Raw genomic sequence first — 262,637 nt, 5'->3', positions numbered from 1 at the left:
TGTTGGAATGGTAAACAGTTATTCAAGTTTCTAGTTGAAAAGAACGTAATAAACCTGCCTAAGACTCTCTGGACTTAACAGCAGGGTGGTCATTTTGTACTGCTGATGACTGCTGTGAGAAAGCCTCACTCCTGCTTCAACCACAATGTGAATTTTAAATTTATTTCATATATTTGGGTCTCATATAAGATTTTATTTTAAAAGAGTTCAACAACAAAGAAATTTTTTAACAATGACTTCTTATTACAAAGCTAATTTATTATCAGGCACATGATTAGAAAATGAATTATCCACTGATGCTTAAATTAATCTGGGAATAAAATAAAGCTACTCATGTTTTGCTACAAATTTTTCCCATTAAGCTTATGAAACAGTTGTCTGTAACTAGCAGCCATTAATCCTGGTACATACTCCCTCCAATTTTTAAAGCTCTTTCACATAGACTAGGATTTGAACTTCAAAGCAACACAAGGAAAAAGCATTACAGGGGTTACTATCACTATATTGTAGATGAACTCAGTGTAGGTCCCGTGTTCCTATTGGGACTGGGAAATGGGGACGCACACATGATTCAGGCCATCCATGCATCACGGAGCGGCCAGAGCAGGCTGGACAACCAAGTGGGTTTGGAGCAGGGCACTCCCAAAAGGGTGTCTGCCTCTCTCCTCACAGATCACAAGGAGCCGTCCAAGGAAGTGACTGGTCCTGAGGGGACTGGAGCAGTTTGTCCAGTGTGAAAGAAGAAGGCATTCTTAGTACAAGGCACAGCATGTTGTGTGCACTGGAAAGTAGCTGAGCAACATCCGAGTACCAGTGAGGAGCGGGACTCTGGTAAGGGCCAGGTTTCAGAAGCAGGTAAGGAATGGGTCAGGAAAGAGTTTAAAAATCCTATCTGGCAGGCAGTAGGAGCTATTGAAAGGCTTGGCCTCACAAGGTTAGGTGTTCTCCAGGGTTTATGGGAAGGAGATATTGGCAGGCAGGGGCATCTGGGCCAGGGGCAGGCCAACCCTTTAGGGAAATACAATAGACTCACGTAAGGTGTGTTTAAACAATACTGATGTAGAAAGGAATGTATAGTCATGAAAATGGTAGCTGTATGGATAAATCCAAATGAATAGCCTATATAAAACAATTATAACATCTTATGGACTTGAAAATACATAGTGAATTAAAATATGAGAAAATAGTGGCAAGAAAGTTAGGAATGGGGTAAATCGAGGGATCTCAGGTTCTTGCATTAACTGGGAAGTGGTTAGGAGTCCCAGTCACACAGGTAAATCAGAATTGCTTCTCGCCGTCTCTAAGGTAAGCATGAAACATGGTGACGTGTGTAACTTCCAGGCTAATAGTAGGAAAGCTGGTTTTAAAATGCTAATACAGAAAAAAAAAAAAAAAAAAACTACAGGAAATAGCACAGGTGTGACAATCAGAACACATGTAGTAATATGGTAGATTTAGACCCAAATGTATCAATAAGTACTTGGATTACATGCTCAATTTTTTTAAATAAGTTTCCTAAAAAAGCAGCTGTATGTAGTTTACAAGAGAACAGTCTAGAACTTTGTCTTTATAGACAAGAGAAAGGTTAAAAGAAGATGGGAAAAGGTACATCATGCAAATTTTAACTAAAAGCTAATGTGTAGCTTTTTTTAATTTTTTCTTGACAGGGTCTTGCTCTGTTGCTCAAGCTGTTGTGCAGTGGCACAGTCATAGCTCACTGTAGCCTCAAACTCCTGGTCTCCAACAGTCCTCCTGCCTTAGGCACATCACCATGCTTGACTAATTTTTTTTTTTTTTTTTTTTTTTTTTCCGTTTTTGGTAGAGACAGAGTCTTGCCCAGGCTGGTCTCAAACTCCTGGCCTCAAGTGATCCTCCCACCTCAGCCTCCCAAAGTGTTAGAATTACAGGCAGGAGCCATTGTGCCTGGCCATATTTTCAATATATTAAGATAACTTTAAGGCCAAAAGCATTGCTAGAGATGAGAGAAAACTCGTAAAATAAATAGCAGTTCTCAGCTATACATCCCTATGTACAAAATAGCTTCGGCATATTTAAAGCAAAGATTGATGGGAATATAGGAAAATACAGATCCCCACTTAGTGAGAGATTTAAACATACTACTTGTGTATGAGAGGACAAGCAGACTGAAAATTAGTGCAGATATGGGAGACTTGAAGAAAATATGCAACAGCCTTGGCCTTGTGAGCGCAGATAAAACAGTGCACCCGGGGTATGCTTCAGGCACACGTGGAACGTAGAGTTGACTATGTTTTACTATAAAGCAAGCCTCAATACCTTTATGTTCTTGATCATAATACAGTTAAGGTAGAAATCAATAATAAGTGAAAAAATTCCTGTCTCTAAGGGAACTTGTTTTGCTCAGCACCATACAACCCAGCAATCCCAGTCCTAGATGTGTACTCAAGAGGAATGAAGATACCTGCCCCACCAGGACCTGTCGAAAAGTTTGTGGCAGCCTTTATAATCTGCCAAAACCCAAAACAGCCCAAGTGTCCATCAACTGGTGAACACACAAGTTGTGGTTCATCCATACAATGAAAAGGAACAAGCTACTGGTGCGTGGAAGACCGCAGATGAATCCCAATCATATTATGCTCAAGCCAGACGCAGAAGGCCACATACAGCATGACTTCATTTATGTGACATTTTTTCCAAAGCACAACTACAGGGACAAAACTGGTTGTGCTGGGCTACGATGGCTCACGCCTGTAATCCCAGCACTTTGGGAGGCAAGGTGGGCGATCACCTGAGGTCAGGTATTCACGACCAGCCTGGCCAGTGTGATGAAACCCCGTCTCTAGTAAAAATACAAAAATTAGCCTGGCATGGTGGCGTGTGCTTATAGCCTTAGCTACCTGGGAGGCTGAGGCGGAAGAATTGCTTGAACCTGGGAGACCAAGGATGCAGTTAGCCAAGATTGTGCCACTGCACCCCAGGGTGGGTGACAGTGAGAATCTGCCTCAAAAAATGAAAAGCTGTGGTTGCCAGTCTTCACAGGTTGATTTCAAAGTGCACATGAAACCTTTTGGGGTGGTAGAACGTTCCATCCCGTGTGTTTATTGTGGTGGTCACATGGCTACATACATTTGTAAAGACTCAGAACTGTGCACTCATCTTTTTTATTTTTTTATTTTTTTATTTTTTGAGACAGAGACCTGCTCTGTCGCCCAGGCTGGAGTGTAGTGGCATCATCTCGGCTCACTGCAACCTCCACCTCCTGGATTCAAGCGATTCTCCTGTCTCAACCTCCTGAATAGTTGGGGCTACAGATGGGTGCCACCACACCCAGCTGATTTTTGTATTTTTAGTAGAGACAGGGTTTCACCATATTGGTCAGGCTGGTCTTGAACTCCTGACCTCGTGATCTGCCTGCCTCCCAAAGTTTTGGGACTACAGGTGTGAGTCACCGTGCCCAGCCAAAATATTGTTTATGGTATGTAAATACCTCAGCAAACCTGTTTTTTTCTTCAAAAGTAAAAAAATGGAATAAAAAAGAGGATATCACTACAAATGTGGTAGACATTAAAACCTTGTCAATACATATGAAAATATAGAGGAAATGACAAATTTGTGTAGAAAATTAATGTGTTAATGTAAGAATTAATAGAAAATCTCACAACAAAGACAATGCAGGCCAGCTGTGGTGGCTCATGCCTGTAATCCCAGCACTTTGAGAGGCTGAGGGGGGTGGTTCACTTCACGCCAGGAATTCGAGACCAGCCTGGCCAACATGGCAAAACCCCGTCTCTACTAAAAATATAAAAAATTAACCGGGTGTAATGGTGCATGCCTGTAATCTCAGCTACTCAGAGGCTGAGGTACGAGAATTGCTTGAACCTGGGAGGCAGAGGCCACTGTGGTAAGCCGAGATCGTGCCACTGCACTCTAGCCTGGATAACAGAGTGAGACTCTGTCTGAAAAATAAGAGACAAGGTATAATTAAAGTTTCCATGAAGGTCAGGCTGAGATAACTTTATTTGCGGATCACTTGAGACATTTAAAGAAAGCCCGTCTTTTCACAAACTCTCCCTGTGGTCGGCAAATAATGACCCCGAGAGACATCCACAGCCTTATTCTTGGACCTGTGAATATGTTCCCCTTCCTGGCAAACGGAACTTCACAGATGTGGTTAAGGCTGCAGACCTTGAGATAGAAAAATGATCCTGGACTGTCTCGGTGTGGTTGGGTCCTTGAAAGCTCAGAACCTTTTCTGGTTGTGAGCTGGAGGGAGATGTGACAGCTGAAGCCAGGTCAAAGAGTTACAATGCTGCTGGCTTTGAGGGTGAAGGAAGGGCTCCTTCCACAAGCCAAGTGGTGGAGGTTGCCTCTGGAGCTGGGAGGACCAAAGAAAAGGATGCCCCCAGAGCCTCCAGAAAGAGCACAGCCCTGCTGACAACTGGACTTTAGCCCAGTGAGGTGTGAGTCAGATTTCTAAATTCCAAAACCATAAGATAAATGTGTGTGTGTGTGTGTGTGTGTGTGTGTGTATGTGTGTGTGTTTTGAGACAGGATCTTGCTCTGTTGCCTGAGCTAGAGTGCAGTGGCACAATCATGGCTCACTGCAACCTCCGCCTCCCAGGCTCAAGCAGTCCTCTCACCTCAGCTTCCCAAGTAGCTGGAGTCCCAGGTGGAAACCCACACCTAACTGGCTAATTTTTACATTTTTTGTAGAGACAGGGTTTCACCATGGTGCCCAGGCCTGTCTTGAACTCTTGAGTTCAAGCGATCCGTCCACCCTGGCCTCCCAAAGTACTGAGATTACAGATGTGAGCCACCACGCCCGGCTGTTCCTGAACATTTGTATTACTTTAAGCCACCAAGTTTATGGTAATTTGTTATGGCAGCAATAGAAAACTAATGCATCCCCAAGAACACGTTAAAAAAAATTCCCAAACTCGTAAGGCCAGTATGACTTTTCATTTCAAAGCCTGGTAAGGACATTTGAGAAAGGATATTTATAGTCTGGTCTCACTCATCAGAAATGCAAAAATCCTAAACAAAATGCTAACGAATGGAACCCAAGAATATATAAAAAGGACAGTACCTCATGTCCATGTTGGTTTATTCCAGAAATGCTAGGTGGTTTTAATTAACATTAGGAAATTAATGTAATTCATAGTACGAACTAATGGGGAAAATCATCATCATCCCCATAGATACAGAAAATATTAATAAAAACTAGCATCTTTTTAAGACTTAAAAAATTGGCAAGAAAAATCTCTTAGAACACTGGCTAGAAGGAGACTTTCTGATTTTGGTAAAGGATATCTACCCCCAAACACAATAGCAAGCACCATACTTAATGCTGAAATATTGAAAACCTTCTTTGGGAACAAGGTAAGAATGGCCAGAGTTATCCCCTTACATTCAGCATTTTACTAGAAGTTGTAGCCAGTGCAGGTGTATTAGTCCATTTTCACACTGCTGATAAAGACGTACCCGAGACTGGGCAATTTACAAAAGAATGAGCTTTAACTGGGCTTATAGTTCCATGTGGCTGGGGAAGCCACACACTCATGGTGGAAGGCGAGGAAGAGCAAGTCGCGTCTTACATGAATGGCAGCAGGCAGAGAGAGCTTGTGCAGGGGAACTCCTCTTTTTAAAACCATCAGATCTCATGAAACTTATTTACTATCATGAGAACAGCACAGGAAAGACTTGTCCCCATGATTCAATTACCTCCCACTGGTTCCTCCAACAATATATAGGAATTCAAGATGAGCTTCCAATGGGGACACAGCCAAACCATATCATTCCACCCCTGGCCCCAAATCTCACATCCTCATATTTCAAAACCAGTCATGCCTTCCCAACAGCCCCAAAGTCTTAACTCATTTCACCGTTAACTCAAAAGTCCACAGTCCAAAGTCTCATCCGAGACAAGGCAACTCACTTCCACCTATGAGCCTGTAAAATCAAAAGCAGGTTACTTACTTCCTAGATATAGTGAGGGTACAGGCATTGAATAAATAAGCCGTTCCAGATGGGAGAAATTGGCCAAAACAAAGGGGCTACAGACCCCCATGCAAGTCTAAAATCCAGTAGGGCAGTCAAATCTTAAAGCTCCAAAATTATGTCCTTTGACTTCATGTCATGCGATGCAAGAGTTGGGTTCCCATGGTCTTGGGTAGCTCCATCTCTGTGGTTTTGCAGGGTACATCCTCCCTCCTGGATGCTTTCATGGGCTGGCATTGAGTGTCTGCAGCTTTTCCAGGCACATGGTGCAAGTTGTCAGTGGATCTACCATTCTGGGGTCTGGAGGATGGGGGCCGTCTTCTCACAGCTCCACTAGGCAGTGCCCCAGTAGGGATTCTGTGTGGGGCTCCGACCCCACATTTCTCTTCCACATTGCCCTAGCAGAGGTTCTCTATGAGAGACACCCCCCACTGCCCCACCTGCAGCAAACTTCTACCTGGACATCCAGGCATTTCCATACATTTTCTGAAATCTAGGCAGACGTTTCCCAAACCTCAATTCTTGACTTCTGTGCACTTGCAGGTTCAACACCACATGGAAGTTGCCAGGTTTAAAAGCCCCAAATTCTGTTCTACTCCCAGTGCAAAGACTCTCTTCTCCCTAAATTGTGTCCTTGACTCTTGGCTCTGTTGCACCCACTGGCTTCTGCCTTGATAGCTGCACTGACATTTACTTGTGTGTACTCAGGCTCCTGCTGCCACATGCCTATGGTAATTGTGGTTCAAGGTCAAGTCCACTTTCAAGGTCCACTCTCTCTTGGGCTCATGAAATGCCCTTGTGCCTTTGCTGAGGCCCAGGCAGCATCACATAAGGCCCAAACTTTTCTTACATTCCTGGCTGTGCAGAAACCCACCTGTGGACACAGCCCCTACAAGTAGCATCACCCACAAAGTTAAAGTAGCTCGTGCCCTGAACCCTAAGTTTTCTAGCCCAAGTCTAGAAGTTGGAAGCCAGCTACACAACTCAAAACAGCCCACTTGGCCTAGTACATTCACAGGACACCAAGCTACAGCCCTATCCATGTCAAATGTGTGAAGCCAGAAGTCTGAGGAATGTGTATTCCATGGGAGGCATAGTGACTGGGAGGGAGTTGGGAGGGCTCTGGGGGCTGGTGCGTTTTTAGGTCTTGGTGTTGGTGACGGTTCTGTGAAGATTCATCAAGCTGGCCATGTACATGTGCACTTTTCTGCCATGTTATACTTCAACAAAATGTTTAGAAATAAAGGAGGGATAAAGGGAGAAGAAAATGCCAGCATACTGAGGTCCACACACGGGGTAGTTCTCTTGGGTCTGCATCATCCATGCTCTGCGTTCTCTCTCCATGCTTCTGACCAGTGCTCTAAGTGGTAGAATTTTCCAGGGGCCTAATAGCCTCCATCTTCCTCATCTGGGTTCTGAAAGAAATTAAACAGTGCACCTGGAAGTGAAGTGTCAGCTTGATCACTGATAGAGGCTGAGCAAGTTGAGAGCCAGATGGGCTTGCTGAGTGAGTCCAGAGTCCTGCAGATACCAGGCACTCACAAGCAGTGCTGGAGGGGAGGGGGCCTTCTCAGGGTTATGTCCACCACCACTCTCCCAAATTACCCAGCTCGAGTCAGGTGAGAAACAAACCATGATATGATAGCAATACTTAAAACTTTCATTCTCAGACTTTTTTTTTTTTTTTTTTTTTTTGAGATGGTGTCTCATTCTTGCCCAGGCTAGAGTGCAGCGGCACAATCTTGGCTCACTGTAACCTCCGCCTCCCAGGTTCAAGCGATTCTCCCCCCTCAGCCTCCTGAATAGCTGGGATTAAAGGCCCGTGCCACCACGGTTCATTTTTGTGTTTTTAGTAGAGACGGGGTTTCTCTGTGTTGGCCAGGCTGGTCTCGAACTCCTAACCTCAAGTGATCCACTCACCTCAGCTTCCCAAAATGCTGGGATTACAGGCAGGAGCCACCGTGTCCAGCTCTTCCTAAACATTTCAATAGCATTGGCTGAAATATAAACATTGCTTATTCTGGTATCTTCCCAGCTCTTAGTTGCTTATAAAGAGTTTTGTAATTTTCAGATTGCTCTAATGCCTGTGATCCTACTAGAACCTCAGGATGCAGGTGGATGGGTTAGGGAACTGAGGCCGAGCACCCTAAGGACTTGAGATGGCAGTGGCAGAGCTGGATGGGAATTGCACCTCACCTGTCTCCACACCAGGCTGACAAAACCAGGCATTTCTAGGTCTTTCTGAGGAAACAGGGTAGGTGTTTATCCACATAGCTTGACTCTGACAGTCTTACACACTAGCAGAGGCTCGTCCACAGAAATGAGGTCTCCAAGCAGAAGTGAGCTGAGGGGAATGCCTTTTGGACATCTGGAAGCAGCTAGTACTGTCCCTGAGGCTGGGCGACAGAAGGAGAGGGCATGGGGCCACTCACCTGTTTCCGGCACTGTGCAGCGCTGCCCTGGGCTCCTCCTGATCCGGCCTCGCTGACTCTGCCCATTCCCAGTTTCTCCTCCAGGCAGTGTGAGTTTCAGTGCTAGGGGCCACTCCGCATGGCGGGAGACAGTAGCTTTACAAAGACAGGCTTAAAGAGTGAAAAATCTTCAAGACAAATAAATTTGAACTGTGGGAGTTCAGGAATATCAGGAGCTGGAGAAATCTTGAAAGCACCCCACCGGGACCTTTTCAATTATCCAACTCGATCATAGTAAAGGCTGCTTTTCTAACTGTTAGAAATTACACTTGACATGGGTAAGTGGGTTCACAGGGCTGTCACTGTCATCCTTAGCTGTTTGTATTCTCTGAGAGCTAATTTTTTCTTTTAAAGCTTTTAAGTTTATTCTGTTAAAAGTTGGCATGACATTGAGTGGATAATATTGTTAGAATGTTATGGGAATAACACCCATGATATTGAACCTTTCCCCATCTGCAGCCTTCTCCTCAGGCCCATGGTTCTGTCAATACGGCCCGGGGCATTCCGCACCAACATTTCTGCCAGAAGATGGACGTTCTTTTGTTCTTGACTAGCAGAGAGAAATGAAACGTAACCATGTTTTCTAACAGAAACAAAATGTGTCTGGTACTTCTTTTAAAGATACATAGAAGAGCACACTAACAAAAAAGATAAGCAGATGTCCTGCTGTTCCTCATGGGATCCCCAGGTCAGCAGTGAGTGCAGCCTGCTCCTCCGTCCGGCAGCAGGGCAAGTGCCCTCCAAGGTCTGTGTTGGCAGTAGCTCATGTGTGGGCATACATTGGTATAAGGATTTTTCAAATGTTTGCTTACCCTCCCTCCCTACCTCCTTCTTCCCTTCCTCTCTTCCTCCCTTCCTCTCTTCCTGCTCTTCCTTCCTTTCTTTCTGTTTCAGAGCTCCTTTGTGCTATCCTGGCCTCCCTCTCAGTTCAGCTGTCTGTCCTGAGGCCTTTGGTCATCACCTGACGTGTCTATTTGTGTCTGTGAGGGTGGTCTCTAGAGTGTGAGCCCCAGGACGGCAGGACCTCCTCTGCCTTGTCACTGCTATATAGCAGGGCCAAGCACGCACCTGGTCAGTGAGTGTTGATTGAATAAATTAACAGAACTAAACAGAAGGAAGCAGGCGATTTTAGGCAGTTGGGGCCAAAGGTGTTGAGAGCTCCTGTGTGAGGTGTCCACTGCCCACCGGGTAGAGGGGGCGTCGTGGGGCAGAATGACAGCAATTCTGCCTCCTACATTTAAGTCTAAACTTCCTTACAAGATCCGTCAGGAGCTTATTAGGGCATAGTGGACTCTCCCCAGGGCTTGGTAAGAGCTCCTTTGTGCTATCCTGGTCTCCTCCAAGGTCGGCTCTCTCTCCCAAGGCCTTTGGGTGTCATCTGATGTGTCCCATCATACATGGCAGCTTTAGATTATAGACACATTGAGTTCACCTGAGAGAAATAAGGAGTAAGCCCACACTGGGATCACGGCCCTTCTGTCACAGTGCCTTTCGGGCTGTGCTCCTTGTAAGGCCTTAGGGAAGTCACAGGTGGGGGGACCCATGCACAGGGCTTCTAGGCCCCCACTGCTGTTTCAAGAAGAAGAACTCCACTCTTACCTGGTTTATAAACCTTACCTGGCTTCTAGATATGATTTAATTTGAACAAAAAGTTCTAGGGCTTTGGAAAAGCCTAAAACGCAGCTCTTTTGCAATTTACTTGGTTGATGTAATGTAATGTGAACCGTTTTTACTGATGGATAATTCCCAAGTCTGGTAGTGACCAAGTCTGTAATTGAAGAGAGCCCTTCCTCCCTTGCAGGGGATGCTTCTGCCCACGTGTCCTGGGAGGGCCCAGAAGCAATTCTAGCCCCTGAGTCCCGAGAGCATGCTACGTCCTCCCAAGTCTTCTCCAGGATTCATGGCTCTGTGTCCTTTGGTGGCTCCCACATGCTCCCAAGATGTGCCAGCCACCTCATCTGGACTCTCTCTGGGCTGGTGCTGTGGGGTCTCATGTGTCCACCCATGTAGGCAACTGTGTATTCATTTTTGTCACAGCCACGCCATACTTCTGGAAGAACCCGTCACCCTGAAAATGATCTTTGGCCAAGTGCAATCGATCTCTGGTTTCTATACATGAGGTTTTACAGTTACTTGGGTTGAGCCAGAGCTCACTGATGTTGGTGCACTAATCCCTCCCCTTGAGGTGACCATGACCTCAATTCTGCCACCTGTTGTATCTACCTGTTCTGCTCAGCTTTGGGTAATCAGTAGATGCGATATTTACGCATTGATGTCTTTATCTAAATTATAGAAATATTTGACGTGGCAGAGCCCTATGGTATACCACTGGAGACCTCCCTCCAGGCTGGCAATGATTTAACTTCGCCCCATAGAAGATTCTGAAGTCTTCGATTAAAACCTAAGGTCCTTTGATGAGTTATGGAAAAAATATAATCAATCATGATTCCAATGAGCAGCCAAAAAGTCATGCCCAGACTGATTTACATTGATTAGGGCCATGATGCATATCCAAGAGACAGATGAAAGGGCTAAGTTCAGGGTGGAGGATGGATTCACCATGATTTCAGCAACTCAGGAGCCTTGTGGATCAGCCCCGTCCTTCCCTCTGTCAGTGCGCAGTGCCAGATGGCTGCCATCAGAGAAGAGAGAAGTGGCCAAGGGTGAGACTTTACAGCTGGCACCTCTGCAGTCACACAGACCACGTCCTGACCCCTGCAAGGGCTGACATCAAATGCAGAGCCGGTCTGTAGAGTGGGATATTTTCACATCAGAAACCAAGTGTCAGAATTGTGCCTTTGAACTTCAAAAAAGAGATGCTCTGATATTCAGGGACAGGCTCTGAGACCAAAGAGAGGGGCCCTTGTGCTAAATTCTTAAAGATCCTGGGTGAAGGGCTAGCCTGGCTCTGTGCTCTACTCTCCTGCTCTGTCCACACCTCCCTGCTGGATGGGAGACGGGGTCCCACAAGGCCTGGGTATGGGCTAGAGGTGCGGGAAGGACATCAAGCCCAACCTCCTCGGGAGGCTCTCATGCTCTTTCCCTCTTTCCCTCTTCCAGAGTCTCTATTTCATTTCCCAAGAAGCTCCTTATCTTGAGGTCAGCTCTCCCTTCCCTTTCCCCCTCTCCGTAAATGTGCAGTGGCCACTCCAGGAGCTGCCCAGGAACTGCCCTAGGCCTGACCCTTCCTCTTGAATGTCTGGGGTGGGACAAGACAAATACTCGGTTTAGTGATCCTCAGTAAATGCCAAGGAGAGAGAGAGAGAGCTATCAGTGATCAGCTTTGACTTCCAAAATGATTCCATTTTGAGTGTGTAAGATATTAGATGGTTAGAAAGTGAACAGCACATGGAAAGGTACACCCAGAGACAGCACAGGCCCCCTTGGCTCTCTCAGCTGGTTTCTTCCTATCCCTTAGCCATTTTTTTTAGAATCTTGCATATCATTCCGGTATTTCTTATGCAAAGCCAGTGCCAAGATAGATAGATATAGACACATGTTTTCTTATTGCACCACTTTCTTACAAAAGAGAGCACACTATTTTGTTGTTCTGCGCCTTGCTTTCTTCATTTAGTAATCTACACAGTGAACTTGGCAAATCCGTCCTCACTTCTGCATTTGTTTGCAGCTGCTTGGACTCCATGGAGTGGAAGTGCCACAGCCTGCTCACGTGGCCCCGATCAGTGGACACGTGGCTGTCAGTTGCTTGATGTCACAGCAGTGTTGCCGTGACAGCCTGGCCACATGAACACTCCTTTGTACACAGGCAATCTGTGGCTCAGCTCCCCTCCCTGGGCCATGCTTTCTGTGTTGCCACCACGTTGCCACACCCACGGGTTCTGGCCACTCTGAGGGCGAACGCAGTGTCTGGTGTTGTGTGAACTGCATCTGCTGATGAGTGAGGCTGAGCATCTTCTATGCGGGAGAGGGACATTCGTATTTCTTTTTTAAGAACTGTCTGTTCATTAGACTTATCAGACCCAAAGCAGAAACACCCATCTTAAAAGTCAGGCAACAGCTGTTTTATTTAAAAAAAATTTCTTTTTTTAAAAGAAAACGGTTGTTATGATCGCTCAGAGGCTTTTGGTCCAAGGGACCTAGCACATGAGACTCATTCTAGAAACAGCAGTGTGGGGAGAACGTGGGATGATTTCAGACAAGTTTCCACGCCTCAAAGGGCAAGAAGGCTCAGCCCAGTGGGGAAGTGAGGGCTAGAGGCAGGGCCCTGGGAAGGGGCTCCACCCACCATCCCCTCAGGTTGAGCCCCAGGGTTATGACAGGTGAGGTGACCTCTTATGACCTTCAGGGTCTGTCCCTCCTTCTGAGATTCCCTTCCTGCCCAGCCGCCCCTCAACGCCTTCCACAGCTCCCCCTTCCTGGTGACCTGTAGACATGCACAGCTTTCCTTTGTCCTAAGCAAAGCAAAGCAAATGAAACCCAAACACCACTGCTCTCTGCAGCTGTTACCACATGTCCTTGGCTCCTCGGGACCTCCTTGGCACCCGATTGCTCTGCTGTCCTGAAACACCTCCCTTTGTGGCCCGGGCTCTGCTGTCTGCTTCCCCGTGCAGAGGCTGGGCTCCCAGCTTCTCCCCTGCCCCCACCCTCCGGCCTCTCAGGCTCTCCCTCGAGGTCCTATCTGTTCCTGCAGCTTCCATCACCTTTTCAGGACACCACCGGTCACTCCACACTATAGCCCTTCCTCCTCCTCCGCACTCCTGGCTGGCTGTCCACATTGGCCTGGCTACCTCCACCTTGTCTATGTTCAAACAAACCCACCCCATCCCTTCAGAGGCCCAGGACCAGACTGGGTACCCCATATGCCAGGTCCTGCAGGCATCTCCAGTCCCTGAGCCCATCCAGGACCCACCACCATCAAGGAAGTGGCAGGACTCACCTGCAGGGTCCCGGCGGCCTGCAGCCACCGGGGCCCTGGATAGAGCCGCAGCCGTGGCGTCTGGGCTTGTTTCCTGCGGCTGCTGTGAAAAATCTCCACCAACTCAGTACCCGTGACTCAGGCTTATTCTCTAGTGGAGGAAGTTGGAGGCCCAGAATGGGTCTGAGCGCTAAGGTCAAGGCATGGGCAGGCCACAGCGGTCATCAGCTCAGCCGCTCCTTGGTGGAGTCCTCCTCAGGTCGCGTCGGCCTACACCAACCCTTCTGCACCCATGGTCACTTCCAAGGACCCTGTGACCACATCACCCACCCCCAATAATCCAGTGTCTCCATCTCAAGATGGGCTGATTGGCAACCTTAAACCCCTTCGTCATGTGGTGTGACCACAGGGTCTGGGGAGGGAGTAGGACGCTTCGGGGACTGTGGTTCTGTCTGCAAGATACCTTTGTGCCTGTCCCTCCTGTCCCACAGCCCTGCTGCTTTTCCTCCTGTTCTCTGGGCTCTGCCCATAGCTGCAGCACCACAGCCTCCTGGGCCTGATTCCTTCCCTTTCTTCTCCCACCTCCTCAGAGTTGTCAGAATTACTCTTCTAAGCTGCAGACCCCTCCCATCCCTTCCGGCTGGGTCCTGGGACTAGCCGTGGTGGGCATCCTGGTCTTGCGCCATTTGGCTTCAGCCTTCCCAGGAGGGCAGGGCACGGAAGGACTGGACTCTGATGACACTTTCCCAGGTGCCATGTTGGCATAGCTTTAAAATGGCAAACCTTTAGACTTGGCGCTCATGTTTATTGCGGGCAACTGGAAGAGCAGACCCCCTTGCTCTGCTGGGCCTTACCCTGGGCTGGGGTGTGTGGGGTGGTCAGGATGGAGCGTGTGCTCAGGGCAGGGCAGGGCACGGGGAGGGGGTTGGCACTAGGGTATCCCTCCTGCCTGCCACTTAGCTGAAACTTTACCTGGTGACATGGGGCATCGAATCTGTCCTGGCTGAAGCCCTGCTGGTCCCAGTCCTCCTCCCAGGACGCTATGATTCATCTAGGCTTCCAGCTGACCCTGATGACCTCCCTTCAGCTGCTGGGATGCCTCAGCTGCATTCCTGGAAGAGCCCACACTCAGTCACTCTGGAAACTGCTCATGGGCACAGCCCACAGACCGCCCACCCGTCCTGCCAGCCTGGCTGCAGGGGTCTCCACTTGCACATCCTCCTCGCCCTCCAGCCCTTGCCTGGCTTCTCCTGCTCTGCCCTGCCTGGCTCCTCGGTCGTTATTTCCTTCTTTCCCTGGTGACTCTGATGATGGCTCGAGGGCCTTCAAAGGGAATCAGCTGCAAAGCAAACTTGCTAAGACTGGCGACCTGTCGGCCATATCTATTTATTTTTAACAATCTTTTATTTTGAAATAATTTTAGACCTACAAAACAGTTGCAAAGTTAGTACGGAAATCTCATATGCCTTCCCCACCACTCCCCGTGACATTAACACCTGACTGACCAAATGATCTACCCTAGAAAATTCACATGATTCGATACTATCGACTCACCTATGGGATTCATTCTAATGTTGGTGTGGGTCCAGTGACATCCGTTCTCATGCCCTGGGTCCCACAGGGCCTGCGTTGTGCCTCTTGGGGCTCCTCCAGTCCATGGCGGCTCCCCAGTCTCTGGAGTGTAGGACCTGTGGGACACATCGCAGGTGTGGGGAAGTGCCTCCAGCACGTCTGTTTCTTTATCTTACTCAAACTCCTTTCCCACTACAGGGGAAGGACGCGAACACCATCCTTGTCCGAACATACCATGTTCTGCCTATGTCAGCTTCCTAGGCGAGCAACTGGTTTTCTAGAGATGGGCTGCCTGGGGCCCAGGCCTCTCTGCTTAGTCTCCAGGACTAGCACAGCAAAGGCGTGTGGCAGCTGATGGATGAACTTCGGCTGAGCTGGGTTCAGGCACACACGTCGGCTTCATGTGGGTTTGTGCGAGGTGTTGCACATGTAAACATTTGTAAGTATGTGTGTTTGTGCACGTGTGTGTGTAGGGTCATCTGGTAGCTGTTATAAAGATCCATTATTTCTATAAGCTAAATTAAGACATTTAATTGTTCAAGCACAATTTGTCAAGCATCAGCTTTGTGGCAAGCACTATCCTCATTAGACACTACACCAAGTCCTGGTGCAGACACAGCCCCCACCCCAGGAAGGCTCAGGCCTCATGCTGGAGCTGAACATGTGCTGGCTGAGGCAGACACCACGTCTCTGAGAGCACATGTGCAGGCCATCAGAGAGGGCCTCCTAGAGGAAGCAGCCCACCAGAGGGTTGAATAGGAATTCACCAGGCTGAGGTGGTCCCAGGCAAGGGTGGAGAGAGGGTGCATCTGGGGACCTGAGAGCCAGGGAGAATATCAATTGCAGCTGTCATCAGTGAGCACCCCCGTGCCAGGGTGCGTGGCAGATGCATCCACACACTTCCTCCCACCCTATGCCTCCAGAAAGTTGGCTTTCTGATGTCATTTAAAGAGGAGGTAAGCCAGGCATGGTGGCTCACACCTGTAATCCCAGCACTTTGGGAGACCAAGGCAGGTGGATCACCTGAGGTCAGGAGTTCGACACCAGCCTGGCCAACATGGCAAAACCCTGCCTCTACTAAAAACACAAAAATTAGCAAGGCATAGTGGTGCATGCCTGTAGTCCCAGCTAACTACTCGGGAGGCTGAGGCATGAGAATCACTTGAACCCCAGAGGTGGAGGTTGCGGTGACCTGATTCCTGGTCACCTGTGGGCAGTGTGTCAGGGGCCCTGATGGTGACTGGTTGTGGTGGCTCTGGCACTTGGGATCGTGAGCAGCTCCAGAACCTGGGTGACACCACCTATTTTCCCACTCACCAGGCCACAGTGGGTTGCAGAGACTGCTAACACTGAGGCTTCTGAGCTGGGGAAATTAGCAATAGCAGCACAAAGAAAATTACCCTCCATCTGCTTCCAATGACAATGGTAGGACCAGCGAGATCCCAAAACCCGAACAGAGGAGGGAACTCGGAGCCACATCCAGGACGGGCCTCCAACAGGTAGGAAGTGCAAGTAGGAAACGCATCGATGATTTAGAGAGGAGGCTGCTTTTCCTAGTAAGGACAGTGGCCAGACGGCCACCGAGAGCCTCCTCTCTGGCATCTTATGACAGATGGGCACCGAGCAGGTTGTCCTGAGCTACCTGATGATGACCAAGGTGTTTCCATCCTGTCCTGAATGCTGGGTGCTGGACCTCCTCATGGCTGCAGTGCCCTGGGGTTCACGTCACCAGCCCACCACTTTGTGGCTGGCATCAGCTTGGGGAGTGCAGGCCTGTGGGGCTGTGGCTGGTGAGGGTGCAGGTAACTAGCACTTTCAGCCCTCAGGCATGGTGGCTCATGCCTATAATCCCAGCACTTTGGGAGGCCAAGGTGGGCAGATCATTTAAGGTCAGGAGTTCGAGACCAGCCTGGCCAAGATGGTGAAACCCTGTCTCTATTTCTTGTAAAAATTCAAAAAAATTAGTTGGGCGTGGTGGTGCATGCCTGTAGTCCCAGCTACTCAGGAGGCTGAGGCAGGCAAATCTCTTGAACCCGGGAAGCAGAGGTTGCAGTGAGCTGAGACCACGTCACTGCACTCCATCCTGGGCAACAGAGGGAGACTCTGTCTCAAAAACCAAACAAACAAAAAAACAAAAACAAAAATGATGTCAAGGGATATTTGCTGAAGCCTCATCCATAACCACAAAAAATGGTAAGGAGCCTGAATGTCCACCATGGGGAAGTGTTGAACTAGTCTGTGATATGGGGACACCACGCAGCTGCAGAAGCACTGAGTGAAGATGCAGAGCGCAGGGTGAATCCTGACCCTGCAGAGAGGAACGTAACCGAAGATCTGCGCCAAGGAGAAACCCGGGGCTTGGGGATTCCATGTGCCATTCGTTCCCTTCCTGATTCTTTTCCCTTGTTTTCTATATGTTCTACAATTAGGACTCTCTCATTTAGAAACCCTTAAAAAGTTTAAAAGTAGAAGGCCTTTTTAAGTTGTTTTGTTTTTATTTTCATTAATTAATTAATTTTTTTGAGACGGAGTCTCGCTCTGTCACCCAGGCTGGAGTGCAGTGGTGCGATCTCAGCTCACTGCAACCTCCACCTCCCAGGTTCAAGAGATTCTCCTTGCCTCGGCTGGGATTACAGGCATGCACCACCACGCCTGGATAATTTCTGTATTTTTAGTAGAGACAGGGTTTCACCATGTTGGCCAGGCTGGTCTCAAACTCCTAGCCTCAAGTAATCTGCCTACCTCGGCCTCCCAAAGTGCTGGGATTACAGGCGTGACCCATCGTGCCTAGCCTTTTTTTTTTTTTTTTTTTTTTTTTTTTTTTTTTGAGACAGGGTCCCACTCTGTCTCAAAAAAAGATCCCTAGCAGGAGCTGATACTCACAGAGCGTGTCATGGCTGCTGTGCTCCGGCTTTCACACACATGATCTCATTCAAATCCCCATGTCATGAGAAGGTGACAGTGGGCAGCGTGTGACCACTGAGCCGTCCTTATGGTGGATGGAGGTCAGAGAACTGCCCTCTGAGCCCCAAGTCCTCCCTACCAGCTAGAGCCTTTGGACAAGCTGTGTGGCTTCTCTGAGCCTCAGTTTTTGTTTGTGCAGTGGAGGGAGTGTCCTACTATTGGGTCACCAGGCCCTGACCCGATGCATGATGTGCGGAACGGAGGCCCACAGAGTCCTAGCGAATCTGTGGAGGTGAGATCAAGCAGGTATGCATGGAACAGCCCCTGCTCCTGTCCATCGGGGAAAGCAGGAGCTGGCTCAGGACTCCGAAGGATGCAGGTAGGCGGCTGTCATGCAGACAGCTACATGGGGCAAGGCTGTGTACCACAGCCCCTTACAGACGCTGGCTCGGTAGGAACCATGCAGTCAGAACAGACAAGCATGGCCCTGAGATGCAAATAGGAAAATCTGAGAGGGGGACCATCCCAGGCTGCATGGTGGCCCATGTCCCAGTCTCTGAGCCGCAATGGATGTCAGGGATGCTCCCCAACTTTGCTGGGACTGTACCCAGGCAGTTCAGGAAGATGGGGGACGGGGGTGGGCTGGGGCTGGGGGTGGGCAGATAGGGCTTGGGTATGAGGGCTGGGCAAGGTGCCAGCAGTTGCTTCTCAGTGGCTCATGTGTCTGGTGGGAATTCCACCTCTCAGGTCCTTCTAAAGAGCTAATGAGTCAGGTTGAAGGGGGTGTGGCTGGAGCAGGGGCACCTACCCATTCTACACGTGAGATCAATCAAAGAGCGTGTGTTTCACGGCACATCTTGGGTGACCACCTGTGCACAGCCTGAGTCCCTGTGGGACCGGGGAAAGCAAGTGCAGCATCACCTAGTTACCTGGGCGACCTGGCTTTTCCATGCAGACCCTGAGCATCCTCACCAAGTGAGGATGGCACAGCATGGCCACTGGGGTCTTCTAGCCTGGACAGCTCTCCAAGGCCTTCCAGCAACCCATGAGCGGGTCACTTTCCCTGGGTGTGGCCTCAGCCACTGGCGGCATCTGCAGCCTCTCCGCCACATGATATGCAAAAACTGTGACATGGTGGTCCTGGAGGAAGAGCAGCCCCCAGAGATTCAAGGGCACTGTGAGTCTTGGGCCCTGCAGGAAGAGCCTGTCATCAGCCGCATCTGCTCTGACTAACCCCAGGCGACCTCTCCAGGACCACAGAGTGCTGCCTGTCAATGGAGCCATTGAAGACTCCGAGGGGTAGACCGATCACAGCAGGAAATGGAGTGACAGTGCCTGACACGGACTCACAGATTTGTGCCTTTTAGCACTTATTCTTAATGGGGCCATCTACAATTCATAAGTGGAACTTGAATCTGCACAACTGTGTCTAAACACACGAATATTTTGAAGCACTGCTTCTCTCTCCCGGTCATCCTCACTAGTTAATTCTGGCCGCCACGTGCTTCCACCCTGGGTAGGCACTGCTGATTGCGTGTTGCGTTTTCTTGAAATGAACATAGTGATGGTTCCTAATCCTAGGAGCATATTAGTGTCACTGGGAAGCTTGTGGGAGATGCTGATGCCAGGGCCTGATCCTGGGCCCGATGCACTGATCCTTTGGGGTGAGACTGAACACTTTGGGAGGCCGAGGTGGGAGGATTGCTTGAGCTCAGGAGTTTGAGACCATCCTGGGGAAAAAAAAAAAGGCCAGGCACGGTGGGTCACGCCTGCTATCCCAGCACTTAGCACTTTGGGAGGCCGAGGCGGGTGGATCACCTGAGGTCAGGAGGAGTTCTAGACCAGCCTGGCCAACATGGTGAAACCCCGTCTCTACTAAAAATACAAAAATTAGCCGGGCGTGGTGGCAGGCGCCTATAATCCCAGATACTCAGGATGGGGGAGGTGCTGAGGCAGGAGAATCGCTTGAAACTGGGAGGCAGAGGTTGCAGTGAGCCAAGATTGCACTATCGCACTCCAGGCTGGGGAACAAGAGCGAGAGTTGGTCTCCAAAAAAAAAAAAAAGAGAACCTTTGGGGTGGGGCAGGACACTGATATTTTCTTCTCAGATGCTAACGTGCAGCTAGGATTGACACAGATCACCAGAAAAACAAAATACCCCACTCAAAGTCCAAAGTTTGGAACTTTGGACTGATCTCAACTGGTAGGAGGCTCAATTTGCATATGTTCATTCAGCAGGTTTTTTTTTTTTTTTTAATTAAAATTTGAAAAACAGTTTTATCAACACTTTAAACATTGCAAAGTAAAACGCTCCCGTTGTGGAGTGACAGCTGTCCCATGTAAGCCGTGGCTGTCCTGGACCCTTGGGTGGGTCTGGGAGCCCGGCCGATCAGCGGGCAGGGCAGCAGCTGCGACCCCTCCCTCCTCATCCCTGCAGAAAACTCATCTTCAAAGACTCAGCTTCAATGAACACCGACTATAACAGGTCCTAATGAGAGGTACTTAGGTAATGAGCTGATTAAATCTGTAATTAAAGTGTCAAAAGCACAACTCCGAAGGAGATCAGCTGCTGCCAGGGTCTGCTCAGGAGACTCCACCCCGCTTTCTTGGATACACGCCATCTTTCTGTTGGAAAGCAGGCTTCCAGGTGACATGTCCAGCCAGCAATTTCTTTTGATCATCAAAAACATCAGGTGTCAAATAAAAGGGGTGGAAATAAATAGAACAGTGTAGAATGAATAGACTTCAGTGAAAAGAGTGAAATCTCGGGACAGCGAGCACGCACTGAGTGCCAGCTCCGTGTGATCATCTGTTCTGGCACGTGGCTGTCCTAGCTCCACTCGGACACGTGTGATCATCTGTTCTGGCACGTGGCTGTCCTAGCTCCACTCGGACACGTGTGATCATCAGTTCTGGCACGTGGCTGTCCTAGCTCCACTTGGACACGTGTGATCATCTGTTCTGGCACGTGGCTGTCCTAGCTCCACTCGGACACTTCCAAGGGTGTGGGTTTCCTGCCCTACAAGGCAGCCCATGCCCCTGCTCAGCGGTTCTACTGAAGTGGTGAGGGAATCCTGGATTCCAGACCATGTCTCAGCACCCTGGGGAGCCTGATCATCACTCATGGTGACTTGGCCACCATGCCCTGCACAGCCTGGGACACTGCTGCCAGCCCTGCTGTCCCTGCCCCTCTTGGCTTCATCCGAAGGTCATTCTCCTCCACCTGTCTTCTCTTCAGCATTTTCAACGTCATAATTCTTTTTTTTTTTTTTTTTTTTAGATGGAGTCTCGCTCTGTCACCTAGACTAGAATGCAGTGGCGCGATCTCGGCTCATGGTGACGTCTGCCTTCCCGGTTCAAGTGATTCTCCTGCCTCAGCCTCCTTGAGTAGCTGGGATTACAGGCACCCACCACCACGCCTGGCTAATTTTTGTATTTTTAGTAGAAACAGGGTTTCACCATATTGGCCAGGCTGGTCTTGAACTTCTGACCTCAGGTGATCCACCCACCTTGGCCTCCCAAAGTGCTGGGATTGCAGGTGTGAGCCGCCGTGCCCGGCCTCAACATCATAATTCTTTTTTTTTTTTTTTTTAAGATGGAGTCTTGCTCTGTCCACAGGCTGGAGTGCAGTGGCGTGATCTCGGCTCACTGCAAGATCCGTCTCCCGGGTTCCAGTGATTCTTCTGCCTCAACCTCCCGAGTAGCTGGGACTACAGGCACATGCCACCACACCCAACTAATTTTTGTATTCTTAGTAGAGACGGGGTTTCACCATGTTGGCCAGGATGGTCTCGATCTCCTGACCTCATGATCCGCCCGCCTTGGCTTCCCAAAGTGCTGGGATTACAGGCGTGAGCCACCGTGCCCAGCCAACATCATAATTCTTAAGCAGAGCTCTTATTCCCACCCACCTTTATTATCTTTCTGCTCTGAATTCAGCTCTAACTCCTCCTTCCCTTTTAGAAACTTTTAAATTTTGAGATAATTGTGGATTCACTTGCAGTTCTTTTTTTTTTTTTTTTTTTTTTTTTTTTTTGAGACAGAGTCTCGCTCTATCGCCCAGAATGGAGTGCAGTGGCACGATCTCGGCTCACTGCAAGCTCCACCTCCTAGGTTCACGCCATTCTCCTGCCTCAGCCTCCTGAGTAGCTGGGACTACAGGCGCCCACCACCACGCCCAGCTAATTTTTTGTATTTCTAGTAGAGACGGGGTTTCACTGTGTTAGCCAGGAAGATCTCGATCTCCTGACCTCGTGATTCACCCGCCTCAGCCTCCCAAAGTGCTGGGATTATAAGCATGAACCACAGTGCCTGGCCCACATGCAGTTTTAAGAAATAAATTCAGAGATCCCACATACCCTTCACTAAGTTTTCCCCAATGGCAACATCTAGCAAAACTACACATAGGACCGTATCACAGGAAATTAGCCTTGTACGATCCATTGACCTTGCTCAGATATGTTAACAAGCATGTGTGTGCATGCATACCAGTATTTAGTTCCATGTAATTTCATCTCATGTATAGATGCATGCAGCCACCTCCTCAATCAGAACAAAGAATAGCCCGTCCTCACACAGACGCCTCGGTCCACCCTTCTGCAGCCACAGCTATCATTTTCACTTCCATTCTTACTCCACCCCCAGCTCCTGGCAATCACTCATCTGTTCCCCATCTCTATAATTTTGTCATTTCAGGGATGCTACATAAATGGAACAGCAACAAGAGCAGGCAATAGAAAGCAACGCCCTCACATGCCCTTGACAAAAGTATGCTGGATGTCCTATGTCTTTATTTTTACCCAGGGTCTGGGCACCTCAGTGAAATGCTAACTAGCTGAGTGACATATGTGGTTATCTTTATTTTTAATGCCTGTCTGCTCTTCTTTTAAAAGGGTGTAAATGGAATTTTCAAGTCACAACTGACCCTGGAGACCAGTGTGATCTCCCCAGCAACTGTAGGGACACAGTTGGTGCCCGGCCAGGGCTGAGCTCGTGAGACCTCTCTCTCGAGGTGCAGTTCTTTTAACAGTAGGATAACATACAGGTCAATGTTCCTAGAAATACAAGTTTGGGCAAATCACACAGTAGCAAATATGCATTAAACCTGATAGGGTTTGGATCTGTGTCCCCACCCAAATCTCATGTTGAAATGTAATCCCCAATGCTGGAGGTGGGGCCTGGTGGGAGGTGATTGGATCATGGGGGCAGTTTCTAACAGTTTAGCACCATCCTCCTAGTGCTGTTCTTGTGATAAAGTTCTCAGGAGAGATCTGGTTGTTTAAAAGTGGGTAGCACCAGGCTAGGTTTGGTGGCTCACGCCTGTAATCCCAGCACTTCAGGAGGCTGAGGCAGGCAGATCATCTGAGGTCAGGAGTTCAGCCTGACCATCATGGTGAAACCCCATCTCTACTAAAAATACAAAAATTAGCCAGGCATGGTTGCAGGCACCTATAATCTCAGCTACTTGGGAGGCTGAGGCAGGAGAATCACTTGAACCCAGGAGGCTGAGGATGCAGTGAGCCAAGATTGCACCACTACACTCCAGACTGGGTGACAGAGCAAGACTCCCTCAAAAAAATAAAAATAAAAATAACGTATGTAGCACCTTCCCCATCTCTCTCTTCCTCCTGCTGGGGCCATGTAAAATATGCCTGCTTCTGCCATGGTTGTAAGTTTCTTGAGGCCTCCCCAGAAGTTGAGCAGATGCTTCCTGTACAGCCTGTGGAACCGTGAGCCAAACAAACCTCTTTTCTTTATAAATTACCTAGTCTTGGGTATTTCTTTACAGCAGTGCAAGAATGGACTCATGCATTAAAAAAATTACAGTAAAGTTCAGTTGGAAGTTTTGGTTCAGTACGCACATATTTGCTTTACGTACAATCTACTGCTCATGGCGGGAATGTCCATCAGAAGGAACAAGACGATGGTTCTTAGAGCAGACTCCCCCGTTGGAGTTAGAGACTTGAAGCTGCGGGTATTTGTGGAACTGGGCCATAGACTCTGGGGTCTGCAGACGCTGAGTTAAGCTGCTAACTGGCTGTAAGCCCCGGGGGAAGCTACCTAACCTCCCTGAGCCCCTGCTATCCCATTTGTAAAATGACCATGATGAGAGTCCTCATAGGGTGCTTGTAAAGTGAGATGATGGAGTAAAGGGCCCAGCACCATGCTCAGTTAACACAGCTAATGCCCTCTCTCTGGAGTGTCGGCCTGTGTAGGAGGAGAAACAAGAGGTGTGTAGGAACAGCCCTTTTGGAAGTCTTAGAAACAGATTCATGCTGAATTGAAGGAAACCGGAAAAGAAACAATTGCCCACACTTATTTATATTTTACCCTGTGAGTTATTGTTGCAAGATGTGCGCAAGGATTCAAATGCCGCCAATTAGAGAAGCGGACCGTGTAGCTTGTGGCTTCATGGCTGCACACCAGGGTAAGCGAGTTGCAGCTCGTGCCTGCAGGGCCTCAGTCCCTTGGCTCAGCCCACTTATTTTCATCCCAGTCTGCTCCTCTGAAGTTCTCAAATGGGACTCGAGCTCCCCTTGGGGGTTATATCCTCTGCAGCTGCACCTTCTGGGACCCTGTGGGCCACACGAAGCTGTAAAGACGTTGGGCGCCGTTATGTAGGCTTCTCAGTCAACTGGGGATGGCATTGTCCTTGTGGAACGCCGGGTCCCATGTTTGTGGGTATGCTCCAGGCTCTCGACAGCATTGGGTGTCAGCCTGCACTGCACAATGGGCACTTGGGAGACCCAACCAGCCCCGTGGGATCAGAACCTCCAGCCAGAACCCAGCCCAGGACGGAGCAGTAACGAACCCAGGCAGAGTCTGACAGGCGTGGGGTCTGCAGGCCTGGAGCTCACACCTCTGCTGAGCTGCGGAGGGGCCATGGGAGGAGGGCCTGGGCAGGATCCCGGATGTCAGAGTGCAGCCATTGCTCTAGTGCCGTTCCCTGCAGGGGGCTGAAGCAAGCACACGGCCAGGCGGGGTTCGCAGGTCCGAACCTGTAGTGTTTGGACTCTGTTCACTCACCCGACCTTCCTTGTTGCGGGGGTTCTGCAGCTTCCAGAAGATTCCAGCAGAGACTCCTGCAAGCCTTAGGTTGACACACAAATGACCAATGATCCTGTCAGGCTTTACTGAGCGTGGACCAAGTCCCAGGCACCACACAGTCTGGGGATAAAGAGGGTGGCTGGTGTGGAGATAAAGGGGCACTGAAGGCATGGGCGGTGGCGTGGGAGGGGGTGGGCTATACTGGCGACAGGGGAGGACAGCAGCTTTCAGAGGCGGGGCAGGGCCTCTGTGTCCCTTTGTACATTCCAGGTGACCCTTTCTAAGGCTCGGACAGGGACACCAGTCCCCCAGAACTCAGTGTTTCTGGCCGGTTCTAGGCCTGTGGGGTGAGGGGTGACCAATGTTCCTGGAAGGCAGTTTGCAGGGGAGAAAAGCTCAGTCGCATGTTCCCAGTGGGTACTGCGATCACTCTTACCCGAATTGCACACTTGAGGGCTGGGCTCCGGCTCATTTTGCTAAGGAATTCTGGGGGCCATGCTGCCCACCCTACCTCTGGCATCGAGATCCATTGAGACTGATGAGGAGCAGTGTTTAACCATTTTTTGCATTAAAAACATTGTGGGACAGTAACTGATCTATCGGTTTTGGAAAATGCAGCCATTGTTTAGCAGATTTCATCTGAAGGCAAGAGATAGGAAGTTGCCCTTAATTTGAATTGTTCTGTTGAGGGGATCCCGCTTGCACTGCAGTTACCTGTGCCTCACACGCCAACCCTGCTTTGGGGCTAGGGGCTCCTGTGAGAGGCCAGACACGGACTCACCTCCTTTCCACTTCTTCAGTAAGGAAAGCCTGCCTTGCGGAGCTATCTGTGGCCAGGCCTTGGAGTTACTGGAGTGGGACCAGCACGCCCTCCAGTGGCGGCCCTCGCAGCTGCCTTGCCTGTGCCCTGCCTGCGGAGGGGCAGGCTCTTTGTGAGCCGGCCGCCACAGCCTGGGAGACTGAGTGTCCACATTATCAGGCCAGGCCTAAGTGCTCAGCCCCAGCTGTGGGCCCGTGCTGTCTGTGCCGGTGGAACCTCTCCTGCACCAGGCATTTATAAACCGTTAAGCCTCAGAACATGTCCGGTCACGGCCACATTTTCCAGGTGAGGAGACTGGCCTAAGACGGCACCGTCAGTGACGCTGGTGTCGGAACTTAGGTCCTTCAGGCCCAGCACGGTCCACACATCACCTGCTCGGGCCCATGTGTTGTAGAGTGCCAGGAGGCCTGGTGGGCTCAGCAGCCCACTCCAGGGTGGCTGGGGGCTCCAGGACTCATAGGCTGCTCCCTCAAAACCATTCCACTCAGCTGGAGAGCTTGGAGCTGAGTGCTAAGCATTAAGCAGGTGGTTAGCACAGAGAATCCTCACTGACACTGGATGTTTGCTTGTTTGACCCTTCCAGATCCCAGGTGGAAATGTGATCCCTCGTGCTGGAGGTGGGGCCTGGCAGGCAGTGTTTGGGTCGCGGGGTGGATCCCTCAGGAACGGCTTGGTGCGCTCCTGGCGGTAATGAGTGAGCTCTTGCTCTATTAGTTCACACTAGATCTGACTGTTTGAAAGAGTCCACCATGGCCCCCACCCCTCCTGCTCCCCCTTCGCCTCCTGAGGCCTCACCAGATGCAAATGCTGGTGTCATGCTTCCTGTACAGCCTGCAGAACCGTGAGCCAAATAAACCTTTTTTCTTGATAAATTATCCAGCCTCAGGTATTCCTTGATAGCAACGCAAAACAGACTAATCCTCCTACCCTGGGAAGAAGCATCTCTGCAGCCATGGCCGAGTTTGGGGTGCTGGAGAGCTAGCTGATGGGATGAGGTGCTCTCCTGAGGTCCTCAGTGGGGAGGTAGGTTTGAGATCTGGGGCCTAGGAAGGGCAGGAAGGGCCTGCACTGCCAATGGCTCTTGTCCTCCGCTCCACCAGGGCTTTGTCCTGGAGCCTGGACACCCCCAAGATTAAGTGAGTTAGCAACAGGCAGGACATTCCACACCTCCCACGTGGCCGCTCTGCCCCAGCCTGCAGGCCCCCTTCTCTCAGCCAGTGCCTGTAAGCCCTCCCTCCTCAACTTACATTGAATCATCTGGGGCACACTGTTTGGAGTCATGGGGTGTGCCAAGCTTGCCATTGTGGGGTTCTGGGTGCTGCTGAGTTTCCATTTAGTCTGTTCCTGATGCCTGGAGAACCCTCCCGGCCCTGGCTGCCATTGGTCATCCAGGCTGAGTGCAGACCTGGACCCACATCCAGCATGTGCGGTGAACCCTGTGCCCAGCAGGCAGAAGCCACAGGTGATTTCCAAGGCAAAGGCCGTCCCTGGACTTGCATTCAGGCCCCAAGGCAGGGCTCTGGGCATGAGAGTTGGCAGGGGTGGTTGGCTCCCCATCCCAGGCATCTGTGGCTAATGGAAGTCAGGGGCTTGAGGAGAGGGGAGTGTGTGAGGGGCATGGGGAAAGATGAGAGGCAGGGAGGGTGGGAAGTACCACCAGACCAGGGGAAGGATGAGGCAGTGAGAAAGTGACCACCGTGCCCAGGGCCTGGGGGGCAACCCTCTGCCCTGGTGCCCAAACCCCCAAGGGAGTCAAGCTGTGGACCTCAAACCATGGAATAAAGCTGCAAGAAGAGTCCAGAGACCAGTCGGTCCCACAGCGACTGAAAGTGAAACATGAAGGGAGGGAATACTTCAGTCCAGGCTGTGGCCACACCCGAGGCCACTCCAGCAGAGCACTGCAGGCTCAAGGCCCCTGCGTGAGGGTCTGTACACAGGGGAAATAGCCCAACTCTAGGGACAGCCCTGGTCCCACACCAGGGCTCCCCTGCAGCATCCCGCCTGGCCTGCACACAGGCTGGTTCCAACACGCAGCCAAGTGCCCCACACTGAACTCATACAGGGCCTGTGAGTCTGCCTTTCATCCATGGAGGTCTGAGCTGTGCATAGTTGTAATTCACTAGTCCTGGGGGAGGTGGGCAGATGGGCCGCAGCTGTGGGTACTCGCACACCCGGGGCTGAGTTTTCCTAACAGCCCTGGTCTGTGTTTTATAACGTGGTTTTCTGAGTCCACAGCAGAAACTCCGTATTTACCAGCTCAGAGCCATAACCAAGTTATGAATCATAAGATTCCAGAAACAGCCAGTCCAGCACATGGGAGTTTCCAGGGCGTTACATAAGCTCGGAATCTGGCCCGGCTAGCTTGATGCTGAGTTTAAGTTTCAACCAAACCTCAGTGCTGCAAGAGCACTTGATGGAGCGACATAAACCAGGCTTACTGCCTTTCTAAGGGCCGTGGGAACATGCCCACATTAAGGCCCTTCTCCGTTCTAGCTTTGAGTGGTGAGGAGAACTCTGACATGGGGCCACAGACTCACTGGGGACCAGAAGGCCCCCAGGCCCAGGAGGCCACCTGGGCTCTACACCAGCTGCTTGCTCTTCTAGAATTTGCTCATGGGCCACCATCACGGTGGGGCCCCTGGGGTGGCTGAAGTGCTTTGTTGGATGCTGAGGTTAGAATGTGGCTGTGGGTGAGGGCTTGGTTTGCTGGTGATACCCAATCCCCTACATCCCTGGCCACATCCTTCGTGGCCACAGGCTGGCTGTGGAGAGGTGAGGCGGCACAGACTACAGTCTCCACGGGTGCCCTCCTCCCTCCCTCCCTTGTGGCGCTCCTCCTGCAAAGCCTCATCTATGCAGGTGCCCTAGAACAAAAAGGGTGTGTGTACAAATGTGCAAGTGGTGTGTGTGCATGTGTGGTGTGTGCAGGTGGTGTGTGTGCATGTGTGGTGTGTGCAGGTGGTGTGTGTGCATGTGCATATAGTGTGTGCATGTGTGTGCATGCATGTGACTTGTGTGGTATGTGCATGCAGTGTGTATGTGCATATAGTGTGTGCATGTGTGTATGGTGTGTGTACACGTGGTGTATGTGTGGAGCATCTATATGTGCACATGTGTGTGATGTGTGTGGTGTGCATATAGTGCATATGCATGTGGAGTATGTGTATGCATGTGTACATGTGTGGGGTGTGTGCATGTGGGATGTGTGCATGTGGGATGTGTGTGCATGCATGTGTACATGTATGGGGTGTGTACATGTGGGATGTGTGTGCATGCATGTGTACATGTGTGAGGTGTGTGCATGTGGAGTATGTGCACACATGTACACATGTGTGGGGTGCATGCATATGGAGTATGTGCATGCATGTGTACATGTGTGGGGTGTGTGCATGTGGGATGTGTGTGCATGCACATGAGGTGTGTGTGGTGTGTCAGGTGTGAATCCATGGGGCCTAGGTGCTGAGACAGGTCTACTGTGCAGATGCTTTCTTTTGGGAAGAAATTCCAGGGCATGGGAGTGGAAGGTCAGGGCATTGTGCCAGGGAAGGAGCTGGGGCAGCACGGCATGGGGTGTCTCAGAACTGCCCCAGGAAGGACAGCACATCTGCCCACTGGCTCCTTTGGGCCTTGCACCTTCAGCGCTGTGCAGGGGAAAGGGCTGTGTGGGCTCCTGCAGGCTTCCCTCCCTCAGGTGACTGAGAAGCCACCCCAGGACAGGAAGAGGCTGCCAGGCCGCTTACGTGGAAGATGGTTACCATGGCAATGGCCAAGGTCATGGTGGACCTGAAGAACTGGAGGTGAACAGCAGGCAGCTGTTCCCCTGCTGGCCCAGGAGGGGTGGGAAGGGTCAAGCTCAGAGTCACGTGAGGGGTCTTGGGTCTTGGGGCACCCATGGTGGAGGCCCTGGGAGAGACAGGAGCACCTGGGAGGGGAAAGTCAAAGATGCTACCCGAGGGCTCTCCAGCGTGCCCAGCCTGCCCGGCTTCTCTTTCTTGCTCAGCCTCTGCGGCTGACTTGCCTCCCACGAGGCCCAGCAAGCCGGCTCTAGTCAAGAATGTCCCAGAAAAACCTGGAGTGTAGATAGAGACACACACAGTGAAGACCAGGAGACCAGGGGGCAGCTGCAGTAGATCAGGGAGAGTAGCGGGGTGACTTGTGATATTAAAATCCCTGGGTGCCCAGTGCGGTGTTCAGACCCCCAGGCAGCCTGGGACCATCCCTGGGCATACTTGGAGCCTGACTCAGGACGGGGCAGGAGGGTGGCGGAGGCCGCAGTGAGAGGTGAAATCAGCTGCAGCACATCAGGCGGTTTGCTGGGCATCAGAAGGAAGAAGGACACGCTGAGGGCACCCTGGGAGCAGCAGGGATGGAGGGCCAGGGGGTCGGGCTGCGCACAGGGGCTGGCGGAGGAGCCAGGGCACATGGGCCCACACGTCAGTCACTGAGGCACGCACACAGCAAAGGACAGTGGGGCTAGGGCCCAGCAGGAAGAGGGCCAGGGTCCCAGGCCAGAGCCAGGAGGAGAGTTTCTAGCAGGCTGAGGAGGGCGGAGAAGTCCCCTAAAAGTGTTTGGATCTTGAGACAGATATCACAGCCTCCACTAGAGTTGTAGAGAAAGTTTATAATCACACATGATGGGACTCCTATGTGCCCTGGAGATGGGTCTGGCACCCAGCTCAACTCCCACCTGGGAGGCCCAGAGACTTCTGGGTAACAACGCCACCTAGGGCAATTCTGCAGCACTGTGCGTCGGCACCTGCTGTGGCAGCACCACACTGGGGGCCACCCCCACCTCCTGGGTGTGCCCTCCCAGAACGCAGGACCTCACCTCTCTCTCTGGCCACCCCAATTCCTTATTTGGGGGTGTGGGGCAGCAGCCATGAAAATGGAGGGAGGATGTGGACGAGGACTTGTGGGGCAATTCCAATTCCATAGAAAAGACTTACAGTGGATGAGACAGCCCTGGCCCTGATCTCACCTTGGGTCACAAAGCCAGTTGGAGGCAGAAGCGGGGCTAGAACCTGCCCCTGACCCCAGGGCTTGTGCCCCTCCCTATCCCTCCCTGCAGGCTCCCACCCTCTACAGGTGATCTGAGCCTTGCCCAGCAGTGGTTGGCCTTAGCTGATTGCCATGTGGTCCAGGCACCTCCAGGTGGGCAGGTTCTCCCAGCCTGACTGCAAGGACACCACTCCTCAGGCCACCAATCACCGCCTGCAGGCCCATGCAGAGGCACACTGGATCGGGGGAGGGGGGAACTTTTTGTTCTTTTTGATCAAAAAGTATGTTGTCACCAGGTGGGGCATGTGGTATACTGGGCCACCTGGTGCCATCATTAGAGGCCACAGACGACAACTGAGAACTTGTTGTGGCTGTGGGACCTCATGCTCCAGTCCTGAGTCAGGCTTCAGGGAGCACTGTCACAGTAAGTCAGACAGGTACAAGTGTCAATGGCCCTGACATCCACCAGGCCTCCCGAGGCCAAGAACAGGCTGAGGGGTTAGGAGGGTGGCCTTTGGAGCCGCCTGTGTTTGAATCCCAGCTGCCACACCTCTTTGCCCCTTCCTGAGGCGAGTTGGTTAACTGCTCTCTGCCTCACTTTCCCCATCTGTGAAATTGCATGGTCATAATTCCTACTTCATAAGCCTAATGTGAGGGCAAAAACGAGGCAATGGATGTAGAGTGCTAAACACGGGGAGGGCGCAGAGTGTGGGTACATGCTTAACATGCACTTGCCATCCTCAGCGCCCATGAGGAGGCCAGGAGCTCCTGGGGGGCCCACTCCCCACGGCTCCGGTCACCCGTCCCACCTTTGCTCTCTGTCGCTTCCCCTGCGGGAAAGCCTCTCTTGCTTTGGTTGCAGCCACCCAGCATGGCCCCCACTCTGCTCACCCTGGCCTTAGCTGGAGGAGGCCGGTTCCTTGTCAGACAGGGCCCTTCCCCAGCCCAGGCTGGGCGGGGAGGAGGGGTCACCCCATGGCACACACAAGTGGCTGTTTTGTTGAGAAGGGACAGTGGCTGCTAGGAGCCGTTGGTCCCAGCTAGGAACAGAAATGAAGCCCTGGACCCCACCAGCCCTCTGGGCTGCAGAGGGTGAGGATGGAACCAGGGTTCCTTAATTCTTGTAGTCACTGCACAAATGTGAGAAGACCTACTTCGGGGTTTCCCTCTAGGACATGTGGAAGGCTTCCCCTTGGCCTCCACATTGGCCCGGCTCGTCGGAGGACCCTCAGGGCTGTTTGTTCCCCCACATGCCTTCGCCGCCCCCTTGGCAGAGACGCCTTGCCCTCTGCCTGGCATCTGCCGTGCCAGCTTCCCACATTCATATGAGCCATTCCCTGTGCCACCCACAGAGGGAGCTCCCAACACAGTTTGCGTCTAAACACCCGCTGAGAGCCCAGGAAACGCTGCCTCCTGCTTCTGGCCTGGAAGGCTCAGAGACCTACTCCTGGCCATTCTCACCTCAGCCCTCTCCTCCACACCTGCTCCTGGCTCCCTCAGTTTCTTGATCCTGCCAAGCTCTCCCCAGCCTCAGGTATGTGCACACACACTGTTCCCTCCAACCGAACATTCTTTCCCCTCTCCCTGCCTTGTGAATTTCTACACAAGACTGCAGTGTGAAGGTTCAGATAAGACCGGAACACCCTCTAAGTGGCCCTCCATGCCCCCCACCTCTCCAACTAGATGAGAGTTTCCTGCGATTCCTTAGTACTTTGCCCTAGAGTAAGTATTTGCCTAGTAGCCATTGCCTAGTTATTTTGATTAATTTAAATTCTGACTTCATTATGACCTGGTCTCCATGAGCACAGGCACTGTTATGGGCTGAATTATGTTCCCTGAAAATTCATATGTTGAAGTCCTAGTCCCCAGTGCCTCAGCGTGTGTCTCTGCTTGGAGATTAAGTTAAAAGTTAAAATGAGGCCATTGGGTGGGCCTAATCCGGCCTGACTGGTGTCCTTGTGAGAAGGGTGAGGGTGGAGGGGGTGGACGATGAGAAATTGCTTAAAGGGGACAATGTATGTTATTTGGGTGATGGATACACTACAGGTCTTGACTTGACCACTATGGCATGTAACAAAATTGCACCCTATAAAGTTACACAAATTCATTTTAAAAAGAAGAGTAACATTGGATACAGACACACAGAGATGAATCCAGGCAAGATGACCCACCACAGCTGCTTGACAGAGTGAGGAGACTGTGGTGTGTGAGCCAAGGAAAGAGGCCGCAGAGCAAACCAACCCTGCTGCAACTTCAACCTTGGACTTCCAGCCTCCAGCACTGCGAGAGAATATATTTCTGTTGTTTCAGCCACCCAGTGCATGATATTTTGATATGGCAGCCCAAGCAACTGATACAGGCACTGTGGGTTTGTACACTTCTTTCCATAGCACCAAACAGCATAATCTGACAGGCGGCTGGGCCCTACCAGGCAGACCTCCAGGAAGGCCTGAATACCTGGGGTGGGTCCTCTTGCCTGGACTCATCTCCGTGATGCTGGTGCTGGGCCCAGAGTGGAAGTAGCTGTTGAATGAATGAGTAGAGGCAAGTCCTGTATGACCCTGGTGGATGGGCACTTCCTTCCATTTCTTCTGGCAGGAATGGGTAAGGTGGTAGTGAGCTCCTTGCCTCATGTGCTGGTGTTGTGCATTCTTGCCGAGAACATCCAGGCAGGAAGCGCTCTGGGATCCATCATGGAGTGGACTGCATCCCCCTGTCTCAGGCTTGTAGAACCTTTGCTCCTCAGGCACAGACCACTGAGTCCATGACTTCCCATGCAGCTTGCCTTCCTCTCCAGATGTGAACTCTGGCTGGGGTGGGCAGCTGTGTCTGTCCTTTCATGCCTTGTCTGGGGTGCCCTGTCTGAGCACTTACATTCATCTGTGACTGCTCACTGATCTGATGAGTGAGTGGATGAAGCCAGGCCATCAAGGGGTGTGGTAAGTGGGTGTCCCATGTGATACTTCCTGGCTGTCTCCAGGCTTTCATCTGGTTCCATTTTTTTTTGGAACATTACAGAACGTGAGTTCTTCCAAATAAAGAGTTCTTTCTTCACATTTGTAATGATGTCCACGTCTGTTGATGTTTCCTCTGGGACTTCTTTTAGATCCAGTTTTTATATCTCATTTTCCTAAATATGGTATGGTGGCCCTCGGATGCTCTTGCACACTGCCGTGGGGTTCTGGGGCAGTGTCCTAGGGGAGCGGCCCTGGGGAGTGTGCATCTGTAGTTTTTGTCTGCCCAGTCACAAGCTCCTTTTATTTTTGCCAATAGCTCTACATGCATCTTCTCACCCCCACTCCCAATCCATAAAGTTTGGGCAGAGCTGACACCTCAGGTGCTGTCAATCAGCATATATCTGTCTCCTGTCCAAAATGACTGAGTTGGGGGGGGGCAGCATGGGCCCAAATGGAGCCAGTGAAAGTCAATGCCAGGGTTTTGGCTGGGCCCATGGAGAAGGAGCAGGCCTATTTCTGCGGGGATGGGGAAGGTGTCAGATGGCATCCTGAACCTGCTGGTCCTCATTGTGCTGTAAGGTGGGGAAATCCTGCTGAGGAAGGAGCCACATGGTGGGCAGCAGAGCCCAGCAATACCCTCAAATGTCATGTGAGCACCTGGACCCAGCTATGCCTGAAGCAAACTCACCTAAACCAGTGTTTCTTAGTGAACCCACTCTTGGCATTTGGGACAGGACAGGCTTTGCCATGTGGGACTATTGTGCACATTGCAAGATGTCCCACATCCCCAGGTGCAGCAGAATGGCAAGTGTCCTCATGGAACACCAGCCCCATCATTTGCACACGTCTTATTGACTGCCCTTGGCTTTTCAGTTGAGTCAAGAAGTCCTCTTTTGACTTATTCCAGTTGGTTTTTGGGGCATGTTCAAATGATGGGCCCCGGACAAACACGCTGCTGCCACTTTCTTGGGTGTCTGGGACTTAACCCTTACCATGTGAAACACCAGCTGGCCCTGGTGTGGGGCTGGGCCAAGCCCAGGACTTTCACTGAGGGAGAGGTCAAGGTCTGGAGCCACAAAGTGGGCAGCACAGGCTCCTATCACCGTGGGAAGATGGAGACCACTGCTTCTGGAGCTGGAGGAGAGCACAGAGAGGACAGTCAGCAGAACGCAGCCAGCCTCAGATTCTGGGGCCACAGGTAGACCAGAAGCAGGGTGTCAACAGCTCACAGGCTCCAGATGTGTCCCATGTGGTCAGCTGAATGTCATCTTCTTTGAGAAGTGAAGGGAACCCCCTGGAAGGGTGACATGAAACAGAAGGGAGAAAAGAACTCCGACAGGTTGCTCAACCCTAGAAGGGTCCTGACTGATTCCAAGACGGTCCCTGGTCTGTGAGGCCCGGCCAAGGGTGGGGCCGGCTCGGGAGGGGGGCGCATCTCAAGCCTCAGCTGGAGTCTTGGGGCAGCACAGGTTTCATGGCGGTGGGCGGGCGCTGTGCTCTGCCTTGGCATTTAGGGCCTCAACACTGGCAAAGGCATTTAGACCTTCCTCCCTGCTCACGTTTTGCCCAGGCCATTCTCCCCTAGGTAGAGCTCAGAGCCGACCACTCCTGGCCAGTTTCCACCTGCAGCCTCCAGCCCCCAAGACCTGCCCGAGCCTGTTCCTCTTCTCCTACTGCTCTGTGGCTCTGTGTGGGGCGACTGAGCACTAGGGCTGAACCACAGCTTGACCTGGCACGTGGCCTCGCACCAAGCATTGGACTGTGGTGCCTCAGTTTCCCCATCTTTGGAACAATACGATAGCAGTCCCACCTTATTAGGTGGTTAGTGCTACCAGCAGAGCCCCTTGTCAGAACCATCATTTTAGTATTTCTGCTGCATTCAAGAAAAGCCAGAGATTGGAAGTCAGAAGTCCTGGCTCTGCCTCTGATTTAATTCAGAGCTAACAACAGAACTTCTTGGAATCAAGTTTCTTTAGCTGTAAAACGGGGATGATACGAACCACACTTCGGGGGCTGTTGTAACATAACATATGTGACAACTCTATGCAGATAAAAGGCTGTGAATAATCTCCCTTCCCTCCATCTGAGAAGCCCCCACCCAGTCCTGTCCCACCCTCTGCAAGGCCCCAGGGGAGGTCTCCAGGAGCATGGCTCCCTCTCTCCAGGGTCCTCACATGGTTGTTTAGGTGCCTCTCTAAGATTAAATGTCTTGTGCCATGGCCACCTGTGTGTTGTCTTTGCAGCTCTGCTGAGAGCTAGTGGTGCTCACTCTCCTGGCTCACCCTGCAGCTCCTGGCATAGGCCTGGCCACGGAGCCTTTCTCCTGGGAAAGGAGACCCAACACCCCTCTGCAGTTCAGGCACACCACCTGTCAGTGTCAGTTACAGGCATGGATACTAACTCCCATCACAAAAACCCACAGAGACTGAGGCCTCAACTGAAGGCTAATGAGAAATATCTCAGCTACATAGGCCAAGTGGTAGACTACTGTTCAGATAGCACCCTGACTCCCACTGTTCTCCCTGTGGTTGCTAAATCAGTAAGGGCAAATTACTTGTTTGCTTAGGAGAATGGATTTGGAACACAGGCAGTGGGGTATGTGATTTGAATGTAAAATGGCATCAGGCCCTGATGGGTTGCTGTGTAATTTCTATAGGCAGGATACCTCCACCCAGCAGGCTGGCTGGGATGGCCTGCCAGACACCCTCTCCAGACAGACTATGATGGGCACTGCCTACATTTCCTCTGGCTCTCCTCTTCCTATACTCTTGTGCTTGAGAAATCAATTCTATTAAGGAGTACAGGTTTGGCACCCAGCTTTTGAGTTGTGAGGGTAGACTTGACATTGGATAAGTAGACTTCAGTTTGTGTCATGGCTGTCCACTGAGCTGTATGACCTGGGGCAATTCATTTAACCTTTTACAACCTTGATTGCTCATGTAGCAAATGGAGGCAAGAGTGGTGTCCACACAGCCTTCTCTGGAGAGTGAGTGAGCACACAGCAGATCTCCTTCCCACAGTGCCAGGCTTGCACCAGCCTCCCAATGACTGTCCATGCTGTGTTCATCTTGTACAAGTTCACTTTAAAAAAAAAATTATTTGCTCATACAAGGATCTCTCTCTGTTGCCCAGGCTGGACTTGAACTCCTGGGCTCAAGCAATCCTCCTGCCTTAGCCTCTAGAGTAGCTAGGACTACAGGCATGCACCACTGTGCCTGGCAAGCTCACTTACTTTTTTTTTTTTTTTTTTTTTTTGAGACAGAGTCTCGCTCTGTCGCCCAGGCTGGAGTGCAGTGGCGTGATCTCGGCTCACTGCAAGCTCTGCCTCCTGGGTTCTCGCCATTCTCCTGCCTCAGCCTCCTAAGTAGCTGGGACTACAGGCGCCTGCCACAACGCCCGGCTAATATTTTTTGTATTTTTAGTAGACAGGGTTTCACCATGTTAGCCAGGATGGTCTTGCTCTCCTGACCTCGTGATCCACCCGCCTTGGCCTCCCAAAGTGCTGGGATTATAGGTGGGGAGCCGCCATGCTCGGCTCACTTAATTTTTACAGTAGAGTAAAATGGCTATTTGCTAAGTGTTCTTCCAGCTCAAATGTATATGTGGATGTGTGTCTCAGCTAAGAGAACAGTGAAAGCCTGTTTCAAGAAACATGTGGTTCCAGGCATGGATCAGGTTGGTGGGCCAGCTCTCTGCCAGGTGTCAGGCTGGCTGATTGGGGACAGATGCACCTCTCCAGAGATCAGTGGCCTTCTGGGCCCTTCTGTTGGTGGGATTCCCTGCACCCCCATCCTGTGCTCCAGAGAATGGCTGCCATGGCTCAGGCACCCCAAGGGCCACAGAGACAAGGGTAGGACCAGGAGAGTGCTGGTCTCAGAGGTCAATACCAGGCACTTCTGGTTGAGCGGGACTTGAATGACAAGAAAAGGAGGCGAGTCATCTACATCAAGCCACCCTGCCCTTCCAGGCACACGAGCCGGTAGAAGGGAACTGGAGACCTTTCCTGCCCAGCCCACTGATGGCTTCTGTGGCTTGGCTCTTACTGCCCAGCTCCTGGGTCTCTGGCATGTGCTGGGTACAGACATCTGATGTCACGACTTTCTCATCTCCTTGACTAACACCATCCTGATACAGACTCAGTGTCCGCCCCCGCCCCACCAAGAGCACTGAGGGGCAGGTGCATGAGCCAGCTGGGCTGGTCAGCAGGCATGTGGGCCATGCCTTCGGGTTCTGCTCCTACCCAGGTCCCTCTCGGCCTCTGCTGGACCCTGCTGCTCCCAACATGCAGACACAAGGCTTCTCCATGTTCATTTTTATTTAAAGACTCAGAAACACAGGCATCATGGTTCGTCATCACTGACAAGTCTTCCAAGATCACACGCTGACATCTGTGTCTAACAAAAACACTTGGGGTGGGGTGTGTGTGTGAACTGTGCAAAGTACAAAGGATCTCCCAGTCGGCTGAGCTTGTTTTGAGGTGCCTGGCCTGGCATCACCCCATGAGGATGCAAGGAGAGCGCCTGTGGCCACCATCCTCTCTGCCTCCCTCTGGGCAGAGACCCCTGGTGGCCTGCAGTCCTGTCCCCTCGGTGTCCACTGACTTCAGTCATGGCTGTGGACTCTACCAAGCTCCTCAAAGCCAATCTCTGTGGCCACCCAAGGCCACTGCATGGCTAAGATGTGTACATCATGGGGCTAGGATGAAACATAAGGGTTAGTTTCATCTTTTTTTTTTTTTTTTTTTTTTTTTTTTGAGACGGAGTCTTGCTCTGTCGCCCAGGCTGGAGTGCAGTGGCCGGATCTCAGCTCACTGCAAGCTCTGCCTCCCGGGTTTATGCCATTCTCCTGCCTCAGCCTCCCGAGTAGCTGGGACTATAGGCGCCCGCCACCTCGCCCGGCTAGTTTTTTGTATTTTTTAGTAGAGACGGTGTTTCACCGTGTTAGCCAGGATGGTCTCGATCTCCTGACCTCGTGATCCGCCTGTCTCGGCCTCCCAAAGTGCTGGGATTACAGGCTTGAGCCACCGCGCCCGGCCAAGGGTTAGTTTCATCTTAACCGCCAAAACATGTGTGCCCTTTGAGGCAAGATGGCCTGAAGAAAGGGCTAATTCTGCTCCTGCTCTTGTCTGCAAGCTACATCACCACGAAGGCTGCAGGGCCTGAACGAGTTTAAAATACTCAGAAATGCACATGGGCCATGCACTTCCTCTGCCCTCAGGCAGCCTGGCATTGGTTCCAGAGCCCTGGCCAGACCCACGCATTGCTCTCCTTCCTAAGGTGGCACCAATGCCCACCCGACTCTGCCCTGGAAGGGGCCAGCTGACATCTTCCAAGGACATGGCGACACTCGCCCCAGCTCTCTACCGTGGAGGGCGAAACACATTTCTGCCGGAAGCACCATGTGGGCCATGCCTGGGAGAGGAAGAACGTTCAGGTTACTCTATTCTGTTGCTTGGTAGCTGCATGCCTTAAAAAAAAGACTTAAAAAAACTAACCTGGAGACTTGACTTCATCTCCTTTCCCTGGAGAACACCTGCGTCATCCAGGTTGTTGGATCTGTGCATCTCTTTGGTGACAACGTGAATTTAAACACGCACAGGATTTTGGTGCTGGATGGGCAACTGATAGTTTGGCAATAATGGTAAACAGACAGCTTTTGGTGTTATCAAACTGGCACACAGAAGTTCCTATGTTTAAGCCAGACTTTTTCTTCGATTCTGAACAACTTTCCCAAGTCTATTAGATCTATTATCATCTGGAGGGAGGGAAAGGCCTGACCCCTGTCGTGTGGCAGCCACCTGGAAGTAACAAGTAGCCAAGACACGTCCCAAAACAGGAACTCTGAAAATAAGCAGCCCGTGTTTCAAAGGCTTCATGCCAGGCAAGATAATGTATTTCTGGAATTAGTTACAGCCCTGAAAACCAGTGTCACCCTATGTTACCAAAGGCTAGTTTATTCAGCTTAAGTCTGAATGGTTTTTGTAAAAATATAGGTGGAGAGAGGGGTGATGGATCAAATTTTTGAGGTGATAAAAATGTGTTCCTAAGGTGTGAATCTTGAGAACAAAACTGTCACCCAAAAGGCTCCTCATCAGTCTTCCTCGGAGGTGAGCCGTGGTGCTAATGAATATACATTCATCAGCTCCATTCAGGGAGTTCCCAGCATCAAAGCTGCACCTCCTCCTCTCTCGCCCTCCCAGCTCCCTGATCTTGCAAGCCTGCAACGGTGCCACAACCCCCTGATCTCCTCGTACCTCTGGTCTTCAGCAGATGAAGGTTTGCACTGCCTGAAACGGGAGCAGTTATTTATTTTTAAAAAAGAAGAAAAGTGGTGGTGGTGATCTGAACTGTTGTAGAAACTGCACATTTTGATACCAAGAAATCATCTTCTGAGAATGCTAATTGCAGTTCTCTCTGAGGCAGTAAAGGGAAGATTTTGCCTTCTCGGCTGGGGTTGACCTGCGTGCTCCTTCTACTGCCACACAAAAGGACAATTACAGTGGTCCTTCCTCGAAATGTTTCCAGGTCTTGAATAATCATCATCACCGTCTAGACAGAGCACGGGGTTTTGGTAAGAGTTTAAAGAAACCGGCTGCTTCCAAGCTCCCTCCAACCCCCTCAATGGATCCACCCCTGCCAGCCCCCGGAGTACTGGCCGGCACTGAGGTGCGGGATGGGGGCTTCTCGGCACTCTCCCAAACCCATATGGGAAATATAAAAATTCTGCTCCTTTGATGTCGCCTCAGACATCCTTTCTTTCAAGCTCAACCAAGTCATTACTAGTTTTACAAAAAGGCAGCACCAGATGTATGAAAAATAGGCAATGTCTGACCTATTAGAAATATATAAAGTCTAACAGCTTTACGTTAAAAATATGCTGTAAGAAAGAAGTAACGCAAGGGACAGTGGTGGTGAACAGAAAGTGTTGCTTATACTACTGGCAGGAGACAAGCCCACAGATTCTGCTCTGGTTCCCACAGGGGCGGTGGGGTGGCCTTCCGGGGGACCCCCAGGGCCTCACGTGAGGCCCCCCAGGACCACGAACACCCCTGCTGAGCAGCCGGGCGGCAGGTGACTGAGGTATATAGAATGGTGACAGAGCAACCTAAGCCCCGCGGGAAGCCCAGGGCAGCGCAGAAAGATGATCTCCAGCGCTCTTGGCCCCCATGCCACCCACCTCGCCTGCAGACCTCCTGCAACCTCCAACCCTGCTTAGGTGGTAAATATGAACGCTGCCGTGGCTGCAAACCACAGCCACAGGCCTGCCTGCGCCGGCACCTGCCTCTCTTCCTCAAGGTGCTTTCTTTGCAGTTTCCACAGAGGGGGTGGGCATTTCCTTGAAGAACATCCCAGGTGTGCTCTCCGTTGGGGGTTTTGGGAGAAGGCACGACCTCCACAGTCCCTGGCCCCCACCCTGGGCCAGGGCGTCCCCCGCCAGGTGCCTTGGAGACGACCTGGAACCCTTGGGGTGCCGTGGCTCCCTCTTTGTGTGCCCTGGGGCTCCCCAGGCAGCCTCCCGCTCTGTGAGCCGGGTGCAGGGAGCACCAGTCCTCAGAAGCTCTCGACGAAGCTGCCGGGGAAGAGGCCCGTGCGGCCGTTCCGCTGCAGGGTTCCCTTGTACCAGCCGTCCTCACGCTTCTTGTGCACAAAGACGATGTCGCCTTCCTTCAGCTCGATCTCCGCCTCGCTCTGGGGTGGGTACGAGACCACCACGCGGTACCTGGGGAAAGAGCACAGAGGGTGAGCCCTGCCCAGAGAGTCTCCTTCTGCCGGGTCGTGCTTTCTCTTTCTCTTCCCTCGGTGTGAATTATTGTCGTTTGCTGCTATTTTCCCACTTTATACAGTTTATCTTTGTTTTTAATTTTTTTCAAAACTCTTTTGAAATTTTTCATTTTTTTGTAAAAAAATTTTAAAAGACATTTCCCCCTGCTGTCCTTTTAGACATTGATCTATGCAGAAGCTGGACTGTTTCAACCCCCTTGAAGATTCTCCACCCAAGCATAGCCCCCCATCTCACATCTGTGCTCCTGCCCTGGCCCACCCACCCAGACTGCAGCCTGCCAGGGGCAGGGGCTGGGGAGGGTCAGGACATCCTATTTGCCCCATCCCAGCGTCGAGACCCCGGGCTCCTGTCCTCACCTCTCCCTCTGTCGGTTCCTCTGAGAAGCGCAGCCCAGCCCCTCAACTGCAGCACCAACCCCACAGGCTGGTGCACCATGTGATGTGTGAAAGGTACTTGGAACACTGTTTTGGTAAGTGGTCCTTAGTTTTTCCAGACAGGGTCTTGCTCTTCCACCCAGGGGAGAGCCTTCCTCTGAAACACTGCCAAGGACAAACCAGTTAGGCCTTGTGCCCTCGGCCCTCATGCTTGCGGCCTGACAGGCAGGGCCCCATACTCACTCCCACTAGCTGGGTCTCCCTCTGCCCTGGGGAAACTCCACAGCGGCATGGTTGCCCGATGCCTGGCTGGGCCTCTGCACGCCCCCAGCCCTTGTGTGGGTGAAGAATGTGCAGTAAGGCCTGAGAGGAGATGCCCCTGGGGCACCAGGGTATTGGGCCTCCGGTCTAAAGCCCAGATCCCACATGTGGTGGGTTTTGCGGCAGGCAAGGTGCAGCTGTTCTCTCTGCCTAAAAACCCCTGGCTGATGGTTCCTCTGACACCCACTTTGCTGAGTAGCACTGAGATGGGCCTGGCAGGGCGAAGACGCTCAATAACCAGCACTGGACTGCCTGGGTACCCATCTCCACAGATGCTGAGGCTGTCTAGGAGATAGGAGCCATGGCCCCTGTGGCTCTGGATGACTTCCCTGGTGGCCTCTGTGTGGTGCTTCTGTGGGTGGCTCCTGGTCCTGGCAGCTGCCCGCTCTGGGCCTCCTGCTTTCACCCTGCTCGGACTCAGTTGCTTCACAGCTGAGGCCTCCTTTTGGGCAGAGGTTCAGAAGGCTCCAGCAGTCCCCATTCCTCTTACAGAAGGGGCCAGTCTAAACATCCCAGCATTTCCAGGCCCTCCATGCTGCACCTCTCCCACTCCTCCAGCTCTGCTCTGCTGTGCCCTGGCGGCCCCAGGTGCATCCACCTCAGGGCTCCTGCGTATGCTGCTCTCTCTGCCCAGAACACCCTTCCCTGTGTGGCCATGACGGGCCTGCCCTTTCCCAGCTCTCACCACCTTCTACCGCCCGACCACTAACCTGTTTACCGGACTCATCCTGCCTCCTGCACCAGCCTGCAAGCCCCATCGCCACAGGGATTACTGCACATGTGCTCCAAGTGTGGCTCACATACTTCAGAACCCCTTACAGTTCCCTGGACCCATCCTGGACCTACTTGATATGACTTATGGGGAATGGACTAGGGAATGCGGATTTTCAGCAACTCTGGGAGGGAATGCGTGCACACTGGTGTCTGAAAATTGAGCTGAGTGCATGCTCAGGGAGGAAGCTTTTGCCCTCCCCCACCCCACATACTCATAGAGCCTGGGGCGCAGAAGCCATGGCTTTGGGGCAATTTGGCTTGGTGTCAGGCTCCGGAAAGATGTGCAGACAGGAGACAAAGGTCCGGCCCTATGGAGCGCACAGCCCATGGGCACACTGGGTCCAGTTTGCGTCAGGCTGGTGAGAGGAGGTGGCATGGAGGATGGGTTCCTGAGGTTGACTTAGGGGTGCAGTGTTCCTAATCCTGGGGAAGAAGAACAGGCCAGGTTCTGGGTCCCAGCCCCGAGTACCAGCCAACTCTAAGTGTCTCGGAGTGTCTGCAGGTGCACAACAGTTGGACTGGTTCCCATGGGCTGTCTGCTGGTGAACCAGACACTGCTCTCAGGGACGTGCAGGCGGGGAGGAAGGAGGGCAGGCGGAGGCACCTCCTTCCTCCCAGCCCAGCGCCTCTGTGAGGGCTTGCTGCTGGCCCTCCTTGAAGGAGGACAGATGGCTGCCGAGATGCAGCCAGCGGTCTGTGAAATCAGACCGCATGCACACAAACTGAGGCTGCGAGGGCCCACAGGACCAGCGCCATCCTACCTGTGGCCTTCTGCTATCCTCTACCTCTTCCGAACACCTGGTCCTCCTCACTCTTCCCCAAGGAAAGAAAGGAAGGCAAAGGGCGAGATGATTTCTCAGACTCTGAATGCAAGTTTTGGCTTTTGCCTCAACTTCCAGATGTGAAATAAACAAGCAGCTTTAAAAATATAATTTGTTAGAAAGATGTAATTTGGTGCTTCTGAGCAATTCAATGATTTAATGAGCCCAGATGGATGTGGGCTGAATTTATACGAGACAAGCGTTTAACGTTTCTGTCCAGATCATTCCAAGACTCTGAGCTGTTCTTCCTGCTGCAGGAAAGTAATTGATACTCCCCGTTATAGACACAGAGGGCCGTTGTCGTGTCCGTGTGAGCAGTTGAGGATGACAGCTACTCCCAGGTCACAACTGTGCGTCATAAATCAGCAAGCAACTCTGCCCTGCTGAGTATAATTACGGTTATGGCAACCACAGCTAATTTTCAGACATGGGGCTCATGGAATCCAAATGGGCAAAATCAGAATGAATTCTCATTCCATTATTATTACCATTAGCTCTGTGTGCGAGGTTTGGATGTTCTACTTTCCTTGGGGGTCGTCTGTTTCCCTCCCTGACAACGGGGACTGCAAAGCAGCCCTCCATGTGGTAGCCTTTTCAGAGCACCTGCTTCAACACATGAAGACGAATGAGCCCCTGAGTCCATGGAATGTGCTGGTAACAGAGTGGTGTCTGCTAGGAACTTGGGGATAAGAATACTTCTATACACTGGACACTAAACTGTAATATCAACACACATATTAGCTGTTTATGGCTGTAACAAATGACCATAAATGTAGTGGCATCACACTATACAAATTAATTATAGTTCTGTCCGTCAGAACTGCAACACAGTCTCACTGGGCCAAAATCAAGGTGTCTGCAAGGCTGGTTCCTCCTGCAGGCTCTAGGGTAGAAGCTGTTTCCTTGCTTTTTCCGGTGGCTAGAAGCTGCCTTCATCCCTTCTCTGGAGGCCTCTTCCTCCATCTTCAAAGGGGAGTGCTCACATTACACCACTCCGGCCTTCTCCTCTGCCTCTCTCTTCTAGTCATAAGGACCTTTGTGATTACACAGGGCCCACCTGGATAATCCCAGGTAATCTCTTTATTTTAAAGTTAGCTGGTTACCAACTTTAATTCCATCTGCAACCTGACTTCCTCTTTGCCATGTATGGTAACATAGCCATGAGTTTTTAGGCTTTAGGGCACAGACATCTTTGGAGGCCATTATTCCGCTCACCACACACATAATGGATCAGAGCAAGGAACGTTGAAATCCTAACAAAGCCAAATAACTCACAGGCCATCAAGAGCTGAGGATGAGCTGATCCAATGTGAACATCTGGGGAGATGCCTGTGCAGGTCAAAGGGGCGGCAGTGGGCCAGGCCGTGCTACAGGTGCCCTCACCATCACCATCTTACTATTATCATAGATGTCACAGCATATATTACTATTAGAGAGGTCATAGTGAAAGGTGAAGCCAGCTGGACTTCCTGGGTTGAGCGGGGACTTGGAGAACTTTTCTTTCTTACAAGAGGATTGTAAAACGCACCAATCAGCACTCAGTAGCTAGGAGAGTAAAATGCACCAATTAGCGCTCTGTAGCTAGCAAGGGGATTATGAAATGCACCAATCAGTACTCTGTAAAACACACCAATCAGCAGGATCCTAAAAGTAGCCAATCACAAGGATGACAGAAAAAAAGGGCATTCTGATAGGACAAAAATGGAACATGGGAGGGGACAAATAAGGGAATAAAAGCTGGCCACCCCAGGGCAACCCGCTGGGTCCCCTTCCATGCTGTGGAAGCTTTGTCCTTTCACTCTTCACCACGAAGGTCCATAGCTCCATTCTTGAAGTCAGTGAGGCCACGAACCCACCAGGAACCAACTCTGGACACAATAGCATATACTATTATTGTTGTGTTGTTTAGTGTGCACCCATACTTGTTCTGGTGTTAATCTAGGTGATTTACAAGTATTATACCCAGATATGTATTATTATCCACATTTTATGTATGTGGAAACTAGGACTATAAAAATGAAGAAAGTGGGCCAGGTGCAGTGGCTCATGCTTGTAATCCCAGCACTCTGGGAGGCCGAGGTGGGCGGATCACTTGTGGCCATGAGTCTGAGACCAGCCTGGCTAACATGGCAAAACTCTGTCTCTACTAAAAACACAAAAATCAGCCAGGCATGTTGGTGGATGCCTGTAATCCCAGCTACCTGGGAAGCTGAGGCACAAGAATTGCTTCCGTCTGGGAGGTGGAGGTTGCAGTGGGCCGAGAACGCACCACTGCACTCCAGCCTCGGTGACAGAGTGAGACTTTGTCTCAAAAGAAAAGAAAGAAAGAAATGAAAGAATGAAAGATGGATGAAATGGCTGGTAGGTGGCCGGCGTGTTTGTCTACTCAAAGCCTCTCTATGATACTTGATACTGCCAAGGTTCAGAAGAGCCAGCAGGCAGGCATCCAGTGGGCAGCAGGGGCTGGTCCCAGAACTCAGCTTGCCTGGTCCTGCACCAGAACAGCCTAGGGTTGGTGTAGCCCTGCTGGGGAACCAGGGCATTAGACAGTTCTAACCTGATGCCATGTGCATTTGCTGCCTGCGTTTCCCATGACCACACCCGTATTATGAGTTCCACAAGCACCTTCTGGAAGTTCAGCTCTCTCTGCACATAGTCCACAGGACAAGAATATACCAGACATGTAAAGATGAGGTCCCCTTGGAAGGAATGGGGCATGGCCCTCTGATTTACTTACACCCCAGGCTTGTGGGTTTGGCTCATAAGTCTACTTGTGAGACTGGCCTGCTGCCTGCCAGCTGCTGGGGCAGGGCTGCTGAGCCTGCAGGCCTCGCTGACCCGGCCCCAGGGAACTGCCCACAGTACACTCCCCTAGTCCTTTCTCAGAGGAGCTCCTTTTGCAGCACCTTCTACCTGAATGTCCTTCCTCTGAGATTGGAGAGGGGAGCAGCGCCCGCTCTCTTTCCAGAGTCTCAAGAGAGAAATGGTTGAGATCTGAAGGAGTCTGGGCATAGGAGAGGCCCAAGAAATGCAGGCAGCAACACTGCTCGTTCCTCCTTGGCATTTCAAGGTGGAAACCTTGACTCTGACAGCCCACTACTGCCCTGCTGCCTGCATTCCCACTTTCATGACCATAGGTGGGCCTTGCACACCTCAGGCCCTCCAGGAGTGCTTGGCAGCCGAGTGTTCTGGCCCCACTGCAGGGACTCTCACTTCTGCACAGGGCACAGCCCAGCTGCTCCTTCTCCAAAGTAAGCCTGGAAGTAAGTTTTACTCACAAGTCTGCAGGGCCCAAGTCCAAGTGCTCTCTGGTGCTGTCCCAGCCTGAGGAGTCAGCATTTTCCCAGTCATGCCCTCAGCTCCGACCTGCCAGGGCTCCCCAGGATACCAGGCAGTCTGTGGCTACCATGTTGAGGGGAGGGGGCAAGTCTGGGGCTCATGAGCAGGTTGGTTTCAGGCTCTATTTTGGAAACACTTCTCTTTAACGAGTGCTACAGAGCGCTTTGGTGCAAGGAGGCCGCCAAGAGTCTCTGGGTACAATGACCCCTGATTAGATGGAGCACTCGGAGAACTGGAGTGAGTCTCTGAATTTTCTAATTCATCAGAGATGCCCACGGCTTTATAGAACAGAGTCTTTCAAAACCTTCTATGGAGGAGTCTGGAAGTCATGTCTTTGAAGATAAAGTTGAGGGGTCTGGGGAAGAAGAATCCTAGGGCAGACACGAGAACAGCTTTGAAATATCCCAAAGTCTGTCATTCTCACGGGCCGGCAGACCAACTCCGTGACTCCAGACAAGGGCTGGGACCCATCCGGAAAACTCAGGCAGCAAGTGTTGGTCCCATGAAGGGAGGTTCTGATGCGGAGGAGACTCCTTAGGAGGAGATGGGAGGTGGACGAAGTGGAGGAGGAGAAGGTGAGAAGGAAAGAGAAGGTGGTTGTGTGTTGTGTGTCTGAATGTGTGTTTGTGTGTTTGCTTGATGTGCAATTTGTGTATAGTACGTGTATCTATGTGTTATGTGTGTTTGCCTGGTGTGGTGTGTGCAGTGCATGTTTGTGTGGTGTGCAGTGTGTGTCTGCACAATTTACATGGTGTGTGTATGTGGTGTGTATGTCTGTATGGTGTGTGATGTGTTTGTACAGTGTGTATGTGTATGGTATATGTTTGCAGCATGTGTGGTGTGTGTGTGTTTGCAGTGTGTGTGGGGTGAGGGCAGTGTGTGGTGTGTATTGTGTGTTTACAGTGTGTGTGGTGTGCGTATTGTGTGTGGGGTGTGTGTTTACAGTGTGTGTGCTGTGCGTATTGTGTGTGGGGTGTGTGTGTAGTGTGTGGTGTGTGTATGGTGCATGTGGGGTGTGTGTTTGCAGTGTGTGGTGCGTGTATGGTGTATGGGGTGTGTTTTTACAGTGTGTGGTGGGTGTGTGTTTGCAGTGTGTGTGGGGTGAGGGCAGTGTGTGTGGTGTGTGTATTGTGTGTGGGGTGTGTGTTTACAGTGTGTGTGGTGTATGTGTATTGTGTGTGGGGTGTGTGTGTAGTGTGTGGTGTGTGTATGGTGTATGTGGGGTGTGTGTTTACAGTGTGTGTGGTGTGTGGGGTGTGTGTTTACAGTGTGTGTGATGTGTTTACAGTGTGTGTGGTGTGTGTATTGTGTGTGGGGTGTGTGTAGTGTGTGGTGTATAGTGTGTGTGGGGTGTGTGTAGTGTGTGGTGTGTGTATTGTGTGGGGTGTGTGTTTACAGTGTGTATGGTGTGTGAAGGGTGTGGGTTTGCAGTGGTGTGTGTGTGAGATGTGTTTGTATGGTGTATGTGGGGTATGTGTCTTTGTATGTATAGTGTATGTGGAGTGTGTGCACATGTGTGTGGTGTGTTTGCATGATGTATGTGGAGTGTGTATGGTGTGTGTAGCATGTGTGTTTGCAGTGTGTGTGGTGTGTGTCCATTTGTATGATGTATGCGGGGTGTGTTTGTATGGTGTATGTGTGTTTGCGTGGTGTGTGTTTTTTGTAAGGTGTACGTGGGGTGTGTGTTTCCAGTGTGTGTGGTGTGTGTATGATATATGTGTGGTGTGTGTGTTTATATGATGTATCTGTGGTGTGTGTGTATGGCGTATGTGTGGTATGTGTGTTTGCATGATGTATCTGTGGTGTGTGTGTGTTTGTATGGTGTATGTGTGGTGTGTGTGTATGATGTATGTAGGGTATGTGTGTGTTTGTATGGTGTATGTGTGGTGTGTGTTTGTATGATGTATGTGGTGTGTGTGTGTCTGTATGGTGTATGTGTGGTGTGTGTGTTTATATGATGTATCTGTGGTGTGTGTGTATGATGTATGTAGTGTGTGTTTGTATGGTGTATGTGTGGTGTGTGTTTGTATGATGTATGTGGGGTGTGTGTGTTTGTATGGTGTATGTACGGTGTGTGTATGTTTGTATAGTGTGGTGTGCAGTGTGAACCCAGTTCCCCAAGGGCCTGGGGCTCCATGGAGGGGAAGGCAGTTCTCCCTGTGAGTGTGGCTGTTGGGGTTGGATTGGCATGGCAGTGCTGATGGATCTGCAGGACCCAACACTGGTGCTGACCCCTGGCAAGGCTGTGACATGTCCCACACTGTCCACAAGCTGATGATAGGCCCTGTGACTACACAGGACTGGGGGTGCTGCTGACTGCACACCCTATAGTCAGGTAGCTCAGGGCCTGGGCTCTGAGGTCAGAAAGCCCTCAGCTGAATCTCTGGCTTGGCCACTAACTAGCTATGTGATCTTGGGCCAGTTACCTAGCCTGTCACAAAACCTTGGTTTCCTCATCAGTAAAACGAGGATAACTGATTTCGTAGGGTTCTTGGGAGTGTTCACTGAGACCACACACATGTAGCACTTGGGGAAACACTGCAGGCAGCGCCTGGCTGTCCTGGGCACGCATAGCCGGAATCCATGCCCACTGCGGAGTGTTCTGAATGTCGCCCCTGTGCAGAACACCCAGCTCTTGTGAAGCTAACAGCAGGTGTACATGTGACTTCCATTCTAACTGGTTAGCAGAAGTCAGTAGCTGTGGGTCCTGCAGAGAGCCCTGTCCGCTCTGGAGCCCTAGCCCCATAGGCTTGGTGCTGGGCGTCATCTCTGTCAGGGCTGGCAAACTGTGCCTGCGGCTAATATGTGTAGTCTTAGAGCTATGAATGTTGTCACTTTTTTTTTTTTTTTTTTTTTTTTTTTTGAGATGGAGTCTCGCTCTGTCGCCCAGGGTGGAGTGCAGTGGCCAGATCTCTGCTCACTGCAAGCTCCGCCTCCCGGGTTTACGCCATTCTCCTGCCTCAGCCTCCCGAGTAGCTGGGACTACAGGCGCCCGCCACCTCGCCCGGCTAGGTTTTTGTATTTTTTAGTAGAGACGGGGTTTCACCGTGTTAGCCAGGATGGTCTCGATCTCCTGACCTCGTGATCCGCCCGCCTCGGCCTCCCAAAGTGCTGGGATTACAGGCTTGAGCCACCGCGCCTGGCCTTGTTGTCACATTTTTAAATGGTTGAAAAAGAAATCAGAAGACTAGTTCATGCCCTACGGAAATTACATGAAACTTAAATTTCAGTGTCCACAAGTGGGGGTTTACTGGGACACCGGCCCATTCATCTACATAAGGTGCGTGGCCGTTCTCCCACCGTGAAGGCAGAGGGAGTGGTCACCACAGACACAGCAGGACTGCACCATCTGCAGTATTTACCATCTGGCTCTCGACGAAGAACTGGAGAAGCTAGAAAACGATACAGAAGAACTTGTGAGGCTAGAAAACTAGACTCTGAACTAGCTAGGCCCAGTCCATTCCCCATGTGGCACTGGGAATGGTGTCTGGGAGGGCAGCAGGTGCTCCGGGCAGAGGCTGCCTTCTCAGGTTGCAGGCACCCAAACAGCCAAGGGAGGAAAGGTTCTGGCGGAAACACCAGGACTGCCTTTTTGGGAGGTTGTTTGTGTTTTATTATTTCAGCAATGTTACAATGTGTATGCACTCAGTAAGGATCACATCTTCCTGCCATCCTAACCTGACAGCCATTGTATCTCTCCGTGATGCCTTCAGCTTTTATCTGAGAGCCCTTTTAGGATGGATAACTCACACAGGGGCATCCAAGCCAAGTACGCCTCTAGCCCCAGGTGAAACCCAAGAACCTGCAGCCCCACGGCCCACAGCCTTAGTGGGCCATGTTGCCTCAACCAGACTCAGTTTCCAGATCAGTAAAAGCCTAGGCGGAACCATGTGAAGTTGCTAGTAAGCATAGAAATGAATGAATATGGGCAATTTCAAAGGGTTCAATCTGACGGACTATATACCCCCGAAGCCATCATAATTCAAGGGTATCTATAGACTTGAAGCCGTCTTGAGTAATATCATAATTCTAAGATGCCCAGTGGGTTGAGGCTCGCGAGGGAAGAGCTGCTCCCTGAGCGGGACACATAGGCCCACAGGGGACTCAGTCCAGGGGCCCGCTCCAGGGTCCCCCAGGGTTGAGGGGGCACAGACCACTCACTGCCTAGTCTCCCACTATTTATACTCAGAACCACTCGGTCCTGACACATTTCCTGATGGCTCCTTTGCAATCCCAAACTCAGGAACCAGATGGATGCAGAACATGAAATAACACTCCAGTTCCCAGACTGGTTTCATTCAGCGCTCACCACTGAAGCTCAGGACCACGTGGATCTGGGTATTGAGGGACAACTGGTAAACCTAATCCCAGCAAGGCCACAGTGTCCCTGCTCCCCGAAGGTGGCTCCAGACCTCAGAGGCCAAACCACAGCATGCCACAGAGCAGGCAAGCCCCTCCACTTACCTCTCTCTGGGCAACGGCTTGGGCTCGGGGCGGATGGCAGCCATGGACAGAGGTGCTTGCCGGGAAGGAGATGCGAAGTTCAGATCCAACGAGCCCGCCTTCCTGTGCAGAGGCTCCATCCCCATGGCACCCTGCATCTCGCTCTCTATGGGGCAGGACCCTGCCCTGCCGTGGTTAGACAGTGAGGACACTTCGGGGCCCACTGCACCTTGGAGCAGGGCGTCCATGGCCACCTGGGGGTCGTGGGTTGGAGACACAGATGGCGGGGAGCGTGACTTCTTCTTGGTAGATGCTCCAGCTAGAAGCTTCAGGAGCCCACTCTTCTTCTCTTTCTGGGGAGACACACAAGATGGAAACCAAACAGGTGAATGTTTCCCAATGCCCCTGCTGTCAGAGAGAGGGAAATGCATCTTCCTATGTGGAACTTTATTTTTTAATTTCTTATTTTTTCAGAGACAAAAGACTTTACCATTCACAGCAACAGCAGTAGCCAGAGTACCAGCATTTTCTTCCACCAGTTCCCTGAACTCCAGTTCCCACATGGTGAACCAGTGAGGGCCAGGTGACGCTTGCAGGCACACCGGGCTGTGTTAAAGCAGAAGACCCAGAGCCTCGGGAGACCAAATCCTCTCTACTGGACTGTGAGGACGCTGGCTCTCTGCTCTGGAGTCAGGCAGTAAGCATGCCTGCTCTTTGCTTTGAAGACTGACATTATTTCTATTTTCCAAGGCTGGTGCCTACACAGACATCTTGAAAAGACAGGCCAGCAGATGGCATCTCGGTTGTAAGATGGGTAGAAGGGGGACAGACCCGTGGAGAATGGTTCCATTGGGCAACTTCAAAGATAACCTTGTAAAGTGGCTCAGAGGAGGAAAACAAAGCTAAGCCCAAAAGCTCATCCAGGCTGGGCATGGGGGCTCAAGCCTGTAATCTCAGCACTTTGGGAGGCCAAGGCGGGCAGATCACTTGAGGTCAGGAGTTCGAGACCAGCCTGGCCAACATGGTGAAACCCTGTCTCTACTAAAAATACAAAAATTAGCTGAATGTGGTGGCACTTGCCTGTAATCCTAGCTACTCAGGAGCCTGAGGTGGGAGAATCACTTGAACCCAGGAGGTGCAGGTTGCAGTGAGCTGAGATGGCGCCACTGCACTCCAGGCTAGATGACAGAGTGAGACTCTGTGCCCCCCACCCTGCCCCCCAAAAAACTCGTCCAATGCTGGTTTTCCTTTCTCTTCCAAAATCTAGCAGAAATGTCCAAAATAGGTCCCAAGGCCCCTGGGGCAGGCTGGCGATGCCATTCTCAGAGGAGGAAGCTGCTGACGGGCCATCCCCAACAACACAGCCCTCTCTGTCACGAGACCCTGGCCAAGCCTGGCAACGTCATTGTCTGTGTAGAGGAACCAGCAGTCAACGTCACCTGCTTTTTCCTCCCCCAATCCTTCTAAGTGGACTTTGTAGGACAGGTGACACTGTTCCTGATAGGACCTCCGGTGAGGCCCAAGTCATGCTGGGGTCTGGGTGTCTAAGAGCACAACTGCTCCTGCCCCAGCTGAGTTCCCCCAGGCCACATGCCTGGACTATTGCTGCAGCGGTGCCAGAGTCTGGGGGCTGTGGCTGTGGGATACTGCTTAGTGCCTGGTGAAGGGTCTCCACCGCGTAAGGTGTCTAAAGGGACCGTCCCTGTCATCCTTGGTGACCAGCATCGGTTCCACTGTATTCATTAATCCCATTGCATTTAGAGCCTGTGCCCCCAGGCCATGCAACAGGGAGGGAAGGAGATATAATGAGGGTGTGCCCTGGGCAAGTGTGGATGGATCTCCTCTCACAGGTTTCAGAGTGAAAACCCAGCCCCAGACTCCACTGCCTGAGTCTCAGCCTTCGCTCCCCGCTTTTCTCAACGTGTTTCCTCCAAGGCTGGATTCATTTTGGAGGTCAGCTGTTTCTGCTTTCAGGCTCTGTCCTGACAGTCCATGGGGAGTTCTGGGCGATTTCAGGAGGAAGAGGCAGCCCAGCTCCGAGCCATGCAGCACGGGGATCCAGATACCTGACTCTGCTACTGGGCTTGCAGCCCCCTGGCCTATCTCCCCCTGCCTCACTCTCCCTCCAATAACTTCCTGAAGGTCTTGTGTATCGTGCCAGGCCCTGGAGATTGTGGGCAATAGGAAACTGCCTGGAGCAATCAGTTAGACATGGACTCCGTTGCAGCCCTTCACGTGCTGGCAGCTCAAAGGGTGGTGTTTCCCTAGTCTAGTTCTCAGAGAACCCTTGTTGGCCGCACAACTTGAGAGAGAGTGTTCCCAGGAACACACATTGGGAACTGCTTGGGTAGAACTAGAAAGGAAAAGAAGAAACAGTGAGGGGTTGGGGGCAGAACCCTGGGATCTGAGAGGGGTGCCTGGGGGCAGGGAGTGAGGAGGCTTGTTCAGGCCACGATGCAGGCAGGGCATACGGCCTGGGGATGGCAGACCCAGCAGCTGGGCCCTTGAGCCCCTCCGCAGGCCAGGAAGGAAAGAACTGCAGTGCCTGGGGTGGGAACTGGCTTCCTAGGGGGCTTGCACCCACAGCAAGAGTTCTTGATGGGAGGGTAACCTTGCCCCGCGGGGGCAGGTGGCAATGTCTGAAGATGTCTGAGCTGTCACAACTCAGGGGTGCCACTAGCATCTGGTGGGCAGATCCCAGGGACGTTGGTAAATATTCTCTAATGCAAGGGAAGCCCCCATGGCAGGGTTATCCAGCCTCAAATGTCATCAGTGCTAAGGCTGGGATCCCTAGGTCACAAGGACAGCAGTCCAGGATGCAGGGACAGAAGCCAGGCCTGCCCCATGTGTCCCGTTGGAGCCCACTCTGCAGGCTCTGGGGCTGCTGGCCGCTCCTCCCTCCTGGCAGGCAGGAGACCTGGGTGGCCTTGCGTTGCCCAAAAGAAAAGGAATTAGCCTTTCTCTGCCCACCTCTGTTTCCTCTTCCCCGTGAAGGTGCCTGGTGGCTGTTCATCCCCTCCGAGGCTCCCCTCTAGAATCAAAGCTTTGGAAGTACAGGGGTCGTGTTCGTTTTGTTCACTGCAGTATCCCCACCAGCGCCTAGCACAGTGCTGAGAACACAACAGGCATTCAACACTCGTTTGCTGAATGAACTGAGTCCAGCTGAGGGCTCACAGGCCCCTCGGGGAGAGCTCTTCTGGCCACTGAGTAGAGAGGGACTCGGTGGACAGATCCTTGCTCCCAGGGCTCCGTGGGCCCTGTAGGCCTCAACGTGGGGTGTGGTGGAGCTGGAGAGGCTGAGGCCCTGCTGCCTCACCACCCAGCCACTGAGAGTATCTGCAGTCAGGCCCAGCCTTAGCTGTCCGCTTTGGAAAGGGTGGGGTGCGTAAATGTGATGGATAATTTTCCTGTCTCAATTCTCCAGGATTAAACAAACTGAACACTTAATTAACTTGGAAAAACGCTGATGTCATGGCTAGAAAACCCTCTCCAAAACGTCCGCCTTCCAGGACAGAATTCTGCTAATGCCTTAAGCATCAGCTATTACCAATCACTGTGGAATTCCCCAGCACTAACAATCGTCATGCTCACGGAATCCGTGGAATATGGAGGTAGACGATCCAGGCACTTCCCTGGTGGTCGTCTCGTGTGCGGCAGGAAAGAATAGCCAATGGACAGTTTGCACGTGGTGGGGGGAGGCTCATAGATTGATTTTGGGGACAACACCATGGGAGAAGAAGAGGTTTTAGAGGACACAATTTAGGACTGATCTGGGCTGAAAGATTATGTTAAGGAAAGAGGGATTTGCTGGGTTTCTCCCGGGACTGGGAGTAAGTGAGTAACGTTCACGAGCCCAGTGGGATGGGGATTTGGCATCCCTGTTACGTTTTCCTGACTGCTTTCTTCTGCAGACATTCCCTCTAGAACTCTGCTGTTTCCATCTGTGGCCTGCACTCCTCTCTGTTGGGGGGATCACTTTCCATTCCAATGACCCTTCTGGATGGTCAGGCTCTAATCAGTTCAGTCTCTCAGGGAGAAAACCAAACAGACTGATCTGTTAGGAACAAAATGCCTCATTTGCTCTGAAACGTCCTGGCCTGGGTGGGAGACAGATCTGCTGAGAAATGTGCACTGGTCTTTCCTCCACGGAAGTGATGGGCTGCTCTCGCCCTGCTGGGATGTCCCTCTTCTGGAAGGCTCTCCCCACCACCCAGTGCCCTCAGCCTGCCCAGCTTCCCCCTCCTCTTCTTCTATCACATCCTGTGCCAACCACACTGCTGGGTGCAGACTCTGCGGGTGTGGCGAAGGCCCGGCTCCGCGTCCCCTCCACCTGCGTTTTGTTTCTGCGCCTTTGGAAGGGTACCAGCTGCCTCGCTGAGCTGCGGAGACGACAGATATAGGAGCGCTTTTAAAGGATTAATGCATCTCATCAATATCTGGTGATTAGGTTGCTGTTTTTATAATGTGTTTACTCATCTCTGAATATTAAATAGTTTACGAAATACCTAGGACCTAGTTAGTTCCCAATATATTTTTGTCAAATAAATAAAATGAGATTCCTATCCAAGGCCTCCACATGCCTCGCCTTGGGAGAGCACCCCAACCACTGGGGGTCTCTCAGCTCTCTTAACTCTGTATACAAAGATCGTCAGGGAGTTCCACAAAATGCAACATGTGGGCCCCACCCCCAAAGATTCTGCTTCTGTGGGTCTGAAATGAGGACCAAAAAAGGATTCTGATACAGAACACAGGAAGTGATCAATTAGAAGCCAGTGGTTGTCGTGCAACTCGGTAAGTGACTTCCAGATGACAAAGAGTAATGTCAAGACACAGAGAAGGGGCCAGCTCCTTGGGAAAGAGATGAAAGAAGGTTACTGAGGGTTACTGACACCTACTCAGTGCCCCAGCCAGGTACGCACATGGGTTGAAAGCAGGGCCCCACGGTGCTGGACTTCCAGCTGGAGCGCACACACTGATTCTGTGGACCTGAACTGTCTGGCTGGCTCCAGGTGAGCTCCCCCTTCCCAGACACAAGGTGAGAAGCCAGGAGCTAGTAGGTGTGTAGGAGATCAAGGGCCAGGGAGGGCCAGGGACTGGAGGCCTGTGATGAGGCTGTGCTGCAGCCTGGCTCTCAAGATCTAGGTGTGAAAGCATCCCTGTGCCCAGGCGCAGAACACTGTCATGTTAGAGAAGGGAGGGCTTATGAGCTATATCCACAAAAAGCCATATGTGTGTGTGTGCTTACACACTCACACACACACAGCCTGAAATCCAGTTGTACTCCACTTTAAAGAATCATCTAGAAATCTGATATTTAAAAAGGAGAATTTTGAAGGCATTTATTCATACTACACTCTATACAGGAAAACAATAAAACATGATACAAATGGTAAAGTAATAGATTTTTTTGTTATGATTAAGATGGGGGCTCCTCTCGGAGCCTTAACTGTTTAACAGAACATTAGCATAAAAACTTGGCAAAAGCAGTTGAAAGCTTAAATTAAGATTCAGTGCCAGTTAAAGGTCAATTGAAAGTTATGAAAATTGTCTCTGAAATTTTAAGGAGCCAAAGGGAATACAATTTGATTTGCAAAAAGCAACATTAAACAGAGGTACAAGTTGTTGCATTAAAATGAAGTAAACCTGTACACGTGACCCGTAAGTGCACATTTCTCCAGCTGCCTTCTCGTGGATAAATGTGGAGAGAGGTGGCTGTCCCACCACTTCGTCCAAACAGATTCCCACCGTCATTCTCTTTGCCTCAGGCAATATTTAAAATTAGTTTGCGTTCGTTGGGCACACACCAAACACTGGGTCAGGTACCATGGGAAGCGGGTAGAAAGCGGCTCAATTTGCAAAGTTAGCCATGATAACCCATGAGAACCTCAATGTGCAGAACCCTGCACACACTGCACTGCACACGCTGACGGGTTACGTACTATTTTCAGCACCAGAAGGGGAGCTAAAAACTCACCAGCTTTGGGAATAAAGAATTGAACACAATCACACACTTTAACTCCACCAGGTGCACTCAAAGATGTTTTTGTGAGTTGAGACTTGGGAGATAATGGTCACTGCGTAGGGATGTTCAGACACAACTGGATCCGCAGTGTCCTGGGAGCACCTGCAGACAGCCCCAGGAAAGCACAGAAATAAACAGGGCCTGGACTGTTGATACCCGGTCCCAGGGCAGGCAGGGTCAGAGGGAGACAGGGCAGTCTTCAGTTTTGTTATACCCTTTTCCGTTACTTGATTTATTGCATCACATGTGAGTTTCTTTTTAATTTAAGAGGGGAAAAATAAAAAGGAGAAAGTTGCAATATTGTTCTGAAACAATAGTACTAGGTAGGATGGACCAGGGAAGCTTTGCTGTTGATTAGCTGACAGGGAAGGAGGCAAGTCCACAGGAGGGGCGGGCCTCAAGAGCTAGGCTGATATAGGGATAATGAAAAGGCTGGGGCTGGTGAGTGGTGTGGCCCAAGAGAGTGGTCAGAGGTGTGGAACAGGCAGATCTAGCAAAAAGCAGGTGCAGGCCAGAGTGTGGATGGGCCGAGGGTCGAGGTACCTGGTGAGGTAAGAAAGGCCGGAGGATGGCCGGGTGCGGTGGCCCACGCCTGTAATCCCAGCACTTTGGGAGGCCAAGGCGGGCAGATCACTTGAGGTCAGGAGTTCAAGACCAGCCTGGCCAACATGGTGAAACCCCATCTCTACTAAAAATACGACAATTAGCTGGGCGTGGTGGCAGGCGCCTGTAATCCCAGCTACTCAGGAGGCTGAGGCAGAAGAATCCCTTGAACCCAGAAGGCAGAGGTTGCAGTGAGCCAAGATCATGCCACTGCACTCCAGCCTGGGAGACAAGAGCAAGACTCCATCTCAAAAAAAAAAAAAAGAAAGAAAGAAAGAAAGAAAGGCCAGAGGATGGCACACCTTGGTGCCTCTAGGGCCAACTGAGGAGCCTGGGGTTGTCTGGTGGATGCTGGGAGCATCCAAGGAGCTGAGATGGAGGTGGAGGTACGGGGATGGCGGGGGTTGTGGGGGACTTAAAGGCCATGCAGTCAGCAGGATGTGGCCCTGGCTGCAGAGGTGCTTCTGAGGAGCTGAGCCAGCTGAGCAGGGGATGGCGGGGCTGCCGATGGGGACAGTCACAGGAGGAGTTTACAGGGAAGGCAACCCCAGTGCCTGCAGCCTGGGGAGGGGACAGGCATGGAGACAGCAAGTTGCAGGACTGTGACCTCATGTGGCACAGCTGGGTGACAGCCACAAAAAAGTGCTCTGTGCCTGCATGGGCGGGGACTCCTTTGTGTGTCCAGCCTTGACTTTGTACCAAACTCTATGTGAATTCCCACCCTCCAGCAATCTGTTGAATAACACCAGCGTTTTGGCCAACACAGCAGATAGGAAGTCAAAGGAAGCAAAATGAGTTTTAAAAGATGGTCAAATCATTCTCATATGCCACCTCAACCCACAGGCAGTCAGGAAAACAGGCGTCAGGTGCCAAGGTCCTGCAGGGAGGCCTGGCCCACAGAAGGGAGCACCTTTTCTTCCTGGGCACCGACAGCATAAGCTCCAGTGGGACATCTAACGAGCAGTGGGCGAGGCTGGAACCTGGCCAGAGGCTTGGGACATGTGAGAGGCACTGCTGGGGCTTGCAGGAAACTGTAGACATTCAGAAGAAAGAAACAGGGACTTATCTTTGTTGAATCTGGCTCTCGGGCTGCAAGTTATACTTGGAAGCTTTTTGATTATTATTTCATGTTTGGAAATTTTCCTGTCAGAGACAGGGAAAAGGTAGCTAAAAGCTGTGCTCTGTTAACATTTTAGTGGGGAAAGGGCACCTCTCCGGTTATGCTGAAAACAGTTACTGGAAGAGCACAGGAGGGTTTATAACAGTATAAACATGCAACACATTTTTAGAGAGGGCAGAGGAATAGAAGATCTACAAAGAATAAAGAGGAAGAAATGAATGAGCTAATGAAAAGAAACAGAAAAACTGTGCACCAGCTATTGGGTATTTTAAACATTAACATGCATCTTCAAAAATGCTGCCCTTGCCAAAGACAGAAGATAAAGAAAATTGGTTCATGAAAATAGCAGGGAACGGGAGGCAGCAGCCAGTGAAGTGCTGAGCTATTGTGCTTCTCTAGCTTGTTTTTGCTGGAAGACGTGACCGCCACATCGTGTTGCTCTCTTGCTGTTATCAGTGGTGAAGCAGTTGTTCCCTGCCCTTCCTCCTGCAGGGGAGGAAGGAGCCGGGGGACCTGCAGGGACAGGGAGCTGAGGGCATCCTTGTCCCTGGAAGCTGAGCCCTGGGCATCCGGATTATTACCATTTACAGCACTCAAAACGATGGCGAAGAGCAAAATGAACACTCCTCTCCCCCTCTTCAGGGTCATGGCCCTGGGCTGGGCACGGGAGTGGGTTTGGATGACCAGCCAAGTTCACCACGGTGCTAGGGAGCTCCTGAAACAAAAGAGACTGACTCCCTGAGGAACTTCAGGAAGATAAACAGCCACAGCATGGTGTTCTGCGGGAAGTGCGTGATGCTATGACTGCTTTGGCGACAGATGGAGCTGGGTGTCCCTGGCATTTATTAGTTAGCTGATCTTGAACAAGTTCCTGAACTGCTCTTAGCCCCACTTCTCTCATGTGTAAAATGGACTACATAATTATCTAAATATAACGATAATTATTACTATGCTGGGGTCTATTTCTTGACAGCTCACTATGAGCCAGGCACTGTCTAAGTCTTGTTCATACATTCGTTCACTGAATTCTCAAAGCAGCCCTGAAGAAAAAACAGGCTCTGAGATGCTAAACAAAAAACACAGGGTAATCAACTCAAAAGCTGCACAAGCCACCTTCGAACCCGGGACTTGTTAAGGCCAAATTTTAACTGTGGCTCTACTGCCTTATCATGAAAATTAAGCAAGGTAACGCACATAACCCTGGTATGCCATTCAGTAACTGGAAGGTATCCCTAGAATGCACTGTTGAGATCTGCATCTGTTTCAGTCGTTTTGTAGGTGAGCACAGAGGCATTTACATTACAATGGCCATTACCAAACTCCAGCAGTGATTCCGTGATGATGAAACAGTGACTTGGCCAATTGCCCATCAACCTTGTGACCTGGGCAGGCACCTTGCTTCTCTGGGTTTCCTCAAGACAGGATTCTCATGGTAGCAGTCGTCTCAGTGCAGAGGGGAGGCTGAGGAGTGACATCTGCAGAGCACACAGCAGAGCGTCTGCACTTACTGTGCTCTCTGTAAGTGGCAACTGTTTTGGAGGTGCTGCGAGACAGGGCCCGCCATCCACGTGTCCAGCCCCTTGGCCACTTTGGTTTCCTATTAGCACAACCTGAGTGGAGGGATGGGCGCACGTTTAGCTATCTGCTCAAGAGGGAAGACGCAATGGGACTGGACAGACAGCTACGCATCTACGGCCTTCTGGAAACTTCCTGAGCAATAACAGGCCTCAGAGGTTCTCCAAGTCCTGAAACAGCCTAGCCTTGACCGGTCACTGAGAACACCTCAGAAGCTCCAAACTGGAGGAAACGCACCAGCCTCTGGCCTGTGGGCAGGAGCGCTGCCAGAAGCATAGCCGCAATACACGTGTGTTTCCGTATTTTGCTCAAACTCAGTTTGCTGAGTGGAAAGCACAGGTGCACCCTCCAGCTGCCAGCACACACAGCAGCTGTGGTGAGAGCATGGCGACTGGAGCTTGAGCACAGAGAGACCTGCCTGGGGGTTCCTCGCCACCCAACCTGACATCTGCGGGGCCCTGGCCTTCCCCTCACCTCCTGATTGAGACGTTCCCCTCTCACGGGTTTCTTGACATGTCTTAGGGTTTCTTCTCCTGCCTTTCTCAACAGCTGTCAGATTTTTTTGGCAGCAGCAGGTGAGAAACGCCCCTCAGGATGCCTGTCCCTGTTTCCCTATCAGTGTTGTCTTGCCTGAAGCAATGACAGCTTGCCTCTTCAGTTCTCCCTTCTGTGGCTGAAGCATCTCTAACCCAACTGTCCAGTGAGCTCCAGGCTTTTTACCTGCCGCTTCTTCTAGACATTCTTTTAAGACAGAAATCACACAAATCAAACCATCCACAGAAGCCCCAAGCTCCAAGCTAGAGAACAGGAAACCACCCTCCACAAGGTCCCACCTAGAGAGAGCCGGAGGTCATAATGTCCCAGGTCAATGTGCCCAGGCAAGCAGCCAGGTGAGCCCAGGGATCTAGGAGGAGAGGAGGGGAGTGAGACCAAGACAGCAGCTAGGAGCCTGTGCCCAGTGTGCTCCACCCCTCCACATGCCAGTACAGCGCTGTTCATCTCCGTCCTCCTCCTCCTCCCAGAGGGCAGCAGAGAGCACCCCATGGCTGCTGGGGATGACCTCTGCCCTGCGAGACTTCCTGAGTGACAAGTGTTGGCTGCCCCCTGAGATGCTAATTCAGCTGGTCTGATGTCACCTCCCTAGGACCTTGGCACCCTCAGGACTAACAGGGGCTGGCATCTGGACTCCTCTCCTTGTTACTCTCTTTTTCTCAGCCTCCTGGCCATCTTAGCTGGCTTCACTACTCACCAGCTGTGTACCCTTGAACAAATGCCTTATGTCTTCCGTTCAGTTCCCCATCTGTAAACTGGGGAGAGTGGCAGCACCTGCCACAGAGGGTGGCTGTGGGGATCAAATGTGGGGCTCAAGTGCCAGACACCTGGGAGACACCGCCTTGCCTGCTCTGGTCATCAACAAGGCTACAGTACAGACGCTTGGTGCCATGCAGATGTTGGACACGATGCCTTCTTTCCTGAAAGCAGATGTCTTCATGTGGGTGATAAGAAAGTATTACTTTCTCACTATGTTGGAAAAGAAAGTATCACCTCTCAGCTAAAGGAGAAGTGCCAGGGATAGGGTCTTTTCCTCTAGACAACTGTCCTCAACCCACAGCAGGGTTGAAACCACTGCTTCCCTCAGGCTGCGACGACGCGTGGCCTCAGGGGCTGTGTCACCTGCATACCACTGGGCTGCAGAGGGGCTGTCAGCAAAACGGGGCTGGGCTGGAGCAACAGCTCCAGGGAGATCCTCGTGTCTCGCGGCTGCAGGTGGGTTAGGTGCTGCCGCATGAAGGCTCTGAGGTAGTGAGTCCCAGGATCTTCATCAGTGGTCTGTGGATGGTTTGGGGGTCTGCGAAACCCGTAGAATTGCAAAGATGAGAGCAGTGTGGATAATTGGCTTTTAGTAGGTTCACAAGGGGGTTCATTCCCTCCTTTCTAACACTAAGAAAATGATCATTTAATTCATTTTTGAAAAATGAGGAGACAAGGGTGCAGGGTTCTGCCTGTGTGAGCAGAGCCTTGAGCCCCGGCCTTGGGCTGCAGAGTCTTGTATGGGCACACCTGGCCCTGCCCCGACCGTGGCTTCCTCTGCCCATGAGGCCAGTGGGAGCTGGACATCCCGACTCCCCGGGGAGAGCAGACATGGTGGAACTAATTTTCGCACTTAACTAAAAAGGACCAAACCGAGGCAGCTGTGCCAGACAAGAAATGTTCCTACTGAACTCAAGGAAAGAATGACAGTCACAGAGCTAAAAGGGAATCTTAGATCATGTGGCAAATTGTATTTTCTAAATACAGTCACAACACTCTCTCCACTCACCAGCCCCCCTCTGCAAAAAGTCACTTCCCTAACTAAGTCACAGGACCGTGTCGCCATCCTGTATGCTGGGCAGACCTCTTGTGACATCCTCCACAAGCAGGGCTTGGGGGATATGCCACTGCGTGACCGTGAGGCAAGGTCAAGGGCAGGCCATGCACTCACTCTCAGAACCCAGTCGCCACATTGTGAGGAAGCTGATGCCGTCCATGCGAGACCTCCAGCCCAGCCAAGGTTCCAGCCAGCTGCCAATACCACCCGCCAGACACACAAGCCTGCCCACCTCCAAGAGGCTGCAGCTCCCGCCAGCAAACCTCGAAGCCTGCAGGTCCTCTCAGCTAAGGCCTAAACGAGGTGAAGAGACAGCCTTCTTGTCATGCCCCACCCTAATTCCCAACCCACAGGATCCCTGAGTTTCACAAAGAAACTATTGTCTTAAGCTACTGAGTTTTGAGATGATTTGTTATGTAGCAAAAGTAACTGGAGTGGGTTTCATTCTGACCTGTCATGAGCTTCCCAGGGCTAGACCCAACCCATATTTATCATACGGGATAAGCCCGTCACATGGCCTCTGAGTATGACGATCTTACCTACTAGCTCAGACTCTCCCCTTCTCTCCCTTCTCCACCACACTGTATTTTTGATAAACAAGTGTGGGATGGAAAAATGAAAGCACATTCCAACAAACTTCTTAGGAAAAGTTGACAGAAATATTGAAGCATGTATAATTGTAGGGATACCAGACATCCAAATAACAGAGGAGAAGAATTCTGCAAGGAGAAAATGCCAAGGACTGAACCTCAGTATATTTTCACGGAAAGCATGAAGACATCTAGATAACCGAATACAATCAAACCAAATCACAGGGTCTTAAAAGCCAACAAGGTACCATCTCACACTGATGGGGTGTTTAGAAACTGGAAGACTCATCTTGATTTGAAGGCGTAAATGGGGATTGAGGGAAAAGGATTTTACTCAGAGGACACATTTTCAGACAGCCCGGCGAATCCAAACTGTGCATGTTTGAATGTATTATAGAGACAGCTAGACGGCTTTATGGGAACTGAGAGAGAGAAGGAATGAAAAATACAGTGGGAGCCAGAGCTGATGTGTGAAACTTAACAAGGCTGTCAGGTCATAAAACACGCTAGAATCGCCTGCCCCAAAGGCTGCCTCCAATCAGGCAGCTCCTCTCCCGCTGCAGAGCTCAAAGCCCTTGGCAGGGCCCCTTCTTCTCTGTGGTGGATGGGACACTCAGGGACCTCCACCCCAGGGACTCTCCCAGCTTTCTAATCATTCCAGTAATACTTCATGAGCAGGGGGGAGAGGTGAGGAGGAGGCCCTTGCAGGAACCCTCCAGCAAAGGCAGGGCAGGCTCTTTCCTGCAAGTCCACGCCAAGGGTGTGGGGCTGTTGGACTTGAATGCACGTGTTCCCCAAAGTCATGTCAACCCCAGCCCCCGGTGTGATAGTCTTAGGAGGTGGGGTCTCTGGGAGACGACTGGGTTGTGAGAGCTCCCTTGCCCTATTGACCATGTGAGGACGCGGTGAGAAGGCACTGTCTATGAACCAGGAAGCCAGTCCTCACCAGACACCGAATCTGTGGTGTCCGGATCTCAGACTTCCAGCCCGCAAAACTGTGGGAAATGACTTCCTGTTGCTGACATCCCTCACCACACACACACACACGGACACACACACACACACACACGGACACACACACCCATCTGTGACATTTTGTTACAGCAGCTCAATGGACTACAACAGGCGCTGTGACCCCAATCCCTTTAACTGCCCTCTTCCTGCCGGGAGAGGCTCTCCTGGTCTCACCCCAGCAAGTGTCTGGCTAGAGGGGGCCTCTCAGCCCACAGCTGGGAGAACTCTATGCCCTTTATGAGACTTGAGTTTGGGTTGGGGAGATAAGAATGGAGGAGCCTCCAAGAACAGTGGCTGCAGGGAATGAATTGAGTGTGGTGGGCCCATATGCCTGTCACTTTTTTCATGGAGGGCAGAGAGCGGCATGGTCTTTGGGCATGAAGGTTACACCTGTGCAGGAACGGGGAGTGACTTCCCCTGGCTCTGGGCCAGTTCCTGACAGTCACCATATGAGGGTGTGCAACCCAGGGGAGTGCAGTAAACTTCAAGGATTTCCAGTTCTAGGCCCACAGTCATTCAGGCCAATTGTCAGAGGCGTTCAAACCATAGCAACTTCATCTTGAGTAGGGGCTAGGTAAAATGAGGCTGAGACCTACTGGGCTGCGTTCCCAGACAGTTGAGGCATTCTAAGTCACAGAAGGTCAGCACAAGGTACAGGTGATAAAGACCCTGCTGATAAAACAGGTGGGAGTAAAGAAGCTAGCTAAGTCCCACCAAAACCAAGGTGGTGATGAGGGTGACCTCTGGTTGTCCTCACTGATACACTCCCAGGAGCACCATGACAGTCTACAAATGCCATGCCAATGTCAGGAAGTTACCCGATACGGTTTAATAAGGGGAGGCGTGAATAATCCACCCCGTTTAGCTTATCATCAAGAAAACACCATAAAAATGGGCAACCAGTAACCCTCAGGGTTGCTGTCTATGGAACAGCCATTCTTTTATTCCTTTACTTTCCTAACAAACCTGTTTTCACTTTACAGACTCACCCTGAATTCTTTCTTGTGGGAGATCCAAGAACCCTCTCTTGGGATCTGGATCGGGACCCCTTTCCTGTAACACAATCACTTCATAACCATGAGTTTGAGGCTCATGGAGAGCCCGAGAGGTTTAGAAGAAAGTCCAGTATCCTTTAGCCTTTGACATGGTAGAGCCAGGCTTCACCCGAAGGTCCAAATATCTTGTGTTCTAGACCTCACTGTATGAACATTGTCTGAAGAGTCTCATGGGATTTGAGTACTACCACCTCCGCTAGGGGCTACCCAGTACCTCCCCTAGGGACCACCCAGTACCTCACCCAGGGGCTACCCAGTGCCTCACCTTGGGGTTAGGCACTGTTGTCAAAGGACTGACACATACATGATCTCATCTGGTCTTCACTTGAGCCCCAAGGGCACTGCGCCCACAACCCCACTGTGTCTGCAGAACGCTGTGCTGCAGGGTGCTAGTGGCCTGGTGGGGGCAGGGCTGAGTGGAGGACTCAGGTAACAGCTTATCTCTTGTACAGCCTTCTCCAGCCTTTGCTATGCTAATAAGCAAATTTTAAATAATCTCATCTTATTTTGGTAAGAATACTTAACCTGAGATCTGCCCTCTTGCAAGTTTCTAAGCATATAGTACAGTATCCCTAACTCTGGGCACAGCCCATCTCCAGGACTTACTGATGGACAGGCACACAGTTGCAGCTAAGCAAGAAGAGTCAGCTCCAACACGCTTAATTTCACCGCAGGAAGTTTTGAGTTGGCCTAGGGCTCTTTTGTTGATGAAGGTGGAGCTTCTGAAGATTTGAAAAGAGAAATGAGTTGCTTAAGGTAATCAATACCAGCATAGCCCAGGGCAGAGCCGGCCGGGCCCCAGGGTGCTGACACTCAGTCACTGTTTCAGAGGAACCAGGAATTCAACCAGGGTGATTCTGCCCCCAAGGAACCATTTGGCAACATTTGCAGATATTTTCCGCTGTCATAGCTGGGGTGCAGCAGCGTACTACTGGTATCCACAAGGTAGAAATCGGGGTGCTGCTCGACATCCTACAGTGCAGAGCACAGTCCTCAAAACAGAGGATTATCTGGCTCTGACAGTGCCAAGGTTGAGAAGCCCTGGCTACAGGGCAGGTGTCAGGCTCTGTGGCATGTGTCTCTGTCCCTGCCCACAGCCAAGTGTATGATGCAGAAGTAGGTGAGTGGCTTCAACGCCCCAGGCTATCTCTAGGCCCATTCCTCTCTCAGCTTTTGCTTTAAGACCCAAGAAGCTGCAGGTACTAAACTCTGAACAGTTCCTGGGAGGCAGGGGGACTGGTAGCCACTTTGCATGGGTTTGCTTTGGAGTATGAGGAGGTGGAGAAACGAAGAGTCAGTTTGGCAGACACGATGGTCCTATAGCCTTGGAGATTTAAGATAACACTGAGGCCGGGCTTGGTGGCTCACGCCTGTAATCCCAGCACTTTGGGAGACCGAGGCGGGTGGATCACGAGGTCAAGAGATTGAGACCAGCCTGGCCAACATGGTGAAATCCCATCTCTACTAAAAATACAAAAAATTAGCTGGGCGTGATGGTGTGCACCTGTAGTCCCAGCTACTCGAGAGGCTGACGCAGAAGGATCGCTCGAACCTGGGAGGTAGCAGTTGCAGTGAGCAGAGATCGCACCACTGTACTCCAGCCTGGTGACAACGAGACTCTGTCTCAAAAAAACAAAAAACAAGGTAACACCGAAAGGTGCTATTTTAATGTCTGTGATTCAGGGAGGGGTGCTGCCCTTCCCTGCTAGCTCTGGAGGGTTGCTGGACTATGAGTGAGTGTAGAGTTTGGCGCACTCAGGGGCGCTGGCCCTGGGCACTTGTTGTCAGTCCTGCTGTGCTTCCTGTCCCAGGGTGTGCAGGGCCTCGGGTCACTGGAGCCATCCAGCCCTGCCCCACTGTTTCCTGTGATGGTGGTGAAGTATCTGTGATGCTTTGAAGAAAAGCTAGGGGCTGGCCTGATGCTGACCAGGGCAGGCCGGCGGGAAGCTTCTGGAATTTCACCTGTGTTCTCCCCTGCGAGCCAGGTAGGTCTGAAGCAGGGACACTGTGCCCATGGCTATAAGCCCCATTCAGTTTGGACTGTAATCTCAGCCTCAGGCCAACCGAGGGCTTTGCACTGCTGCCACCTGTCCCCAGGGATCATGGCCTGCTCTGGACCGCCTAGGTTCCCATCAGTAGCGAGCTGCATCCACAGTGGAAACAGCCCCTCCCTCTCTGTTAGAGGAAGAGCTCTGTTAGACGCGGCTAGCTTACACTTACAGCCCAAATGGCTCAGAGAAACCCACAGGGGTTTCTCTTCTCAAACAGCCTGACACATAACTAACTGTCTGGCTCAAAACTTTAGCTCTTTCTCCCACTGCAAAAGGACTGCCGCAGACAAATGTGCCCTTACCAACCTCCCTAGAGAGCCACTGCATGGCTTACACCTGCCCACACACAGGTGTGTGCTCTTGTGCAGGTGCAGCCGAGCTTCCCTGGCCACCTGCGTCTTCCGAACACCTGCCACCTCCCTCAGCCTGGCCCAGTCTGTGCATCAGATGGAAGCCATGAACCCTAAAACCAAAGGTGAGGAGGCCACACAGAGGCACAGAAAGTCTCCAGCACCAAGGTTCATGTCATAACCTCACCGACCTCCAGCACCTTCCAGGACAGAGTCTATGAAGACTTCCTGCCCCTGTGGGAGGGCAGCATTACCCTAGGGGTAACGACAGCACTGCTGATGATCGAGCAGCACAAGGAGAGCGGTTCAGGGACGCCCCAAGGAAGACACAGCCCACGGCTAAGGTGATGGCTGTGCATGGGGGGCTCAGAAGCCTCTCAGGCTCAGTAGCACAGGGGAGGAGGTACCCTGGGGCAGGCAGGAGCAGGTGGGGTGTGTGGCTGAGTGAGCCGGGCAGGGCAGCAGGACATGGCACACTGCCTACTCCCTCCACCTGGGATACATGTCCTCCCTCATCCCTCCCCCTTGAACCTTGTTTGTGCGTTAGGTCCCATTCAGAAACCACCTTCTCTGAATCTTGGATGAGCAGTTAGGGAGGGTTTATTTCTCTCTCCTCTCTGTCGCTCTAAGCCGGGCATGGCTCTGTTGCTCAGGCCTTCTTTATCGCCTATATCTGCTATTTTACCTCTCCCACAGCTTCCCCAAATACAATAGGGGCTCAGACCTCATTGTATTTGTCCCGATTTGGTATCAAGTGCTGATGGGGGCCCCAGAGCATGCCCTATGCTGAACGTGATGTCAACATGTGCTTGGTAAATGGCCACAAGCCCAGGCACAGCAGCCCATGGCCAAGAGGCTCTGGCTCCTCAGGGCCCAGCCCCAGCTCCAGGCTCCCAGTGGTGCCCAGGCATAGAATGGTGCCAGCCCAGGCCTGTGTGAGGCGCTCGTATGTCCAGGCAGGAAGCCGCTTCCCTGGGAAAACCCATCACAGAGCTTTCCAAGAGTTAACTTGGGTTAATGCTGTTAAATGAGGGAGGATTAAATGCTAGGCTCTCAGTTCTCTTCAGATTCTTTGGGACTCAGCATCTGAGAGGCTGCAACACCATGTGACCCTGTCTCCTTGCCATCTCAGCCAACACATTATCTTTTCACTCAGGTAGGAAAGGCCCCACGAGTCGGGTAGAATTTATAGCATCACATTCATTCATTTAAAATTGCTTTAAAGGAGATTAGGGCAAAGGTAGGACGGACAGAAATAAGAGGCTAGAGCAGCACTGCCTGCCCTGGGATATGTCTGGGTGTGTCACGGCCCTGTCCATTAAGATAACTTTGCCTTGTGCTGGATTTCCAACAGGCCTCTGGCTGGCTTTCTGTAGGACAAATACAACACAGCTATAAATTATTAGATCAAATGGAATGCATTCAGATGAAATCTCTGTAAAATCTGGCCTCCTTCTGAAAGATGTCTGGAATGAAACAGGAAAAATTAAACACACTATTATTTAGTCAGGTATGGCAAGCTCACATACTTCCTGAATTTTTTTTAAAAATGAAACGGATGGATGGAAATTGCTTCATCCAACCAGAAGGCAGCTGCAGGTCGGTTCATCCATTGGATCGGGGTTTCTGAGGCAGTGGCCATAAATCAAAGCTCTTCTTTCCACAAGCCCTTCCTGCTGGCTGCTGGCTTACCAAGCCCTGTTGGGAAGCCCTGCAAGCTCTGCACCATGGTTTGGATTTCCTCTTTCTGTGCCTCTTAAGGAAGACTGCTTCCAGGACACCCTGCGTGCACACTGGCCCGAGACCACCGACAGTGCAGGTGACAGGGGCATGGGAGGCCCCTGGCCGGGTCCTCTTCTGCCACCGTCTTGCTGGAGCAGCCCAGACCCTGGCCAGGCGGCACCTCCCTGAATAAGTGCCCTGATTTGGGCTTTTATCCCTATCTGATTTTTAACTGTGGACTGCTCCTACATTTCTATAGGGAGCTGCCACCATGAGGTCACAGGTGGTTGTTAATCACATTAACAACTAATTAATAATAATTAACAATCCAATTAATAATAATTAGAAAAGGATGGGAATTTGAAAGAAGCTGAGATGTCAGAATCCAGGTGCACACTCTGCTACAGGACCACAGAGTGCAGGGGGCCCAGGACTCTGCTTCTCCCTGAATTGCCAATATAACCATGGAGGAAAATGGCCTGCTTCAGACCAAGTTACATAAACTGCTGTCCACACAGCCTCTGCCTTCTAGAGAACTGCCAGGTGTCTGCTCTCCCTGTGTCTGCATAGTCTCAGCAAAGAGAGTGTGGAAAAAGTTTAACAAGACGTGCTCCATGCTAAAAGGCAGGATAAGCTATCCAGGGCTGTGCATTAGTCTATCTCCTATGGCTAAGCTCTTGGGACCGTCTTACTGGGTGTGTGAGACTGAGACAGCAAGGAGGTGAGTGGAAAAGAAAGAGCATGTGTCCTGGAGCAGGTGGCTTGGACAGCAACCTCCTCACCCATGAAATATAAGTGTCTGGGCCTGCATGAGCTGTTCCAATGATGAATTTTGCCACTGACTGATATGGTTTGGCTCTGGGTTCCCACCCAAATCTCATCTAGAATTGTAATCCCCATGTGTCAAGGAGGGACCTGGAGGGAGGGGACTGGATCATGGGGTCAGTTTCTCCCATGCTGTTCTTGTGATAATGAGTGAGTTCTCATGAGAGCCCACGGTTTTATGAGGGGTTCTTCCCCCTTCACTTTCTCTTCTCTCTCCTGCCGCCTTGTGAAGAAGGTGCTTGCTTCCCCTTTGCGTTCCGCCATGATTGTAAGTTTCCTGTGGCACCCCCAGCTGAAACTGAGAGTCTATCAAACTTCTTTCCTTTATACATTACCCAGTCTCAGGTATTTCTTTCTTCTTCTTCTTCTTTTTTTTTTTTTTTTTTTGAGACAGAGACAGTTGCCTAGGCTGGAGTGCAATGGCATGATCTCAGCTCACTGCAAACTCTGCTCCCTGGGTTCAAGCGATTCTCCTGCCTTAGCCTCCCGAATACCTGGGATTAGAGGCACCCACTACCACACCCAACTAATTTTTGTGTTTTTAGTGGAGATGGGGTTTCACCATGTTGGCTAGGCTGGTCTCGAACTCCTGACCTCAAGTGATTTGCCCTCCTCGGCCTCTCAAAGTGCTGGGATTACAGGCATGAGCCACCACACCCAACCTAGTCTCTGGTATTTCTTTACAGCAGTGTGAAAATTGACTAGTACACTGACTCTGCCTCAGGCAACAGAAGAGATTTCTTATCAAGAGGAAGAAGGAATGAAATGTCAGCACCCTTTGTTTGCTGTGAGCTGACTTCCCTGTAAAAGGTCTCTCCAAGCTGCGGCCTGTGGAACAGGGGTGGCTGAGTCGAGGCCTCTACTTCCTACACATCTGCACCTCTGGCTCTGCTACTTCTGTGATGACCCATCCTCCACCAGCCCAGGACGCTGCAGTTTCCAGGCACCCCATGCATGGCACTGTCAGAGCCAGTCCAGGGAGTGTGGTGTAACTTCCTGTCCTCCTCCAGACCGCCGTGTTGAGCTCTGGACCCAGAGAACTGAGCCAGGGCGTGTCCCAAAGTGGGTGCTCCACAAATATTTTAAGTCAACAGATGAAAAATAAATGAATGACCAGAGGGCAACTACACTCAAGTGGGTGGTGTCTCCCCAGATGCGCGGTAAGGAAGGAAAAATTCTGAGAACCAAAGATCTACAAGGTGCTTCCAGGGACTTGTTGAGATCCAGCAAAACTCTGGAGAAGATGATCTTACAGATGGCACGGGAGTCCACCCGAAAGGCAAGCATGGATTCACATGTGGCTAGAGCTGCAGGGTGCTGTGGGTCATCCTTCTAACTCCTATGACTTATTGATGAGGAAACAAATCATTCCAAAGTAATCTCATCTCTTTTTGTGGTGAGGTCGCAGAGCCTTTGGTGAGGAGACAGGGCCCTGCCACCCCAGAGGGGACAAGGAATCCTCGTGGTTGAGAAGGTGGATTTGTTTTCATTAGCCAGAAGACGGCTCTGTGCTTGCCCACCACCAGAACAGGCTCAGCTCTCCCCTCAAACAGGATGCACGAAGAGTGAAACGATCAACACTAAGTAACTCCAGCTTGCAGGATCAAGCCTATCTGCTCATGGGTTCATCTTACAGCTCGCGTGTCCTGGAAAGTGCTCTGAGAACACTGCCATACGGGCTCAGACCCTCACAGAAGAAAGTCTGAGGTTGTGGTTGCAGTGGACAAACACCTGGCCCCAAACTGCACACATAACCAGTGGCTGAAAAAATTCGGATCTACCTTCTGAGGAAAAGCACAGTTTTCTGGCTTTTCTTCATGAGATCTGGGGGATTCTTTTGTTCAGCAAAAACATAATAGTTAAGCTTTTCAGAGTTCTGCCAACCTTATTACTATTTGCTTGTTGGGTTTCTGGAGCTTGTGGATTTGTCCTCAATCAGAAGTACACAAGACCAGTGCTGCGATGTCACTCTGAGCGACTGGGGCCCAACTCCCACTGCCAGCCCACCTAGGAGAAGTCACACACAGAGGACACATTAACTGTTATTTTCTAGGCAGCCTAAGTTTTGTGCTTTGATGAAATTAGGCCACAGAAGACCATCCCACTGCATACATTAGCGTGGCTCCTGCACAACAGGCATTATTGTCAAACCCTTCCTCAACAGAGCAGCAAATCCATGCCTGGAAAAGCAGCAGACCAGGCGGGCAGTTCCAGCCCCAAAGCAAAGCACTGGGGCTAGTAAAGGGCCACAGGGGCCCAGCCCTATGCCACACACCCCAGGACGCAGAGTGGAGGACACAGTGAGGTGGCGTCTTTAGGGTTTAGTTAGATCCAGGCCCTTCTCTCCTGATAAATTCTCACTCATCCAAGAATATTCTGGGATAACGCACAATGCACAGAAGGAAAATGCTGTGTAAGTATGTGCTATGGAATGCTGCAGGGGCCTGGATTCTTGGTGTGGAAAAGAAAGGCATGGCTTGGGCTGCAAGGTGCAAAGCCACACTTCAGGTCCTGCACAGCCTGTATTCTCAGCTTACATGCCTGGCCCTGCTCCCACAGCCTCCTGAGCCAAGACCAGTGGCTGGGGCCCTTTAAAAGACCTTGAGGTTGACATGCATCTGGTAGCCCCAGGAGACCACCACTAACTGGGAAGGCAGTTCCAGTATCAAAGTCATAGAGGGCTAAAAATATCACCATGAGAAGTAGCTCTGAATTTAACTTTTTTTTTTTTTTTTTTTTGAGACAGTCTTGCTTTGTTTGTTGCCCAGGCTGGAGTGCACTGGCGCGATCTTGGCTCACTGCAAACTCTGCCTCCTAGGCTCAAGCGATTAACCTGCCTCAGCCTCCTGAGTAGCTGGGATTACAGATGCCCGCCACCATGCTCGGCTAATTTTTTAATTTTTAGTAGAGACAGGGTTTCACCATGTTGGCCAGGCTGATTTCAAACCCCTGACCTCAAATGATCCACCTGCCTTGGCCTCCCAAAGTACTGGGATTACAGGCATGAGCCACCACGCCGGGCCTAACCTCTTTCTTATCCTGACTGGTCACTGTTTGTGCTCGTTTCTTGCCAGGCACATGGAAACATTTTGCTTCCGGCCCCCTCTGAGATCCAGTGGGACCAAGTAACATGACGTGTTACATAAGGACGTTTTGGTCAATGACAGACCACAACGGGGGTCTCATAAGACGACAGTGAAACTGAAAAATTCCTGTTGCCTAGTGATGTTGCAGCTGTTGTAACATCACAGTGCAACACATTCCTCGTCCTATGTTTAGCTATGTTTAGACACATGATACTTGCCGCTGTGTTTGGACACATGGTACTTGCTGCTGTGTTTAGACACATGGTACTTGCCACTGTGTTACAGTTGCCTATGGTATTCAACACAGTCACATGCTGTGCAGGTTTTAGCCCAGGAGCCAGAGGCTACACCACACAGCTAGGTGTATCGTAGGCTGTGCCACCTAGGTTTGCATGAGTCCACTCTGTGATGTTCACAAGACAAAATCACCAAACAACGCATTTCTCAGAACATATCCCCTTTGTTAAATGACACACGACTGTATCTAGCTAGTTTTGATTAATGAGTTGTGGGAACCTTTGTGGGCAAATGTGATGTGTGTCACTTCTGGGCTGAAATGTTTGCTGCTCTGAGGAGGTCCTCCAGGGTCTCTCTGCCTCCGCCCCAGCAGCACGCACAGAGGTGGAGCATGTGCGCCCTGGGGTGTTGGTGTGGCTGGCTACGGGCACGTGAGGTCTGCGAGGGATGTGAATGAGGGCAGAGGGTGCTCAGCCGGGCTCCGTTCCTCCGTGTGTGCACCTGTGCTGACTGCTGCCAGGGGACTGCAGAACGGTCAGATCAGAAGAAAGGTGCCCAGTGGGATTAAATCAGAGAGGAGCTGCTTCAAATGTGCATTCTCAAATAGATATGGAAATCATGCTCGTCCTTTCTTCTGGCTCTAAAATCTATATACTCACAAAAATACATTATGTTCTTTTTAAAAATAAAGTGCTGTCTTAACTTTTAAAAATATGTATTTGACAAGTTTTGACATAGCAGACCCCCCTGCAGCAGCCCCACTATCTGGGCGATGTGCATTCCCGCCGCCCTCACCGTGGGCCTAGGCCTCCCAGTCCTGCCATCCTTCCAGGGCCTCTTCCAGCCCCCAGGAAACCCCCCAGCTGCTTTCTGTCACTAAACATGGGTGTGCATTTTCCAAAGTTTTATAGACATGGGGCCCTCCAGTGGCTATTCTGCTTTCTGTCTGGTTCTTGACCGATTTTGCACCTCCCTTCCATTGCTGTGTGTATCAGCAGCTGGTTTCTTTTTCTTGCTGGGTGGTGCCCCTTTGCAGGGTTGAGCCACTGTCTGTGCATGCATTCATCGGCTGATTGACATCTGGGCCATTTCCAGCCTGAGGCTGTCACAAATAAAGCTGCTACGGATCCCTCATGCAGGAGCCTTTGTGTAGGCCTGTGTGTCTGCTTCTCCTAAGAGTGGCATGGCTAAGTGTTTAACTTCTTAAAAAATCTAAGTTAAGAAGTGTTTAACTTCTTAAAAAATTGCTGAACTATTTTCCCAAATAGTTGTGTCATTTTACATTTCCACCAGCAGAGCAGGAGGGTTCTCAGCCTAATCCTTTAAATATGCAGCCTCTTTCTCTCTTTCATAGAGTATGGAGACATACACACACATACACACACACATATAGACACACACATATATGCATATATACACATATAGACACACATACACACATAGATACACAGATGCACATGTATAGACATGCACACATAGATACACACACATATAGACATACATACATATAGATACACACATGCACACGTATAGACACACACATATAGACACACACTCAAAATGAATTGTGGACCTAAATGTAAAATGCAAAACTACAAAACTCCTAGAAGATAACATACGGGAAAATCTAGAGGACCTTAGGCTTAGTGGTGCCTTTTAAGATAAAACGCCAAAGACACAATCGTGAAATAGTTAATAAACTGGACTCCATGAAAATTACTAACTTGTGCTCTGAAAAAGATACTGTCAAGAGAATGAGCAAACAAGTCACAGACTGAGAGAAAATATTTGCAAAAGAAAACTATGGTATATCTAAAATATACAAAGAATTCTTAAAACTTCATAAGAAAAGAAACAACCCAATTACAAACTCAGCAAAGATCTAAACAGACATCTCATTAAAAAAGATGTACAGGCCGGGCGCAGGACTCACGCCTGTAATCCCAGCACTTTGGGAGGCCGAGGTGGGTGGATCCACGAGGTCAGGAGATCAAGACCATTCTGGCGAAGACGGTGAAACTCCGTCTCTACTAAAAATACAAAAAATTAGCTGGGCATGGTGGTGGGGACCTGTAGTCCCAGCTACTTGGGAGGCTGAGGCAGGAGAATCGCTTGAACCCGGGAGGTGGAGGTGGCAGTGAGCCAAGATCATGACACTGCACGCCAGCCTCGGCGGCAGAGCGAGACTCTGTCTCAAAAAAAAAAAAGTACAGGTAGCAAATACGTATATGAGAAGATGTTCAGCGTTATATGTTGATATGGTTCAGATCTATGTCCCCACCATATCTCATGTTGAATTGTAATCCCCAGTGTTGGAGGTGGGGTCTGGTGGGAGGTGACTGGATCATGGAAGTAGATTTCTCACCAATGATTTAGCACCATCCCCTTGGTGCTCTCCTCGTGACAGTGAGTGAGTTCTCATGAGATCTGATTGTTTAAAGGTGTATGGCACCTCCTCCCTCTCTCTTGCTCCTGCTTCTGCCATGTGAGACTCCTTGTTCCCCCTTTGTCTTCTGCCATGCTTGGAAGCTTCCTGAGGTCTCCCCAGAAGCAAAAGCTGCTATGCTTCCTGTACAGCCTGTGGAACCATAGCCAATTAAACCTCTTTTCTTTATGAACTACCCCTACCCGGTCTCAGGTATTTCTTTATAGCAGTACAAGAATAGCCTAGTACAGATGTCACTAGGGAATTGCAAAGTATAATAACAATGAGAGACCACTACATAACTATTAGGATGGCAAAAATCCAAGACATTGACAGCACTGAATGCTGGTGAGGATATGAAGCAATGAGAACTTTCATTCATTGCGGGTAGGAAAGCAAAATGGTGCAGCCACTTTGGAAGAGAGTTGGCAGTTTCTTTCAAAACTAAACGTACTTTTACCAGTCTCAGCACATACTCTTACATACTTGTAGCAATCTCCCTTGTTGGTATTTATCCAAATTTATGTCCACATAAAAATCCACACAAGATGTTTACAGCGGCTGTATTCATAACTGCCAAAACTGGGAAGCAACTAAGATGTCCTTTGGTAGGTAAATGATAAATAAACTGTGGTACATCTGGACAATGGAGTATTATTCAGTGCTAAAAATAATTGAGCTACTAATATATGAGAAGACACGGAGGAAACGTAAATGCTTATCACTAAATAAAATAAGCCAATGCAAAAAGGCTACAACATTGTGTATGATTCCAGTTGTATAACAATCTGTAAAACGCAAATCTATGAAGACAGTAAAAAGGTCAGTGGTAGCCAGGAGTTAGATGGGAAAGAGTGATCAACAGGCAGAGCACAGAGGATTTTCAGGGCAGTCAAACTATTCTGTATGATCCTATAATGGGGGACACATGTCATTATACATTTGTCAAAACCCATAGATTGAATAACACCAAGAGTGAACCGTAATGTAAACTATGGACATTGGGTAATGATGTGTCAACGTAGGTTCATTAATCCTGACACATGTACCACTTTGGTGCAGGCCACTGATAGTAGAAGAGGTTGCGCATGTGTGGGAGCAGGGAGTATATGAGGATTTTCTGCATTTCCTGCTCAATTTTTCTGTGAACCTAAATTTGCTCTAAAAATAAAGTCTCTTCAAAAAAAGTCTTGGAAGGATGACTTCCAATATCAGAAGGGCTATTTTTAGAAGAGGAAATTGATTGTGAGGGAGTAGAGTTGGCAGAAGTGGATCAACTCTGCAGGATGTGTATGTATGTGAGGCTATGCATGCATGCGTTTGTGTATGCATCTGTATATGTGTATACATGTTTACACGTGTGCACATGTATTTTATATGCACATATGTATGTGCACATGTAGTCATGTTTGTATGTGTATGTTGTGTATTCATGTAGGTGTATGTACACGAATATGCTTATTGCACATGAATGTTATTGTATGTGTTCACGTGTATATGTGTATATGTATGTAGGCATGTGTGTGTATTTGTGTGTGGATGTGTATCTATGTGTGTAGACTCTGTAGATTTTGCCCAACAAGAGGATGAATCTTTCAATAGGTCAGTTCAGCCACAAAACAAACCCCTCATTAAGTGGTGAGCTCTTGTCCCTGGAGGTATTTTAGAAGAACCTGAATGATCCCCTGTAAAAATGCTGCAGCCAGCCTGCCGGCAGGGTGGGGGCTGGCGAGTCTACCAGCACAGATGCCATCTGCTCTTTCTTCTTCCTAGAGCTATATTCTGTGAATTGGGGACCCTCCTGAGCGAGGGTCTCTCCTTCTTCTGGTGACTTCTTGCCAGGAACACTTTGTACAGGTGCCTCTTCCTTAGAGAAGACTCTGAATGTTCACCCCTGTCCTGTCTACACCACCCTCTGGCAATCAGAGTCCTGAAAGCCCAGCTCAGGGAATCAGTTGTGACAGGGAGAAAGGGGCCTGCCTCCACTGAGGGACAATTCCCTTGCAACTCTCCATGTCACAGGGGCATCCTTCTCCACGATCTTAGCATGTTCCTAATACAAACATTTGCAGCCAGGTCTCTTCAAGGTGTTAAAAGCTTCGGGTAGCTTGACTGCAGTGGAAACGAACATGAACATCTCCTCTTTCGTGAGCCTGGGGGACTGATGGCTTCTTCCCCATTGCTTCCAGAATCCCTGTTTGTTACCAAGTTGCACAATACTCAGAAATTGGAAGTAACTAGTATTTCCTCCCATCCCAGGAGGGTCCAGACGACACGCCTTTCACCACGACCATGAGAAACAGATGTGTGAGGGGAGTCCTTGCACCCTTGAAAAGTTCTGGGCTCACACTTCTCCATAAGCTGGACCTTAGAGTGGGAACTACGGCCATGGAGCTGGGAAACCTGGAAGTGACCAGGCCCCAGAGGGAGGGGGGCAGGGCCCACATAGAGGCACATAACTACCAAAGACAAGGCCGACCAGGCGGTAATACCATGAGACAAGTTACCAAAACAGACAGCACAGTCAAGGCAGTAATCAACTGGCAACTGGCAGTCCATTATTTTCCTGGAAGAGAAATAGATGGGCTGTCTACTACATTCTTACTTGAGCTGTATAAACAGAAGAGTTCTAGGTCTAGTGAACAGAAGTATAACTTGAATCACAAAACAGAGTTGCAGCCCCTCAATCAATCCCCAGACTTCAGCTACTTTTCAGACCCAGAATCCCTTGAATTTACAGGTTAGGTCTCCTTGAGGAAAGACCCCAGCGCCATACCAAAAACTTACACTGCTAATCTTTCTCCCAGGCTTCCCCAAAGGGATCTACCCTAACAGGGTGACTGCGCATTAAGGAAAAGAAAATAGTCAGAGTTTTCAGGGACTGCTGGACACTGGATCTGAACTGACCCTAAGTTCACGCGAGCCAAACGTCACTATGGTCTGCCAGTCAGGGACGGGCTTATGGAGCAAAGGTGATCAGTGGAGTTTTATCTCATGTCCTTCTCACAACAGTTCAAGTGTGGCCCTGAACCCATCCTGCGGGTTTTCTCCAGTTCTGAAATGCATCATCGGCCTAGACTTACTCAACAGCAGGCAGAACCCTCACATTGGTTTCCCTGACCTGTGGAGCGAGGGCTGTTATGCAAGAAAGGCCAGTGGAAACCACTAACCTGTCTCTATTTCAGAAAATGGTAAAACAAAAGCAATACGAATTCCTAGAGGTACTGCAGAGATTAGTGCCACCATCAAAGACTTGAAGGATACAGGGGTGGTGATTCTCACCACATCCCTATTCAGCTCTCCTGTTTGGCCTGTGCAAAAGACAGACGGATCATGGAGAATGACAGGATTATCATAAACTTAACCAGGTGGTGACTCCAATTGCAGATGCCAAACAAAATTTCACTGTTTAAGCAAATCAACCCACCACACCTCTTGGTATCTGGTATGTAGTGATTAATCTGGCAAATGCTTTTTTTGTTACTAAAGACTGAAGCAGTTTGCTTTCAGCAGGCTAGGCCAGCAAGCACCACAGGAGTAGATCAATTCTCCAACTCTGTGTCACAAAATAGTGTGCAGGGATGGTGATCACCTTTGCCTTCCTCAAGATGTCATAATGGCCCATGACATTGATGGCCTTGTGCTGACTGGACCTAGTGAGCAAGAAGTAGCAACCACTCTAGATTTGTTGGTAAGACGCCTGCATGTCAGAGGATGGGAAATCGATCGAATTAAAATTCAAGGGCCTTCTACCTCAGTGAAGTTTCTAGGGGTTTGGTGGTGTGGGGGCACATTGAGACATTCCTTGTAAGGTAGAGAAAAAGTGGTTGCATCTAGCCCCTCCTAAAGCCAGAGTAAAAAACTGAGTGGGGCTCTTTGAATTTTTGGAGACAATATCCTCCTCAGATGGGTATACTAATTTGGCCCATTTATAAAGTGACCCCCAAAATTGATAGTTTTGAGAGGAACCCAAAACAAAACAAAACAAAAAAAGGCTCTGAAACAGGTCCAGGCTGCTGTGCAAGATGATCTACCCCTTGGGCCACATGACCCAGCAGACCCAATGGTGCCTGAGGCACTACTGTGGCAGACAGGGATGCTATGTGAGGCCTTTGGCAGGTGAATCACAGCGCAGGTCTTTAGGATTTTGGAGTACGCCTTTGCTGTCTTCCAAGGACAACTACACTCTTTCTGAGAGACAGTTCTTGGTCTGCCAGTGGGCCTTGGTGGAGACTAAATGCTTGACCATGAGCCACCAATTACCATGCAACCAGAGCTGCCCACTGTGAGCTGGTGTTATCTGACCCACCAAGCATAAAGCTGGGTGTGCGCAGCAGCATTCCAGGGCCAAATGGAAGGGTGGATACATGATCGGGCTAGAGCAGGTCCTGAAAGTACCAGTAAGTTACATGAGGAAGCGGCCTAAAATGCCCATGGACCCCATGGTCCCCACTCCGGCTATGCTGCCTTCTCTCATCCAGCCTGCACCTGTGGCCTCCAGGGCAGTTCCATTGGATCACACAGGAAGATAAGACTTGAGCCTGGTTCACAGATGTTTCTGCACCATACGCAGGCACCACCTGAAAGTGGACAGCTGCGGCATTGCAGCCCCTCTCTGGGACATCCCTGAGGGACAGCAGTGAAGGGAAAGCCTCTCAGTGGGCAGAACTTTGAGGAGTGCACCTGGTTGTGCACTTTGCTTGCAAGGAGAAGTGGCTAGAAGTGTGATTGTTTAATGATTCGCAGGCTGTGGCCAATGGTTTGGCTGGTTGTTCAGGGACTTGGGAGAAACGTAATTGGAAAACTGGTGACAAGGAAATTAGAAAAGTGCATGTGAAAAGACCTCTCTGAATGGGAAAACATGTGGTGAGATTTGTGTCCCATTTAAATGCTCACCAAAGGGTGACCTCAGCAGAGGAGGACTTTAGTAATTCCACAGATGGGATTCCGGGGAGTGCAGTCAATGACTGAGCCTCTTTCCTCAGCCATTCCTGTCACTGCCCAGTGGACCCATGAATAGAGTGGCCATTGTGGATGGAGGTGACACATGGGCTCAGCATCATGGATTTCCACTCATCAAGGCCAGCCTGGCTACGGCCACCACTGGATCCAAACTACCAGCAGCAGAGAGCAGCAGTGAGTCCTCAGCATGGCACCATTCTCTGGGATGGTTAGCATCCACCTGGCGGCAAGGTGACTACCTTGGACCACCTCCATCAAGGAAGGGACAGTGGTGTTTTGTCCTTACTGGAATAGACACTATTCACTCTAGATATGGATTTGTCTTCCCTACACACAATGCTTCTGCCAAAGTGAATATCCATGGACTTCAGAACGCCTTAGCCACCATCACGGTATTCCGCACAGCACTGCTTCTGACTGAAGAGCTCACTCCATAGCAAATGAAGTGCAGCGATGGACTCGGGCGCATGGAACTCACTGGCTCTACCATGCTCCCCATCGTGCTGGCAGCTGGCTTGACAGAATGGTGGAATGACCTTTTGAAGACTCAGTTACAGCACCAGCTGGGTGACAGTCCCTTGCAGGGCTGGGGCAATATTCTCCAGAAGGCTCGGTATGCTCTGAATCAGCATCCAATATATGGTGCTATTTCTCCTACAGCCAGAACTCATGGGCCCAGGAATCATGGGGCAGAAAGGGGAGTGGCACCACTCACTATGATCTCCAGGGACCCACTAGCAAAATGTCTGCTTCTTGTTCTCACAACATTATGTTCTACTAGTCTAGAGGTCTTGGTTCCAGGGGGAGGAATGCTGCCACCAGGAAACACCACAATGATTCCACTGAGCTGGAAGTCAAGACTGCCACCCAGCCGCTTCGGGATCCATGTGCTTTAGAATCAAAGGCAAAAACGGGAACTGCTGTGCTGGCTGGGGTGACCGATCCTGACCACTGCTGGGAAACTGGACGGCCCTCCATAGTGGACGTGGGCAACAGCATGTCTGGGATACAGGGGATCCCTTGGGGTGTCTCCTAGTGCGCTATCAATCACAATGCCCCATGACTGAGGTCAATGGAAAACTGTAACCACCCAATCCAGACAGGATTACAAATGGCCCAGACCCTTCAGGAGTGAAGGTTTGGGTCACCCCACCAGGTAAGGGTCCATGCCTTTCTGAAGGGAAGGGGAATACAGATTGGACAGTAGACAAAGTAATTATAAATACCAGCCATGATCATGTGAACAGTTACAGAAATGAGGATTGTAATTGTTGTGTTTCCTCCTATTTTGTTATGAATATGTCTGTGTGAATGTGTACATTAAGCAGTACCTTTGTTTTCTTCTATCTCACCATGTAATATAAGTTGCACTGACTTTTATATGATATGATTATTATATGATAGTATTTAAGTTACAGGATATCAAGGAGAAGAGGAAGCATCACTCAAAGACTCTGAATCCTCTTCTGGGAAGGGCGTGTGCACTCTTGGTGTACTCAGGCTTGTTGTATCATCATGTTAGGCAGAAGTATGACTTTGCTTTTGTCTTTATGTAGAAACTAAGTATAGTTTAGGGAGATGTCAAGCTGACAAAGGGTGGACAGTGAAGGTGAGTTTTATGTCAGTGTTGCTAGGCAGGTACCCAGTTGTTTGAGCAAACACTAATCTAGATGTTGCTATGAAGGCATTTTGCAAATGTGTTAATATCTACAGTCAGTTTACCTTAAGTAAAGGACATTACTGAAAGTACATACCTTGATAATGTGGGTGGGCCTCGCCCAATCAGCTGAAGGCCTTAAAAGCAATCAGAGGCATCCTGTGGACAATGATTTTCTGCCTCAAGACTGCACAGCAACCTCTGACTGAGGGTCCAGCCTGCTGGGCTGCCCCACAGATTTCAGACTTGCCAGCCTCCACAATCACATAATTCCTTAAAATAAATACATTATCTCTCTCTTAATATCTCTCTCTCTCTCTCTCCTGCTGGTTCTGTTTCTCTGGAGACCCCTGACTGATACAAACCAATAACTAATTTTCATAATATCTCCATTAGTAGAAAAAGACATTATTCCCATCTTAACACTAAACAAACTGAAGTCTAGGGGAGTTGTAAGGTGACTTTAAAGTGAAGGAGAGAATAAATAAGAATTAGAAAGCAGGTGATGTGTATGTTTATTGCAGCACTGTTCACAATAGCAAAGACTTGGAACCAACCCAAATGTCCATCAATGACAGACTCGATTAAGAAAATGTGGCATATATACACCATGGAATACTATGCAGCCATAAAAAAGGATGAGTTCATGTCCTTTGTAGAGACATGGATGCAGCTGGAAACCATCATTCTCAGCAAACTATCACAAGAACAGAAAACCAAACACCGCATGTTCTCACTCATAGGTGGGAATTGAACAATGAGAACACTTGGACACAGGAAGGGGAACATCACACACCGGGGCCTGTTGTGGGGAGGGGGGAGGGGGGAGGGATGGCATTAGGAGATATACCTAATGTAATGACGAGTTAATGGGTGCAGCACACCAACAGGGCACATGTATACATATGTAACAAACCTGCACGTTGTGCACATGTACCCTAGAACTTAAGGTATAATAAAAAAAAAAAAAGAAAAAAAGAAAGAAGGCAGTTGATGAAGCCATAAATCTAGCCATTTCTGCTGGTCTTACAAAGAAATCCTATAGGAATAACACTTTCATGAGGTTGACCTATTGGTTCTATTTCAGATCCAGATAGGGTGTGAATCCTCTGAAAAGATTAATGAGTTTCATTCTTATGCTATATACAAATGTGTCTTATAATTAATTAAGATGCGGCCTGGAAGGAATTACCAAGCAAGCACATAACTTATCAGGTGAATAAAAACCAAACTGTCCCAGGAGTGACTTCCTCTAGAAGGAGATGATGGTATGAAGCTGTCTTACTCCCATGAGGTGACAGAGTGCCCTCCCCGGCTCCCCACCACATGGCCTGAGTGCCTGAAAAAAAAAAAAAACAAAGTAAAACCACAATAAACAGAATGCCAAACCCAGCACTCTGTGTTCTTTCTTAGCATTGCCCTCAGTTATGGGACCAAAATGGAGAGCACTGGCAAGTGCTGTGGAATGTTCAGAGATGCCCCGCCATGCTGACTTTGTTGCCTTCTGGGAGGGACAGACGGCTGGGTCCGATGTGTGGGCATGACCTTCTGATGTAGTTTATGGGACGTGTGCTTGTTTTTCTTTTGAACTGATGCCATCACTGAGTTTTTCTGGGCATGGACGGCTGGAAAGAAATCCTATGTCTTTGAAAGCACTATGAGAATATATCAGTTGAAAAAGAAGGCAGTCACAGCAGTAGAATTTTGCAGAACAGAATCTAGACTTGACATGGGAATCGAGTTGTGCCAGGGGCTCCCGGCCATGAAGTGTGTGCATTGCCCGCCCCAACCACATTGTCACACGCATCGCTTGCTTGTCCAGCTCATGTGGCACTAGAGTGTAGGATTTCACAGTAATCCTGATCAGTTATTTGTTATTAGTCGGTGCCCTTTGGGGAGGGTGGCAGAACCCTCACAACAATTACACGTGACTCACAAATCCTTTTCTTTTTCTAAAGAAAAGATGGATTTTAAAGATGGATTTTGGTTTAATGCTTTGCAGTTGAAACCCTACTTCTGAATAATAGTTTTCTTGAGTTCCCTTCATTGTTCAGGCTATAGGTCAGGTATAAAACTGCAATCTTGAACATCTTTTTCTATTTGTGTTTCTTGGCGGACATAGGATAAGTGAACCAGGAAATGGAATCTCCAGGGATTGAGGAGATAAATAAACGACATTTCACACATAGCTTGCACCAACCAATTAGGGCTCCCTTCTGAGTAGCCTACATCTCTCCATTTGTTGATGGATAAATGTGTGTGTGTATATATATGTGTATATATGTATATATATACACACAAGTATATATATTTTATATGTATATACATCCTTATAAGTATATATTTATATATACACATACTTATAAGTATATATATTTATGTATATACATACTTGTAAGTATATATATTTATATATATATATATATATATAAAACAAAATTAAACCCCCCTTTGATCTTTTAGAGAAGCCTCAGGGATATAAGTTTTATATCTGCATGGATCATATAATTCTTCTGGGATCCAGACTTCAATTAACTATCAAATTCTTAATAATAATTTCTAATATTTTTGTCCGGAATACTATGTTATGCATTCATCAAACTAACTAAATTTACTCTTCCCAACAACTCATGGTGGTAGGTGCCATCATCCCCATTTCACAGATGTGGAAACTGAGGCATAGAAGGTGGAGGAGCTTGCTTGAAGTCACAGAGTTGGTAAACAGGAGACCTGATTCACACTAGGCAGCTGAACCCAGGTCCACCCTCCGTGCTGATTCATCCACTGTGTCTTCCTTCTCCAAATTCAAGCTTCACTGGTTGTTGAGATGACCGTGGCTCCTGCTCCTTCCCTCGTCCCTGCCACTTCCTCAAGGCTCAGCGGCATGAGCCCCAGGCTTTTTTCCCCAGAGGAGAAGCTAACCAGCAGAAGCAGAGAACGGGGAGTGGGCACTTGTGTGTACTATGGAGCCTGGTTTCATTCCCAGTGCCCTACTTGTCACGTGGCCTTGGGCAGGTCAGCTTGCCTCTCTGGACCTCATGTCCACATTTGTACCCTGAAAGGGTCACCAGCACTCACAACCACGCTGAGATCCAGAAGTCTCATCCCAATGCAGAGGCCATGGAGTTTCTACAGGAGAACTGGGGACAGCTAGCTTCACTTGCTGTCTTGGGAGGGTGCAGATAACAAGAGAAGCCTCCAGGCCACCACTGACCTCTGCTCAGACCAGGCTGGGCCACTGCCCTGCCCCACTCAGGGCCTGTGCTCTGACAGGACATTCCTAACTTAGAGAAAGAGGTTGCCACTCTTGTCATCAGGAAGTGATGCCCCAGCAGTTTACGCCTTCCAAAAAAGGCTGTCTGGACAACTTCAGAATGCTTTTTGGCAGCTGGGATTAATGCTTTCAGGATGGGTTCATTTTCAGCTATGCACGCTGGCTCCCCTTATCCCTCAGAAGACAGCCTGACAATGGGGGAACAGGAAGAGGACCTCGAGTCACTGGTGCTCCCAGCCACATGGGGCTGACTCTGTGAGCCCTTCTGCCCAGCCAACGCCAATGCCACTGGCCAGCAGAGCTGCCGGGCACGAGTGGCCAGGGCGGAGGTGGTTTCCATGGCCCATGGCTGACCGTGAGACTCCTCAGTGACTTTGCTGTGGGGTAGACCCGAGGTTCCCAAGCCCCCAGTGGGCCTGGGAGCCCAGGGATGCATCAGGCTGTGGCTGCACCTGGCGACAGAGCATGGGCTGAGGGGCTCCGCGAGCAAGCTGGGGGGCAGGTCTCCCCTAAGACCCACAAAATGGTTCCCACGTGGGTGAGCTCAGTTCTGGGTGAGGCCAGATCCAGCCCCTTCTACCTCCGATGCCAGTGTCTGCAGGTGACAGCAGGCCCCTCCCCCCCGGCTGGTGGGAGCATGTGGCCAGCCTGTGCCGGCAGAGTGTAGCTGTCACTTTGGAAGTGAATAGGGCTAGTAACCCTGGAGAAGCTGGCATGAAAGCTGGCAGCGGCTGGCTTCCCATACTGCCTGTCAGCAGAAGTAGGATAGACGAGTAAGGGTCTACCTATTGCAAGGTGCCTCTACTCGAGAGGAAATACATTTATAAGCCAGCGATTCTTCACTTTAGGGAGAGCTGCCTGGCTACTCAAAAGAGCTTCATCTTCAAGATTTCTTCGGATTGGATGTTCCTGGGTTTTCATTAAAAATATAATCACATTCCTATGTAATATCATAAGTGTATATGACATATGAAACACACACATATATATATGAGATTATACATATATTGAACGGGTGGGTGCACATATGTGTCCCACAGCTTCCATGCTCCAGACCAGGACTTGCTGCCACCATTATGGGTCACTCTGTCAGGTCCTCTGTTCCTTTCACACCAAATTGGGTTTGCAGAATCTTGATGACATAGGTCATGCCGTCCACACGGACTTGGTCAGTGATTCACTGTTGCACGGGTTCTGGCTGTGGTTGGGTCCAGTGTGGACCCAGAAGGCAGACACCTAGGGCCCATTCTCCCCCCAAGGCCAATCTCATGGTCTCCTGCCAGCCGCTACCCTGGACATCTCACTGTGGGACTCCAGGACAGGCCATGGTCTCCCAGGGACTGGGAGGTCACCACAGTCAGCACTTGGACCCAACACAGGAGGCGAGACGCCAGCATTCCTGTGCCAGCTCCACTGCTGATGCTGTGTGGCCCCAGGCAAGTCTCTCAAGGTCTCTGAGCCTCAGGAACATCATGGAAAATGGGGAGTTTAATATAAAACATCTTTAGAGGCCCTTTGAAGTTTCAATATTCTATTACTCACCGAAACTAAAACTGCCACACCCATAAAAGGAAAGTTACCTTTTTTTTTTTTCTGGCCCACAAAGAATTTCCCATAAGTTGTGAGAGTGAAAAAGTACTGGCAGCAGTTTTTCCAATTCTCTTAGTCTACAGTCATCACCAGGTGCCTTCTATGGGCAGGGGCTGTCAACCCAAGGCTTCGAGATGTTTTTGAATTAAGTTTTACGTCAGGACTCGCACACAACAACACAGAAGCTCCCCAGTGTACCGTCCCTACTGTACGCTCAACATGAAGATCTATGCTACCCTGTTTCATTCTGTTTATCCCGTCCAATCTAAATACAAATGTGGTCCCAATCCACTGGAATGATCATTTGACGAATGCTGCTGTGGAGTTCATGGCCAGGCCAGAGCCTCGGGGAACCTCAGCACCAAGGAGAGGGCGCCACAGAAGTCAGGCGGTTGGCAGGAGCGCTCTCACCGTGTGGACTTGGTCAACTGCACAGGGACAGCAAGGGCTCAGAACCCTGAGGAAGCAAGGGGCATCACTCATGGCCTCATGGCACCCTCCTGCCCAGCGCCTGGCAGATTTTGCAGTGCTGAGAGGCTGGCAATGAGTCCCTCCAAGGGCTGCCTGCTACCTTTTCCATCCCTGGCCCTCACCTTCGGACCATGTCCTCTGGCCTCTGCTTGGGCTGACCCTCAGCTGAGGATCCTCCCACCTGTGCCCCGGGAAGCCTCCCCTGACCTGGGCTGGCCAGGCGCCTTTTTCGGTGACCCTCTGTTCCCACACGCAGGTCCATCACCCGCCCTCTCCTGCAATCAATCGCCTGTTTACCTGTACAGCGACCTGTACTACACTCTGGCTCCTCCAGGCCAGGGTTGATCTTTCCATCACTATGAACTGCGTGCCTGCGCTCGGCCAGGTACATCCTCATGCTCCTTGCAATACACAGATGAGTCGGGGATTGGGGCACAAATAAGAGAATGAGTGATGGCTGGCCGGGTGGTTAGGGATGCCGACTGCACCCAGCCCATTGGCAGGCACTGGCACCCTTCTCTTCTGGGTGACTCTCCCTTGGACTTAGGTACCCTGAGGGTTCATATCACCTGGTGCTGATGTGCTCATACAGTTTCAAAACCAGAAAACTGTCATGGATGGATACAATAGGCAGTGTTTCATGGTCGTTTCAAGCACTAAATTCATTTTTAAGTGCAAAAGGATAACTTAAATCCTGAAGACCACCTTTTAAAACCAGATTTGAGCTCTACTGTGTAATTTGTGGGTGTTGGGGGCCTGGCCACAGGGCAGCCCCTGCAGGGAGCAATATGATCAGGCAGGTGGGTGGGAAGAGACCTGGGTGAGTAGGCTGGAGAGGTCCCTGCATAGTCTGGCAGATGCCTGGGCCCAGAGAGGAGCTCTGTTCAGGACTGGGTCTGTAGAAAGAACTGCCACTCTGTCTGCACTTGTATTATCCCCAGAGGCCTCCACACCACATCGGGTCATGCAGGGAGCAGAGTTCAAAGGCCGAATCCCCCTGGATATAGCAGCAGAGCACCAGTCTCCTGGGGACCAGTTTCCTGGGGACCAGCCTCCCGGGATCAGTCTCCTGGGCATCAGCCTCCTGGCACCAGCCTCCTGTCACTAGCCTCCTGGGACCAGCCTCCCGGCACCAGTCTCCCAAGGACCAGCCTCCTGGGACCAGCCTCCTGTCACCAGCCTCCCGGGACCAGCCTCCTGGCACCAGCCTCCTGGAGACCAGCCTCCTGGGACCTCAACCATAGCCACTGACACCATACAACACAGAGCTAGTTTTGGGGCCTCTTCCTTCTCCACACTCAGGGATATGGTGCATAAATCTCCCATGCTCCTAGGAGAAAATTACTCCCTACTCTACGGCACCCAGGAGCTGCATCAACCCTGACTTCTCTGTGGTATATGCGTGGAAGGGCCTGGGTGGAATTTAGCAGCACTGGTGCTAGGCAACTGCGCCACACTGAGGTGTGTCTCAGTGGACATGGGAGCGAGGAGCTCACTGTCTTTTCCCAAAGAAAATTTAACAGAAACAGACTGGAGAATACTGCCAAATGCTTTAAAAAACCTTTGCCATAATCAGACATGTGTACATCTATGATCAAGTTGCCCAAAGTTAGGAAGGCTGTTCAGTGTAGTCATGGCGGGCTGGGGCACAGGAAGCGGCCTGCAGGGAGTGTGCTGGCCCTAGCCCCCCTAGCCCAGCCCAGCCTGCTGGTGCAGGTCACACAGGCTCACTTGCTTCTGAGCAGTGGACTAAAATTACCATCATCTCTGCTCTTCTGCTACAAATGGCAGCTGTAGATGCCTTGGGCCTTGCTGCAAACCAGGAGAAATTCAAGTGGGAACACAGACGGGAAAAATGTTCACAGGTAGTTTCGTAGACAGTGCTTGTCTTTGTTGGTTACGAGAGGTGGCAATGAAAAGCACACACAATGTGTGCGAGGGCGATGTGCTTCTCCGCTGGTGTTTACTGAACCTCTGGGCACAAGCTCACATGGCCTCACAAAAACCACTTCCCCTCCTGCCTGGAGTGCAGCGTGGACTGCTCCCTGTGTGCCCACAGCATGTGCCCAGCCCCAAGCGTGGCCTGTGCACTTCTGCTGCCCACAGAGGCTCGGGAGCTGCCAGGGGAGGAGGAGGCTGAGCCACTGTATGTGCAGCTTTCCCTGCATGGCAGGGCGTCCCTGCATGGTGCCTTTCATCAAGAGGGATGTTGGGGTGTCCTCTGGACTCAACTGCTCTTTGCTGATACAGGACAACTGTTAGAGGGCATAAATCGTAAGTGAAAGTGAAATAGTTGCAAAGTGTCTAACCGGCAGGCTAGGAACAGACCCAGCTGGTGTTCATTAGCTTCACACTTAGGTGGGTGATGGGGAACAGCATTGTCCTCCATGTAGGTTCCTACAGGACTCAATGTCATAGAAACCCACTCAGCAATGGTCGTATTGAAGCCAGTCCCATTTGTTTCACAAACCAGAGAGAGGGAATTCTTGTGCAAAGAACCAGAAATGCTGAAGGAACCATTACGGCCCCCACTTTCCAAGTCTGCCCCAGTTGTTCCTGAGCAGCTGGGAAGAAGGAAGAATGTTTAAGTGAGAGGGTAGGACTGTGAATCCCACCTCTCCCCCATGATGAGACCCAGTCACATTTCATAACAAGAGCTGCAGGGTAGAAGGGAACAGATTCAAGACTGAACTGTTCTTCAAACAGACAGACAGACACAAAACACAGAGCAGCTGTGACTCTTCATGCCAGGTACCCTGTTAGGCTGGAGCAGACCTGAACTTTGCTAGCTGCATGCCTCTGCCACACCAGTCAGCACAGGAACAACCCTCGCTCTGGACTGAATAACACAGGAGGTGCTGAGGCCCTGCAGAACTTGGTGTGGCCCACATCTGCAGCATTCCTGGCTCATGCTGAGGACAGGGGAGCACGGCCTGCCTCCAGGGTGATGGGCAGAGAGCCCGCCAAGTCAGTGCTGTGTTTGGCAATGGCCTCGAGAAAGAGAGAAAGGCTGTCCTTGCCTGGAACACACCATCTAGTGTCCAGGTTGCCCATCTAAGCCCTGGCTAAAACATCCTGATGCAAAGACTGATTTTATATGGAAAGATGTCAAAAGACCCACAGAATCAGTCAAGCCAAGAGAGAACAATGCCTAAACCGTTCAGGTAGCAAGGCCAATACACAGAGTGGCTCCCTGCCCAGGACCCAGTCCAACGCCCTACGGATACAGTCTCAGGCAGTGCGTGGGCCCTGAGCCCTAGAGAATTGCTTACTGGATTTCACATGGACTTCCAAAAACTTCATGTAAAAAAACCAGTAAAATATCTCATCAACAATTTAAAAATATAGGTTAGATGTTGAAACAATAATATTGTGGATATTGGGTTTAACGGAATAGGCTATTAAAATGAATTTCACCTTTTAAATTTATTTTAAAATTAATTTTACTTTTTAAAAATGTGGCTACTAGAAAATTTAAAATTCGATTTGTGGCTTGCATTATGTTTCTGCTGGACAGCACTGATTTGGAAGTCTGGATTCTCATCCTGGTTAATCTAATGTCTAGCTGGGTGGCAACTGGAACAAGTTTCTTGGACTCACATTTTCTTTCTTTTTTTTTTTCGAGATGCAGTCTTGCTCTGTTGTCCAGGTTGGAGTGCAGTGGCACAATCTCAGCTCACTGCAGTCTCTGTCCCCTAGTTTCCAGTGATTCTCCTGCCTCAGCCTCCTGGGTAGCTGGGATTACAGGTGCATGCCACCATGCCTGGCTAATTTTTATATTTTTAGTAGAGATAGTAGAGATAGAGATGTTGGCCAGGCTGGTCTCAAACTCCTGACCTAAGGTGATCTGCCTGCCTCAGCCTCCCAAAGTGCTGGGATTAAAGGCTTGAGCCACCGTGCCTGGCCCAGATTTTCTTTTATGAAATCAGCACTTCATGGCTAAAACAATAGCTAAAAAACACATCAGCTATCAGGTCAGCATTCTCCTGTTCCTTCTCATTGCTACTCAGGAAATAGGCCTGTCCCATATGGTTTAACAGGTTGTGGACTGCACAAGGATGACATATTAAAGGGAGTGGGTGCTGTTCACACTGCACATGTAGATTTATATATTTATCATTACAATATCCCAGCACATGGCAATAAATATCTCATTCTAACAAAATGAGTATATTACAATGATTTTACAACAGATGGAACTAAGGCATTTTCAAGAGGGGACACCTTTTTCTAATTTGCATGAGAAATGTAGCTGGACTTGCATTGGCCCTGCCAGCACCCAAGGCCTGCCTGATTCCTCTCCAACCAGCTGCTGTGGTGGTTTGGCTCCCTCTCTGTCACACGCCGGGTTCATCTAGGGGCAGGCATTTGGTGCCCACATTCAAGCTTCAATTGCACAAATGCCACTGCCATCTAGTGCCAAAGAGTTACAGTAAGCAGCTGGCCTCGAGCTCAGGGCTCATCCAGGACAAGCCTCTTACCTTTTCACTTTTCTTCTCGTCTAGTTTGCATCCTGTGTTGGTGGGGCTGGATGTGGATAGAACACCGATGGGCCCCCCTCCAGCCTCCCCGTTGAGGTTGGCGGCACTGACATTGGGAGGTGTGATGGCTGATGCTGCTGACGTGAGGGGGATGGCCGGCCGCGGGCACATCTGCACTGGGGGCTGGTGGCTGTGCTGCGGGGACACCACTGAGTGAGGCCTGAGGCTGGTGGCAGGCAGGCGGGATGGAGAGTTCTGAGTGCGCAGGGGTGACACGGTGGCAGTTGGCCGGTCCTGAGCCTGGGCTGCAGAGTGGGCAGCTGGAGACGGGGTTGGAGAGAGAGCAGGATGAAAGGTTAGTTTGCAATCTGCCAGGCCTGCCAGGCCTGCCAGGCAGCTGCAGTGCACACTCTTCTCAGGCTCCCTCCTCAAGCACTCCCAGCCTCTCTCTCACGTTTCTCCAGACCTGGCCACTTCACAGATGGAGAAATATGCCAAGAAACCCTGAAAATTCATTCCTATCTTCCAAAGCCCAAGGGATCAGGGGGGCCCTGCCACGGCTCAAAACACCCCTTTCCTCAGGTGGAGCTAAAACAGCTTTGCCAAGGTTGCCATGAACATGGGCACGTTCCCAGTTCTATGAAGTCCTTTAACTCAGCGGTCCCCAACCATTTTGGCACCAAGGACCCGCTTCGTGGAAGACAATTTTTCCACAGACTGGGGCAGGAGAGGGTTTCGGGATGATTCAAGTGCATTACATTTATTATGTACTTTATTTCTATTATTACTACCTTGTAATACATAGTGAAATAATTATACAGCTCACCATAATATAGAATCAGTGGGACCCCTGAGCTTGTTTTCCTGCAACTAGACAGTCCCATCTAGAGATGATGGGAGACAGTGACAGATCATCAGCCATTAGATTCTCATAAGGAGCGTGCAACCTAGATACCACATATGTGCAGCAGGGTTTGCACTCCTGTGAGAATCTAATGGTGCTGCTAATCTGACAGGTGGTGGAGCTCAGGTGGTAATGCAAGCATTGAGGAGGGGCTGTAAATACATATGAAGCTTTCCTTGCTCACCCACCACTCATGACCTGCTGTGCGGCCCAGTTCCTAACAGGCCATGGACCGGAATTGGTCTGTGGCTTGGAGGTTGGAGACTCCTGCTCTAACTAATTTTCTCTGCTGTGATGAGCTAAAGCACTCAGAAAAATTTTGAAAATATGGTTTTGAAATACGGTTGTAAAATGCTCATAAAAGTAAAGCCTGTAAAAGCATCTCAGTGAGGCCTCAAGATGTCCCCTGAATTATTAAGCACCACTGCATGTAAACTGATCAAGCTTGACTCTAGTTACTCTTGACCCCTGAACCGGCCCGGCTGGTCCTTGGTTTCCACACTGGGTACATGATCTTGCTAAGTGAGGGCTGAGCATATGACAGCTGCCTTGGCCGGAGACAACTGCAGGAAGAAAGTAGCAGACATTTCTCCCAGCAGCAGCCTGGAGGAGAAGCCGCCCACCACCCTGCTGCCATCTGCCCGCATCTGCTGCTGTGCCTGCATGTCAAAGGCCCGGGCTTCCAGGTTTACAAAACTGGAACCTTACAACTGTGGATCCACCACCTTGCTGCCAGCAAAAACAATTCTTAAAGATGTTAGGGATCGAAAGTAGTAACATTTGTAAAAACCTCCCATATGAAAAGATACAGCTCCCTTTAAACACAGCACCACATTCATAGTAATTCTGCTACTATGTGTGTTAGTAATTCCAGGGAATTGTCTCCTTAATAAATATGGATGAAACAAATGTTGGGAGAGAATGAACGTCCCGGGGGAATGGTGACTTTTGTCCTGGGTTGTTCTGGCCCAAGTGGAGACCTGGGCTGAGCATCAGACACTGCTTTATACCAAGTGGCCCAGGCAGCACCACGCAGCTCACATCCAGCTGCTGTGCATTCTTAAGGCAGAGAAAAATTATGTCATACTGTAATCATTTTCTACCAGCAGACTTTGTGGCATGCATGGCTTCAGAGCATGAAAGAAAATACATGCAATAAAAACAATCTTCTCAGCCCCCAACTATGTACTCGTTAATCCTAACAGCGTTTGGAGGCCACGGGAAGTAGCACTGCGAGACACACAAAGCTCTCCATCTGGGAGTCGGGCCTTCTTCTGACACAGCCGTGTGTGAAGCGCTGGTGAGATCTAATTATGTGATCCCGGATTCTCCAGGACTTGGGCAGCCTGCTGTTTCTACGAGATGAAATACAGAAAGGCTGATTTATGCGTGTTTTTTTTTTTTTCCTTTTTCTTTTTTTTCTTTCTTTCTTTCTGTCTTTTTTTTTTTTTTTTTTTTTTTTTTTTTTTTTTTTTTTTAAATATTCAGGGCTTCAGCTGGGTTGGAAACTTGAAATATTTGATCCTCACCCAACACAGCTCCATATTTACAAGGAGAGCAGGTCAGGCAATCACGCAGATCCAGGGGCCTCAGGTCATTTAATCACCCTGGAAACCCTGACTCGGAGGCTGCTCCTCGAGATTTATTCATCTCTCCCCTCAGCTGACTCCCCTTCTCCCGGCCCAGAGTCCCTGGAATGGGGTGACAGCCCGCCAGGGAAGCGCTGTGGCCCTTGGCCTTGGGACTGCACCAGGGTCTGTGCCCCTGGGCTGTGCGTGGCTGGCCTCTACCTCCTGGCCGGCTTCCCCTTGCCTGCCACACTACTTTGCTCATCCAGGCACCAAAGAAGAGAGACAGTGTGTTCCAGCAACCTCCAACCTCACCTCCTAATACTCTCCCCTCAGCCACACTGGCCTCCTGGCCACTGCCAGTACGACTGGCTCCTGGTCACTTCAGAGGCACAGTGCCAGCACCCCTGCCCACAGACCTCACCTCCCTCAGAGCTGCAAGGCGGGACCCTCAGGAGCCTGGAAGGCTCAGATACCACCTTCTAGAGACCTGCCTACTGCCTTCACGGTGCCGCCTGCCCCCTGCAGCCTCAGCCTCCCCTGCTCCTGCTCTAGCTCCAGCTTTCCTTTGCCCGCAAGGTGCTTAGCTCCTCACAGTTGTGTAATTTACATGTTCACTGGAGGCTGATTGTTCATTGCCTGTCCCCACTGCAGTGGAGCTCCACGAGGTGGGGACATGGCTGCTTAATTCACGATAACCCCCGCAATGGTGCCTGGCATGTAGAAGGTGCTCTGTACATTTTTTGAATAAAAGAGTGAGTCTCTGAGAAAAAAGAATCCCAGCCACGTCACTTCCGATTTCACAGAATGGAACCACTGGAGAAGAAAAACTGTAGTGTGAGAAAGCAAGGCACAGCTCAGGTCACGACATTGGCTGGTGAAGAGTGTGCTCATCTCTGGTAGGATTTACCCTTATTTTCACTCGCCCCGGGTGCCCCCACCCCGAGCTGGCTGGGACTACTCGTTAGTGATGCCAAAGTAGCCCACACCGTCTTTGAAGTCAGGCTGACAGATGAAGGCTGTTTAGGAAAGCACCAACCACAGTCCCTGCTTTTCCCTTTCCTCTCCTCTTTAAACCTTTGGCGTGTTTCAGTCCCACTACAGCTGCCCCAAGGACTGAGTCCTCACTCAGTTCACTGTATGTCCCTAGTATCTGTAGGTGCTTTATAAATGATAGGGGAATGAATAAATGACCTACCGCATCGCCACCTTTGTCCTTTCCTTATTTTCAGGGGTATCGCTTCCCACTTCAGGGATGAAATGGAACTCCCACAACTCCAGGCCAACCCCCCTCTCCACTTCCCCACACCCCTCCCTTCCAGTCACAAGGACTCTGGGTCCCACCAGGTCAATACCTTCACCCACATCTTTGATACCTTCTCTGGCTCATCCCTTCTCTCCTATATTTAGCCTCTTTATTAGCTTTCCCCCATAATTTATTAACCAGTTGTCTCTCCCATTTAATAAATAATATTCCTTCTATACCTTGTCCTCTTTTAGCTAATACCTCCTTTTCCCATTTTTCTTTACATTTAATATTTTTGAAATAGTGTGTACACTGGCTCTTTCTTGTATTTTTATTCCTTTCTATGTAAGTAATCTGTATCTGCCCTCTGGCAGCTTTTATAGTATTTTCCTTATCCTTTGATGCTTGAAGTTTAAGTTCAGCATGTTTAGACTTGGATTTTTGGTTATTTTTCCTACTCAGCACTCTTTGTGCTTTCTGTGTGAGAACCTGAGCCCCTCTTCAATTTTGGAGAATTCTCAGTGACTACTTCTTTAAATCTTCTCTCTGTCCCACCTCTTCTGTTTTCTAGTTATGAAAATCCTGTTAGAAGTAGTTTGGAGCTCCTCAATCTATCCTCCATGTTTATACATCTCTTTCATATTTTTCGTCTCTGCTCTGTATTCCAGATAAATTCCTTTGTATGGTTTTCCAATTTCACTAATTCCACTTTCACCTGTGTCTACAGTTTATGCTACCTACAGAGGTTTTGTATTTAAATATATATTTTTCCTCTCCAAAATTTCAAATTGGTTCTTTTTCACATCCAGTTGTTTCTGATTCATAGCCATCCACCTATTTTTTCATAGCTTCCTGTTTTTCTTTATTTTTTTTGTGTATGTTATTCCTTAGATCTTAAACATACTGATTGCAAAGATGCTCTCAGATTTCTCCCGTATTTTCCTCCCATCTCTTGAGTTATTGACTAACTTATATGTGAGTTTCCCTTTTGTGCTTTGAAATCTTAGTGTGCCAGCTCACCCTGAGCTTGCAGCTTTTTGTCTACCTTTCTGGGTCTGGCAGTTCTGTTGTTAGTGCTGCTTGGCCTCTGGGATCCTCCCTCAGAACTAGGTTTAATGGGCTTCTGGGAGTTCTGGTCCTGCAGGGAGGGTGCTGAACTAGTCCTAGTCCTCAGGCCAGAGCCATCTTCAGCACCATGACCAGGGTTTGGGCTCTCTCTTCTCTCTTTCACACCCCAGGTGGAGGCTTAGTATGGCCCATCCCCTGGAAAATGATGGAGCTGTTAGAACTGGCACACCTGGCTCTGGTCCCCTGATTCTCACAGGGGCTTCCTGTCCATATTCTCCTGCAGGAGTTGAAAGTCAGCCAACAAGGCCTGCTTTTTATCCTACAGCCAGTAGGCCAGTGCTTCAGCACTTGGCTATTGTATGCTCCATTTTACATAGACCATAGAGTTGACTTTTTAAATATTAAAAACAAACATCTTTACAACAAAATCACATAAACTTAATTACAGTAGTTTTATAAGAAGTCTCTAAATCAGTGTTAGCCCTCCCACATTCACTGTTCTTTTTCATTTCATTCAGCTCAAAATGCTTTATTATAATACCCTTTTTGATTTGTTCTTTAATATATGGGTTATTTTGAAGTATGTTATTTAGTTTTCAAATATTTGAGCATATCAAATATGTTATTATTTGTATTATTGATTTCTAATTCAATGCCACTGTGGTCAGGGAATGTAGTTTCCATGACTTGAATCCCTTTAAATGTGCTGAAACTTAAAAATATCATGGCCCAGTATATAATCTATCTCAGTAAACGTTCCGTGTGCACTTGAAAAGAAGGTGCATTTTGCTGTTGTTGGGTAGAATGTTCCACAAATGTCAACTAAGTCAAGTTAATTATACTGTTGTTCTAATGTTTTAAATTTTTACCATTTTATGTCTAACTGTTCTATCAAATATTGAGAGAGAGAAATGAAAGTCTTTGACTATAATTGTAGATTTGTTTACTTCTCCTTGTACCTTTATCCATAATTGCTTATGTATTTTGAGGTTCTGTTACTTGGTGTATAAATATTTAGAACTGTTATGTCCTTTTAATGAATTGATCCCTTTATTGTTATGAAATTGCCTTTTTATCTCTAATAATATAATTGCTATAAATTCTGCTCTGATTAAGAGAACCACTCCAGCTTTCTTTTGATTAATATTAGCGTGGTATAATCTATTCTCATTATTGGCAGATTCTGTATTTGCAAATTCTTCTACTAGTGAAAAATGATTTGTAACCCCCAAGTCATTGTCTGTGGTGCTTTCACAGAATGTCTATTTCAGACATTCATGGAATGGCAAAAAATTTGAGTTGCCTGACACCCATATTCCCAGCTGAGGTTGAACAAGGTGACATTCTGCCTTTTTGTTTCAGCGTCACACGGAGATGACAGGAGGATAGATCCGATAGGTGGCAACACAGTACAGTGCAGGAAGTTTTGGCTCTGAGGCCAGTTGGACAGTATTTGAATCCCAGCTCTGGCACCTGTTAATAGAGCAGCCGCAGGTCAGCCACTTAATCCTTCTGAACCTCATTTTCTCTTTTGTCAAATAAATAAAATAGAATCTACTAGAACAAGATGATAATTTATGTGAGATATGTGTACACACCCATGCACGCATGCCACACACAATTTCACCTAGAAACAATAGTTAAGTATTCACAAATTCAGTGTTCATGATAACTTTATAGAATGTAACTACCATGAATAATGTGTATAACTTGTTCCATCCCTTCACTTTTAGCTTATTTATGTCTTTAGACTTGAAGTATTAAAGTATGTTTCCTATTCACAGCATACCATTGGTTTTTTGTTTCTTTTTAGTAATATGTGACAATCTCTGCATTATATTTAGGGTTATTTAGACCATTTACATTTAGTGTGATTACTTACATGATTTAGGTTTAAACCTACCATCCTACTATATGTTTTTTCTTTGACCCATGTATTCATTGTTTCTTTTCCCTTCTGTTAATGCTTTCTTTTGGATTGATAGGATGTTTTCATGATTCCTTTTTATTCCCTTTTAGCTTATTTGCTGTAACTCTTTGTTTCATATTTAGTGACTGCTTACATCTTTACTTTATTATAGTTATTTACAAATGATTTTATAACATAAAGATTCTTACAGTAGTATACCAAACTTCTACTTCTCCCTTCCCAAACTTTGTTTTTGTTTATTGTACATTTTACTTTTGAGTTTTAAATCCCAAACTAGATTGTTTTGACTTTTGTTTAAACAGTCAATTATATTTTAAAGATATTCAAATAATAAGAAAACATCTCATACATTTATCTGCGTAGTTACCATTTCCAGTGCTTTTCATTCCTTTGTATAGATCTTCATTTTTATCTGGTATCATTTGCCTTCTTTCTAAATAATTTTATTTTTACATTTCTAATAGTGTGGATTTATTAGTGACAAAATCTTGTAGTTCTACTATTTCTGAATAATTATTTATTTTGCTTTTTTTGAAAGATATTTTTGCTTGGAGTAGATTGACAGGTATATTACTTTCAGTACTTTTTTTGGTTATTCTACTGTCGTCTCACTTGAACTGTTCTTGACATCATCCTTATCTTTATCTTTTTTTCTATTTCATGTAATGTATCTTTTTTCCTGCAGCTGTTTTCAGTGTTTTGTCAGAGATTTTGAACAATTTGGTTGTGATTTGCTTTGTTATAATTTTCTTCATGTTTCTTGTGCTTAGTGCTCACCAACTGTCTTTGAACTGTGTTTGTGGTTTTCATCAAATTTGGAACAATTTTGGTCATTATTTCTTCAAATCATTTTTCTGTCCTACCTCTCTCCTCTACATTGGAGACTCCAATTACACATATATTAGGCCACTTAAAGTTGTCCCATTGCTCACCGATTCTGTGCATTTTTCAAAATTGTCTTTTATCTCTGTGTTTCACTTTCCACGGTTTCTATTATTATGTCTTCAAGTTTACTAATACTTTTTCTTCAGCAATGTTTAATTTGCCATTAATTCCATCTAGTATATTCTTGATCTCACATACTGTAGTTTTTACTTCTTAAGTTTGATTTGGGTGTCTTATGTCTCTACTTAACTTTCTGAGTAAGTGAAAGGCAACTGTAATATCATTTTTAAATGTCTTTGCAACATCTATGTCAATTTGGGGTCACTTTTGATTGACTGACGGATCCCTTCATTATAAGTCATATTTTCCTGCTCCTTTGCATGCCTCATAATTTTTTATTGAACATCAGACATTGTGATTTTTACTTTGTTGAGAGCTGGAATTTTTTTTTTTTTTTTTTTTTTCTGTATTCCTATAAATATTCTTAAGCTTTGTTCTGGGACAAAGTTAAATTAATCAGAAATAGCTTGACTCTTGAGTGTTGCTTTTGAGCTCTGTTGGGTGAAAATGGAACAGTGCTCAGTCTGAAGAGAAGATTCCCCACTACAGAGGCAAGGTCCTGTGTAGATTACTCAATGCTCGGTAATTTCCGCAATTTTTCCAGTCTGGCTGGTGGGAACAGGCACTATTTCCAGCTGGTGTGTATTCTGGGCACTGTGAGCACTAATCCTTTCTTTCTTTGATTCTTTTCCTGGCTTTGGGTACGTTTCTCATGTTCATATGCAGATTAGTTGTCGGCTGAAGATCTGAGGGCATGCTCTGCAGCCTCTCTGTGCTGCTCCCTCCTCTCCAATCACTGCCCTGGAAACTCCAGACCTCTCTGTCACACAGATTCTAATCTCCAGGTCCTCACTGCAGAGAGCCTGTGGGGCTCCCCCACCTGGTTACCTGCTTCCCTTTGCCACTGCCTGCAACGTCTCTTGTGAATCAGTCCTTGGTTGTCTGGTGTCTCAAAAACTGTTGTTTTATATACTTGACTTTTTAAATTTGTTTCATGTGGGAGGGTAACTCCCGTCCTCATCACTTCAGATTGGCTATAAGCAGAAGTCTAGCTCAATCTTTCAAACACAAAAATATGACTATGTCTATTATTCAACACCCTTTAATGTGCCCCACTGCCCTTAAGATAAACATCTACATTCCTGACGTTGTCTAGAAGAACCTCCATGCTCTGTCCTCCTTAGCTTTTCAGATTCACTGCGGGTCTTTCTTTGCTCCTGCACCCTATCCATATTCCAGCGTCCAGGGGCCCCTGGCTTTGGCAGGCCAGGAGCTCCCCATGCTTCCTCTTCCTGAGTGCTTCCCACACTCTCTTACTGCTGCATGCTGAGCTCTACCCACCTTTCAGATTGAAAGGACAGTGTGCCTCTGCAGGGAACTGTCATCTACACACTGGACTTCTCCTTCTTCCATACCTTTGCTTTAGTTATGTCACAGCTAAACAAAGTTTCCCAAAACAAAGAGTTATGCTCTTCATCATTGCCAGGCCGTTGTTCATGCTAGTTCCTCTGCTCAGAATCTCCTTTCTGTTTTGTCTCAGACACTTCCTATTTGTCCTTTAAGATTCAAGGCATTATCACCTCCTCTTGAAAACTTTCCATATGCCTTACCCCTAATCCTCCTCCTATTTTCCTCCCCAGTTGGAATGAATTCCCTCCTCCACACTCTCCTAATACCTAAGCAGGCCTCCTTTGCTGTGCTTTACCAAACCCACCACAGAACTTTGTTTTCTAGTCATTCTCTCTAACTGGGGTGGAAATGGGGCTTGTCTGGTTCTCCTCTGTTTCCAGACCCCTGCAGGGTGCCTTGCCTGGATCTAGCTTCTTCTCAGTGCTTCTTTGCTGATGAATTCATGGCTCTGCTGGGCTCTTGCTCCTGCTAAGCAGACAGGAGTGTTCAAGGAACACTGGCACTTTACAGGGGGTGCTCTGCCCTTGGGAAAGGAGTTACATTAATCAAGTAGAACAAATCATATTGGAAGCTATGGCCAATGCAATTAAGCCTTTGTCAAACTGCCTGACTTTGGCTCGAGATGAGAACATTGATGAAATGCCTCCCACCTGCCAGGGTTGGGGTCTGCTGAAATGGGCAATTACTGTGGGGAACAATCCATTACTTGGACTGTCAACAGTGTTTTTTCTCTCTCTAAATGCAGAATGAAGTGGAAAATGCCGCGGGAACTCAGTGGCATTTAATTTACTGATATGGCTCGGCAGGAGCCATTCTTTAACCTGGCTGTGACAGCAATAGTGTGGGGACAAGTGCTGGGCTGGGATGCATGGGGGAGCCGTTTAACCATCCCGTGCCTCGCTCTCCCCGTGTGTAACATTAAACTGATGGAAGAGAATGCTCATGGCACCCTTGTGGTTACTATGGTGATGGAGGACTGAGACACAATGTTGCACGGCCCCACAGCCTTGCCAATTTCTTTTGATACTGCTTGTTATTCCACAGAGGGAGAAGTGACTGGCAGGGCTCCATTTCTTCTTTGAAATGGGAACGTTTCTAGCAAGGCTTGGTGTGGAAAGACCATTATACTGGCTATTCTGGGCAGACAACTCAGGGTCACTGCACCGGGATGCTGACTCACCATGATGAGTAAGGCCACTCACCCTTTCTAGTGCTGGTGCATGTGGAAACATTTGTACAGCACGCCGGGCTGATTGGATGAGATGTTTAAAACCAGAAGGGACCTGGCCTGGGACTTTTGCTCCCCTGGTCCTGCCTGGGTGCTCCAGGGGCCAAACAGATAAGCATATTGGCTGCCTCTGACCAGTCAGGGAGCACGACTTCAGATCACCAGATCACTTGCCAACTGCAATGACTGTATCCCCAGCTAGAGGCTACCAGAAAACACAGATCCACGTAACCCATGCTGAAGGATGGCTGATCAGAAGGTCACAGGTTGCAAGGTGCGCTTGGGCACCCAGTAATATTGCTGCAGATTCTTTCCCAGGGCCCTGGAGCCAGGGTTGCGAAAACAAAGAATCATTCTTCGTTAATTTAAGTAAAAAAGATACTAGTAGAGACTTACAGAATCTCTGCGATGGCAGAGTAGGTCTTGAAGGCTCTGACACCAGGGTAGTGCTCAGACCACCCATGAATCTTTCCTAGTGCTAAATTACCCACTGCTTGAGGGTACACCACCAGTACTGGGCACCTGAAGCCCACCTGCACCCACTGATGGTGCCAGACACCAGGCACCCAAAGTCCACCTGAACCCAGTGATGATGCTGGGCACTGGGTACCTGAAGTCCACCCTGCACCCACTTGGGTGGGCAAGTGGATGACAGACATTTACCCCTTGTCCCATCAGCTAAGCCAGAGAAGGAAATATGGCCTCTGCTGTGCTAAGTGTTGTCTCCTCTTTCCATACTTGAGAAGCTGCTTCTTTCTGGACACTTCTAATGGGTCATTGTGTTGGTTGGTTTAAGAAATAGTACATTTTATTGCTTCCATGAATTTACATTATTTTTGCCCTTTAAGCCTCACTTTGAGAAAAAGAGATGATTTCTGAGAGGACAGAGTTGGGGTGGGAAGAGATATTCTGGGTTATGTGCTCCTGTCCCAGGGTACTTGGCATCATGCCAGCGTCACTGGCTCCACCGTGGTGGAAGATGCCGTGGCATGGGCTCCCAGATCAGCCTGCGAATCCAGCATCAGCTGTTCTTATTAGCTCAACACTAAGCCACCAACCAAGATGTGCTTACCTTCTTTATGCCCTTAAGGTCCACCCCATAATTTCTTTTCATCTCACAACATCCCGGGGCCAAACTGGCTTTCCTTTAAGTTTCTCCAGCTGCCATGAAGGCGAAGGATGAACAGCTGTCATTCCTCCTGCCTCAGAGCACTTCAGAAAGGGAAGAGTCTGGACCTGAGTGTACCCCAGCCCTGTCCTGTGAGACGCTGCCTAGCTGGGAAGCCCTGCAGGGCGGCAGATGGAAGACCCATGTGGCTGGCTCGCAGTCATTCACGGGGGAGGCATCTGAAAGTGCCGGTGTTAATCTTATTAGCCCATGAGGCCCTCTTGCCACGATGAAATGTGTAAATATTTGTAAATTAACTTCAGCTGCCAGGATGGGTAACATGATAAGGCAAGTGAACTTTCCAGAGATCAGACGTTCACGAGCATGACAAGCAAATACCACCAGTCGCACATGCTACTGCTGGAGCCTTGGGCCAAGATGTGTCTCACAAGCATGTCCCAGGAAACCCCACTGTTGATGCCCTGCAGGGTGAGGCCCCTGTGAGTCTGGGAACGTACCTGTTGAAATGGTGCTCCGGGCTTGGCTGGCCACTGGCTGGGCTGAGTGCCGCAGACAGCTGCCTGTTGGGGGCGAGGCTGTGGGGTGCTGGACGTGGGCCTGGGGAGTGGTGATGGGCAGGGCAGGCCTGGTGGCAGTGGCCAGGCTGCTCAGACTCCCACTGCCTGGGTGCATGGTTGTGGTTATCCCTTTGGCCAGTGGAGACCCTCCGACCACATTATTCCGGGGTGGCCCTGCCCCTCCTGCAGGCACCCTGTGGAGAGAAAGCAGAACGAATTCTGATGAGAGGCTCAGAGGTAATGGCGCCACGTGGGCCTCTGGCAGAGCCTCGCTCTGACCTGCTGGCTCTGAGAGATGAAGGCCAACTCTTCTGGGGACAAAGTCCTAAAACAGTGCTCATCACTGGCAGAAGGGCCCCCTTTACAAGAACTTCACAGGGTGCAAACTGTCAGTGTGAAATATTTAACAAATAGCAACGCCACCCTGAGAAACAGAGGAATGAACCGAATCAAATCTTTTATACCACAGCTACTGCCTTAGTTTGTTCTTACAAACAGCTGTGTGTCTCCAGATACACCCAGAAAGAACAGATGACTCAGTCATGTCCCGCAAGGCCTTGACGCATCCAGCACGTTGGGGAAAGGATGCAAAGATGCTGGCCCCCTCTGGGCACGACTGCCACCTCACACCTGCTGGCTGCTGGGAAAGGGCACACACAGCACGACATCCTTCTGAATGTCTGAGAGCTTGCAGTTCCATACCAGAAATAGATGGCCTTTCACTCTGAACTTTCCAGATGAAATCAGCTCACACAAGAGGAACACAGCCACTCTGGAAATTAGGTTTTTCACGCTTTCCCTCTGTGTATTTGTACTTAACCTATGTCCTGGAGGTAGTGATGTGAAAGATGGCAGAGTTAGGGGCTTGGAAGCTTCTGTGGATTGTTTCAGCGGACTTAAATGTCTTCCATTTGTCCAAGAGCTGGGTAAATTCCTGTTTCCGTTCCTTCAGGATCTTATTCCAAGACATACCAAAAGCCACAGGTGGGAGAACAGGCTGCCTGCCCCCTGTCTCCTGGGCCTGGTCCAGCCATCTCCCTGTGGCTGGTACCACTGGGCATGACCTCTAGCAGCGAAGCTCCCGGCAACACAGAGTGAGGGCTTCTGCACAGCAGCTGAGAGGAGAGGGGCCTCTTGGAAAAGGACTCACCTGCTAAGGAACCTGGGTGGTGTCCTCCTTCCCCAGCTCTCAGAGCTGTGCTGAACTTCACCCCAGCAATCAAGCTTGTTAGCAGGTCAGCCAAAACCATGAATTTAAAAATCCCATTTGCTATCCATTGAGCTCACTTTCCCCTGAGGAAATCATTTTTAAAAACTAAATAAAGTGGGCTCACAAATGAGTCACTAATTTGCAAGGTGATATTGACAAGTCTGAACACAACAGACACAGACACACCTCTGCCTCTCATGACAGCAGAAAACCCTCTCCCTCTGCCCTCATGGCAGGATGGCACAGATACCCTTGGCTAGTCCTACTTCCTTAGTGCGTGCCGTCACGGGAAGAGCCACACACCTGCTCCTGCACCGGGTTTTTAAATGAACTCAGAATGCTTAACTCTGAGCACTATACTCGCAGCCCCGAGAGCCCACCAGCACTCCAGGGCCTCCCAGCATGATGGAGGCAAGCACAGCTGGTGGATCCAGGGCTATGCAGGAAGGGGTAGGCCTTCGCCCACCCTCCAATCACTGCCAGATAAGGCATCGCCTTCTGCTGGGTGGCTTTGGCAACTGTCCTGAACCCAGTAGGGATCAAGAAAGTATAAGTCCTGGGGGCACAGCCTTGGAGGGGGACAGCTGTCTTCCACTTCCAGGGATAAAGACCAAGGCCAGATTTGCTGTTTTGTGCTGAGCTATGGATTGCAGTGAGGGACCCACGGCCTCTAACATACTGACCGGGGGGGCAGCCGACCCGGGGGCGGTTCCTTCTCTAAGGAACCAGAGAGGACACTCAATGACCTCCCAACACTGCAGTTACCGGGGCTAGATTTGGAGTGACTTTTGCTTAATGTTTATTCCTGGCTCTGCCATTCTTTAGAAAACACACACCAACAGGGCTTGAGGAGAGTGAGCAACCATGAGGTGCACAGCAGAGGTGGAGGGAGGGGCCCGGGCCCCCCTAAGAGCTCCAGTGTCAGGAGCTGGAGGATCTTCCCATAACAAACTCCCTGGCAGCAGGAGAAGACAGTTCTTGAGGAGACATTTTGATCAGAACAACTAGATTTCATTTATTGATTTGATCTGCATTTATTGAGCACCTCGTATATGAACATGGTATGCAAGAAGCCAGGGAAACAAAGCTAGAGATGGCTACTGTGGCCCAGGGGCTGGCCTGTGAGGGGGGATCCTGCATGCCTGTAGATGACCGTAACAGGCAGAACTTGTCAGTGGGCCGCTTGGGATGACATGGTGGGCAGAGCTGTCCATCCCGACTATGGCACAGGCAAGGATGAAGGCCTCCAGGCAAGGCTTCATATAGCAAGTGGGCTTAGGACCCAGCTCTTGAAGGATATTCAGTGATTTAATTCAGAAGCAGGAAGAGGGTGGAAGGTATTCCAGTATTGTGGGGGTGAGGGCCACCTAAGAGAGCTCCCCATGGTGACACTGACTGACGCATGTCAGGAGTTGCCCGGCCAGGCGGTGGAGGGCCCCAGTGCCACGCAAGGAAGCCGGACTTAAACCGCAGGCTTTACATCTCTGAAGGTCTGTGGCAGTTCTCAGGTAACGATAAAGGAAGAATCAGAGGAGAGAAACTGGAAACTGGGAAGCCGATGGCCTCCCTCAGAAGCTGCTGCTGTAACCTGCTGCGTGGAGGAAGAACTTGCCTCCTCATACAAGAGTAGGGCGTGTGACAGAGTGATGCCCCCAGCAAGGCGGGCGAGCCCGGAGGTGTGGACACCTGCCATCTCAGGCTGCGCCTTCCTGGAGGGCGCCAGCTGGTCCGGAAGTCCCCTAATCTAGAGGGGTGACCTGTGCTTTCCTGGAAGGGCTATCTGATGACACGACAAGTGAGCCCAACTCCAGGCCAAGGGCTTCAAGCACAGGCCGGTTGCAGGCTGAGAGAGCCAACCCATAGCTACTGGCGTGGGAAATCCAGACCAGAGACCTTCGGGGCTACACACGCTGGGCAAGTCAACCCACACCACTGATGAAGCCCCAGAAGGCTGTGGGCAGCTCACCCCCTAAGCAGCCACCCCGCTGACCAGGTGGCTGGGGTTGCGGGGGTGCATTTCCTGAGGTCCCTCTGCAGTTTGCTTCTCAAGCTTTTCCCGGCTGAGCATCACCTGAGCAAAGGATTTCTAACTGCCCCTTTAGCCCTGTGCCTGCAGACCTGTCAGCCTTTGGGCAACTCCATCAATCCCTAGGCCCTTTCTGGGCACCTCGAGAGAGGCCCTGGCTGAAAATTGCCTTGGGAACTAGAGCTGCTCATATCAACAACACATGTGTCCCGAGAACACTCTGCAAGTAGGAATCAGCCCAGCAATCAATGCAAGGTCTACAGGTTATTTAATTGTTTCCACTGTAGCCCTGTTCCAAAGACAGGAGAAACCCAAGGCCACGTCTTTCACTTGTGTGTGTGCTGCAGTGTCAACACAGGGCCACGCCCAGTGAGGCTGACTGATATCACCAAGCTGTGGACCCTCATCTCAGTGAAAAATTCCCAGACAACCCCCTTGTCTCCTCAGTGACTCTAAAATTACGTATTCTATTTTATAAAAGTAGTAGAACAAAGAACTTATTAAACACTGACAATACAAAGAAAAAAAACCTATTACCACGATGCGACCACTCAACAATTATTAACCTTTGGGAATATATCATTTTTCCTTTGCATATTTGTATATAGTGTTTTACATATCACACATCTATATGTGATGACACACAAGCATACATACTGCACACACAAGCATACATACTGCGTACACACATGCTGTACCTACATTATGCACACGTGCACACACATTGTGCTTACAGTATGCATACGCACAGGCACGCACACTGCATATACACTGCACACATGTACAAATACCATACACACAAGCACACAGAAGCGTGCACACACTCTGCACACGCATACACACTGAATACACTGTATATATGTGCACACACTGTCCTCACATTAACACACACTCATACTTGAGACCTCACTCTGGTGACTTTCCTGTCCCTGCTCCTCCTGTTCCCGTTCTTCTCCCCTGGGTGGCCAATGTCTGCTGAGGACAGCCAAGGAGTTGAGTGCAAACGCAGCTCAGAAGGTGAAATGCGGGCCTGGGGACGCCAGCGGGGGCTGAACCCTGGGCACTGGAGGCCTTGCTGCCTTCTGGGCCCGGCTCACAGAGTAACCTCCATCAGTAACAACAGCGGTAAGGCATGTAGGTCCTTGCCCTCTCCTTGCCCAGGCTGTCACCACCATGCCCTTACCTGGAAACGGGTGTCACGTAGTTTCCGGGGAACACCCCAGAGACCCCGGTCCTCAGGGATGCCCCCTTGAACCAGCCATCCTGACACTTCTCGAGGACCCGGTACATCTCTCCCTTGTGCAGCTCCAGCTCATCACTCTTCTGGGGCTTGTAGGCATAGAGCTGCCAGGTACCTACGGGCAAAGCATGGGGCCAGTGTCAGTGGGAGCCCTCCTGGGGAACAGGGGACTGGCCGGCGTTCCTAGGGGGAGGTTATCTTTGGAGGAACCCAACCTAAAAAGACCCACTAGTGTCTATGGGGGCTCTGCAGTTTACAGAGGCCCCCCACACCCTCCCCAGCTCACTCCTCACAACGAACCACGAGGCAGGGGAGGGAGGGGGCCTGCAGGGAGCTGCCTGCAGGGGAGGGGTGTGCCTGTCACCCACAGCCTTAGGAGGATTCCACCTGTCCATCTAACAAGATGGGAAGGCAGCTCAGTAAGGCACATTGACCCCAAAGCCCTCGAGGACCTCTGAACTGCATCCCAGGGCCAGGTCTTTGGACTTTCCCGTGGTTTCCTCTTCTTCACACTGTCTAAAGTCTGATGCTCTGAGCAAGAGAAACCTTAGGGAAAACTGAGGATGAGCTAAGCTAGTCTTGGGCTGGGTTTTCCTCACTTAATCTAACCTGGACTGGTTTTCCTGCCTGGCTTATCCAATCAACCAGAGCTGGAAGAGACCTCAGAGGCCCTTTTTAAGGGAAAGGTGGTTAAGTTAGAAAACTGTGGTTGCACACTTTCTTGCAGTAATTGTGCCATGATTAATTATTTGACCTGTTTTTTTTTTTTTTGAGACAGCATCTCACCCTGTCACCTAGGCTGGAGTGCAGTGGTGCAAACATAGCTCACTGCAGCCTCAACCGCCTGGGCTGCAGTGATCCTCCCACCTCAGCCTCCCAAGTAGCTGGGACCACAGGTGTGTGCCACCGTGCTGGCTAAGTTTTTTATTTTTTGTAAAGATGGGGTCCCCCTATGTTGCCCAGACTGGTCTTGAGCTCCTAGTCTCAAGCAATCCTCCCATTTCAGCCTCCCCAAAACGCTGGGATTACCCCGCCCTTAATTTTAAGTCTTATTTGCAAACAAGAAAAGATTAAATTTAGTGGTGAAAATCCTAGCTTAGGGTTTAGATGCTGTGCCTCCAACTCAGCCCATGGGCCAAGCTACTCTCATAAAATACTTAACTATACCCTCTATCTTTTCCTTATAAGGACTGGATAATACTTACAAAAGTGCTCTGCTACTTTTGGGATTTGGGGAAGGTTGGTTTTGAACGGATGGAGAGAACCGATCAGATTATTTTTATTTGCTCACAAGATTCAGCCACAGAAGCTGGTGGAGGCCTCAGTTCAATAAGAGACCAAAGATGAATGTTAATGAAGAGTCATCTGGTGGATCTCACACCAGTGCAGGCTGCCGGGTGGGGATATTGACCCTCTCCAGTGGCTTGTGGACACAGTATGTCTCTGGGGATGTGAGGGAAGCTCACAGACCCCAAACTGCACCCTCCTGATGCTGGAGGAAACTTCTACAGTGAAAACAGAAACAGAATGCAGCTCATGAGGGCTCAAGCAGGAAAAAGGGAGGACCAGTGTGGAATATTCTGGAACAGCATGAGAACCTTGTAGAGATTAAAAGTTTCTTGGCCTTAACATGAAATCTGCCACCCTTTTCGAACATCCTAATCCTACATAGCAAGGCCCTCTGCCCTCATTCAATGACCTTGGCTATTTCCTTTGTTTACAGGTGTCCCTCATGCCCTCCCCCTAGGGACATCCTGTGGGCTTCAACTGTGGCTGGCATCTTTGTTTCTTTCCCTGTTTGAAATGGTGAACACTGACAGTGACGTTAGGACAACTCTGGGCTTCAGGAGGACACACAAAGCCATCAGGAGAGGAACTCTACCCGCCCCCCAACCGTGTTCACAGTTCCAATGCTATGTCCAGGTGACAAATGGAGAGAACCCAGGGTGTGATTCTGTTCTGATCACCATAGAGGAAATACACTAAGGGAAAAGTCCAGTGAAAATGACAAACAACTGCAGCCAACATGTGCCTATGTACTGTGCAGAGAAGCTGGAGGGGAGGAGAGGAGAATGGGGAGGGATGGAGAAGGAGAGGGGATGAGAGAGATGGAGTAAGGGGGAGGTAGGAGGAGGGGGAGGAAGGAGGAGGAGATGGGAAGGGGATGGGAGAGGATGGGGAGAGGATAGAGGAGGAAAGAGAAGGGGAGGGGAGAGGAGGAAAGAGAAGGGGAGGGGAGAGGAGGAAAGAGAAGGGGAGGGGAGAGGAGGAAAGAGAAGGGGAGCAGAGGGGAGGGTGGCTTCCACACAGCCTGGGCTGAGGCAAACGAAGGCAGACGAGGAGAGGAAGAGTGCAGAGACGGCTTGGATCCGTGGAAGGCTTATGAATCAGTAACAGTGATGCACAAAGTGATGTGCCTGCTCTCAAAGAAATACAGTTGAATGTAAATCCTGCTTAAGTTAGCCTCATCTGTTGCTTTATGGTGTCAGAACAGTTTGCTTCAGTGGCCACACGCAGAAGGTGCAGCCGGGCTGGCTCCTGGCCAGGGGCGGGTGGTATGGGACTCAGGCCGCACCAACAGTTCCTTTTAGTTGGTTCTGGGGTCCAGGGCTGCCTTTGCTCTGGAGTGGGGGGTTCATCAGCTGCCAAGGCAGGCTCAGAACACACCCAAGCTGCTGACCACAGCTTATGGACTCCTCTCCCTCCTGCTCCTGGGCTGGCCTGGTAGGCAAGGTGCACAGCTCGGGGCTCAGTGGCCTGTGCTCCGTGGAGGCCTTATTCCATGGATTGGCTGTGGCTATACGCCGACTGGGGCTGGGCTACTTCTCCCTCCAGACCACTGCTCCTGCATAGCATGGAGCTCGGTGGCCTGGGAGCATGGAACCTCTAGCAGGGCTATCCCTGCTCAGGAGGCCCTGTGCAACATGCTTCCTCCCCAGGGCTGTCTGTGGCCTTCTTGCAGAGGTTTCACGGCTGCGGACACAAAAGTTCGAGGGGATGGAGCTTCTGTCTATGGTCACGCATGTTTAGGGTTAGGGCCAGGGCTGGGCTGCTGGAGCTGTCAATGCGGCCTGGGGCACAGCTGCGGCAGGGCTTGGGCAAGGTGAGAGCGGCAGTCGCACCAAGGTGTGGCTCGGGGAGGCTGGGGTCCTGAAGGGGGTATGCCGGTCCCCTCGCTCCAAGCACAGGCCTGGTGTGGCCCAGCCCAGACGTAGGGAGATGCTGCCCTGACGTGCACCAGGGCACTAGTGCACTTGGCCTCTTTGTCTTATTTTAAGTTTGTTCTGTCGATGAGTAATCCTTCACTCTGGTCTCTGTTTAAAGATCGGCCTCTAGGTGCAGGTTGCTGGGGGGAAGCGGAATGTAAATAAGTCTGGCTTCACTTTGGAAAATCTCTTCTTGGCCTACTTTTTTTCCTCTGGGCACCTCGTAGGGGACGCCAAAAGCAGATGGATGTGCTGGGTCTGTTTTCTGGCATGCGGCTCGTGTTGAGTGGGCCCTGGCCCAGGTGGGGGTCACCTGCATCTGCTGTCCTCCCTGAGGTACTCAAGAGGAGGCCTTGGAAGGACCACACTGAAGAGCAATTTGTGCTGAGACCGGCCCTTCCCAACCTGCCTCCCTCCCACCTCTCAGGGTCTCTGTTGCTGCCCCCTGCAGCCACAGTGGCATCGCCTGTTACCCTGTTTCCCACCAACGTCTGTGAATTGTGTCCTGTCAGGACTGCCAGTTCAGAGTCTCCTGGCTGAGCTGGACAGCGTCCCCTGCACTCAGTGGCGAGCCAGTCCTCACAGACACATGTACCTGGGCCTGGCATGGCAGGGAGAACCAGGTGGCACCTGTAGGTAGCAGGGCTCACATCATCCTAGCTCCCGGGCCCGACTCTCACCTTCCATTTGCTTCAAAACACCTTGGCAGCTCAACACAGGCCCTGCGGAGTGCTCAGGGCATCTCCATAACACCCGAGACCAGCCACGGCCACCCTGCATGCTCAGCCATCACCTCTGCAGATTCTCACAGGTTGATACTTCAAGCACTTATTTAAGGCAATCATGGGATTTCAGGATCAGAAAGCCTTCCTCACCACTGCCTGGTAGCATATATAGGGCTTTCATGCCAATTAGGAAAAGCACCTCTTGAGGGCAGGTTGCTGAGGACAAGTACAGCCTCCTCCAGGCATGGTGTGCAGTCAGGCATGGGGCTAGGGGCTCACTGCACCCGGGATGGTGCACAGACAGGATAGGCTGGCGGCTGGGCCGACTCGGCTGACCCAGCTGGGCATGGCATGTGTCTGCTTTCACGTGCAGCCTGTTGAAACTAACAGCACAGCCTTCGCTTACCCCTACCACTTCCTTATTTCTATAGCAAGATCTTCACTTGCTGCTAATTGTCTGCAGATTTCTCTTCTGCTCTAATCAGAGTAAACCGAAGTATTTTAGTGCCTTCACTAATTTCATCCCCTTTCTCCTCTAGATGGTGGCTTGCTCATGCTTCTTCTAAAATAAGTAAACAATTCCCAGTTCTCCTACCAGAAGTCCCACTTCTGCGCTTCTCCCAGGGCTATGCTGGCTCCAGTTAGGGGGGTATGTGCTTCCTCCTCACCTCTTCCATCCAGGTGCAGCACCCACTCTGCAGGGAAGACCCACAGCAGGAGTGCTGTCAGGGGCAGCACTGGAGGCCAGGGGGCTGGGGAGGGCTGGGTAAGTCCTGTGGAAGGGCTGAAGCAGGCTGAGGAGCTCAGAGGCGACCAGGAACTACAGGCAGGGCGAGGATGAGTACAGATGCTCAGAGAAGGGTGCGGGACACCTATTTGTATACAATAGGCTACTGTATAGTAGTATGTTTATACTATACAGTAGTCTATTAGGTATGCGATAGCATTATGCCTAAAAAAATGTAAATACCAGAATTAAGAAATATTTTATTTGGCCGGGTGCGGTGGCTCATGCCTGTAATCCCAGCACTTTGGGAGGCAAAGGTGGGCAGATCACGAGGTCAGGAGATCAAGACCATCCTGGCTAACACTGTGAAACCCTGTCTCTACTAAAAATACAAAAACTTAGCCAGGCATGGTGGCGAGCGCCTGTAGTCCCAGCTACTTGGGAGGCTGAGACAGGAGAATGGCGTGAACCCGGGAGGCGGAGCTTGCAGAGCGCTGAGATTGTGCCGCTGCACTCCAGTCTGGGTGACAGAGCAAGACTCTGTCTCAAAACAACAACAATAACAACAACAAAAAAACATTTTATTTGTCCAGCACGGTGACTCACGCCTGTAATCCCAGCACTCTGGTAGCCTGAGGCAGGTGGTTCACCTGAGGTCACGAGTTTGAGACTAGCCAGGCCAAAATGGTGAAACCCTGTCTCTACTAAAAAGATGAAAATTAGCCTAGTGTTGTGGTGAGTACCTGCAATCCCAGCTACCAGGGAGGCTGGGGGTGAAGAATCGCTTGAACCCAGGAGGCGGAGGTTCCAGCGAGCTGAGATCAAGCCACTGCACTCCAGCCTTGTTAATGATCATCTGAGCCTTCAGGGACTTATAATTTATTTGCTGGTGGAGGGTCTTGTCTTGATGTGAATAGCTGCTGACTAATCAGGATGGTGGTGGCTGAAGGCAGGGGTGGCTGTGGCAATTTCTTAAAATAAGACAGCCATGAGGTTTGCTACATTGACTCTTCCTTTCATGATAGATTTCTCTATAGCATTTGATGCTGTTTGACAGCATTTTACCCACAGTAGAATTTCTTTCAAAATTGGAGTCAATCCTCTTAAACCCTGCTACTGCTTTATCAACTGTTTACGAGCTATTCTAAACCCTTTGTTGTCATTTCAATGATGTTCCCACCATTTTCACCAGGAGTAGATTTTATCTCAAGAAACCACTTTCTTGCCCATCCATAAGGAGCAACTCCTCCTCTGTTCAGGTTTTCTCATGAGATTGCAGCAATTCAGTCACGTCTTCAGGTTCAATTTCTAATTCTAGTTCTCTTGCTGTTTCTCCACATCTGCAGTGACCTCCTCCGCTGAAGTCTTGAACCAACCACTCAAAGTCATCCATGAGGATTGGAAGAACCTTCTTCAAAATTTCTGTTAATGTTGATATTTTGACCTCCCCATGAATCACAAATGTTCATAATGGCCCTAGAATGGTGAATCTTTTCCAAAAGGTTTTCAATTTACTTTGCCCAGATCCATGAGAGAAATCACCATCTATGGTAGCTATAGCCTATGAAAAGTACTTCTTGGCCGGGCACACTGGCTCACGATTGTAATCCCAGCACTTTGGGAGGCCAAGGCAGGTGGATCACTTGAGGCCAGGAGTTAAGAGACCAGCCTAGCCAACATGGCGAAAACCTGTCTCTAGTAAAAAAAAAAAATACAAAAATTAGCCAGGCGTGGTGGCACACGTGTGTAATTCCAGCTACTTGGAAGGCTGAGGCAGGAGAATGGCTTGAACCTAGGAGGCGGAGGTTGCAGTGAGCTGAGATCATGCCACTGCACTCCAGCCTGGACAACAGAGTGAAACTCCATCTCAAAAACAAAAAAAAAAAAAAACAAAAAAAAAAAAACAAAATAAATGTACTTTTTAAATAAGAACACTTGACAATCTAAACTATTCCTTGATGCATGAGCTGAGGAATGAATGCCGTGTCAGCAGGCATGAAAACAACATTCATCTCCTTGTACATCTCCATCAGAGCTCTCGGATAACCAAGTACACTGTCAATGAGCAGTAATATTTTACAAGGAATCTTTTTTCTGAGCAGTAGGTCTTGACAATGGACTTAAAATATTCAGGAAACCATGCTGTAAACACGTGCGCTATCATCCAGGCTTGGTTGTCCCATTTACAGAGCACAGGCAGAGTAGATTTAGCATAATTCTTAAGAGCCCTAGGGTTCTCGGAATGGTAAATGAACACTGGCTTCACTTAAAGTCACCAGCTGCATTAGCCCCTAAAAAGAGAGTCAGCCTGTCCTTTAAAGCTTTGAAGCCAGGCCTTGGTGTCTCCTCTCTAGCTATGAAAGTCCTAGATGGCATCATTGTCCAATACACAGCTATTTTGTCCACACTGAAAATCTGTTGTTTAGTGTGGCCACCTTCATCAGTGATTTTAGCTACATCTTCTGGATAACTTGCTTCAGCTTTTCCACTAGCACTTGCTGCTTTACCTTGTACTTTTATGTTACAGAGATGGTTTCTTTCTTTAAACCTCATGAACCAACCTCTGCTAGCTTCAAACTTTTTTCCTTTAGCTTCCTCACCTCTCTCAGCGTTCATGGAGTTGAAGAGAGTTAGGGCTTGCTCTGGATTAGGCTTTGACTCAAGGGAATGTTGCAGTTGGTCTGATCTATCCAGGTCACTCAAACATTCTCCGTATCAGCAATCAGGCTGTTTCACTTTCTTAAAATTCATGTGTTCCCTGGAGTACCACTTTTAACTTCCTTCAACAACTTCTCTTTTCATTGACAACTTAGATAACTGTTTGGCACAAGTTTCAGCCTATCTCAGCTTTTGACATGACTTCCTCGCCAAGCTTAATCATTTGTAACTTTTGACCGAAAGTGAGAGATGTTCAACTCTAGCTTTTGCTTGACCACTTAGAGGTCATGTAGGGTTACTAAATGGCCTGATTTCAATGTCGTTGTATCTCAGGGAAAAGATAGGCCTGAGGAGAGAAAGAGAGATGGGGGAATGGTGGGTTCGTGCAGCCATCAGAACACACACATCACTTATTGAGCAAGTTCGCTGTCTTATACGGGCATGGTCCATGGTGCCCCAAACAATTCCAACAGTAACACCAAAAATCACTGATCACGTCACCATAAAGATATAATGAAAAAGTCTGAAATATTATGAGAATTAGCAAAATGGGACACAGAGCCTCGAAGTGAGCACATGCTGTTGGAAAAATGGCACCACTAGACTTCGTGGATGCTGGGTGGCCCCAAAGCTTACATTTGTAAAAAAAAAAAAAAAATGTAGTATCTGTGAAGCACAACAAAATGAAGTGCAATGAAATGAGGTTTGCCTGTGTTTCAGATGCATTCTGAGGCTGAAGCCCCACCACTGGACAGGGCCCAGGGATGCCCAGCCTCGGTCCTCTGAAGGGCGATGAGTGGCTGATCACTCACTGTGGTGGCTGTGCTGGGAATTTCCCTCAGGGTGCATCATCACTCATGACTACCTCTTCAAAGGGCAGCCTGAAGCCAGCACTGGCTCACTTCCAACGGGGAAACTCCGCAGGGCTGTCTTGGCTCCAGAGCCCTGAGGATCAGCGAGGCTTCCCTTCAGCCACAGCTCAGGTGTGTCCTGAGAGCACTCCCCACAAACCTCCCCATCTCAGGGTCTGCCTCCAGGAAACCCAACCTAGACAATGCTGGTATCACTGGGGATGTGCTGCTAATACCTGGGTCTGCATGTCCTTCCTTCCACCGCAACCGGCCCTGCAGTGGCCTCAGACATCTCTGACCTTTGCCCGCCAGGCTCTATGTCATCCAGAGACTCTCTCAATAAAATTAACTGCTCTTCCCACTTGCATCTCCTCCACTTCCCCACCTGCTTGGGGTCCCAGCTCCGCCCTCTCTCTAGAGGTGCAGGCAGCAGGGGTGGGGATGAAGAGCACTCACCCCTCCGGTGGTTCTCAGGCTCACTCTCATATTCTTGGTCGCATCTGTCTGTAATATCCTGAGGACGGTGCTGCCAATGCCTGGAAGGGCTGACCATGGGGCCAGGCTGACCACAAGGCTGGGCACTGTCAGAGGAGGCTGGATGGCTGGCCTCTAAGACACCTCTTGGGAGTAGTACCCAGTGATTTTGCTGCTCCAGGCCTTCGTTCCAAGCCTGGCAGGGACTTATTTTACCGAGTCCTGTTGTCTTGAACTCACGTTGATCCAGTCCATTGCAGGCTGAGTGCAGGCACCAGCCTGTTCTCTGAATTTGCAATGGATGGTGCCCCTGTCTTGTGTTGGCATGGTTTGGTCAGCAGTCCTTTTCCTGTGTCCTAGAATGTGGGGACTGTTGTTATTGAGGCTGGTTCAGTGGCCTTTTGACCACACGCACAAATGGCAGTGGGGTCATGAGGCAGTCACTCCTGATCACATCAAGGCCTGCGAGGTCATCCCTGCCATGACAGAGAGCACCGTCTCACATGACCAATGTCAACCACCAGATCCAGGGACCTGGTCTGTACCCTAGCAGGGGAGGATGAAAACCGCTGGCCACCATTCCCCTGGGCTTCCCTTTCCCTGTTGCAGGCCAACCCCTTCCTCTCCCTAAGTCTTCCTCTGGGCTCCTGGATAGGACTCCCAGGCCCCTCAGGTGCCATCTGGGTGGTCACGCACCTCACAGGGTACCTGGTTTTCCCTTCAGGTGATGAACTGCACCCATCGACTGTGGAAGTTTCCTTCTCTGAATGCAAGCTGACATGCAGTCCCAGACCAAGGCTCTGTGCCAAGAGTTACGTTGCTCTCGGATTGCAGGCACGCAGATTAAGCCAGACCCAGGCATGTCTGTCTGATGTCTGTTTCTTCCTCCTCCTCCACCTCCTCCATTGCTGTAGGTGATGACAGGACATCTCGGATGGCTCCTGCAGGGTAGCCCCATGCGTTCTCCCCGCCTCCTCTGGTTCTTCACATTAGGCAGTGGCTCTAAGATGCCCATGAAGAAGTGGAGGTGAGAATCAACCCTTCCGAATCAGGGGCAACCTACTCACAGCATTTCATCAACCTTGAGACTCTCTGGGTGGGTTGGCCGTGCCCAGGAGCATGGCCTCTAGGAGCAGACACTCATATTTCTGCTTCCCCAAATCACAGCAGGTCTGTCAGAGGAATAACGGACAAGCCCCAGGGCCAGACAGTGGAATTCTCAACACAGTAGGGGGTGGAAAGGGGGTGCAGGAATGAGAGATGTCTCTGCAGACTCACAGTCGCCTCCATGCACTGGGTGAGCAAACTGAGACCCTTCTTGTGTTTCCAGGCAACTGAGCCCTTAGGGAATCCATGCCATGGAAGCCTTTCACATGCTGGAAGAAGGGGCAAGAACAACATCCAGCCATCGACATGCTAACCGTGCGGGATCAGGCCTCTTAATCTCAAGGGCTCATGTTTCAGCGCACATCATGTGGCCTGGAGAGGTCAAAGCTATGCAATTACGAAGATCAGGAACGAGGTCTCCTGAAGTCATTCCATGGCTGACTTTCACATCAGCCCCATCTGGGCCCTGGCTGGAGTCCCCAAGCCATCATTCTCCGGGCAGCAGCTCACTGTTGTTTGCTGTGGTTGTTTTTGCAACGACAGCACATCTCATGTTCAATTTCAGACTTCTGAACGTGACTTACAGATACTATTTTGGGAACAATGGTTAGATCAGACCCCCACCCCAGGTACCTGCCACAGGTAGGGTACGTGTGGGAATATCAGCGTCTTACAGCGGAAGAGGACAGGTGAGCAGTCAGGCTAATCCCCTCCCTCATAAACTGATGAGGTCAGTCTGATCTTTTCCTCTCTGGGGATAAAATAAAGGATGTCATGTTTGCAGAATGCATCATGCATGCTGCTGTAACATATGTAATGTTACCTGGCGTGTGACTGCTACTCAGTATAACAGCCACGAACACACATGGAATGGACCGTCACTAGTCACAGGTCATGCTGCCCATGATCTGGCTGCTGCATGGAGGGCCACTGTGTCACCTGCAGACACATTCCTACCTAAATCCTTGTCATCCTTAGAAGGATGTTGTCCGACACGTAAGTTTCCCTTCCCTCTTACCCAAATCTCAAGCTGAGTGGAAAGTACCCTCCCCTGGGGGAGAAGCCCAGAGGGAGACGGTGGAGGGCTAGAGGTCACAGCAACCTTGTCCCCCAGGGCGGGGGAACTGGGTGAAGAAGAGGTCCCCTGACACCTGCACCAAATTCAGAAGCCATCCAGGACAGAGAGGTGTGTCCACGGTTGAGGCCTCCAGAATATTCACAACTCTTGAGGGGCGACATGCCTGGAACTGTTACCTTTTGGGTCTCTAGGACAGAGCAGCCTTCTCAGATGGCTAATCCTTGAGCTCACCTCACACTGGGGAGCCCTCTGCACCCAGGAAGGGGAGGCCTTTGCTCACACAGAACAAGTGGCAGCTACTGAGAGCCTGTGACCAGGCATTCAGCTGGTCATGGGGACTCCAAAACAAACCCATCTGGGCTTTGCCCTTGAAGCACTCATGGCCTCAGCAACCTGACCTGTGTCCTGCCTCTCGTTTGGGAAACTCCATCACGGCCATCCCTTGTGGGTGGAGATTTCTTTCCTCAGATAGCATTCTGCATCTAATTCTTCAAGAGGAGCGGATTCATCACCCCCCACCCTCCCATGTGCCTCCTTGGCACCAGCTTTGCCTGAAGCTACCAGAACTGAGCTAGGAACATGGCAGGAGATGGAGGAAATATGTTTTTTTGTCCAGTGCTGGTGAAAACTTGAATATCAGTCTCAAGGCATCTGGAAGTAGCCTGCTCAGGAAGCTAGGTAAAAAATAGGCACATTTCAAATTCCTTTCATTACATTGGCTAATCACAGTGGGAGGACATTGGGAGCTTTCTTGCCGACCACTGGAGAAAGGCTGGCATTTCCACTGGGCTTAGAGGTGGCTGAGCGTGTGCCAGCAGCTGAGCTACTTCTAGACCTTTCGAAGCTTGGCAAGTTGCTCTTCAAAATACATTTTGCTTGAAATACATCCTATTCGGCCGGACACAATGCCTCACGCCTGTAATCCCAGAATTTTGGGAGGCCGAGTCAGGCTGATCACAAGATCAGGAGATCGAGACCATCCTGGTTAACATGGTGAAACCCCGTCTCTACTAAAAATACAAAAAATTAGCCGGGCTTGGTGGCGGGCGCCTGTAGTCCCAGCTACTTGGGAGGCTAAGGGAGGACAATGGCGTGAACTTGGGGTACGGAGCTTGCAGTGAGCCGAGATTGCACCACTGCACTCCAGCCTGGGAGACAGAGCAAGACTCCATCTCAAAAAAAAAAAAAAGAAATACATCCTGTTCTGCAACAACACAGGTTCTGAGTGTCCCTCTGACCTCTGACCCAGCCTGTATTGACAGAGCTTTCTGTATTTGTCATATTGTTTGCTAAGTTCATAGACTTCACCTTAACACAGTCATTCCAGTGACTGAGCTCTGCCAAACACAAGAGCAAAAGGGAGTCTAATTCTTCAGAGCATGATTTAAATGGGGAATTTTAAAATTGCACTTATCTGTTAAGAGCTGTAATTTAACTGGGCAGATGTTCTAAACAAGATAAGTATCTCACTTCCTAGCACTGATTCATCTGGTTATATCTGGGGATGAGATGCAGCTGGCATGCGCTGGTGTGGCCCTGGGATGGAGGCTGAAACACAGAAGCACTTCCAAGCAGTTGGTGACTACTGGCTGCCCAAGCTCCTATACTACCCGCTGCTCTGCACACCTGCTTCCCTCCTGCCTCTCCCCCCCAATCTCGGACTTTCCATGCTATGGAGAGCCTGCTCCACACTATGGCTGGCTCCTCTCCTGTTGACTGGGACCTGCATTGTGAATACTCTGAATATCCTCCCTGCTTAGAAGAAAGGTCCTAGAAACACCAACATCAAAAGGAACTGCTAGACTTTCGTCTTCCACACTCTCCTTTCAGTGGTGTTATTAGATGCACATAACTATACTGGCCAACTAGTAACACATGGGAAAAACCTGCGGAAACCACACGTGGACAGGCCAGCCCAGGCAGGAGGGAGGGCTGCAGGCACGGGACCCCGACAGACACAAAGGGCAGCTCACACGTTGAGGGGCAGCTGGACCTTGGGAGGCGTGCCCTGCTCTCCAGACACCGAGGCAGCTCGTGGGACAGCTGTGGGGGTAGATCCTGCCGAGGAGGAGGCATCCTGGAAACAGACAAGAGGGGACAGGAGTGAGGAGATAAGAGACTCCATCCAAGGGAAAGAGAAATGCAAGGTGAGGCTGCATCCACAGGTGCCTGTGCTTCCCCAGCTGCCTGGATGTTTGGCCTCCAAAGTGCCGTGCCTACCTGGACTGTCAAAATGGTTCTCCAACCATGAGAGGGAGCCTGGCAGCCCAGGACCCCTGCCCTGAGGTGGTTTTCAAGAGGCCCTTCCCAGCAGCTCAGGGAGCCTTCTACGGCCTGCGTCCAGGCTGGTCAGCATCACGCTATAGTCAGGATGCAGAGAGGCCGTGTTCCAGACCTGGCTTTCTTCTTAGACCTTGAATTAATTATTATTGTGTTTGTTTAAAAAAATCCACACAAAATCTTTCATGCTATGAAACAGAGCTTATTTAAAAAGAGCATCCCCAGGAACTGGAGATTAATCCCTAAAGAAAATTAGTCCCATGACAGCAGACAGAGCAGCAGGCCAAGAGGACCGGGAGTCACAGGGCGCCCCCCTCCCCCCAAGACCCCAAAGTGCTCCAAGCTTCAAGGGTTTTTTAAGCGAGGAGATGACCCGAGGAACGGTCAGCATCAGTGGTGAGCTGTGCTCTCCGGGGGCAGTGGGGCGGCTGAGGGAGGAATCTGGGTGGCATCATGGTCTTGCCAAGGAAATTCCTACATGGAGAATCCTCAGCCCCAGCCCGTGCAGGGCAGAGCTGCCCCCAGGTCCCCCTACCACCCAGCCTGCTCGCCCTGCCCCGGCCTTCCCTAGGACAGTGTCCTGTCTTCCTGTTCAGAGGCATTCGATGGCAGAGGGGTCTGACCTGTGTCCCTCTCAAACATCTGTCCGAGTCCCAGCCCTGGCACCAGTGCTTGTGGTCTTATCTGGAATAGGGGTCTTTGCAGATGTGAGGTAAGGAGACTGAGAATAGATCATCCTTGATTAGAGTGGGCCCCAAATCCAATGACGAGTATCCTTACAAGACAGAGGAGGAGGAGCGGGATGTGGAGGGGAAGGAAGCCCATGCAAGGATGGAGCAGAGACAGGAGTGATGCATCCACAAGCCAAGGGGTGCTGAGGATGCCAGCAGCCACCAAAGCCAGGCGGGAGCCCCCGAACAGACTCCCCTCAGCCTCAGGAGGAACTAGACCTGCCCACACCTTGACTTGGGGCTTCCGACCTCCAGAGCTGTGAGAGAACAACTTTCTGTTGCTTTTAGCCACCTAAGTTTGTGGTACTACTCCGGAAGCCCCAGGATACCCCATCAGAGGGGCTGTCGGGGAGCCTGGAGGAGGAAGGGGTCCATCTCCCTTCAAGGAGGGAGCCAAGGGTCTCCTCCCTTCCTCAGGGATCCCATTTAGGCCTGACGAGGGGCAGAATAGGGGTCCCGGCAGAAACTGGAGCAGAGGATGTGGCCAGGTTGCAGGTACCTTGGAGAAAGACAGGTTTGGCGGGGTGCGGGGGCTGCCTGGCTCTGAATGAGGAAGGTGCCTGTGTCCCCAGTGTGTGTCCTCAGGTGAGTGAAAGGCACTAGAAGCAGAGACCACACAGATGGGAGAGCCACCTGGAAGTTGCCCCAGGCAGGCAGCCAGCCCTGTACCCTGACTGGCCTCACACCACCTTCTTAGCCTAGGAGCAAGAGGCTTCTCAGCTTTCTCATCACTCACTGACCAGGTCTGGCCTTGCTTAACTGATAACCTTTGCATGCTGCCGGCCACCTACCTGCCCCTGTCTGGCTGGTCACAGCCCTCCCTGACCAGTGATCATGAGCAAAGCCTAAAACCATGCTATGCGGGCAGCGTCTACAAAGTCAGAAACGATTTCTTCCTCCTGTTTAAACCCAGTGCGCCTGGCAGAATGAGCAGGTGCAACCGAGAGACTCCCCTCGTGTCTCTAGGGTAACTCCAAGTCTCAAATGACTTCTATTGCAGTGCAGACACTGTGAGAGAAACCTTTTATTTTCAAAGGCTCCTGAGAGAGCCAGGTGTCCAGAGGGCGGCCCCTCACGGACCTCGTCCCTCGGCTACATGAAGAAGCAGGAAAGGCTGAGCACCGTGTGGGAACAGGGCTGAAAGGGGGCATTCCTTCCCACGGATGGATTCCAGGGTCTTCTGTCTGCCCGGGACACCCGCTGTCTCCATGGAGGGAGACAGGGACCAGGAGGTATCCCCAACAATGCCAGGATCACTTTCCTTCTAGAAAACTCCCCAGAGCCGGTCCGGATCATGGGTCACCATCCATGGAGGTGTAGGTGGGGGCTGGAGAGTGAGTATGAGGGCAGAGACACCCCAAGGGAGGGAGAAGGAGAAGCTGCCACCTCACTCTCCACCAGGCCCTCCCTGCCCCAGGCATCTGTGCAGAGGAGAGGGTGTCCCCGTGCTGCTTTCTCCAGTGTCCACTGAAGAAATGTGTGGGAAGGATCTTAGGGTCATTCACTCACCCATTCAAATAGTTACCAAGCAGTTCCAGCACAGGGACAACAGGCTACACACTGACACGCGATGACCTGGCAGTCGGAACTGGCCCTGGGCCCCCATGGGGAACACTATGGCCTGTGACTGTGTGGGACTTGCAATCCAGGTGGCTAAACACTGGACATTTTTTTGAGATGAAGTCTCACTCTGTCGCCCAGGCTGGAGTGCAGTGGCGCGATCTCGGCTCACTGGAACCTCTGCTTCCGGGCTCAAGCGATTCTCCTGCCTCAGCCTCCTGAGTAGCTGGGATTACAGGTGCGCACTATCACTCCCGGCTATTATTTTGTTTGCTGTTGTTTTGAGACAGAGTCTTGCTCTGTCACCCAGGTTGGAGTGCAGTGGCACAATATCAAGTGCAGTGGCTCACACCTGTAATCCCAGCATTTTGGGAGGCTGAGGGGGGCAGATCATGAGGTCAGGAGTTCGAGACCAGCCTGGCCAATATGGTGAAACCCCATCTCTACTAAAAATACAAAAATTAGCCAGGCGTGATGGCGCACGCCTGTAATCCCAGCTACTGGGGAGGCTGAGGCAGGAAAATTGCTTGAACCCAGGAGACAGAGGTTGCAGTGAGCTGAGCTATTTTGTATTTTTAATAGAAACAGGGTTTCACCATTTTGGCCAGGCTAGTCTTGAACTCCTGACCTCAGGTAATCTGCCCTCATTAGCCTCCCAAAGTGCTGGGATTACAGGCGTGAGCCACTGTGCCTGGCTTGGACATGTAATTCTAAGCATGCAGGAGCCCCGGGAAGTTCAACGTGCACAGGCCCCTTACACAGGTACCCAACCTGGGCTGGGCGGGGCTGGAAGGGCTTCGAAAGGCATGAGGCAGGCTTGTTAGGGAATGTCTTAGTCTGTTTAGTGTTGCTCACGACAGAATACTTAAAACTGGGTGATTTATAACGAAAAGGAATTTATTTCTTATAGTTCTGGAGACTTGAAAAGTGTAATGCCGCACAGCCATTTCTGGTGACAGCCTTCTTGCTGGTGGGGACTCCACAGAGCACTGCATGACGAGGGGGCTGAGCGTGCTGGCTCAGGTCCTGCTCCTTCTTCTTAGAAAGCCACCAGCCCTGCTCCCATGAGCCCAGGGATCCACGATTCAGCCTTGCCCTCATGACCTAACTGCCTCCTGAGAGGGTCTTCACTCTGAGGGCACGGAATCCCTGCCAAGACGGGCAGGGAGAAGGCAACCACAGGCCAGGACCTGCCAGCTTTGCAGGGAACCCATCAGGAAGTACGAGGGAGCCCAGCCTGCACCGGCAGACGGCAAGGTAGCCAGGAGGGGATCTGGACGCGCTCAGGGGGCTGTTAGTAGGAATAGCAGCCGCGACTGTAGCACCTGTGACCGAAGCACTCGCCCTGTGCAGAGCCTACCATGGCTGGGCCCAGCTCTGGGCACTTCCCCGGAACAATGCTTTCAACCTTCGCAAGCCTGCAGATGGGTATTTCAAACTCAGCCTATGCAGAGGCCACGTGCTTAGCCACCACACCGTGGTATAAGTTCCTCACAGCTGCTGAAACGAACAGCCAGCCACAGACTCAGGGGCTTATAATCACACAGAAGGTCCTGAAGTCAGAAATTCTAAAATCAAGGTGTGGCAGGGCTGTGTTCCCTCTGGGAGTCCGGAGGAGACTCCATTCCCTGCCTTTGCAGCTTCTAGAGGCTGCCCACGTTCCTTGGCCCCCTCCACATTAAGGCCAGCAGTGGTGCGTCTTCCTCTCTCTCACCTCTGCTTCTACCACCCCATCCCCTTCCCTGACTCTGGCCTCTGCTTCCCTCTCGGGAGGGCCTTTGTGGCTGAGGTGGCCCAGGTGATCCAGGAGCATCTCCATCTCAGGGTCTTTTCCCATTTGCCACGTCAGATGACACATTCTCAGGTTCTGGGATCAGCACTTGGATATGTGTGGGGGCCATCATTCCCTTCTCCACCAACAAGAATAGGTCTGAAGGACATTGAGGGAGGAGCATGGGCTGAGTTTCCAGCCTTGGCCAGATGGAGATGCTGCTGGAGAGACAGGAGCAAGACCAGAGAGGCCATGAGCTCGCTGCTGGACATGCGGTAGTTGGTGTGCCTGGAAACATCTCAGTGTGGATGATGAGGGTGCTGGTGATGCCAACCAGGAACTCAGAGGGCATTGGCTTGGGCAGAAGATCTGGGGTCATGTATATATAGCTGATCTATGAGGCAATGCAGTCTCGTGGCAAAGCCCTTAGCTCCCAGGTGTGTGACCTGTTTGTGTGACCGTAGCCAAGATGGCACCTGTGAGCCTCTGATCTACCATCGTGTCCATTGAGGGTCATGAACTTCTGCTCTGACCATAATGGTAACGGGCCAGGTTTACCCTCCTGCCTGAAAAAACTGAAAAACCAGATGAAGCCTGAATCAAAGCTCCCAAGACTATAGAAAAGAAGCAGTGGAGGACAGAGCCCCCAAGACATGAGAAGACGGGCTGGTGGAGGCTCGCATGGTCTACACAGCTGTAGTACGAAGTAAGACAATCCACAGTCTATAAAGCAGTCACTCTAACTCCACAGAATAGGCCCTCAACAAAGGCTCGTGATAATTGTCCTGAAGCCAATGGGGTAGATGGTGCAGTGGCCTGGAAGACAGTAAGGAGGGAGGACGCCCTGGCCCCGCCTGCGGGACGTCACCCAGAAGAGGGCCCTGAAGGAGGCCAAGATGGGGCAGCCTGAGAAACGGAAGGAGACCCACAGTCCAGGGGAGACAGTGCTTCAGAGGGAATGTCATTGTTCATTGAGCTGCACGCTGTGGAATGGCCAAGGAAGCCGAGGACCTAGACGGACCCACCTGTCTTGGCTTTACTGACATGCACAGGTGCTTCCTGGGGCAGGTGACTACCCTGCTGGACCACTGGAGGGGAGTTACACCTCTTAATCCCACTCATAGGACACGGAGGACCCCAGTGTGCTCCGTGCAGGGAAAGCCCTCACTCCTGGCTTGGGCTACTGGACCCACAGTCCCCTGGCTTCTGTCCCATTCTGCCATAGTTAGTACCAGAGAAGCCTGCAAACTCAGGTCCCGCAGGGCATGGCCCTCGTGACATGCCCGTGCTGTGTGGAGGGCTGGTGGGGGCAGGGCCCCAGTGCACAGAATAGGGAGGGGAATGGGGGGCTGGAGTTCTCACACAGTCAGCCCCACGTCTTGGTGATTTGGGTTTGTAGACAAAGCTGTTCTCCATTCTAGAGGGGGAGAGACAGACAGGAAGACACAGAGACACAGAGAGAGACAGAGGTAGACAGAAATAGAAAGAGACAGAGAGACAGAGACAGAGAAGGAAAAAAAGCCTGTAGCCCCAGCAGTTTCCTGTTAAGAATGAATCCTAAAATAATCAGACAGGCCAGGCACGGTGGCTCACGCCTGTAATCCCAGCACTTTGGGAGGCCAAGGCAGGCAGATCACTTGAGGTCTGGAGTTTGAGACCAGCCTAGCCAACATGGTGAAACCCTGTCTCTACTACAAATACAAAATGTAGCTGGGCATGGTGGCGGGCACCTGTAATCCCAGTTATTGGGAGGCCGAGGCAGGAGAATCACTTGAACCCAGGAGGTGGAGGTTGTGGTGAGCCGAGATCATGCCACTGCACTCCAGCCTGGGCGACAGAGCAAGACTCTGTCTCAAAAATACATACACACACACACACACACACACACATACACACACACACACACACACACACACATATATATAAAATAATGATAATCAGACAAGTCAGAATGGAGGTATAGGTAAGGATTTCGCAGCAGCACTGTTTATGATATGAAAAACCTGCGCTCCTGATGCAAGCTAAAATGTCCCATGGTGTAGGGCTGGCAGGCTGATGAGGAAACAGAACGCCCCACCGCCGCCTGTGCCGTGGTCTCCATGGCCAGGCCTGAAGGGCCATGTAGGGTATGCAGAGTGGAAATGGAGGTGAGAGCCTTGCATATGAAGGCTTATCTAATTTCTGACAGTGATACATGTATTTTCACGGCAAAAAGTCAGGAAACTTACATACCGAACCATAACTTTGCTCCTTTGGGGAGCTGCCTTTTGGGATAATTTTATTGTTTTTTAATCTACACTTTAATATCAAGTGACAACGGTTTCCTGAAACATTTCCACAGTGGTATGAGAAGAATAACAGATTTAACACTTGAGGTCTGGCTGGCGGTAAACTTGTGTCTTTCTCAATCCCCCATGTGCCATCTTTGTCAGGGGATCCTGGGAGCTGACAAAGGGCAGGGGTGACCCTGTAGCACCAGCAGGGGCTGGGCCGGCAGTTCTGTGCTCCCAGGCACTGGGCACTCGGCTCTGCAGCAGCGGGAAGAGTGGGTACGTAAGATGATAGGCACGCACTGGTCCTGCTCTTGTTACCATGCCTGCTGTCCTGTTCTGATAAACGCTCCACAAACAGCCAAGCTGTCCCAAACCAGCACAGCACAAGCAAAGTGCAGCTAGAGCCACGGTGGGGCCACACTAGGAGGGTGGCCTGCCTGGAGCCTGCCCCGGCACTTGGATCTCCACCTCCCAATGTCCTGGAGCTGCTCAAGCCATACTCCAGTGAAAGGGGGCCAATGTGTTTGGCCAGGAGAGACCGAGGAGACTGTGTTTTGTCTGCTGGGCAGAGGCTGAAGGCTGGGCTGAGAGTGCCCACCTTGCAGAGCACACACACGTGCACCACAGCGGTCAAAGGCTCACTATCCCATCTGTGCCGGCCTCCACCGACTGCCCTGTGTGAGTCCAGCGTAAAGCAACCCATAGCGCTGGGTGTCTGGAGGCTCGGGAGGGCTCAGTCAAGGAACCTGGGGCGTGGACAGTGGGAGCTGCCACAGGGCCCATTCAGGGTGCTGGGGCCTTGGCTACCCTGACACAGGCTGTCCCTAAAGACAGCAGGAGGGAGACATTCTGGCGGCTTCACTGGAATCCTGGCCTTCAGCTGACACTTGATACAGCGAAAGCTCCTAGCAAATATGTGGGATTTAACAACAAGCTATTACTTAGAGCTGGAACGAGGAGCGGAGAGAGAGGTCAGATGTGTGGAAATGCTTTTTCCCAAAGGTCAAGATGAAGAGTGCCTAAAACTGATGTGGCTGCGCGTGGCTCCCGTGTGGCTGGACCTCCTGGCATGGATGTGTGGTGTGGTGCCCAGAGTGATAGGTGCCATGGGACATCCTGTTGTGTAGGAGGCAACGCTGGGGTGGGCCCTGCCCTCAGGGATACAGAAACTAAAAGTACAAAGAAGTGGCTGGCACAGTGGTTGTGGCTTCTTGATGCTGATGGGGTCAGTCTGTCCTCTGAATCTGGTCTCTGTTGCTACGGATGCAAACAAGCAGCAACTTCCTGGTGGCCGCGGTGGGAGGGGGTCAGCGTTCCTCCCACTGACAGGCTCGGCAGCACCATACTGGGGGCCACAGGCCCAGCTGTTCACAATGTGACTCCCAAGAACACGAGGCCTGCTGAGGGGCAGAGATGAGCAGCCACTGCTAACCCTGGCAGGAACTAACTGCAGGGCAAGGGGCCTCTCCTTTAAATGACTGTAACCAGGAACTCCTGAGTAAAGGCACGGGCTTCCACATGGCCAGCATCCTGCAAAGCCTGCGCTAGATGCGTTTCCAGCCCCCAACCAATGGCTCCTCTCCCCTGAAGTCTTCATAACGAGGCTGAGAGCTGCTGACTATGACGCTGGGACTTGAGGGCTCCTTGCCTCCAGCTCCAACCATGGCACTTGGCCCTGGATGCAGGCCTGGCTTCCTCCTAACCACAAGCCACCTTTCTGATGCTGCTTTTATTTTTAATGGCTTGATTTAAAACGATTCTAGGCCTTAAGGGATAAGGAAAGACTTGGCAGGAGTGAGGGAGTCAGCCAGTGATAAAAACAAGAAAAGAGACGGAGTTCCAGGTGCTTTGAGTAAAAAGAATTGGGGACACAGCCCTCAGACAGATGTTCATCCTATCTCCAAGATCACCCGATGGAAATCTCTGCTCTGACTTCAAAGCTAAGTGCAGCCCTGTCTGCCATGAAGTTGCGCCCAGCAGCCCATGCCCAGGCAAAGGCTCTGACTATAATAAAGTAGGTTTGCACCATGGTCTTTTTAAATGGCTCCATAATGGATATCCGCCAGGATTTGGCCTGGGCAAGTGGACACATGTGTTCCGAAGGAGCTGGCTGACCATGCAGCGGCCCAGTTCTCTGACGCACTGACCCTACAGAACACTCCAGCATTCCCTCCCTTGGGCAGGATGCTTAACAACACAGCCTGTGAGCATTTCACATGAGCCCAGCAGTGCAGGGTCAGCTGGCAGGGCTATAGGTAGGAGAGGCTGGCCTCGTCTGATGGAACTTAGCACAAGCAAACAGTAAAGTGACAGTGTGTGCACTGATGCTGCTCCCTGGGTGCACGGAGCTGTGGGGACCCTCCGCACCGAGGTCAGGGCTGGAGCTCAGCCTGACTGTGCAGTGTCCTGGATCCAGGCAAGCTCCAATGCTCCTGCATCTCTCTCCCTATCACAGAGCTCACAGGTGAATGGCACACAGCCCTGGAGCTGCTAGTCAGTAAAGACTGGGCTGTCATTTGTGACGGCAATATGTTTCATCAAATTCCAGCCTCCCTGGTTGGAAGCCTGGTGTCAGCTCTGGTGGCAGTGCTGTGGCCACGGTTCCCCGATTCTAAACCGCCTGGTTGTAACCAGACACTAGAGACTCCTCCGCTGCATTGTAATGGGGCCCCTAAGCAGTGGCTGGGAACCAGGCCATAGTAGTTTCCTGCTGGGATTACTAAAAGGGAAAAAAGAGGGTCTGGGGGTTGGCAGGCTGTACGGGGGCTCCGAGTCTCTTTCAGTGACACTATGGAACAGACGAAGACCCCGAGAAGAAACATCTCGTTTAAATTTTTAATATGAGTCCAGAAAACACTGTCATCACCCCAAGGAGCAGTGAAACGGGCATGCATTATTCATCACTTGCTCCCACTCCATTACAAGGGGTGTAAATCAGACCCTCGTGAACTTGTTTCCCAAAGAAAACTCTAGAATAAAACATTTATGGCCTGATTCTTCTGCCTGGTTCTGCAAAGAGGAGCAAGCAGCTTGCGCAGCCAGAGGCCCCGCCTGCCTCTCGATCTCCCTCTTGGGGAGGGCAGCGGCCAGGAAGCCCCAGCGAGGGGGGTCTGTCCTGTGAGAGGCAGCGGCCATGCCTTCTGCCCACATAACTTCAGCACTCTCAGCTGGTGAGGGGAGCTGCTTGCTCGCCGCTGAAGATGGAGGTCAGAACTCACCTCCACTGCTGCCCACAGGCCACCTGCCCCCGCAGGAGTTCCAAATTTGCTGCTGGATATTTGATTCTCACCCACAGGTCGGATCTGGCCCAGTGTTCTGCTTTTGTGAATAAAGTTTTATTGGCATCCAGCCACGCCCACCATTCACTGCGGTCTCCAGCTGCTCTGACACTGCAGGGTGGAGCTGAGTCACTGCAGCAGACACCACCTGGCTGCAAAGTCTAGATTATTCACTATCTGGCTGTTTCCTTTAGAAAGTTTGCTGCCCCTGTTCTAGGTGTCTATGATGAGAAGATGAACCTCCTCCCCTTTCTGCCCTTGTCTTACTGGGCCAATAATTGCAACCAAAAAGTGAAAGTTGTGATCAAAAGCTTAACAAGGAATTCCCACAATATTACTAAGGAGAATGGATTAAAACAGTGGAATACAGGAGGAGTGCATCCACAACCCGACTCCAGTTTGGGGAATGAAAATCTCAAAACACCAAGAGGAAAGGGGAGGTCTGTTAGGGAAGTTATAGGACCCGTTTCTCACCTACCTGGGGCTTCCCAAGCCTCAGCTAAAAAGCAACCTATCTTGCCCTAGAGGCTTTCTTCTATCAGGAAGAGACATGGATGGCCTCTGCTCATGGCCTTCCTCACAGATCTCACTTGCCTGTTGCCTCTGATGGTAGCAAGGCTCTGAACCCTCCTCCATGTGCGCCCCATCAGGCCAGAGGCATCTCCGTCCTGCTTTGCATAAAAGGCACAATATTCATCCACATCCAACTGTGCATCCGTTCTGCCTTCAAACAGAAAATGCCTCCTTTACAGGCAATGGCTGCAGGAGGGGTGGAGTTTGAAATATCCTTTTGTTCAACTCTAATTCACTGTGTCCATCTATCCGTCCTTCTGTCTGAGACTGCCAATGCCAGGTATTGCTTATACAGAGAGGGAACAGAGAGTGTGGCACTCTCTGCCATAGCAAAGCTCACGGGCTGGTAGAGGGGACACTGACAGGGGGACAAGGTCCCGAGAGCGAACCCTGCCTGGGCATGAGGGCATGTGGGACCCCGTTTTTCTCGCCCCTCAAACCCACACTGCGTCCAGATAACGCCTGTGGAGAGGTAGGCGGTTTAGCCTGGAGTGGGAGGGCAGATGAGCTCTGGCAAAGGGAGGCCGAGGCAGTCAGGAGAACTGGGTGGAGAAGGTTCTTAGCTCCTCACAGTCCTCCTGTCTAGGGCCATCATGGGCCTTCACATTATAGCCCTGAGGGCACCGACCTCAGTGGCCTGGTTTCCTCCTGCTTTACCTGTGCTGATCGAGGCCCTTCCTTTTTTCTACCCTCTGAGGCATGAACTGTGTGCTAGTCTCCTGGTGGGCCCCATGGGGCCTACAGGTGCCCTCAGAGGGTGGAAAAACCCTCTGTGGATCCCTGCAGGATATGGCTTCAACAGCTGCTAGGACAAGGAAGTGGCTCTCCTATGCTGCCAGCCAACAAATGCCCACCCAGAGCTCCTGGATGCTCTCCAAATGCCAAGAAGACCCAAGGATCTTTCCTGACTCTGCCCAAGGATGGCCTGGAGGCACAGGCAGAAACCCCTGGATCTGGTTCCTAGCTTGTCATAGTAGCAAAAGAAACGCTGCCGGCACCCTGCACTGTGTTTGGCAAGCTTTGCAATCGACAAAAATCATCAGGACGCCAGGTCGCAGGCAGCCATGGTGTCCTCTGTCCCCACTTAAAGACCAGGATTGGTAAGTCACGGAGGTACAGCTATTTCCAGATTTGTAGAAGAAAGTTTTCTTGTGTAAGATTCTCACAATGGGATTTTTTTTTTTATTCATCCCAGGCTCCCTTACTTTTTGTTTTGCCTCCTTATAAGGCACGTAATTAAATTCGTAACTTTCTGAAAATGCTAAAAATAAGCCCAGGTGCTCCACTATGCAGGCAGCTCTGCAGGTGAGAGCCGGAGCCGGAGCCGGAGCCTGCACAGGTTATAAGCAGTAAGTCTGGGGGCTGCCAGGCCTGAGGCAGGAAGGTCCTGCTTCAGCTCCTTCAGCTTTTCCCCAGCACTTCCTCCTGCTTGAAGCATCTGTCTGTCTGTCCTGTGGCAAAGATAAGACCCAGCACAGGAAGCTGCACAGGAGACAAATAGCAGGTGGTGATGCATTTTAAAGTTGCCCAGAAGCTTCCATAAGGAACTCTCCTCATTTACTTCTCAGACACGAAGAGACTTGAGAAATGTTCTCTTTTGATGTTCTCCCAGCTGAATTTCAAACACTTCCCCTTCCATTGATTTTAAAGGGTATGTTCCTAGTCTCCAAGGGTTGCTTATTTGGAGGTAATTTGTAAGTCATGGTGCTCTGCAGAGCAGAGAAGTTGGCAAGAGCCAGTGAAGGTGCTGGTCCTGGCTGGATGGCGAGTGAGCCTGCGTCTGACCACACTCTGGAGCCAGCAAGAGTCCCTGCCTAGAGGCAGGACACTCATGGGCAGTATTAGTGGGTGCCACGGCAGTGCAAGCATAACGTCAGAGCCACACCGGCCTTACTTTGGAAGGGTGTCGGCTCTTCCTTTGAAGCTTCCCAACTTCTGTGCTCAGAAATGCAAACTTGCTGAGTTGCAGGGAAGTGACACCTGGAGACGGTTCTCAAGGTCCCGCTGGACTCCATGTGCTCACTCCCTCAACAGGGCAGGGCTGTAGGATTGGCTTTGACCACTGAAAAGAGCATGAGCAGAGGCTTCCATGTGGAAGCCTCATTTCTAGTTGCCTCATTTCTGCCCCTGCTACTGTCCTGGAGACATTCTACACCAGGAGTCAGCGGGCATTTTCTGTAATGGGCTCATAATAAACATTTCAGGCTGTGTGGGTCTTATGAATCTCTGCCACAACTCCTCAATATCTCTGTTATGGCCTAAAAACAGCTGTGGATGATATACAAATGGGCGTGTGTGACCCTGTTCCAGCGAAACTTTCATTTACCAAAACAAGCAGTGGCTGGACTCAGCCTGTGGGTGTCTGTTAGTGTCCCGGGTGAGGATGGTGGAGCCAAGCCCTCTTCTGCCGGTGACTCATAGTATGAGTGAGAAGCAAGCGTCCGCAGCTTGGTGCCCTGGAGAATGTGGGCTGCTTATCACGTGATGTGGTCACTCTCAGTGATGGACACAGGCACCCCAGAGCCGACTGCCCACAGAGGGTCCTCGGGCACCTGCTTGATTTCATACTTGGTTTATGAGGAAATTTTTCTAAAATGGAATCAATCATTTCCCGATTTGATCCAATAACCTCAAAAGCAAACGTGTCACAGTAGAGTTGGCCTGAATGGCTTCTTTCCCTCTCCTCTGATTATCCTTCCTCCCCCAGCAGAGCGCTGACATGTGAGTGATACTCCATTACGCCCGAAGCACCAGCTGAGCCTCTGACCTCTCCCAATCGCAAAGGAAGAATCCCTAGGGGTGCCAAGATGAGCAGGACAGGCCACCTGAGGCTCAGCCAGCTGCATGCCCTGGACACCTTCAGCCAGGGCCCCACAGCTGTGTCCTCTCCCCAGCCATCGACGTGCAGCCAGGCCTGTGAGGGTTGGGGAAGGCCACACAGCCTCTTAGGTACCACGCTGCTTTATGTACAAGACCATCCAGTGAGGAATGCTGCTGGTGCTGTTTTGTGGCCCACCCAAGAAGGAAGCTAGCGTGTGAGAGCCCCACCTGTGGGCCACTGGCACCTAGCTCCTGCCTTCAAGGACCTAAAAGCCCAGGGAGGAACGGGGGACAGCCATGCACACAAATAATGTTCCATCACGGGCACACGGGAAGTCCTGCAGGCAGAGACAGTGGGGGAATTGATTTGGTGGTGGAAAGGTGACATGGGGCCACAGAAAGCTACCAAAGGGGGTGAACATGTCAGATGGCCTGAAGGGTGGGCAGGCGCCTTTCTGCACAGGTATGTGTCTGTGGTTGCCTGGTGGGTAGAATGCCATGCTGAGGAGCAGCAAAAGGGACATGGGCAGGTGGGAAGGGATTAGCTGCGGCAGTCTCGGGGAGACATGAGCCAAGGCCAGAGCAGTGTGGGTCGCAGGCAGCAGATTTGCACGGGCTCTCGGGAGTGGAGAGTGCTGCCGGGAGCTGGAGAGGCAACCAAGGGCCAGTCTGAAGGCTCCCCGGAACCTTCCAAGGGACTCAGGAGGGAACTCAGGGGCAGGAAGTCAGCGTTGGGGAAGACGAAGAGTGTTAGCTCAGGGCACCTAAGGACGGTGGTGACTCCCTGAAGAACAGATGGAACACAGAAGGGGAAGCAGGTTTGCGGAAAGAGGGGTGTCATCGGTTGCTCCTGGCAAGCACCGAAGTCGAGGCGTCTCTCCAGGAAGCCAGCAGGTAGTTGGAGAAGAGAATCTGTAGTTTGAAAGAGCTGCCGGCAGGCAGAGTTTAGGGACGTTGGCTGGGGTTCTGGAGAGGGTGAGCCCCCATGGGTGAGTGTGCCCAGGATGGGAAGAGAAGGCGGGGGGCACTGGTATCTGTGTAGATGTAGGGGCTAGAAAGAAGGTCTGGCAGGAGGGCCCAGGACAGGGCTGCATTGGAAAGAAGAGTCACAGATCAAAGGGGACAGGCTCAGGAAGGGGTGCTGTCCACAGCATCAAGTGCTGCCAAGAGGTCAAGATGGTGGACGAGGAAGGAGGACACTGGACAGGGCACTGGTAACTGTGGGTGGGTCAGCTTCAGCAGCAGGGGTGGTGGGCAAGATCAGACTGCAGAGAGTCGAGCACATCCAGGGGAAAGAGGTCAGTGAGAGAAGAATGGGACTGGGCCTTCCACAGAGGCGCTGGGAGGGCACCCAGTGGGAGAAAGGTCAGCTCTGCTTGGCCGCCAGCCTGGGCCGCACCCCACCTGCTCAGGCCCTGTGTTCCCGTGGCAGCTTCTGGGAGGTGCCCAGCGGCAGCCCCAGCAGCTCCTTGGCCACCGTGACTGTGCCTGTGGCCGGCCTAGGCCTGGCAAAGCTTCCTTCTAGGCCCCACTCCCGCATCCTTCTGTCCCCCGTCCCTGCCCCTGCAGAGTAGCCGCTGAGACTCCCAGTCTCTAGCCTGTAGCATTTCCCACATGGCTACTCTGAACCCAGGCGCTGGCCTGTTCTGCATCGGCACCTCCCTTCCCGCCAGGTCTGGAGCTCACCTTACATAGCTCCCAGCTCTCTCCTCCGTTTCACAGCTCTTTCTTTTCAGCATTCTCATCAACAAAGCCTCAGCCTAAAGCCCTTTCCGGCAAAGAGCTGGACAGTGGATATTTCAGGCTGTGTTGTTGTCAGAGTCTCTGACGCTTTTTCTTCTCCTTCCTTTACTTCTTCCCCTCCTTCCCATCCTGCAGTGGTCTCGGCCACACCCACTCCTTACCCACCGCCAGCCTTCCAAAACCTCCAAGACCCAGAACAGCACCAAGCCAGAGATGGGCTCTTGGAGCACAGAACAGTGACTAGAGATGATGTGTCTGGTGTCTGGCGTCTTGGGCTGGTGATTCATTCCCTGATTCCCTGAGCAGCAGAAACAGCCACCACAGCCAACGCTCAAGGTACACCTACCAAGGAGGGCGGCCCGTATACACCCCCTCACTCCACCCTCACAACGACCATGGGGGTGGGGAGGGCACAGCTTGGCTCCATTTAACAGACAGGAAGCGGAGTTTCTGGGAAGAGGTCAGGCAGCTTTCCCAAGGTTGCAGCTACAAGGATAAGTGCTCAACCTGACCGTCTGGCTCTGGAGGCTGGCTTTTAACTCCAGGGCTCCAAGAGGTTCAGCAACTCTCCTGGGGTGACACAGCTAGAGAGAGGGAGCCCGCACCTCCACCCCAGCACCCTGTCCTGTGTGCTGCACTGAGCCTGGCCTCAGCCTAAAAAAGCAAAGCGGGGGCACTTTACGGAGCACTGCAGGGACCTGCTGGCCTTCTCCTGCGTGTCTCCTTTGGCTTGAGGTCAGCCCTGTGCATTTTACAGAGCAAACTGGAAAGTTAAGTGATATCCGTGTCCTGATAGCACTCCTAACAGCCAGGGTGGGGCCCTGGAAGGCCAGGGAGGGCTGGCCCGGAAGCACGGCCCTGAGGCGTCACCTCCACCTGGGGGGCCTCAACTTCCTCATCTCTGAAGTAGAAATAATGAATGACTGGCTCACCGTGGGGTGAGGTGGGCCACACAGCCAGGGAAGCTGAGAAGTGATGCAAGCCAGGACAGAGAAAGTGAGATCAGCAGAGGAAGCCGAAGGAGAGATGGGGACAGGCAAACCACAGATGCATCCCTGACAGCTGCGGGGAGGAGGCCAGCCTCGGCCAGCACGGGGCTCTCAGGCTGTGCCCCCAGGCTTCACGGTGCTCAGGCACTCTGAGAAGCAGGGAAGTGTCCTCTGTGCTTCAGACTCATTTCTATAGAAACCACAGACGCACGCTTCCTTTCTATTTTAAGACAACACTAAAGAAAGAGCAAAACCAGTCCATGACAGCGAGAGCCCCTTAATTCGGCCAGCTGAGGGGCTTCCTCATCCACATCCCCCCACCAAGCCTGACTGTGGAGCAACTGCAGTCAATGCATTGGACAGCACAGTGCCCCGTAAACAGCTCGTCTCTACTCCAGCTGGCTGCATTTCCAGGGCAGACACCTGCTATTTGGACCTTTCTACAGAACCCAGTGCAGTGTTCAATGAGGATTCAATAACTGTTGGGGACCATACCATGCTCACCCCAAACGTAAACGCACTGGGACACACAATGCACGATCTGAAATCCTCTGCTCCCCATGGCCCAAAAGTCCTGGTCCAGATGACCAGCCTCGTATACTTCACCAGCCTGTCTTCCCCTACAGCCCCAGTCCCCGGGTGCCAAGAATTCATCCTGTTAGTCAAGATATTCTTTATCACAGGCTGAATGGACACACTGGGTCTTGAGGGGACTATGAGAGGCAGGGGACTGGCTGCTGCAGTGGCCCTTGCTGGGGCCAGCATTGCCCCATGCTGTGGGCACCACCTGTGGGCAGGCCTTCCTACTCTGTCCACCCCACATTTCCCAAGATGGCAGTGCTGGCATGCGAGAGGCCTCTGTTTGTGGATGAGCGCATGCACACAGCAATGCTGAATTCCTCCAGGCCGATGATCAAAGCCAAAGTGCCACCCACTAACCACAGAATCCTGGGCCTGGGCTCCCTCTCCCGGGGTGTGGCCAGCATGGTGGGGAAGAGAATCCCTGAAGCACTGTGGTCACAGCAGGACCTGAGTCTGGATCGCCTTGGCTACCACAGGCCAGTCCTCAGGCTAGGCACTTCCTGGTCAGACATACATGGCCAGCAAGGTGGTAGGAACCAGGAAGGCAGTGCAGAGCAGGGGCAGACCAGGAGGGCTTGATCTCTGGGCACATCCAGACCATAGCAGCACACTGGAGCCTGCAAGGGCAGCATGCACAGCTCACACTTGCACCAGGTGCCCCTTCTGTCTTCCGGCAGCTCAATTAAATCAGGACAGGGAGACAGGCGGCATCTGCTGTATTTGACCTCTTGCCCTTTGAGGTGACCCAAACTAAAGTCAGTAGCCTGGTCATGACTTTCACTTCAAGTCGAACTGCTGGTAAATGGATCCCAGGATCCCAGTCCCACTAATCCCTAATCCCAATCCCTGTGGAGCCAGGTAGTATGCAAATTAATAGAAACATCTGTTCCCTTCCTGCCCCAGTAGACATCAGACTGCAGATGGCTTAGAAATGTTCCCTCTGCTTGTTTTAACACAGAGGCCATGGCAACATGAGACGCTGGTGCAGGTGAGGATGCAGGAAGGAGAGGAAACTAGATCCTGCACCTGCGTGTGCTGAGCACATCTCAGGGGCCTGCGGGAAAGTGGTGGAGAAGATGCCCCAGCCCTCTTGGGACACAGCAGCAGCTTTGCAAAGTTCATGGGCCCTGTGGGCTCCTTTTTTAGAACTCCAAGGAACACCAACGGCAGCTTTGGACATATTACCCACAAATTACAGGACACAGGCCAGACACTTGTGGGGGTAGGTGCTGGCCTGGCAGTTCCAGGGCCACCTCTGGCTGGTGATCAGGAAGAAGGGCCCTCCCTCTGGTTGATGGGGGTCCCTGACTACAGTGAGAGTGGCCTTTGCTCTTCTAGGAGGAAGGAGACAAAAGACCTACCCAAGTGGTACACAAGGGCCAGGCCGCTGCTCCTCAGTCTTCTCCTTAGGAGCACCCCTCAAACCTGCCACAACTTGCCTTTGAGCCAAATTTGTTTCACAACACAACTTTCGACTGTTCACATCGCCAGTAGCTGCTCAGGTTGCCAAGGAGGGACCCCAGCTCTGGGCCAGAGTTATCACACTTAGTTGTTGGTGACAAACAGGGTGAGCTCCCCGAGTCTTAGCACCACCATGACAACCTGCCCAGTGTCCAGGATGTTTGAGCAAAGAATAAGCAAGACTCTTCCAAGAGCCACTGCTTGTGGCTTTACCCCCATGATGTGCACACATGCAGGGAGCACAGCCACGCTGGCCTGACACTGAGTTACCATGCCCCTCCCAGGCATTTCCAAATAGGAGGTGCTCAAGAAGAATTTAGCCCAGGTCAGGAGTGGAGTTAGGGTTGGGACCAAGGTTGTGCTTTTCCCCATAAGGAAAATGCACCAGCAGCGCTGTTCCTTGGGGAACGTTCCCAGGCACAGGCTGTGGGAGCTTCCAGGCAGTGGGGTAACCATGGTGGCAGATGACTGCATGGTTACGGCTCCAGATACCACAGCACCCATTCCAGACCTCAGCCTCAGCCGCCGATGAGAGCTAGCGTTCGTGTGTGTGCGCACACATATGCGTGCAGGTGAGTGTGTATCCACCAATATGTGTGTGCCTGTATAAATGTCTACATGTGTGCACGGGTGTTATGTGTGGGTGTTTATGTGGAAGGGAAGCATATAAGTTCACAAGTGTGTGCATGTGTGCATGGGGTATATGTGTATATGTATGTGTGTGTGCATGTGTATGTGCAGGTGTGTACCTGGAGGGGAGTGTGTGTGTGTAAATGCCCGTGTATGCATGTGTATGCACATGCATGTGTGTGTGCATGTGGAGGGGGTGCATATAAGTGCACGTGTGCACAGGTGTATATGTGTATACGTGTGTGTGTGTATATGTGTAGGTGTGCATGTGGATGTCAGTGTATGTAAGTGCACGTGTGTGTGCAGGTATATGTGTGTGCCATGTGTGAGTGCACATGTGCATGGGAGTGCGTATGTGTGGGTGTGCATGTGCTCAAGTGTACATGTAATGTGTGTATGTGAGCACATGTGTGCACAGGTGTATATGTGTATACGTGTGTGTGTATATGTGTAGGTGTGCATGTGGATGGCAGTGTAAGTACACGTGTGTGTGTGCAGGTATATGTGTGTGCCATGTGTATGTGAGTGCACATGTGCATGGAAGTGCATATGTGCGGGTGTGCATGTGCTCAAGTGTACATGTAATGTGTGTATGTGCGCACACGTGTGCATGTGTGTGTAGGCTGATGTGGCACATCTAGATCACATGGCCCTTCTCCAGAAGCTCGGCAATTTTTAAGACAATTCTCTGCGTAAAGTTGTCTGAGTTCACTGTGATTTTGAACAAGACAGTTCTTCCCAGCCAGTTGCTTATGGGTGACTGCCCCAGGATTCCCTGCAGATCAGCGCCCTTGCTCTGAGGCGTGTCCAGGGCAGCCAGAGGGACTCTGGAGGGAATGTGGAGTGTGGTGGCGGGTGAGCCACTGGGTGGAAAGCAGCAGCGCAGGGAGAAATGTCGTGGGCACCATTGTGTGGGCACCTTGGGCTTGCCCATGCACACCTGCCACAGTCTGGAGGAGGTCTGATGACAATGGCACAGGAGTGTGACTGCAGGGTCGCCCTGTCGGGCACTTGGAGAGCCCCTTCCATCTCCGGCTGCAGTCTCTGCATTCATAAAAGGGAAACTTGCCCAATTCCTGCCCTGTGCATGGCACTGTGAAGGATCTTGTCAGAGTTACAGGCAAGTACTTACTAAATATCGTTCATTATTTTTAAAATTTTTAAATCAATTTATTTTATTTTATTGATTGACTGGTTGCTTGTAGAGACAGAGTCTTGTCCAAGCTGATCTTGAACTCTTGGCCTCAAGCAATCCTCCTGCCTCGGCCTCCCAAAGCACCAGGATTACAGGCATGAGCCACTATGCCCAGCCTTTAAATGCTTTGCTTTGGTTACTTCAATTTACAAAAAAACTAGTGGAAATGGAGTCTAGAAATAGAAGGTATCTGTAGAAACAATAGTAACAAAAGTACTCAACAATAGTTTATTCTGGTTCTGAGCTCTGGCTCTTTCTTTCTCTTGAAAGGGAAATTAGCAAACATTGCAGAGATGCTAAAAATATGCTAGCACTACGCCAAGACTCTTCCAGGACATAATCAGACATCCAGAAGCCAAATGACATGGGAAAAACCTTGTCATGAGGTGGGTGGGTATTACTCAGACATTCCCTGGACCACTGAGAATCAGCTCACACACCACTAGGCCATCTTCTGAACCAGGCAGGGCACACTCACCATTCTCCACACTTCAGATGGGGGCGGGACCCAGTGCCAGGTAGCAAGGGGCAAACCCCGCTCAACCCCAAAGGGCAGTTCTGGGGTGGCCTCTATGCTAGTTGAGGAACAGGGAACACTGAACACGGAGCTGAGGATAGAACCCCAGAGAACCCAGGGATGCCTGCCCTGGCCCGCGGGATGTTACCTGGGAGGGAGCAGCGCATGACAGATGAGCAAGGTCTCCAATCCTGGCCGCGGCTCGGGGATCGCTGGAGCTGATCAACACTGGAGCGCTAATTTCCATGGAATGCCTGTGGCTGGCAGCCTGGGAGGATCTGTGTGTCACACTGAGCGCGGTGAAGGAGTGGCGTTTCTTGGTGTTCTTCTTGCCATCCACACGCCGCTGAAAGGCACTGACCGCCCCTGAGCTGCTTAAAGTGGGACTTGGGGCCATGCTGGCCACAGCGCCAGAGTCAGAGGGCAGGGAGGCATTGCAGCTGGATGCAGCAGCTGGGCACGGCTTGTCCATCTCAATGAGCTGCTTGGCGGAGTCGTTGAGCTGAGTGAGAAAGGGGAGAGTGGGGGCTTCATTAAATCATGGTCACATGCCACACCAGCCCTCTGCACTCTCCAAGCCACATTCCCATTCACAACCTGGCAATGTGTTCAAATCGGTCAGAGGGCAGGGAAAACACAGCAGAGGCTGGTGGGGTGGCATAGGTTTTATTGACAAGGTTTTTGGAGCAGCTCAAAAACCCCAGGAGCCATGATGGAGAGAGGGGATTCAGAGAGAGGGAGTGTTTTCCAAGGGCCACTATCTTGTCTCCCCAATCTTTTCAACTGCTGGCCATTTCTGGCATGCACAGTGCAGCCCTGCAGACAGTGAGGGACCAGGGACAAGACGGGAAGGAAGCCCCACATCAGAAGACGTGGGCTGGCCCTGCATGCTCCACAACAGCAGGTTCCCGGCCTGCCCTGAGCACTACAGGTCCCCGGAGGAGATTTCAAAGCATGTGACTAGAATGCACTTTCTAATGGCTGGTGACCAGCTGTGGCAGGGGAGTCTGCTCTGGTCAGCATGAACTATGGAAGCTCTTTTCAGTAACCGCCTCCACTCAGGCTGTCAAGCCCCAGAAGTTGGCCTTGAGTGCAGCCCAGAAGTGTCAATAATCTGTCATCTTGAGTGATGTGGTGAGGTCTCAGGACACGACTCCTTCCCACATCTCCCACCTGTTCTACAAGATAGCAGGCATTTTGTGCAGCCAAGAGTTTGACGAAACTCTGATCCTGGGTGGTGCTTATCAGGAAAGGTGGTATGAAGGTTCAAGTCCATGAGCAACCGGGGAAGAAATCCTCCTGGCCGGTAAGCCACATCCTTCCTCTCAGGGCTGCGGCATCGCCTGGAGGGGCTGGGAGGGGCAGCCCAGGCACACCCACTGGGGGAAGGTCCGGGAATTACACAGCCTGGGGAGGTACCAGCTGTGAGAAAAGGCTCCCTGGGCTGGTGCTTGGGGCCTCAGTTAGGTCAATTCACCACGTGTGAGTGACAGTGTCCCCTGACCCTACACCTGGAGGAAGTTTCCCACTTGGGTGCCCAATGGAGCCCCTTCCTTCTTAGGCTGTACTCGGCTCAGCCTAAGTGCATACCTATAATGGGGAGCTGACAGTGATCTGAAAGAATAAAGCAGAGGGAACTCTTTACTGTGTACACAGAGGTGGCTGGGAAGAAAATATGATACTAGAATCAGCATGGGATGATTGCTACAAGCTGGGTTAAGCAAATGCCATCGGGCTGGGTAAATGCCTGTGAGCTTCCACTCTTTCTCCCTCACCTTTCCAGAAGTAGCAGAAGAAACTGAGTAAATGCCAGCTGCCCTCTGGGCAGACCTCCCTGGAGGAGCACAGAGCTCGGGGCACGAGGAAGCGGGAGCCGTCTCTGAGTTTTCTCCTCACCAAGCAGAAACTGAGCAGGGTGGGGTGGTTGTGTGCAGGGCTGGCACATTCTGTCTGCCAGGGTACTGTTTTGGGTTTGGGGCCCACAGGGTCTCTGCAGCAGCATGACTGGGCTGTGTGCTGCAGGGCACCACAGAGGCACCTAGGCCAGTGGCCAAAGGGCTTTCCAAAAACTGCAGGTAGGCCACTGGGGGGCAGTTTGAAGCCTTCATGGGAAAAACAGGACTCAGCAGTTGCCGGGAAGTAGTTACAGGATTCAGAAAGGAAGAGGAGAGAGGCAGTGAGTCAGTGACATCCATGAAGGTGGGAAGACCATAGCAGGCAAGTGAAGGACCACATGAGCCGCTGTGGCAGTGCAGGCTCCCTGGGGCAGTCACGCCCGCTCTTTGGCCAGCCGTGGGTGTACACTTGGCATAGGCTAAGGATATAGGCTAAGCCCTTGCATGGGAGGCCAGCAGGTGCCAGGAGGGGCCTGTCCCCTACACCTACCAGGAGTCGAGTCTGACGTCAGCCTCGTCTAGGAGACTCCCCTCAATGCTGTGAACCAGTGAAGGGAGACACCAGGTCTCACCCAGATACAGAGCTAGCATTTGCACCTGGTAGCACCTTGATGAGTTAAAAAAACAAAAACAAAAAACCCAGAAGCCCTGCTGAGTTTAAGTGGCATGAGAAAGGGCGGCCCCATCACAGGGCTGCTCCGGGCAGGCCGAGCAGATCACAGGAGCAGATCACAGGAGCGGGGGAGCAGGATGGCTGCAGGTTCCAGCTGCCTTCAGACCTGGCCCAGGCACATGGCTATCAGTGCTTCCACTACAAATATCTGCCTTTCAGAGGGAGGTTACGAAAAACCTCACTCCGGGTTCCAATATGTGTGATCTAAAGCCAGGATTATTTCCTTTGAAATGTTTCCTCCAACCAGGCTCAGCTGTTTTGCTCTATTTCATGGCTGTATTCATTTGCTTCCTCCTAAGTGCTACTCAGAGAACAAACCAGTGCCTGTTCCCTCCCACAGCCCTCCGTGGGGCTCTCCAAATACCTGAGAGCCAGCTTCCTGGACCCCAGTGTTCTCTGCCCACTTGACAGGGTCTAGAGGAAGACAGAGCAGCAGGGCACAGTGAGCGCGGCCCTCCATTCATCTCACTCACTGGCATGGGAGCACGTTCTAAACACACCTGCCACGCGCCTGCATTTGGGACATCATTACACAGCAATCATGGCAGCAATAATGCTGAGGCCGGGCTCAAATGATTCCCTTTTCCCCAAAGGAACAGGCCTGGAGTGTATCACTTAGTCCCCCTGTGACTGTTGACTTGGTACTGAAAACTGTTTTCAAAATCAGGAAATCCAGGCACCAACAGGTTGTTGTATGCACGTCCAGAAGAGATGGGGCCCTGATCTGAATGTCAGCGTAGATTTCCAGGATCCCTATTCTCATCAGGGGCCACAGCAGCCAGGAGCACAGTGCCTGGCCCCTCAGCAGTGCCACATGTCACTGAGCACTGGGCGGCCACCAGCATGTGTCCCTGAGAGGCTGCTCACAAGTGACCGCACTGTGCCCCCTTCACGGCGGAGACAGAAACTGAGGGTGGGGAGGCAGCATGCATCCCTCATGCCTTAGCAACCCCAGCCCAAGGCCGGTGCTCAAGGTGAAGGCAAAAAGCTTCCATCAAGATAGGCAGTTTCAACAGATGGCGGGAGAAGTAAGAACTCCTGCCTCAAAGAAGAAAGTCCTCAATGCTTCATCCAAAGCTTCAGCATCCCCAGCAACCCTGCAGCAGCCAGGCAGGCAAAATGCTGCCAAGGGGTGTCCTAGGAAGAGGAGTGGTTAGGCTGTATCCTGTTGACTCATCTCTGCTTCTGAGCCAAGGGGCTTCTCCATGGGCCCGTTTCCTCCTGCCCTGTGCAGTCTTCATTCTGAAAGTACAGAGTGGACTAACCCGGTGGGCCTCAACACGCAGCTGCATCTCTACATGCGTGGGACTGAGGGGTCATTTTCCACCCACCACTGGGGACCAGGTTTGCCAGATTCACACAGGCTGCGGAGTCCCAGGCACTGCTACAGATCTGTGACTTGATCCTGGGGCAAAACTCACCATCTGGGGAAGTTTTCATTGTCTACACAACAAGCTCCAATTTAGTCACATCATAAAGCTGGGCCTGGATTTGGCACCAGTGCCATCCCAATCAGAAGGCCCCTCACCAGCCACACACATCCTCGTGGGCCCATGTCCTCGTGGGTCACAGGACACCCTCACCTGCTGGTGCCTGTGCGGGATGGCAGCTCTCGTGCACCCATTAGGAGCAGCCGCGCTTTCCCCAGCTCCTCACTCTGCAAGTTGGTGCAGACTTGTCTCGCACACAGGCCTCCATGCTGCAGGGAAGCCTGGCGGCTCTGCCCTCCCGTGTGGTATGGATTCGGCCTGAGGGGGCACCCCTTCCCACCAAGGTGCCATCTGGAAAGGAAACGGCTCCAGTGGCTCTATCTGCATGTGGGGTCACCTTGTTTGTTCATCAGGTGGATACCCCCCTCCTACATGGATGTGCACACACATAACCAATGCACCCAGTAACTACACTTTTCACGTTTTTTAATGGAAAGAGAACACATTTTCATCTTCCATACAAAATGGAAACAAAATGATAACTCAATATTTCAAACGTCTTGGCAACTTTATCCATTCATCATGAGGACTGCTGCTGGTACCTGGGCAGGTGTTTGCCCATCCCAGGGCCTGCCCCTGTTCTGGGGCCCCTTTGCAGGGGCCGATGCTCCTGGGAACATGAAACTGGATGGGGTGGGAGATTAGCTCAAGTGAGCGGTGCAGTCTTGTCCATGGGACAGTAAAGACTGGGCCAGGGCTCACCATCCCACAGGGGACCCCACTCATGCTCATCACGCTATGGCCTCTGTGACATCGAGTGGCTGCCTCCTGGCTCAGCAAAGCCCCTCCCAATACTTTGTCTCCCCAACTTTCTTAGGTTAGATGTGATTTTCTTCCACAACCACTTTCCAACCACAGAATTGTCTAGAAGGGTAAAAAAAGCTGAAGAGTTTCTTCCATCCATCCTTTAAACAGTTCTACAGAATGGGCCCTTGGTTTAGAGTGCGCTGTAGCCTTGTGGCTGCGTCCGAGGGTGGGGCTGGGTTGAATAGAGAAGACTCTCTCCCCGCAGCTCCTGGAGCCATGGGTCTCCTAACTCCGGTGGGGAGGTGTGGCCAACCCGGGAATTTCAGCGCTGGGTCCATGACAGCGCCAGAGTACAGTCACCCCAAATCCCTGGGTCTGACTGAGGAGACTTTAAACTGAATGTATGCAGGGGGAATTTTTTTTTTTCTTTAAAAAGGAGTAAGATTGGCAAGCCAGTCATGAGGGAGGGCAGCAGCTGTAACATCAAAAGAAGAACAGTGCTGTGGGAGGTGCCCAGCTAAACAAGAAAAACGGCGCAATAGCTGTGTCCCCTCGGGCCCCTGCCTTGACCCAGAGTGGAGGAAGAGCAACCTCAGCACTGAGCGACAGGGCTTGTGAGCGTGATACAAGGGAGGGAACGTGTCCCGAAACCCACGTCTTGGTGGAAATCCAGGAAGCCAAGGGTGCAAGCAGGAGGGCAAGTGATCACAGTTTAACAAGAAGGCAACACATGACTCTTTTCATGGATGTGCTATTCAGAAAACAAAACGGACTGAGCACCTACCATGTACTGGGCCCTGCTCAAAGGCCTGCTCTAAAAGAGTTTCTATTTCAGTGCACACTGAACAACCTGGGGATCCTTCACAGAGGCCAACTCCGGCTCAATAGGTGTGGGCTCGTGCCAAGTTTCTGCATTTCTTCTAGCTCCCAAGAGACGACGCTGCCATTCTTTGCAGATGCCATTGCAGTAGCAAGCTTCTAGAACACTCTTTGCAAGCTCAGCTTCCCAATGGCAGCACCCTCCCTAAGAACCCTCTATGGACCAGACTCGTGTGTTCCAGAGACTCCTGTGGGGCATTTGCCTTCCTCTGAAGCTTCCACTCTTACGGCTGAGTGTGGCAGAGGCCACCACGGCTGGCTGCTGGCCTTAGAGCTTCACAAACTCAGGAGCAGGTGAAGAATGGCTTTTGCCTGCCTGATGCTTTTGTTGGGAGACATCTCGGGAGCTTCCCCTCACTGAGACGGGCAGGCAAGATGGCTGGGCTGGGCTTCGATCAGCACTTGCCAGTTGTAAAACATGTCATTCTTCAGGAGACTAAGCAGGAGCGGTGGAGAGGGAAGGATTCCCTTTAACACTGGTTCCTTCACCCTCCTCATAGGCACCCCTCATCCTGAAGGGTTGTGTGTGGAACACTCCCAGAGCCTTTAAGGTGAAAGGCTGCCAAAACTGGGGACTCTTGGCCAGTGACTAAGCTAGTAAGAAGCTAGGGAGCCGGGCGCAGTGGCTCACGCCTGTAATCCCAGCACTTTGAGAGGCCGAGTGGGCGGATTGTGAGGTCAGGAGATCGAGACCATCCTGGTTAACACTGGTGAAACCTCATCTCCACTTAAAAAAAATAAAAAATAAAAAAAAGCAAAAAATTAGCCAGGCGTGGTGGCGGGCACCTGTAGTCCCAGCTACTTGGGAGGCTGAGGCAGGAGAATGGCTGGCATGAACCCGGGAGGCAGAGCTTGCAGTGAGCCGAGTTCACGCCACCGCACTCAGCCTGGGTGACAGAGTGAGATTCTGTCTCAAAAAAAAAAGAAGCAAGGGGCGGAGCAAGATGGCCGAATAGGAACAGCTCCAGTCTCCAACTCCCAGCGCGAGCGACACAGAAGACCGGTGATTTCTGCATTTTCAACTGAGGTACTGGGGTCATCTCACTAGGGAGTGCCGGACAATCGGTGCTGGTCAGCTGCTGCAGCCTGACCAGCGAGAGCTGAAGCAGGGTGAGGCATCGCCTCACCTGGAAGTGCAAGGGGGAAGGGAATCCCTTTTCCTAGCCAGGGGAACTGAGACACACAACACCTGGAAAATCGGGTAACTCCCACCCCAATACAGCACTTTAAGCAAACAGGCACACCAGGAGAGTGTATCCCACACCTGGCCGGGAGGGTCCCAGGCCCACAGAGCCTCCCTCACTGCTAACACAGCAGTCTGCGGCGATCTATCTGCAGGGCAGTGGCGAGGCTGGGGGAGGGGCGCCCGCCATTGCTGAGGCTTAAGTAGGTAAACAAAGCCGCTGGGAAGCTCGAACTGGGTGGAGCTCACAGCAGCTCAAGGAAGCCTGCCTGTCTCTGTAGTCTCCACCTCTGGGGACAGTGCACAGCTGAAGACCAACAGGGGAAGCAGCGGGGGCCTGTGCAGACGCGAACGACTCTGTCTGACAGCTTTGGGGAGAGCCGTGGATCTCCCAACGCGGAGGTTGAGATCTGAGAACAGACAGACTGCCTGCTCAGGTGGGTCCCTGACCCCTGAGTAGCCTAGCTGGGAGACATCCCCCACTAGGGGCAGTCTGACACCCCACACCTCACAGGGTGGAGTACACCCCTGAGAGGAAACTTCCAAAGGAAGAATCAGACAGGTACACTCGCTGTTCAGCAATATTCTATCTTCGGCAACCTCTGCTGCTGATACCCAGGCAAACAGGGTCTGGAGCGGACCTCAAGCAACCTCCAACAGACCAACAGACAGTCCTTCTGACTGTCAGAAGGAAAACTATCAAACAGGAAGGACACCTATACCAAAACCCCATCAGTACGTCACCATCATCAAAGACCAGAGACAGATAAAACCACAAAGATGGGGAAGAAGCAGGGCAGAAAAGCTGGAAATTCAAAAAATAAGAGCGCATCTCCCCCTGCAAAGGAGTGCAGCCCATCGCCAGCAACAGATCAAAGCTGGTCAGAGAATGACTTTGACGAGATGAGAGAAGAAGGCTTCAGTCCATCAAACTTCTCAGAGCTAAAGGAGGAATTACGTACCCAGCGCAAAGAAACTAAAAATCTTGAAAAAAGAGTGGAAGAACTGACAGCTAGACTAATTAATGCAGAGAAGATCATAAATGAAATGACAGAGATGAAAACCATGACACGAGAAATAGGGGACAAATGCACAAGCTTCAGTAACTGACTCGATCAACTGGAAGAAAGAGTATCAGCGATTGAGGATCAAATGAATGAAATGAAGCGAGAAGAAAAACCAAAAGAAAAAAGAAGAAAAAGAAATGAACAAAGCCTGCAAGAAGTATGGGATTATGTAAAAAGACCAAATCTACGTCTGATTGGGGTGCCTGAAAGTGAGGGGGAAAATGGAACCGAGTTGGAAAACACTCTTCAGGATATCATCCAGGAGAACTTCCCCAACCTAGTAGGGCAGGCCAACATTCAAATTCAGGAAATACAGAGAACGCCACAAAGATACTCCTCGAGAAGAGCAACTCCAAGACACATAATTGCCAGATTCACCAAAGTTGAAATGAAGGAAAACATCTTAAGGGCAGCCAGAGAGAAAGGTCGGGTTACCCACAAAGGGAAGCCCATCAGACTAACAGCAGATCTCTCGGCAGAAACTCTACAAGCCAGAAGAGAGTGGGGGCCAATATTCACCGTTCTTAAAGAAAAGAATTTTCAACCCAGAATTTCATATCCAGCCAAACTAAGTTTCATAAGTGAAGGAGAAATAAAATCCTTTACAGATAAGCAAATGCTTAGAGATTTTGTCACCACCAGGCCTGCCTTACAAGAGACCCTGAAGGAAGCCCTAAATATGGAAAGGAACAACCGGTACCAGCCATTGCAAAAACATGCCCAAATGTAAAGACCATCGAGGCTAGGAAGAAACTGCATCAACTAACGAGCAAAATAACCAGTTAATATCATAATGACAGGATCAAGTTCACACATAACAATATTAACCTTAAATGTAAATGGACTAAATGCTCCAATTAAAAGACACAGACTGGCAAACTGGATAAAGAGCCAAGACCCATCAGTCTGCTGTATTCAGGAGACCCATCTCACATGCAGAGACATACATAGGCTCAAAATAAAGGGATGGAGGAAGATCTACCAAGCAAATGGAGAACAAAAAAAAGCAGGGGTTGCAATCCTAGTCTCTGATAAAACAGACTTTAAACCATCAAAGATCAAAAGAGACAAAGAAGGCCATTACATAATGGTAAAGGGATCAATTCAACAGGAAGAGCTAACTCTCCTAAATATATATGCACCCAATACAGGAGCACCCAGATTCATAAAGCAAGTGCTTAGAGACTTACAAAGAGACTTAGACTCCCACACAATAATAATGGGAGACTTCAACACTCCACTGTCAACATTAGACAGATCAACAAGACAGAAAGTTAACAAGGATATCCAGGAATTGAACTCATCTCTGCACCAAGCGGACCTAATAGACATCTATAGAACTCTCCACCCCAAATCAACAGAATATACATTCTTCTCAGCACCACATTGCACTTATTCCAAAATTGACCACATAATTGGAAGTAAAGCACTCCTCAGCAAATGTACAAGAACAGAAATTATAACAAACTGTCTCTCAGACCACAGTGCAATCAAACTAGAACTCAGGACTAAGAAACTTAATCAAAACCGCTCAACTACATGGAAACTGAACAACCTGCTCCTGAATGACTACTGGGTACATAATGAAATGAAAGCAGAAATAAAGATGTTCTTTGAAACCAATGAGAACAAAGATACAACATACCAGAATCTCTGGGACACACTGAAAGCAGTGTGTAGAGGGAAATTTATAGCACTAAATGCCCACAAGAGAAAGCAGGAAAGATCTAAAATTGACACTCTAACATCACAATTAAAAGAACTAGAGAGGCAAGAGCAAACACATTCAAAAGCTAGCAGAAGGCAAGAAATAACTAAGATCAGAGCAGAACTGAAGGAGATAGAGACACAAAAAACCCTCCAAAAAATCAATGAATCCAAGAGTTGGTTTTTTGAAAAGATCAACAAAATTGACAGACCGCTAGCAAGACTAATAAAGAAGAAAAGAGAGAGGAATCAAATAGACGCAATAAAAAATGATAAAGGGGATATCACCACTGACCCCACAGAAATACAAACAACCATCAGAGAATACTATAAACGCCTCTACGCAAATCAACTAGAAAATCTAGAAGAAATGGATAATTTCCTGGACACTTACACTCTCCCAAGACTAAACCAGGAAGAAGTTGAATCCCTGAATAGACCAATAGCAGGCTCTGAAATTGAGGCAACAATTAATAGCCTACCCACCAAAAAAAGTTCAGGACCAGATGGATTCACAGCTGAATTCTACCAGAGGTACAAGGAGGAGCTGGTACCATTCCTTCTGAAACTATTCCAATCAATAGAAAAAGAGGGAATCCTCCCTAACTCATTTTATGAGGCCAACATCATCCTGATACCAAAGTCTGGCAGAGACACAACAAAAAAAGAGAATTTTAGACCAATATCCCTGATGAACATCGATGCAAAAATCCTCAATAAAATACTGGCAAACCGGATTCAGCAGCACATCAAAAAGCTTATCCACCATGATCAAGTGGCCTTCATCCCTGGGATGCAAGGCTGGTTCAACATACGCAAATCAATAAACGTAATCCAGCATATAAACAGAACCAAAGACAAGAACCACATGATTATCTCAATAGATGCAGAAAAGGCTTTTGACAAAATTCAACAGCCCTTCATGCTAAAAACGCTCAATAAATTCGGTATTGATGGAACGTACCTCAAAATAATAAGAGCTATTTATGACAAACCCACAGCTAATATCATTCTGAATGGGCAAAAACTGGAAAAATTCCCTTTGAAAACTGGCACAAGACAGGGATGCCCTCTCTCACCACTCCTATTCAACATAGTGTTGGAAGTTCTGGCTAGGGCAATCAGGCAAGAGAAAGAAATCAAGGGTATCCAGTTAGGAAAAGAAGAAGTCAAATTGTCCCTGTTTGCAGATGACATGATTGTATATTTAGAAAACCCCATCATCTCAGCCCAAAATCTCCTTAAGCTGATAAGCAACTTCAGCAAAGTCTCAGGATACAAAATTAATGTGCAAAAATCACAAGCATTCTTATACACCAGTAACAGACAAGCAGAGAGCCAAATCAGGAATGAACTTCCATTCACAATTGCTTCAAAGAGAATAAAATACCTAGGAATCCAGCTTACAAGGGATGTAAAGGACCTCTTCAAGGAGAACTACAAACCACTGCTCAGTGAAATAAAAGAGGACACAAACAAATGGAAGAACATACCATGCTCATGGATAGGAAGAATCAATATCGTGAAAATGGCCATACTGCCCAAGGTTATTTATAGATTCAATGCCATCCCCATCAAGCTACCAATGAGTTTCTTCACAGAATTGGAAAAAACGGCTTTAAAGTTCATATGGAACCAAAAAAGAGCCCGCATTGCCAAGACAATCCTAAGTCAAAAGGACAAAGGTGGAGGCGTCACGCTACCTGACTTCAAACTATACTACAAGGCTACCGTAACCAAAACAGCATGGTACTGGTACCAAAACAGAGATATAGACCAATGGAACAGAACAGAGTCCTCAGAAATAATACCACACATCTACAGCCATCTGATCTTTGACAAACCTGAGAGAAACAAGAAATGGGGAAAGGAGTCCCTATTTAATAAATGGTGCTGGGAAAATTGGCTAGCCATAAGTAGAAAGCTGAAACTGGATCCTTTCCTTACCCCTTATACGAAGATTAATTCAAGATGGATTAGAGACTTAAATGTTAGACCTAATACCATAAAAACCCTAGAAGAAAATCTAGGTAGTACCATTCAGGACATAGGCATGGGCAAGGACTTCATGTCTAAAACACCAAAAGCAACGGCAGCAAAAGCCAAAATTGACACATGGGATCTAATTAAACTGAAGAGCTTTTGCACAGCAAAAGAAACTACCATCAGAGTGAACAGGCAACCTACAGAATGGGAGAAAATTTTTGCAACCTACTCATCTGACAAAGGGCTAATATCCAGAATCTACAAAGAACTCAAACAAATATACAAGAAAAAAACAAACAACCCCATCAAAAAGTGGGGAAAGGATATGAACAGACATTTCTCAAAAGAAGACATTCATACAGCCAACAGACACATGAAAAAACGCTCATCATCACTGGCCATCAGAGAGATGCAAATCAAAACCACAATGAGATACCATCTCACACCAGTCAGAATGGCAATCATTAAGAAGTCAGGAAACAACAGGTGTTGGAGAGGATGTGGAGAAATAGGAACACTTTTACACTGTTGGTGGGATTGTAAACTAGTTCAACCATTATGGAAAACAGTATGGCAATTCCTCAAGGATCTAGAACTAGATGTACCATATGACCCAGCCATCCCACTACTGGGTATATACCCAAAGGATTATAAATTATTCTACTACAAAGACACATGCACACATATGTATATTGCGGCACTATTCACAATAGCAAAGACTTGGAATCAACCCAAATGTCCATCTGTGACAGACTGGATTAAGAAAATGTGGCACATATACACCATGGAATACTATGCAGCCATAAAAAAGGATGAGTTTGCGTCCTTTGTAGGGACATGGATGCAGCTGAAAACCATCATTCTTAGCAAACTATCACAAGAAGAGAAAACCAAACACCGCATGTTCTCACTCATAGGTGGGAACTGAACAATGAGATCACTTGGACTCAGGAAGGGGAACATCACACACTGGGGCCTATCATGGGGAGGGGGGAGGAGGGAGGGATTGCATTGGGGAGTTATACATGATATAAATGATGAATTGATGGGTGCTGACGAGTTGATGGGTGCAGCACACCAACATGGCACAAGTATACATATGTAACAAACCTGCACGTTATGCACATGTACCCTAGAACTTAAAGTATAATAATAAAAAAAAAAAAAAAAAAAAAAAGAAGCAGCAAGGGGCCTGGTGACCACCCCTGGCCAAACCGACTTGACCTTTATCCCCACATGTGCCCATCCGACCCTCATATCAACCATCTGAGGTACAGCAATGTGGCCATTTCACAGATGAGGAAACTGAGGCTCAGAGAGGTTAAGTGACCTGTTCCAAGTCACACAGTGAAAAAGCAGCACCCTTGCCACTGCTCACTCCTTTTCTGAGATGTCTCATTGACTCTGCTGCCATCCCCTCGTCACTGCAGAGCATGAGGAGGCCCTTCCCCTCTTGCTACATCTTGATGTAAAAAAAAAGAATATATTCACTGAGGTATAACTATGCCCTTGACTATTGGAATGGGTTGGGTACATTTTAGAGATTCAAATGTGGGTCTCTAAAAATCAGGCCTTTTTGGGCTGGGCACAGTGGCTCATGTTTGTAAACTCAGCACTTTGGGAGCCCGAGGCAGGCAGACTGCTTGAGTCCGGGAGATGGAGACCAGACTGGGTAACATAGTCAGACCCGGTCTCTGTAAAAAATAAAAATTAGCTGGGCATGGTAGCATGCGCCTGTGGTCCTGGCGACTCAGGAGGCTGAGGTGGGAGGATCGCTTGAGCCTGAGAGATCACGCCACTGCACTTCAGCCTGGGTGACAGAGCAAGACCCTGTGTTAATTAAAACAAAAATCAGACCATTTTTGGGGAGGTTAAAGATGACACGAGAAGTAGGTCAGGCCAATTCTCATACGGGACAGATGCCAGCTATGGTTACCAAGGGTGGGTGGCCGTTCTGTTCCCTCCCCTTTATTCACAGAAGTAGTGGCCTCAGAGGCCTGTGGACAATGCCAAACTCTTATTTCCTGGGGACATCAAACCCCAGGCATCTGTAGAACACTAGTGCCAGCACTCTGGACTGATGCTCCCTGCCCGGCCACAAGCCGTGGCCACGCACCTGCTATGGGAGAAGCTTCTACCCTGGAGGAGATTCCCTCCTTGGAATTATAGTTGGATGGAGGCTGAGCAACACTAGAGCACTGCAGGAGTGTGCTGGAGACCTGCGTGAGGCCGCCAGTCCCGCCAGAGTGAGGCCCCGAGCCCGTGGGTGACCTGCATCCCTCCAGCACATGGCAGATGTGCCTTTCTCATCCTGTCCTCTTAGTGTTTGCATTCTAGCCCTGGTCCTCGTCCTGTGATGGCTGAAGCATACAGGTCAGGCTGCTGTCGGGCTGCCCAATGGGCTGGCAAGTTGAGGTGACTACTCGGATAACTGAAGTTTAAAACGCAGGTGCAGGCAGACCTGCACTGCACAAATGGCTGCCTAATTTTGCATGTAAAGCCTGAGTACAGGCAAGGCTTTTGGAAGAGCTGATGACTAAAAAGCTGAGGAGGGAGTCAGAGCTAATGGTTTTCATTTCAGCCCCCTCTTATCATGGACTGGACAAAGCCCTGTCCCTGTCAGAGTGGTCCCATGAGAGGCAGGTGGTACCCATCCACCTCGTCTGCCTCAGGGTGCTAGCTGCTTGGAGGCAGTTGGCCAAGCTGTAGACCGGTTTGCGGAGCCTGTCCACCCACCCCAGCTGTCACACAGCCCACAGTGGCATTCATGTCGGGACCCTCCAGAGAATTCAGTGGCTGCCTTCTGCCAGCACCCTATGACATGGCACGTGAATCTGCATACCCTGGGCCAGGCTCATCTCATAATGGGGAGCCCAGGAAGCAACCACCCCTGTGGCCCCCCAAGCCAGCCCTCAAAACCAAGGTCTGCCAAAGAATCTTCAGTGGCCCTGCGGCTAACAGTCAGTGCCTCCTTCCTCATCCGAGAGTCCATAGGTCTCTCCAGCACAACCAGAAATGCTGACCGCACCCCTACTTGCACCTCTGTCATAGTTATGTCACCCTTCTTCCTCCCTGGATCCCACCCTAGTCCTCACGGGGAAATGAGGCTCCATCTGCTTTGAGTTTAACCTCTTGATACTGGGTGATGTATCCCTCCTGCACTGGCAACCACACTGTCATTTCAGTATTAAGACCTGCCAGAAGGAAGATTCCAGGACCAAATAAGAAAACAGAAAACTTCACGCATTTGCTAGGAATGTGTGAAAGTCCATAAAAGGCCCAGGAGCAGCAGAACGACCTGATGAGCCCCTCAGCAGGGGTGTCCTGTGAGCAGAGGGACCGCTGATTAGAAGTTTCCAGACTGGGATAGGGACCCTGTGATAATTTTACCTGAAGATGAACTTAAAAGGAGATAAACTGGTAGTTTATGGGCAAAGAAGTGTGTGAAGGGCACCATTTATTCTCCACTTTCTCCAACAACTGCTGCAACGAAAGTCTCTCTGTTGGGGCAGTGAAGAGACCTCAGACCCCTAGCAGCAGGTGGCGACCCACATGGCCTCCGGTAGACACTTAAATCCTGGGTGAGCACCTCCAGTGGGGTGTGTGCTGCACATGGATTTCTGGCCATTTTTAACCTGAGGACCAAAGTGATTAACTTCCCAGGGCCCTTCTGCCTGAGAAGTCACAGATCTTAGGTGGGTGAGGAGGAACAAGGGGAGCAAGAGGTGTGGCTGGCACAGATTCAGGAGAAGGCAGATGGCCGCTCCACCCAAAGGGCTCCTAGGGCTGGGCCAGCCACAGCCCGGGCAGGTGGGCTCTGACCTGTTCTCTGACAGTGCACCCCCATCAGGAAAGCATTTCTGCACATTTATATTCTAATGCACCAATACTCATTCGCATTATACGTATGTAATGTGTTACCTTTTGGTGTCTTTATCTAGTGGACCAAATAATATATTTGATTACCAAAAATATGTAAAATAAGCATGTACGAAATAGAAATTAAAACTAACAAGTTAAAATTTGCAACAAGTTTGAATAGAAGTTCTCATGCTTTCTTTGCACAGAGTGGCATGCACCCCACCTTGGAGATATTTGGCTTAGAGCAGTGGTTTTCAAACGATCCACTGATTGGGTCCTGACCGGCCTCTTTAAGAAACGGAACAGAATACATATTGGCATGTGTCCATGTGGTATGGAAGTAGCTTCACAGACCATTTCTCTAGGCTCACACACTCATTGCAGTGTGCCCTCAGTCAAGACGTCAAATGCAGTGTCACTGTGGGTCACACCCACAAAGACAGAAAGCTGTTGGCACCCAGGGGAGATGACAGACATTTCCTCCAGCAGAAATAAAAGGCCCTCTTCTTTCTGTTTGCACAGGGTGTGAACCTGATGCACAAGGAGGGGGGCCTGGCCCGCACTTGGCCCTCTTGCTGAGGACCAGGAGGGGCCCAGCAGCTGACTCAAAACCCGTAGGCACCTGAGGCTGTGTGTCTGCAGTTGCGCCCACCTGTGTTCTATGTACAGCTTCTCTGGGACAGGAAACCAGCTCCCAAGGTTGGTGAGTGACACCTGAACTTACCCCGGCCTGTGTGGCCTTGGACCTATGATGCTGCATGTGGTGGGCTCCTGGTGTAGCTGGAGGGATGGTGCACTGGGCTGTGGTTTACAGGACACCACCCAGACTATCGTGGTGGCTGCGCACTGCAGCGCTCATGTTCTCACCTGCTACCTCCTCAACACTAATCTCTATTGCCTAGAGAGCCTCCAGGTGGCAAGCATTTCCTCCTTCCCTCCCCCTGTCTCTATACCTCCTTCTCTCCTCTAGTCTCTCTCTGACATCCCAGAGCAACCCCAGGAGCAACAAAGCCAAAGCGATCAGATCAAGATGTCACAGCTGATCCTTGGAGTTCTGAGGATTAGAGCCTACTTCATCCTCTTGCAGGAGTCTCATTTCACACATGCTTCAAATTTTAGTGCTGAGGGCAAAGTACATGCGTGATAAACACCTATTTCATGCATAGGTGTTCAAATGAAAGCAGCTAGCATTTGCATGTGCATGCGGCAATGTCTGTTTGTTGAGTATACTCTAAGCACTGCTCAGCACTTCTCACCCATCTACACAGCTGTAACTCACATCGCACTTCACACACAGGGTCAGCAGCTGAGAGCACTTGGGGGACCTGGCTGGGGAGGGTGGTGGATCTTGCATGAATCTGAGCCTCACTCAGCACTCACTGAATACCTGCTGCTGGTTGTGAGCTCTGCCAGGCAATCTGTGGCAGGTGGAGCTTTTTCACAGCAAGAACTTTTCTTTAGGATGTGTTCCATGTTCACAAAGGAGCTTAAGAATATGGTATGCTGCAACTAACTCATCAATGAAAAATGGGATGAAAGTGCTACTAGAGAAAGGCTGGTCTGAGGGGGGAAGACAACTCAGTTTCTATGGTTACAGACAGGACGTAACCATAGAAAGTGACAAAGTATTTCAACCAAAAGTGACGTAAGTGACCTAAGTATTTCAAGATCATGGACAGGCGTGGGCAGGAGTAGGATGGTGCATGTGTGTGTGCATGTGTGTGCACAGGGGTCTACAGCTGTCTAAAGCGGCTCAGGTTGTGAGGGCTGAACAGGAGTCAGGATGGACACAAAGCCTCTGTCGACTCCTCAACAGGGATCAAGGAGTCCCCGGAATTGGTGTGGGGAGCCCCAGGGTGGTTGGGGGTCTGGGCCAGCGTGGGAGCAGTGGAATGAGTCAGGAAGGGCCGTGTGCAGGTAGATGGGCCAGGGGGAGGAGACCCCCCAACCATCTGGGGCTGGTGCTTTGGAAGGACAAGGTGGCACCTACTGCAGGCCAGGGGCTCTGCTTGGCACTGGGAAACAAATACAGACAAACCCCCGCTCTCACAGATACCCAGACAAGGAATAAGTGGATATTTCATTACACAGAGGACGTCGAATGGAAACTGACCTGTGAGCCAAGACGTTGAGGAGATGTGGGAAGGAGCTGGCCGCATCGCATCTGGGGAAGGGTGTTGGGCAGGTGGGAATAGCATGTGCAAAGGCTCTGTGGCAGCAGCTGGCTGGAGTGTCTGAGGAAGAGCAAGAAGGCCAGTGTGGCTGGAGCAGACACGTGGGCAGAAATGAGGTGGGGTGATGGGGCCAACTAGTGCTGGAGCTTCTGGGACCCTGGGAGGTCCTGGCTCTCCCCTGAGTGAGATGGGGGACTGGAGGGCTCTACAGCAGCACAGGGACACAACACGATCCCCCGGCCATGGTGCTGAGAAAAGGCTGCAGAGATGAGGCGCTTGGAAGCTACTACAATAATATTATGAGAATATTCTCACAATGTAATGAGAAAAGCCAGGCAGAAATACTGATACAGCACAATCTCAAATTTGTCCAAAATATATGTAAATTTATACATAGAAAAGAATAAAGGAAATAACACTATGCTAACACTTCGTTCTTTCCCTAAACGTATATTCATAGTTACTGGTAGGATTACAGGTGATTTTAATTTTCTTCTTTACACTTTTCTGAATTTTCCTATTTTGAGCAATAGCCAGGAATTATTTTTATAATCAGAAAAAGTCATTAAAAACAAAAGAGCAGATTAGGCTGGAGTCTCCATCGACCTATGGGGGAGACCTCCTGGGCTGTGGCAGTGACAGATTTTCTTTGATTTTGTACAAAGCGTGAGGTGCCCTAAAGAGCCTTTGGTGTCTTCGGTTTTGTGAGAATGCAGTCATTTTTTAAGAGCATGACGTTTCAGGCAAGGTGTAGCAAAGGTTTCCCCTTCCTTGGGCAGTTTGGTTTCCACCCCCACATGACAGCCACCAGCTGAGGGGGACACAGATGTGGACTGACTCCTGAGGGAGATGCCAGGATCCTGGGGCTGCCCCTAGGAGAAGCTCTAAGAGCTCAGGAAGTGGTAGGGATTAGCCAGGCCCAAACGGAAGGGAAGCAGAAACCCAGAGAGGTGGGCAGAGGACTCACACTCAAGGGCCGCAAACCAAGGCCCAAGATCCAGCTGATGCCGGTTTTTGTAAATAACGTTGTTTGAGGCACGGCCCGTCTGCTGAGCTACCGTTTTTGAACTGCACTCGCCACACAAGTCGCCACAGTTTTGTTTTGTTTTTTTAAACTTCTTGTAACAGTCATAGCGGCCCCCTGGTAGTTTGGTCCTTTTGGCTTCATGTGCAGCCTGCCCTTCCCTGCTGCTTCCAGCAAATTGCAGAGGCCACACAATGTCACCTGTACATGCTCAATATGCGTCTCCAATGGATAGGGAGATCCACAGGGGCTAGGCCATCCTCAGGGACTGGGGAGAAGGCTGGAAGCCTGGGTCACTTCTTCCTTCCCTCCCCAGCTCTGTTCAAAGGAGCAACTCTAGGCAAGGCGGTCGGCTTTGCAGCCTTGACCCTCTCTTTCGAGGTCTATGCACGTTCCTTAGCTTCCAGATCCAATCTACATCCTTCTGAGATTTTTCAGTCCTAAAGCTAGCACTTCCATTCCAGCTCACCCTCAGCTGGATCCAAGAACAGGGTATGCAAAATTGCCACAACTAAAACCCCAACTCAACCCAAAGGAACATGTTTAATAACAGGTGAACAGATGAACCGTGTTGCAAATTTACCAGTAAGAAATATGAAGAAGAGCAGAGTTTCAACCAAATGTTCATCAAAAGACTTTATGGAGGTGTAAATTTGACCTCCTGCGTTTATTTTTCTGTTTCTGGTGTCAGACCCTACCTCAGTCCAGCGGCTTCAGGATACATCTGCAGCCATCACACAGTCCTCCCTGGCAGGGCTGGCTGGGACACAGAGGCTTCGGCCTGGCCAGCCCCTTGAGGTCTGAGTGCTTGCGTGGGCTGCTCCCTGCTTCTGATGCTCAAGCAGCTGACCTCAGGCTCTGCCTACAATACACTGGCTGTCCCTTTCCCAAAAGCACTGATTATTTCGGACAGGCTCCTTTGCCCTGGACAGTTCAAGGAAACTCATTCTCTAAGTGATTGTTTCCTTTCATTGAATGAAACCTAAGACTATTCCAAACTGTATTTTCAAGAGGACTGGATATTCATATCGCAGCCTCAAAAACAACACTCTGGTACTAAAAGGCAATTTTGCAACAGGACATGGGGGCTTCTTCCTGCTCTCTGCAGAGTGCCATGGGAGGTGACATTGGGGTTGTGCAGGGCCCCCAAACTACAATTAAGGTAACAATCATTTCTAACACATAGTTCTCCCTTTGTGTACTGTTTTGTGCACTCCACTATGTCTCTAATTTAATCCTCCTAAGAATCTTTGGAGGTAGGTGAAGTTATTACCCCCATTACACAGATGAGGAGCCTGAGGCACAGGGAGTGACAGAGCTGTGCCAGAGCCTCTTCTTGACTGTCTGATGCCAGCGTGGGCAGGGGCCTGGCCTGTCAGAGGGACAGAAAGGACAGAGGAAGGCCAGCATGCCAGGACCGCGATCAAGGCCAGGCATGCAGGGAGGGTGTGAGGTTGGGTGGGCCCACAGGGTGGACTACAATGAGGAGTCTGGGTTTATTCTAAGAGCAATGGGCCCCACTGGTGGCTTTAAGCAACAGTGAAGTACCCTCCTTAACTTTGCAGAAATGGTGCCTGGTTCCATTGCTGTGTGAGAATGAACTATGGGGTACGTAGGACCCTCAGAAGCCACATAGGAACCATGGGCCTGGAGCTGTCCTGAGGCCTTCTGCCCACATCCCCAGGGGCCCAAGACCCTGTGGGTTCCCTACGACCAGAGCTCGAAACCTTTAGTCTAGAAGGCTCTCTCCATATGCATTTTACACTATCAAAGTTCACCTCAGCAAAGCAGGAGTGGGCTTAGGAATGACCATGTCAGGAGGAGTCTGTGGACACAGGCACAAGGTCGCGAGCACTGGGCAGAGAAGGGGCCTTGAAGAGAGACCCCAGACTCAAACGCAGAGCAGATGCCAATGTCCTCAGAGTGACCTGCGGAACCCCCGAAGCCCGTTTCCCACTCCCCCTCTGGCCCCAACCCCTCTCCTCCCACCTGCCTGCTTGGTCACCCTGGCTTAGAGTCCCTCGGCCAGTTCAGGCCACCCCTGGACCTACTCTTTCCCTGCCCTTCCCCGAAGGCTGCTTCCCCAGCCACGTTCCAGAACACTGACATGAAGACTGCAGTTCCCTCCTCCCAGGCCCTTCCTCCTCTCCTGGTGTTACTTTCTCCGTGGAGAGTAGAAACCCCTCCTGACTTGCTTTTCTTCACTGTTGTGTCCTCCCTGGTGGATGTGGTCACCAGGGTTCTCCTCTGCTTCATTCAGGCTGCATCCCCAGGGCCTGGCAAGCAGCTGGTGCTTAAGAACATTTCCAACTAGCCCAAAGTGTCAAGCTTGGTCATAATTCATTGCCAAGTCCTAGAACTAAGCGTGAGGCAACAACTGAGATCTGCAGGATAGAGCTCCCTGCAAAGATGGGCTGCTCTGGAATAGAGATGTTTGGGGTCCCCCAGGACCTCCCAGTGACTCCACATGGGTGTGCTTGGTTCCAGCTGAAAAATCAGACATGGTTTCTTCTGCACCAAACATAGCCCTGGACCTCAGCCAAGAAGTGGTGCTGTCATCCTATAGGCACCCAGTGCCAAATCTCTCCACAGCTAAGTATGCTGTCACCTCCATGCCTGAAAAACTGCAACCACTCACAAGGCCTGCCTGGGGACAAGTGCCTCGGAGCCAGGGCCCACCCTCAGGACTGCATGGAATCTGACACCGGTTTCCTCCCAACTTCCTTAAATGTGGATAGTACTTCATGAGGCCCATCTCCAGGTTCAGGCACACTCTTCAGTCCTCAGTGTTGTGATCAGAACACTCAGGAAAGAAGTGAGCATGGGCCTGGAAGAGCGTGGTCCACACATTAATCCACAGAACGAGATGGTGGGAGGAGAAGCTGCAGGTCAGACTGGGGCAGGGTTCATAACCCAACAGCCAAATGTTTCTGCACTAGCAATCCTGAGAGCAGAGAACGTTGGGGGTGCTAACTTCAAATTCTGGCATGAAACTGCTCATTGGCTGCAGGCCCTGAATGGGGCTTGGCTGCATCTATCTTGCCAGGAGAATGGAGCCTTCCTCTTCCCCTAAGGCTGTTCTGAAGATTCAATGGCAGATGGATGTTAGAATGCACCAAAAGGATTTGAGGATGTGACAGGGCTGGGTGTTCCAAAGGAAGGTCCTGGAGACGAATGGGGTGCTGTGTGTGGGGTGACAGAAGGGCCTGTTTTAAGATTGCTAAGGCCTGGGGACACAGCTGCAAGACAGAAGGGCATGTGCTAAGTGTGGAGAGTTCATGCAGGTGAGGACTGAGGAAAGGCCAACCATGTTGTGGGTCAGGAGGTGGGCTGCTGAGGGAGGCGGGCTGCTGAGGGAGGTGGGGTGGCCAGTGGGCTGGGCGCAGGTGGGCCTGGTGCAGGCAGCCTTGGCCCTAGGCTCTGAGTCAGTCCCACTGCAGCAGGCTCTCCCCTGGGCTGGGCCTGCAGCTTTCCCAATGACTTGTGTGATCGGAGACCAAAACAGATGTCCCTTTAGCAACTAAGATAGACCCTATGGTTAAGGAAACAAAGTTACCTATGGGCTGGCATGGTAACTTCCTAACTTCCTGGGCTACAAGGAAAGCCACACTCTTGCTAAACTCCCTAACAATAGGTACTATCAGACCCCTCTGATTTACAACCCAGACCACTGCAGCTCTGATGGGACAGAGGACAGACCTTACAAACACCCTTTCTGATAAGCAACTGCAGACCTCAAGCCAGTTTCAGCAGCTTATGGAGGCTGCGCACAGGCTGTGTGTCCTATAGTTCACCTGTTGATGGAAAGAGCCAAATTCCACCTCATTTTAACGCTGAAACCCTACCCTAAAGTGATGTGAGATGTGTGTTACGTACATGTTTGCCCATTCCACATGCGCTCAGCTCCCCTTATAAATATGCATAGCTTTCCCACAAACCTGCTAAATATGTATGATTCTACTGTGTAATACAGACCCTGCAAGCCATGAAACCCAACTGCCCTTCCCTTCTGTGAAGGGAGAGCAGCTTCGTTCCATGTCAGAGACTATCTATTCCTGGTTTGCAAACTGATGTCACCAGTTAAGCTGTCCTTTCTAGTATTTAGCCATCCTGGGGGCCTTTCTGACAACACTCGAATGCTCACTGAAGTTTGCGAGCCACAGCCTAACTTACTCAGGCAGGAAAGGTAGACATGAAAGGGAAGACAAGAACATGGAAGCCTGGGGGGTGGGGGAAGCTGAGTCAGGGCACTGTGATGGCCACGCTGAAGGGAGGGCAGGTGGACGTGGACAGCCCAAGATGCCCTGCAGAGGGCAAGTGCGAGAATTCCGTCTCCTTAGGATTGGGTGGGTGCACATGCTGAGGCCAGCAGGGCCCGGCGAGGAGCTAAAGTTAGGTGTAAAAGTAACCCCGCCATTGACCTGCTCAGTGGGAAGTGTACTGCCCACATGAGTGACAGGAGAAGCAGAAAGACAGCTGGAGCCTGAGGGAGAAGCAGTCTGGACACAAGGTTGGAGCTCAGTTACTTCCACCGGCTGCAGGCCAGATGCTCCAGCAGCCTGCCCCAGGGCCACCTGGGTGTTCAGCTGCCCCTAGGCTGACAAACTTCCAGTCCTGAGTAGTCCCTTGAGGAGGTGACTCACTTAAGCCTTCCATCGTCGCTTCCAGACCAGGACAAGGCTCTGAACTCAGCAAGTAGTAGACCACTTGGTAGACCCATAGAGGAAGCCCTCTTCCTAACACACAATTTCACAACTACTGCTTAAAGCCAACACAGGTAGTCCACTTTAGTGACCAAAACAGTCGGCAATCAGCAACGACTCCTGCTGGTCGACATGCATGCAGCTTCTTTCTGGCAAGGCTGAGTGCACCGGTGCTGAGGACCAGTGCGTGCCCTGCTGGGGCCTCCAAAGGCCCTGAATTAGTGTCTGGCTCTCCAGCATCAAGGTCTTGGGAGAAACCTAAAAGGTATGATGTCTGCCTATGCAGGTGGTGGGGAGCATCCGATGGGCAGGGATTGCCTGGCTAAAGTGGGTAGGGTGAGATCAAACCTCAGGAACTATGGCACAAGGCTCCATTTGCCCCTTTGCCAGGCTGTGACAACATTTAAGGTGGGCTGTGGCCCCAGTGGTGACTAAGCCACTCAGGCTGCAGTCAGGGCTACTCACTGTCCCCACAGAAGCTCCCAGGGAGGCTGGCAGTGAGGACAAGGGGCTTCACGAAAACTTACTAAGCTGTCTTGCCATGGATGTACAAGAACTGCTGCAAGATTCCCAGCTTAGACCCATTTAGAGATGGTCAGTGGGGCATTCCTCATGTTTGATGAGCTCTGTGAAACACTGAACCACAACCCAACAACACTGCACAGGTACACAGAGTAGCACCTGGGCTCCACACTGTGCTAGGACCTAGAAGGGAAGGAATTGTGCGTTACAGGTCTGGCCTCCAAGGGGCTTAGGGAGACAAAACAAACACAGCAACAAGACTCCCAGCAGCTATGGAACAGCTATGGAATGTGAGATATTCTAAGATGTTAATTTCACAAAGAGCTCAAAAAGACTTAAGAAGAGAGAAATCAGGGCAAGCTGGTACCTAGGCACCCACCTATTTTTGCTGGAGATAAACAAACCCAAACTACAATTAACAGCCATGTATGTGTGGATCACGCCTTGGGGGTCAGATAACGGCAAGAAAATGTACAGACCCCAACCATGAATATGACTGGAGTCTCCCTCTTACGTAGTCTTGTCTCATTTCTTTACACTCTTTTATTTCTTTATGTCGTTAATCCGATTGAAGGGTAAGGGGAAACAGTGGGTTGTTGGTGAAGGCAAGACCACTGCTTATTCTCCCTGATAGGTCTAAGAATTTGCCTCCTGGACTACTCTGTTCAGACACAGACACAACATCACACTCCAGCAGACACCCAACTTGGTGCTTGCCTAGTCCCTGCCTTCTGGTCCCCGCCTCTGGCTTGCCTGCCCAGTGTTCTTGGCAGTGACCGGGCTTCACCTGCAAGAGGTCTTTACAAAGTATTCCTGGAGGCACAGTCCACACTGACACAGAAATGCAAGCAGGACTAGCATCCACACTAAGGCTGGGGGATCCCTTCCACAGGCTGTCGCTGCTGCAGGAGCTTGTAAAAACAGAGGATGACAAAAAGTAAGAAAAATAAAATGAAACTTCAAACAAAACTGCATCTTCCCCAACCTTCTTCGGAAGACATTCCTGAGCATCTTTCCTTCATACTTTCACATCCCTTCTGATGTGACATCATCAGGGTGTCCTGACTGTTAGAAGCAGTGGCCACATCTGTCAGAAGAAGTGTAGGTAACACCAGCAGTGAAAACACATGCAAGGGGCTCGCCTGGAGAGTGGGACCATGGGACGGGCTTTGGAGCTTGGTTGTAACCCATCTCCATGGTAAATAACGACTTCAAAGGCATTTGACAGTTCCTCATCTAAGGAAAAGTCCTGGATTATTACTTTGGCACTGAAACTGGGGAGATTCAGCCCTGAGGAACCTCTGACCCTTATTGCAAAATTCCTAAAGCATCACTGGCTAACATCTGCTTAGCCGAGATGAAACGATGGGAATCATTTTTACCCTCCTGCTCCAGACACTGAAACAAATCTATGAAACATGATTTGCAGACATGGGACAGCAGAATGCACAGGACAGCAATCACCAAGAGCAGAGGAGCCCATGACATGGGCTCTGTTACTGTCTCTGGGTTCTCCAGCCTCTCCCTGCATTGAGAAGACAGAGTTCCGGGTCTGGGGAGCCACAGTGGCTACAGGATCCAGGCTAGAGTTCTGCAGAGGAGGGAGCTGCAGAGAGAGACAGTCCTGGAGATCTGCAGAAAGTCCCCTGGAGTCTTCAGCTGACAGCTGATCAGGGCATTCATATGAGGGAACTATCCAGCACCGGGGAAGGAACCGCCATGAGGAAAAGGCAGAGCAATCTCTGGGCTCATGTAAAGCCAGGAATAGTTTTCATTCCCAACTTCCAGAGTGGAAGCCTCATAAATCATGGGGCATGGAGTAGAGAAGGTTATAGCCTCAGAAGTAGAGAAATTAGCCCCACATGAAAGGCTTCCCTGGCCCTGCCTAACAAAGCCTCAAAAGCACCAAACTGAGTCTAAGCAACTCAACAAAAAACAAAGCTCAAGAACATTTGTAGGAATGCCAGGATGTCCAGTACACCAAATAGTAAAATTCACCAAATCAGTAACCAGCTGGAAATTACCAGGCATGCAAAGAACCAGGAGGGTGCCTCAGAATCATCACACAGCTCCATAAGCCTACGCAGTCTCCAGTTCACAGGCAAGACCAAGCGTCGGAGGCGTTCCAATCCCATCTCAGGTGGGGATGCATAAGGTCAACAGGGAGCTGAGAACTAGAGTCCCCATCTCTCCATCCCTCTCCCACTGCCTGTGTGGTTCTTGGCATGCTGGGTTTCTCTTTGAGAAGCTGAGGGGGTCTTTGAAAGGAGTGGGGAAGGCAGAGACCAGGACAGTGAATATGAGCCAGCTCCCTGACCCAGAGTGCAAGATGGTGGGTGAACCCACCCAGACTACAGGATCAGATAGGTCTGGAGGCGCTGAGGAGGAGAGAGGAAACTCAGTTCAGCACCTGAAATACTTCCCTCGTGGCTCTCATTAGAAGTCACATCCTTCCTCTCTTCCTCTCTGAACACATCCCGCCTGGCCCAGACAAGGGCTGAAAACCCTCAAGACCAAGGTGAAATGGCAAATCCAACCATGGCAGAGCTGCTCACTACTTTGAGGTACTGCAGAACGCAGAGTGTGCACAATTAACAACAATGCCAGAGCTATCCGCTCCCAATGAGAGCTGTCATGCCTTTGAGTCATCACCACACGTCTCAACAGCATACTTAAGAGGCAGAGGTTCAAAATAATAGCCTCTCTTTGTAAAAAATAAAGCGACAAGGAGACACCTGTGCTACAGGAGCAGGAGGAACTGAGCTTGATGTTGCTGCATCCACCGAGGCTTAGAACCCAGTGGTCTGATGATGCATGCTATCATCATTGTGCTGAAGATAAGCACTCTCAAATGGGAAATGGCCATCAGCAGGAACTCCTGCTATTTTTCTGGGTATTATATTATTTCACTAAATAAGGATTTTCATTTTGGCTGCCATTATTTTTTCCAGGATCTATAAATAGCATTCCATCCACAATTTTCTCGAACACCACACCATAATCATTCAACACCCAACTAAGGCACAAGCATGCTGACATCAGACCAAGGCGTGGGTCTGGCGTCACAGAATCTGAACCTTCTGCCCCCTGCAGCTCTGCTTCTTCCCCAGATCCTGGGGTTATCTTACCACAGCCACTGCTGCCATGGCCTTTATCTGGGTTAGCAGACACTGGGATGACCAGGAGGCTCATCATCATCAGCTGGGCCCTACCTCCACCTCTCATCTGTGACCCATTGCTCACCACGTGCTCCAGCATCTCATGACATAGACCAACTCTCTGCTGGTCCACAGAGGTCCAACACCCTCAGGCTTCACACTTCTTATTAGCCAAGTGGAGAGGAGTGTGCACCCATCACATGCTCCTGAAAATCTGCTCAAACAGAAGCAGACAATCAATGGAAAATGCCAAGAATAAACAGTTACAGCTCTAATTAAATTCGAGACCTTCCCCTGGGGAAAGGCACCTACTTTTTCATCTGAAGCCAAATCCAAAGGCCGCAAAATAGCTCGGACACTGAGTGGCTCTCTGTTCCTTCCTGAACAGACCTGTCTGGGATGTGTGTTGGCTGCCGGGACAGGTGCTCCGCACCCACCCTCTGTCTGTCCTCACGTTGCAGACTCAGGTCTGTCTAGGCACAGGATGGTCACTGTTCACCATGGAAACTTGGGGGAACACAGGAAGGGGTCCCTCTTCCTCCCCCCCCCCCCGTTTACTGTCAGAGATGCTGAGATGCTGGCTGTCTCTAAGGATCCTTGCGATGCCACCATGTGCGTGTGTGGGGTGGGGGCATGAGGGTCTATCTAGGTGACCACTCACACACACACCAGCAACGCTTGGAGCAGCCAATTTCTGAATATCGTATTCAGGATAAATAAAGCACTACCTCTGGGGGGTCTTTTTCAGTTGGTTCCTTGAGATCCAGGTCTCCCCATTACTCTACCTGGACAACTGATGTTGCCAACATGGAGGCAGAGCTTGACACTTGTGTCTGCTGCCTTTCATCATTTTTTGAACAACCTTTGGATCAGGATTCTGGCCCCATGGGGAGGTTTTCCTTGCAGACAAGAGTCACTGGTGTGTTTGCTAACATGCCTTCTAAGTCTCCACGCAAGCCGCCCACCCAGGCTCTGTGTGAGCAGCCAGAGGCAGCCTGTGTCCCGCCTCCAAGTCTCTCCAACCCGAGCTGATTTCTGACAACGCTCCTTAACGACAGCTTCCAAGAGGGCTAACTCTCCTAAGCGTTCACACCCTGGACCTGTGTCCTGGTTTTGTTGACATCATCCAACTGCCAACCTCACTCAGGCAGGAAACTGCCCTGCCTTCTAACCCATTCAGCTACACCAGGCCAAATGTGTTCAGTGCTCAGGAATGACACGGAGATCTTCAATCAATACAGGAATGGACTGAGGAGCAGCTTTCACTCCACAAACATTTATACCACCACCACCAGCACACAACAGTGGCTCTCCGCCTGCCCCAGCCAGCCCGGCCTGTGTGTTCTTATCTTCTCTACGCCTCATGGCTAGCCCAAGACGTCTGCCACTGCCCTTGTTTGAGGGGGGAAACTGAGGCTCAGGAAGGTAAAGGGGCTGACCACAGGCCATGTCCCCAATGTGCAGGTGATGTAGGACAAGCTGGGCCCAGTCGGGTCTGCTCTGAAGACTACATCACCCTGAACTGCCCGTGGGCTGCTCATGGTCCTGTCATCAGGGCCTATGAGGAATGGGCCCTGTTCCCAGGGAACAGCCGAGGGCTGGGCTGAGGCCTGATCCCTGGCAGGTTGGCTTGGACCCTGTGCAAAAAGAGAGGGGGGCTGTAAGGGTACTCAGCCCCGGCACTCATGCTACAGAGAGGGCAGAACTCTGGACGACAGAGTCCCTCGCCTGCCATCCTCCTGCGAGTTCACCCCACCCTGGCCCATTGAGGAGAATAATTCCTCGGGTTGGCTCATCCTCACTCCCCTTAGAACAAGCACCTTCTGAAATTCTGAAAAACCTCAAGGACTAAAGACCCGGAAGGAAGGCCCTGTGGAGTGTCTGGATTTAATTCTTGTCCCATCCGCTGGACTAGAGTTCCAGAGGGTGAGAGGCCCGGCCCGCTCCTCTCTGTGCCCAAGTGGACACTGGGGCAGGGTCAGCCTAGGCTCCTGGCAAGGGGTGCTGCCCAGCTTGCATCTGATGAACAGGTGTCAGGGAGATGTATCCTGAGTCATGGTATGGGGACGGCCGCAGGAGAGTTTCTCACATCCTTTTGCAAAATGATGGGAGAAAAGGACAAGGAGGCAGGTTCCAGGGCATGGGACGGTGGCTGCAGCCGTGGGCAGAAGAGCTGGGCACGGAGTGAGGCATCTCTGGTGAGCACAGCACAGATGGGGTCAGTGCCCAGGGGCAGCAGGCCCAGCTCATGGGTGAATGAATGCCTGTGGCAGGTGGGCGCCAGGGGCTGCGGAGACAGGATTATTTCTATAGAACAGCAGAGGGAAATGTAGGTATGTCCAGAGTGGGCTCCACCTCCTCCAAAAGCAGCTGCAGCAGTGCAAGGCCAGGCTGGCTCCAGGCTAGGTGTGTGCCCTTCAGCTCACTGTGCCACTGGCAGGCCCAGGCAGAGATACAGCCACAGAGGGAGAGCACTGTGCAGGGCACACTCACATTTACTTTGTAAGATCCACCGTGGGCTTAGCATCATGGCCTGCACCGCGCTGACGGCAGGCTGAGGCCAGGTGAGGCCAGGTGAGGTGGGAGTCCCTCGGTGAAGCCCACAGGGCAGCTGTGTGCTGGGCAGAACCCTGCCAGGTGCCTGCGGATCCCAGCTGGAGCGGCTGTGGAGGACACCTTGGTGCAATCCAAGCTTAGTGAGCATGAAAGAAGATACTCTCTAGTGTGAGGCGACGGGTCTGCTGCATTCCTTCAAGCACCAGGGGACAAGCATCACTGGGACTGTGCCAGCTGCCTGCGCAGTAGCCCAAAACAGAAGCATCAGGCTCCCTCCTGGCAGGTGGGTCTGACTCTCTCAGGAACCCTGCCAAACACCCAAGCTTCCACCTCAAATGCCTGTGCGGCCTCCCAGAGGGAAGCAGTTTGGGCCAAACCAGGACTTTCTGATCCACCAGGATCCATGCGGTGTGTGGGGTGCACACAGTAAATACATAAGGAATGAAAAGTCCCATGAAACACCTGTTTAGGCTGGTCTTCAGTGGCTGCTGAGAGCCCCAGGGCCTGTGTCAGAGCCGAGGCCGCCAGGTTATGTGTGTGGCGTGGGGCCAGCACTGCATGGGCAGCCATCTCAGGAAGGGGCAGGAGGGGCAGTGGGGCCCCTGCCCAAGGATGCTCGGGGGGAGGTCTGCATCTCTGATCCTCAAGGACAGTCCAGGGCTTCCTATCCAGGTGGGTGGAACGGGCTGTGCTCAAGAGTGGAGGCAGAACCTGTGAGTGGGTGCAGGGGCAGGTGGGGCTGTGGAGCCCTCCTCATGGCCCTGAGGGAGGAGGGCTTTAAGGTGGCTTTCAGACCCACAGGCAGTCATGCCGCAGGCAGGCACAGATGCAACTGACTCCTCAGTTTGTCTCTGAGTGTGCCTGTGGAGCCAGGAAGAGCTGACAGCCTGCTGGACTGGGTCTCAGGCCTGAGCCCGCTTGCGGACTCCCAGTGGTGCCTGACAGCTTCTTCCAGAGGAGGGGCTGAGGGGCCCAACGCAGGCTTCAGCCACCTCTGCTGCTGTCAGCTGCCTTGGTAAGATCTTACCTGCCCTGTAAGATTTGCTTTTAGCTTTTGAAATTGCAGTTAGAAGTGCACAAACCTTAACGGGACACCATTTCACAGCTGCATAATCTGTGCAGCCGTCCCGAGATCAGGACATGAAACCTTTCTGCAGCCCAGAACCTCCTTACCTCTTCCGGTCAGAATCCCCAAGGTCACCACTGCTCTGACTTCTGTCACAACAGAGGAGTTCTGCCTGCTTTTGAACCTCCTAAAAAAACCCATACAGCATATACTTTTATGTCTAACTTCTTTCAAAAATTTGTCTTGGAGATTTGTCTATGCCCTTAAAGGCGTTACTCTTTCATTCACAGCCACGGTGGGATAGCATCCCATTGTACGGATATACTGCATTTTCCTCAGCCCTCCCACTGTTGATGGACACTTGAGTGGTGTGCTGTTTGGGGCCATCGTAATGAAGTTTCTGTGAACATTCACGTATATGATGGGCATCCCAGTAAGATTCTGCCTGGAGAAAAAAGTTTCATCAGATAAAAAATGCCCAAGAACTCAAATGTCTGACTTCTGGACAGCACTGTAAGTGGTGTTCAGGCATTAAGTTCTTTGGTCTTAAGCACCAGGACAGAAAAGCTGAAGCAAATGTGCAAATACATGGAAACTCACAAAGTGTTGAGGGCAGATGTGAATCTTACAGGAGAGTGTGTGTGTGCGAATCATCTGCCATGGCTGTGGAAGGGCCTCAGATGGCTTGAGCAGCACATTCAAACTAAATGTGCGAGAACTACTGGTCCCGAATATTTGGGGAAGACGGTAAGAAATGAGAGACAAGGCTGCAAAATAGACTATGGCCTAACTGCAAAGGGTTTTGAATACGACCCTAAAGCACTTGGACTTTATCCTGTAGGCAACGGGGATTGACATGTTTTAAACAAACTATGTATCTGCACACTGCGTGGTAGGTGTGGCAAAGTTGGCCGTGTCACCCGTGGGCTTTCGGTGCCAACTCTGAAGCCCTTAAGTGTGTTAGACAGGGGGGACACATGGAGCCCAGCACTGAGCTGAGTAAACTGCAGTTCATTAGCCAGAGACAGTGGACAGGCAGGAGATGCTGTGAGGGCAGGAGAGCAAAGGGCCAGCTGAGTCTAGGGCCAAGAGGCCTGCACTCCAACCCTGGTTCTGCCACTCCTCGGCTGTAGGACCCTGAGAATGCTACGTAACCTTTCTGCGCCTCTGCTCATCTGTAAAGCAGGGCCATTCACGGTTTTCACATGCCATTGTTGCTGAGAAGGTTAAATGATCTAGTACTTACAAGTGTCTGGCATACAACAAGCACTCAGGAAGCATCCACTGAAGCCCCTCTTACGGGACGACACTGGTGGTTACAGGAATGAAAGCATGTGGTCAGCTCACCAATGTGCACGTGTGGCCTTGCACTGACAAATGGCAGGCATACACGCCATAGGCAAATACTCTACATACACACACACACAGCCCGACGCTAGCAGGTGTTTTAAAGACACACGTGCTAAGATGCTCCCCGCGCAGCAGCTACCCTAAACGTACTCACTAGAAACCTGGTGCTTTAGTTACAGAAAAGGGAAAGGAAATTCGTAGGTCTGGAATTAGCCTCAAAGCACCTTTGCTGTGGTGCCTCTCAGGCAGGGAAGTTGCCCAATAACCCAGAGTCCAAGGAGGGCTTTGCAGATGGCCAGCAACGGTTCCTTCCAATCCGCGTGCAGTGGGAAGGAAAAATGGTGCCTCGGGACAGGATCCTCCCCTCTGGAGCTCATGAGAAAAGAGCAGCTGCACTTGTGGGGGTTTCAGAAACATGGGTGCCAGGCGCACGGGACCCTTGAGAAAACGGGGAAGGCGCACAAGGGGGCCCTGCTGTCACTGCCCACATGGTGAGATGATTTGCAGCCAGGCCTGGGACAGACCATTCAAAACTGGCCAAGGCAGTGCTCACAGCACCGACCCCGTGAGGTGAATCAAAGCCCGCACACAGCAGCTCTCTGGCTAGAGGCTATTGTGGAGGATCCTCTTTCTCTCTCAGAAAACGGGTTTCAACGTCAGGTGACCCCACTGTAGTGAAATAAGGGTGGGCAAGAAGGAGGCAAACGTGGGAGGGCGGCACAGTCTTACCTCCACGTACAGGAGCGGGAAGATCCCGACCTTGTCTCCCAGCATGCCTTCCGCCCAGTTCTCATCCACTCTCCTGAGCACCGTCAGAATCTCGTCCTGCAGTTCCGGGTCCAACGTGGACACAAGCACAGGGACATACACACAATGCAAAAGGAAACAAGACGCTGGTTAGTACTATGGAGGCTCGGAAGAGATTCCAAGGAATGTGTCCAAGAAGAGTGCATCATCCATGCAGGTATCTGACATCTTCACCCAGGAGCACCCTCTCTTTCTTTCTATTTTTTTGGAGGGAGGGGCGGAGTCTCGCTCTGCTACCCAGGCTGGAGTGCAGTGGCGCAATCTCAGCTCACTGCAGCCTCCGCCTCCCGGGTTCAAGCGATTCTCCTGTCTCAGCCTCCCGATTAGCTGGGATTACAGGCATGTGCCACCAAACCCAGCTAATTTTTTTATTTTTTGGTAGAGACGGTGTTTCGCCATGTTGCCCAGGCTGATTCTGAACTCCTGAGCTCAGGCAATCTGCCTGCCTTGGCCTCCCAAAGTGCTAGGATTACAGGTGTGAGCCATTGCACCCGGCCAGAACCCTCTCTTTCTGACACGACTGATAATAGCTGCAAAAAGCCCCAAATGAGAAAGCCTGGCAATGTACCATACAGTTAGGACTTTAAAATGCAACTCCTATTATTTATTTAATGAAAAAAAAATTTGGAATAAAAATAAATTCAGCCAAGTAGAAAAGGCTTTAAGATTCTGGCTCCACCCAAGAACAACAACAACAAAGAAAACCCCAATCCAACTACATTTATTTAGAGTCGTGGGCACACAAAGCTTTCAATAACCCCCTTAAATTCTTTGGAATATTAAACAATACCAAGTACAAATGCACAAAGTGGAAACAGATGGAAGGAGAAAGGAAGAGGCAGGGAGCAAGGAGGAAAGATGGGCTTTTGGGGGAGTTGAGACTGGGAGATGGGAAGTCATCAAGGAAGGAAATACTCAGGACACTGTCACAGGTGCCAGGAGACACAGAGACAAAGGGCAGGGCAGTGTGGGAAGGAGGGAGGGAGGGAGAGGAAAAGGACAGAGGAGAGGTGCGGACTCACAGGGGGACGTGACCAGAGAGGAGCCCTAGGGGAGGGAGATAACAGCTGCAGCAAGTGTCATGAAAGACAGACAGGCGGGCGTGGTGGCTCACGCCTATAATCACAGCACTTTGGGAGGCCAAGGTAGATCACCTGAGATCAGCAGTTTGAGACCAGCCTGATCAGTATGGTGAAACTTAGTCGCTACTAAAAACACAAAAATTAGCCAGGCATGGTGGTGCGTGCCTATAGTCCCAGCTACTTGGGAGGCTGAGGCAGGAGAATCTCTTGAACCCCAGAGGCAGAGGTTGCAGTGAGCTGAGATCGCACCTTTGCACTCCAGCCAGGGTGACAGAGCGAGACTCCATCTTAAAAAAAAAAAAAAGAGAGAGAGAGAGAGAGAGACCACCACAGCAATGGCCTGGGCAAGACGGGTGTCACTCCAAGAGCCTTTGGTGAACCTCTGTTCCCTCCTCCAGAACCATCCTTCCTTTGGCAGCCAGATACATCATGGAACGCCCCAAGGCCTGTCAGCCTACACTGCCCCCATTATTTGTTTTCTGCTAGACCAGCTGGCCCATGTGTGACTTTAACAGGCTAAAGAGGAGATGGCCAAGAGTGGCCTCATGGAGAAGCCCATCAGAGCTGAGTGTGCCACCCGCCTTTTCAAGGAGCCTCTGATGCTCTAATGCAAAGCAGCAATTCGGGACTTACAGGCCTCTTTTGGGGTCAGAGGAAGACATGTTTTAGGCTGGTGGGGTCCATGAAATCATCAGAGAAAACTGCTTCACTGGGAGCCAAGGGGGCCATAGGGTTTGGTGTCCATTCGAGGTGAGGCAGCATTGATCTAACAGAGCTGGACAGCCCATCTGGGATCACACAGAAAGAGGGCAGGCCTGGCTCTGTGCTGGGAAGCTCCTCCCACACCTCTTCCAAACCGCCCTCTCCCAGGAGAACAAGTAGAGCGTGGGGGCCACCAGAGGCAGTCACAGCCCTCGCTTTCCCCATCCTCTCCCCCAAACCCCAGGTTCAAAAACACCCAAACCAAAAAGATTTATGACTTTACAATGCCACTTTTCCAACTGACATTATAGGCTAGAAAACATAAAAAGCATTCTAAGAGCATCATATCACTTCACATGGCCCAAAAGTCAGCCTCAGGTCTGGGGGCACTTAGCAGAGCATCCCTCCAGCAACACTCAGTTTTGAGTGTGGGGGGGCTTTTCTTTGTTTTCTTTCTTCTTTTTTTCTTTTTGTGTGTTTTTTAGATGGAGTCTCGCTCTATCGCCAGACTGGAGTGCAATGGCCCAATCTCGGCTCACTGCAACCTTCGCCTCCTGAGTTCAAGCAATCCCCGTCTCAGCCTCTCGAGTAGCTGGGACTACAGGTGTGCACCAACATGCCCGGCTAATTCTTTTTTTTTTTTTTGTATTTTAGTAGAGATGGGGTTTCACCATGTTGGCCAGGATGGTCTCAATCTCCTGACCTCATGATCTGCCCACCTCGGCCTCCCAAAGTGCTGGGATTATAGGCGTGAGCCACCGTGCCCAGCCGAGTGTGGCAGGGGGGTGCTTTTCTAATCACCACGAGGGCACCAGAATGGAGCCCTGGCTTGGGGGAGGCACCCACAGAATGCTCCAGAACTCTTGTGACTGACCTGCCTCTCAAGTTCACCACCAGCAGAGGCCCAAGACATGACTGGCCCAGCTCAGATCAGCCTAAGGGCCTAAGGCTTCGCTGATCACATAAAGGGAGAGGTAACCAAAGGCTTCCCACACGTCAGTGCAGTCAGAACAGCAAAATATCATGAGATAGAAATGTAATTTTATAGAAATTAAAAACAAAAAGAAGAAAATACCAGATTAATTTTGTTTCTTTTTGTTTGTTTGTTTAAAGAAAATACCATGCTATCCACACTGGTATCTAACACTGGTCTAGAAATTAGAGCCAAATAAATAGAAAAATAAGACAAGAAGTATAAATATTAGAAAGAAGGGTATATAATTCGACCTAGAAAAATACAGAAGCAAGTGAATATTAGAATAAGAATTTAAGAAAGGCTGCCAATTTTAGGATAAATACATAAAAACCATTGACTTTTTCATATACCAGCAATAATCAGTTAGAAAATGTGACTAAAATTGGCTAATCACTAAAAAAATAAAATTAGTTCTCTAATCCACTGTATATGCCAAAATTCATTCCATAAGATTTAAACTTGAATGTCCAAGAAGAAAATATGAATAGATGTTTAATCTTGAATGGGGGAATGTATTTCAAGGTATGATAACAAAGATTTGGCTACAGCAAAACTAAATACTTGATGTTAAAAATAGCAGAAACAAAGCAAAAAGGCAAACGAACTAGAAAAATACTTGCAGGATACATGAGAGACAAAGGCTTAATGTCTTTACTATATAAAGACTTAAAAAAACAGTGGAAAGGCAGATAAATACCTTAGGAGAAAAACAGGCCAAGGCCAAAAATCAGGGAACTCTTGAAAGAAGAAAAACAAATTTCCATTAAACATATTTTAAAATGGCATACCTGGCCAATAATCAAAGAAACACAGTTTTAAACAGGAAGAGTCCCCTTTTGTTCCTTTTGCCTGTCAAATTAGCAATGAGAAACATAAAGCCAACTCACAGTGGTGGCCAGTATGCACGGAACAGGCATTTTCCCATTTTTGGTGGGGATATAAATGTAGGGCAGGCAATCTGGTGATTCCTATCAAATATCAAAGCCTTGGAAGCCTGTGCACCCTCTGAGCTAACAATGCCACTTCTAGGAACTGTATTCTAAGAAAACTCAAGTGTGCAGAAAGAATGTTACTGAAGACATTCATTACAGTGTTTGTTAAACTAGAGAAAAACTAAAGACAAATGCAAAGCAAAAAGGGACGGCTTAAATAAATTACAGTATTGTGCATTTGCTGGAATACACTCAGTCACTAAAAATGATATAGGAGAGAAATCATGGAAATTAAAAGAGAAATGTTAATATTAAATTCAAAAAACAGGCCAGGCACGGTGGCTCATGCCTGTAATCCCAGCACTTCGGGAGGCCGAGGTGGGCGGATCACCTGAGTTCAGGAGTTCAAGATCAGCCTGGCCGACATGGTGAAACTCCGTTTCTACTAAAAATACAAAAATTAGCCAGGCATGGTGCCATGTGCCTGTAATCCCAGCTACTTGGGAGGCTGAGACAGGAGAATTGCTTGAATCCGGGAGGCAGAGGTTGCAGTGAGCTGAGATTTCGCCACTGCACTCCAGCTTGGGCGACAAGAGCAAGACTCCATCTCAAAAATTAATAATAATAATAAATAAAAAATTCAAAAAGCAGGATGGGCACAGTAGCTCAGACCTGTAATTCCAGTACTTTGGTAGGCCAGGGTAGGCAGATCACTTGAGGCCAGGAGTTCGAGACCAGTCTGGCCAACATGGCAAAACCCTGTCTCTATTATAAAAAAAAAAAATGAGCAGGGCACAGTGGCACGTGCCTGTAATCTCAGCTGCTCTAGAGGGTGAGGCATGAAAATCTCTTGAACCGGGAGACGAAGGTTGCAGTGAACCAAGATCGTGCCACTCCACTCCAGCCTGGGTGAGAGTGAGACTCTGTCCCAAAAAATAAAATAAAATAAAATAAAATAAAATAAAATAAATTTAAAAAACGAATCCCAGTTCTGATCTCTGGTATTTCAGCTTACCTTCCACAAAGCAATCATTAATAAGTTTCTTTTTGTTCATTTATTTATATATTTTTGAGATGAGGTCTTGCTCTGTAGCCCAGGCTGGAGTACAGTGGAACGATCATAGCTCACTGCAGTTTTGACCTTCCAGGCTCAAGTGATCCTCCCCACTCAGCCTCCTGAGTAGCTGGGACCACAGGCGTGTGCCACCACACACAGCTAATTTTGTTTATTATTATTTGTAGAGACAAGGTCTCACTATGCTGCTCAAGCCAGTCTCAAACTCCTGGGCTCAAGTGATCCTCCCACCTCAGCCTCCTAAAGTGCCAGGATTACAGGCATGAACCACCATGCCCAGCCAAAAAGTTTCTTGTATAGCCTTCCAGAAGTACAGATATTCTCCTCAAGTATGTATATATATACATGCACGAACATACATATCTTTTAGAAAGATATAAATGGTAGCGAACTCACCACACTTTTCTGTATCTTGCCTTTTTCCACTTAATTTAGTCTAAAGGTCATTTAGTGACAGTACTTACAGATCTCCCTCACTAACTACACAGTGAAATTCCATTATATGAATGTACCGTAATTTGCTTAGTGGACTTAATAGTTATTTTTAAATGAAAAAAGCAAAGTAAGATACAAACCCATTTGCATGGTGTCCGTAAAGTGGAATGTCATCATTAATTTTACTATTTTTGGTTGAAATATTTTAAATATATATATATATACCTAGAAAAAGTTTGAAAATATATATGCCAAAATTTAAAGAATAGATAATTCTAGGAGATAGAAGAGGTAGAACACTTTTATGTTTATTTTTTCTTTCCTATTTTTCAAATAATCTCAGTGAATACCAAGTATTTAATAGTTTCATAAGAGAATTGTCTTATACACCAGAAAACAAATTCAGGAAGACAGCAAGAAGTATGCAATTTTCTTGTGCTTCTAAATGACACGTATATTTCCACTCTGAAATTTTTTTTAATGTTGAAAAACCAAATATCAAAAATGTACTTTTCTTTTGTAAAGAAAGTTGATTTCCAGGCAATGCCACAGTGAAAGGGACGGATACCTGCGATGGCAGGATCGTAGTTTACAAGTACAGTCGACAGCCGGGACCATGGATACATGCAAATTGTAAATTTCTACATTTAGGCTAAAAAAATTAAATAACATAAGTGTTCCTTGATAAGAAGACGAATGAAGGCCGGGCGCGGTGGCTCAAGCCTGTAATCCCAGCACTTCGGGAGGCCGAGACGAGTGGATCATGAGGTCAGGAAATCGAGACCATCCTGGCTAACACGGTGAAACCCTGTCTCTACTAAAAAATACAAAAAACTAGCCGGGCGAGGTGGCGGGCGCCTGTAGTCCCAACTACTTGGGAGGCTGAGGCAGGAGAATGGCGTGAACCCGGGAGGCGGAGCTTGCAGTGAGCTGAGATCCAGCCACTGCACTCCAGCCTGGGCGACAGAGCGAGACTCCGTCTCACAAAAAAAAAAAAAAAAAAAAAAAAAAAAAAAGAAGACGAATGAAATAAAACAGTAATAAAACAGTGTCTGGGGCTTTTAGTTAAATACAACCGCCACAGTAACTGTCATTAGGAGGTGGTTGCTAAAGCTGTATTAGCACACACACCATTCAATAAAGAAAGCTAACAGGGGAGGGGTGTCCAGCTCCCAGTCTAGAATGTAAGAAGCTGAAAGTCACCACTCCATCTTAACAACGAGTAAAAAAGCTGAACAACCTGAAAAAGCAACTCTTCTTCTTAGATCTCTAAGAGAACTGAGGTCACAGTGCAAACTGCTGCCCCCCAAATTCAAGAGATCAATAGGGAAATACCAGAAATCCCCGAGCAGCAGCCTCCGTGGGAAGCAGTGCTGGGTTAGGAGAGCCTGAACTGTAAATGATGTGTGCTGGAGGTTCAGTGTGGACAGCCTGAGAGGTAAGAACTGCAGGGGCCCAGTCACTGGGGGGCCCCACACCTTTGTGAATTGTGCCTCAAGGAGCAGCTCCACTAAGTCTTCACAGTGAATATCAGAGAAAAATCCACTCGTGCTTCTGGCAGGGGAGGGGAAGAGGAACCACTGTGAAACATGCCAGAGCATTCTCTGCTCAATAAGATCCACATACAGGATAAACCAGTTAACCAGAGCCTCACCCACTGGGGTGTGGTGTTTGTGTGTGTGTGTGTGTGTGTGTGTGTGTGTGTGTGTGTGTGTGTGTGTGTGTTTTGAGACAGAGTCTCACGATCCTTCTGCCTCAGCCTCCTAAGTAGCTGGGATTACAAGTGTGTGCCACTACACTCAATTCATTTTTGCATTTTTAGTAGAGACAAGGTTTCACCATGTTGGCCAGGCTGGTCTCGAATTCCTGACCTCAAGTCATCTGCCTGCCTTGGCCTCCCAAAGTGCTGAGATTACAGGCGTGAGCCACTACATCTGGCCCCCATTGGGGTTTTATGAGAGCCTTACCTACTGGGGCAAGGGAAATACCCAACTTCAGCCCACTGTAGCCATCCTGTCTCACCTACAGAGGAGTGGGGGAAACTGAGAAGCACTGGGGAAGTTCACAGGCCAGGGCCATAGGCTAGATGAAAGACTGAGACCTGATCCCAGGACTATAGAACATTTGTGGCCGCATGGCCCCCACAGCATCAAAGGCCCCCACAGCATCAAAGGCCCCCACAGCATTAAAGGCCTATTTACAGCAGTTCTGTTTACCGGTCCATCAGTCCTTCATGTCTGAAAATATCACAGGACATACTGAAAAGCAAAAAAACGCCACAGTTTGAAAAGACAGAGGAAGCATCAGAACCAGACTGAGATGTGGCAACTGATGTTAGATTTGTAAGACCAGGGATACAAAACAACCATGATCCACATGCTAAGGGCTTCAATGCATGAACTAGACAGCATGTAAGAACAGATGGGTGATGTAAGCAAAGATAAAGAGCCAGAAAAGAAATGTTAGCAATCAAAAACACTGTAGCAGAAATGAAGAATGCCTTTGATGTGCTCATTAGGAGACTGGACACAGCTGAGGAAAGTCTCTCTGAACTTGAGGATATCTCAATAGAAACCTCCACCATGGAAAAGCAAACAGGAAAAAAAAAACCATAATGGAACATCCAAGAACTGTAGGACAACTTCAAAGCAAGAATTGTGGGGCGATTATACATATGTAATAGGAATACTAGAAGGAGAAGAAAGAAAGGAACAGAAGGAATATTTGAAACAATAATAACTGAGAATTTCTCCAAATTACTCTCAGACACCAAACCACAGATCCAGGAAGCTCAGAGAACAACAAGCAGGATAGATGCCAGAAAAACGACACCTAGGAATAGCACTTTCAAACTACGTAAAATAAAAGATAAAGAAAAAATCCTGAAAGAAGCCAAAGGGGAAAAAACACGTTACCTATAAAGGAGCAAAGGAAAAGAGTTACATTTGAATTTTCAAAAGAAAATGCAAGCCAGAGAGTGGAGTGAAATATTTAAGGTGATGACAGAAGAAAAAACCTACCAACCTAGAATTCTGTACCCTGTGAAATTATCCTTCGAAAGTGAAGCATAAATAAAGATTTCTAAAACAAACAAGAATTGAGTGAATGCATTGCCAGTAAATGTGCCTTGCAAGAAATGTTTTTAAAAAGTTCTTTGGAGAGAAGGAAAATAATATAGATCAGAAATTCAGTCTACAGAAAGAAAGGCAATGCATCAGAGAAGGAATGGCAGTAAACTTAAAACTATTATTTTTGCTATTCTTAATTGATTTAACAAATAACTATTTAAAATAAAAACAATGTATTTGATCATTTTATGCTTGTATGTGTGTGTGTTACATACACTTACAATGCTCATGTACAAGAGAAATGAATGACAGCAATGATACAAGCAACAGGAGAGAGAAGTAAATACTATTTTGTTATTACAAGTATTCATACTGCTTGCAAAGCAGCATAGAGTTATTTGAAAGTGGGCTTGAATTCATTGTAAATGAATATTGCAGACTCCAATGCAACCATTTAAAAAAGTAAAAAAAAGGTACAACTGATATGCAAAAAAAGAGAGAAAATAGAAAATTAAAAATGCGCAATAAAAACCACAAAAGACAGAAAAAGAGTGAAAGACAGGAAAAGTAACAAAAAACAAGGGCAGCCGGGCGCGGTGGCTCAAGCCTGTAATGCCAGCACTTTGGGAGGCCGAGACGGGCGGATCACGAGGTCAGGAGATCGAGACCATCCTGGCTAATACGGTGAAATCCCATCTCTACTAAAAAACACAAAAAACTAGCCGGGCGAGGTGGCGGGCACCTGTAGCCCCAGCTACTCGGGAGGCTGAGGCAGAAGAATGGTGTAAACCCGGGAAGCGGAGCTTGCAGTGAGCTGAGATCCGGCCACTGCACTCCAGCCTGGGTGACACAGCGAGACTCTGTCTCAAAAACAAAACAAAACAAAACAAAAAAAACAAGGGCAACAAATATAATAAAATAATGCAAATATGGTCAAATTTAACCTGACTCTATCACACATCACTTTGAAAATACACAGATTAAATATACAAATTAAAAATTGTAAGTTGATAAAATAAAAGAAGACACAACTATATGTTAAGAAACCCACTTTAAATATACACACACAAGTAGATTAACAGCAAATGAATGAAGCAAGAGGTAACATGCTAACACTAATCGAAAGATATTCATATTAATTTCAGACAAAACAGACTTCAGAGTGAGAAAAGTTATCAGAATAAATAGGGGCATTACATAATGACAAAGGGGCCAATTCTCCAAGAAGACATAATAATCCTTACATTACATGCACCTAACAACAGTGTCAAAATACATGATGCAAAAACTGACAAAAGGAGAAGCAGTTGAATCCAACACTACAGCTGGAGACTTTAATAATCAGAAATGGACAGAGACAGCAAGCAGAAAATCAGTAAGAATATAACTGAACTTAATAGCACTTAATGGCACCATCAACCTACTGGACACAATTGACATCCATAGACTATTTCATCCAACAACAGCAGATTATGCATTCTTCTCAAGCCCACAGGGAACATTCACCAAGATAGACCATATTCTGGTCCACAAAACACACCTTAACAAATTTAAACAAATAGAAATCATACAATGTGTACTCTCAGACCATAATGGCTTTAAATTAGAAATCCATAATAGAGAGTAGCTGTAAATCCCAAAATACTTGGAGATTTAACAACATACTTCCAAATAACACTTGGGTCTTAGAAAAACTCTCAAGAGAAATTTAAAAAATATTTTGAACTGAATAAAAATGAAGATGTAATTTACCAACATTTGTGAGACGCTGCAAAAGTAGTGCTTCGAGGGAAATTTATAGCACTGAATGCACTGATTAGAAAAGAAGGAAGATCTAAAATAAATAATCTAAACCTCCACTTTAGGACACTAGGAAAAAAAGAGTAAATTAAATAAAAAGAAGAAATACAAGAAGAAATCAATGAAAATGAAAACAGAAAAGCAATAGAGAAAAATCAATGAAACAAAAAAGATCAATAAAAATCATATGCTTCTAGCCAGCAAACTACAAAACACAGAGGACACAAATTACAGGAATATCAGGAATAAAAGATAATATTCCTAATATTTTTATTCCTAATATCAGGAATAAAAGAGGGGGCATCCCCCTATGTCCCATGGATGTTAAAAAAAAAAAAAGGAATATTATGAATAATGCTATGCCCACAGATTTGATAACCCAGATTGTTGGGAGCAGGTCCCCCCAAATCTGGCCATAAACTGGCCCCAAGACTGGACATAAACAAAATCTCCGCAGCACTGTCACATGTTCATAATGGCCCTAATGCCCGCGCTGGAAGGTTGTGGGCTTACGGGAATGAGGGCAAGGAACATCTGGCCCGCCCAGGGCAGAAAACCGCTTAAAGGCATTCCTAAGCCACAAACAATGGCATGAGCGATCCGTGCCTTAAGAGCATGTTCCTGCTGCAGTTAACTAGCCCAACCTATTCCTTTAATTCGGCCCATCCCTTCATTTCCCATAAGGAATACTTTTAGTTAATCTAATATCTATAGAAACAATGCTAATGACAGGTTTGCTGTTAATAAATATGTGGGTAAATGTCTGATCAGAGTTCTCAGCTCTGAAGGCTGTGAGACCCCTGATTTCCCACTTCACACCTCTATATTTCTGTGTGTGTGTCTTTAATTCCTCTAGCGTTGCTGGGTTAAGGTCTCCCCGACCACGCTGGTCTCGGCACCAGATGAAATGGAACCATTTCTTAAAAGACAATCTGCTAAAATTCATACAAGAAGAAATAGATAATTCAATAGGCTTTTACCTATTAAAGAAACTGAGTAACACTTTGGGAAGCTTAGGTGGGCGGATCATTTGAAGTCAGGAGATCAAGACCAGCCTGACCAACATGGTGAAACCCCATCTCTGCTAAAAATAAAAAAAAAATTAGCCAGGCATGGTGGTGCATGCCTGCAGACCCAGCGACTTGGGAGGCTGAGGCAGGAAAATCACTTGAACCAGGGAGGCAGAGGTTGCAGTGAGCCAAGATCATGGCACTGCACTCCAGCCTAGGCAACAGAGCGAGACTCTATTTTAAAAGAAGAAACTGAATAAATAACTAATAAACTTTCAAAACAGAAAGCACCAGGCCTAGATAAGTTCACTAGTGAGTTCTACCAAACATATAAATGAAGAAATTATACCAATTCTCTACAATCTCTTTCACTTCTGAAAGAAATGAAAAGAATACTTCGCAGAAAGAATACTTCCTAACTTCTATGAGATTAACGTTACCCTAATACCAAAGCAGACAAAGCCATTGCAAGAAAAGAAAATTACAAACCTATATATCTCATAAACATAAATGCAAATATCCTCAACAAAATATTAGAAAATTTAATCCAACAAGGTATAAGACGAATTACATACCACAGCCAAGTGGAATTTATCCCCAGTATGCAAGGCTGGCTCAACATTTTTTTTTTTTTTTTTTTTTGAGATGGAGTCTTGCTCTATTGCCCAGGCTGGAGTGCAGTGGCACAATCTCAGCTCACTGCAACCTCTGCCTCCTGGGTTCACACCATTCTCCTGCCTCAGCCTCCCGAGTAGCTGGGACTATAGGCGCTCGCCACTACGCCCAGTTAATTTTTTGTATTCTTTAGTAGAGACAGGGATTCACTGTGTTAGCCAGGATGGTCTCAATCTCCCAACCTTGTGATCCACCCGCCTTGGCCTCCCAAAGTGCTGGGATTACAGGCATGAGCTACTGTGCCCGGCCGCTGGCTCAACATTTAAAAATCAATAAATGGCCGGGCACGGTGGCTCAAGCCTGTAATCCCAGCACTTTGGGAGGCCGAGATGGGCGGATCACGAGGTCAGGAGATCGAGACCATCCTGGCTAACACGGTGAAACCCCGTCTCTACTAAAAATACAAAAAACTAGCCAGGAGAGGTGGTGGGCACCTGTAGTCCCAGCTACTCGGGAGGCTGAGACAGGAGAATGGCACAAACCCAGGAGGCGGAGCTTGCAGTGAGCTGAGATCCGGCCACCGCACTCCAGCCTGGGCGACAGAGCGAGACTCCGTTTCAAAATAAAATAAAATAAAATAAAAATCAATAAATGTAATCTATCATATCCACAGGCTAAAGAAGAAAAATCACATGCCCATGTTAATAAATAAAGAAAAAGCTTTTAACAAAATCCAATACGCATTCACAATAAAAACTCTCAGTAAACTAGAAACACAGAGGAACTTCTTCAATTTGATAAAGAATATCTACAAATAACCTCAGTTCACCTTAATTATGAGAAGCTTAATGGTGAGAAACTTTAAACTTTCCCACTAAGATCAAGAACAAGGCAAGAATGTACTCTCTGCCCCTGCTTTTTAACATCATACTAAAAATACTTGATAATACAATAAGACAAGGAAAGGAAATAAAAAGTGTACGAATTGGGGAGAAAGAAATAAAACTGTCTTTGTTTACAGATGACATGATCACCTATTTAGAAAATCTGAAAGAACCAACTGAAGAACTTCTAGAACTAATACTTGATTATAGCAAGGTTGCAGGATACAAGGTTAATATGCAAAAGTCAATTGCTTTCCTACATACAGGCTGTGTATCTTTTATTTGAAATGTTTGAGATACAAATGTGTTTCGGACTTCAGATGTTTTCAGATTTTGGAATATTTGCATATACATAATGAGATATCTTGGATATGGGACTCAAGTCTAAACACAAACTTCATTTGTGTTTCATATACACCTTATACACATAACCTGAAGGTAATTTTATATAACATTTTAATAATTTTGTGCATGAAACAAAGTTTGTATACATCGAGCCTACAGAAAGCAAAGGGTGTCACCCATGTGGACCATCTGTGGTTGTTGTGGCATCAGCCTCACTTCTGACTCTGGATTTATATGCTACCAAAAAGCAATTATATTCTTACAATTATTCACACATACATATTTAGCAGTAAAAAAATATGACATATTAATACAGTAAAAAAAATTACATATTCAGAGTAACTAAGCAGCACAGTAGCCCCTCCAGAATACCTGTATCAGCTGTTAAACAACAGCAACAACAAACAATGGCAGGCTTTCATCTCTACTTATGATGCTGTACTTTGATTAAAAGGTAAGTGTATACTTTATTTTATTTATTTATTTATTTATTTTGGTGCAAGGAAACATCAGAAGTGGTTAAGGGACCAGGAATTGGGTCCTCTGTGGATGGGGAGACATTCTGCTGGATGGCTTCTAAAAATATTTTTTTCCAGAATCATCTGCCTCATCAACAATGGTCATAGAAATCTCTCCTTGCACATGGAGAACCTGCCATTGGCATGTGTAGCTACACAAGTGTCATTTTATGACCCTTTGTGGTTGTGCTTGCATGGGGGAATCTGGGCATGTGTGGAAAATAAATTATCACAGTTGAAGGGGCCTGGGAGGGTCTTTTTTCCCTTGAGGATGCTGAAGAAACTGTGTGTTGTGTGCCTTCATTTTGACTATAATCCCATTACAAAAGGTCAGGTGTGGAATATTCCACTTGCAGCATCATGTTGGTGCTCAAAAAATTTTGGATTGTGGAGCATTCTGGATTTCAAATTTCCAGATTAGTGATGCTCAACCTGTACCAGTAATGGACAAATGAAATTTAAAAGTTAAAACATGATACAATTTACATTAGATACAAATGTAAATGGTATCATGAAATACTTAGGTACAAATGAAATACTTAAGGATAAATGTAACAAAACATGTGCAAGATGTATATAGGGAATACTAAAAATCTCAGATGGAAGAAATCAAAGGAGAACTAAACAAATAGCTATTTCATGTTCATGGATTGGAAGTCTCAATATTGTCAAGATGTCAGTTCTTTTCAACTGTTGTATAGATTTAACACAATCTCAATCAAAATACCAGCAAGTTCTTTTGTGAATATTGACAAACTGTTTCTAAAGTTTATATGGAGAGGCAAGAGACCTAGAATAGCCAACAAATACTGAAGGAGAAGAATGAGGGCCAACATTACATGACTTCAAGATTGAAAATAAAGTTACAGTAATGAAGACAGTCTGTTATTGGCAATACAATAGACAACTAGATCAACGGAATGGAAGAGAGCACCCCAGAAATAGACCCACATAAATACAGTCAGCTGATCTTTGACAAGGGAACAAAGACAATACAATGGAGAAAAGATAGTTTTTAAAATAAACAGTGGCAGGAAAACTAGACATCCACATGCAAAAAAATTTAGAAATAAACATTCCACCCCTCACAAAAATGAACTCAAAATAGATCACAGACCTAAATGTAAAATATAAAACTACAAAACTCCTAGACTATAATGTAGGAGAAAATCTAGATGACCTTGGGTTTGGCAATGACTTTTTGGATATACCACCAAAAGCATGATCCACAAAAGAAATAATTGGTAAGTTATACTTCATTAAAATTAGTAATTTGTACTCTGCAAAAGATACTGTCAAGATCATGAGAAGACAAGCTACACACTGGGAGAAAATATTATCAAAAGACAACTACGATAAAGGATTATTATGTAAAATACACAAAAAACTCTTAAAACTCAACAATAAGAAAACAGTCTGATTGAATGGTGAGTCAAAGACTTTCACCAAAGAAGACACTTCACCAAAGAAGATATACAGGTAGTAAACAGGAATGTGAAAATATGTTGCACATCATATGTCATCAGGGAAATGCAAATTAAAACTACAATGAGATACATAGTGAGATATACAGAGAGTACAGTGTGTAGTGTGTTGATGAGGATGTGGAGCAACAGGAACGCTCATTCACGGCTGGCAGAAACACAAAATGGCACAGCAATTTTGGAACACAGTTTGGAAATTTCTTACAAAACTGGGCATGCTTTTACTATGCCAACTAGTAATCACACTCCTTGTATTTATCCAAAGGAGCTGAAAGCTTATGTCCACACAAAAACCTGCATATGGATGTTTAGAGTGGCTTTATTAGTAATTACCCAAACATGGAAGTAACCAAGATGTCGTTTAGTAGGTGAATGGATAAACAAACTGTGGTGCATCCAGATAATGACATATTACTCAATGATAAAAAAGGAAATGAGCTATTAAGCCATGAAAAGACATGGAAGGACCTTAAATGCAAATTGCTAAGTGAAGGCAACCATTATGAAAAGGCTATGTATTGTATGATTTCAACCGTATGACATTCTGGGAAAGGAAAAAATATGAAGGCAGTACAAAGGTCAGTGGTTGCCGGGGGTGGTGGAGGAGGGAGGGATGATAGGCAGGTCAGGATTTTCAGGGCAGTGAACCTACTCTGGGCCTATAATGGCAGATACATGACATTGTGCATTTGTCCAAATCAGTAGACTCTGCACCAAGAGTGACTACAGGCTTAGAGTAATAACGATGTGTCAATATAGGCTCACTGATTGTAATAAATGCACCACTCTGGTGGGTCATGTTGACAATGGGGGAGGCTGTGCATGTGGGGACAGGGGTTTATGGGAAATCTCTGTATCTTCTGCTCAATTTTGCTGTGAACTTAAAACTGCTCTAAAAATGTAACACCTATTCTTTAAAAACCTAAAATAGCACCATACAGCAATGAAAATGAGCAAACTACAGTGCCCTACAACAACATGGGTATAGCTCACAAATATAAAACCGAGAGGAAGCAAAGTTGGACACAAAAATAAATCCTGCATGATTCCTTGATCTGAAGTTCAAGAGCAAACACAACTCATCTGCAGTGTGGGTAGACATGTGGTGAGGGCGGGCTGGTAACTGTCAGAGGCTCAGGAGCCCCAGTATCCATCATTTCATCACTAGGTAAGAATATATTCTGTTTGTGACAATCGTCAAGCTGCATAATTATGATTAGTGATCTTTCTGGTATGTTATATATAATTATTAAATATATATTATATATAACATAATAAAAAAAATTTTTTTTAAAGGTAACAGTCTATCTGGTACGGACAAGCAACAGCATGCCTTGAATGTTGCATCCAGTGCTAGCATGTCTCTACAGGACATCTGTGCTGCAGAAGTGGACCATCGTGGGAACAGTCCAGAACCGAGTCATGGCAAGCCAGGGAAGGAGGTGGGATGGCTCAGCCTGGGAAGTGACAGTGCTGTGGGGGCCATGATCATGTCTTTAAGTTCTGACATCATTACCATGCTGAAGAACCAGGCTTATTTTCAGTCACCCAGGAGGGTGGGATTTGCACCAAGGACCCCATGTTATTGCGATGTGGGCAGGCTCCCTGTGAGGCAGGGCTGTCCAAAGATGGGTGTGCTTCACAGGCCAGGAGTTGGCCATCACTCCTAGTGTTCAGCAGGGTCAGGTTGCTCCTCATCACGCCACCAATACATTCGAGCATCTCCTAAGTGCCAAGCCCCGGGAGCGGCCTTTGGCTGAGGAAGAAACTATCCTCTCCCAAGAAGGAGGAGGGGACCTGCTGGTAAAGAGAAGTCAGCATCTGGTATTGTGAAAGCACATGAAAACTCCACCAGGCTGCAATATGTGGCGTCTAAAACCCAAGCATGTCAAGTGTTGTGCTACTGTGAGATTAGTGAATGAGCAATGGACCCTGCCACGGCTTCATCTGGCTAGAGAGACAAGTCCAACATAGACCTAGCTGCAGTATGGTGGCACCTGGCAGCAGGTGTCTGTTCTGGTTCAAATATCAATGGGGGAAATTCTGGTTTCTGTGGCTGTCTGGGACCTCAGGAGGGCGATGGGATCCAGAATGTTCCTATTTAGTTGGCACTCATTACGGTGTAGAGACTGGGCTGGGAGAATACTGGGGTGCAGGGAGTCAGTCACTCCCTGTACCTAAAAATCCTTAATTAAGAATGTCAAGGAAGGTTTCCCCAGCTTTGCCTCTAACCCAAACTTCCACAATAATTACAACCCCCAAAGAGGAATGGTTGAGTGCTGGGCAACGAAAACATTCATTGTAGCATGTTAGGGCTACCAGCATAAATCTGGTGTGTTCTGGAAACAATAATGATTCTCCACCCCAATGCAGGACCAGGGAACCAATGGCAACTTTTCATGGCTAGATCACAACAGCTCTCTGATTTGTCCTCATGTTACAAAAACCTGGAGCCACTGCTTTCAGAAGGACAAAGAAGAAGGAAATATCTGCTTCACAGACTCATTAGTATATGGAGAAATATCCCTCCTCAAAATACCAAATGGGCTTTGTATGTGAAGATGGCAAGACTGATCCACATGGGCTGACCTGAGTGTTAAGTTGCTGCTTCACAGAGGACAGCGTCCCCAGGCTCTCCACTCACTGTCTCCCAACAGATGCACCCTCAGTACCAGAGGCTCCCAATGTCCGAAGGGGAAAGCCACGCGGAAGGGAGCACACAGGGACAACACCTGTGTCCTTGGCCCTGATAGTACTGTGCTCTGTCACAGGTCAGGAACGTTTTCTACAAAGAGCCAGAGACTATTTCAGGAGTTGTAGGTCAATTACTCGACCCTCCTTTGTAGCATGACAGCAGTTATAGACAACACATACAGGAATTATGGCTGTGTACCAATAAAACTTTATTTGCAAAAACCGTTGGCAGACAGGATTTGGCCAGACAGTCCTAGTCCACCAACCCTTGCTTGATGCAGATGAGTGAACTAAACCAAACCAGAAACCACAGGCATCACCGAGAGTCAGATGAGGCAGACAAGTTTCTGGGCCAATATGGCAGCATTCAAGAATTTTATGAATGAAACTTGTTTCCACGACATGGTTTCTCTTTCAGATACAAAGCTCAATTTCATTTACAGGTTTCATGCCAAGTGCTCATTACTCACTGTGGGCCCGTAGACTTCCATATGCTGTTTTCCCTATTCCCTGGTATTTCCAACTTTTGAAAATACACCAAATGCTGTTACCATACAGCAGTGGCTCTCCTTTGTATTCAGGTGGTCTCAGGGTGGTCCTAAATGATTGTAAGTCTGAGCTATGAACGTAAAGTGGTTATTAAAAAACTATATCGCCTTTCTTCCTAAGGCTTGGTAAATAATACATTCACAAAGGATTCAGGTGACATGGTAGGACCTGCCATCTACAAGGGGTCTTTAAAGTGCATTTTAAACTCACTTACTAGCCTCTTTCAAAGTCTGTTTTCATTTCCACCTGGGGAGAAGGAAAGCCACGGACACAGATGGGCCTCTGTGAAGAACACAGGCCGCGGGGCAGGGTGCCAGCGCTCGCCTTCCCTGTCCCTCGAGGATGCCACTGGAGGTGGCTGGCGGAGCACACTGCCCTTTGACACCACTTTAAAGGCACATCTTGGCAAATATCGCAGCTCACATATCAGGCTTTTGGGAGCTCAGCATGAAATGCCATGATCACTGAAAACCTTGGAGAGTTCCCTCAGCAGCTCTGGATAAACCCACATCCAGCACCTAAGATTTCCCTCTCCTAAGTAAACTGTGTGGAAAAATCACACGTAAATGCCAGAAGCAGTCCCTGAATGGCCATGAGTGGCCACAGCCCTGCTCTCCTGGAGGCCACATGAACGCCTCCACTTTTCCCACTCACGTGCAGTCGAGTGGTTTCCTAGAAGCAATAACAAGCTGGAGCCCAGAGAAGGCCCCTGACCCTGTTGGGTCCCCCTCAGCCTCTGGGCCTGCAGGGGTGTGGGCTGCCTGCTCCACAAGGCCACCCCACGGCAGTGACCCAGGCTGACACAGACAGAGTCCATTGGCAGCACACAGGCCAGCCACACACAGAGGGCCCAACCCACTCTGTGTCACAGGGAGAAGGGAAAATTAAAAAGGGAATAGTTCAGAAACTCCCTCAGCCTTTTGGTGCAGAAATAACCCAAAACTGTGCCTCCGACAGCCGACTGCCATCTATGGAGGGGCACCTATGGAACTGTGAGCCACCATCAGCTCCCCCACCTAGCAGGCTGGCCCTGCATCCTTGCCCTGCTGTCACTGAGACTTCAGGGGGCTCTGACTTTCCAGAGCATCCAGGGGCTTCCTCTGGTGTTCCCATCGTGTTCATGTATCTGAACTCCAGAGGGAGGCAGGGGCAGACCCCTCACGGGGTCTCACGGCTGCGGGTAACCTGCAGCCACAGGTGGAAGAGGAGACGTCAGAGGTTACACCCTCTCACTGCCGGCAGCCCCCACTGCGCACGGACACACGCATGCATATACTGGCAGGGGAGACTCTCTCGTCTTGTCTCCATGTCTTTGGGTTGTGAGTGCCTAAGGGTAGTGCCCTCCTCAGTATCCCTGGCATTGGGCACACAGTCCAGGGTTGATAAATGTCTGAAGAGTGAAGGCATGGACCAAGGAGGCTGGGTGAGGAGACGGAGGCACTCTCACCAGTAGGCCTGCCGGCCCTGGCCAGGTGACACAGGGCACCCCACTCCACTGTTAGGGTTTCCTTCCACGTCCCTCCAGGTGCCCTTTGCTGCCCTATTTTGGGGCCAGGTAGTGGAGGGGTCTCAACCCACCCTCAGGCAGGTGGTGTCACATGACTATGAACACCTACCTCACAGGAGAAGGGGTATGGACAGGGAGTCTGGGTGTGGGGTGCTCCCTCCCACAGGGGGAGAGGGTAGCCCCTATCTCCAGCAGAGATTTGCTGAGGAGGGTCAAGCTATAAATGAGTGGGGGCACCCAGGCTAGGGGAGGCAACCACACAGGACCAGGGAGGTGGTGGGCTTGGCTACAGGGAGAACCTGCCAGGAGGCCAGTGCAGCTGGGCAGGCAATGAGCCAGGGGCCAGAAGTGGATCAGGCCCTTGAGGGAGCAAGGACTGGGTGAGGTGGGGTCTTGCGGGCAGCACCAACTTTGCCATGACTCCGGGACAGGTGGGTAGCCATTGAGGACTCTGAGCAGAGGCTCCATGTGGCACAGATTTGAGGAGTGGGATTGGCACCCAGTGGAGAGCAGGTGAGGCAGCTGCAGTGGCCAGGGCCAGGACCGCTCCAAGGAGCCAGGCTCGTCCGTAGAGAGGAGCTCACATTCTGTGTAGGTTCTGAAAATTTCTGGCAAAGTTTCAGATACAGCCCAAGTTTTGCCTGCAAATCAAGACTGTTATCAGTGCAGTTTCTCCAAACTCCCTTTGCTGTCAGAAGAGGCTGGGTGAGGGTGGTCTGCAGTGGCTGCAAGGGTGCTCTGCTCCCCTCTGCTCCGTGCCCTGCGAGTTGAGCCTCCTTCATAGGAGTTATCATTGTGCACAGAGGTGGCTGCAGGTGCACTGAGCCTGGGAGGAGAAATCCATGAAGCAAGGAGTCAAAAAGGAGAACTGGTTCCCTGAGTTTCTCAGATAACTTCAGGGTAAAGTAGCCCAAGAGGGTTCCCAGGAAGGCAGAGAATGACATGGAGCCCCCAGCTCTGCACCAGCTTATCTCATGATATGAAAAGAGGTAAAGCTAAAGTTTCCTCGTCTTCTCAGCCCCCAAAGCAATGTCAATTCTCAGTCAGGAAGAAACAGAGATGATACTGCAAATTTGGAAGCTTGCCCATCGCCTGGCTCTGCTGGTGAGGGGACTGTGGCCTCGACACAAAAGGGCTGAGCCCCACTACCCCCAGGCAATCCTCTCTGAAATTCAGCCACCAGGAAAGTAAAAGCATAGCAGACCAGTCCTGCAAGTTCTCATTCTCCATGCAGTCTGTCTTTAGGAGGGAGGCTTACTTTCCTGCAAATATTCTGGGTGAACATAAAAAGTGATAAGTACCATCTGATGGAAGTGCAACTTTTCCTGAGACAGGAAGAAAGCAGAGGGCAGACAGCAAATATTTACTGGAATGCCTATTTTGAGCTTGGGTTTTAAAATGCCTTTGCTCATGTAATCCTAATATCAACTCCATTTGTAGTTAAAAAAAGCAACTCAAAGACTAAGTAAATGTTCGAGACACCATGCATTATTAAAGAAAAGTGCCACGATCTGAATCTGTGTCTACCTCATGCTAGAGCCTGAACTCTGTCTATATTTGATTTTTATCCATCTACATCTGTCCCTAGGATCAGAAGAGCAGAGTTTGGAATTAACGCTAGGTTAATTCACAAAGGTAAGACTTCCCATACTTTTGAGAAATGATTAAATGCTCAGTAGCATATGAAGGTCACATGGAAGAGTCTTAAGGTCTGACTAGATCAGGACAAATTGAGGGTGAGATGAGGGTTAGGACAGCGCAGTGGCTGCAGCCACCAAGCCCTGTGGCTCCTTCGCATGGCACACCTGGTGGGGATTACGGCAGACATGGCAAGCCTGGGGGCCCCGCTGCAATCATGTGCAAAAGTGATTCCATGATCAGCGGGCACTCTCTAAGAAAACCCCATGGCCTCTGAGGATGCCTGAGCATCCCAGCTGGAACTCACGAAAAGCAGCACAGGCCCAGCACAGCAAACGCAGCTGCTTGGCAAGGCAACCACAATGTTCTCATTAACTGAAAGCTACAGAGTAGAGGCTCAATAAACCCTTGCCGAATCTTGCAGGTGAACTGAGTAAGACAATACAGAGTTAGCCGCTCAAAGAAAAAAGTAGTTCACATCCCCCTCCTGTGCTCCAAGCCCTAGGCTCAGCAATTTATTTATATCACCCCAGAGTGCACACTGGCATCCCGACTGGGAAGACAAGGTGCTCCTGGCCCAGCAAGGTTATATGTCACCCTAAGTCACACAGCTGGCATGGGGCCCTCACTGCAAGGCCCTGCCAAGGCCAGCCCCTCCCGGGTGACTGGCCCAGCACGTGTGGAGGCTTCTCAGAAACCAGCTGGCAGAGCTGCGCCCACAGCTCTTCCTACCTGTCGTCTTTTTATTTGCACACGCCCAGCTTTCTGGAGTGGGACTACTAAGAAGTAATAAAATGTAATTTTTTAAAGCTGCTTTACAAAAACTGATTATTCATTCTCTTCTGAAATAAAGCAAAGACTAGATTTTAGAAGGACTTTAATTAATGCCCCTTTAACAGGACTATTCAAAAGCAAACACCAAAGGTAAAAATCTTGCTTTGATCCACCTACTTTAAACTCCATCAGTCAGCCACAGTGATGCTGTATAAAGGCAGGTTACACCATCGCAGCTTTCAGAGACCCTTCTTTCCTCCCTGACTCTGGGACGGAACATAACCAAAGAATAAAAACATTCCCCAGTGGGGAGACCAAGCTGGCATGAACCAGCACCTACGCTGCAGCACAGGAACCATTTGGTTCCTGGAGGTCTGATTCACAGGGAGACTGTCAGAGCCAGTGTGTCGTCTCAGCCGCATGCCAGGCACGGGGGAAGTGAGGTGGGTCAGGCCCACCGTGGGGGAAAACAGGAACTGAGCAGAGTCATGTGGAGTTGCCCATGTCTCTTGGAGCCTTTATTTGCGGACATTGAGGAGTGAGAGATGCAACAGGACAGGACAGGTAGCAGGGTGGTCATTCCCTGCCTGACCTCACCCCGTGGAGGTCAGAGGGTGAAAGTGGGCACAGGGGCGTGGCAGGAAGGTCGTGTCACAGCACAAGTCCCTCTGGGGATCACACCCAGAGGCCTCTAATTCTCCACATTAACTCATAGGATTCAAGTAAAGAAAGTCCTTGAACAAAGAATCTGTGATATGACACTTCCCCCTCGCAGCCGTCACAGATCCTGTAACAGGAGACGCTGGGCTTCCCGTGGCTGGTGCCCCTGTCCTCAATTCAACCCAGAGGTCACCTTCCAGAGAGCCCGGGCAGCCACGCCCACCTTGATGGTGACATTGCCCACTTGGGAACAGAAGGACCCCTGCTCGGCTACCCCCACTCCGCATGCCAACCACAAAATGAGTCTAAGCCTGACAGCTCTAATTTCACTGTTTCTTGCGAATTATGGAACATGGAATTCCATCACTGACTACTCAGGAGCCCATACTAAATGCCTGGCCTACCCCTGGTGATCCGATGCAGCTCATGAGCCTCTGGCCTATCTTCTGCACATTCTCCACTGGCCTGTCTCCCACACCTGACTCTGGGCTCCAGAGGGCAGCACAGCAGGTCTAGTACCCGACACGGAGTCAGGGCCCAGTATGTTTCTGTGGAATAATGGGCAGGTGCCCTCTGTCCTCTTGTCCAGTGGGCTCTAGCCTTCAGCCTGGGGTTGCACATCCTGGGCAGAGGCCCGTGGAATGCAGCACGTTATATGGTGATGACAGGAAAGGCAGGCAGTTGCTTCCGCCCAGAGAAGCTGGGCCTGCCCACAGGCTCCAGGGCCCTGCGACAGCCCCTTCACAGTGGGCTCTACTGTGATGCCTCTGGAGGAGGACCTGGGCTCTGTAGCTGGAGCCTGCCAAGCCTGGAGGAGCCTGGAGCCATTATGGGGTCTGTCTCCTTAGCAAGGCCCTGACCAGACCCTGAGAGTTCAGAGGTTCCTGCTCTTGATCATGAGTGACCACCTGGGCCACCAGTGGCCCCAGGTCTTCTCTTGAGGAAGAAGAGTCCACTGGGCAGAGAAGCAAGGTGGGTTTCTGTGTGCCTAAAAATAGCCCAAGGAAGCTGCTCCTCTCGCCCTCTGACTGAGCTGGGAGGGAGGGAGGCACCGGCACAGTTTCCTGGGAAGCTGTGCAGCCAGATGACAATCGGAATTAGCATCGGAACACCTTGATAAAAGGAAGGGAGAAGGAGTTGAATCCCTGAATGAAAAATAGATTATTCACTGTCAGGCTGAACAATAGAACAAGACATAAATAGCAGCCGCGCGCAGGACATGCCAATTTTGCTCAAAAACAGTGTGCATGGTTCTCCTACCGCCCTCCAGAGAGTGCCACCGTCGAGCTCTGCACTCAGCAGATGGGGGAGAGAGCAATGGCCTCTCGGAGGCAGGAAGGACGTGGGCTTTAGAAGCAGAGATTTGAGTTAGAATTCTAGTTCTGTTATTTACAACTCTGTGTGTGTGTGTGTGTGTGTGTGTGTGTGTGTGTGTGACAGAGAGAGAGAGAGAGAGAAACACTGACACAGAGAGACACAGGCAAGACAGAACGAGTGAGGAGAGAGAACACAATGACTTCTTGACATCTAAAATACCGTGAGGCTGACATAAGGGAGGAATTCCCTGTGTAGGGAGGTGGGAAGAATGTTGAGTGTTAACATCAGAGATCTGCATTAGGATTCTGGCTTTGTCATTTACATCTGGGGGCCGCGGGGAGCAGGTGTAGGAGGGGCAGGGGATGGAGGAGATACAGGAGACAGGACATGAAGATGGAAAGGAGGAAGGGGAAGCAGGAGGGAGAGAGGACCTAGCAACCAGCCTGGGTAAGTTACAAAGCCTCTCAGAGCTTTGGTTTGCACATGGAGAAAACAAGGTTCCAACTATTTCCCCTGGAACCTGGGACAGCTGTAAAGACCAAGTGTGAGCTTGTTGGCCAAGCACTTGGTGCAGATAATTGTTCAACAGCAACTGCCAGGACAGCCAGAACCAGTCTCTTCTGCACCTCACCCAGCCCTCCTACTCAACTTCACCTGTCAGTACTATTTCGTTTGCTCCCAAATGTTTGCTTCACAGGGCTCCCTATGCACCTGGTCGGCCCTGCCTCAGGTGCCCTACAGGACAGGGCTATGATGCACGGATGTGAGGCCCCAGCTGTCACCTCCCTGTGAGCTGACCAGGGTCTCTGTAGCAGCTTCCCCGATAAGCCCCTCTCGCAGGACCTCAAGAGTCCTGGAAAGGCGTCATTCTGCTACACCTGGGTCGGCGCTTCGACCGAAGACTCAGGTTAACTGAGGGTTCTGTTCTTGGTGCTGATGGAGGCTCATATTATCTCAAGCTCTCATGTAGCTCTGAGCTGGAGCTGTGTGTCAGGCTGCTGCCCTCCATAGCATTCAATCAAAAAAACCACCACCCCATTCATGGAGGCACAGGGAGGGAGGCTGCTGGGTCATTTGCTCAGGGTTCTGGGAGGAGCCAGGATTCAGAATCTGAGGAAAGACACTGGCTGGCTGCAGGCCTGTGGCTGGGAAGAGCCCTGGGTGGACAGAGGATGCACGGGCTGGCGGGACCCACCCCAGAGCCCACCTTACCTTGGTGAAGGTCAGACAGTCCTTGTCTTGGTCTTTGTCCTTCATCTCGAAATCATAAAGTGCTTTTCCCTGGGGCGGGGCATGTGGCAAGGGCTGGATGCACTGGATATAGCTGGCTGGGAGGAAGCCCTGTGTGCCGTGCAGCTCACCATGGTACCACTGTTCATCCACCTTGCGCCGCAGGACGATGATGTCCCCCTTGTTGAACTTGAGGTCGCCAGGTTCCTTCCCCTCATAGCTGTAGAGGGCCTTGCCATAGGGAAGCAGGCAGGGATTCTGCAAGCAAGAGGCAGCATGTGGTCAACGGGCATGCTTCTTCCCAGTGCCCAGAGTGGATCTGCCGGAGCAGGCCGGGGCTTCCCTGGGGCTTTCTGTGTCCTGGGGGTGCATACAAAGTGCCCCGCAAATGGAAAATATTTCAAAGAAACAGCCTGTCACAGGAACACGCACATACCGAGGCCCCACCAAGATAAGAGGGTCCCCACCATAGCCATTCCTCCTAAACAGGATACTGTCTGGGGCCTTCCACACAGACCACCTCATTCTGTGCAGAAAGGACGCTGAAGTAGGTGCTGGCTTATCTTCATGTACAGATGGGGACACTGAGGCACAGAGAGGGAAGGTGACTTTCCCAAGGCCCACACCTAGGAGCAGTAGGTGGAATCTGAACCCAGGGCATCTGGGCTTGGAATTTCTTACCCAATATTCTGTGCTGAATCATTCTCCATTGGTTCCTATTTCTCAGGCATTTTAGTCTAAGAAGCTGCCAGATTTCTAGCAAGTATCCAACAACTTTTTTCTTTACTTCTTCTATGTAATAGTCACAGCAACTCAGAGCATGCTCCAGGGGTTGAAGCTGAGCAGCAGGCATGCATGGCATCCGTCGTGCTGAGCGTCCCACTCAGCAGACTCATGGCCAGCGGCACACACACGAGGACGATGACAAACAGCCTGTGTAGAGCACAAGGGCTGTGCCCAGGCACAGGAGTTCTAACAAGCAGTCCCCGGCCATCACAGACATCCAACCATGACACACAACTTTCTGCTGTGTGTACCTGTAGCAGTCTGTTCCAGAAGTACAATTTCAAGGGCATAAGACTGTATCCTCCTAACATAAGCGATGTTCTTGTATCCGTTGGAGGATAACCAACCCGTCTGCACCTGTTCTGTCATCCTCGGTCTCCAACCATGACTAGCTCTAAAATCCAAACAAGACTCTAGGCTGCTTCTGCTTGTCAGCAATAAGGAGCCTGTCAAGGAATCCCAAAACTGATGTGATGTCTTCGTCCACTTCCTGGGCTTCTCTAACTGGCCCTGTCTCATCATGACCATCTGGCCACACGGGCCTCTCTCCCTTTCCTTTATGGGTGGCCAATACCCACTCAACTGTGGGAGCTTTGTCAGAGGTCAGTCCTGTGCCAGAGGAAAACCAAAGGAAAGCCTTGCATTGTCCGGGTGTCAATACCCAACGATTTTCCTACCAGAAGCTGCCTTTTCTCACCAGGGCTGCTATGCCAAGGAGTTCTTCAGTATTCGGATCAATCAATAGAAGCACAAAAGCCTGAAGCAGTGGTATATCGAGAAACTCTTTGTGGAGGACTTAATAGCATGTTGGCAACTCAATCATTCTACATTTATGTTTCAGCAACGTCAAACGACAGCAGTTAAGAGAGAGCCTGCTGGCAAATTGACAAACAGCCACCACTAACCAATTAAACAGTAACACCAGAGGATTTTTCATTGCAGAACTCAAAGAGAAAAAAAAAATCCGTTTGCTTCCAATAATACTCATTCTGGATAGCTTTGTAGTCCGAGCACAATAGTGTGTAACGAGCCCCAATTTTAGAGAGCGGAGGCAAGGGGTAATTTGCAAGACAAGCACTGTGATCGCAAAAAAATTGGAAGGGGCAGTTGGCTGCAGGCCATCAGAATAATTCCACTGCCACACAGGAGCCACTCAGCCGCCAGCCAGGGAATCTCAATTTGGGACAATTCTGTCTGAAGATATTTTTGGCTATCACAACCGGAAGGTGGGGTGCTACCAACATGTAACAAGTAAAAGCCAGGGACATTGCCAAACACCCTGCAATGCCCAGGACAGTCCCTGCTACAAAGAAAGACCCAGCCCAGAGCATCAGCAGGTTAAGAAACCCTGGTCCAGCCTGTTTGGTTAAGTTTACAAAAAAGACAGAGTAAGATTCCTTGTTCTAATAGCACTTAGTCTACGAACACTTTAAAAGTTAAATATAACATTTATTTTCATGATAGGAGTATTTTCACTATTGGCTACATGGAGACACTTAGATATCCATCAAGGTAAGCAGTTTTAAAGGGATGGTAAGAAAAAAAAATGCTGTGAAGTTGAAAAACCAGCCTCAACAAGATGCACACAAAAAAGCTTTACTTTGTCAGGGAATGACTCCATTTCCTTTCTTTCCCAAATCACAAGGGTAAGGCTTAAAAGCCGTGTTATAAGAGCTATAGACTCGGTGGCTGTTTGGCGACTTTTGCTACCATTGGTAACAACCGTGGGCAGGAAGGGCCAGCTTTGCACCTGCCTCCATGCTGCACTCCCTTCTGCAGCCAGCTTGTGCTATCTGAGCACACACACCTCCCTGCAATGCCCCTGTGAGAAGGGAACACTGTGTTTCCTCCCTGGCCTCCCCACCATCAGCCTTGTCTAGACTGGTTGACATAAAGGCAACCTGAAGACACCACTCACACCCACATTGTGTAACTGCGGCCCCAACTTAGGTAGTGTGGCAGGGAAAGCTGGGGTGTAGGGCCAGACAGACTGAGGCATCTTCCACCAGGCAGCCTGGGGCTGTAGGCTACCACCCAGGACAGAGGCACTCTGTGAGGCAAGGCACACACTCCTGAATCACAGGGGGATTCTGCCTTTCATGAATTATCCGCAGGGACCATGGCCTCACTGGTATCAGCACTGTGGCCTGCAGGTCTCCTTGACGCCCCACTTCACTGTCGCAGACCCCAGCTTGACCTGCCTCTGTGCCAGTGGCCCTCAAATCAACCTGTGCCTGTGATGTCCCTTCTGATTAGCGGACTTGATGTGAACCCAGATGCCTGCTTGACGGCTCTGCTGGACATCCACAAGCTCCTAGAGGCCATCGTCTATCCCTCCAGCCCTTCCTCCTGTGGCCATGGAATCCCCACTCAGCTGCTGGGCAGGGACCTTCAGTCACCCCTGTGCCCACCCTTTCCCTTGGCCTGGGCACTCCTCCTGCCAACTCCACTTCTGAGCTCTCACCCAGAGGGCCATGCACTCTCCCACTCCCGCTGCCTTACCTGCCATCGATCCTGAGCCCAGTGTAAACCTCCTCCAGGGGTCTCCTGTCCCATCAGCCTGTCATGGGCTGGATGCCCAAATGCAAGGCCAAGCTCACACACCTGCTACTTATGAGCTTCAGTGGCTGCCTGCTGACCTTAGGGGATCCGAGCTCCTCGGCACAGCAGCCGAGGTCCCCTAAGCTGGCCTCAGCACACCTGGCCAGCCATGGCAGACAGCGTCCTCAGTCACAAGAAGTCTGTGCTTCTGGAACCTAGAACCTGCAGGGTTTTGCAGACAGAGCTCCATGCTACTTCCTCTGCCCTTCTCACTCCCTCTGAAACCCACACTGCTCCCTCGTTACCAACTGTGCCCTCCTAATTCCATCAGCCACTCACCAGCCATCCTAACTCTATCAGCTACCTTCCTAATTCCTTCGCTTCTATGCCACCAAGGCCCCCAGGATGAGACTGTGCTGTTCACCCTGATGACCTCAGGACCCAGGAGTGTTCTCTCTGCATAGCAGGTCCCCTCTATGTGCTGTTAATTCAAAGGCACTCAGGTTAGTCCTGAGTCAGGCCTGGATGGGGATGCAGGGGGTAAAGTCAGAAAAGAAGTATCTGGGGCCAGGTATGGTGGCTCACGCCTATCATCTTAGCACTCCAGAAGGCTGAGGATGGAAAATCACTTCAGGCCAGGAGTTTAAGGCCAGCCTGGGAAACATACTGAGACCCTATCTCTAAAAAAAAAAAAAAAAGAAAGAAAGAATTTTTTTTTTTTAATAGCCAGACATTGTGGCAAGTACTTGTAGTCTCAGCTATTGGGAGGCTGAGGCAAGATGACTGAGTGAGCCTGGGAGTTCGAGGCTGCAGTGAGCAACGATCGTACCACTGCACTCCAGCCTGGGTGACAGAGCAAGACCCTGTGTCTAAGAACAAAAAAGGAAACCAGGGCAGGAGTAGGGCAGAAGCAGGGGCAGACTGGAGATTGTCCTCCTGGCCACCACTCCACAGGTGGTGACCCACCTGCTGGCCTCGAGTCTGGGACCGAGAGCATGACTCTCGGAGCAAGCAAGCTGTGAGAGCATGCGGGCTCCAGGTGGGGCCTGTTTGCCTTGCTGGCTGGTGAGCCAGGAGAAGAAGTGGAGAAGGGTAGGGGAGGAGAAGGCGGGAGAGAGAAGGCAAGAGACCCCCCCGTATCCCCATCTCAGACTGCCAGACTCAGATTTGACAGAGCAAAACCAAGAGGGGGAATGAATCTTTTTTTTTTTTTTTTAGATGGAGTCTCTCTCTGTCACCCAGGCTGGAGTGCAATGGCCGGATCTCAGCTCACTGCAAGCTCCACCTCCCGGGTTTATGCCATTCTCCTGCCTCCGCCTCCCGAGTAGCTGGGACTACAGGCACCCACCACCACACCCGGCTAATTTTTTTGTATTTTTTAGTAGAGACGGGGTTTCACCGTTTTAGCCAGGATGGTCTCGATCTCCTGACCTCGTGATCCGCCCGTCTCGGCCTCCCAAAGTGCTGGGACTACAGGCTTGAGCCACCGCGCCCGGCCAGGGAATGAATCTTTTTAAGATGCAGGACACATTTCTGAGGGAAAGAAAAAAAAAACAGTTAAGGAAGGTGCCGAGAGGCAGTTTATTTGGAGGAGCAGTAGCAGCCAGAAACTGGATCTCATCAGGAAATGCTCATATGGGTGACACCCGGCACCTCCAGAGTTTTTCATCTTCAATGCTCTTTATAAGATTAACTAATTAGTGCATGGAAGGGGCCTAGAGCAGGCAGATGCTATTATGGGGGAGAAAAGACTGCCGATTTCACGGCAGCAACCCGGAGGCCTCTATGTCCCAGCCTCCACACCCACCCAGGAGGGTGGGCAGCTGCTCCAGAGCCTGTTTGCTTTCTGCCCACAGACGCGTTGGCAAGAACTTCTCACGCTGTGGCGTGCTCCCCTTTAGAGGAATTTCATTCAAATATTGTCACTAAGCCGCCATTATTTGGGCTCAAGACATTAAGAAATAAAAGAAAAAGGGAAAACTCATCTGGGATGCCTACAGGACAATTAACACCAGCCACCCCTGCAAGGCATTAATAATAATTAAAACTTATAATGTCAATTTCATGGCCATTACTCAGATGTGGCACACACATCTTCCTCTGGGCTTAATGTCCTACCCGTGGAGACGCTGCTCACGTGGGCACAATGGCGCCATCTCTGGCTTCTACTGGAATCAGGCACGTGGCAGCAGGCTCTAATGAATGTGCTCCTGACAGCCCTGGGTGGGACTCTCAGGCAAGCCATACCCCTGGGCAAGGGCAGGTGCCAAAGCCGGCCTGCAGCGTGGGGAGGGCACGACCCCGACTGGCCTATTCCAGACCTCCCGGCAAGCTGGGGTGGACAGTGTGGAGCACTGGCTCCCTGTGTTTAAGACCCTAAGGATGCAATCTTTCCAGGAGAGCACTTGCCACGGCTCTCACTACCTGCTTTCAATGGAGGGCCTCCTCCACGGTTAGCCCATCAGGACAGATTCCCGCCTGTTTTGCTCACTGGTGGATCCCCCGCTGCTGGCCTGACACAGATCACACGCTCGATATATCTACTGAACGAATTAACACACAGATTAGCAAACCAGTCCCCTGGGACGGGGTCCTTGGCTCACAGCTTCTATCTGGCCCATTATTTTTCCCAAAATATGAGATTCACGGTCCATGTGACCCAAGATCCTGTTGCTAATAGCAGCTGGGCCTGGAGGAATGGGGAAAGTCCCATGGATGGCTGATGAGGAGTGGGGCATTCCAGCCAGAGGTTCAGCCCATGCAAAGGCCCGGAGTTACAGATGGACACAGGGCCTGCCCACGGGCAGTCTCCAGACCTGTATACCACAGCATGTGGCCAGCTGAAAAGTGTCAGGAAGATGAACACGTTCGTCCACAGGCCCTGAAGGGTGAGACCCTAATCGTACACACAGCAAGCACTGCAGGGTCTGATAATGCGGCAGAGACAGTTAATGATCCCCTGATACCCACTCTCTGCTTCTTTTGTCTGGGAGAATACTCCAAATTTCAACTGAGGTCAAGCTTCCAGCAGAAGCCTTCATTTTCCAGCCTTGCCTGCAGGCAGTCGTGGGTAGGTGTCCACATTTCTGTCCACGGAATGCAAGTCAAAGTGATTCCTGCACATTCTGGAGCATGTTTTATAATGACACGCATAAGGAAATCTGCCTTCCCACGGGCTGCATGGTAGATATGGTAGGGTGGGCCAGTTTTTCCATCAAACATTATGCTCAGAGCAAAGGGGGAAGAAATCTGGGTCTTGGGGTGACCTTGCAGAACATACCCCCAGACCATGAAGTAAGAAAAAGGAAACTCGATCTTATCTGAGCCATCACGTTTTGGGATCTTATTCACAGCTTAGCCTATATTCTGACTCATTCAGGAAGTCTCAGGTGTATTTACAATTTCTTTAGCTCGTAAGCATTTTTCAAGCCAAGGCATTGACTTTCATAGCACTGCTGAGGGTTATCATTTATGTGCTGTCATCTTTAAATAGCACTTTCAACTCAGAGACTCTCAGATTTAGAAAAGGCACGACTCTTGGCCTTACCTTAATTTAAATAATGTATTTACCAGAGTGTACCCCATCTTTCAGTTTATAGATTCATTCTGCGATGAAGAAGTGTGTTACTGTATCACACTACAACCAGAGGTTCCTAGGTTTTCGTTTTATAGATAATTATATTTCGAGTTCCTCTGTCCCTTTTTCTCACTCAAAGCTGCTTGTTGGTCCTTTTTCTTTCGTCCTCTCTTTTCTTCTGACAGTTTCGTCTTTTCCCATATTTGCATACTCATTCGTCCAAGAATTGATGAAGAATTGATGAAACAAGACAAAGGAGGAAAACACAACTTGCCCTTCACATACAGGGTGACGAGGCCACTGCTAAGCTGCTGTGTGGGATGCAACTGTGAAGACATAAATTGTCTACAGCCAAGAGCTTCCTGTAGCAGTTTCACGTTGCAGCCAAAATACAGAGGATTTAAAAGCAAATTTACTTTTCTTTTTTTCTTCCTTTTTTTTACTTTTCCCAGACTTTGTTGTGGCCTGTTTCCTTGTTGCATCAAAGCAGCGGTTAGGTCATCTGCAGTGGCCTTAGGAAGCACCTTTTGACAAAGTACCTTGGGCTTCGTTTTCCCATAAACCGGAGATAATCAAACCTGCCCTTCCATGCTTCTTAGTATGTGGAGAACAAAACTGATGATACGTAAAGAACTTTGTGTCTCTTAATGAAGAAGGAGCTATACAAAAAAAAGATCACTGACTACTTGCTGAGGCAAACAGATGTTCCAGGACATGGGTGCCAGGGCCAGGAAAGGCAGATGCTTCTAAGTGTAGAAAGTGGTCAGTGGTGATCCCTCCCCGTGCACTGCAGCAGAAGTCAGATGGGAGAACTGAGGACCACCCCTCCAGCATCTGCACACGTTCACTGAATAAGTGAATTCAGCAAAGAACCGATGCACAGTCCTTGGGTATAGACCCTCTCTTGCCCTCAGGGTTGAGGTATGTGCTTCTCTGGGTTCCAGCAGCACTGGGGCTCTCATCCCGACCTCGCCCCTTCCTGTCCTGAGCACCTCCTATGTGCCCGCTGCTCCTACCTCTACCTGCGAGATCCACAGGATCCTTACAGCAACCCTGTGAGCTTGGCCTTACATTTTCTGCACTTTACAGATAGGAAATTGGGGCACAGTGAGGTCCAGTAACTTGCCCAAGGTCCAAGAGGCAGGACTGGACCCAGGTGGTCTGACCTCTCAGCCTGTGCACTGCTGGCTACACACATCACCTCCTCAAAGTAACACAGCCATTATTTAGCTGCTGCTCCCCACCAGACACTCCTGATAGCTGATTACTGCTCACAGGACCCCTGTGAAATAGGAATTATGGTCCTTTTATAAGTGAGAAAAATGCAGCAAGGTGGGCAAATTCCTCAGCATCACAGAGCGTGGAATCGGGCAACCAGCTTCCAACCACCTGCCTCCTCCTCACTCCCCTAAAAGGTGAGGGAAGCCTCTGTGGAGCCCTGATAATTGTTTAATTATGGAAGGAAAAGGGCAGCTGTGGGTCGGTCATCCATTAGGCCAGGAGGGTCCAGATCTGTTTATATTTATCCAGTTCGGAGATGCATTGCTCACTTCCTCACTTTCTGGGAAGACAGGTCCCACACTGTGAGCTGGTATTTGCAGCGTTCTAGGCATGTTCTGATAATGTGCACTTGAGCAAGTCCCCAGCAACCACCAGGCACCTTGAAAAGTGCTCCTGTGATCCCTCCCAGGGAACAAAGGCCTCACTACCTGCAACCCCTGCAGCCCCACCTAGGCACCCTCCAGGACCTGCATCCAGCTGATTTCTGGCCAGCCCCATCTCTCACCTTTCAACTGGCCCTTTGGGCAGCACACTCACCAGGGCCTCCTTCGTGGGTGGCCTCGGGTCAGCGGGGCCTTGCACTGGGGACCTGGATCTCCAGCCACCTCAGAAGACCAAGAGGACAGGAGGGAAACAAAAGAGGGGACTAAAGGCAGAGGATTCCTTGTAGGTCCTTATTTCAACCCAAACCAACCACCACACCATCTTTATATACATTTTTCACATCATTATTTTCATGTTACCCCTCATCCCCCCCCCCCCAAAAAGTTGACCCTTGAACCAACATGGGTTTAAACTGCAAGGGTCTACTTACACATGGATTTTTTTCAATAAGTTATACTGTATGAGTGTGCCCCCGTCCTCTGCCTCCCGTCCACCTCCTCTACCTTTTCTTTGCCTGAGACAGCAAAGCTAACCCCTCCTCCCCCTCCTCAGCCTACACAACGTGAAGATGATGAAAATGAAGACCTTTATGATGATTCACTTCCACTTAATGAGTAGTAAATATATTTTCTCTTCCTTACAGTTTTTTAAATAACATTTTCTTTTCTCTAGCTTGCTTTATTGTAAGAACACAGTATATAATGTATAGTTCTTCCAAGGTATGTGTCAATCAACTGTGTGTGTTATCAGTAAGGCTTCTGGTCAATAGTAAGCTCTTAGGGGTTGAGTTTGGGGGAGCTAAAAGTTACATGCAAGACTGGGCGCAGAGGCTCAGGCACTTTGGGAGGCCGAGGCGGGTGGATCACGTGAGGTCAGGAGCTCGAAACCACCCTGGCCAACATGGTGAAACTCCATCTCTACTAAAAATACAAAAATTAGTAGGGCATGCGATCATGCCCATAGTCCCAGCCACTTTCAAAGCTGAGGCAGGAGAATTGCCTGAACCCGGGAGACAGAGGATGCCGTGAGCCGAGATTGTACCACTGCACTCCAGCCTGGGCGACAGAGTGAGGCTGTCTCAAAAAAAAAAAAAAAAAAAGTTACACGCAGGTTTTTGACTGTGCTGGGGGCTGTTGCCCTAACTCCCGCATTGTTCAAGGGTCAAGTGTAACACAAAAAGGTAAGAAAAAATAAAGTATCTGTGAGCATCTATGTAAAAAAATTAAGTTTCCCTAAGAATCCAGCTTGAATGACAAAGGCAGGTGACCTGTGTTAGAATTGGGTCCCCAGCACTTGAGGAGTTTTCAGGGTGGCCATGAAGCTTCTTGCTGAAGAGCTCAATTCTGCCACATCCTGCCTGCCCCGTGCTTCAGTTTCTGTACCTCCAAGATAAGCGTGCTAAGTATCTGTCTCACAGGTATCCTAAATGTGAGATCGAATGAGTTAATACAGATGAGTTACTCGTAACAGAGACTGGCACACCGTTAAGTACCAAAGGATGGTCTCCTGTTAGTAGCGAACAACTTGCAACTGGGGAAGCTACCAGACAGCAGCACACAGCGTGTTTACTGAAGTTCTCCACATCACATGACACACAGACTGGCAAGCTCCATCCAAAACAGAAAGAGGCCAAGTGCGGTCGGTCGCTCATGCCCGTAATCCCAACACTTTGGGAGGCCGCGGCAGGCACATCACTTGAACTCAGGAGTTCCAGACCAGCCAGGGTAACATGGCGAAATCCCATCGCTACAAAAAAAAAAAAAAAAAAAAAAAAAAAAAAAAATTAGCCAGGCGTGGTGGTGCATGCCTGTAGTCCCAGCTACTCGGGAGGCTGAGGTGGGAGGATCACTTGAGCCCAGCAGGTTGAGGCTGCAGTGAACAAGCTATGATTATGCCACTGCACTCCAGTTTGGGTGACAGAGTGAGACCCTGTCCCCCCCCGCCCAAAAAAAAAAAAAAGGAGGCCTTAGCAAAACAAACTTGACCACCAAGATAACCCACCTGGTAGCATATGGCATATGCTGATAGCATATGGCACAGCCATTCAAGAAGGTCCTAAGAAGGAAGGTTCTTCCACCAACAGATGATGGACTTCCTAGCAAATGTGCTAAAGGCTCGGGGAAGCTCCACAGACCTCTTGGGCAGGGTGGAAACGCTAGGGTGACCCCGTGACCAGGGGTGCCTCCAGGACACCCGCCCTCGCCTGTACAGTCCCTTATCAGCATTTGAGGAAAACATTTTGCCATATGTGAGGGGATGGCCACGGTGCAAGACGCCGGGGACACCACACACAGGAGGACCTAGCCTTGGGTGCAGAGAAGTTACATGACAGATGGGAGCAGGGCCACGATGGGGCCAGCAGCCCCAAGCGCCCTGCACTCAGGGTTCCTGGAAGCCCTGCTGTGGGGAGAGAGGAGAGGGTCCCAGAACAAGGGAGCCCAAGCTCTTACCTCTCAATACAGATAGGTCCAGAGGCTTTTACAAATCTTTAAATCATGTGGCCAACCTCAGGAAAAAATCACCCAGTGAGTCAGTTCGTACCTCCCTCTCTAGGAAGGCATTTAAGATACATAACACAAAAACGTGAAAACTACAAGTCCTGAATTTACATTTAGGATACTCAATAGGGTTTGCTATCATATTAAAAAATGTTAAGCCTGAATCAAAGCATACCTAATGGTTTGGGCTTATTTCACGTAGATATTGCATTTGCCTGCTTTACACTAATTCTGTAATTTGCTGCCCATAGAGGATGAATGAGGTCCAGCTGTCAGGGATGCAGACTGCCCTTGGCCCTGGGACAGGAGGAACTGAGCAGAATTCTTCACTGCACCAGGCGCTGATGGATATGGTTGGAGCAGGAGAGGGTCCCTTGGCATCCCATTTCCATGTTGATTTATAGAAATCCTTAACTCCAGATATTTAGTTACAAAACGCTCTGTCAACTTTGTAATGGAAATCTCCACAAAATTGGATGTTGCAGTTGCTTTTATAGACTTAAGGTGAACTTCATAAATAACTTACTAATGCAAATAGTCTCAATGCAGAGAAACAAACAAACGTTCTCCTGGGTCGCTGCAAAGAGCATGTGCCTCAACGTGCTGGAATCATCCTCCTCCCTTGGAAACCAGTTCCTTCGAGAGCAGCCTGCAGGGTACACGAGGCCTCACAGTGAGCTCTCAGCACGCGCTAGCCGTGGGCACGCCAGGACATTTGTTTGTACTCAAGGGAGAATCTTACTGGTGGCAGCTTCCCTTCCAAATGTATTTTGCATGCTAGTGAGTCAATCCGGTTATTTTCTGTTCTATCTGTGAGAAATTCGTTCTTGAAGACTTCACGCTTTAATGTGACTTTGTAAACTCATTTTAAAGTAAAAATGGGTCTTTGGTTGTCATTTTACCTAGTCCAGAGAACAAGACGGCCTTCCCAGCATGGCACCTCTTCCTCAGTGAGGGAGAATCCTTCTCCTGCAGGCCAGCTTCTGGGCAAGTGGTGATTTTTGAACTTCCTAAAGTAGTAAGTATTTCTGACCTTCTTAAGATATTAAATATTTTTGAACTTCCTAAAATATTAAAGAGCCTACTAGGCCTGCCTGAATTTTCACAACGTAGGGAGAGGAATACCTTCTACGCTAAAGCTTTTCCTGATGGGTTCCAGATGTTGCCAGTCACTTAAATCAACCCGAATGTCTTGACAACATTGTGCTCTGAGTCTCACCCACATATCCCACTCCCAGCCCCCAAGTGCCTTTTTATGTTGAGTTGCTTCATTCATAAATACATCTTTCACATTCCTTTTATGCTTTCAGGTTTTCTAAGCATTTTCATAGGCTTTATTTAACTTTCATTCTCATCCTCTCTACAGCCGCGTAAGGTGGGAAGTGGTTTTAGGACATTTATGCAGTTAGTCAGCAAATCGGAATGAGTGCCCGTTACTTGTGGGGTGTGGTTCTGGCATGGGGTTTGGGAGTGAACAAAACACTCAGAGGTCCCCACCCGGGTGGAGTTTATGTTCCAGCCGGGGGGCAGCAACAAAACATACAAATAAGTAAAATCTAGAGAATATCAGAAAGTGGTTAAGCGTTAAGGGGACACATAAACCAGAGGAGGGGACATGAACGCTGGGACGGGGATAGGGTGAAATCTTAGAACATCATCACCGAGAAGGTAACTGAGCGACACGTGGATGAGCGAGGGCTAGTGGATGAGCATGTCCCAGCCCTGAAGGGCATGGGGGGCACTAGAGGAGCAGAGAGGAGGCGGTGTGCGGAGGAGGCACGGGCTTCCCAGGATTGGGGCTGTGGAAGGGCTGGAACAGACCAGCAGAGACTCAGAAGGAAATAAATGTCATTGAGAGTTTTCAATGTGGAAACTGAGGCATGGGGAGAGGATAAAGAAACACCTGAGAAAACATGCTAAAAAGAGCCGTTCTCGTGTGGGACGGGTGATGGGCTGTGCCCCACAGTCCCCACAGCTGCTCCTCTGAGGTGTGTAGGCCCGGAAACTCTAGATCAGGAGCAAGGAAAGGGTAACACCCAAGGATGCTGCAAAACGTCCTGACGAATCTACTCCAAGAGCAGGAAATGTTCGGTTTTGAAGAAGGGAATGGTATTACCACGATGATCCTAGGCAGAAACCAAACCGTGTCTTCAGTGATCAGGGAGGACATGTGAGTCACCAACGCGGTGATGTAAATCGCTTTCTCAGAGCCTCGCACCAGGACGCACGGCCTGGGAAGGCACGCAAAGAGTTAAAAGCAGAACCTTTCCAAGAAGGTCAGCCTAAAAAGCAAAGAGGAAGGGACTCAGGGGCTTCTCAATAAAAACGCTGGGTTCCGCCAATATGCAGTCCACCTGTCTCGGAAGTGCTATTGAGGGGAGCAAGTGGCACCTAACATTCTAGTTGGAGAAGGAGAGAGAAACAGAGGCAGGAACAAACTCTTTCAGCAGCCTCCACGACCCATCACCTCCTGTTCTCACGAGTTGAAGAGGCACATTTTGCAGCTTTTTCTCCGTGTCTATGTGTCACTTTTCCCTCACATCTGCATTATTACAAAGCGTGACTTCCTGTCACCATGCCGCCATCCCCCATTGGAATCAGCGCAGGGGACACCGTGGCTGCCTCACTCCATCCCTGTCATCCCCAGAGTGGGTGGGGGTTCCCCTGCTGGCTGGCACCACTAGTACCCTTCCTTTAGCCAACCCACTCTGTGCCCTTACTGCCAGAAAAGTCAGCAGGGTTCTGGACCAACAGGAAGCCAAGACACCCACACGGCTTTGTTTCCTATGGGAGGTACCCTGATAATGAGGTGGTCTTTATTTTTTTTTAATATATATATATGTTTTTGAGGCAAGGTCCCACTCTGTCACCCAGGCTGAAGTGCAGTGGTGTGATCATGGCTCACTCAGCCTCGACTTCCCGGGCTCAGGCAATCCTCCCACCTCAGCCTCTCAAGTAGCTGAGACTGCAGGTACATGCCACCACACCGGGCTAATTTTTTCTATTTTTTGTAGGAATGGGATCTCACTATATTATAGCCCAGGCTGAACTTCTGGGCTCAAGCAATCCTCCCACCTTGGCCTCCCAAAATGCTGGAATTACAGGCGTGAGCCACTGAACCTGGTTTTGAGGTGGTCTTTAAATGCAGAATTATCTGTGATTTGAGGAAGCAACTGGACTTTCCTAAAGTCTTAGAAACCTGCCTGCCTCCTTAAAAATTTAAAACATTACCACTTGTCAGAAAGTACTCTGAACATGTCCCCATTATTAATTCTTCTGAACTTCATAGCAACCTTAGGAGACAAGTATTATTTTTGGTGATATCATTGTTATATCATCATAATTATAATTATTAATATTATTATAATGGAGACATTATTATCTCCACATTATCTCCATTTTACAGTGGAGGAAACTAAGTCACACAGAGGTTAATTAATGTGCTCAAGGTCATGCTGCCAATATGTGGCAGAGCTGGGATTTAAACCCTGGCAGTTTGGTTTCAGAGTTTGTGCCCTTATCTTCTATGCCAGCAGTCAGCAAACTTTGTCTCTAGTGGAGTGAGGCGGCTTTGCAGGCCATCAGTGTTAGCTGTAACTATTCAGCTCTGCCACTGTAGCAGCCAGAGCTCCATAGATTCCATGTAAATTAGTGGGTGCAATTGTGTTCCAATAGAACTTTACTTACAAAAACAGATGGGAGGATGCTATGTGTGAAACCTCACTTTGTATACTGTAAAATGTGATCTCAAGTCCAGGATGACTGACCAAGGTTAGGCTTGTTTTATTGTGTGTTTTTAAAAGCAAGAATCTCAATGGATTCACTTTCTTAACATCTGATGCCAAAACCAAAACATCACATTGATCACATTCAGTTTCTTGTGCATTTCAGCAATGAATATATCCAGCAAGGGTAGGCTAGGGCTTTTTTAAAAGGTGAAACTCATCACCCTGAACTTGAATTCTCAACTGCAGGCAGGAGAATGCCTGAACCTGACAGATACAGATAAGTCCATCATTCCTTTCCAAGGTGCAGGCCTGGTGCTGTCACGAGCAGTATCAACCCTGGGACGTGAACTAGGGCTGGAAACTGAGGTCTCTCCTGGAACGCACTGAGGCAGCACTGGAGCTGCAGAGCACCAGGCAGTGAGCAGCTCTGCACTCACGCACATTCCCCATCCCAGGCTGCTGAAGAGGAATACATGACCCAGCAGGCTAGGCTGTCTTCTGCATCCTGCTGATGTTGGGACCACCAAGGTCTCACTGTCACAGTTTATTTCCTCCCATCAAAACAGCTCAAAGGAATCCATTGGTTTCTGATCATTCATTCTATAAGGCAATAAACACTTCAACACTTTTGGGAGGACACAATTGACATGCCGTGCACATTAAAAAGGGTGATTCCGAGTCTTATTTCTCACCACCCACACTAGCACCTGTGCCTCTCTGCACACTAACCCTGGAGGCGGGGTGGCTGCTCCTGGATATGCCCTGTAGGAAGCTCGGTAGGAATCGCTCAGAAGGGTGACTCATCGCCCCATCCTTTCCCGCCTGGCAAATTAGAGGATGTTCCACCCATGGGGCAGTCCCGGCTTCCTTAGCACAGCACGGTGAGCTAAGAAAGGCAGAACTGTCTAGTCCAGGGAGGGCTGAACTGCAGGGAGCTCGGGACAGGAGAAAGCTCTGTTCCTTACACATCCTGGGACCCCTTAGGGGCAGAGGCAGACACGGAGCCTTGTGCTGCTCCTGCTGCACTCAGCCTCAAGCCCATCCAGGAAGACCTGCACCCAGCTCGGGGTGCTGGAGGAGTCGCGGGAGCGTCAGAGCTGAGCTACAGGTTGAGAAGGAAGGAGCAAGTGCAGCACCCCTGGGTGCAATTCTCAGAACACAGAATCAGGAGGAAGAGCTCTCTCAGGGGAGTTGGGGTGCCAGGGGGAAACAGGCAAATCAGCAGGTTGCTTCTACCCTGAACTCAGAGAGGCAAGACAGTCTGTTAGGGGTCCCACAGGGCAGCTTGCAGAGGGCTCCAGGCCGCAGACGCTTCCCTCTCATGGGTAAAGCACCTCTCTGGTGCTGTTTACCAGTAGCCTTGGCCAGTGTCTATGCTAAAGAGAAGCACCCAAAGGACTGGCAAACACATGCAGTCTTCTCTCTTTAGCTAAAGCAGAAAGGCACAAATTTCTGGTAACCGCTGCTCCCAGGCTCAGCCGGCATCCACGACTAGTCACAGACAGTCACAGCACCAAGAAGATGCACCAGAGGATCCACCAGGTGCTGAGGGTGCAGGCACACTCCTCCAGAGAGGCAGGGGTCTGCAGCTCCTCTGGTGAGGGGTCTCTCCTCAGGGGAGACCCCAGGGGCATTACACGGTGCCCCCGGCAAAGATCTGAACACGAGCCTTTTAAAAAATGATATTCATATTATATTCATTCAGTCACCAAGTATTTATTGTCCACCTAATATGTGCCAGACATGGTTCTAGGAACTAACGAAACAGATAAAGAAAATAGAAACAAAATAGATAAAAACATCTCTACCTTAAGGGAGCATACACTTTAGAAGGGGACAGAGACATACACAAACTATTAAAAATACGCAGTATAGTGAAGACCATAAGTACTCCAGAGAAAATACATCCAGAAGGGGACTGGAAGTGGGGTGGGGGTTGCAATTTTAAATTCAGGAGGGTGAGAAAGAGCCTGAAGGAGGAGAGTGGGGAGCCCCGAGGTTTTGGGAGAAAGTGCTCCTGGCATGGAGAAGTTGCAAACCTGGTTAAGGCCCCAGTTCTCACACTCCAATCAGTTCATGATGCAAAACAAGGGGAGGGAGCGAAGTGGAGAGGAGGGAGACAGGAAAACAGGCCAGGTGGCTGTTAATTGATTGCAAATGAGGAACTCATTTGATGGCCAATTCCTGAATCTTGCTCTGGCACCCAGCCCTGCGGGACAGGCGGGTGGGGGTCTGTACACAATATCAGGAAATTTCAGCTTCAAGAAATAAGACACCCAGCATTCCCCACGCTCCAGGAAACAGATCCAAAAGTGAAGGATGGGGAAGAATGAAACTGCCTTCGAGTTTATCTCCTGGCCATCTTGGAAAGACCTTTTGCTATGCTGGAAGGAAAAGCTGAGAAGTCCTTTTTAGATTTTGGGCGAAAGCCAACAGATACTACAATAACTCCAAACACCTGGCTTTTCATATGGACTTAGACCATGAACTAATGCATGGCACAACCTTTATTCAACACACACTTGCTGGGGACCTCCAATGCACACACTGTGCAAGGTGCCAGACACAGATGAGTAACTCGTAGACCCTTTCCAGGGGAATCAGTCCCTTAAGAGGGATCCTGCTTATTGAAGAAACCCAGGGTGAGAGGACATACACCTCTTTAGGAGAGTGTGGGGAAAGATGGTGTCCAGTTGTGTATCTGTGTATATATCTGAAGAATCTTTCTCCACCCATCTCTCCATTTATTTGTTTATTCATCCATCCATCCATCCATCCATCCATCCATCCATCCATCATCCCTCAATCTATCATCTCTCCCTTCTGACTCTCCCTCCATCCATCCACCACACCTCTATTGATCCACCATGCATCCATCCATCCACTCATGCAAACAGTGACTATCTTGTCTGTGCCAGGCCTCTGTGAGGTATCAGAGATCTAACAATACCGGGGGGACACCACCTTCCTCACAAAGTTCGTAAGGACGATGGGATGTTTATTTAGAGTCATAATATATAGAACACACATGACTAAGGAAAAATCAACAGGATAAAAGTCTTGGATAATTCTGAGATACGCCAAGAAGAGGAAAAAAAAAAAAAAAAAAAAGAAGGAAGAGACAGAGACAGATAGGCACAAGAGAAGAATTTTGCCATTTTTCTTTTAGTTTCGCAATAACATCTGAAATGCAAACCAAAATTGAGGAAAAGGCAACATTCTTCTTTCTGTAACCCACAGAGTTGGGGAGACTTAACCACACATTCCAGTGGGACAGACACTGGGCAGAAGACATTCCTTCCAGCATGTTCCCTCCGAGTATCTCACAGCTGCCCCAGAGTGGGAGCAAAGGGAAGGTATGCCCATGTTACATACATTTCATTACACGTTTTAAACTTTTAAACCATTTGCTCCACTTCGATGAAATTCAATGTTTTTTTAAGGGCCAGGAACGTTGACTTTTTCTGCTCAACATTCTCTCAACGCTAGTCAAACTGTCACCATGACTAGTGGTCCAAGAACCCATTGAAGAAACTTGCAGTTTATCTGCACCTAAAGTTAAGAGGTTCTGCAGAGAGACTTTTGGAAACCATTCACATTCATATAACTTTTATTTCTCTCCTATGCAGTTCCAAACCTTACAAAACTGGCTGAAGCTGGGTTGAAGGTGGGCTGGGCCTCTGTAAGAAAAGGTATCTCCAGCCTCGTTTGTGTCACACTCCTGCAATTCATTTCACCTTCCTCCTGCTTTCTTACTTCTTGGCTCTAAATCAAGCTGAGCACTGCCCTCTTGCAGCCTCTGGAACTGTGCAAATCTCTCTGCTAAAGTGTCCTCCCCTGAGGGAGGCCTGTCTGCTCCAGACTTACCATCAGCCTTCCACCTCTGAAACTTGCTGCAGGAAGGCTGCACCCCAAGGCAGGGAAAGGAGAATAGGGGGATGTGTTCAATTGTTCTCCAGCCAGCACAGAGGGAAAGGCACCGCTCCAGCCATGGCCTCTGGAACCATTTGAAGCCACTGATTTACATCTCATTGAAAAAGTCTTGGTGAATAACCCCACCTGCAGGTCCATTTGATTCTTTGGGGCCTGACGTATTCCTCATGTGGATTTGCTCTCAATGCAAAAGTCCTTTCCTCTCATGAGTTGTGTTTTTTTTCCAAATCTCCAGGACGTTTCTCAGATGGAGAGATTTAGAAGCAATCAACCAGGCCTCATGGGGTCTGGTCAGAGACTGGGCCTGGTAATTGGGAAAACCAGGAGAAGACTGAGGGTAGAGGGAACACCAAACAAATGCGCAGAGAAACCACGTTAGAGAAACCAATGTAGGAGACGGGGACATTTAGACACGAAAGAGTAAGAAAAGGAAGAGATACGTATTCCCAGAAGAAATGTGAGAGGATTCCAGGCCACTGGACTAAGATGACTGCCTCTGTGGACACATGGCCAATTCCTCAAGAAGACCACAGAGCAGCCACCAGGTCGTGGGAGGAAGGACGTGGCCAAGCTTGTCATGACTACCCTGTTAACAACCCCAGGGAAGCCTCAGCTCTCAGCCCTGCTCAAAGCCTGGAGAAGGGAACTAGGAGTCCAGGGATACATTTGACACTCAGTCATTCTACCTCTGGATAACACTGTGTTCAGGTGAAATATTTTCATGTCCCTGCCACCAAAGTGGTCATGAACTGCTATGGTTCACACACATAAATATGGGGGTGAGGAGGACCATACTGACAGATCACAGGACACGGTGATGACCAGAAGCCTACAATGGTGAATGGCATCATCCCACACTGCTTCTGGAATTCCCTTCCTATATCAGTACCACGACCTAGGCATCCTGGCTCACCTGAAACGCTAGATTGCAAAGTACAAAGATGATTCTGAATGCACTGTTGAAATCAGAGGCTCACAGCCCCACCTAGAAAGTGTTCTTGGAAAAACAAACATATGTGTAAACGAATAAATCTAGCCAAGTCCTCAGATGTCACTACCAGTCTACAGGAAATACAGGGAATGGAGGAACAGGGGAGACAGCACCACGAGAATGCAGCCCACACAGTCAAGGGTGGGCAGCTCTGCAGGGCAAGGGACTAGGTTCTTCAACAAATTAATGGAATGAAGAAAATAGGTGGAAAAGAGTAGGAACTACCAGAAATAGAAAGAAGTAAGAGAGATGGAATCCTATGCCATGGGTGGACCTTATTTGAATCCAGGTTTGAACAAAACCACCATGAAAAGACATTTTAGAGACTATGAGGGAAATCCACACATGGACTAATATTAGGCAACTACTGTTAATTCTGACAGTGTGACAATGGTTTGGGTGGTTTTTTTTGTTTTAAGACTACATCTGTTGGTAATACATACTGAAATATTTAAGGATAAAATAATATGATGTCTGGGATTTTCCTTGAAAGATTCCCCAAAAAACAAAAACAGTAGAGGGACATATGGAATAAGCTTGGCACCATGTTGACAGCTGCTGATGCTGGCTATCGCCCAACACAGGGTCATTGTCCTAGACCCTGCATGATTATGTAAGTTTGAATAACAAGAAAAAGAAATGAACTGCTAAACTGACACCAAAGGAAGGTTTGTGCAAAGGGCAAACATGACAACAGGAACACTGGGAAGTGGTATATGTAAAAGTCAACTGCTTTTCTACCTACCATGCACAAGTAGTTAAAATATATAATTAAAATTACTTTATATTTTTGTTGTTATTTTAAGTGGTACTAGATAGAAATTTAACCAAACATGTACATTCCCTTTATGGAGGATATTATGCAATTTTACTAAGAGACATTAAAGATGGCCTAAATACATTGCAAGAAGTATGATGTTCTTGAGTAAGAGGATTCAGAAAAGCTGTAATTTTCTCCCAACTTGATGTATAGTTCAAATGCATTTCCAATTTAAATCTCAATGGGATTTTGAAGTACTTGACAAAGTACCTGACAAATTGATTTAAAATGTATGTGGAAGAGTGAAAGTCCTTGCCCTGCTAGATATCAAGGCTTTAAATAAATTACAGTAATTACAAAAGTATAGTTGAATCAAGAAGAGACAAATAGACTGACGGAACTGAAGGGAGGATCCACACACAAAAACATGTGCAGACGATGTGATTTACCAGTAGCAGGGAAAAGCTGGCTGTTTAATCAATGGTGTTGGCAAGTTAGGTTATCTACATGGAAAAAGAAATTGTCCTCCACCTCATCCTATATACAATATTATTTCTAGCTGAATTAATGTCTTAAATGTGAAAAGCAAAACTGTAAAACTTTTAGAAGTTAATAAAAAGCTCCAGGGTAGGAAACGATTTTTAAATAAGACACAAAACACTGACCATAAAAGAAAATTTGTTCAGTTGAACAACATTTAAATGTTTTTTAAACCTTCTATTTATCATAGGACATTAAATACAAAGGATAAAGACAATCCATAAACAGAAGATATTAACAACACATTTCAGAAACAAGGTATTAGCATCCAAAATATGTCAATAACCCAGCAGTTGAATTGGAACCGAATGGTAGAGCCAGCATGCTCAGGTGTGAGCCCCTGCTCTGTCCTCACCTGCTGGGGAACACTGGGCCAGTGGCTGCGTGCACTTACGGATACTCACCCGTGAGATAGGCATCCCCCTAAGAAAACCTACTTTATTGGGAAGGACTCAAACAGTTACTATATCCAGAACCACTTAGAACAGTGACAGTAAACACCAGGTAAGTACTACCCATCTATCTTCAAGAACACATAGATCTTTCAAGAAAAAGATAAGTTAACTCAAACAGGCGTTGTAGAAAAGACTGTGAACACAAATGGTCCCCAAAGACCTGAAAAGTGACTCAACAGCATTGGTAATCAGAGAACTGCAAATTAAACCACAATGAGATGCCATTTCACACCCACCAGATTGGCAAAATTTTAAAAGTCTGGCAAGAGCAAGTGTCGGCAAGGGTGCAGAAGGAAACGTCTCTCACCACTGCTGGTAGGAGTGCAAAGTGCTGCCTGATCGCCAAGCTATCCTGTTCCAAAGAACATAGTATTCTCCAGGGTAAGGATGTACTTCTAGATGAACATTAAAAAAAGAAGAAGAAGAACTGAAATATCCATTAACTGTGAAGTAGATAGTGTGCGATATACTCAGATCATGAAAAACTGTACATTATGTTAAAAAAAACAAATGAGTGACATCTATGGACATCAACATGGCTGATTCCTTGTTGGGTGGAAGAAGCAAGTTACAGAAAGACACATTCTGAGGCTAAATCTGTAATATTTAGCACCAAGCACAGGTAGATAAAATCAAATAAACAATGTAGAGACACATTATGTATATGTCCTTAAATGTCTTACCACTGTGGAGAAAAGGTGGCGTACGCTGAAGATACCACCTGGAGAGCCTCTAGGTCTCCATATGTGTTAGGCTGATGGTAGATGTACTAATGTTTGTTGTATTTGTTCTTCTTTAAACATGGCATACACTTTATGGTTCACAGTGAAAATATCATTAAAAATAAAGCAGAAAGACTATTCATTTTTAATGGAAACACCATGTATACTTTCAACCCTCTCTGAACTTTTTCCCAGGAGTGATTTGGAACAAAGGGAGGTGTGGTCCCTACTCTGGCCAGCATCTTTGCCCTGCAGTAAAACAAGGAGGGTGCAGCAGGCACCTGAACCCCTACACACTACTCCAGGCTGGCAGAGTCTGCAGGACATTCCAAGAACATGTAGGGATGCCTGGCTTGGAAACCAAGAGATGAGTGGGCATATAGAAAAGAACCTTCTAGTGATCAGTGCTGAGAATGGAACAGGCTGCTTTGGGAAGTGGTGAGTTCTGTAACTGTTTTGGATTAAAGTAGACTCAGAGAAGCCATATTGAGGGATGCTGTAAAGGGACTGATTGCACTGGGGGAAGTGGGAAACCAAGAAATGAAATGATATGCTGCGCATGGTGGCACATGCCTGTAGTCCCAGCTACTCAGGAGGCTGAAGTGGGAGGACTGCTAGAGCCCAGGAGTTTGAGGTTACAGTGAGCCATGATCACACCACTGCACTCCAGCCCGAGTGACAGAGCAAGACTTGGTCTCAAAAAAAAAAAAAAAAAAAAAAAAGAAAAAGAAAAAAGAAATTAAATGGCAGTCTCTGAAATCTACTGCACTCCTGAGATTCTACGATTTCTTGGCTTGCTCTGTGTAAACCGACTCACCTTGACTCCAGCCATGCCAGCTGGAGGGATGAAGTAAGACACCGATCTTCGCAGAAAATTAAAGACCAGTGAGTTGTTTCCGAGCACTGCAGAGGAAATGTGGCCAAGGGACCCCTCCCTGACCTCTTGGGCCTTGTCAGAGCCATAGCATCCTCCCTTCTAGCCTCTAGGAAAAACAAGACACAAAAACCACACACATTTTAAAAACATCTCTTATGCAAGCCAAAGGCCTGTCCCAGAACAGACTTTTGCTTGCCAAAACTGTGTGATTGCATTTGTTGATACTAGTCATTACTGTATAGGAATGGGAAGAGGAGAAGGTTTGGGGAAGCGACAGCTCTACTGTTCCTTCCAGGAGACAGTGTGGCAATGTGCGTGCTTGCACACACCTCAAGGAGACTCAAATGCTCTGCACAGTGAGGGACACAGAGTACTGTCCTTGGAGACAGAGGCAGATTTATAGTTGGTCTCTATCCCCGTTTGGACATTTACACTCTCCTTCAAGTCATTGAGTGTTTATGCAGCAATTCTAATTTCATCTACTTCACTACCACCAGGGATCCACAGCTTCTGGATCCAGGAGAAAGGAGTTCCAGGAGAAAGTATCAACTTCACCTTCTTCAAACACTGTCTTCAAAGGGCTTATTAACACTTCGCAAATATTAGTCAACAGATCATCAATCTTGTTTTCCTTCCATTGAGATGACAACTGTAACTTTCATTATTATTTTAAAATCTAAAAGATTAATCAAAATCACTTCACATCCACTAGGATGGCTAAAATCACAAAGACTGGCAACAAGAAGTGTTGACAAAGATGTGGAGAAACTGGAACATCATACATTGCTGGTGGGAATGGAAAATGGTGCAGCCACTTGGAACAACTGCCTGGCAGCCCCTCAGAAGGTTAAAGAAAGTTACCATGTGACCCAGTACCCCCACTCCTGGAGCAATGGAAACCTGTCCACAAAAAAAACTTGTATGTGAATAGTCACAGGGCACTACCTGTGACGGTGAAAAAGTGAGAACATCCCAGATGTCCATCCACTGATTAATGGTATAAGCAAAACGTAGTCTAGCCACACAATGGATTATTATTCAGCCATAAAAACACAAAGCAGTGATACATGCTACAACCAAGACGAACCTTGAAAATATGCTAAGTGAAAGAAGTAAGACACAAAAGGCCACATACTATCTGCTTCCATTCATGGAAATGTCCAGAAAGAAAGATCCACAGGGACAGAAATTACATTAGTGTTTTCCAGGGGCTAGGGGAAGGGGCACAGAGACTGACTACTGATGGGTATGGTGTTTCTTTTTACAGTGACGGAAAGTTTGTGAAATTAGACAGTGGTGGTGGTTGCACAGCTGTCAGTATACTACAAATCACTTTTAAAAAGATAAAAACACAAGAAAAGCTAAAAGATTAGCACTCTGAGATATATGGAGACCTAAAATAACAAAAATAATTAACATCTATAAAACATGTCGACAGCTAAGAGCAGCGTCTTCATGCCCACTCTTGCAGGAGGATGGAAGAGTAGGCCACCTTCACCTTATCTCCTCTGGGCACAGGCTCAGGGAGCTTGGAGGACACACAGCTCAACCTCACCAAAACCCCATGCACACCAGGAGTCTCCAGCCCCAGCATAGATGCACATTCAGTTCAGGTCAAGCTTCGCTGGGGGCTTAGACTTATGCCCTATCTACCACCACCTACAGTGTTCTTCCTGGAGAGGGACAGCATGTTATCAATCACTAATAGAGAATACACTTGGGTTGGTTGTTTTTTAAAATCTCACTGAATATTCTTTGGGATAGTATGTGCATATGTGTGTTTGGGATACTTCATTTACACAAAAACCCGCTCTGGTAAAAATGTGGATCCAATAGCTGGAGTCATACAGGTCTCTTCTTCAGCTTGTCTTCCTCTGTGTCACCTGCTTCAGACACTTGGCCCCTGTGCCAGTCAGTGCCTGCTATACACCCGATGACTCCCAGCCCAAGACCTGATGAGCCAGAGGGTCCGGATGGCCCCAGCCCTCCTTCCCACTCCAGAAATACACACCTCCCCTTCCCACCCATTGCATTGTCCCTGGAAGCCAAGGCCTCTCTCTGGAGCATATGCTGGGAGCCCAGGCACAGTGGCAAAAGCAGAAGCCCCACAAAGTCTGCAAGCTCCCTCCTGTCTCTGATATAACATTTCAATGAGACCATCTAGGGGTATAAGAAAATCCCTCTGCAACACAGCTCAGCAGCCTTGCCCACAGCCAGACTTGGCCTCTTTATATTGTCTGCCCACTCTCATTAAATTCCAATCTAGCCAGGGAAAAGCCACCTCTTGGCTTCATCTTAACATTACAAGGTTTGTGCATGGAACTTTTAATTGATAGCAATAAAGCTGTCTGCCCATATCCTGACGTGGGGAGATGTGCAGGCACCAGAAGCCTGATTTCTGAGTTGGAGAAGGGTTCTTATTTGAATTCCTATCTGCTGGAAAAGCAAAATATGAGCCGATCACCTACCTCTTAATGAATTAGAAATCACTTATGTGGGTGCCCTGCGTGCTCAGCTAATGAGTCCTTTTTAAAAGGTTATTTCTGCTGGAGACCAGCCTTTGACATTTGACTGGTGACTATTGCAGATTTATTCACTCAGCAAATTTATTCTCGCAGTAACTCTCAAAATCAGTGCGCACTATTACACAGCACAGGCCCTATTTGTGAAATTATTTATAGGCTTATTTAGAAATTTCAGCTTCCTTAAGACTGACAATTTTATTGACTGATTTAAGCTCAACTCTCAGGCAAAGACAACTCACCCGCCTCCTAGATCAGGATCCTGGATTCCTGCCACCCCAACTGCCTAGTCTGCCTGTGGGAACATTTTGGCACATGTTGAAATGTTCTGCCTCTGCCGGCCCTGGCTGCCCTCAGACTCCACGGGTTTACAGAGCAGGATCTGGATTTATGACTTCAACAGGAAATGCAAAATACACAAAGTTCCAGCAAAAAGGGAGAAGGAGTGGTGATTATTTGGGGGATTCCAGGATGTTTGAAGGGACGCTGAGTCCCTTGTCTATCCGTCTCTTGTCTCTCTCTTGCTCCCCCTTACTCCTTACCCTTCTATTTCCCTTTCCTCATTCTTTCCCTCTCCCTGCTTCTCTCCCTTACCCTTTCTCACTCCTTGCTGTGCCTTCCAGTTGTCAAGGTGACTTATTTTAAAAAGAGCCATCTACTTCTTGAAATGTGGTATTTGCTTTTGTACTGAATTACCAGGACCAATCATCTTCAGAGCTCTGATCCTCCACAAAAGGGCTCCATCTCCCCTTCAGAGAAGTTCTGAAGTCCTGACCACACTGGGACTTGAAGCAAACAGTGGGAATCCACTGGAATTTGGCAGAACCTTGGGATTTTCACGGCCAGCCTCTGATGTCCATATGTGACCAATCCCTTGTGAACACATCTCTCCAGCAGAATGACAGTAGTTGGAAGTAGATCTCCCCTCCAAAAATCAGTCTATCCTTGAGTTGCATGGCAGGGGGCCAGGGTTGACACCTATTACAATTTTATTCATATTTGCCAGATCCCTTCTGCCACAAGAGGGTTTTATCTAGACAAGGCTCCTCAATTGGCTTTATAAAATGTAATCCTCTATGGATTGTCTCATCTCCTGTAATCCATCCAGTTATTGGAGAATGTTTGTTAAATTTCTATTTTAATAAAAACATCAACCACAACATTTATCTTCTTTGTTAAATGGAAACAAAGCATAATCTAATTTTAAAAATACTATAAGCTGACAATCAAAATTCAACAACTGTATGCCCTGAACTCAACTAATTTCCACTTCAAATGCTCCTAATCCACACAGGCTTTGGCAATGAATGATGACGTGCCGGTATGGAAGAGGCAATTTGCATGCCACGTTTGCTCTACCAATTTACTAAATTAAGTGGTGAGATAATAAAGGAATGGCGTTTTGATGAGAACAATCTAATTAAAAGTGAATCCGAGGATATAAGGTTTGAGTTCTATTACTGACTACACACCTCAAAGAATGTGAAGAGCTGCAAAGAAGCGTTTGAGAGATGCATCTATGCACATGGCATCTTGTGTGTCCGTGAGTCTTTCTTCCATGAATACTACTTATCACTAATCATTATCAGTAGTAATCATTACTTACCTGTCTGTAAGTTATCAGTAAGAGCAGCCATTTTTGAGCTCCCATGGAACAATCTTAGATGCCTTACATACAATCTAATCCATATCCCAAAACCCTGCAAGATGGTGATATTACCATTACTTTACAGATGAAGTGTTTGTGGTTCAGAAGGTTAACCTAGGTGATGAGTATCGTAGGGCAGGGATTTGAATCTTGGTCTGGTGCCCGAGTCCATGGCCATTCCATCTGTTCCATCTGACTACTCTGCCTGTCCATGTACAGCAAGCAAAGCAATGTGCCTCAAGTTTTATTTTCTCCCAGCAAGAAGAAGTTCATCTGCCTGATGTTGTTTACTTGTCTGTTCATCTGCTGGGCTGATATCTTTACAGAAGAGGAATGCCAGCAATTTTACAAGAACAACAGTTGTGCATATTGAGTGTTATAGAGCTGGAATCCAGCACCGATTTTGGTGACCCAGTAAGCAGAGGATTTAGACATTCTGATTAGGTGGGGAGAAGCTTAAACTCCCAGATAACAAACATGTATCCAGCAGGTAGGACAGCCTCCCTTTGAGCATGAAAGGGTATAACTGGCCTTGGATAAGACTTGAGGAGGAAGTCGTGGCTCACTGCTGAGGACGTGCGCCTGCGGTGGTTCCAGCAGGAAAGATGGTTTTGCACTCACTGTGGTGGGACCAAACATTGTACCCGCTGCTCAGGTTGGCCTGGGAAAGGGTGAGAGCCTGTACTTCCCTCTCTAGTCCAGGTGGCCACTGGCCACTGTGCAGAGAACAGGAAGGAAACCTCTGCTCTCATTCCCACCACCCTCCTCTGCCCGGAAAGCAGCCCTTGAAAATGGAATTAGAGTCAACGAGCCAAGCAGAGGCAAGCCCAGGGCTGTGGTGGCCATGAGAACTGGGCTGAGGGAAGAGTTGTGTTGCTTCTACAGGCTTTACAGGAGCACTAGTAGGACTTGGCTCCAGGCCTAAGGAAGGGACCATAAAAGGCCACTCCCAGCTTCAAGGAAGAAGCTCCGTGGAGACCTAGAAAGGAAACAGCTCCAGCTGGGAACCTCCAGAATAGCACCCCCAACTCCCCATCATCCCCTCTGACCTCTCCTACTTCTCACAGCAACTCATTCACCTTGCCCCTGCAAGGAGGGACTCCAGATGTAACCATGAGGGGATTTCTAGATCCCAAATGAAGGGCAAATGGGCTGATATTCCTATTGGCTCTCTCTCCTGTAAGCGGACAGAGGTGTCTTTGGCTGGAAAAAAGCTCCAGATTGGACTGGGCAGTGAAGGAAAACAGCCACACACGGCCTGGACAGGCTGGGGGCAGGCAGGCCGCACCTGCCCGCACCATTTGGCTTCGGCACAGCACTCTTCAAGATCGCACACTTTAAAAAGAGAGGAGGAGATGATCAGGGGAATGTTTAAAAACAACAGGGATGATAAGAGAAAATGGGGGAGTGTGGGCCTTTCTGCTCTGGAACGAGACCTACTGGGCTTGTTTTCTGCCCTGTGAGCCCCCTCTCACTCAGAATACACATCTGTACTAATATGTGTTTCTCTTGACCGTCACCACCCCAGCAAAGGTGCAAGAGTGAGAAAACAAATCCCTTGTAAGTCCAAGCTTTCAGCCCAGAGGCTGAAAAGGATGCCCTGGGTGATCCCTGGAACTCCACTGAGCCCACAGGCAGACATAGTGCAGGACATTGTCTCTTTGCAGCCAACGGACCTGCACTGGCTTAGGAAGAGGGGAAATCAATGTAGAGTTCATATCACAATGCCAAGAACCGACTCTTTCTCAACTCCAAAAAATGCAGCAAGCTCAACACTTGGTCCTGCAAAACCATGCCACTGTCACTATCTGGCATATACAGGGTGACAGCCAAGAACTGGGTACTGGAAATATACCAAGCCATGCCCCCATCTAGGCAGAGATGGGAGTGCCTCTTCTGCAGACACCTACAAGCAGTTGCAGTCCCTAAAGTGAGCTGTTCCAGGCAGGATACAAACACCAGAATCAATGGAGAGCCACTCCTTTCCCATCTGTAATCCCAGTTAGCAGAGGGCTTTGATCTGTTCTGGGACAGACACTTGAAATACGGATGTTCTCAGGGAAGTTATGAAGTACAGTTTCATTGCATATTGAATCCACTTGGCTCACCTACCGGAGGCAAGGAATTCCAGTTGGCTTTGGTTCCAGAAGTTCATCCCTCTTTTCTTCTCCAAGCCAATGTCTGCCTCTGAGTGGAGGGGTGGCCTCAGGCCAGAGCTCATCAGGGCTGGGCTTTCATGCTTTGTCTTTAGATTGGATACCAACAGAAGGGTCAGTGTCTGGCAGCTGGCCAGGGCAGCCCTAGCTTCTGGCCAGAGCGTGATCTGAGAGACCATTCTGGCTTCCCTAGGACCCTGATCTCACAGCTGATAAGTCGCAAATGCTGCCCCCAGTGGGAGCATGAGACAATCCCCTCAGAAATTGGCTCTACTCACATGACTTTGAACCAACACACCCACAAGGGCAAACCACAGTTCTCTCACAGAGTTTATCCCATGGTCGCCAAAATGATTGTGCTATGATTCAGTCACTGAGATAAATGTGTATTCTGAGAGCCATCCTGGCTTTGAGAGCAGGCCTCACACAATTCCCTCCTAATCTTCTGGCACTCGGCGGCGTTTCTTCCTCACCCCAGGCCCTTGCAGCGAGTGGGCAGAGGACAAGCACTGGGGACTGGGCTGGGGGCCGGGAGGCACTAGTCAGTCACGCTAGGAGGAGCAGCCGCATGGAAATGCTCCCGAACATCTGGGGCTGTGCTTCAGATTTCAAAGTGATTCTTCTGCTTGCACAACTTTACGATCTCATCATCTGCCAAATGCTTATGTTTTGCTTAATCTGAAATTAGGCAAGGATTTCTAGTCTCTCAATATCCCTAGAATGGTTTTTCTGCTTAAAGGGGGCTTTTTCTGCATACTGAAATTCAGCCTGCTCATGGCTTAGAAAAACAGAGGAGAGAAAGGATCACGACGATTCTCCATGCCCTCTGCTTTTAATGCCTGGCCTACCGTTCAGATGCAGGCCTGTCCCTGGCCTTTGCCACAGAATCCATCAGGACAGGCGGCAGAGTTGTCCGAGTCCCCTCAGCAGTGCAGCCAGTGAGCTGCTCCCGACCACATACATCTTTCCTCTTGGCTGGGACTCCAGTTAGGTGCCTTCCTGAGAAACCTGACACAAGACAGATGCGCTAGTTATTAAAGTCCTAGGATACATCCCCATTGAGCACCAGGACACCACAAAGGCACTCACGGGCAGAAGCCTGTTCACAGGGAGGCGCCCTCGCACTCTGCACCGACCTCACTGTGGTACTGTGGTAGAGAAACCACAGCAACTAATCTTTATGTACCTGAAGTCATTTTAAACTCAAGCCAGTTCTCTTTTTCCAGGCCCAGCAAGTCACAGAAACCAAGGTGGATTTTGACTGCTCTGTATCTCAGAAGGAGCAGGGAGTACGATGAGACAGGCCTGGCAGAACGAGACCTGGAACCAAGTCCCTGCTATGAGCGGGGCTGCTACCAAAACTATGCCTCCCAGACCCAGGGGAAGGGCAGGGTCAGGGGCTGGGCCTCCCTGGCATGGAGTACGCAGTGTCCCTTCTGAGTGCTAACAGGGGAAAAAGAGTCCCACACCTCTGCACTCTCCTCCACTCCCCCGGGCTGGGGCGGCACCTGCCCACCTGCCCACAGATGCCCCCTAGGGACAGGAATTGCTGTCGTCCTGTCGCCATGGGCAAGACTTGACACTGTCTGTGCACAAGCAGGAAATGCTACACTAGGAGACTCCATCTGGGTGGGAGGTGAGGTCCATTTCAGTGGGGTCCCGAAAACCCCAACACCATGAAAACAGAGGATGAAAACTTACATCCACACAGAAACCCACTCATGAAAGTTTAGAGCAGCTTTATTCATAACTGCCCGAATGCGGAAGCCACCAAGATCGCCTCAGGAGGTGAGCGGATAACCAAACTGGGGTCCACCCAGACAACGGAGTGTTATTCAGCGATAAAAAGAAATCAACTATGAAGCCATGAAAAGACATGGAGGAACCTCAAACATGAATTACTAAGTGAGAGAAGCCAGTCTGAAAAGCCTACACACTGTGTGCTTCCAACTGTAAGATGTTCTGGAGAACGCAGAACTATGCAGACAGTACAAAGCCAGAGGGGTGGGGCCAGGGAGGGATGACCAGGTAGAGCACATAGATTGTTCAGGGCAGGGAAAGTACTGAATGTGAAACTCTAATGGTGGATACATGGCATTATAGATGTGGCCAAACCCATGAAATGTCCAACACCAAGAGTAAACCCTAATGTGATACCACTCTGGTGGCAGATGCTGATGGAAAGGCTGCACATGGGCGGGCAGGAGGTCTATGGGAATTCTCTGTACGTTCTGCTCAACCTTACTGTGAACCTAAAACTGCTCTAAAACAGAAAGTCTATTTAAAACAGAAAAGTAGAGGAAATCTCTAAGAGAAGTGACAAGTTCTCTTCATGTCATGGGCCACCTTGTTAAAGGCTGTGTGTAGTGAGGATCACACTGACATCACACCTGTGTTCCTCCTGTGATAGACAGGAAGCCAGAGCCAGGGAGAAACATGACACCCGGGGCCTCTCCAGGGGCAGGGGCATGCAGAGCCAGCCACCATCACCTGGCAACATGCCTTCCCTCCATCCCCTTCCCAGCAACCACCCAGCCTCCTGGACCGAGGCCCACAGCACTGATAGCCCAGTTGGAGCTATGCAGATCTGTGCAGATGAAGCCGAAGAGCCAGGACACTGGTGGAACCTTCCCCAGGCCCAAAAGTTCAACGAAACCAGCTCTGAACACTTCCTCCAGCCTGCCTTGCCCTCTCTTTTTGAAAGCTTTAAGTTTTTCCTGCTTTACAATTGCATACTGGGAAATTCACTTTTCTAACCACATCAAATCTTTAAATACTAGGAATCTTTGCAATTTGGGTGAAAAAAAGCCCCTGATAGGTGCATATGTAATCTCACACAGTCAGACCACAAAGACTTCTGCTAATACATCTCAAAAGGCTCCATATTCTCCAAAACAACACAGAGACAGAGACCTACTCTGGTCACAGGTGATGTTCTGGGAACTGGTGGCTTTGATGCCTAGATCACGTCCTGACAGGTTAAGATCAAAGGTCATTCCAGGGTGGAAAAGTGACAATGTCCCTTCCATACCAGCAATCACCTGAATGCTCTAAATGTCACAAGAACCAGACATAATGAGATGAAAGAGCCGCAGAGGAACCCTGGGTGGGAAAGTCTGGACTGAGACAGAGCTCGCCCCTTTACAGGCTGCCAGGAAAGCCTGCACAGGCCTCTCTTCTCTGGACACACACGTCCTTGTGCATCACCGACAGTTTCTGACAGTTCTGCACAGACAGTGCACAACAGGCACGCATGGTCCCCTTTGCTTACACCAAAAACCGACAGTCATTCTGTATATGCACATTTTCATACTGAGATAGTTCCTTACTGCGTCTTAGTAAAAGCAAGTGCATTCTACAGACATAAGCTATTATTTCCCTGCAACTATCCTACAGAAAAAGGGACAGAGGTTTACTTTGCTTTGTTTTGAATCACTAATGGAGTTGCAAGACTCAATGAACAAAGCACTTTACCTGGCTTGGTATTAGTTAAGAGCCCCAAGTTGGTGTGGGACCCAGGGCCCTATTAGATTGCTGGGTGTTTCCCAGTAGGCACTTCATTCTGCCTTATTATGGACAGACTATCGCCCTCTCCACTCAGAGGACTCACACTTGACAAGAGGGGCCCCAGAGAAAAGTCAACAAATAAGACCTTCTGCTAATTATGTTTAGTAAAGTAAAACAGGTCTCCTTTTTCTTCCTTATTCTGGAGCAGTGCTATCCAGTGGAACTTTCTGCACTGACGGAAACGTGTCGTATTTGGGCTCTTCGATGTGGTAGCTGTTCGCTGAGTGCGGTCAGTGGCTACCTTATGGGACAGTGCAGCTCTGGAATGCCTGCTAGGGGTTCTCAAACTGCCGGCTTTGCCAAGAATGAGATTCACATGGGGAGACTAAGTTTGTTATGGTCATCAGTGAGGGCTTAGCTCTGCTTCGATCTCTAGCAACTCAGAGGGTCCCCTCTAATATGCTGGTGGTCTGATTCTCCTATCCACTAGACAGAAATTTGATGCCAGTACTGTCACACCCCAAATTAAACAAAACCAAAATGGCAAAATAATTTATAGAATAAGAAATTGGCTGGTGGATATTATGCACTTGTAAAAAGATTCATCAACAAGGGTTTCATCAAGGAGCTGGTTTGCCTTATGCATGTAAAGGAGGACTAATTTACAAATTTATACAAACCTTTAAAGTCCATGGATAGTGACAGACACATGCAAATTAAGATGGAGACACTATTTATGAAGTGGCAGGAATAATAAAAATGTATTAGTTGATGGTGTTTCTCATATGGTAGAGAAATTCATTCCTGCAGGGAGGTGACATCAAAGGTCATACCGTTTCAGGCTGACCCGCTTTCCCCAGGGGAATCTGGTTCCTACCCTCCATCTCTGCTCCCTGGCTATACCAAGGCAGGGTTACAATCACTCTTCTAGGATCTACGGGATTTACCCTTCAACTGAGCCATTTTCTGGAATCCTGAGCCTTTGGGATAACTGAGGATTTATCAGTTCAACCATTTCAAGAAATTAAACTTTCTTCAAAAACATATGCCAAGCCCCTGCTTTCTCAAACCGGCAGCATTAAATACACATGACCCACATGGTTGTGGTGCCTGTATCTCTGGACACCCACCCCCTCGTCTCCTGGGACACAGACCACTATCTTGGCACCAGCAGTTAGGTGACTGCCCATGCCTGCTGCTTTTCACTACTGTGCCCCCCAAGTCCACACTTGCCCTAGGTCTCATGGCCCCTCTTTTCCCCCATAACCTCTTCCCTTTCTCAATGTCCAGTGTCCCATGGCCTGGTACTCCTTCTTGTCACTTTCCTCCCAGTTCCAAAGCCTTCGACTGTCTTGTGCCCTACAAAACAAAGTCCAAACACGGCACCCTGCATACAGGTCCCAACATACCTTTCCAAATATCTCCTCCACTGTCACTCTTCAAACCCCTCTGCTCTGGCTGAGCCCACCTCTCTCCTCTCCCCCACATGCACTGGAATAAGCCCCTCTGCCTCACTCATGCTGCCACAGGTGCCTGGAGCAGCTGACCCCACTGAAGCACCTTTCAGCTCAAGGCACACGCCATCACCTACAGAGAATCAGTCTCTCTCCACTCATCTCCCAGAATGTTTTCTTCCCCATCCCCCTGGGATGTTGAACCTGAGAGGCAGTGAGCCCCACTACTGGCCAGAGTCCCTACTCAAGGCTAGGAGGCCTTGGCCAAGGACAGCCCCTATCTGGGCCTCAATGTCCTCCTCTACCACAGGGTGATGACAGTGATGCTTCAGACCACTGCGATGACCAACTGGTACAGCACCCACCCAGAAAGGACGGCAGCGCCTGGCCCATGGCAAGCACCCAAATGTCAGCCATGGAGGCCTGGCCTTGTATCTATGCCTCTCATGAGCACATCTTAAAATCTGACACTTCACCTGCAGTCTCATCCCGGGCTGTGCATTAGGCTGAACTACATTTAAATAAAAGCAGCAAGAAACACAGATGCCAGCCACCGCCCTTGGAATGGATGTGCAGCAGGTTTGGGGTAAGGCCTGGGCCTCATGAAGAGGAATAAGGCTCCTGATATCATGCCAGTGATGCTGGCATGGACAAGATCCCTAACCCCTTTCCGAGTCCCCTGGTTCTTTCCAGCTCAGCCCATGCACACGGATGAGGCTGACAGGCACAGGGCAAACATTACCTACAGTGTGAGCCAGGAGCACCACCTGCCTCTGAAGGTGTGTGGATTGCATGGGGTTCCTTGTCTCCTGCCTCTTCTTAACACTGCAGATTTGCCCACCTGTCACAAATTGGCCCCCTTCTTCCACTTTACTGTCGATAAAAGCGCAATCCAAGGGCTGCTGTGGAAAACATCGGGCAGCTCTTCAGTAACATACACCGAGAATGACCACGTGACCCAGCAAACCCATTCCTAGGTATATACCCAAAGTCTAAGACAGGTGTTCAAACAAATGCTTGTACGCAAATGTTAAGTGCAGCTCTACCCACAAGAGCCAAAAGGTGGAAAGAGCCCAATGTCCATCAGCAGATGAATGGATAAACAAAATGTGGAAATACCATACAGTGGGATATTCTTCAGCTACAAAGGGGAATGGAATTCTGATATACGCTATGATCCTGGATTAACTTCAAAAATATGAAGTGAAAGAAGCTAGACCAAAGGGCCATGTATTGGATGATTCCATTTATATCAAATCTCCAGAGTAGGCAAATTCATGGAGAAAGAAAGCAGGTTGTGGTGGCCTGAGGCCAGGAAGAAGGGGCTCAGGGGGGTGGCTGCTGATGGGGTATAGAGTTTCCTTTTGCGGAGATGAAAACTTCAGACAGTGCTGATGGTCACAACACACCGTGAATGAGATAAATGCCACTGGTACACTTTATAATGACTTTCAGGTTATGGGCATTGCACCACAATAAAAAACACACTAAACTTGTTAGAATTATTAGAAAGAGGCGCAAGCCAACCTCGAGTGGGAAGCTCATTCACAAGAAAAGTGGGCAGGACTCAGAGCCCCAGTTCTGAGGCACATTTGTCCCTCTGGCCTTTTGTGTTTTGCTTACTAAACTGTGTAAGATTTTTATTAGACTTTGTAAGATTTGGAGTTCTGAAATAACCAAATAACCAGTTCTGAATGGGTGACATATATTTGAACTAACAATGCTAAAAGAAACCATAAAAACACACATACCAAGGTTCCCCTAGTCTACGGCTGACAGCCGTAGGCCAGCCACCACAATGCTCAAGTCAGTTCAAAACTAGACAGCACCAGCAGCAGCCGACCTCACCACCAAACAGCTGCGACTCATAGAAGACACCAGCTCCAAAACCTGTGTGACTCCATCCCATCCACTGGCAGGGCACGGAAGAAAATGTGGGCCTGAGAAAATGAGAAAACAACTTCAAAGCTGTAATTTAAAAAATAACAAGAAAGAAAGGGACAAACCACCGTTTCAGTAAAGTCTGCTGACTGTGCCATGTAGGTAGCCTTGATATGACTCGCTCATCGCTTGAAATTACTGCCGTTTTCAGAGTGAAGTCAGACAAGGGAAAACAAAACCACCACCAGGATACATCAGTCAGAAAGGCATGTCCACAGACTGGGTCTCCTCTCAAGTGCTCAGCAGTCCTTCAGTCTTGCCATCAAGGGCCACTGCTTTTAGGAAGCTGGAATAAAAGTACATCTTATCTGTTCCAAGCTGCAGCCCAGAGCATGGACACAGCGTCCTGCTTGCCCACAAACTGTCTCCTTCCTAACTCTGGCCGAGTGCTCCTGCAAGCACCCTAGCAGAACATCTTCAATATCATATATGACAATGCAAATTTCAGAATTAAATCGATGTGGCTACCCACAAGTCCAATTTGCAAAAAGGTAATTATGAATATTCAATTTTCAAATGTGCACCTCCCAGCAATGGAAACTCAATGTGAATGTTACCTGATGAAGAGTACAACAGGCACATTTTTTCTTTTAAATTTCAAGCCACTGTAAGAGAGACACAAAGAATGTCTGTTGATTACACAAAGTATCAACAAAGACACAAAAGCCTCACATTTATAAACTGAAACTGCACTGCAATAACAACACGTGCCCTCAATTATGTTACTTCTGTTGTTCATGCCAAGCAGCAAACAACTGAGCAAAAACACCTCCATAGCACACCGTCAGCCATCCACACGGGCCTGCATGCTGCGGCCCTGCCGTGCGCCGCACACCCGTTGAACCAAGCTTTGGCTCTCCTGTGGCTTACTCAACATACACATCAACCACAGCAACCTAGAAAATACGTAATCAACCAGTCTATCAAAGGGCCCTGCAGTTTTTTTTTGTTTGTTTGTTTTTTGTTTTTGTTTTTTTTTTTCTGAGACGGAGTTTCGCTTTGTTGCCCAGGCTGGAGTGTGGTGGCATGATCTGGGCTCACTGCAAGCTCCACCTCCCAGGTTCACGCCTCAGCCTCCCGAGTAGCTGGGACCACAGGCGCCCACCACCACACCTGGCTAATTTTTTGTATTTTTAGTAGAGACAGGGTTTCACTGTGTTAGCCAGGATTGTCTCAATCTCCTGACCTCGTGATCTGCCCGTCTCGGCCTCCGAAAGTGCTGGGATTACAGGCATGAGCCACCGCGCCCAGCCAGGGCCCTGTAGTTTTTAGTTTCTTCCTGCACCATGCCCTAGTGGAATCACCAAACAGGAAACGTGATTCTGCCATCCAGGTTGGAGTTGTATTAAGTAACATAATAGGTCACAGGGCATTTAGAGTCCACCAACAGCTAACAGCATTGAATCATTCTGATACTTGCATCACAGTGGGTTGCAGTCATGGCATGTAGCTTCCTGCCTGGAGAACACCACCAGCCACTGTACAGTCAGAGAAACAGCATCCACAAGGGCAGGTCGGAGATGTACAGACAGAGAGGCCCTGCCCTGCCCCTCCATGGCACCTGCTCAGCTCTCATACCTTCTGTGATATGTGCAGCCTGCCTGCAAGGGCAGCAGCAGGATGGAATTGGAAGCCCTGGAAAGCCTCCAGGAGGAATCTCCAAGCACTTGGCAGGTGCTGCTGGAATACATACAGCATTTGGAGGTAGGGGTCAGAACAACGTTGCAGGGTGGACTGCAAATGCACACGTGGCACCCCTCTATCTGACCCTCATCCAGGCCCCACCGCTGACACTTCCTGGGGTCTACATCTGGCAGACTCTGCATCTCTCCTGAAAGACGGTCTTCTCTGATCATTTTAGTGGATTTTCTCTATAAGCGATGTGTTGACAATATGGTATCTGCTTCCTGCTGATGTTGAATGAAGCAACCTTGGCTTGAGGTAGGACAAAAGCAGTATCCCAAGCGCATCCAACTGTCGCTGCCAGTAAGAGCCTAGCAGAAGGCAGCGAGCCACTCCTGAAGTCACCTTTAACTCTGTAATGCCCAGATCTACTGACCTCACTAAATACTGGGCTGAATGAGCAAGGAAGGGGCAGCCGGAGGAGCAGCCTGAAGGGCAGAGCTCAGGGGAACTCCCGGTGTGGGAAAGGGTTCTGCGTGGATTGCTTTCTTCTCTGTCACCTGCTCTTTCTCAGTGAGAGATGCTGAGCAGCCCCAGCCTCTGAGATGACCTCCAGCAAGTTTTGTGGCATCCGTCTTAGGGAGCCACAGACAGTGCTGCCTGGAACGTACATCCTCCCACATTGTGGCCACACACTGCACATGAAGGAGTGTACAGTGACAGGCATGCACTGGGACTGAGCGAATGCTGCGTGCAGATGAGGCCCACAGTCAAGAGGACCTGCCAGAGCTTTGCATTCTCATCTCCCTTAGCTTAGCTAAGACTGTCTACTGCTTGTACGGAGCTCCCTGGTGCATAATTTTCACACAGTACTTCGGTACCCAGAGTGCAAAATAAGGTGGGGAGACCAGAGGGAAACTAGCAGGTGCTCCTTGAGCCTCCAGGGGCCAGAACTGAGCTGGGGACAGGGAAAATAGGAAGCACAATGATCCCCTAAGAAGGGGCCTTGGATTGCCCCGAGACACCTGTACAGGCCTCCATGGCCATACCTGCCATTAAAGGTAACCACAGAAGAGGTACTTTATCCTCTCAGGGGACTTCATGACAGTCCTCAGTCAAAACGCCTCCAGTCTCGAATGAATCACTGAATTTCCCAGGAGGAAACCGTCAGCAGGTTAAAACCAGCTGAGAAAAAGATATATTAGAACATCACAACCCTGGCAACTAATCCAGAAGATCAACATACCTCCCCCCGCTGTGGACCCCTTTCTAAGAGATTAATATTATCAGAATAATCAGAAGCCTCTTAGAAGGCAATCTTACAGCATGGACCCAAATAACATTCGGGGAACCGCACCAAACCCAGGCTGGGGAAGTACCAGTGAAACCAGATATTCAGACAGATCAGGCACTCAACACATATTAAACATTCCTACTCAAAGCTGACGCTGATTTTACAGACAGGACAGAAACCAGCCGAGTGGTTTTCACTCTGGCTCTTGACCTCAGCAGTGTCACCCCCTGTCTACTAAGGTGGCTCTCTGAGCTCCCACTTCCCCCTAAAGTGGCTCTCACGAGATCTATTCGAGCAATTCACAGCTGTCCCCGGCACGGCTAAGCCTGGTCTGTGCTCCTTTCCTCCACGGGCCACGCCTCTCCCTAGCTTAGCTCCCATACGCTATGGTCACTAGCACCAAGCACTGAGCAGTGGCTAGTGAGACTGAGAAATCAAGTGTTTATTTTTATCTAATTTTAATTCATTTAAATTCAAACTCAAATAGATATAAATAATCTGAACTCAAAGATAGAGAGAGGGTGAGGCCAGTGCCAATGGGTGCAGCGGAGTTAACCACTCTTATGCAGTCAGAACCAACATGACTGACACCCTGGGGTTGGAGACAGGAGACTCAGGAAGCAGGTCCAGAGACAGGGATCAAGGAACACCCAGCAGACAACGTGGGGCAATTCAGCCTTAAAAAAGAAGGAAGTCCTGTCATTTGTGACACCATGGGTGAACTTGGAGGACAGTACATTAAATGAAATAAGCCAGTCACGGAAAAACAAGTATCACATGATCTCACTTATATGTTGCAGCTAAATAGTCAAACTCCTAGAAGCAGGGAGTAGAATGGCGGTTACCAGGGGCTGGAGTTGGAATGGGGAGGTGTTGGTCCAAGACTATAGTTTAGTTCTGCAAGATGAGTAAGTTCCGGAGATCTATTGTACAGCAGTGTGACTCCAGCTAACAATACTGTACTGTCTCCTTAAAACTGCTAGCAGGGTAGATCTTTTTTTTTTTTTTTTTTTTTTTTTTTTTTTTTTTTGAGACGGAGTTTCACTCTTGTTGCCCAGGCGGGAGTGCAATGGCACAATCTCAGCTCACTGCAACTTCTGCTTTCCAGGTTCAAGCAATTCTCCTGCCTCAGCCTCCCAAGTAGCTGGGATTGCAGGCATGTGCCACCATGCCTGGCTAATTTTGTATTTTTAGTAGAGATGGGGTTAGATCTTATAGTAAGGATTCTTACCAAAAATTATAACCACGTTAACAACAAAGGGGGCAGGAGGTGATGCACAACTCTGAGAGGTGACGAACTTGTTCATGGTCTTGATGGTGGTGATGGCTTCACAGATTCACCCCCAGACTCATTGAGACATAGAAATTAAATATGTAAAATATGCCCAGATTTTTATATGCCAACCAGGCCTCAATAAAGTGGTTTTTAAAAAACTAAAAAACCAAGCAAAACAAAACCCAAACGTGGGCAGTCTCCTGTACCTGCCAGCTGGCTCTGTCGCCTCCCTGACTTTGTCTCGCCAGCCTGTGTAGCGGCCCTCTCCCGTCCCTCGGGCATCATTGGGCGGGTTTCTTTCCTCAAGGCTCAGAAGGAAACAGACCACTGAAGGGTCACCACCCTTACTGGCTACCTAGGCCTGGAAATATTTTCACTTAAAAAAGTCTTGTCTTCTTAGTGTTCCGCCATATACCAGTCTACACAAAGATCATCCTATATTAAAAATATAGTGTGACAGAAGGAGAAAAGTCTGGTCCTCCAAGTGGGGAGTGCCCACCCTCATTCATCTGAGTGCACGCCTTATCTTAACTCTGCCAGAGGCAAACTCTTTCCTCACATGGATGGACGTTCCAAATTCACTGGGAAGCACATGTGAGGGAGATGGTTCTCAGACCCTGTTGGGGCCAAGTCAATTTCTCCCAAAGTTCCTTGGCTACAGTGGAGTTTAAAAACTAAGGAGATCGGCTGGACACAGTGGCTCATGCCTGTAATCCCAGCACTTTGGGAGGCTGAGGCGAATGGATCACCTGAGGTCGGGAGGTGGAGACCAGCCTGGCCAACATGATGAAACCCAGCCTCTACTAAAAATACAAAATTAGCTGGGCATGGTGATACGCGCCTGGATTCCCAGCTACTAGGGAGGCTGAAGCAGGAGAATGTTAATAACAATGTTAATAACAAAACGGGGCAGGAGGTGAATCCAGGAGGCAGAGGTTGCAGTGAGCTAGGATCGTGCCACTGCATTCCAGCCTGGGCGACAGAGCAACACTCTGCCTTAAAAAAAAAAAAAAAAAAAAACTAAGGAGATCAGATAATCTGGTTTCATGTTCAGATGCAGAGATCACCCTTTCCTCCAGCACACCCCTATTTAACTGATTTCAGCCTCTGAGGGGCAAGTGAAATGTCATGTCTGAAAATAGGAAGAACATAGGAGCACTGTGGTGCCTTGTCTCTCGGGACCACTTCTAACGGCAAGAATGTGGGGAACTCCAGAGGCCACGCCATCCTGAGTCAGCCGTGGCACGCCACACTGGCTAATCCCCTACACAGCAATGAAATTTAGCACTGTCAAAATTTACCACCGTCAGCAGCACAGCACAGGGTCTTTGGCCCTGGTCTCCAAGCTCCTAGAGGGCCGTGGAGCATCTTTGCCCCCACTGTGGGGGCCCTAGGAGGAGGCACACACTGTCCCTGGTTATTCCTGGCTCTCTGCCTCCACGGCATGGCAGGACTGCCCCCAGTTTTGTGTTTGGGTATGCTCAACATGAACAGAAGCGGCAAGCATTTCTCCTTGCTGTTCCTGCAGCCAAACCTTTCCCACCCTGACTGATCCATCACAGATAAACTGTTATTGATGATTACAGTCACAAAAAAAATGCCCCAGGATTCAGGTATGTCAAACTGACACTTAGAGCAACCCAAAAGCGTCACACACCATCAATTGCATGTGTCCCAGCACTGGCTGTAGGAGCACCATGGCCAACTTTGCAGATCCGTGTTCAAGGGAGCCGTCTGAAAAAATGACCAGCCGCTCCATTCTCTGGTATTGATTGGAGTGGGAGGAGAGAAGACATAGTGGGCAGAATTCTTCAAATGCTGAAAACTCTAGAAAGAAAAACACACGATGCCGCACCTCCACGGCTTCCTGAGGAGAACTGAGTCACACAACGAAGATGGTGAAATCAGTGCAGCTCCAGGAAGACATGCAAAAGAGGCTGCGGGAAGGAGGGCAGAAAACGGACCCCGTCCCACACCGGGGGAGCTACTTAGGCCAACACCCTAGAGAGCAGACTTCTCTCCATTTGTCCGAACCTCTCAAACATTCTAAAGAGGCAAGACAGGGCCAGAATCAAGACAAGAAGGATGGTACTTGTGGGCCACCCACCTGAAAAGGATGGGTAGCAAAGTGCAAGGCCAGCTTAGCAAATACATGTAAACCAAAGGCCTTTGAGATACCACTTGTCTCCTCAAAACAACAAAATACAGCTCAAATTTCTATGCAAAGGAGCCTAGTGGTCTTGGCATGGCCTGAGGTGGGGAGAATGCTCTGAGCTCACAGGGGCCCTGAGGATGGTGGTAGCCTAGACATAGGCTGTGGTTTACGGGCTCTGGGCACCCCAGTGTCCTGGCATGCCCTGTGCTGTCACTCTGCGACACTGCCCTCTCCATCCTCAGACACCTGTTATCAAAGAGCGAAGGGGCCAGCAGCCCCCAGAAGAGAGGAATGCAGGGGAGACTACATGAGCTCATACCCAGACAGAGACACAAGGTTCCCTGCACCACACACAGAACACACACACGCACATATCACACAGATACACAGCCCGCCCCCCGCCACACACACACAGACACACACCACATGCAGCAAGTGTGGTCACGTGGGAGAAAGTCTGAGTCCTGGTGCACAGAGATCAGCAAACCCCTGACATCAGCCTGCGCAGAGGAACCAGGGCAATTCCCCTCTTGTCTCTGCTGTATTTGGACAGATCTAAAGCCTGCAGCAAGTGAGTTGGCCTTCTATTCCCACAGTATTAAAATAGTAATGATTATTTATTGAGAATTTACCGTACTGGGCACTTCATACACAATTGGATTGAAGTCTCCCAACTTCAAAGTGAGACACCCTGCCCCTCTGCAGATGAGGAAGCCAGACTCAGGCAAGGCTAGTCGGCACCAGATTCTGCAGCTGGTAGCCAACAGCAATGCTGTGGCCCTCACCCTCTAACCAGGGCCCAGCTGCCTCCAAGGCAGCACAGAGGGCACTCTGTTTGCTTTGTAAGTTGCTCTGATTTAGCAGGAGCCTTGGAAGCCAAGGACTATCGTAATGCGCTCTAGGTGATGACACTCACTTCTGAGAAAGGAGCTGAAGCCCAACCCACATGAAGTCTGCTCCAGCTGGTGGGCGCTGAAGAGTGTGCTCAGTCTGAGTTGGAAGGTGGTGAAGGAGGAAGAGGAAGGTGGATTGATGGAGGAGGAAGAAGAAGATGGATGGAGGAGGAGCGGTTTCATACCACCAGGAAGAACTTGAAGTCCCAGTACATATTTGCTAATCATACCCCTAACCATCCCCTGTGGAAAAGGATGACTGTTATCTCTGGAGCATGGATTCATGTCTTTTCCTCACTCAAAGGCTTACCTGGTATAAAAACTCAGGGTGTGGTAGGCACGGTGGCTCACATCTATAATCCCAGCACTTTGGGATGCCGAGATGGGTGGATCACTTGAAGTCAGGAGTTCGAGACCAGCCCGACCAACATGGTGAGACCAGCCTGACCAACATGGTGAAACCTTGTCTCCACTAAAAATACAAAAATTAGCCAGACATGGTGGCATGGGACTATAGTCCCAGCTACGCGGGAGGCTGAGATAGGAGAACTGCTTGAACCCTGGAGGTGAAGGTTCACTGCACTGCAGCCTGGGCGACAGAGTGAGACTCCATCTCAAAAAAAAAAAAAAAAGGCAATCTCAGGATGCCCTCTCAAGAGCATATCTCGGGGCCATTATTCTCCCCATCCCTCTGTGGGCAGGGACACATGCACCCAGCTATCATCAAATGTCCACCTCTCGCATCCTTGCTGCTCACCCAACACTGTGCAAGCTTCATTCATTCACTCACCCAAGCAATGACTGCACACTGTGGAGTGCAGTGCCTTCCAGTTTCCAAATTCGAGAAGAAGAGAGTGAAATAAATAAATAGAACAAATCCTTCCCTGCTTAAAGCTTTATCTTCTTATTCCTTTGCTGAGAGCTGGCTCTGCACATCCTACTTGTCATTCAGGAGTTCTGAATTTTCATTTTGGGCTTTTTAATTGAATGTTCAGCCTGGCTGTACATGCTGGGTTTTGTAAGCATTTTAATCAATAAATAAATGAGCCCACACCACGGCCACATCCACCATCTGGTGCTGCCAACTGAGCGGAGAGTGAAAGAAAAGCCTTGCTTGTGGATTCTCTTTCTTTATCCCCCTGATTATTTAGAATATTCCGGGCAGAACCGGCTTTTAGGTTCAGCAAGTATAGGGCAAAAGAGGGGCCTTACAATTCAAGGTTTCCTGTGAGCTTGTGTGAGGAAACTTTAGGAAATGGAAGGAAATGTCACCCCATGATGATGCTTGGCGACTCCCCTCGGAGCGCAGTCCTCCTGTCCTGGGGCTCAAGGCTAAAAGCCTGGGGGTACATCATGGGAGGTCTCCCTGCTTCAAAAGGCCCTGGTGGCTGGCAGACTGTCCTAAGGGTGATCTTAAGGATGGCCACTCAAGGATGTGTCAAGGACTCTGATGTGCCAAGCACTTTCTGGAATATGTGGTCACAGCAGTGACCCAAATGGGAAAATATCCCTGCCCCCACGAGCTTCAAATTTTCATCTGAAATAACAAAATAAAATCTATAAATAAAATCCCAAGAAGGCTAAAGAGTGAGAAGTCCTTTGGAGAAAGCAGCAGGCAGTCCTTGGGGAGGCAGGGTTGCAGTTTTAAGTGGAGTGGTCAAAGAAGGCCCCGCGAGCAGGTGGCATGGAGGCAACACCCATGGGGGAGGGCAAATGCCCTGGGGGAGCCTGCCCAGTGGCTTGTGGGGAAGGCAGGGCTGGTGTGGCTGGAGCAGGTGACCCAGGGGGCACTGCAGGGACACATCACCAGGGAGGCATTGGGTGGGGGTTGGTGCAGGCCAGCATGGACCATGTCATAGGGCCTGGCTTTTTCTCTGATACTGATGGGAGGCACCGGGGGATTCTGAGCTGAGGACTGGCATGATCTGCCTTCCCTTTCAACAGGATCACTCTGGCCACTGTTTGACAATAGATGCCAGGACAAGGGCAGAAACAGGACTCTCTGGTGGCAGCTCCGTTATCCTGGGGCGAGACACAGAGGGACCAGACCAGGGGTGGGAGGTTAGATCAGGGATATTTCGCAGGGTGAGCTGACGGGGTATGTGAATGGGGGCAAGGGACCCACAGGAACCAGGGAAGGCCTGGCCAGAGGGAGCACGAAACGGGTGTGCTCCGAGGAGCATTTGACTGACACCCCTTTTAGCTGGGACTCCCTGAGGACCCTGGGGCTGGTCCTCCCGCAGGGCTGGCAGAGCACAGTTGGCCAAAGTCAAGGTCAGGGTGGGGCTCACCACCTGGAGAAAAGTGACCTAAATCATCTCCCACCCAGCCTGGGCTCAGAAATGGTTTTTCCCTGAGCTGTGGGAGACCCTCCTTCAATGACTCACAGACCATGGGAACTAGGGCAGTCATCGCTCTGCTCTGAGGTACTTCTACCCTGGCAGAAACTGAACCAGGTTGCAGAACTGCACGGAGAAGGAGGACAGACACAGACGCGCTTCCCTTCCCGCCTGTCTAGTCAGCCACGGAGTTCTCTCTGCTCCTCGGGGACATAGCTGAGATTGTGTCCTGCCTGCTTTCCATGCCTCTCCTTCTCTTCTCTCCATCTATTTGGTGACTTCTCTACTCCCAGCTACTTCCACCAGCTGGGCCGTCCACCCGCCCTTGGCTTCTGCCCCAATGCCCTGTCCACCTCTGCATCCCCCTGAGAAGCAGGTCTGGGCGAGACAGATCCCCACCTCCAGTGTACAACATCCCACAGGGTACATTCCCACACCGCACCACACACCAATCTCAGCTGGCACCAGCTCAGGCGCAAACCCAAGGCTGCCTGGGGCACTGGTCTGGTTGAGGGGCACTAGTCTGGTGGGCAGGGAGCACTGCCATAATTGTGGGCACTGACCCATGTGGGGAGTATTGGCTTGGGTGGGAGGAACTGGCCCACTTCGGGGGCACTGTCCTGGTGAGCAGCACTGACCTAGTGGGGACAGCTGAGCTAGTTGGGAGCAATGACTGGGTGGGAGGCACTGACTGGATAGGGGACACTGTCCTGGTGGGAGGCACAGACCCAGGAGGGGGGCACTGGCAGAATGGGGGGCATTGGCCCAGTGGAAGGCACTGACCAGAGTGGGGGACACTGGCCTGGTGGGGTGGGGCTGGCCTGGGTAGAGGGTAGTGACCCAGGTTGGTTGGAGGCACTGGCGTGGGTGGAAGGCATTGACTGGGGTTGGGGGCACTGGTTTGGTGGGGAGCACTGACCCACACCAGGCAACCTTCTGGCTCTGGAGGAGGTATGCCCAGGGTGGGTACACAGGCCTCTCACAGGCGGCTATGTGGGCTGCTCCCCTGGGGGGCAGAATCTCTCCTCCTTCCCTTCCCCTCTTTGTTAGGTTTTCTCTCAATTGAGCAAAGGGTCTCATGAGAGATGGAAGCAGAAGTCAGTCTTCTCTGTTACATACAGCATTTGTATTAACAGTGATGATGATGATGATGATGATGATGATGATGATGATGATGATGTCAATGAAAAACAGATGACTGAATTGCAGGGTATTCCTGGGGAACTCAACCCTGTGCAGAGGCCCCGCTCTCTCTGCTGTCCTCCCTGGCTCACTGCCGCCCCCTGCCCCCGCGGCTTTCTTACTCTCTGCAGAGCTGTACTGGACTTCCCATCCTGGTCACCACCCACCTGGACCAACAGCTGTGGTCTATTTGGCCCCACCAAATATGCAGGGCCAGGCACACAGCAGGTTCTCAGTAAGAGAATGCTACAGGAATGGAGGAAATAGGTAAATCACGAGCTCCTTGGGGTAGGTCCCTAAGCCTAGTTAATCCACACTGTAGCTCAATCCACACTTCTGTGTTTAAAACTCAAAATAAGATCTGGCAATGCTATAGCAGTGCTGTCAGGAGGTGAGATACCTTGGAGCCATTGGCAGCAGCTCTGCTGGTGTGGCCAGTGTCCCCAGCTGACCCTTGCCTGTTCCCACATGCCATGGCAAGTCCCGGGCCACGCGAACCCTCAGCACTCCCCCCACCTCACAGGGGACTCTGCAGAACCTCCACTACCTATGACACCTGCCTCCACCTACAGGAGCAAAGGGAGCCTGCAGAACCTCTGCTGCCCATGACACCTGCCTCCACCCACAGGAGTAAAGGGAGCAAGAGCGGATGGTGCAGGGCCCAGCTCACTTACCCTTAGTCCCTGAGAAGCCACAGGTGGGTGTTAAGGAGGGGCAGGAATCGTGCCCTGGTGACCTTTAAAAGGTCATTCTGAAGGCCGGGAGTAGAGGCTCACACCTGTAATCCCAGCACTTTGGGAAGCTGAGGCGGGTGGATCACCTGAGATCAGGAGTTTGAGACCAGCCTGACCAACATGGTGAAATCCCGTCCCTACTAGCAATACAAAAAAAAAAAAAAAAAAAAAGCTGGGCATTGTGGTGCACACCTGTAATCCCAGCTACTTGGGAGGCTGAGGCAGGAGAATCACTTGAACCTGGGAGGCGGGGGTTGCAGTGGCCAAGATAGCGCCATTGTACTCCAGCCTGGGCAACAAGAGTGAAACTCCATCTCAAATAATAATTTAATAATAATAATAATAATAAAATAAAAGATCATTCTGTTTAGAGTGGAAGCCAGGAGATGGGAGGAGGCTCTCGGCCCTGGGGGATAATGCTGACATGGGCAGGGTTGGGGGCTGTGCACGGATGTGGAGAATAGTGAATGGACCCCGCAGCCTCCCAGGGGGCCAACCTGGCTGGGGCTGGAAAGGGATCTTGGGGAGGAAACTTCATTACAGCACCTTCAGAGCCTCCCATCAACCTTTTACAGATGTGTCAGTCTCCAGCCAAGCTACAGTGAAGGGCTGCAGTGTCTCTCACAGTCACGGAGGGAGCAGTGTTGGGACAGGCAGGAGGCTGGGTTCTATCCCCAAGCCCCACCTCTAAGGAACTCCCACTTACACCTGAGAGAGAGTCCAGCTTCAAGCTATACAGAGATGCCTGTGCAGAGACCAGCCGATTGCAGCCATCCGTAAAGCCAGCCAGAGTCCACCACAGACACGCCCACAAGATCTCACGACCACAGGAGATTCAGGTGAGCCTCCCCAGGTAAACCTCCCCTTCCCTGATCTTCATGTCCCCAAATGCCAACCTCCCGACACCAACCAGGCAGCAGGCCCGTCCTGGGGGGCTGCAGTGATTCTCCAGCGTGCCTGGGCACCTGCAGGTGGCTGCCAGCGTGTGGCTGGGATCACGACCCGGCCTTCTACAGTGAGACCTTCTCTCAACATGAAGCTCCCTTCTTCAAAACAAGGACAAAGCTGTTAGGGTCCAGCCCTGCTTCCTTTCCCAGCCTCACCTGCCAGGGTCCTCTCCTTGCCCTGCATGCCCCTTGGCTCCCACCCTGGGTTATTTAGACTCTGAGGACTTCAGAGCCAGGAGGCCTGGGGTACAGCCTGGCTGGTGCTCACCAGCTGTGTGACTTGGGCAATTGTTTAACCTCTCTGAGCTGTGGTTTCATCTACAAATCGGGGATGACAAGAGCACCTGCTTCCTGGAGCCACTGCAGGCCTGAGCGAGGGAGTGTGTGCAGAGGAGCCCAGGGTGCCTGCATGCCTGCCATGAGCTCATTCATCACTGGACAGGGGTGGGGAGGGACAGGCACCTGCAGGCCAGACGTGGAAGACGCTCCGTACCATACCACTTGCATGCCACGGGGCGAGACACTCTAAGTCTGCATCTTAATTTTCTCATCTGTGACATGGACGACAGCGGTATTTCCTGCAGGGATCCTGAGAATTCATAGGAATGGCTAATCCATGGAATAGCTTGGAAAAGGCCTGGCTGCCATGAGCCCTGAATGAACAATGGCTGAAAGAACAACTGAGAAAGTGCTGTTTCCACTGCCACACACTTCCTTCCCTCCCTGTTTCTCTCCTCACTAAGTCTTTTCTCATTCATGCGGCGCCTCCTCTGCACCCCAAGGTGCCCGACTCTGGGGCAGAGGCTTGGCTAAGCCTGGGCTGAGTCGGTGCCTCCTCCCTTGGAACCATCCTCCAACTCGGGTCATGACTGCCCCGTTCTTGGGTGTGGCCCTAGCCCCCCCTGTGGGGTTGTGTCTGTCTTCCTCCAAGCTGAGCCTGGCCCTGTCACATCACACAGCAGGGTGCTTAAGCTTGTGATGAGCAGATGGAAGAATGCAAGGATGGCTCTCACAGCAATTCTTCTTTTTTTTTTAATTAATTAATTAATTTTTTTTTTGAGACTGAGTCTCCCTCTATCACGCAAGCTGGAGTGCAGTGGTGTAATGTTGGCTCACTGCAACCTCCACCTCCTGGGTTCAGGTGATTCTTGTGTCTCAGCCTCCCGAGTAGCTGGGATTGCAGGCACCCACAACCATGCCCAGCTAATTTTTGTATTTTTAGTAGAGACGAGGTTTCACCATGTTGACCAAGCTGGTCTCGAACTCCTGGCCTCAAGCGATCCACCCACCTTGGTCGCCCAAAGTACTGGAATTACAGGCATGAGCCACCGCACCCAGCAAAATGATTCTTTATACTGGCAGGACACTGTCTTCAGAGTAGCTCCCCATGCCTTGAGCAAAATCCCCCACCAAGGAGCTGTATGTGACACACAAATTCCTCCTTTGAAACAGTGGAAGAAAGACTTCTGGGCAAAGTAAACTGATCACATGGAGCGGCCCAAGGAGCAATGAGAAACCACAACAGAGCTCTGTCCCACAAGTCAAAAGGAAGAATCCAGGTCACTTTTTAGGCAGAGAAAAGACCATTCCAAGAAGGGATGCAACACAACCAGCTGCCTGGCCAAGCACTGCTCTCCGGGTGCTAGACCCCCTCTTGGAGAACACAGAGGAGGGCGCTGGCTGTCGGTAAAGAGTCAGGGCTACTCGGCAATAAGCCTCAGGCTGTTTCATAGGAGGGAAATGTGAGGTAGAGAAGCAAGGCGCTTAGGGTGTGGCTCCCAGCACTCCTGACTCCTGATCTGTAACAAAGCTCCAGCGTTCACCCACAGCTGGGAGAGGGTGTACCCTGTTCACACGGCTTTGAGCAGGTGATGCAGGGAAGGCTGACAGCCAACATGGACATTGCTAGGACAGGCCACTCACTTTCTGATATAACTCATCCCCGTTTTGAGAGGGCCCTGCCCAAAGACAAATGAAGGAGTCGGAAACTTGACTTACTTTCAGGAAGGGGCTTCTCAGGTTGGTGTGGGCTTCTCACCCTTTGTTTTCTAGTGGTCAGTGCACGCAGGGGACAAAGGATGACTGCCTGACATGGGGGCGGACCCACCACTGGCGGTGGAAAGAGAGGGGGGCAGGGTAAGGCAGGCAGCACGGTTACCTTTGGGGTAGCCTGGGCCATCAGGGACTCAGGGTCCAGATCAGTCCAGACAAGAGAACAGGCAGTCCCCTTTCCCAGATTTTGCTGGCCTGTGACGACACACAAATGGACACTTCTGTGTCCTACAAGTTGTAACCCAAACCCCACGGGAAGGAGGAGACCCCTGGTTAGCTGTGTGGCCCTGCTTGCTTGCAGTGCAGTGCTGGGTATTTTTAGCAGAAGGCTTTCCCTTCACCATCCCTGTGTCCTCCCTCCTGCGGTTGCCCTAAGGCAGGTGAGTCTGTCTGCAGGGCCCCACACGGCACCATCCGAGACCCAGGGCACTGCCTGTGGAGCTCTGCCCCTGCGTCCCATTCCTCCTAGTGTGTCCCCTCCAGTGTCATGATGAGACAGTCCTTCCTGCTTGTGCAGGGACACTCCCTGAACTACAGTCGACAGCTGCCACTTAAATGTCAAATTGGGGTGTGGTGCCTCACACCTGTAATCCCAGAACTTTGAGAGGCTGAAGCGGGTGGATCACCTGAGGTTAGGAGTTTGAGACCAGTCTGACCAACATGGTGAAACCCTGTCTCTACTAAAAATACAAAATTAGACGGGCATGGTGGCGCATGCCTGTAATCTCAGCTACTGGGGAGGCTGAGGCAAGAGAATCGCTTTAACCTGGGAGGCAGAGGTTGCAGTGAGCCAAGATCATGCCACTGCACTCCAGCCTGGGCAACAAGAGTGAAACTCCATCTCAAAAAACTAAAAAATGAATAAATAAATGTCAAATTGCTGTTACATGGACCAGGCAGGTTCGTGCTCCTCTCAGCACCATCCCGACAAGACGCTTTTCCAGGAAGAGTCTATAGATAGAAAACTGGCAAAAGAGGAAAGAAAAATCCCAAAATAGAAATCAGGGAATGCAATGTGAAACTAGGGGATGATGTCATTTAAAGTAAAGAAAAACTGGAACAAGCTAAACTTCGGATAGGTAAACGGTTACAGAAATTATGGGAAATATGTGCAATGATTTCTTCCACAGCTATGAAATATGCTATTTTGAGAACATTTTAGTGTAGTAAAAATATTCCAATTAAATATAGCATTAAGTGAAAAGACCAGGATACAAAACTTCATGTTTACATGATCCCAGTCATGTTTGGAAAACAAACACATATGTGGAACCCCAATACACTAACAAGGGGGCTCTCTAGGATTCTGAAAAGGGCAAGTCTTCTTTCCTACTTAAAAATATTATGTTTATACATTTATACATTACAATTTTTCTGTAGAGAACATAAATGATGCTTTTAATTAGAAGGAAACATTTAAAAACACATATTGGGGCCAGGCGTGGTAGCTTATGCCTGTAATCCCAGCATTTTGGGAGGCTGAGGTGGGTGGATCACGAGGTCAGGAGATCGAGACCATCCTGGCTAACACAGTGAAACCCCATCTCTGCTAAAAATATAAAAAATCAGCCGGGCATGGTGGTGGGCACCTGTAGTCCCAGCTACTCGAGAGGCTGAGGCAGGAGAATGGCGTGAACCCGGGAGGCGGAGCTTGAAGTGAGCCGAGATTGTGCCACTGCACTCCAGCCTGGCAACAGAGTGAGACTCCGTTTCAAAAAAAAAAAAAAAAGTATATATGTATAATCTTTGACTGAGGAGGCATGAAATATGGCTCAGTTTGGAGCTGTTCCCTGACAGAGCTGAGACACAACAGTCACCTGAAACTGGAGACCTTACTAAGTTCAGGTTCCCCACTTTGAAACCTGCGAATAAGCCCGGCCTGGGAGACAACAAGGAGCAAAGAGGAGCGACTTAAGGCCAGAGGACCTCACACCCCGCTGGAACAATATCCAGTGTTCCAAGATTCCTCCACACATTTCCCCACCACGAGGGGCTGCCTGGGCTCAGCAGATCAGAGGGACAGTAGCAGGAGCTTCTTCCAAGGGCATCGCCGGGTGCAGACACGGCGTGTGCATCTCACAAGCGCCTCTCCACAGCACGTGCCCGAAGGCCCCTGGCCCCGAGCCCGGTCCTCCCGGCCCTACCATCTGACTCCTGCACGGCAGCCAGGCGAGATTGCAGGAACTGAGACACATAATCCCCACTCACTTTTTGGGCAGATGGGCCTGGTCCAACCAAAAGCAATAGAGGCAGCTGCATGTAGAACACTGAAGAGCAAACAACCTCCCTCCCCTTCAAGCATAACGCAAAAAAAAAAAAAAAAAAAAAAAAGAGAGAGAGATTACTCTGTTTCTTTTTCTCCCAACAGCCTTCTGTTGTTGCTTTCTGGCATTTCTCCATAATATCCTGACAGCATTTTCAAAGGAATCATGTGAGATGGTGCCCTCCCACTCTCCCCACGTTCATGAGACAAGTGCCCCAAATCAGGGTCCATTTGAGCTGTTCAGTGACTGGTTCTGGACACCTCTGGGGTCAAGGAAGCTATGGGATTATTTGTTGTGATAGGCATTACCCCAGCACATGAGAATGTATGACTCAGTGCTGCTCCAGGCAGTCAGCTCATCATTTAATGTGCACCTACTATGCTCACCCGGCATATTGCCGGGCACCCCAGGAAAACAGTAAAAAGTAGCTATTCTCAACAAATTTACCATCTGGCAAAACAGGAAGAGAATATATACATGAAGAATAAAATCATATTTAAGCCTTAAATTAGGGATGGAAAAGATGTTTCAGGCAGTTGTTAGAAGCCATCAAGAGTACTGTGTTGTAAAGAATCTGAAACAGACCTAAGCCCAGGAAAGGTATGTGTGCAACAGCAGTGCCTCCCTTGAGTGCAGCTGGGCAGGTGCAGCGGTCAGGTCTGGGTCTGCATCCTTGCTCTGGAAGACCATGGATACAACAGGGAGGGAGGGCATTCAGGTTGGAGGAATCCAGAGGCTTCAAGGAACACTTTGGACTTGCACTGATCTAAAATTGACAGGCATTGGGTGGGCCAAAGGATAGTCAGAGGACATAGTGTATCCAGGCATAATATGTGTAGGAGACAGTGAGGAAAATAGAAGTTGGGTGCTATAGAATACGAACATGAGGATTCCAGGTAATGAAATCTAGTGCATGCATATATGTGTGTGTTCGTGTGTGGCAGGTTGGAGGGACTTTGACTAGGTATGGTACAGTCCCTGATCACACTAATTTCTCTTATCACTCATTTACTGTAATAGGTATGTATTGTGTGCCTGGGAGCAATGTGTTATACTACTGGAAAGAAAAGTTCTCACTTCATTCTCATTGTCTGTCTTTATTGACAAACAGATGGAATGATGTGATGTGTCTAAAGATATGAAGGAGTCACTCAGACCTAAGTCACCTGGACAAAGAAGGGATCTGGCTCATCCAGGACCATGCAACTTCGGCCATCTATATCTGTGGTAATCAAAGTGTGGTCCCTGGGCCAGCAGCACTGGCAGCACAAGAGAGATTCCTTAGTTAGTCCTGAATTCCAGGTATCCCCCTGTACCCATAGAATCAGAATCTGCATTTTAGCAAGGTCCCCCCAGTGGTCTGTTTGAAACTTAAAGACTAGAAGCCTTGAGCTACTCCAAGAGCCCTGTAGGCTTTGGATTTAAGAACTAGAAGCAGAGCTGGAGGGAACCTCAGCAATCCTCTGGTTCAAGCCCACGATACGATACACAATATGAGGAAACCAAGATCTGAGAAAGTTAGCTGATTTCCCAATTTCCATAGCTTTTAAGATTTCACCCAGTTTCTGGCAAAAAAAAAAAAAAAAAAGTGTATTTTCATGACCACACATCTTCCCTCAGCATGCATTCCTGAAGTCATATCATGTTTCATCTTCCATGCTATGAAGTGCAGCCTCCCAACACCAGAGAGCCATGGAACAGGATGAAAACCAACATAGCTTTCCACATGATATCTCAAAACCAAAAGCAGAGACATCTAAGTGCAAAGTAAGACATCCCAGCGCTACACCATGGTCCCCATAATTACTGAGATCCTTACACAGATTTCCACCACACATAATGTCTGACCAAGAGTGCGCAGCTGTTCAGTGACTGGTTCTGGACACCTCTGGGGTCAAGGAAGCTATGAGACTATTTGTTGTGATAGGCATTACCCCAGCACATGAGAATGTATGACTCAGTGCTGCTCCAGGCAGTCAGCTCATCATTTAATGTGCACCTACTGTGCACCCAGCAGCACCACCCAGACCATTTCTTGCCAATCTGTGACATGTAGCATCAAGAAATCCAAGCTCATGTTCCAACAACAGTTTGTCTGCGGAAGAATACCTAAAACTCTGATGCAAGGAATTATCTGAAATGGTTGTTTCTAAGATTCCTTTGTATGGGAGCATGGGAGGTGAAATCCTGTTCCAGTTGGAAATAAATAACAAGAAGGCTCACCCCAGCCAGTGGGTGATAATGTGGCATTCATTACACCGTGTGCACATAGAGCGTGCAGTCCAAGTCATATGACAGCAGAGAAAGGGGCTTTTTTCTGTAGAGAGAGAGGTGGGGGATGGAGGAGGAGATAGTTAATAATTTTCTTTTCATATGACAGCTTGGAAAATCCCAGTTCAGCTTTATAACGCCAGCTCCTCAGTTATAATTTAACACCTATTCCAAGAACAGTTGACAAACGAATGTTAGTGAGCAACACAATGCCATTTTCATTTGCCAGCTAGAATGATTTTTTTATGTCCTTGATAAGCCCACAAATAAATTTGTCAATTTATTCATAGCTATGGGTTGGAGTCAAGATGCAATCTCTCATGCTCTGCAGACACTGGTACCGCTTTCTTTACGGAACGCCCATCTGTTTTTCTACCACATGGGCATAAAGATTTCCAGAAGCTACTAAATAAGAAAGTGATTTGAGTCCTCCTGTAGTAGCTTTCTAGCCATCTGCTGTCCCAGCCATGTGTCCTCCACCATAACAACTTTCACCCATGTTCCAAAGGCAGGGGCCAGGTATAGCAATCTCCCAGGCTCCTGGCAAGGAGAAAAAAATGTAATGGAGTGAAAAGAAGTCAGTCTCCTCGGGTGACAATGCCTTACCTTGCAAAAATCCCAGTGTGCTGTCAGGAAACAGAACAATCTTCAACAGAAAGGGAATGGAGGTGACTCCAAACCGACATGACAAAAATTCTGTTTTGGGAGGTCACCGGGGGTGCCTCTATTTTGGGAGGAAATAATTTCCTTAATGACATCTCTGCAGGCTCTCACACTTTCTGGCTTTATCGGGTTTTAAAGCTGGCATATTCCCATTCAAATGCCTCCTTTGTGAACTGGTCTTTAGATGAGAATACCTCTGAGTGTTCCTGTTCCCTAATACATTAAAAACTATGGGCAACTCCCCGGACTCCATGCCTGCAATAACTCTGAAAGGAGTTATGCAAAAGCAATTACAGTTAATGACAGTCATCCTGATTTTTAACTTTCTTTGTTCATGAGGCCCAGGGATTTGGATCCTTGCACCTATTCTGAATGGCTGCAAGCACAATGCATCTAGGTTTCTGAGTTCTTCTTGGAAACCAAGGTTCACAGCATTTTCCTGGTAGCCTCGTCTTTTGGGCAAACAGGACTTCAGGGCATGAGACTGGTGTGACTATATTAAGGCCAGTGATGTGACAATGGGACAGCTCAACCGTGCTGGTGGCAGTCAGCCAACAGGCCATGGGATGGCCCATGCCAGGGCTCAATCTGCCTTTCATATAAGAACTTGAACCTTTCTCTGGCTTGCTAATTTGAACAGGCAGGTCCTGGATGTAGAGGGGTGGCACACCTAATCCGGTCACTAAGGGTAGGAGTTTTCAAAAGAAAAACTATAGGACAATGAGAGGGGTTAAGAAATTGCACACAGGAGAGTGCAGCACCCTGCAAATGGCAACAGTGCAAAGCTTTAATATCTGAGGCCTGAAAGGGAAAGGCCAAAAAGCTCTGCAGAGGCTACAAAGAAAAGCTCCGTGCAGAGGGCCTCTGATGGGATCTGAGGCCTCTGATAGGACCCGAGGGAGGGCCCAGAAGGGGAACACCCTGATCTCACAGTTCCCCTCTTGCCTCGCATTGGACAAAACCAACCACCTGCGCCTGACTATATGGTGGAGATGGTGCAGCCTGCAGCATGAACAGGGTCAGGGGGGAGGGTGGCTCTGCAGGGTGCATGGAAGTCACCTGAGTGTGGTGTCCCAACCTGGTGCTCTCAGAAGACAGGTATCTCTCTTAGGTCTCTCGGGCAGCCTGGAGATACCTAAAGCACCTCCAGAAAAGATTTTTTATGTCTCTGTAAGCCCCACAAATAAACATGTCAATTTATTCACAGCTGTGGTTTGGAGTCAAGATGCAGTTTCTCATGGTCTGCAGACAATGGTATCACCTCTCCACCAGGGCGTCGGGAATCCACGGTGACTGTGACCACGAAATACCACACAGGAGAAACCAAGGGGCCATTTGCTGGACGCGAGCAGAAAAAAGTCCCTTGGAAAAATTTAAAATGCAAATTTTGGATGCAAAATTCTGTGGCATATAATCACTGGGTCTTTTTTTTATCTCTGGACAACCCCCCATGAGGCCAATACCATGACTGTCATCTGTATGTCACAGATGAGATCACAGAAACATGGAGAGCAAGCATGGATGCAAAATCAGGAGGTTGCTGAAGAGCGCAGAGCTGAGCACGGGGACAGTTGCACGTCCCATTTCAGTGCTGCCAGTCTGTGGAGGATGGTGGAACCACCTGGGCAGGGTCCACAAATGCTCACTGTCTTTTCAGATGCAGACTCACGGCACTGACCGCTACCTCTGGGGACAGATCAGCTGAGGAATTTGGAGTTGGAGAAGTTTGGATTTGGGAATGGTAGAATGGCTACCGGCCCTGTGAGATGTCACTCCTCCCGGGAGGTATGGGGCAGCGTCTGCTCTGCACCGCATCTCTGCAGGGAAACCCTGTGAGCTGTCACTCCTCCCGGGAGGTATGGGGCAGCGTCTGCTCTGCACCGCATCTCTGCAGGGAAACCCTGTGAGATGTCACTCCTCCCGGGAGGTATGGGGCAGCGTCTGCTCTGCATCGCATCTCTGCAAGGAAACCCTGTGAGATGTCACTCCTCCCGGGAAGTATGGGGCAGCGTCTGCTCTGCACCGCATCTCTGCAGGGAAACCCTGTGAGATGTCACTCCTCCCGGGAGGTATGGGGCAGTGTCTGCTCTGCACCGCATCTCTGCAGGGAAACCCAACCCTCCCAAAGGCACTGGGGCTCCTGGTAGCTCAAAGCAGGTTTTGCTATCAGATGAGCTGTGCCAAACAGGGGGAAAAGATTCCTGCTTCAGAGCTCCTGGGATTTAGAATCATGGGCGTGGAAGCTCCCCTCACCATGTGCCAATCCAGAATGGGCCTTGGTCACAGCAGTGGGCCAGCCATCAGCTCAGCATGGTGCCTTGATGGCCTGTTGGGGGCTGAGCTGAGAGTCCAGGCCCACCTGGAGCAAACCCGTGACGCTGGGGTTTTAGTGACTTGGTCTTCTGCACCCAGGTGACAAGCACAGATGGCTTTGTGCGGGACTGTGGTGCAGCTGAGAGAACATGTGCTGAGTGACCACAGGACCTGAGCCCTGCACCCTTTGCCCCTCTGGGCCTCCAGGTTACTGCTTGCCTTCAAATTGCAATCAAGGGCCCCTTGGAGTGACCACTGCGTGGGCAGCACGCCTTCACGTTTCTTACAGGAGGTTCCAACACATCCCTCGACCACACTTTTCCATCATCATAAGGAAATCTGCTGACGGCAGAGCATTACCTCCCTCAGAGAAACACAGAATGCTGCCTATCCCTTTACCAGGCCCTTACTTAAAGAACTGGAAGTGAAATGAAATCCTCGAATAAAGTGACTTGGAAAATCCACAGGTACAAAGCACCAGGCCCCTGCAGGGTCCAAGCACCTTCCTACTGCCATGTAACGACAGGCGCCTGAATGGCCACCTCTCCATGTCAGAAACACTATTGATACTAAGCAGGAGATCAGGCTTCCACCAGCCCCTGATGTGTAATGGCTTATCCTAGGCAAACTGTCCTGCAGGCCATGGACCCTCAGAACCCAGGGCAGAAAAGAGGAAAACTGGGTGACTGGACAAAAATCTGAATGCAGTAGAAGGAGGCACTCTGGGGGCATGGAAGGAAGGAAGCGGTCAGGCTTGGAGCCACACAGAGGCAGTGAAGCCAATGAGGCCAGGACTGGAAGGAGGATGCTCTCTAAGGCGCAGACTCACACCCTGCCGGGTCCGGATCCAGGCTCCACAAGGCGTCAGCTTGCTCACACTGGACCAGGCTTATGGACAGATGCAAAAGCAAGCTTTCATGAGCCCCAAGTGAACCTTGTCCCCACAGGACTCTCAGAGAGGACTGACACAGATGATAGATTAGGCTCCCCTCAGAGCACAGACACACTCCGGGGCTTGACCGTGGCCAGAACAGGATGCACCACCCCAGCCTCTGGGCTCCCACCGCCTGGCAAGCGATTGCCCTGCAGTCCAAGTGCCCCAGCATGCACTGTTAATATATGAATACCACGTCCAGACACGCTAACACAAAAGCACGGCACAGCGGGCACACTGCACTGGAGAATCAGCGGTTTGCGCCTCAAGTCTAATTAAGACAAAAGTTTTAGTGCGTTGGCTGTGGAAAGGCATGCTAATGATTCACAAGCTGGCTTAACCCCGCCATGAACACCTGTATTTCAGCAGCTTCCCAGGAGGTGATGGGGCAGTGTGGAAAGGGGAACCTGTCCTTCCCTTCACACTGAGTGGATTTGCAAGCACAGGGCAGGGCAACTCAGTCTCCAAAAGCAGAAGGCCAGTGCCAGGCTCAATTTGTTCTTTCTTTAAAGTAGCTTCCATAGAAAGCATCACTGTCACCCCTACTCCAGACCCTGGGCTCTTTCCAGACTGGGTGAAGGGGTGACGGCTGCCTGGGACTCTTCCAGGACAGGGCTGTGTGGCCAGCCATGGAGCAGAGGCCCCGCGGTACAGTGCACAGACAGCGTCCTCCCAGAGGCAGCTGTTCCCCACACTGACTTCAATTCTGATGGCACAAGGCCAGAATGTCTTTCATTAGTTTCCCAAACTCTGTCATCAGGGAAGCAGATGAGCCCAGTGTGGATTTTTTAAAGTCAGTACATTCAAAAGCATCACCCGACATGACGCCACACATCGTAAAGCACACACACTCCACACACATGTGCTTAGCCATGCAGGGACTTCACCCTCAGAGGTGTGCACAGAAGATGATCTGCCTGGCCTAGACTGCGAAGGGTCTCAAAAAAATCACCAAAGCCTCAAAAACATGGTTTCCCATGACATTGGCAGTGGCCTCCCACGCATTTCTAGATGCCACTCTATGCCCTTTGTCCAGCCAAAACCACCCTGTGACTGCTCCTCACATCATTCAAACACAGGGTTTCCTGCAGCAGATGTGACTCCAGTGGCTTCCAAGGCTGGATGAGAGGAGAGTGATGGGAGCAGTATGTCCCCTTCCTCACGCCCACCTCCCGGTCCACACACCCTAGACCAGCTGCCTTCAAGAATAAGGTCCTGTCCCACCATCCCCAAATTCCACTGATTTCATCTCCTGCAGCTTGTCTTATCATTTTGGTTGCTATCAGTCCCTGAATGCTTTAAGAATAAAAATGCCTTTCAGTAATACTCATGGCTACTAATACAAGGAAGATGTTCAAGGAAACTAACACCCACCAAAATGACAAGATCACCAAAAAGAAATCCCTGAGGGGCACACCACACGTGAGAAAACTGCAGGCCCCAACACCCTTCCCCTGGGGCCGCCCCTCGGTAACACCCTGGGCTCAGTGCCTGAGGGACTGTGTTCTTTCAAGGTCCTTCATTACAGTGGATCTGGGAAGGCCCAGGGAGCAGGACAAGGGAGGTGACAGCAAGTGAGAAGGCAGCCCAATGCCACCCTCCCCCACTGGCTTTCCTACCCAGGGAAAGCTCTCCTGGAAAAACACCCACAGGCAGAGGTGTGGGGACAGGAGGGAGCCGGAAACACGGCCTCCCCAGGTGAGACGGAAACTGGGGGTTATCTGACAAGCGCTTCACCAGCTGATGCACACAGAATGCTCGCTCCCCAGCGTCCCCGGTGGCTTAGCAGCAAGGCTGGCTGATCCTCCCAAGGAGCAGAGAGAACAAACACAAGCTTAGGAGCCAGGTATGGCCAAGTTCAAATCCCAAATCCACCACGTAGCCCCTCTGTGGCTCAGGGCAGCCTTTTAGCATCCCCACTTCTCAAATTTTCTGACCACAAAAGGGGGCTACTGTCCCCTGCTTCCAGGTCCCCACATGCACTGAATCACAGTGCAGCACAGCTCCCTGCAGTGCGCTCCCTCAGCCCCAGCTCTTAGGAAGGGCTGAAGTGTGCCTCCAGCCTCCTCATCAGGGTCCTGCCTCAGCTCTGGGTGGCCCACCCCTCCCCTACTCTCTTCTGGAGACCTCTGTGGACAACACCAGGGGTCTCTGGTCACCAGCATTTCTGAGTGCTCCTCCACAGGGTAGCAAAGCTCCACTCCCTCTGTGAACTCAATGCTGGCCACCAAAACACTCCATTTCAACGCAGTGAGGTGAGGCCTGGTGGAGACTGGCAATGGGGCGGCAAGGAAGGAGCAGGGGAGCAGGTGTCCAGCAGGCCCACAGGCAGGGAGTGGGAACAGAGGCCTTCAGTGGAAGGAAGGCTATGGCCACAGCCCAAGCAACCAAGCACGGAGACCGCCAGGCTGGGGCCTGGAGGCAGCGAACAGAGGCATGCTCCAGGCACCTTTGGGACTGTCACAGCCATTTCTGGGCTGTACCCTGGGCATTTTTATTATCTTTCAGGACTTATCATCTGCCATCATCACCACTGCAGCCCACGACTCTGGCCCTGGCCAAGCCTGGACTTACCTTCTGTCTGCATACACAGTTCACGCAGTCCTCGTC

General features: G+C 49.6%; 1 protein-coding gene across 1 annotated transcript; it reads right to left on the bottom strand.

Annotated features, from left to right (window-relative positions):
* Positions 1–38,611: 38,611 nt before the first annotated feature.
* On the bottom strand, positions 38,612–219,712 carry SH3RF3 (SH3 domain containing ring finger 3). Its single transcript, XM_030920461.1, is given in 10 exon segments — positions 38,612–41,340; positions 51,497–51,828; positions 92,954–93,273; positions 104,879–105,132; positions 109,358–109,518; positions 122,198–122,317; positions 142,792–143,145; positions 175,414–175,509; positions 200,769–201,044; positions 219,641–219,712. Coding segments are annotated over 10 exon segments (2,094 nt in total). The 5' UTR covers positions 219,653–219,712; the 3' UTR covers positions 38,612–41,171.
* Between the last annotated feature and the right edge of the window lie 42,925 nt (positions 219,713–262,637).

This window comes from Rhinopithecus roxellana, chromosome 17, assembly GCF_007565055.1.
Source record: "Rhinopithecus roxellana isolate Shanxi Qingling chromosome 17, ASM756505v1, whole genome shotgun sequence".
In the NCBI taxonomy this organism is placed as follows: Eukaryota; Metazoa; Chordata; class Mammalia; order Primates; family Cercopithecidae; genus Rhinopithecus; species Rhinopithecus roxellana.
This window is presented reverse-complemented; position numbering and strand designations above follow the sequence as displayed.